This window comes from Mastigoproctus giganteus, chromosome 2 (genome assembly GCF_048544385.1).
Source record: "Mastigoproctus giganteus isolate SK-2022 chromosome 2, ASM4854438v1, whole genome shotgun sequence".
NCBI classification, from domain to species: Eukaryota; Metazoa; Arthropoda; class Arachnida; order Uropygi; family Thelyphonidae; genus Mastigoproctus; species Mastigoproctus giganteus.
The window spans coordinates 3,547,677-3,791,469 of NC_143576.1; the positions used below are offsets into that span (position 1 = coordinate 3,547,677).

Genomic DNA, 243,793 nt, shown 5'->3' on the forward strand with positions numbered 1-243,793 from the left:
TGAGTAAACTGATTGCTTATTCTTGTTCAAACAACACAGATAAAGGGTCATAAATTTAAACTAAGGAAGGATGGTTGTAGGATAGATGTGCATAAATTTGCTTTCGGCCAGAGAGGAATTGATTGTTGGAACAAGCTATTTTTCCAACAATTTTAGGCAAAACTAGACAAATTATTTGAGGAAAAAGAATGATGTGGGTTTTTTTTTTTTTTTTTTTTTTTTGACTGTATAAGGTTGCTTTCTCAAACCATTTGCCAACTAATACCACTACTAAGTGGCACATTTTAATATCGCGATTTGTTGAACTGCCCTCAGTTGTACCTCCAGCTAGAGCACTTCTGCTACTTTGAGCTCTTTGCTTTGCTGCTGTAGTCTGAGGCATGATTGCCGCTCAAGTTAAATTTAATTTGAGAATACCGCACTAAACTTGAGACACCTAAGTGCTATCTCATAGTTTAGTGTATATATTCTGGGGCGGGCCGTCCCAAGGGTGAAAGTGGTGCACTGCACCCGGGCACCACGTATCTTAGAAACGCCCCTGTATATTACGGTAGCAAGTTATTAGAAATGTTATAAACTTAGTTTATAGCCTTATTAATGATGCTCCTAAAGAAGTACAAAAAGGAATACGAAATAGCGATGTGATGAACACTGAAAATAGCAGCAGAGTTCCTCTTTTTCCGACTCCCGTTTTTAAGAAATTTCGGAGGCCAAATATAAAATAATTTTTAAATAATAAAACGTCTACTTAGCGAAATCCAAAAAATAAATCATTCTTTTCTTGGGGAATTCAATAAATTGTCCTCTTTCAAATCTTCTTGATCATGAACTGGATCTGGAGAGATTTCTGAACAACGCACTTGCATGACCGGCACAACTCCAAAGAAGATTATGTTCTTTGATGAAAGATACAAATAAACATACGGCACGAATATCATTGTCACTATGAATGCAAGATTTATTTTTACATTTCTTTCTATGCACTGCACGCTGTCGTTATGCTTATTTGTTTGCAAATAAGCATAACGACAAATCTCATGTACATACCGTACACAAGACAAACGTGTTACCTTTTTCAAATTTTACAATATATGGAAAATCTTGCTTGCATGTCTTCTTTTTTGCCGTATTTCTTTGGCATCTTACTGAAAACATTGTTAATTAATTTTACACCATACATAATAATAACATAATATTTACACTAAGCAATACACTATGCTTTACACCATGCAATAATAACATAATATTTATTAATAATTAATTATGAAATTATTACGAAATTACGAATTAATAATGAATAAATAATGTTCTTCTCTAGCGCCAACTTGTTTAAGCATGTTTAGCTTTATTTATTATGGCGTTCTGTAGTTTCCAACGCGTGTTACTTTATAAACAGAAGCGATTATTTATTTATTAATTAATATTAGCTATATGGTGCAAGGAGCCTGAGGCTTTTGCTGCACCAGCCAAAAAAAAAAAAAAAAAAAAAAATTCCTGAGTTACCCAAAGAGAGAGAGAGAGAGAGAGAGAGAGAGAGAGAGAGAGAGAGAAACTAGAAGGGAGTCACCAAGAAAGAAAAGAATGATGATATCCAGCTCAGAGTATGCCAAGCCCATACCCACCAGATGTGAGACCCTGGGGTTAAATTCAAGGGTGTTAGGGGATCTAGGCGAATCTTCGCACTGTTTTGCCGTTATATTTGCTGTCAGTGAAAAAATGGGAAAGTTACATTAAAAATAAACTACTCTGCACCACGGCCCAACTCGTGATGACACAGATTTATTTTACCTGAAATGAGGAGAACACGATGCTCACTGTGCACTCATTGTCCAGGTAATAATTGGAGACACCAACATTTACTAGAAAAAAATGCGCTTGTTTTGTTCACGGCCCTTGTTTGCCCAGTGGTTAAACTACCTCTGTTTGCAAAAAGGCTACACAATACTCCAGGAAAATTTTCAGTAGCGAAGCAGCGCTTCAACTCCATCACTGCAACAGGCGGATCGATAGTCGAAGAGTGTCAGGTTGATAAGAGGAAGTGTGCAGCAGCGAGACAATTTTTCTTGAATGCGGAAACATCACTTTTTCCAATTGCTTTCATGATACGATTGGCAGCAACTCATATGCTTGCCAGATGTACCCGTAACCCACAAAATAAAATACAGAACGAATTATGGAAAAAACAGCCCACTTTACTCTCTGTTTCCTTTACACCATTTTCCGGCTGCTTAAATCAGTTAAAATATATATATTTACTTTGATTCTTTATAACTGTTATTACATTTTACGTTTAATTCATTTTCTTCGTTGAACCATTTAAATATCTTTATAAGATTATTTAATAAGTGTGAACATCTTTGGATTTTACATGTTCTTTAAAAAATGTCTAATCTTTTTATAATGCAATTTGCAAACGAGTAAAAACCTGTTAAAGTGCTAATAAATAAATGGGACCAAACAGTCCGGGGCCTCACTTTGTATTTTGAAAGTGCAGGGTCGCAGCACGTTTTGACTTTCTGCGACATGTCCGGTCACTCATCAAGTTAATGCACTAACTCATAAATCGCCTGTTCATCTGCACTCAATCTGAATTAGCGAGGGTTGAAGAGTGTGCTTCATCACATTTAAAAATGAGTGATTTTACTGTCAGCGATTTTATATGAAATTAAAGAAATATTCGATAGATAAAACTCACCAAATATTAAAAACAGCTTTCGGAGAAGGTTCTGTTGATCGTGGAAGAGAGGAGATATTCCTCTCTCTCGCCATCAGCATCACAAAACACGCTGACTGTACAGCACTCCTTTCGACAGAAGTTCCAAATATAACACAAAGATGTTTCTTACTTCGCTATATAGTACAATACTGCTTTTAACTAATACTAAATATAGTTGGCTATTCTTATTCATTCGGACACTCCAATTTGTTCTTTCTAAGTACGAGATTCATTCGCACACTTTTGTCCCGCTATAATGACAGTGCGAGGAGTGGACAAAATAATGGAAACACCTGCAATAAGTGTTATTCGTATGCACTAATATAGTGATGGGCCACCCTTTGCTTTTAATGCGTGGAAGAGATTCAAATAAATATTGAACTGTCTTAAGAGAAATATTAGACTATTCGTCATGTAGAAAGTTTCAAGCCCCTCCAATGATGAAAAAGAAATCCAAATATGCCCCCAGTGGCTCAATAATGTTTAAATCTGGTGCAGGCCATGGGGATTGTGTAGGCTAGTGATGGGCAAACTTTTTTAGGAGTGGGCCAAAAAAAAAGAAAAAATTGACGGGCCAATATAATTTATTATAAAACGCAATAAAGACTCAAAAAAATAGTATATTTTAAAAATTCTTTAATACTAATGCGATGAATGAAGTTGTGACCTTTCTAAAAGTTCCTCATAATAGAAAACACCTGTTCACATATATAGGATGAAGCAAACATAGCACTAACTTTCTGGGCGTGAGATATCAGATTTGGGAAACTTGATTTCGACAGACTTGTAGAACTCTAATTTTGGGACATTGAGAAACAACTGTTTGGGATGATTGTTAGATTGCAATTCAATGAATTCAAGCTGCAAGTCCGGTCTCACTACTTCAGAGTCCACATTAAAAGGCATGCTGAAAATATCCAAGTCTTTTTCAATGGCACTGAAGTCTTGAAATCTTCGTTCAAATTCAAGATGAAGTTTTCTCAGGCCATCTTCGTAGCTCTTAAGCTTGTCTTTATTTACTGGGGCTATTGAATTTAATCTCGGGAAGTGAGACAAGTCATTCTTAGCTATCTGATTAGCAAACAGAACAAGTTGTAGTTTAAAATCTCTGAGATGGCCCCAGGTATCGTCGATAAATTGATTTTTTTCCTTGCATTTTGACATTCAATTTGTTCATGTGACAGAGATAATCTGTGAAAAATGCAAAGTCCGAAAGCCATGCTGTATCTTCCAATATTTCATACTCCACAGACCACTGTTTCTCATGGAAGAATGACACTATCTCGTCTTTCAGCTGCCAAACTCGCTCGAAGACGCGTCCTGCACTCAGCCACCTAACTTTCGTGTAATACAGCACATCAGAGTATTCAGATTGTATGGATTCAAGAAAATCTCGAAACTGTCTGTGAGTAAGCCCACGAGATCGAATAGTATTTACAAGCTTCACGATTACATCAAGCACAGGTTTCATATTCAATGCAGATTTACACAGGGCATCTTGATGTACAACGCAACATAGAGAGAAAACATTATTACCAGGGTATTTTTGATTAAAGATCCCAACAAATCCAGATTTTTTACCTATCATACTTTGTGCTCCATCGGTCGTAATATTACATATGTTTGTTATGGGTACTTTCAATGTTGAAAGCCCTTCCTGAAATTCATGAAAAATATCAGACCCTGTTGTTGTTCCTTTTAACGACCGCATGCATGCCAATTCCTCAGTAATAGAAAAGTTTTCATCAACACCTCTTATAAATAATACTAGCTGAGCAGTATCATTTATATCAGTGCTTTCATCCATAGTAATGGAGCAGAATTTAAATTGACCAATCTTTGACTCCAACTGTGACGTCAGATTTTTATTTATGGCTTCGACTCTAGAAGTCACAGTTTTTCGGGATAAGCTTACAGTTTCAAAATCTTTTTTTCTTGTCAGGACATAAAACATCACAAACTTGGAACATAGTGTTTAACAAACTCCCCATCAGAGAGCTTTATCAGCTTTATTACTTTTAGCAATATTGTATGCTACAATATAACCTGCATGTGTAGCTGCTTTCTGAGAACTATTTTTTTTTCTTAAAAAAATTTTAGTAACTCGATAATTTTTTGCGAAGATCTTCTAATTATCGTTTCCTTTCATATTCGCACATTGCTTCGTAATTGGAATTTTTATGCTTAGAAGTCAAATGTTGTATTCTTTGAAGACTGCTACGGTTTCATTGCAGATGAGACAGTGGTTTATCCTTTACAACTGTGAAAAAGTACTTCCAGGTCCATTCATCTTTGAAAACACGGCACTCTGAATCAATTTTACGTTTTTTAGTAGACATTTTGGGGTTGAAATATTTTACTAATATCCAAAATAAAACTGACAAGCACCAACAACGATACTATTTTTAATAATTTCACCATCGTGACACTAACATTCAACATTTATGAAGTTGGAATGTCTCGGTCTGTCCGCCATCTTTCCATTCAACGGTAGGTTATTTGATGTGGACAAATATCTGTTGTCGTTAATATAAACTCGTAAGCGTTATATCTAAATTCTTTTTTCAAAATCTTGTTTCTATTTTTTTTTTAATTTAAATATAAAAGCAAATAAGTATATTTTAATAATTTTATACATATTTATTAGGGCGGGTTCCATTTTTTGCACATGCAAAAGATTTTAAATCAATTTCTATATAAATTATCACAACTATATTTCGTGTATGCAAAAAATATTCAAATTTCTATGTAAATTTTCGCATATGCAAAAAATGGAACACGCCTTTAAATGAATTTTTTTAAGACATTGAAATTGAAAATTTCTATACTATTGTTTTAAAATCTGCCGCGGGCCGTAGTTTGCCCATCATTGGTGTAGGCCATGAGAGATGCTTAGCCTCTGTTTCATGCACCTAAAACCGAGATTGAACATATTTGGCTGTGTGTATTAGAGCAGCATCATCTTGAATCATGAAATCGTTTGTTGGAAACGATGTTTGCACAGTAGGATGAATCTGATCACTCAGGATATCAAGGTAAATCAGTGTCAGTAATTCCCACGTTCAGGGTAATGGCAGGGTGATGACAGGACCTAAAGAATACCAATCCCAGTGTGTGGGATTATTCTTGTACTCTTCGCCATTCAACGAGCTCCACAAATAATAATAAAAATAACAAACCCCGCGAAGTACAGACCAATCACCTGCCCAATAATGTACAACATTCTGACCAGTTGCATAATTAAGAAGATATCAGCCCACTTCCAGAGCCAGAACGTCACGCCGAGCAGAAGGGATGTACGCAGATGAGCAAAGGGTGCTAGGAGCAATTGACCATTGACGCCGCAGTGATGGAGCAAGCCTACAAGAAGCACTGCAACCTATTCCGCGTACATCGACTACCGCAAGGCTTTCGACTCCGTGCCCCATCGCTGGCTGGTACAGACAGTGAAAGGACAGAATTCATGAGATACCTGGTTCCTGGCCAACGCGAAGCTGTCAAATAACTCTCGCTAGTGGACGAACCCACCGCTTGGCAGGTATATAAATGCACTGCACCACTGCATTCACGTAGACGGTAATTCGATGTCAGTATGGTTAAACGCTGTGAGTCAAAAGACTTTGAAAGATGGATGATAGTGGGCGCCCGACGCATGGGTTACTCTATCGCGGAGGTGGTACGGATATTGCACTATCCCCGTTCGACAGTATCAACAGTGTAGTGGAAATACGCCATTTCCGCAATAACATCTCGTCATGGACAGCACCCACAGGGCAATGGACTCTTCCAGCAGGATAATGCAACTACCCACAGAGCCGTGGTGACTAAAACATAGCTCGAAGAGCATTCCGCAGATTTTACCACAATGGAATGGCCTTCCCGTTCACTGGACATAGACTCTGTGGAGCATCTTTGGAATGCTGCGGAAAGGTCCATTTGAGTTTTGGATCCTCCGCCCAGGAATGCGACGAAATTATGGACAGCGGTGCAGCACGCATGGATGGAAATACCTGTGGAACCCTTTCGTTAACTAGTGGACTCAATGCCTCGACGTGTGACTGCCCTTATCCGAGCGAAAGGTAGGCCTTTCGCTCACGTTATTATGTAGGTATCCCATGATTTCTCAGTGTACAAAATCAACCCGACCCTGACACACTTCCTAGAAGCAGCCATGGTAAAATGGAGGACCATCATCAAGGTAGAAAACATCGTGACCAGACCGATACCCATTAGAAGAAGAATCTTCCAGGGAGATGCCCTGAGCCCACTATGGTTCTGCATAGCACTCAGCCACTGTCCACCATGCTCAATAACAGCAAGTACGGACATACCCTAAAAGACAGAAGGAAGAACCTGTACACCCTCTCTCATCTGATGTACATGGATGACATCAAACTCTATGCTGCAACACAGAATTAACTCCTACTCTGGATCACTGAAGAGTTCACTGACATCACGATGCAATTTGGCCTAGTCAAATGCAAGACCCATTGATTATATCAAGGACATCTAGTCGGATAAAGCTACCAACAGAAGACAGATGAAGAGATTGAGGCCATGATATATGTATATATATATATATATATATATATATATAGAGAGAGAGAGAGAGAGAGAGAGAGACCTATAAATATGTGGGGATAATGCAGGCTTGTCAGTTAGAACACAAAGAGATTAGCTGCGATTCTGAACACCTGTAGGACAGTAAGAGAGTTCCTTAATCAACAGTAATAACAATAATAATAGTAACCGCACACATTCAACCACCCCATGCAATTGGTACCCATTACGGGGAGGAAAAAAATCCCCGAAGGTGAAAACGTTTTAAATAATAATAATAATAATCCAGCGACATTAAACTTGGAGATCTTGAACAAGGCTGGCTTTGCCAAGATGCAATGGTATAGTTGTTCTGGGGAGCCCCAAGGTCGCGATGCTAAAAAAAAAAAAAACAATTACTACTGTCCCAGGGAGCTCACAACTTATTTTTTTAAAGACTTTTAAAAATATTTTCGCCATGACCCCTACCTAAATCCGGCACTACCCTTGGGGATCTTAATTTTTTAGAAATAAGGTGATTACTGAAAGTCTCCCGGCACTGCAGTTTCAGTGCCTGTATGACAGGCCGCTCCATCTTGCTGAAACCAACAATAATGTTCGTGATTATCGAGTAGTTCAATACACTGATGTACAGACTATCAAATCTGTTTTAGTCTTCTGTGTTCCCAGAGAAGAGAGGTTCTAATCGATAGGCGATGTGAAGCGGCACACCAAAACCCAATTCCAAGATGTCGTTGACGTTTACGTGAAAAACAAGGATTTTTATTACTGTTTATTCCGCTGTTTTTATTGTTGCTGTAACTGCTCAAGGGGTGGACTCCAGTTTCATTAACAAACAAACAAAAACAAAAAAATAATAATAACAATAAATAAATAAACCTCAAAATGTAACAAGCGAAAATAATGAAAACTTTAAACAGCGCTTGGAACAGCTGAATAAGAAATACCAGTTGCGATGCAACTCTTCTCAATGATCTTTTTGGGGGCCAGCGACATTTCTTCATATTTGGACAAAGTTGGCCAAATTTGTGGACGCATTTTTTCTAAACTTCAGTGGCTCGCTATGCACTGGAAATCTGATCATCTGCCCCACCAACATACGGCAGCTCTCGAGGTTTGATTATTGGCTTTTACGATCCCTCAGTAGAACTTCAGTACATCACCTTCCTACCTCTAGGACTGTACTACATTCAAAGCATGGAGTGACCCCTTGAAAGCAAATCATTTCCAATCGTAATATAGTCTCTAAAATTGTGTCGGGCAGATTAGCTGCTCCAGACATCTCGTCATTTCCTACCCAATATTAACAGGATCACTAATCAGCAAACATCAGTGGTTCAACCTGTCCTCAACCAAAGCAGCTGCCTCAGTCATGTTTCGAGCAACGATGGCTTCGTCACTAACAAACCGGGATGGATAAGTTTGTGTGAGTGCGCCCTAACAACCACTGGCTCGCATTTTGAATGCGTACACTGCTACCACCGATATGATTTGTTAAAAATGCGTTTAGTTATCAAATTGAAACAAATTTCATTTTGGGTTGCGCAAAATTTCGACCCCCCCATATTACGAAGAAAGATTAACAGAAGTTGCTTACGCATTTATATGACATCCATTCTAGTGCACAGTGTACAAAACATATTTTAAGGGCTTTTCATGCGTTCGATACAGATAGTTTTGCTTCAGAATAAAGCCGGGGAGAGAGGGGGAGGAAGAGAGAGAGAGAGAGAAGTGGGGGAGAGGGCGTTGACATATGCTGACTCCGATCCAATTACCAATTACAACAAATTAAGGTATATAATTGCGTAGTCGATCAAATGCAAATTAAGTTTTGCTCATTCGCGAAATAATATGCGCGATTCGCGTTAGCGATTGCCATGGAAACCTATTTTCATCGACCAGTAGCTGCACGCTGCGCACATTTATCGCCAGCAGATCGACACGATCGCCGGCGAGAACACCGGCCGATTACGTAAGCTTCTTTCGCCTTTGTTTCATTCGCGGTCATTAATACCGGACGCAACAACGACTGCTCCGACGAGTTCCTACGCGCGCGTCACGACTCCGCACGTCACCGTAACGAAGCGGTTTGTAACGCAGATAGTTGACAACGGCGGGCCACGACACGAAAATGCGCGTCGCCCCAGCGGGATAATAATAAACCGAGGGCAATGACAAACGTTTGCAACGAGCAGGCACAGCGCTATGGTTTTTGGCGCCCCTAGGCAGAAATGTATTTGGTGCCCTTGAGATACTTTTATTAAACATTATTATAATAAAAATTTGAATTTCGGCTCCCCCACAAGTTAGCTTCCCTATGCATTTGGAACGAATGGAGGGGTGAAATGGGAGGGGTTTTTTTGGCTGATGCTGCATAAGCTTGCTTTCTTGCATCGTATGCCTCTACTAATGCTCTGCCTATCTGGCTTAGTATTCCTCCGGCCCTTGCAATGAGCAATTCAAAATAACGCCGAAAATCAGTGGCATATTTAAAAATCTGCGCAAGAGCCGTCATTTCTATTAGGAAAAAAAGTAGGGGTGGCCGGAATAAACATAATTCAATGAATTTAATTTCCAACGATAAAATTCTACAAAATTTTGAACTGGGATTTGTGTTAGCAAAAAGCCAAAAGACGACACGAGCCAAACTTAACAAGAAATTAATTCAAATATTAATTAAATTACTAAGTTATTAAACTGAAAGGTAAATTAATTTATGCATCGAGGAAGTAATATTGTTTTTCGTTTCGTTATTCGTCGCCAGTTGTCTATAACGTGCACACAACGGTCCGTGATAGCTAGATTTAGATCGGGTCATTGCCATTAAATCATATTTATTGAGTTTTTCTCAAAATTACTTATAAACTTCATTGTAACTTTAACGTTACTTTCAGTTATTTAAATATTTTCGAGAATATTTTTTTTAATTAAAAAAGGCTAAAATATCAGATGATACACTTCTTAGAGGAAGAGGAAGAAATGCAAACGAAACAACCGGAAGTCAGTTCCCTATAAAAAGGAGGCCACAGTGTGCGAGTCCTACCAGAAAAAACGGGTGGCCCTTTTTTTCATTCATTTACAGCTTACATTTCATGAAGTTTATGAAAATGGCTGGAGAAAACAGTTGGTGACTGAAGAGCACGAATTATCGGAACAACAGACGGAAAGATGTACACTGAGTGAGGAGGGGTTAAGGCGCCATTCTCTTCTATTTGGCAATATTTTTATACTGTACTTGTTAAAAATTATAAATGTTATATTAACGAACATCTCTGCTTCTTACGCACGTAAATAAAATAATTCATTTTTATTTGTTATTATTATTACTACAATTTTTTGTTATTTTTTATTTTTTTGGCGTTGCCTTCAGATCATCTTTCAGGGGATACAGGTCATACAACCCCAGGCGCTCACATCTGGTGAGTATGGGCTTGGCACACCCAGAGTCCTGAGCTGGATATCCTGATTCTTCTCTTTCTTGGTGATTCCCTTCTGCTTCTGACTCTCTCTCTCTCTCTCTCTCTCTCTCTCTCTCTCTCTCTCTCTCAGGGTAACTCAGAAATTATTATTATTTTTTTTTTTTTCCCTGGTGCAGCAAAAGCCTCAGGCTTCCTTGCACCATATGGCTAATAATAATAATAATAATAATAATAATATGGAAGTCGCTATACGGATGTTGATCGGCGTTTTCGTGTTCGTAGCGGTCCTAGAAGCGTAACTACGACGAACACGAGGCCTTCCTGTATTGCTCAACACTTCGCCCATATGAAGACAAAAATATTCGCCGCTTTATGGGCTACTAGACAGGAACTGGTAGGAATTAGGGATCCTCAGCTAGCGACCAAGTACCATTTAATGTGTGTTCTGCCAATTGCAATGTATGCCTCTCAAATCTGGTCCTCAACTCCCGTTTCACATTATAAATCCGTCCTTGGGATCGAGTACTGGTTCTTGCGATGGCTTAACAGAGTTGCTGGCCACCCTTTAACTATCTCAAGGGCCATTCTCTACTCAAACCGTGGATGCAGCGGACAATTAACAGGAACATACACACTCTCGCACAAATGCTCACAGGCAGAGTGGATGCTCCAGCCCTGGATAATATTCTAGTCAAACCACGTGCCACTGCTAGACGTTGCGGAGGAGTAAATCATCCACTGCGTCCAGTCCTGAACAATCTTAGTAGCCTGCAAAGATTCTTTCCATCAAATGCAGCAAAAATATTTAAATCTCTTCACATAGATGCCGAAAAACTGTGTGGATGCAACATACCGGAAAGAGATCTTCCAGAATTCGTACAGACTTACCGAAATATGAATCGGCTGCAAAGTACCAAAGAATTGAGAGTAAAAGTGAAACTTTCCGCTTTAAGAACAATAATTTGGTAAGCTGTTGACTGGAAAAATATACCTTCTCTAACAGTTGTGTAAATATGTAAGTTATAGATGGAATTATTAGTGAACTGTAAATATATGATTTGTATAATGTATGTACAGAATCACTAATGTGTAAATACTGTATATATTAAACATAAAATTTGTATATAATATTTCGGGATGAAACTACGTGTTCAGTATATGCAGCCCTCTGCACGTAGTATCTCGTACCCTGATATGTATTTAGCACCCTCCTGGCACTTTGCCATCCTGGGATAGTTTTCTTATGGGAAATAATCAGTTGATAATAATAATATTGTTGTTGTTTAATGAAAACCCGAAATACAAAACGTATTAGAACCTATAGCAGTACTCTGTGTCGTATGGTTGAAGGTTGAGGAAAAGCAAACCGAGTCAGAAGATACCTGTTAACGTCTGACTTGAAGGAAGGTTCTGAAAATAAATGAAGAAAAGTTGGTTCTGTGAGTTTGGAGTTGGCCAGTGAATGGACATTGACTGGTTGGAGCAAGTGTTCGGACTGGTCTAAAAAAAATAGAGGGGCGGGGGGGATAACAGAAGCCTATAGAAGTACCTTATAAAAAAAGTCATGCAGCAGAAACAGAACGTGTACGAGAGTGGTAGACTTTATAAGGGAAAGGATGTATAAAAGAAGAGGAATTTTAAAACGTTAAGCTGGAAGGGTAACCGACTGTCATTCAATTCATTTGCGTAGAAAATATTAAATATTTGGAAAAATAAAAATAAACAAGCAAATTTCTAAGAAAGAGGTTTGCGTTGGATTATAGGAAGTTTTCTTTTAGCCAGCCAGCGAGTTGTTGCTTAATGGATAATTTGTATACCTAGGTAGTTGAGGCTGACAGCTTGGGGATATTCGGAACTGGGCTGGGGATAAGTACCTACATGAAGAGGAAATCAGATAAGTGCTTTATTTATTTTATATTTTGACTGATTCAGCAAAAGCCCGGGACTTCCGTTACCATATGGCTAACACTAATACTAAATAACTTTTTAAAATAAGACATTTAAATTAGAACCAGCGTTATTATTAGTCATATGGTGTAAGGAAGAAATGCATAACATCTAGTGGCCTTAATGCTCACATAAGTTAACCCCAGGGGCTCACATATGGTGAGTATGGGCATGGCACACCCAGGGTCCTGAGCTGGATATCATCATTCTTCTCTTTCTTGGTGATTCCTTTCTACTTTTCTCTCTCTCTCTCTCTTTCTCTCTCTCTCTCTCTCTCTGGTAACTCACAATATTTTTTTGGCTGGGGCTTTCCTGCACCATATGACTAATAATAATAAATAAATGTGTATGCTGTGAAAGGTAAATTAGACACGTAAAAAAACAACACGCGTCAGACGTAAACAACAGATGATATCTTCCCGATGGCCACTGAGGGCACTCAAAAAGCGCATAAGAAACGAACGAAACGGAAGGCTGGTGGTAGGAGGGATGGAGGGCGCTGAACAGCTGACGCCTATGTGGCCACTTAGCAAGTGCAACCCCGCTGCTTCATTCGTTTGTTTCATAATCATCGAGTGCAAAGACGCGTTATTAGTCCTGCGCGAGTCGATGAAGACACTATCTAACCTAATAATAAATTAGGTTAGATAGTGTCTCACTTTATTTTACTTTCCACTACTTTCAGAGAGGGAGCTGCATTCACAACACGATGTTGACAATTTTAGGCTGTTTTATATGGTGTTTCTGATTGTTTGGCATCTGTGTAACAGGGCCAGTCAAAGGGAAAAAGAGCCAACTGGGCTCTTTTTCCCTTTGACTGGCCCTGTTACACTTTTTCCTTTTGCTCGGCCCAGGGGGTATGTGCCATTTCCTAAAACCAAACACGTTTCTTAAAATGCCAACAACATATATAAAGGTGCCCCGAAACTAACCAAGCACTCGTCCCAAACGGATACTGCTGCATGGTCCTAGCGCGTAGGAGTGATACACTGAAATTGTGGTTTGCCCATCTTCACAAAATTTATGGGGGAATCTTGCAGATCGCTTAGAATGTTAGTCAAGATTATTATTAGACTATTATAGACTCCGTCATAAAATTAATCGCCAGAATGCCACGTCTGTGTATTTTGATGAAAAATCAGTATACAATATAGTTACGAAAATTTATTTTGTTTCACAGAGCAAACTGGAATTATAATTAAGCTTTCGGCTGGGAGGCAGCCTTCTTCAGATTGAATACATGAATGGCAGTTGGAATAGAGATGTGCACTGCCAGGATGGTGCGTGAGGCGCGTGGTTAATTGTTTGTTGATGTTTGTGGCTGTGACATATGGTGGTGACGTGGCCAGCGTTTGTCTATGGATAGAATTACTGCCTCTGTGATGGGGTTAACTTGGCAACCACTGTTCCATTTCAGAGAGGCATCAGAGCATTTTATATTTAACGATTCCAACCAGGTGCGTTTTAGGTAATGGTGGGACCTGTCCACAACCACGACATCGCGGTGTGGGTTGTGGACAGGTCCCACCGGGTTGTGTCATACTGGACAACCCGCCACGACATCGACCCACACCGCGATGTCGTGGTTGTGGACAGGTCCCACCATTACCTAAAGCGCACCTGGTTGGAATCGTTAAATATAAAATGCTCGGATGCCTCTCTGAACAGGAACAGTGGTTGCCAAGTTAACCCCATCACAGAGGCAGTAATTCTATCCATAGACAAACGCTGGCCACGTCACCACCATATGTCACAGCCACAAACATCAACAAACAATTAACCACGCGCCTCACGCACCATCCTGGCAGTGCACATCTCTATTCCAACTGCCATTCATGTATTCAATCTGAAGAAGGCTGCCTCCCAGCCGAAAGCTTATTAATTATAATTCCAGTTTGCTCTGTGAAACAAAATAAATTTTCGTAATGAATCCAGAGCACGTAGGCCTTTTTTACTATATACAATATAGTTGTTAATATAAATTATTTCAATATTTTTTGCTGTAAATTTTTAATACTGTACTTAATAAAAAAAAAACTTAAAATGCTTTGTAGTGTGTTCTTTTTTAAATTAAACCTTACATTGTCAGAGATAATTAAAAAAAAAAAAAAGTTGATGAAAACTGTTGTCATACGCCGTGATTCCAAACTTTTAGGCAGAAGTGTATAAACTAAAAGCTTTGTCATGTAAATGTTCAACTGTCTAATGCAGCCATCCACACTATAAACAGAAAATTTATTTATTTAACAAAATTTTCCTAAACGAGCTAATAACTGGAATAACCGTTTTAGCTGAACAGAAGTAAGTTTTTATACAAAAAACCTCAAGAGAGGTTTTCCATCTTGAGCATCACGTGTTTGTTTGTTGCAGGTCACCATAAGAAATCTTTAACGCTAAACTGTGAAATCGAAAAAGCAGTGCATTAACAATATCCAAATGTAATATATTTTCATTTCTCTTATAGTACGTGATTCTAGTGCTTCCTGTAAAAATATATTAATGTGTAAGGTATTTATGGCAGTGATTAGAATCAGTTCTTAGAAGAATTTTAGCTACAGAACAGGCAACTGTATTTCTAGAACTTTGTAAAGGTATCCCTCAAGGGTTTTCACCAAGCCCTTTATTCATTAATGTTTTTTATTGATATCTGTGGTGTCATGTGTCAAAAGAGAGAATGAGTTCACTTATTGGGTTCGATTTTAATATACATTGTAAAATCATTGCTTAATATTTTCTTATTCCCACACTCAGGTGATCGAAACCCTTGACGTCCTCGCAGAGCCGTGCCAAGCCATTTTAGTACCTGAGGCAAGAATAAAAAATTGCGCTCTTCCCTAAAATATTAAAAATATATATTTTAATTAAAAAATATTACTTATTTAAAATACATTTCTGATACACGAAAAAGATTTTCGTCTTGCAAAAGTGAAAAAAATAATTTTTTTTAAGGAAAAATGAAACTTGATTCCAGACTTTTAGTTGTAATTCACATTTTTAAATAAAGAAAACCGACAGGTATGTTTAACCAATAAATTAAATATCTGAATAATAATCACTATCGGGTTAGTAGCATTAACGTTCCGTATCAAGATTTTGCAACGAACGAATAGCAAATTTTGCCTTAAATTGGGAAAATCAGCAAAGGTATGAAATGTTAAAAAGTGTTTATGGTGATGAAACGTTGTCTTACCAGTATGTTTGAATAGGATAAGCGGTTCAAAGAGAATGTTACGTGGCCCAAGAAGTGTAAGGTGTAACCTCTCGAAATGAGTGCAAAGTTTCAAAAGTTCAGAAGTTGTGGCAAAAGATAGTCGTTTGACCCTCAGAATAACGGTGATGAGTTGGATATGAATAAGGAAACAATCAGTCAAATTCTGAAAACAAAATTTAGGAAAACGGAAGGTCTGTGCAAAATTTGTGCCTCACAGATGAGCAGAAGCAGTGAAGAGCATCATCATGCGAAGCCTGACTTGTCAAGACAATCCTAATTTCCTTGATTGCATTGTTACTGGAGATGGGTGGGTGTTTTAGTGCTACCCACAGAGGAAGCGTCAGAGAATGCAGTGGACTTCAACATCATCACGAAAGCCCAAAAGTTTCGTTTACAGAAGTACAGAATCCAAACGATGCTGATAGTGTTTTTCGACAAACAGGGTGCAGTTCACAAGGAATTTGTACCTGAAGGGGCGAGAGTTAATGCTGCGTACAGGTGCTTCAAAGGATACTTATAAAGTGCATTTCCCGAATGAGGCTGCAATTTCGAGGGAAAGGCAGCTGGTTTTTTTTGCACTACGATGCCCCCGCCCATTCCACACTTATTGTGAATACAGATCAACCAACCACCTTATTCTCCCCATCTAGCATTTACTTTCAGAGCAGGTTTCACCTGTCCTGAAAGGAAATAGATTTAAAGATGTTGAGGACAACGTAACCGCCGAACTGAACATCACCTTTTTTTTTTTTTTTTAAGAACTGTGTAATAAATGCATTCAATCAGGTGGTGATTACTTTGAATTAAAAAAGAAAAAACTATTTTCAGCTTCTTCAGTTTGAGTTCTTTTTTATTGCACCAGTCTGGCAACTTCATTGCCACACCATTGTTCAGGACTGATTCACTGAATTAATTTTTTATGAAAGAAATAATAATTGCCAGATTTGTACAATTTTATTGAAATTTATGAAAGCTGGATAAATCGTTCTAAAACAGTTATAAAATTTCGAGAAAATCGATCCAAGGACAGTCGAATTATTCCATGTGGACGGATGGGCAGAAAAATAAAAATTGCCAGATTTCTATTGTCTGCTTTAAAAAATATAATATTTTATGAAAATCCATCCATTAGAAGTCGAGTTGTGATATAAGGACGGATAAACACTCATGAGGCAAAATAATACGACCACCTACCTAATAGGGTGCTGGGCCGCTTTTTCCTCGTGATAACAGCTTCCCCCCCTAGCGTTCCCCCACGAGACTGCAGAAAGTGTTTCAGTTATCCTGGACCAGCTGGACAGAAAAACATCTCATAGCGAGGCACCGGCGAATGCTGGGTTCCAGCGCATCCCATTATGGGGCTGATGTCGGCGAAATTTGGTGGCCAGGGAAGCACACAAAATGCTTAGGCGGGATACTCGAACCATTCGAGCCTTGTGACACGGGACGTTGTCCTCTTGAAAGAGTCCAGTACCATCTGGATAAATGGCCATCGTGTGGGGAAAAACTTGGTCCGAAACAATGCCAAGGTACGTAGTGTTTGGGGTAGGGCGCCACTGGTGGTTTCCCACAACTCCTTTAGTATTCTTGTGAGGAAAACAGTACTCTGTAAATGCCAAAAGTGTGTGTATATGAGTGGTTTATGAAGTTGTGTGGTGTTCTGATATTCTTCTGGCTCCTCTGCTGCTCCTCTCCCCACGTTGCTCGTACACACCACTAGAAGGTGAGCCAGGTAGTAAAGTTAGCTTCTCTGGATGTCTACGCCAGGGTCGCCTGGTTTCTGGACGGAAACCAAGTTAAAAAAAAAAAAAAAAAGTTACAGTAGTCAGGGAACAATGCAAGAAAGATTGGGTAAAAGGTAGTGTAATTGGAGGATGCAGAGGAAGGCATCCCCCAATAAACAGGAGAGAACCCCCCCCCAGGGATGGGAATGAAATTCCTATACACGCAAGTTTGCTGTATAGGTCGCCAGTGGCAAGAATGGTCAAGCAGCAGAATCCTACCTAGCAAACCATGAGGCGAGTTTACGGTCATTAAACCATTGCCTGTAATAAGGAATGCAGCGTACAGACCCGGACTAAACCATGGAGGAGCCTTGGGATAAAGCTGGGCAACATTTGGTAAGAATTTTTTGGTGATAGGGCCTTTGGTTGTCCCTATCCATTTGTTTTGTCAGATTTGGATTAATTGGTTTGCTATTCTTTCTCGTTCCTGTTTGATATTTATGGCTGGGTCAATGGTGATGTCCAGGATGGGTGCAGGTAGTTCTCTAGAAGTGGTAATATACACTGGTGTTCAAAGAAAGTGCATCACCTAGGAATTTCACATTTCTAACCCTTTTTCGCGATGGTATGTTTCATTAATGACTAGCATCACAAATAGAAATATAAACAAAAGATATTTATTAATAGTTGAGGCAAAGCTAAGTAATACATGACAGGTGCTCTCAAAATATTCCAGAATGAGCATTTGCAACCTTCATACAACAGTTTTGGTAAACACCACAATTATGGCTGAAATGTTATCAGAAGCCCTCAGTTTGCTTCAGTTTATCATTTTAAATGGAAAACAAAATGAAAAGTTCACCAAGTGCAAACTAATATTTAGTTGAACCGCCTCTGACCCTGATGACAGCAGCACACCGTCGAGGCATTGACAAGATGAATTTCTGATGATAATCAACTGATAGTTCGTGGTACCAAACATGAATTATAGCTTCCTGAAGTTCACGAAGGGTCTTTCGTTTATTTCTGGCAACTTCAGATTCCACACGATGCCAACAGTTCTCTATAGGATTCAGGTCCAGGCTGTTTCCTGGCCAGCTAACAGTTGCAATGGACCGTTCTTCCAACCATTTTTTCACTTGTAACAAATGTAAACACATTACTGTTGGACCTCTAATGCAGAAATGAAGTAAAGTAACTACAGAAGTGCCTATTTACACTTTTGGCCCCCCGATTAAAAGGAGCAGAGTCGTCCTGAACGATGCAGTTACTTGGCAGGTTGAAATGGTCTCTAATGGTTGGCAGTAATTTGCCTTCCAATATAGCCAGGTGTCCATTGGCATTCGGAACCTTTTATAAACTGCAGGTGACCTACTCCGCGATACGAAATGCACCCACCGTATCATTTGGCTGGTAGGCAATTTCACTGTAGACACCATACAGTCTGGATGGTATTGTTCACCACGTCTACGGCGAATCTTTGGTCTCCCATCAGAGCCATGCAGGTTGAATTTCTTCTCGTCCAAGAAAATAACTGACTTCCACTGCTCGAGGGTCCATTTGATATGCTCCTTACACCAAATTAATCGGGCCTTTTTTCATGTTTTTGTGTGAGATGGACTTCTTCTTAGGACGACGGGCTACAAGTCCACTTCTGACTGTTACTGCACTTGCTACCACTTCCGTATGTTTTTCCCATTCTCTTTTCAGCTCAGACGAAGAAGCTTTACAGTTTTTAAGGCATAAGCGCTTCAAAACGCGGTCCTGTTTTGGTGTACAGACTCGTTTGCTTCCGGTTCCTTTTTTTCCTATCAGCAGAACCAGTATTCTTGAGTTTGGAAAGAAATCTACTCACTGTCGACTGATTACAAGACACTCTATAAGCAATATGATGGGAAGAAAATCCTTCCTCACGTAAAGCAACAATAGCACTCTTTCTTCGTAGCGTCAACTGCACGTAACTCGCCATCCTGACACAAGCAAAGAATGACTGCAACTCTTGCAGAGCGTGCTTATATAGCTGAAAGTAACAGCTGATGCAATATTACGTCATAACCTACGCATATCAGTCTAATCTGATGCAATCTGTAAGAAATATTGCCATATACTTACGTCAGGTTAGGTTATGTTAGGACGGACGGCATTGTGGCTTGTCTGTTTGCTTGCACAATTCTAGCCATCCTCTTCTGACTGCTCTTATCAACAAGCGATTTTCTTCCACAGGAGAGAGGATGTTTTTAGCATTGGCATTAGTAGAGGCACATGATGCAAGAAAGCAAGCTTATGCAGCATCAGCCAAAAAAAAAAAAAAAAAAAAACCCTCTCCCATTTCACCCCTCCGTTCGTTCGAAATACCTGTCCAGCTGAGCCTTAAATTTATTTAGGCTATCAACTTCCACAACAAAGGACGGAAGTCTGTTCCACCAATTATGTTTCTGTTCGTTGCACCATTTTCGATACACCCTTGAAACTGTGGTGCGTGAGAAGTTCAGGAGAACTAACTGACGTTTCAGAGATGCTTTGTCCAGCACGTCTTGCATCTAGTACCATGCCACGTTCGAAATCCGTTAGATCACTCCTTTTCCCCATTCTTGCTATGGTTTGTGCGCTTAACTGATACTAGAAAGGTTGTTCTGCTGCATTTATATCCACAACTGTGGTCATGTGACTTGCAACGTTGTGGGACAAACCATTTGTATGCACAGCAGGGGTGTATCTAATAAAGTGGCAGCACAGTGTATATACATAAGTGTTTATAGTTTTCTAAAATTTAACCAAGTGTATTCTCTCTCTGTCTGACTTAGGCCACTAGGGATTCTCCTGCGCACACTCGTATTGCACTTCCTCTGGTGGGCTCTCGTCTCTTTTGGGACCGACTGTATAAATGGCCTACCTTCCTCAGGGCTGGATTTAGGTATTGCGGGGCCCCTAAGCACAAAATTTTTTGGGTCTCCCAAAAATTTTAATTTTAAAAAAATCTAAAAAATACACTTATTATTATCTCTTTATATATAATAAATATAAATACATATGCGACAAAGAAAAAAACGTACTTACAAAGTTAAAAATATATATTATATTTCCGATTTAAATACATTCATTCACATCAAAATCATTATAACATTTTTTTCTACTTTTGACGGTGGAAAATTGGTCGATTATATCGTTGAAGCAAAGAGTTCGCAGCTTATCGTGTTCCATGCTCAGAATACTTAAGTCGACTAATTTTTCCTGAGACATAGTCGCGCGCATATAGTTTTTTATTCTTTTCAGTTTACTGAACAATCGTTCTCCAGTGCAGTTCGACATCATCAAACTTAAATACAAACGTAAAATCGTTTCAATGTTCGGAAATGCTAGAAAAATGTTGTCCTGGCATATAAGATTGTACAGCTCTTCGCGATTGAACTTGGTATTAGGGTATGTCTCTCACATACGTAAAAAAAATTTTAAATTTCGACAGTATTTAGATCTTTTGGATATTTCTTAAGCGGCTGATTTACGTTATTTCTCACAACAGATTCTTTTGTTTTCAAGTCAGTCAAAAATGAAAACGTGTCCGAAATACTTTTGTAATCTACAGACCGTGTTTTCAAGTTTACCAATAACGAATCTATTATCGGAACGAAAGATGTTATTCGAAAGTTTTCTTTTGGGGTTATATTTTCAATAACATCAGGTGCGTTGCCATCATTGACTCGTTTCTTCCGTCGCTTTCTTCTAGATGTTGCGGGTTTATAATCAACATTTGGTAAGACTTCTATTGCTTTATGTTCGATACAATCAAACTGATTTCGAGTATCTTGTACAAAAGGTTGTAAGTGTGGAGTACAGTTTTGTAATTTAGTCTTGTAATTTTGCCAAATAAAATCTAAAGTAATCGACATCTTTTCGTGGGAAATTATGGGATTTTTTCCGGGACCCCCGATGGGTGGGGGGGGCCACCTAAGCTACTGCTTATACGTAAATCCGGCCCCGACCTTCCCATGGTTAGAGACGTTTACCATCCGGGTGATTGCAACTTGTGGTAGCAAAATGGCCAGAACAACACAACATACATTATTTACACAAACACCAAATTACATACATATCGGGCCTTTTTATAGAGCACTGTATCTTCACAGTGAAATGAGCGAGAGTTGAAAAAACGTTCCAGGTGCAGCCCAAACATAATGTACAAGTGCCATCACTGTATATGCTGTGCCGATCAGTGACTTCATTCCAAGGTGCTATGGGTTGCATCCACTTGTGAAGACAGAGGTGCTCATAATGTTTTGGCTAATGGTATATATATCTTAAAATAGGCCTCCATAACCGAGTGATCAGGAGCCAAAATGCAATAGCACGTTCTTCAAGCCCCTAACTGCCAACCCGCACTGGACCAGCGTGACAGATTATGGTCCATTTTCCCCAACATGACTTGCTGAGGAGGCCTCCACCTTGCAGTGGATTGGCAATAGCTGCAGATTTATTTTTTATTTAACATTTAAGAAAGTATTTTTTTTTTTTTTTTTTGTTTGTTTCAGAAGAAACAAAGTTTGACATGCATCGTGGCTTAAACAATAATCCAATATAGAACCTTGCAGTAAAACTTTATAATAAACACTCAGAAGTGATTACTGTCCTCTGAGAATGGCTTACGATTTCTTGTCAACTTCAACAGGACCTAAGCGATCATCACCGGGGCCAACGGCAAAAATGGATGATCGATTAGTAGTCATGGCATAAGTGATTCGGATGGGGCCACAATCGTTGGAGGCTGCAGGGACAAAAGCTGTCAATCCGAACCTTACCCTCAAGGCACGCTATCTATCAAATAATGAAACGTTTTGAGGAAGCGTTGCTAATGTCAATAAAAGCGGACCACATTCAACTGAAACAGAGAACGAGAGTATCTGATCTCAAAAACTGTATCTCGCATAACAACTCAACACAAACAACTGCATTCAAATGGGACAAAGCAGAAGCCTAATAACTCAAACTTAAAACGAATTAAACTGTACAGCTGTTGTTTGGGCTGAAATTACAGCGGTGTAATTACAAATTCTAGGGGTCGCGCGAAATTTGCAACCACAAAGTTGGAGAAAAATTCCATCGTAATCAACAGCGCCACCTGACTAATAAAACTTTTATTCGCTACCGAATCTGCGAAGTTAAGGATCAGTAAAAGTTTTATGTACGCAGCCTATAGTTGGTCAGAACAGCTAATTTGCGGGATGAAAGACTCGAATTCTGGGTAAAAAAAAGTTGCAAAAGTTTCTCCTTCGTGTTCGGAAGTATTTCCCAACTTCAACCAATGATGAGAACTGAACGGGGTTCTTTTGCGCACAGAATAAAGGCCGGAAGCGACTCCACCCTCAAATTAGCTCAAAATTCTGTAGCGCGCTACATTAATTATGAGCGTCAGCGACAGCAGCCTGTTGGTTCGAATGTGATTTGAAAATTGGCAAAACGTCTTGTCACGTGGAAGCTGTGCAGGAGCCACGGCAGCCAGCCGTGTTGCCGGGGTCTAAGGCGCCCTACCAAGTAGAGACTAAACCGGTTCGTAGAATTCTGTTGCCATAGCGACGCAAAGTAGCGTACGGTAGAAACGTTCTGTTTATCGGGAAATTGTGCGCCATCGCCGACAACCCACTTCTAATTCGCCAAGTAAGAAACATCCGCCGATGCGTTGCCTCCATTATCGTTGTGAGCGCTCGCGTTCACTCGTTCGTTCTATCCACACAGAGCGGAAATATAAAAGGAAGCGGGGCACGAAAGAAGAGAGAAGTAGAAAATGACTCGCGAAACAGAAGCGGTGGGAAAGTGGGAGGTTCGACTCGGTGGAGCCGAAAGTGAAAATAAAAATTAACGGGCAACGAGAGAAGTGAACGAGGGAGGGAATGTTCTTGTTATTGAAATCGTGGCCATCGAATCGCGTGACTAGAAGGGATCTTTGCCGACATAAAGTGGATAAATCGCCGTGTAATTGTTACGATGGATTGTGCGATACCACACTTCCACTATCACACGCCATACGAAATTCGAGACGACGAAACGTCTTATTGATTTACTCACCAATACACGACACTTTCTATGTTTGATTGTTCTTTTACAACATTTAAAATATTCTGTTCTGAAACGACTCTCCTCCAGCTGGTCGGTTTGGTGTTTCAGGCGCATCAGCAACTTGGGCCATGTTCCTCCCTGTATAATATGTCCATAAATTGCGTGTGTCTGTGGTCGATTTGCTGTTTGCTGGACGAAAAACCACAGTTTCCAAGAGCAAAACCATGATTCCCGCGCCTGAAAGCGACTAACTCAGCCATGTTGTGAATAAAATCAATAAAAATTCGTCGCGTCATTGCCGGGATTTGAACTTAGATCTATCTTTTTCCACCTCGTGTGAGGAGGACGGTGATTACATCAACTGTGCTATCCACGAGGGCTCACAGTTAGAAGGTACGAGTTAGGCGGTTCGTTCTAACATGACTGTTGTAATTTCAAATATTTTAAACCACCACACAGTGAGTTAAAGAACGATATCTAAAATTGTATATGCTCAAAGATTTCTTTGCGAAGCTAAAACTGAAACTTCCTGATGGAAAAAGCTCTGCCTTCGACCGAGAATGAATAACTTCCTGGACTCGGATGAAATAGTAGCGGATTGGAGATGGGCAAATGCCCATCCTATTCAGGAAGGTGGTTCTGAGAGAAGCAGCTGAACAGAAATGCAACGACATCAGAAATTATCTGATGTCATTGCATTTCTTGATTTCCTTTTAGCAAACGTACTCCGTTTGCTAAAAGGAAATCAAGTCCAACTAATCTTATAACCGATTATGAAGTTGTCACAAAAGAATTGAATAAAAAAAAAAAAAAAAAAAAAAAAGGGAGGTACTCCACTCAGGGTTCTGGAGAACGAAAAAGACCTGGGGGTGATTGTGTAAACTCAAACTATTATATTAGGGCCACCCATAATTTATTATATATACCCTTTTATGTATTATGTCTGTAAATTGCGTGTGTCCTATGGTCGATTTGCCTGTTTTGCCGGACGAAAAAAACCCAGTTTCTGGGTGGAAAACCTTGCTAGCTACGCCTGAGACCGACTAACTGAGCCACGGAGTAAAAAAAGCCCATTAAAGTTCCTCGCGTCATCGACGGGATTCGAACTCAGGCCTTTTTCACCCGGTGTGGGAAGGACCGTGACAATACCACTGTATTACCCGCGCAGACGGGGTAATTGTGCAGGCAGATATGAAGTTTTCACAGAGCACTGCAGACAGGCTGCCATAGCAGCTCATGGGGTCTTGTCACATACAGGAATTTTGTTAGTCCTCTGTCTTCTCCCACTCAACCATCCTTTTATCCATTGTAGCAACTTACCCTTAATACCATTCTGCTCCAATTTGTACAGTAGTCTTCCACGCGCAACAGTGTCAAAAGCTTTCCTGAAATCCAAGTATATGATATCAAAATATCGTGTATAGCATGCTTATGTAGGGCGGCACCTGAACATCAAATTTAACTCCGCCTTGGTGCACTGTAATGAATACAGAACTCTGTAAAAGGCCAGAAATGTGTATGGTGTTATGTTTGTGCAGTGTGTGTTGTTTAGCTGTTTCTGGCCACTCTACCACAGGAAAGCTTGCCCAGTGCCCGTCTACACCACGAAGAGGAAGGTCACAACTAAGCGCAAAACGTGGTGGACCTCATGCACTAAAATCATTGTCCGTTCTAAAGGGCGAAATCTCACACCCACTGGAGGTAGTGGCTATACCAGTGGGTAAAGCTGTTGTGACTGTCGAATGTTACTGGGAATCACTTCTAATTAATGTTACCATGTACACAAGTATATAAACTTCACATGAATAAATTAAATGTAAATAAATCATACATTAAGTACAGTAGTGGCAAGTCCATCCTCAAGACGGGTGCACCTCTAGGGGACCCCGTGTTTAGGCTAAATATTTTCACTGAAACAGAAATTAAACTAACATGTCTGTAATTGCTGTCTACGCGGGTAGCACAGGGGTCACCGTCCTCCCCACCGGATGGGAAATGCCCTGTTTCGAATTCCGTCGATGACGCGAGGAACTTTAAAGGGCTTTTTTTACTGCGTGGCTGAGTTAATCGGTCTCAGAAGTAGGTAGCAAGGTTCCCCCCCAGAAACTGGGTTGTTGTTTTTTTTTTTTTATCGTCTGTCAAAACAGACAAATCGACCATAGAACACACGCAATTAACAGACAACATAAATATATGGGTAGATGTAATCATTTATGGGGAACACTAATACAGTATCATTTTTCCCCCCTCTGGATTCCCCTTTGGAAATTGGGGAATACATCCGCACATCTCCAGTCCACGGGAACTTCCCTGAATCCAAAGATGCTTACCTCCTTTGCTGCCTCTGATAGATCCAATCCACCCCAGGCGCCTTTTTGATGTCCAACTTCAAAAATTTCTCTTTCATCTTTCTCTCCGTTATCAAAAATAATTTAGCTCCCACTTAGAATTTCATGCACTTGTGCCATCCTCTTCCCAAAAGTATTCTTCATGTGTGAATGTAAATTTAAAATACTTATTGAATTTGTCAGCAGATTCATCAACATGAAGCGGACTAGTGTGATTCGTCGTCTTTCTTCTAATATTTACATAAGTAAAGAAATCGCCGTTTTTCTTTGAGAGACTTTTCGAAATATGCTTCAACTTGCCAAACTTCACTTGTGACTTGATTGCAGATTAGCTTATATCTACCACAGGTATCTATATCAGGTGGTAACATATATTGCCCATCTCCCGTGCATTTTTCTTCGCTTCCACGAGTCTCATCACTTCGTATGATATCCATTTAGGTCTAATCCTCGAAATGTACTATAAAAAGCTAAGTGGCTTCTACATGATGACACGAATAATCCCCATTTAGAATTTTCTGTTGGCACCATCATCAATAATTTCCACTGCAAAGAATTTACAAACTGTCTAAAACCACTGCATTCATCCTAATGAAAGCAAAAGCCTTTACTCTCGACAGTAGCTATGCCTTCAAGTAAATGCCACATTAATGTAATGTTTTTTTTTGTTTTTTTTGACCATTAGATTCTTAATGCATGAAGAATCGCTGCTGATAAGCAGATCAAGAGTATTACTCTCTGGTTGCCTCTCGAACATGCTGCTGTAGAAAACAATCATCCAATAAATCCACAAAAGTCTTGCTACTGTGCGAGTGACCAACCCACGAGTTCCAGTCTATATCTGGGAAGTTAAAATCCCCCATTATAAGACTCTCTGATTTACTGGCCTACTCTATTTCTCTGTAAAATTGTTCATTGTACTCATCAGAGTCATTAGGCCTATAATACACTTCTACTCTCAATTTTGCTTTCCTAGTGCTTATGTCACATTAAACTGACTCAACGTTGCACTACCACTGCCTAACAGCATAACCCCTCCTCCCGTCCTATCCTGTCTGTTCTTTCTGTACACATTGCACTCCCCATATTTAAATTCTGAATCCCTTACATCTAAATGACGCCAAGTCTCTAAAATTCCAACAATATCCGCCTTTGATGTCTTGGGCAGCACTTTAAATTCATCAAATTTATTTGCTATGCACCTAGCATTGGTATACATGCACTCAATTACCCTAACGTAGTCCATGTATTTACTCGTATAAGTAGTGCAAGAATCGCTTTCACCTCTTTCCTCCACCCAAACCAGCAGTTTTCGAACCCCCCCCCCCCCCACTAACACTGCCTCGATAGATCAGCAAATATTCTGGCACCCTTTCAATTTAAGCGTATCCTATTCATGCAGAAAGATATATTCAGTTTCTCTCGTTAATGAACACAGACCATTCTGATAAAAATTCTGACCCATGAGCACAGTCTGTCCAGGGCCGAACTGATTGACAAGACTTTCATCACGTACTCGTCCTATCTAGGGAGTATTACAGACACTTCAAATTTCATTCATAACGCGTGAATTTTTCTTAACATTGATAACCTCTGATATCTTGCACCTATCGATAAGTTTTTCTCAAGACGATACCCGAGCACACATCCCATGGTCTTGTGGAGTCGATGCCAACACAGAGGCAGCCCAATACGCTATTAGGTCGGTGGTCATAATGTGTATAATAAGTTAATGTAAGCAGTGAGTTACATTTCAGGTGCGTTAGCAAGTAGTAATAATTCGTGACTTATTTACAAAAGAAGAAAGGACTTTATGCACGAATCTGAGAACATTTCGTTTCTGTACCTTTACTATACTTTCCATTCTTTGCTCCAATCAGCGCACTGTAATAAACAATATCCACTGCTTCAACTACAAATACTGTATACAATATATGGTTAGTCTATGTGAGATGTAGAGGGAAAAAATAATAAAAGAATCAAATATAAAATTTTGTGAAAATCCTTCCAACGATACTGGAATGATTCCATGCGGACGCACTGACGGACAGAAACAAAAATAATAATAATGATTACCAACTTTCCATTGGTCCGAGTTGAATGATATCAGATGACGAATCTTTTAACGAAATTTTCTAAAAATTAGCCTGGATGACCTGACCAACTTTTCTAAACAAGTATAAAATTTTACAAAAATCCATCCATTACGAGTCGAGTGCTGACGAATATGGTGAAGACAACAGGCAATTTACTCATACATGCTAATACGCCTCAAAACGGTTAAATCAACGAAATTGATTGCTCGTCACAGCCAACGGGTCCACACGTAACAACTCAACTTCTAGTGGATGCATTTTCATAAAATTCATATATGATCTTTTGGAAAGGTTTATTCCATCACGTTTCATTAAAGTCAACCAATAGAAGAAATCCGACAATAATATTTCTTTCTCTCACCGTCCGCATGTAATGATTCTACTTCGAGTAGTTGGATTTTCACAACAGTTCAGAAAGATTTGTCAAGCCCTCCTTAAAATTGCGCCAACGGAAATATGTCAATTATTATTTCTTTTATTTTTTTAGGCGCTTTAGCATATATGCATAATGCGCGTATTGTCGTTACCATGTCCTTCCTTCTGTTTGTCCGTCCGCATGTAAAAACTCCACTTCTTTAGGACGGAATTTTATGAAATTTTGTAATTGAGTCCTTTAAAAAGATATGTTGAGCCTTGCTAAATTTAATTAAAATCGGACAAATAGAAATCCAGTAATTATTATTTCTTTTTTCCATACAATCTGTATGGAAAAAAGAAATGTATATGGGAGAAGAATAATAAACACATATTATAGAGAGAAAAAGAGACGGTAAAGTGCAGAAATATGTACATACATATTATACAGTTGGCTCAGTTTAGAGAACGTAGAACTATTTTTATTAAATAAATAAGTAAATAAGATCTTTATTGTACAGTTCACCGGTACACGCAGGTACCACGACCATACAATACCCTTCACGGCACCATGCCAGGGGTTAACAAACGGCAGAGATAATAAAGGAATTGTAAAGATTAATTATAAGCAAATTATATAATAATAAAAAAAAGTACTCATAGCAGATAACATTGACTTGAAAGGAAAACTAATACAAAATAACAAAAATAACAAATTGTGATAACAAAAGCTTTTCCTCAAGTCCAGTTTTCTGAGAGTCTCTTGCCCCGCCATAACGATCTGAGATCAGTTGGTAGTTCTGGAGACCACGTGCAGATCTAGGATGATCCGTTTATACTTTTTATCATCTATGATTTTAAATAAGTCAGCATCCAGGGATTGAACCAGATGGAGCTTCTGATAAGGGAGGAACCGATCTTTCAAATGTAGTCTCGAAGGAAGAGCAAGAAGCTTGGGAGTGGAGCGGAGACCTGGTTGGGGAATCCACCAGCACTCGGTGTCCCAAACGTTGGGTGCTGAGACTCTCCCGGCAATCATTTTTACGGTGAAGATGAGTCTTCTCTCGTGCATTAATGCTGAAAACCTGGTTAAATTCAGCGCGTTGGCCATCGGTGTTGTGCGCTGCTGTGGTGGGAGATGACACTTCCAGGTTGCCCACTTCAGGAGCCAGTATTCAGCGGCTTTTAATGGTTTAATTGTGGTGTCTGCAGCTGAGCCCCACAACTCTACTCCATACAGTACACTTCCAAAAAATCATCATCCTGATATACATTTTTATCAGGTTTCTGTTGTGAATGTGTAGCAAGTGCTGCTTGGCAACCCACCGTTTCTTGTTGAATTTAGCACAGAGTTCTTCTATATGGTGATGGAATCGTAATTTTCTGTCGAAGATCACACCCAGATCTCTGCTTTTCAACGCAGGGGATCGGGACTCCGTCAATCGCAGGCTGAATTATGGTTGGTATGGGTTTAAGAGAGAATACCATGATGGCAGATTTCTCAGGGTTCACTTGCAGGTCAAAATTCTTGAGGTACTGCTGTACTTCTGATAAGGTCTTGTTGATGGTTACTGTGGCGTTTTTGGCTTCATCGGTCAAATTTATTTTTGTGAAGATCTTTAAATCATCTGCATATGATATCATATCTGTTCTATTGTGTATTAGTGGGTAGATGATAGCAGTGAAAAGAATTCCGGACAGGACTCCTCCTTGTGGAACGCCTGCATGTATTTGTCTAGTATACCTTTGTTTTCCTATGTACATTTGGATAATTCTATTCTGAAGAAAGGATGTCAGAAACTTCAATACTGGGCCTGTGATGTGATAGTAATTTCGAAGGAGTTTCAGCAAGGCTGGGATGTGAACACTATCGAACGCAGCTTGTAAATCAAGATATGTGATTGCCATTTCTTCTTTCTCCTCAAATGATCCAAGGATTGCATTAGTAGTCATAATCAGGTTACTAACTGTTGATCTGTTTTGCAACGAATAATGAATTTGCTGGGGCCTGTGCGGGAGAATGTGCGTGGTAAGTGTTTTCAGTACTGTTTTTTCAAGTAATTTCAATAGACACGAGGAACGAGAGATGGGTCTAAAGTGCCTGGCTTCAGTTGGCTGGGAAACTTTTGGGAGTGGCCTAACAGAATATAAATTCCATATTGGAGGGAAAAATTCTCCTTTTAATATGCTGTTGAAAATTATTAGGAGGGGATCACTTAGAAATGGGCTCAAACATTTAATGATAAATTGTGGTACTTTGTCGATTCCCGCTGTACCAGTTTCAGGCAACTTATTAATCGCAGATAAAAGGTCTTGTCTTGTTAATTGAATGGTTTCAAGTGCATCTCTGGGCACATCATCATCAGACATGGGAATATCACTGGGCTCAAGTTGGTTTTGCTGAACTCGTGCAATAAAGTCCATCCACCTTTCAGGATCAAACTGTGGAGGGAGTTCACAGTATTTCTGTCGGTATGATGGACAGCCCTTATGAAGTGTGGTTTCAATGTGATGTTTTATGGCTTGAGACTTGAGGCGGTTGAAGCTTGCTCGTCCTTTGGAGTACGCAATTCGGTCCGGAGCTAGTCCTGTCATTTTCCACTGTTTGTACAATTCCTGTTTAAGCTTAAAACTGTTACTCAGCTCAGGAGTCCACCATCCTCTCGTACGTTCAGAGATCCTTATTTTCTTTGAGGCTGCATAATTAGAAATTGTGATGAGCCAGCGAGTTAAAAGGTCTAAGGCAAGTTGATTATCACATTGCTCAAGTGCATTCCAAGGAATTGCAGTGGCTGCTTCTAGACATTTAGTAATGTTGAGTAATTTTAATTGTTCTATAAAGTTAAAATCATAGTAATTAATTGATAAGGAGATAACTATATTTACTTTTCACTTCTATTCATCATAGAAAACAAAAAAGAAGTCAATCGATTTAAGGAAAAAATCGAACGCACCTGAAATGCAACGCAGTAAGCACATTACCTAACTTGTAAAAGTAAAAAAAGTAAAGTGCAGCCATTATCAACCCACTGCAGGGTGGAAGCCTCCTCAACAATTCATGCTGAGGGAAATGGACCATAATCTGCCACGCTGGTCCAGTGCGGGTTGGCAGATCGACCGTATTCAGCAGTCAGGGGCTTGAACCCCGGTCTACTCAAAGAGCGTGTGCCACTGCACTCCCGCCCACTCGGCTATTTACATAACAACCTACATGCACTAAAACCTTAAATAACATAAAATGAGTCTTACATCATTTTAGTTACTACGAACTATAATGATGCTTTGCACTAACGTGTTCGTCAGTAAATTTCCCGTTGTGTGAGGCTCTCGGCCGTAACCCCTTTTTAGAATTCCTTCTCTTAAAAGTAAATATAGTTATATCCTTATCAATTAATTGCTAAGATTATAACTTTATAGAACATAATAAAACTATAGTTTTACGTTCTCCACATTTAGCCGTTAACTTTAATTACAAGTTCATATTTATTACTCTGCTCCCATATACTTTTAAATCTCTTTTATCTCTTCACAAACGAAGCCACGTTCACAAGTATTATATAAATAAACAAGTTCCAGCGAAATGTGGGACTATCTAAGGCGGACAATACTGCATTATATATATATATGTAATAATAATTATTACATATATATATATATATATATATATATATATATATATATATATATATATATATATAATTTATATATATGTAATAATAATTATTATATATATATATATATATATATATATATATATATATAATTAATACATAATTCTAACTTTCTAACTGCCGGATTTTTATTTGTTCCACTTTAATAAAAGGCCCATATATATATATATATATATATATATATATATATATATATATATATATATATTTTTTTTATATTTGGGTCTTTATATATATATATATATATACAGGTAAAATTAAGAAGTCTGCTGAAAAGTGGATGCATAAATTACACAAAATAAATTCCAAAAGTAATGGAGAAGGTTAGCAGAAATCGCAGATGTTGAAGGCACGACTAAAAACATAACAATGAATATCCTGTATGATCAGGGCCGGATTTGCGTATAAGCAAAATAAGCTGTAGCTTAGGGGCCCCTACGTGTAAGACACCCATCTCTCTCTCTCGCTATCTTCGCCTTTTTTTATCTACACTTTCATCCCTTCTCTCGATTCACTCCCTTGCCTTATACCATTTGCCTGCACTAACTTCATATACATATTCTCCCTAAATTTGCTCTGAATCGCGTCATTAGCTTACAAACGCCTATTTCTGCATCGAGGTTACACTGTAAGCACTTATTTTAATTTTATTATCATTTTACTTCTTAGTTTACTTTAATTTATTTTGTTCTACAACATACACTACGTTGTCTACCGCTTTACTCCCCCCCTATTTGATCTTAGTTTTATTCTTAAATTAGCTTTTCTTCCACAGGTATGGGCAAGTATAGAAACGCAGTCTTTGATACAAGATCACGTGTAGACCCCTGATGAAATACCTGATTATGTATCAATATTTATTTTTAGCTAACATCAGATTTTAATTTTATAAATTCTGTACCCCGTTCTTGGACTTTTACCAAAACTGCCAACCCATATATGATGCTTGCTATTACTCCATATACCGGTATTAATTTGATAATTTTTTGCTTTACAGTTCCCACCTCTCTAATTGGCTATCCAATTCAGTCTATAATTTCGCTTAATTCATTATATAATACAGGATATTCACATTCTTTTTCAACATCTCCAATTTCTGCTATCCTTCTATTAGTTTTGGCATTTTGTGTAACTTACGAATCCTTCTTCGCACGATTCAACAGACTTATTAATTCTACCTCACATGTATAAACTTCTGTATCCTTTGCTGCTGCTTTGCGCACTCAGGTGCAAATGTCATATTTTTATCACTTAACTTTTCATACTTATTAAGTATAATTTTTATACTTATTATATATATAATATTTTTGATAAATACAATTTGTATAAATATAATGATAGAAGTGTAAGACACACAGAAAGCGTAGAAATAAGTAAATAAGAAGTGACCTGCCTTGCGATACACGAAATCAGAGTTTACAAAGTTGTAATACAGTTAAAGGTGGCTGCTGTAAGTAGTGCGATATCAGATTAACTCGTTACAAAGGCAAATATGTTCCGCTATGACAATTCAGACCACTACATTATCTTATCTACGCAGTTTAAAAATCCTGCTGGCTGCAAATACAGATGAAAAGACAAGATAATCATTTTAATCCGAGTAATCTCGGTACTAACATTATAGATTCTAATACGTTTTGTGTTTGAAGTTTTCTTTCTTTAAAAATATGTTTACAGATATGAAAAATTTTTGGAGAGGTAAACCGCTAGACATAACATTCTAAAATCCTGCAACTTCGAGGCATATTATTTAAAGAACATCACCATTAATTATACACTTAAACATTACTCTGTAGTCAAACATATGGGTATATTTCGCTCACTGGCTGCAATAGTGCCACAACTCAATATTCTTAATTTTTGAGTTAATACAAGTAATGAGGTTGAATAGTGGACTCTACATTTATGCAATAACAGTACAAAGTGAGTTCAATATTACCTCGCTAAATGACACAAGTGTCATTATGCCATCTGAGTTTTTACTGCATCGAGAAGCGTCAACAGTGTCCCTTTTTCAGTGTGCCCAACCTCGAGACTGAATGGAGCGCGGTCTGTGTGCAACATTGATCTTTTTGAGTTGTGCCAGTATTGGAGTGTAATGCAACCTTCTTGCTTATAATATCAGTTGGCATTATTTTATTTGAACCACTATTGTATTATTATAAACAACCTATTTGTATGCTGCGACGAACTTTTGAATCGAAACCATTACACACAAATTTCTTGTTGCAGGTCATACGCAAAACGAGGGTGACTGCGCACACTCATTATTATAGAAAATATTAAAAGATCGCTATAGTCTGGTCCTGTATTCGTCCCATCACAATATGTTACATTAGCTAGAACTGCCAGAAAGACAGGAAACCCTTTCAAGGTGACAGAGATGAGTCATTGCAAGTTTTACGACCTGAAAGATTTGGCCCGATGCACTTCTACGAAATTTAATGAAAATACCGATGAAGTAAAATTAAACTTCAATGACATTGCTATCTTTAAAGTAGAAAAGCAACATTTATACTTTTTATTTTATAAAACATCATACAAAGAAGATGATTATGAATCAGTTAATGTTAAAGCTAGTAAAATAAGAAAACCTTTTGGAATCATTTGTAGACTTCGAATTGATAAAAGCCTACAAGAGTTCCATTCCGATTTCGAAAAAGAAGCACAGTGAACTCCACGGTATGGTGAACAAATAACACAATTCCCAAATGTCATTCCGGTTTTTATAAGTCTAAAAGTTAATTTACGGAAGGATTAAATTTTTCTAAGAATGACTAAATTCTTCCATTTTGTTTGTTTGTACACCAACAGTTACGTACTAACTTTTTGTTCTTATTTGTGCTTTACCACAATTATGTTCTCAAAGATTAAAATGTAGTTCATACATGTTCCTGAGTTTATGAATTTGATAGTATGAACCAGAGCTGTAATAGTCAAGAATATAAATAAAGCTCTTGTTTTTTTCGAGTATTCTGGTTACCCATAAGCGAATGTTGATCAAGCCAACCTAATTTTGAGTACCACTGGGTATGATGGGATGAATCATAATTTCTTCAATTCTAAACAAACTAATTTTAAAAACCAAATTTTTCTCATCGATTATCTCAGAATTACGGTTTTTGAGTTATGCCACTATTGCAGCCAGTGAGCGATTTGTACGCGCGTTTCAGTAGAAGTGGTTAGCCGGCATGACTGCTAAATACAGTGATGTTTAACGTTGTTGTATTACGTCATAAAAATGTTATGCGGGCTAGTGCTACAGTTCAGAAGCTCGAATGTAAAAATTGCTGGGGCTACTATAACATTTTCTTGTAGACATGGGAGCAATTACAATCTTACTAAATTTCGGTCTTGCATTTCATTAATACTGCGTCCTATGGAGACCGCACCTAAAAAAAAGGGCATCTCGAGCTTCTTTAAAGGGTTTAAATACGGGCAACTCGACAGGTGAGATCTACAAAAGAACGCCCGCATGAGGAAAGACTGAATATGTGGCCTACAGAGCTTGGCAACCAGGCGTTACAGGAGACCTGTGAGAGGGGGATAGTAAAATGAGTTAAGGCTAGACGTAGCCCAGTGGTCAGGAGCGAGAGTGCATGGTACGCGTTCCTTGAGTGGACCGGGGTTCAGACCCGTAACTACTAAATACGATAAATATTTGTATTGACGATTTATTGTAAAGTCTACTGACTTGGTTGTTGTGCCGGAGTATAAACAGAAAATTTATTTATATCATATCATATATGCAGGACTATAGTGGAGAGTATATGCAGGTATACGCCGTATATCCTCTGGATTCTTTTAGGTGAACAGCATATACCTTCTGGTTATTGAAAGACTTGAAAAAACAAATATTATCAAAATATTTACTGAAAATTAAATAAGAAATTTATTAGAATTTGATTATTTTAAGCAATACTTACAGTTTTATTAGTTTTAATATATATATGCCGTATATATTTTACTCAGGGGCTCACGTCTGGTGAGTATGGGCTTGGTACACCCAGGGTCCTGAGTTGGATATCATCATTCTTCTCTTGCTTGGTGATTCCCTTCTACTTCTCTCTCTCAGAGTAACTCAGAATTTTTTTTTTTTTTTTAGCTAGTGCAGCATAAGCCTCAGGCTTCCTTGCACTATATGGCTAATAATAATAATATAAGTAAGTAAATATGCCGTGTATATATATAATAAAGTATGCATAAATGCAGTAACGCAGTTCCTGATACATGGTCATGTATAGTCCCCTGATGAGTATCAATATTTATTTCAGCTAGCTGACATCAGATCAAGCATATTTGCCTTACCTATATTCGACCATTTTCTAAATATGTTTTCACCCCCATCTCTGATGACAGATATACAACAAAATTTTATTAGTATTTTGATGTACTAATTTTACTTGACAATTCTTCCACTTTCTATTGGATTGGTAATTCAGTCCATAATTTTCTTAATTCATCGTAACCTTTAGGATATTAACATTTTTTCACAAATCTACCCCTTTTTTTTCTAACCCTCTAGTTACTGGCCCTTTGTGTAACTTTCACATCCATTTATGCATACTTTATTCAATATATTAATACAAACTTATACGTATATACTCTTGCATTCTTTAATGCTGCTTTGCGCTTTTAGGTGCATTTGTCATACTTTGATTTCCTTTAAGGGGTTACATTTAATATTCATTTATATATATATATACACACAAGTTTACGCCATATATCACCTGGAACTTGATTAATAAACACAGTATACTCTCAGCACACGTAACGTTCGCAGGTATACCTTCTGCTAATTTTACGACTACAGCACTGCATATACGTATACATTAGCGTGCGTGCATTACTAATTAGTTAGCTTTGAGTAAGCGATCCACCATAAGTTTACAAGCCAACCAGATCGGTGACGAGTGCAAATCGGTAAACATATGAAGAACAGCTGAGAGTTATTGTCAATTAGAGTTATATAATTGAGCTGTATTCGGCATGATGAAGGGATTGAGCAAAATGAATGAGGAAGGCCCTTCTCCCTCACGAGACAAGATCCAGCTAATCTAAAATCTCAGAAGAGCGGATATCTCATGAAGTTCACTATGGGCAGCGGGTTGTCGAACATTGTAAAAAGCTGTCTCACATCAAGCAGAGGTAGTGAACTTTAAGTTTAAAACAGGACTGGACGGTTACCATGTGATAACGACTAATCCGACTGATCTTGAAGAACCCGACAAAATCACAGGAACTTCCGGAGTCGTACAGACCTATAGCACTATTACCGGTATTGAGCAAACTATTTGAACATTTACTCCACAATAGGATAGAAACCCACTACCCACAAACGATTTGGCTTTCGTACAGGCTGCTCCACTGTAGACGCCTTGGAATGTTTAATAATCGCAGCAACCAACTGTAACCGCAAATACTTCCTGATAATCTCTGTCGATTTTGCCGGGGCATTTGACTCACTTTGGTGGCCAAGTGTCCTCGGGAGGCAAATATCACCAAAAACCTGTACCACTGTATCAAAACTTACCTATCTGACAGAAGGATCTCAGTATATGCTCCCTACTCTCAACTTACTCGGCCTATCTTCCAGGGGTGCCCACAGGGTTCAGTCCTGGGGCCACTCCTTTGGAACCTGGTGATGGACGGCTTCCTCAATCAGAGTCTCAATGGGGCAGATGCACAAGCTTTGTGCATCTGCCCCATTGAGACGACCTCGTCCTGATGCTGGAGGCGGACAGCCGGGCACAATTGAAAGCCACTGCAAACCGGGAAATTGACTCCCTGCAAACATGGGCAAAACAGAACCACCTAACGATATCACCAACCAAGACATTCTTAATACTCCTCAAGGGCTCTCTCGACACCAGAAGGCCACCAGAAATCAAAATAGAGAGAACCACGATTAAACTAACTACAGAACTAAAGTACCTTGGAATCGTATTGGATAAAAACTTATACTTTACCCCACACCTCGTCTATCTCCAGAGAAAGATCAGGAACTACTCAGCCTTCATAGCAAGAGTCACAAGAAAAGATTGGCGACTAAGGAAAAGGACCCTGTCTCTCTTTTACAATGTTTTTTTTTTTTTCATTCTGGCTGTCTCATATGCTGCAGGTATTTGGTACAACAAAGAGATTTGGTACAATGGCTGTCAACAAAAGGAAATTAGAATCAATACAGCATAGCATCTTGCTCACCATCACAAGAGCATGCTGCAGGCCCTAGCAGGATCACTCCCCCTGGACTTGGAAATTGTTCGCTGTGGCATGCTCTTTCAATTATCAAGGGGGAAAAGTGTAACCTGCATCGGCTCCACTACCGATCCAACCAACAACAGCAACATAGAGAAAAAACATCTTATAAACCATCTCTGGCAAACCTGGCAGTCCCGATGGGCAGAATCAACGAAAGGCGCCATAACCCAGAAATTCATCCCAGACGTTACCCAAGTGTACCCCCACCAGCCGGCCTGGTTCTCACTAGGGCTCTACACCACCTTCCTTCTTCTTCGACCTTTGGAATAAAAGAATCACCACTATGCCACTGCGGTGAAAACCAGACATGGACACATCTGATGCATGAATATCCCCTCTTTGAGGATATAAGATGCCACTTTATAACAAAAATATGTTTCAACCAGACGGATCGGGAACATCTGGTTGGCTTGCTGTGGGAGGAGGAGTACTAGTAACCTAGCCCTCTCACAATTTGCGCCCGAACTGTTCACCAGACGAGCACAGCACTACCACAACTTCCCTAGACTCTACACTGGAACTCTGACAACTGAAACGGACAACCATGACTATGACTTTACTGGATGGGACCTAGATCCCATGAGTGACACCATCCCACACTGACATCCTGATTATTGGACCAGCAGTGGACGGGATCCTATCCCAATGCTGACCAACTATTGGACAGGACACTGTCGCGGACCTGACAAAGCTGCAGCTTTGTTGCATACACACCATGTTGGCGATCTGAGCCGGCTCCCTTGTTCAGCCCTTTCTTTTTCCCTCACCCCGGCAGGGCGATGTGACAGCTTTGCTGTCTCCTTGCCGACACCACTATTCCCTCTGGTGGGGCATGGGCATGCCCCACTGATTCCATCTGGGTCGTCTTCCCTATTGACCTCATTCTTCTGTCTTTATCCCCTCCCCACTCTATCTGTACGCAAGCGAATACCCCACACGTCAAAAATAACCATATCTAAATTACACTGTTCGCCCTCCATTTTGGCTTTACCAATTCTAGTGCAATATCCCCAAGCAGATTTTTTTTTTTTTTTTTTAAAGTCCTAGCCACTGAAATCTGGGGAAACTAGATTGCAGGACCTGCCAGAGTGCAAATTTAAACTAGTGGCTACCTGGTTTGCCTCCACGGGGTGAAGTCCGGGCAACGTTGGGCCTTAGCAGGGGTACAGTGGCTAAATGGCCAGAGGAACAACGGTACATAACATTACACACTCACTTTTAAATCGCTGGCCTTCCCAGTGAACTGGTACACTCACAATGAAAGCAGTGCGGAGATGGGGGAAACCCCTGGTGCCGTTAGACACTTAACACACTATGCACCTTGTGATAACCCAGGCCTTTTCTACCCAACACCAGGTGGAAAATACCCCAGTTCGAATCCCGTCGATGAGCAGGGAACTTTAATGGGCTTTTTTCACAACGTGGCTGAGTTAGTCGGTCACAGGCGTAGATAGCAAGGTTTTCGTCCGGAAAAACAGAAATCGACCAAAGAACACACGGCATATGAATTTTACCAATTTAATTCATTCCTTGGTGTAAAACTCCTGGCCATGTCGCCGTGATGAGAATTATTGTTTCTAGTACCAGTACCGTACTTAGCAGAATTTAAATATTTGGGTGGTCTAATATAATAGTTTGGTTACCTTGTGGGAAATGGGAACAGTGTGCATATTCATATTCTGTTTTATTATTTAATTTTATGTCATTTATTTAGCTGGTGCAGGAAAGTTCACTTCCTCGCGCCATTTCGAGTTACTGATATTAATACTAAGTCCAATTTATAGCTGACATTTATCGTTAGCTTGGTTTTGTTGTAATGTTTGACATAGTGGAGCTTCCAAGCAGGCAGAGCTAATAAGTCATAGCCAGAGTCGTTTTGCGGTGTCTCTTTGACTACCTATTTCTCTCGCACATTCACCGATAGGGTTATCAGCTCGATCCCCTCCCTCCCTTCACACAACTGTGTTTTACATCCTTGTACGGCGCCGTTTGGGAAAGTAAACTACGCAAATATCACAAAATTTCCTTCAGTTCCCTCTTATACATCGCCTTACCAGTATTCAAAATCACGAGTAAAAGATGGCATAAAATTCATAAAAATCATTTTGGAACGAACTGATGTATCATAATTCTATGGGCTTCAGTCTTTAGTGATCGACTTTCTCTGGTCAGAAAAAAAAAATAAATAAATAATAAAAAATATATACAAACACACGCGCACACACATGATCAATTTACGAGCATATTTGATTTGGTAAACGGCTCGAAACGAAAGCTAAGAAAACATTGAATGGAGTTTTCTTAATACAAGAAAATTTTGGAAACGTCCAACCCTACGAGGGCAAAAATACATAATTAGGTTTATTTTTCTGAAGATCCTCGATAAATAAATTTAAGGATGAACTGGACAGGCATTTGAAGGGAATGGTGTGATTTTTTTTTGGCTGATGCTGCATAAGCTCATACACTTGCTTTCTTGCATCACATGCCACTACTAATACTACTACTACTATTTCTTGAAGTTATTCGTCCACGAACTCGACAATTCCATTTCCGAGATTACTTTCAGTAAAAATGAATCGACGTATGGATTCTCGTCAATACATCCATTTTAACTCTCCAAACATAGCCATATGGAACGCACCTTGACCTTACACGAATTTCATACTGGAAGCTTCAAAGTCTGCGGAGTACTGTTTTACTTTTTTTTTTCTTATTCCCTGATATTTAATTTTTTTTAAAAATCATACTTAGAAAGCAGCAAAGCGTGGTGGCGGATCACCTATTAACAGGTAGGTTAATGGGTAACTAGCCAATACTACACGGTTAACGACATTATTATTATTATTAACCAATATGGTGTAAGGAGGCCTGAGGCTTATGCTGCACCAGCAAAAAAAAAAAAATTTCCCGTGTTACCCTGAGAGAGAGAGAGAGAAGTAGAAAGGAATCACCAAGAAAGAAAATAATGATGATATACAGCTCAGGACCGTGGGTTTGCCAAGCCAGATGTGAGCCCCTGGGGTTCCATGGTTTGTATAACGCCTTTTGTGCATGCTTTATTTTATTTATTAAGAAGATTTATATAGTAAATACATAACTGAATATGTAATGATTTCGTGTTTACAACTGGAAAATAATAATAATATATATGCGAAGATAACTTTATAATATGTATTTGAAAATTTATAAACCAATGGTCATATTACAGCTAGAAGCGTACCTAAAGGTACGCTTCCAGCCCTGATAGTCAATTAGCAGCACCCGAAATATGATTATATTCAATCAAATGAATTCACGAGGCTAACAGCTGTTCCGGCAATTGTGGCTGGTCAGTGCAAAGACAGAATTCATTCCAAATTGCGTGCATATCTAGGCGTACTATTTCCTTGCACTAAAGAAAATTATAAATTGACTTATTGCTTAAGATATTTGGCTTTCGTTGTAGTATAATCGTTCGAAAAACGCCAAGAAGCGAAAGAGCGCGATGCTACTTTTATAATGTCCCCGTTTGTCATACAAGCAAGCTATCTCGCTTTACAATACAAAACCATCTGTTTGCCTCCAACACACCTTTCCCGCCACATACTGCCCTCTATTTACATTAATTTCCTGAACACTGAGGTTTGATCGCGTTTATGTATTTTTATAAACTAAAAAACATCATTTTTTCCTTAAAAAACACGAAAGAAAGAAAAAGATATATAAATCACTGCCGCTATCGTTTCTCACTACTTGCATTTTCCAAACTACTGATCGCATAAGACGTTTATGTTGAAATTTCATTTCATATTTATAATAATAATAATTCATAAATGCATTGCACAAGAAAAATGAACGGAAGACCTACCTATCGAATAAAGTGAACGACACAACGATATCCGCCAACCTGTAGAGTACGCCTACACTTCAATCACAGAGAAAATACGGCTGCGGAGATAGCGAGAAGCAAACACACCTAGACATAACATTTTCCCTCCCAGATTACTAGTGGTGTCGCCATCTACTGGACAAAACTAAATACGACCAACGGAAGTTGAAAGTTTCCTGTGTTGTCAACTTGAAGGATATCGTGAAAAATGTTCCATTTCCGTTTCCTTGTGAACTTTATGGTTATAAAATATGACTCGATATTAAAATAACAGTGGCGTATAATGCGTCATAAGAAAATACTGTAAATGGAAAAGAAAACAGTAGTTAAATTTTTCAGATTGAAATGATCATATTTGTTATTCAAACCTGGAAAAACACGATACTGCTGATAAAAATTTCCAATTGGATTTCGAAAATCCACTAATCGCGCTTGTATAATTTCCGTTTTTTTTTTTTTTTTTCATAATTGTACAATATTCCGTAAATATTGCAAAATAATTCAAAGAGTTAAAAAAAAAAAAAAGCAAGCATTTTGGTGCAGCAGTAGTAGCAGCATCACAAAGAAATTATGGTGGATAAGATAACTGGATTCCTCTCCCCGAAGGTACAGAGCAGTAACACATTTAAGTTATGCACTACTCTATGCATTGTGGTAAAGTATGGAGTAAGAACAAGGTGAAAATAGCAAACATTAAAAGTATGGACAGAGCATTCAAGCAGAAAAACACAGAAGCACCAAACTTAATTCACTGCTTCAGTATCGGCATCCAATATAACGTTGAATGGGCTGAAATTTAAATTTTCAACAAATATCCACAAAATGCTTATTGCCTGAATATCTGTGATAAGGATGTATACAACTATGTTGCACTTATGCATATAGATACTTATTGGCAGTGGCAAAACTACCATACATAACAAGGGGTGTGTGGATATTAACGGGCCATCATTAATATCCAGACACCCTCTCATAGTTGTTCACATCCTCCCCAAGCACCACAGCATCAGACATAACTATAAATATGCTCATAGGCATTCAAGGAGGCAGAAGTACAGTCCTGAATGCAAGAAGCTGCAATCAACAGTTAACACGCTTCCAGCATGGAATGATAATAGCATCTGGTTTAAGCATTTGGTTTATACATGACATTTCTGTGGTACTGAAGATCCCTAAGTCAATGACTGATGAAGTGATCTGCAAATAGAAGCAGACTTGTGCTGAAACCATCATGAAATGACCTGGAAACCTCCAAAACTGATGAAATGTGACAGCAGAGCCCTATAAAGAATACTCCACTCAGAATGCAGACCAATGTTGTCACACCACACACACACACACACACAGGCCCTCAATGAAAGGGCCTGTGTGTGTGTGTGCTGTGGCAATAAGACACTGCACATGGGTTACTAGTCGTGCAGCTGTCACCAAGCCACCAATTACCCCAAGTAATGCAAGATGCCGTCGAGTTTGGTGTGAGACCTATCATTCTTGGAACATAGACCAATGATGAACTGTACCTTAGAGTGAAGTCATGGTACATGCTCCAACCAGGCTGACCATTGTATCTGAGTGTGGCAAAGCCACCTGCGATTCTGTCATCCTGAAATGAAGTTTCAGGATGATACAGCACAGCTGGTAGCTTCCCTTAATGATTTGCACAAACTGTGTCATAGTTCGCACAAATCCTTAGGGGAAGGAGTTTAGGATGTAATGCACTCTACCCTACACCCACCCACAAATTGAAAAGAAGCCCTCTCCTCATTCCAGACAAGAACTCCTCCTTTCTGTCCTTCTACTATTACTTCTTGAATCTGAGTCCCTTATTCATGTGTGACTCAGTACCCTTCCACACTATTTTTCTGCGACTACTGTAGTAATATCACGTCTGTATTTGGTAATGTAATTTGCTTGAAGTGGTGCATACAACCAAAAATCAGAGCAGTTTCCATAAGTATGTTACTTTGGTTTTTTTATTAATACTTTTTAGTATTAAATTTTACAAACTTATTTTATTTTTCACCACCCGTATATTATATTGCATAAAAATATATCCGTAAAAAGTTTAATTGTCCCTACAATTTAACTTCTGTAAAATTCGTTTTCAGAGGTTAGTGATCCTACTACAGCCCCTCAATAGCTTACAAACTTAGCATTAGCAAAAGCACATGATGCAAGAAAACAAGCTTATATAGCGTCAGCCAAAAAAAAAACCTTATTTCACCCAACCACTCGCTCCAAATGCTTGTCAAGTTCTGCCTTGAATCTATTTAAGCTATCAACTTCTACAATGACAGATGGAAGTTTGTTCCAGCAATCAACCATCCGCTGGCTAAAAGCAAACTTGCACACATCTATTCTACAACCGTCTTTCCTCAATTTGAATTTATGCCCTCTCAGGCGATTATTCTGAGCAAGAGGAAGAATCTCATCAGCATTGAGCATGCTCAAACCATTCAAGACTTTATACACCACAATAAGATCACCTCGCAGGTGCCTAGTCTCCAGACACTGTAATTTGCAAAACTTAAGCCTTTCTTTGTAAGAGCAACCCTTTGTTCCATTCACTGATCTTGTTGCCCTTCTCTGTACTTGTTCAAACAGCTCTACATTCTTCTTAAAATGAGACCTCCAGACCTGTATACAGTACTCAAGGTGTGGTCTGACCATTGCCTTATACAAGAGGATAATCACCTCCTTATCCCTGCTAGAAAAATTCCTGTATATCATTGACAAGACACCATGAGCTAATCTTGCAGACTGTCTGCACTGCTCAGAAAACTTCATATCTGTCTACACAATTACCCCCAGGTCGTTTTCATTCTCTACCACTGTCAGTGTGGTATCACAGAGTTGATACGTTACTCTGGGATTACTGCTTCCCATATGTAGTACTTTACATTAGTCAATGTTAAACTTCATTTGCCACCTCTCAGCCCATCTGCTCAACTTTTCTAGATCCTATTGCAGCAGTGTATTGTCATTAGTGTTATTAACAACCCTGCCAACCTTCGTATCGTCTGCAAACTTGGACATTAAGCCTGATATACCATCATCAATATCATTTATAAATACAGAAAACAACAATGGACCCAACACTGAACCCTGAGGGACTAATAACATTAGTCCACAAATAGTAGTGTCCATTGATTACCACTCTCTGTCTTCTCCCACTGAACCATCCCTTTATCCATAGCAGAATTTGCCTCCAGTGCCACACTGCTCCAATTTGTGCAGCAGTCTTCCATGACTGCTGCTGCACAAATTGGCTTTTCTAAGATCCAAATATATGATATCAAAGTTATTCTTTGCATCCAAAGAATTTGTAAGGGTAATGTAGTGAAAGAGGTCTTCCAGAATATGAAAAACTTTACAATTACAAATTAAGATAATGCTGATCAGTGGAAAGCCATTCAAAGTAGTAAAAAAAACCTGATGCAGAGATATTTAAACATATTAAAGATATCAAGAAACCCAATAACGGGAACCTTATGATTCACATAAGCCTTAAATACTCAAATTAGTCCAGCCAATGGTTAACATGACTTAGGGAAGTGTGCTGCATAAAATTTTATGTAATGAAGGATGACAGCAATTTTCTAAACAAAACTGTTTGTATTGATGAGACAGTTTTCAAATTAAATAGATATAGAAATAACACAATTATGTATTGGACAAAGAAATTAACTTCCCCAAAGTTGTTGTCTGGGGAAGACCATCACATGTATTAAAAAAGTCTGTCTTAATTATTTTCTTTTTCTTTCTCTCTCCACCCCCCCCATACTAGTGTTAATAAGGCCAAATGATAAAAGGAAGGACAATCAGAAATAAAAACTAAAAAAATTAAATAAATTCCATATATTCACACTATCCCCATTTTCATAAATGCATGGTAATATGAAACATTTCCTGGAAAGTAGATAAGGCATCATAAACCTATTCAATAGTTGTCGAGGTCACCAGATTTTTTTTTATCTGTACTAGTAGTATTTAACCTTTTTTTTTTGTTGATTTATCTTTGACAATTTTCTCAGAGAATATTGCACCCACATTATTTTTTTCTATGAAATTTGTCTCCTAAATATACTTCTGCAGCAGTCTTTGGTATTGTAAAATACCAAAGACTGCTGAAGAATTAACCCAAACATATTATTAAACAAATAAATTTACTATGTACATTAAAATTTTGATAATTTTGAAACTGATGTCTGAAATCGGCTTTACTGAAAAAATTTGGTAATGTTTCAATAAAACCAAATTCATACATCAGTGGACCAGAGCATATCAAATATCTTAAGCATACCACTTAAATATTTGGACTGCCTGGACTAAAAACATGATATGCCTGCTCATAATTGGTAGAATACATATTATTAGTATTAAAAATACTTATATATCCAATACTTAAAAAATAAAGATTTATTAAAAATGTATTTATTGTTCATAAATAAAAACAACAAAATATATATATAAAAAAAAAGCAGAAAAGAGGGAAAAATATAAAACTACATGAGAATTCTATTAATGATCACCGGCCATATCTAATCTCCAATTCATGGTCTTTTACAAGAAGGCGCGAAGACTAATCATCTCTATTTAAGATTCATGCTCACACATACTGGGTAATTTTCATTCCTGTGATCACAACATATGATTGCAAAGCATTGTCAGCTTCAGGAAGGAAAATCGTTTTTTAAAATTAATTTTTAATTATTTTTTAATTGTGTTCAATTTATTTTTTAATTGTTCTCAATTTATTTTATTTTATTTTATTTTTTATTGTAATCATTTTGTGTTAACGTTTTATTCGTGTTAATTTCTGGAGAGTATCATAAGGATTTCAATGTTTTAAAAGAATAAGAGAAGTTTTCCTCAGTATGATTCTATGTATCATACTGAGGAAAACTTCTCTTATTCTTTTAAAACATTGAAATACAAGATAAATAAATGCACAAGGCATAATACTTTAAGATACCAAATACTTTAAGATATTATATAGATACCAAACTCTTAAAGTATTATGCCTTGTGCATTTATTTATTTTAAATATTGACATCTACACCTCTTGGCATCTCTCATATTGTGTGATTAACTTCACAACTGGGTCGTCATGTCTGCATTACCAGGGTACCTGCCCACCCACTGATGATCGGCCAATAGCCGTGAAACAGTGCTGTCTGGGTGGTGGTACTCAACTGAGAATAAGTAACAATAGTCTTCTCTATTAGTGAAGAGTTACTTATTCGAAGTAGTGCAATATCATGGCAACTCGTCGTGAAGGCAGAGCACAATATGAGAAACAGCAAATGATGCCTACACCAACTACTTTGTAGTTTATTAAGAGTTATCTATGGTGTATCTAAACACCGATATTATATAGATACCAAACTCTTAAAGTATTATGCCTTGTGCATTTATTTATTTTAAATATTGACATCAGGAAATACGTAAGAAGGAAGGTTGTTCCAGAAAACGGCAGTTGAACGAATAAATGAGGAAGATGAAAAGTTGGTTCTCTGAGTTTGAAGTTGGACAATAAATGGATGTTGGCTGGTGGTGACACGTGGTCGGATTGTTTTGAAAGAGAGAGCGGGAATTATAGAAGCCAATTCAGAAGAACAGTGCCCATGGAAGTATTTGTAGAAAAGGCACGAAGCAGAAACAGTACGTCTATGAGACAGAGAGTGGAGAGACTCTGTTAGAGATGAGTCATTAATTAACCTAACTGCCCTCTTCTGAATGGAATCTAGAAGCCTGAGAAAGGTTTTAGGGGCACCGCCCCAGATGTGGGAACAATATTCCATGCTAGGGTGGATTTGCAACTTGTACAGAGTGAACAGCTGTTTGGAAGAAAAGTAATGCTGAAAGCGAAAGAGAAAACCAGTTTTTTAGATGCAGAGGAAGCAATATTTGTAATGTGCTTGTGCCAAGAGAGATTAGAAGTCAGGTAATCCCCAAAAGAGATATATCATCTTGCCTAGAAATTGGAGTGTCACTAAAGATAAGCATAGAAGCAGAAGAATCCTATTTGCGAGATATAAGACAGGACTGAGTTTTATAAGGGTTGAAATCAACTAAGTTGTCTTTGCCCCACTGGAGAATTATCTGGAGATCGGCATTTAAGGAATTGGTGGCAGATATTCAAGAAGTTGAAGCTGATTGAACAGGGCAAAAAGGAAAGTGGAATGCAATGTGTTATCATTGGAAAAACTATGGATAGGATTTCCAGTCAATGGAAGAAGGTCATTAATATACAAGAGGAAATGAGTGGGGGAAAGAACTGAACCTTGGGTGACACCAGCATTAGTGGAGAAGTTAGAAGACAGAGAGCCATCTACCATTACCCTCAGTGAGCGATCAGAGAGAAAACTGGATAACCAATTACAAAAAACAGTTGGCAAACAATAAGATGGAAGCTTATTTTGAAGACCTTTATGCCAAACACTACAGAAAGCCTTTGAGGTATCAAGAGCAACTGCTTGCGTCTCACCGAACTTTTCCATTGAATTTCTCCATAAATGGGTAACATAAGCCAGCATATCACCAGTGGAACGACAATGATGGAATCCATATGATTTAGAAAGAGTAGAATTGAAATTGGACGATAACTGGATGGGAGAGATTTGACACCTCTTTTTTTAGGAACTGGCTGGATACGAGCAAATTTCCAAGCAGAAGGAAAAACACCTTTGGAATAGCATTAGTAGAGGCATATGATGCAAGAAAGCAAGCTTATGCAGCATCAGCCAAATAAAAAAAAAAAAAAAAAACACTTCCACTTCACCCCTCCATTCATTCAAAATACCTGTCCAGCTGAGCCTTAAATTTATTTAGGCTATCAACTTCCACAACAAGGGATGGAAGTCTGTTCCACCAACCAACTACCCGCTGCCTAAAGGCAAATTTCCGCACATCTATCTTTCCTCAATCTGAATTTATGCCCTCTCAGGTGATTATTCTGAGCAAGAGAAAGTATCCCATCGGCATTCAGCATGCTCAAACCATTTCAAGGCTTTATACACCTCTATCAGATCACCTCGCCGGTGCCTAGTCTCCAGATAATGCAATTTGCAAAACTTAAGCCTTTATTCATAAGAGCAACCCTTTGTTCCATTCACTAATCTTGTTGCCCTTCTCTGTACTCAATTCCAGCAGCTCTGCATCCTTCTTGAAATGAGGCCTCCAGACCTATAAACAGTACTCAAGGTGTGGCCTGACCATTGCCTTATAAATGGGAATAATCATCTCCTTATCCCTGCTAGAAAAATTCCTGTATATCATTGACAAGACACCATGAGCTACTCTTGCAGCTCGTCTGCACTGCTCAGAGAACTTCATATCTGCCTGCACAATTACAACCAGGTCCTTTTCATTCTCCACCACTGTCAGTGTAGTACCGCAGAGTTGATACGTTGCTCTGGGGTTACTGTTTCCCATATGTAGTACTTTGCATTTGTCAATGTTAAACTTCATTTGCCACCTCTCAGCCCATCAGTTCAACCTTTCCAGATCCTGTTGCAGCAGCATAGCGTCAGTAGTGTCCTTAACAACCCTGCCAACCTTTGTATCATCTGCAAACTTGGACATTAAACTTGATATACCATCATCAATATCATTCATAAACACCGAAAACAACAACGAACCCAAAACTGAACCCTGAGGAACTCCACTAATAACATTAGTCCATGTTGAGCAGTGTCCATTGATTACCACTCTCTGTCTTCTGCCACTCAACCATCCCCTTATCCATAGCAGCAATTTGCCTCCAATGCCACACTGCTCCAATTTGTGCAGCAGCCTTCCATGTGCAACAGTATCAAAAGCCTTTCTAAGATCCAAATATGTAACATCAAAGTTATTCCCTGCATCCAGTTCTTTTGTGACTACATCATAGTATCCAATCAAATTGGTCAGGCAAGACCTGCCCTTAACAAAACCATGCTGCGTGTGAGTTATAACTGAATTCTTGTCTAGATGATCCTGCAGTGCTTCTTTAACCAGTGCCTCCATTAATTTTCCTGGAACAGAAGTTAAACTCACAGGCCTATAATTACGTGTCAGCCATTGATCTTCCTTTGTAAATTGGGGGTCACATTTATACATCTCCAGTCTATGGGTACCTCCCCTGAGTCCAAAGAAGCTCTCATAATTATGGCTAAGGGTTTGCTTACTTCCTTTGCTGCCTCCTTTAATATAACTGGATAGATCCCATCCAACCCAGGTGCCTTTTTTATGTTTATCCTCAACAATCTCTCCTCCACTTTCCTCTCAGTTATTACAAAATCATCTAGCTCACTGCCAATGTCCACTTTACCTACGTCATTCTCCTTCCTGAATAACTCCTCATGCGTGAATGTAGATGCAAAATACTCGTTTAGATTGTTAGCCACCTGAGCAGGATCCTCAACTGTTGAACCATCAATATCCAGTGGACCAATCTGATTCATCCCTTTCCTTCTTGAGTTTAAATAGGTAAAGAACTCTTTTCTGTTTTTCTTTGCATCCTTTGCCAAAGATTTTTCGTAGTCTGCCTTTGCCTGCCTAATTCCTTTGTGACTTGGTTACAGACCAACTTATATCTATCATAGGCTTCCATGTCGCCCATTAATTTGTATGTATTCCATGCATTTTTCTTCTCTGCCACATGTCTCATTAGTTCATCTGACAACCATTTAGGCCTAAACTTTGAACAATATTTCTTAATTGGTATGTAAAGCCTGGTAGCTCCCTGGTAGTTCCTTGAATGCTTCCCATTTTGAGTTTGCTGTTGGTAACATCATCAGTTGGTCCCACTGTATAGAATTTAAATACTGTCTCAGACCATCATAGTCGCCTTTATGAAAACAAAAACCCTTCCCTTTACCTCTGATGGTAGTTACCTCCTTGAGTAAATCCCACTTCAACACACTGTGATCACTGCCACCTAGTGGTTCATTTATCTGCAGATTCTTAATGCATGAAGAATCACTACTGATAATCAGATCAAGAGTATTGCTCCCTCTTGTTGCCTCACGAACATGCTGATGTAGAAAACAATCATCCAATAAATCCACAAAAGCCTGACTAGTGTGTGAGTGACCAACCCACAAATTCCAGTCAATATCTGGGAAATAAAATCCTCCATTATAAGACTCTCTGATTTACTGGCCTACTCCATTTCCCTGTACAATATCTTATTATACTCATCAGAGTCATTAGGCCTATAGCACACTTCTACTCTCAATTTTGATTTCCCTATACTTATGTCACACCAAACTGACTCGACACTGCCCTGTCCATCGATGTCGACTGGCTTCACTTCCTTGGATTTTATGTGTTTCTTTACTAATAGCATAACCCCTCCTCCCCTCCTGTCCTGTCCTGTCTATCCTTTCTATACACATTGTATTCCCCAAATTCCAGTTCCGCATTCCTTATATCTGTGTGACACCACGTCTCTGATATCCCAACAATACCCGCCTTTGATGTTTTGAGCAATACCTCAAATTCATCAAATTTATTTACCAAACTCCTAGCATTGGTGTACACCCAAGTATGCATGCACCTGTTTCTATTCTTAGCTACCCTAACACAACCCATGTGTTTACTTGTACCGCAATGACTCCCACAGTCTCTGAAATATCCTGCATCTTGTTTTTCAGGCTTCTGCTCATTTCAATAGAAGCAGTGCAAGAATCACTTTCACCTCTGCCAGTGGCTACTGTTAATCTATTAGTCCTTGTATCCCCCCCAACTAGCAGTTTTCCGACCCACCTAACACTGCCTCGACAGCATCAGCAAAAATTCTTGCACCCTTTCTATTTAAGTGTATCCCATCCCTGTAGAAGCAGTCTCTCCTGTTAACAAGTACAGACCAGGCTGAAAAAAATTCTACCCCTTGAGCCTTGCACAATCCCTCCAGGGCCGAATTGATCGACAAGGCTCTCATCATATATTCCCTCCTAACGTGCCTGGGCAGTATTGCAGACACTTTCAAATTCAACCCTAATTCACGGCTTTTTTTCAACAGTGACCTGTACTTGCTAAGTAATTCTGCCGGTCTCCTACTCTACTACTTTTGACGGAAGACCACAGGAGGCATCGAATGGAGAGTGTTGGGAATGGTGATAGGTGTTTTACCAAGATCATTAATACATGAGTTGGAAGAAAAATGGGATGCTAACAGGTCCGCTTTATCCTTGGCTGAAGTAACAACAGAACCATCTGGTTTGGACAAAGGTGGGAGCAGAGATTTGCAAAAGTTTCAGCCAATAGCTTTGGCAAGAGACCAGAATGCTCAGCTACCATTACGGCAAGAAGCAAGTTTTCTATTCTTAGCCTGTTCAAAATCTAGTTTTGACTGATTAATGACTGCTTTACAATTGTTGCAAGCTTTGGTGTAGGCAGAAAATGAAACTGAAGGATTAGAAACAAGCCAATTACGATATGCAACGTTCTTCTCTTGAACAGCCTTAGCACATTTATTGGAAAACCAAGGTTTAGATAAAGGACAAGATTTTAAAGTGGTGTGGAATAAAGGATTCCATTCCTACAAGAATAATTTCACTGACACGATTTGAGTAAACATTGGCATCAGAAGTTTTGAAACTGTAATCTGACCAAGGAAAAGAAGAAAAGAAATATTGCAGGTCATCCCATTTTGCATTCTTGTAATGCCAAACAATACAAGGTTGGGAATAGCCATGAGATAAAGGCTCCATTGGAGAAGAGACAATCACCAAGTTGTGATCTAAGGTGCCTAAAGGACCTCTCACTTCAACTGTGTACTTAGAAGGGTTGTTTGTGAGAAAAAGATCAAACATGTTGACTGTATGGTTAGGATTGTCCGGTTTTCTTGTAGGTAAATTAACAATCTGTACAAGATCATTAGTGATTGCAAAAGTCTCAGCATCTCAAGCAGCTGGATCGTTGTGACTAGAAAATGGAAGCCAGCTGGAGTTGTGAACATTAAAATCACCAAGGAAAATTAACTCACTGTTATGAAAGTTGGACTGGAGAAAGTCAAGTTGCAAAGAGAGGAAGTCAAAGGAGCTCCAAGTGATTAGTGGAGTTAGGGGAATGGTACAGACAACAGATGAATTTGACAGAATGAGGTAGAGAGATATTAAGCCAGAGGAGATTCTAAATTACCAAGTCTCTGACAGGGAATATCAGAATGGACATATGCACAAGTACCACCTTTGAGATGAAAGGAATCATACAGCGAATAATTTGGGCAACTGAGATGAGTAGTGGTTGAATCAACCGATAACTGAGATTCTGTCAGAAAAAGTACATGGGGTTTGGCAGACTGCAAGTTAAAATGGATATCGTTGAGATTAGAACTGAGACCATGTATATTTGTGAAATGAACTAGGAAATGTTTGGTTTAATTGTTGATGATCCTGCTCAGGTTGCTGACAGACAGAATAGGTATTTTCCATCAACCTTTACACATGAGTTCTTTAGGGAGGGAAATTGGAGCTCATCAAAATCTAACAGGGAGTAAGTGACTTTGTAATAACAAAGAGGAAAGTGGAGGAGAAATTGTTGAAGCTTAATATAAAAAAGGAAACTGGAATCTATCCAATTTATATTAAGGGAAGCAGAAAAGGAGGTAAGAAAACCTTACCCATAATTATGAGAGCATCCTTGGATTCAGGGGAGATGAGATGATCATAGTAATTGGGTAGTCATCCTCCTGGACTGAAGAAATACTAAAGTCTTTTCAATCCATATAGATCTTTAAATTTGGTGGTGAGAATTATGGAATCTTATTCAGGGGAGGTCCCTATGGATTAGAGATGTGCAAATGCATCTCCAATTCACAAAGGGGAGTCAAAAGGTGACATGGTAATTACAGACCTGTATGCTTAACTTCTTTTCTAGGGAAAATAATAGTTTCTGATTAAAGAAGTAATATAGGATCATCTAGACAGGAATGCACTTATACTGCAGTCACAGCATGGATTTGTTACAGGGGTGATCTTGTGTGACCAATCTTATTGGATATTATGATGCAGAAACAAAGGAACTGAATGCAAAAAATAATTTTGATATCATATACTAGGATTTCAGGAACGGTTTGATATTGTGGTACATAAAACACTCTACAAATTGAAGCAGTGTGGAATAATGGGCAGGTTAATTATCTGGATAAAGGATGCCTTCATGGACAAATGTTCTTAGTGGATCCCCCCCCCCCAGGGTTCAGTGCTGGGCCCATTGTAGTTTTCTATATTTATTAATGATACTGATGAAGGCACATCAGACTTAATGTCTAAGTTTGTAGATGATACAAAGGTTGTCTGAGTGGTTAATGACAGTAATCAGGTAATCTGCTACAACAAGATTTTAAAAAATTAGGTAGATGGGCTGAGAAATGGCATTGAAGTTTAACATTGACAAATGCAAGGTACTGCATGTGGGTAGCAGCAATTCCAGATTAACGTACCAAGTATGTGCTACTAAACTCAGGGTGGAAAATGAAAAAGACCTGGGGGAAATTGTGCAATCAGATATGATGTACTCTGAGCAATGCAGACAGGCTGCCAGGACAGCTCATGGGGGGGGATTTGTCTGTGATATACAGGACCCTTTGGTAGTAGAGATAAGGAAGTGATTATACCATTGTAGAGGGCAATGGCTAGGCTGCATCTCAAGTACTGCATACAGGTCTGGAGGCCTTATTTTATGAAGGATGTAGATCTGCTGGAACGGGTGCAGAGAAGGACGAGATTGGTGAAGGGCACGAAAAGTTGATGTTAACAAGGCAGGCTTCAGTTCTGCAAATTTCAGCATCTGGAAACTAGACACCTTCAAGGTGATCTGATTGAAGTGTTTTTAAGGCTTTGAATGGATTGAGCAAGCTTAATTCTGATGGCATTCTCCCGCTTTTTCAGACCATACACACGAGTTGGCATAAATTCAAATTGAGGATTATTGCAGGATAGATGTGTGGAGGTGAGCCTTCAATCAGCGGTGGTTGATTGTTGGAACAAACTTCCATCAGATGTTGTGGAAGTGGGCAGTTTGAGAACTAGACAAATTATTGGACAGGTGATATGAGAGGTTTTTTTTTTTAATGCTTTATAAGCTTGCTTTCTTGCATCATATGCCACTACTAATATTACTAATAATAATATAGCCTCACACCATCATGATCAAAAAATGTCAACCTCTTTTAATGCTACATGATTATTAAAGCTTAACAATACCCTGAAACACTGCTTTAGCTCCCCACCCCCTAAAGCTGCTGTTGAAGGATCTGTAGCATTTGCACAGTGCCTTATTGATATTGGTTCAAGATCTGGTTGTGGTAATGCCAAAGTGTGGTACCAGATCCTACTTCTAAGTGGTGGCTTGTGCTATCAAGAATGGGCAATTGCAACTTTTGATTTTTCAATGTTTTTTTTTTGCAGATTATGGCATAACAATAAAAAAAAATTACATATTTGTTGAAGCTCATCTTACTTAAACAAAAATCTATCCTCTGCTATGTCCATAACTAATTACTTCTATCTACAGAAATAATGGCAAGACCAACTTGACTGGCTCACTCAATTTTTTATCTAAAAATTTATATCTATTAGATTTTACTTTCTCATCATATAACTGAACAGTCTTCTAAGTGTTAAAATACAGAAGACTGTTCATAACATCAAAGCGAATAAGGCTATAGAGGCATCACCATATCGTACCCATAACTGAATGAATTTGATTGGCTTGTCTATCTGCTGAACTAAAAACTAGAGTTTGCAGGTGATAAAACTATGCAACTCATGACCAAACACCTAATCTGTCCATGTTATGAAAAAGCCTATAAAAATTTCTCCCCTCTCAACCCAGGCCTTTTCTATATGGTGTGCAAAGGATGGCAAGCAGAATCATTATGTAAACTAAAAGGGCTCAGTGGAGCTGCCTGTACTTGATAATTGTGCTGTTATATTAACATTACCAAATGTAACAGGTGCAATATATTTTTGATATGGGTTGCCAAATGTTTTTTACTTTTAGTCAATTGACAAATTCAATTGACTAAGTGATTTACATCATTCATACCTGATTTTGTCTAGCGATCACCTCCTCCTTAAAAAATAAACAGGGCAGCACAATTTTTGCATCAGAATACATTTTATTCTTAAGTGACTATTTTTATATTTAATAATTTGTATCATATTAAAAGTTTGTAGGAGGTTTCCTCCAGGACTTTTAATTTCTAATTTTTCTTCTATAGAATGCATTGATAATAAACTGGCTACCAAATTCATCTCAAGCCGGACAAACTGCTGTCACAGGCATTTTTTTTTTTATTTATTTAAAGCTAAACTATATATGATTACAGTATAGTCAATAATTCTTTACTTATTTCTTCCAGGCAAAGGTAAATAAAATGCAACACATCTAAAAAAAAGATTCATTCAGCTACTGAGTTGCAGAATTCTTGCATTCACATAGAGCACTGTGGCTCTGATGATGCCATATGCCTGAGCTAAAATACCACAAACACAAGTTTCCATGTTCAGGTAGCAGAGCTACAACAGCTGCACCAACAATACAAAATGACATTACTGCATTCACTAGGTTCACATGTTTTACTTATATGGTAGAAGTAAATATTACTTTACAGAATATTTTATAGTAGAGTATTGAGCAGTTAAAATAATTTATAATTATACAGTGTGTCTCAAAAATATTGGTACAAACATTTAGGGGAGGTAGGTAACATCTAAAGGAATGGATCGTATAGGAACCCATAACCGGAAACGTCACCTTAAGTCAGTAGACGGTGCGGTAGTTGCCGCATGAAGAGCATACTAGCTGTTTGTTTGTTATTTGGTTTTTAGAAGCATTAGCAACTAAGGCCATTATGTTCTGGGATATGCGGTAGTCATTCCCTGACCTTTCCGCATCCTCCATATTTGGTGGCGACAGGCTCGAGCCCCGGTCTAATCAAGAAGCGTGTGCTATGCACTGCTGCTCCTTCCCACCTGGCTACGGAGGCGCCACGAAGAGCATACATCAATATACGAACTGTGAACTGGCAGATATGCACCTAGTGTATGGATTAGCAGAGGGCAATGGACGAGCCGCTCAACGAATTTATGGAGAATGCTTCCCAGACAGATGTACCAGACCACCGTTTGTTTGCGCGTGTGCATCAAAATTTGTGCGATTATGGGTCATTTAGAGGTAACAGGAGTAGTGCGGGCAGACCACGTTCGACACGAACTCTTGCCATGGAAGAAAGTGTGTTGAATGCTGTCCAGAATAATCCTACTACCAGCACATGTGCCATTGCCTCTGCCTTAGGAGGGTCTCGTTGCAGTGTACAGTGTGTCTGACATGACAATTCCTTACACCCCTTTCATCTCCAAAGGGTTCAGTTACTGCTCCCCCAAGATCATCCTGCACGTGTGGCTTTTGCGCAGTGGTTTCTCCAAGAAAGTGTTCAAGACTTGAATTTTCCAGCCTATTTTTTGTTCACGGATGAGTCTTATTTCACTCGGGAAGGCTTATTCAATCGGCACAATGCTCATGTGTGGGCTCGTGGCAAGCATCGCTTCGCAATAAATGTGTGGGCAGGTATGGTTGGTGACTGCTTAGTCGGTCCATACCTGTTACCATCCCGCATGAACTCAGCTAAATATCGGATCTTTCTTGAACAAGTTCTACCAGGGCTACTTGATGATTTTCCAGCAAATGTGAGACGCAACGTTTGGTTTCAACATGAATGGGTGCCTGCCCATTATGGAAGGTGTGTTCGTGACCATTTGAACAGGCGTTTTGGGCGTTGATAGATTGGCTGTGGCGGACCCGTTGCCTGGCCCCCACGCTCACCTGATTTATCGAGCCTTGATTTCTTTCCGTGGGGGGGCCCTCAAATCTATCATGTACGAATCACCTGTGGAGACGGAAATGGATCTCGTGAGGAGACTAGTCTGCGCTGCTGCTGCTACTGTCAAAGAAACTCCAGGTGTGTTCGACCGTGTCCGCCAATCCATGCTGCGTCAGTGTCACGCATGCATTGCATTTCATGGTGGAACCTTCGAGCATCTGTTGTAACATCATGAAATGGATCCATCTCGTACTCCATTGTTAATATTATGTCAAATAAATGTTGCCACTAATTACTGTCTTGTGTCATTTCTGCTTCCTGTGCCTCTGCTACTACTTTCTCGTGATGTTTCCGGTTATGGGTTCCTATGCAATTCACATTCCTTTAGATGTTACCTACCTCCCCTAAACGTTTGTACCAATATTTTTGAGACACCCTGTATACTAACTTCATTTGCTTAAAAAAATATCTGGAGGTTGTGCAAAGCAGCCACAAGCAATCTCTGCCTAGTACCAAACACTGATATCAGATCTTTAGCTTAAAATTATTCCTGTCAAAGAAGTCAAGTGAGATAAGTGGTGACTTGAGATTTACAGAGAGAGAGAGGGAGAGAGAGAGAGAGACAAGGTAGTAATATTCGATATTTATGTTTAACTTTGCACTACACTGATGGAACTAGGCCTTTAATAGAAAGCATATTTTATATACATATGCTTTCTATAAAAGTAATAATATTAAGTCAGCAATAGTTCAGTGTAAGTGATGCTAGGGCTTACAATACCGAGATCCCGGTAATTTTTTTCCAGTATTCAAATACTGGTATTGATACAAAAATACCGGTTTTTCAGTACTAATATAAAAAATAATTGTTTATGATTTAATCACATAAAGGTTATAAAATCGCCTTTATGTGATTTTATAACCACCAACCAAAAATGAAAAATATATACCAAAGTATACTGCAGCAGAATTTGGCAAATAATTTGTCATGCAATTAGATTCCAAGACTCATTGGAACAGTTTATTGTCCATGCTTGAAAGCTTTTTTGAGTTGAGATATTAGTAGTAGTAGTAGTGGCATGTGATGTAAGAAAGCAAGTGTATGAGCTTATGCAGCATCATCCAAAAAAAAAAAAAATTTACAAAACAAATCCCTCTAAACGTTTGTACAGTTCCTCCTTAAATTTATTTAACCTATCAACTTCCACGACAGATGGAAGTTTGTTCCAGCAATTAACCACTCGCTGGCTAAAGGCAAATTTCCGCACATCTATTCTACTATTCATACATCTATTGTATGCAGAACGCTTTAATTTATTTAGATTCAAGTATTTATTTCTGTGAGGATGAATTTAATTTATTATCTGCGGCTATATCTACATTAATATCTAGAAAGTTAGCAGTAGATGCACTATGCCGCAAAGAAGCAAATCTTTTAACTGCAGATGCTGGCATAAAATTTTGATGAAAACTCTTGGCAATCAAAATTCTGAAACAGCTAGAGAATTGCATACGGCATTGAAACCCTTGCAAAGTGGGACACAATACAATAGCAAATTATTTAGTATTAGTAATGGCCATATGGTGCAAGGAAGCCTAAGGCTTATTTTTTTTTTTTTTTTTTTTTTTTTGATTTGGTAGTTGTTGGCGCATCGGCTTCTGTGGCCATATTGCACCTCCCAAGGTTTTTGCAGTACTTTGATCCAAGCCCGAGGCGGGAATCGAACCCGCGACCTTTGGGTTGCCGGGCAGGTACTTTACCCACTCGGCTAGCCCGGTCGGCTCTAAGGCTTATGTTGCACCAAGGAGAGAAAAAAAAAAAAAAAAAAAAAAAGAGTAAAATTATAATAAAATGAAATAAAATAATAAAAGAAAAGCAAATAGACAAACTATGCATTTCCCTCTTCCCATCCAGCTGACCTTTGAATTTCCCCAACTACTCATGTAGGTAATGTATTCCAGTAATTTTTAACTCGTTGGCTAAAATAAAACTTCCTGCAATCCAGTTTAAATTTATTTCCCCTGTAACTTCAATTTATGGCCCCTAGTTCTAGAATCATTTATAACCGTGAAAATTTTGTCCTCCTTCAACCTGTTCACAATTATCAGAGAATTTCATGTCTGACCGTATCATAACTCCCAAATCCCTTTCCTGCAGTGCCGACTTTAGTTCAACTTCACCAAGTGCAAAAGTTATTTTGGGGTTGCTGTTCCCGAGGTGTAAGACCTTGCATTTTGCTGAATTAAAGCGTAGCTGCCACTTTTCTGACCATTCGGAAGTCTATCTAGGTCACTCTGAAGAAGCTCTGTTTGGCGGCAATCATTAACTACTCTACTGATCTTTACATCATCTGCAAGTTTAGACATCACACCCTATATCCCTTCATGGACGTCATTTAAGATAATCAAAACAAGTGGTCTCAATAATGATCCTTGGGGATCATTATTGGGTAGAATTCCATTTCTATCTAAATGATCCTGAATTCCACCCTTAATCATTGCCTCCATGATTTTCCCTATTACACTCTTAGAACCACCCTTATGCATTGGCAATACATTGGCACTTTTCCAATCCAAGAGAATCTTTCCTGAGTCCAGTGATGCTCTCATAATTAGCCTTAGTGGTGTAATGCACTCACTTGCCGCCTCCCCTAAAATTATAGGGTATATGCCATCAACCTAGGTGCCTTACTCGCTTGTAGGCACAAAAGTTTTTTTATTAAATAATCGTGTGAAATTTCAATATCATTAATTACATATTTTTCCACTTCACTCCCATATGTTACCATTGACATAGAGGTTTTTCTTTTGTAAATATCGATGCAAAGTAACTGTTGAGTTCATCTGCAACATCAGTTAGGGCTAATACTATCCTATGCAATTACATATAGGTCCGATCTGATTTGTCCTCTTCTTTGCATTTATATATGTGAAGAATTCCTTAACTGCACTCTTTGCTCTCTTTATTCCTTATCCTGACTCATTGCTCTCTGCCAGACTCAGGAAAGATAATATAGTGAAAATTATACTTCGCTTAATAAAACTTCTTTCTCCTTCAGAAAATGATAAACAGAATTTGACTTTGGAAGACCAACAAGGGAAAGAACATCAGTGTTCTGAAAATTCTTTCCGAAATAAGAAATTGCCTGACTCTAATGAGATTTTAAAAGATAAACTTGAGTGGGAAATTAATGAAATACTTTTTAAATATTACTTCTAAAAAAGTTCAAAGCCTAGAATATACAGACTGAGATCATTCACAACTATCTCAGTACAATAGCACCATCCAGCATAGAATCCGAAAGGACGTTTTCTGCCACTAATCAAATATGTAGCAAAATTAGATCCAGTTTAAATGATAACACTATATGCTTATGTTTCTTAAGAGCTCACTTTATTTGGACAGGTAGTATGGATGCGTAAAAATAACTAAACTTTGCAGTATCAATATATATTTTTTTGTTATTAGAATAACTGTATTTTTAATAATTTTTTTCTGAATATTTATTATTGCAATAAAAGTTTATTTAAAACATGAATTCAAGTAATTACAGTACTTGTTTTTTCCTTATTTTATTGCAACAAAAATGTTTGTTTTTGGAATACCGGTATTAATACCGAAATACTGATATTAAGATTTTGACCGGTATTGTAAGCCCTAAGTGATGCAAATTGATTTCCCAAACTGGTTTACATAACCAGTCACGGCAAAAATATTTAATAGTGAAAACACTATTAAAAAGTGTTAAACATTTAGGGTGTTTTTCTTATCTGTTAGACACAGTTTTGCAACAGTATAATAAAATTGACTTTAAAGAGGCAGAAAATAAAGGCTGTTTCTTTAAAGTAAATTTAGGATGAAACTATATCAGATGAAATAAGATGTTATGTTATTGTTATTTTGGTTTTTAGGAGCATTAGCAACTAAGGCCATATTGCTCCGGGATATGCGGTGGTCATTCCCTGACCTTTCCGCATCCTCCGTATTTGGTGGTGACGGGCTCGAACCCCGGTCTAATCAAGAAGCGTGTGCTACGCACTGCTGCTCCTTCCCACCTGGCTACGGAGGCGCCTGAAATAAGATGTAATAGCTTGTTCACAATGTTTGAATTCTATTCCATAATATAATCGAATTAAGGAAATATTGCTGGAAATATCTAAGAAACACTGCCTCAATTTTAATGCTGAGTAATAAATATTGCATAATTTCTGAAGCCATTTAAAAAGCATCAGAGGTGTTGGAAGCTTGAATGTGCCAACATTTCATTTAACTTAGTTGTTTAGAACCAGAGCAGCATCTCCTTCATTTATGGAAAAATTATTTTGCAATTTAAAAATTCTCTTCTACAACAAAAATTGGCCACATTTATTACAAAAAATGGCTTTTACATCTGAAAATGAAAAGTTTAAAACTTTTTAATAACACAGAAAGAAGAGAAATCAGAAATGAAATAAAGGAGCCTAGTAAGTGAACAAGGAAAAACAACGTACTACTAAACTTGAAGATGCAACTGCATCATAGCCACATGATACTGAAAGTCTGCAATTAAAAGGTTCAACAGAGAAAACAAAAGGGGACTATTTACCTTGTGGAAGAATTAAAGTAATAAAAATGTTATAACTGACACCTGCCAAAATCATATTGAAATGAAACTGCTGATGATGATTTTCACTTAATTGAAATCTTGCTATTGTGGTTTCTTTCTCCCATTCCTGTGGGCAGCAGAGCCAGCAAAATATTTTTTGAAGCTGGATTTCTAATCCAAGAAAGACTGCAGCTGAAATCAAAAAATGTCCTTTTCTATACTAACATACCAAAAAATGCATAAAATTATTATATTACAAATATATCTTCATATTTTTCTATTTGTTTTTAAAATTTGTATATCATATAAAAGAAAATATTAATATTATTGATTTTAATTTAACTATATTACATTAATGACATGTGAAAAACTTCTAAGACATTTTCTTACTATGTCAGTTATTTTGTTTTCTGGTGAGTGCAAGATGCAACTGCATCATACTGCTGGTTGAGTTCAGATCTAATATAAAATAATGTAATACAGTATAATACAATGGATGCAGAGCTGTAGTTTATAGTACATTATCAATGATATATTGGATGTCTGCATGTGGGAAAGAGGTTACAGGTCAGTTGCACAGGATTATCTATTTATAGTATAATCCATTGGTCAACAGCATGTATCAAGGTAATTACAGCAACTGTGTACATGTAGCCACTGGGTTTGATGTGAGATATTTTCAACAAGTGGCAGAAAGTAGTTTCTTTTTGATAGCAGTGCTATTTGAGAAGCAGTGCAGTATTTATTAGTATGGTGCATAATATGGATTTTTTTGCAAGAATGTGTTTATTTTGGAACATTACACCAAAATAAAGTGATATTCAGTAATAAATATCCAAACAAGCTTGTACAAAATAAGACTGAAGAAAAACACTGGTGAATATTCTTTGTAGTTGTATCAAAAACACTAAAAAGAGGTAAGCAGATCTTTGCATAAGCAAGATGAATATTTCCACTTGCATGAGTTAGGTGGGCACTCCCAGCACATTCTGTAACAGTTTTAAATTCTTTGTTTTTAATAAAATTTTGCTATATTTCAAAGCTGGGTTTCGTTTTAATTGGATGACCGTGTATACATCAATTATGAGACCCCACTTCAATATGTTAATCTGGTGTGTAAATTACATCTGAAAAGACATCACACTTCTCAAACAAGTAATGCAGGCAGTAATGAAACTGAAAATCCTGGGCTTCCATCAAAATTCTTGATTATCCCCACTGTGCTAGTTAACAACCAGCCATAAAAAAGAAGGAAAGTCATTCTATTTAAAATACTTTCACAAACTCTTTTTTTTTAAACTGCAAGCAATTTTGGCTATTCTAAACTGATTTTACAGAAATATACAATTTTTATGTATCAATAATACTCTGATTGATGAACAGCTGGTCATATTCAGATACAAATGTTTATCTTTCATAATTATATATATTCTAAGTTGCTTCTGTTGGGAAGTTAGTGGATCATCATTTCCACAGTCACTATATTTATGTGATGAATTACTGTGCTATGTATGAACTCTTTACACTTTTCATCAGCTCATTGGAAAAGTAGTTATATTCACAAGATCACTTAGTTAAATGTGGTTTCACTGCAGCACACTACTGCAATACATGGGAAACTACAGTAAATGGGATAATGTTAATTGGATTGAGGAACTTGTATGAAAATTTGTAGTACCACAGAAACCACAACGGCTGCTCTTTTTTCATTATTTATTTCAGTTTAGGGAGAGTTACAAGAGCTCCTCAATGGATGAGGCTAGTTGAACAAATTTACAAATCTAAATATACAACAGAAGCCCATATAATCCATAACAAAAGGCTATTTTATATATACAACAGAAGCCCATAATATAATCTATAACAAAATCCTATTTTATATTAATCAGTAACAAACAACATCAAGAATATTTATATAATTGCTTAAATAAATATTTACATAGAATTTGTACATAACTACATATGTAAAGTTCACTAAATGCAAAAAGTTTGTCTCAATCTTTCCTTTGTCAGACAAGACAAAGTTCATTGGTTTGGCATATTTGGACACAAAGTTGGTTCCCCAAAGCGTATGTACAGAAGATGTCCTTAAAAATGTACACAGCAAGTTCTGAAGTACATACAAATATCCAGATTTTATGGTAACACCAAAGTCATGGATCTTGATTAGACTGAGCTGTTCAATGCATGTCAGAGTCCTTAGGTCAATTTTGCAGTTGCTTTCATAAACAAAAGTAGGTGTGCAAACTGAAAGTACAGAGGATACAAGTTAAAAATTTTGTAAAAAGGTATCCCTTTAAAGGTTAACTTTTTGTATCCCTTATTATACAGAGTTTGTACACTTTTATAGCTAAGTGATCTGAGTTGAATGCCTCTAGAAATCATTGAGTAAAACTGTTAAGGCATTCTAGATTTCAATGTCTTAAGGAGGAGGGAGAGTTTACCTGAAATAGTCTGTTAAGAAACAAAGGCTGTGAGATGTTGGTATATTGTAATTGTTAGTAATTCTTTGGCAGTTTGCCTAAATCAACATGCAACACAAAAAGAAAGCTCTAAATAAAAGTTCTTCCTATTAAGATGGTATTCAAACCCAGGCCTTTCCCACACAGTTATGTAAGGAGTAATCATAACTGCTGTGTTGACTGCATAGGAAGGTTCTCTGATTTCTACTTTTGATGTGTGGTGAAGAGACTACTTGCTAGATTTTCAGGATGTTAATCCTGTGATTATTAGCCAAGAAGAACGAGATTGCTGGTTAAATTTGTTGCCTCCATAGTATGACCATATGATATATACATATATGTATATATATATATACAATTACTATTAGTAATGATAAAATGATGCAAGGAAACAATCTTATAGCATCAGCAAAAAAGTCCATCCATTCTACTAACTTATTTCCTCCTCCTTTAAATGTACTTAAACTATATACTTTTACAACACCATATGAAAATATTATTCCAAGTTATTTTTTTCAACAATTACTCTCTGGCTGCAGATAAATTGGTGCATCTATTCTGAAATTATCTCATTTCAGTTTAAATTTATGTCTGTGTGTGTGAAAAAATGGGTAAAGATGCTATCAAGATGGGTTCGAATCCCATCTTGATAGCATTTAGTCTACTTAACCAATTTAAAGCATTATGCACTTCAATTAGGTCACCACAAAAAAATGTTTAATTTCCAGCATTTTGCTGCAATTTGCAGAACTTCAATCACCCCCCTCAACTAATCTTGTTTTCTTATTTGTACTGTTTCCAATAGATCTATATCTTTCCTAAAATGGGGTTTCAAAACCTGTGCAGTAGTCAAGATGCAGCCTAAATCATCACTTTATACAAATGAATAATCATCTGTCTCTGTAAAGGACTGGCTGTCAGCCTGGAGTAACATATGTGAATATATATATATGCACACTGTTAGGTGAACATGAGCGCTTTGACAAAAAAAATTACAGAGATAACTGTGGCCCTAGCATACTGACCACCTAAAATAATGAAACTTTGATTGTACAAACAGAAAAAAGTACAAACACAAAAGTTTGTTCTGGCGGCCAAGTGTCTGCACAAAGGAACTTACTCTTTTAAGGTCTTATGCACTTCAGTTAGGCCACTACATAGGTTCTGCAATGAATGACAGTGGGATGATATATACAGGTAGCCCTCGTTTTGCGCTGGTCCGATTTGTGCCGATCACTAACCATAATGCCATTTTTATTTTTATTTATTTTTTTTAATTTTTTGATTTTTTTATAAACTGAAAGTTTAAAATCGTCATACAAAATTTATCGGCATCATACTGTGTCATGTACTGTTCACACATGATTTAGGACAATCTGAGCCAATCAGCAATTAGCGCATCCATATCAGAGATGAGAAAGATTCCCGCCCTCAAAGTAACCACTCATGGATGCAGGTAGTAAAGGTCCAAGCGTTGAAGCATTCAGTTGGTTGTTGTTTATACTATTTACACGTTGGAAATTTATTACGCTAATATTTTTTATTAATTGTGCTATTAATGAAATAAATAATAATTTTAACAGCAGGGTTAAAAACAATGTTTATGTATTTATTAACACATCAGGAACAACCATCCCTTTCCATTCCAGTATTTGCTGTTCACATGGGTTCTTAGAATAAGCAAGGAATTTGTGTATATACTTCTTTTATCAATTTAATTTATCTTATATAAGTCCCCTCCCACATATTCTTTAGTTATTTTTGTCATTTTTTGGTTTTTAGGCGTATTAGCAACTAAGGCCATATTTCTCCGGGGATATGTGGCGTTCATTCCGACCTTTCCGCATTCTCCATATTTGGTGGCTCACGGGCTCGAACCCCGGTCTAATCAAGAAGCATGTGCTATGCACTGCTGCTCCTGCTCACAAAGGTGCCTATTCTTTAGTTATGCTATTGTAGATATCTAAAGGATTTTGCCCACATGCAATCAAAAACTATTTGGTTACTGTCAGAGAATGAAATAGTTTTTTAGCCATCTCTTGAAATCTCTGGTTTAAGCCAGTCATTGGCAGCCTTAGGCAAGTTGCTAATTAATAGCATTACTGGTTGTTATTGTAATCACATAATATATGAACCTTCCAAAAACTACTTATGAGGAACAAGCTGCAATAATAGTAACACTAATCCTTTCCCTTTCTAGGCCAGTCATTGGCACATGTTACTGATTAACGGCACTACTGGTTACCATTGTAATCACTTAATATATGAACCAAATGAAACCTTTCAAGAACAAGCTGCAATTACTGTAACATTAATCCTTTCACTTAATGGCACTAACCTTGCCTAGATTGTTATTTACCTATACCTCTATTTTAGTTTAACTGAATAATCTTCATGAGGTGTGGCAATGCATATTGCCTGAAGTGTTAATGCACTAAAGTTAGGTTCAAACCGTTTCAATTGGTCCAGACCCAAACCATTCCAGCTTAACTAGATTTGAAATGGATATGGTAGAGCTAAAACCTACCAAACTTGTGAAAATACACTACTAGAGCCCTTGTTTAAACTTCCTTTCAAATATTAACAATAGAATTAATAAAAACGATAAATAAAGCCCCACATGCTATCAATAAAAAATATTTGGTTTCCTTCAGAGAATGAAATACTGTCCATTCCGGTTATTTGGGACACATCGGGACTAGTGCATTTTGGCCTGATTAAGCGGCTGCCCCAATTATCCAAAGTTTTTCTCCATAATAGTTAAAAATACAATGTACCCCCCCTCTTTACAATTGGTTCACTGTACAATCAAATCACGTTATGACGAACTCAACATAGTAAAGTACCATTCACTATACGATGTGCAGTAAGCACCGGCCATTGTGATCACGTTTGTGAACTGAATTTTAATTCTATTAAACAGCAATTCTAATTAGTGAAAATAGGAGGAATATTATCCACAGGCTATAAAAGCAAAGATATATTAAGCACAAATTTACCCTTTATTACCTTACCAATTAAAAAATTAAATGATACGTGAAAATCGGAAGAATATATGTGATAATTGGAATAATTAATACGTACTGTAATATGTACATACAAACTAGTTGACATTTCTGTTCACTGACATTTGTGGGTGGAGGTTAAAATTTAAAACAGTAAAAAGAAAAGCAATCAATAACAAAGAATACGGCACACACAAATTGCAAGTAACACAATATGTGCAAGTGAGAACAGAATAACGAGTTACAAAACTTTCAAAATTGGAATGAAGAGAAGATCTGAAAATTAATTTTTTTATATGATTGAAGATTTCATGGAAGTGTAAACACATTTCACCATAATAACCCTCAGAATTCCAGCTGTCAGTATTATCGCAAATTCAGTAAGATCGAGTTTACTGTCCATTTATGACAGATTTAACTAACACAAAAGCCCAATAAACAGATGACTGCTAATTGTTTTTATTGTTTTATGGTTGTGACCTCCAGAATTTCGACCGAACCACATGGTGCCGTCGGAGACAATCGTAGGGTAATCTCCAGTGCTGTGGTCACTTGGCCCAATTAAATGGCATGCTCTCCCAATTAAGCCAAGTAAACCCTGGCTATTTTCTCGATTGGTTTCTGTTTTTTAAGATTTGCCCCAAATGAACGACTGCCCCGATTAACCGGTGGCCCAAATAACCGGAATCCACTGTAGTTCTCTAGACATCTCTTGAAATATTTCTGGCTACAGTACGCCAGTCATTGGCAACCTTAGGTATGTGTCACTAGGTGACACATGGGAAGATTTTTCTTGGCACAACTGTCATATGATATTTATTTGAACTGCTAATTTCTGTGTTCAAACACTTTGTCCAAGTAGCATCTGTGAAGAATTTTAATATGGTTGTAATGAATAGAAATGACATTACAACAAAAAAGTTGTCAATTTCTGTATTAAAGCAGTTCTTTATTTATAATGACTTTCTACTTCAAATTCTTGTTTCTTGTTTTTACAGCTTAAAAAGCAGGGAAAAAAAAATTCCCTCCAGCATTAACACAAGCAGTAATTGAAAATTCAGAAACTCTGAAAAGCCCACCATTGCCAAAAAAATATTTTTGGGCAGTATACATGTTTTCACATTTAAGAAGATTGTGTGTTCAGTTACTATAGACTTGTTCCTTGTAAGTTTTCAGGTGATTCATATATTAAGTAATTAAGGGTCAGTAGGTTATATTAATCAATGAGCATAAAAAAAAATTGTCTTTTAACAGCATTCTGTCATAGATTATATTTAGGATGTGTCACCTAGTGACATGTGCCTAGGGTTGCTAATGCCTGGCTTAATGTAACCAGAGACATTTTCAAAAGATGGCTAGAGAACTATTTACTTCCTGAAAGCAACCAAATAATTTTTATTGATTGCATTTTGGCAAAATTCTTTAGATATCTACAATGGCATGCTGCTAAAAGATAATTATTTTATGTTTACTGATTAATAGCATTACTGGTTACCACTGGTTACTTAATATATGAACCACCCAAAGATTTACTAACAACAAGTCTACAACAAATGAACACACAATCTTCTTATATATGAAATCAAATGTGAAAACCTGTACTGTCCAAAACTATTTGTTTTTTTTAATAATGACAGGAATTTCAGAGATTTTCAACTTTCAACCTATCCCTTAGATTCCTCAAAATTCTAGAAAATGCTTTCATACTAAATGAAAAAGCTGCAGTACAGGTAATCATTTCATTTCGGTATATTCTCTTGAAGAAATTTCTCCAGTTCCATTATGGATTAATATGAAGGGGAATTTATATTAGAAAAATGATGAGAGAAAAGCCACCAGGCAGAAAAAATCCATATCTGAGCCAAAAAAAAAAAAGGGGGGGGGAGCCTTAATAAAGAGGAAGATTTTGCCTCCTTGTGCAGTCAGGTTTTATGTTTTATGAACCAAGTTTTATGTTTGAAAAAAGGTGACTTGGAATTCAGACACCTTGAAAAGCAATTCTGATGATTTCAACAATAATTTTTTTACAAAAATATCAGTGTCACATTTGGTTGTAAAAAGAGGTGCAACTAGATTTATTGAATGGTTATATGTAATACACTGCTCGACAAAATTAACAGAACACATAGAAAACGTGGTGTAACTCGTGCAGCTTGTGATGAAGCAGAACAAAATTTGGTATGGTGGTGTACCATAGAATAAAGCAAGTCCCCAACTAACTTAAGCCAGAGTTAGGTAACGTAGGGCTTACGTAAATTTTTTTTAGGATTGTGAAATTTATAACAGTAAACAAAAAAAAAGCAATCAAAAATGACAACCACAGCATGCACAAATTGCACCACAAGTGAGATACGGAGTAACAAGCTTAAAAAATAGGAATGAAGAAAAGATCCTGAAATTTTTTTTTTATTATTATTATATGACTGAAGATTTCAGCGAAGAGGACACACATTTCACCATAATAACATAAAAACCCACAGAATTCCAGCTATTGGTATTATTACAAATGCAATAAGATTGAGTTTACTACCAATTTATAATGAATAGCACTAACAAAAAAGTCCAATAAACCAGAAACTGCAAATGTTTTTATTGTTAGAACGAAGTCAACTATAATAACCAAGGCTATGAAATACATATCAGTTTTTACAGTACAATAACGTGTTTTTTCTTCCTTTTATGTTTTCTCATGTGCCACTCCGGCTACTTTGCCGCTGTCCCCAGATAAAGTTTTTAATTGAACTAATTAAAAATATATAACTAGTTTTCTATATATATATATATATATACATAGAAGAAGTCCTGGAAAGTATGTCGGGGACTTACTGTAATGACGAACTTAGGACACAGCGAGAAACTTCGGGCAAGTATAAGGGACATTTATAGGGGTTGTATAAGGGACATTTTAGGGGTTGTATAAGAATTACCAAAAAAGGTCACGTGACAGACGGAATGCTAAAAAAGAATATGGTCACGTGACATCAGTACATCATATGATGTATGATCCCTCCAATGGCTAAACAAGCCTGACAGTGGTGGACCATGCTCAATATAAGGGTGTCTATAAAATTCTGTGGTAACAAATCTCATTTTTCCACTAGCGCAGACCTTAGCTCACCAAGTGACAGAGAGAGTTGGTTGTTGGTGTGGAACGTGACTTTCAAGGGTATCCCCACACATGTTCAATCAGATTTAGTCTGGCAGTTGTTGGATATCTTTAGTTTCAAGATATTCCTCCACCACTTGAGCTCTATGTGTAGTGGCACTGCCGTGCACGAAAAGGCAAATCTGGGCCAACTGCACCCTAAGAAGTTGCACATAGGGTTCGAGGATCTGTTCTGATACCTCTGCACAGTTACAGTACGTTATGAAAAACATGAAGAGGAGTGTGGCTGTTGATCATTTTTCTGCCCCACACGAGAACACCGCCTCCAACATAAAGTGTCCTTTCTCTGATGTTGGAAGAATGGTACTGCATTGCTTGTTGTCTCCAGATGAAATAATGCCTAGAATTTGTTTATAGGCTAAAATGGGACTAATCAGAAAACAGAACTATTGCATTTGTCAGGGTTCCAAGTCACATGTTCATGGCACCAGTTTCACAAACTTTGCAGTGGTTTGGGGTTAATGGGATAGAAAGCACTGGCTTTCTTGCGCAGAGTCCACTTGAATTGCCCATTCTTTACAGTCCAGTTGGAAATGTTTTCACCTATGGCTGCAGTAACTGCAAGAGAATTGGTGACAAGATATTGTTGGGTCCCGTCTTGCTGTTAAAGCCAGATAGCAGTCTGTTCTGGTTGACATAGCCCTTGGGTGACCTTGGCCAGCTCTTCTTGTAATGGTTCCTGTCTCCTGAAACTGCTTCCATAGTGCCGAGTAGATTCTGTGATACATTACATCGCTGTTATTTGGTTTTTAGGAGCATTAGCAACCAAGGCCATATTGCTCCGGGGATATGCGATGGTCATTCCCTGACCTTTCCGCACCCTCCGTATTTGGTGTTCACGGGCTCGAACCCCGGTCTAATCAAGAAGTGTGTGCTATGCACTGCTGCTCCTGCTCACCTGGCTACGGATGCGCCATATACATTACATCAACGTGCCACTTGTGACTGCCTGGCTTCAAGTCATCCGATGGCTCGCCATCTCAAAGAATCATCTAAATGACAATGACTTGCCATCCCGAGTACTGGAGATGTGGCTATCCCACTGAGCAAACCAAAAAATGGGAATGAAGTGATATAGTCACAACCCATGTTTTTATAGCCATGAATAATTTTCATAATGTGGGCTCTGTAAGGAGGCAGATCAATTTATATTGGATACTTGGAATTAGCATGCTAATGCCTATTATATCAAATTTTTGCCTTTGGTGAAACTGTTCACAATAAACATTTTGTTTTGTTAATCAGTGTATTTACTATGGCTAGTCTGACGAAGAATACATGCCTAATCATCAAAACGGATGACAGTTAAAATATAATTCTTAATAGTGGTTAAGCACTGATAAAATATATAACTATGTTTAATTACATGTTCTTGGATTTTCAATTTTTAAAACTTCTCATTTAGATGTATCAAATATTTTACCTAGTAGACCATATTAAGCAAAATAATTGAGTTATAATATGTATTGTAGGTATGGTCTACTAAGAATAAATGCTTACACCTATATTCCAATATTAACAGCAACACACACACACACACACACACACACACACACACACACACACACACACACACACACACACACACACACACACACACACACACAATATTTATGTCGATGTCATCAAACCTTACAGCTTATTTTAAAATAAGCAGATTCAGTCTTTCTGTACTTGTGAAAATAATGTTAACTTTTAATATTATCTTTGCATTACATTTATTTTTTGGAATGCAAAAAAGTCATCAGATATCTTTTATGGAATGCAAAATTCTTTTGAAAATAGATATACCTGTATTCACTATGTATGATGAATATGACATTTTCTAACATTCATTTCATTTTTTAATTCTCATTCTTCCAAAAAAAGCAGAAAATTTGCCAGGAAAAATAGGCTTTGCTGTGTAAATATATCAAGGAGGGAGCTTCCATTTTGTGACTTAAAACTTAGTGAAAGCTTATGAATATAATACTAACATATTATAAAAACAATACTGAGAAAAACATAATAAATGCATATACAAACACAGAATTTATGGATGCAGTAATTAATTCACAGAACTTAGCCATTCAATATGTCACAAATTAAGACTTAAAAAATTGTCATATTTATGAGCTTGAAATGAACGATCTTTGAGTTTTGACAGTAGCTGCAACTTCATGATGTTTTCAGATTGTGTTCAAATTCAGAGTAAATATTGTTAACACAAGGTTGAGATTTGTTATACTGTGTCACCAGAAACAAACCAAGTATGTTGTCACCTGATTTTTAAGTAAGTGCATTCACATTTATTTATTTTGTATATACAGGATCCACTTTTATCCTGTAATGAATCTTCAAAATCATTATCTGATATATATGTTAAGTATAATATTTCAAAATACATTTGCTTTTAAAAACTAATTTTCTATTTTTAATGTAAATACTAAAAAAATCATCATGTGATTTAATTTGTTTTGTACTGTTACACAATACTGTGTAACAGCATGTTTATGTGTAAATATACTAGAACTGTAAGTCACATTAATCAAGTTTTCAAATTCTAAACAATTATTTTCATAAGCACATCAAATAGTTGTTTTTATATATGCGAGCATAACTAAAACTTGAGTGAAATTTGAATTACATCAGACAAGAATGGGAGACAGCTCTTACTAAATACACAGATGAAACATGAGTCGTGGTGTGAAAAGTTTGCACACCTCTGCTTAAAGCTTTAGCACTTCAAAAGGCAGCTCTTGGGCCCAATGATGTTTAGCTGCTATAAAAACAGAACAAAAATGAAAGCTGAATCAGTACAGCTTCGAGAATTGTAGTGGCACTTCACACTTGGCATTTGATATTGGTATCTTCGAATGATGCCTTTAGGTATATTCCACATCTGACCATACAGCATCAACTTCACTTTCTTCCAGTTCAGCCTGCAAAAAAATATCACTAATCAATGCAAAGTTTTATAGTTTGTTATTATACACCACAAAATTAGCATTTGTACCTTTAAGTAAAATCTTATGTAACCATTCAACATAAATTTAAGACAAATTTATACTCTGTAAAGTAAATTTTAGTTTGTTTTCTAGCAAATAGTTAAATAAATTAACAGGAAAAATTTTCAATGGTATTCAAAAAGAAGTGGAAGCAACCTGAACTAAGTCACAAGCAACTTTTTTTATTTTTATATTTGTTTTCATTTCTAATGAAGTGACACCATAACATATTTAGAGAATTCAATCCTTACAAACAGTAATGTGAGTAAGGAAAAGGCAGATTACATAAAAATTGGGAGAACTGGAGCAGGCGAGAAGAGGAAGTACAACTCCATTAAGGTGTATGAATTTTAAGTTATATCATTTCACATGAATTCACTTCAGAAACTTAGTACAAGGGCATCAGATTGAATATTCATTGTACTTTCTAGAAAAAAGGTACACTGCAACTGTTTTATAGACATCAAATGTTTGACTTCATATTTTACAATGATGTTAATGAATTTATGTTTCTACATAACAGAAACATTTACTCATCTATGCTGTTTCACATGCATGCATGCATGACACCATTTATATGAATGAATCATCTTTTTCGTTATACTATCTACTTGATAGTATAACGAAAAAGTAAGATTTTCTAGCCCCCCCCTCTCCACTCATTTCTGCTTTGAGCCAGATCCTTATCCACCCCGCTTTCTTTCATATCCTTTCTCATTGTCTCTCACCATGTTTTCTTTGATGAGAGACAATGAGGCAATCTGCCTCTTTTTTAATACCCCCTTCATTGGTATCTCTGTGAACTTATTACTGGGACCATCTGATGCTAACCATCTAACTTTATCCTTCCATGTAAAAGTACACATCCACCTCAGCATTCTCATCTCTGCCACATATAACCATTGATCTTGTTGTCTCTTTCTCAACACTCTGCTTCATACATCAGTGTTAGTCTCACTAATATCCCATAAAATCGTCCTTAAAGCCTTACCTGCCAATCACAGGACACCCTACTTGCCTGCCTCCACTTTATCCAGTCTACATCTATTCTACTCATAGCATCCTCATATATCTCTCCATTTTGCTGTACCACTGACCCTATATACTGAAATTTAACTTCCATGTCACAGGATTATCTATTCTCACCATACTCTCTTCCATACTGCTATTTCCACTAAAACTATGCTCCATGTACTCTGTTATAGTAATCTCCAATCCATTAGACTCTAGGACCCTTCTCCACTCCTCCAACTTTATATCCCATCCCCGACAACCCCTACTGATTAGTACAGATACCAACAAATATCAAACACTGTGAGATTTCCTCCTCTATTTTCCTGTTAATTGATCCAAAATTGTGATTCACTCACAGCCTCTAAGGCCACCTCTGATTGCAGTACCACAATACTTGCTTAGCACGGCTTCAAACAGCACAGGTTTCACACTATAACATGTTTTAAATTAAGTTTAAGTTGAAAATTTACTGTACATATTAAAACTCATTCAATAGCCTTGGTTAGAAATCACTGCTAACAACATGTTTTGCCCCATTTGGCAAATGATTTCACTGATTTTGAACTGCAAGTTCAGACAACTGCGGAAGACATTGTGAAGATCGGAAAAGACTTGGGATTCGAAACTTTGAACACTGCCAACATATGACTGCACTGATTCACATGCAAATGACTCAGATGATGCAACTTTCCTTGAAAGTGATGAGAAAACTGCACATGAAGAAGAGAAAAACAATTTTGAAGTGGATAACACTGAAGTGCCACCAAAAGAATTTTCAACAGAAGAATTGGAGAAAGTTTTTCGGAGGGTTGACATGGCCTGCAAGTTTATTATGAATGGAGATCCGAATGCTGAATGTAGCATCAAGATACAGCAAATTTTATAAGATGGGATTCGATGCTACAAAGACTTGTAAGCCAAAAAAGAGAAGAGACATCTTCACCAGACTTCATTATTGAAATACCTTTATAAACAATAAACCTTTTTTTCTCATCTCTCATGTTACCTTTTCATTAATAAAATTTTTGAAATATATTTTATTTCAAATCCTTTTAACTGGCTATCAAGTGCAAACTGTTTATAGACTGTTTCTCTGGTATGCATTCAATTAAAACCCATTATAATCATACCTCAATCAGCACGGTTTCACATAACACGGAACAGTTTCGGTACCAATTATCAGTGCTGTGCGGGGTATTGCTGTAATTTATTACTAATATTTAATTCAGAAACCTTTTGGTATCTCTCATATTGTGAAAATATTTCACTTGTAGATGTCTACTCTTACACTCTAGTGCCCACCCACTGAGGAAGGAAGAAATATTCCTGACACAGCTGTCTGGGTGGCAGCATACTTATAAGTGCAAGGTTTGACAACTTGTGAAGGATTTCAGCATAAGATGTTACAGTGAATTCTTCTTGAATTTACTGTGTATTAAAATGATACATTAGCACACTACAATACATACTAATCCAAAATCATATAAACAAGTATAGCTTAATGCTGCCCTAGTACAGTTCCACTTTTACTTAAAATGTTTGTTTCTCCACACAGGCTTCATACATGGCATGGTCTCCTCATACATATCCTGGGTAGCCCTAATATACTCATATGGGATCCTCTCTCTTTCCAGTGCCCACCATATTTATTTGACCATATCTCTAAATCAATAAAGGTCATATGCATATGAATCATCTCTAAACTTTTCTATCAATTTCCTGAATAGTTAACCTTAATGGCATAAAATGAAACTGTTTTCTGAGATTTCCAAATCCTGAATTAAATGTCTCTCCACAATCCTCTCAAATAGCTTCATTGTAAACATAATTCCTCGGTATTTATCACAACTCTGGGCATCCCCTTTTTTTATAAAGAATGGAGGAAGAGAAAATTTCAATATACTCTTCTTCCGTTCATTGAACATTCTTCCTGTTTCAATTTCTTGTTAAACAGCCAAACTTGTCAACCAATCCTTTTTCTTCCACTACTGTCCATACGTAACCTGCTATGCCATCTGGACCTACAACTTTTCTTGCCTTTATCTTTACCACTGATTCTTTAAACTTCTAGAGTTGAAATTTACTCAGTCAAACCTGTATTCAAAGCTATTTGGTGAAGGTGATCCTTGCACTGCTTCTATTGGAATGAGCAGCGGCCTGGAAAGCAAGGTGCTGGGGATTTCAAGGACTGCTGGGAGTCATCATGGAACAAGTAAATACGTGGGCTGTGTTAGGGTAAATAAGAGTAAGAACAGGTACATGTATACCAATGCTAGAAGTATAGTAGATAAATTTGATGAATTTGAAGTGCTGGTGAAGACATCAAAGGCAGATACCGTTAGGATATCAGAGATATGGTGTCACACAGAGATAAGGAATGCTGAACCGGAATTTGGGGAGTACAATGCGTACAGAAAGGATAGACAGGATAGAAAGGGAGGAGAGGTCATGCTGTTAGTTACGAAACACAAAATCTTAAGGAAGTGCATCCAGCTGACATGGGTGGATAGTGCAGTGTTGAGTCAGTTTGGTGTGACATAAGCACTGGGAAAGTAAATTTGAGAGTAGGAGTGTGTTATAGGCCTAATGACTCTGATGAGTACAACGAACAACTCTACAGAGAAATAGAGTGGGCCAGTAAATCAGATTGTCTTATAATGGGAGATTTTAACTTCCCAGATATACACTGGAACTTGTGGATTGGTCACTCACACACGAGCACGGCTTTTGTGGATGATTGCTTTCTACAGCAGCATGTTCAAGAGGCAACCAGAGGAAGTAATACTCTTGATCTGATTATCAGCAGTGATTCTTCATGCATTCAGAAACTGCAGATAAAGGAATCACTAGATAGCAGTGGTCACAGTGTACTGATGTGGGATTTACTCAAAGATGTAACTACAATCAGGGGTAAAGGGAAGAGTTTTTGCTTTCTTAAAGGTGACTACAATGGTCTCAACCAGTTTTTAAATTCTATACAGTGGGACTAACTAATGATGTTACCAACAGCAGATTCTAAATGAGAAGCATTCAAGGAATTAATCTTGGAAGCTACTAGGCTTTTCATACAAAGGTTTAGGCCTAAATGGATATCAGTTGACTAATGAGACTTGTGGCAGGGATGCATGGGACAAAAATGCATGGGATGCATATAAATTATCACGAGACACAGATCTATGGTAGATATAAGATAGTTTGTAATCAGGTGACAAAGGAGGTTAGGCAAGCAAAGGTAGATTATGAAAAATCTTTAGCAAAGAATGCAAACAAAAATAGTAAAAACTTCTTTACTTATGTAAACTCTAGAAGGAAGGGGATGAATCAGATTGGTCCACTTGATATTGAGAGTTCTAATGTTAATGGTTCTGCTCAGGTAGCTGATAAACTGAATGAGTATTTTGCATCTACATTCACACATGAGAAGTTATTCAGGGAGGGGAATGCCAGAAGTTTATTAAACTGTGGCAGGGAGCTAAATAATTTTGTAATAACTGAGAGCAAAGTGGAGGATAAATTGCTGAAGTTAAACATAAGGAAGGCACCCAGGGTGGATGGGATCTATCCAGTTATATTAAAGAAGACAACAAAGGAAGTAAGTAAGCCTTAGCCATGATTATGAGGGCATCCTTGGACTCGGGGAAGGTCCTCACGAACTGGAGATGTGCAAATGTTTCCCCAATTCACAAATGGGGATCGAAAGGTGACACGAGTAATTACAGACCTGTTAGTTTAACTTCTATTCCAGGGAAAATAATGGAATCAATGGTTAAAGAAGCACTGCATGATCATCTAGACAATAGTTCAGACACAGCAATGGTTTGTTAAGGGGAAGTCTTGTCTGACCAATTTCATTGGATACTAAGATGTGGTTTACAAAAGAACTGGATGCAAAAAATAATTTTGATATCATATACTTTGATTTTAGAAAAGCTTTTGATACTGTTGCACATGGAAGACTACTGTACAAGTTGGAGCAGTATGGCATTAAGGGCAAGTTGCTACAATGGGTTAAAAGGATGGTTGAGTGGGAGAAGACAGTGGTAATCAATTGACACTGCTCTTCATGGACTAATGTTATTAGTGGAGTTCCCCAGGGATCTATATTTGGGGATCTGCAAACTTGGATATTAAGCCTGTTATACCTTCATCAATGATACTGATGAAGGTATAACAGGCTTAATATCCAAGTTTGCAGATGATATGAAGATTGGTAGTGTTGTTAATTATTAGGGTTGTTGGTAGGTTTGTTAATAGGGTTGTTGTAAGGATGGTATGCTACTGAAACAGGATCTGGAAAAGCTGAGCAGATGGGCTGAGAGGTGGCAACTGAAGTTTAAGATTGACAAATGATGAGTAATGAATATGGGTAGCAGTAACTCGAGAGTAACATACCAACTGTGCAGTACTACACTCAGGGTAGTGTAGAATGAAAAAGACCTGGGAGTAATTGTGCAGCCAGATATAAAGTTTTCTGAGCAGTGCAGACAGGGTGCAAGAGTAGTTCATGGGGTTATGTCAATGATATATAGGAATTTTGCTAGCAGGGATAAGGATGATGGCAGAGATATTATCCCTTGTATAAGACAATGGTCAGGCTACACCTTGAGTACTGCATACAGGTCTGGAAGCCTCATTTTAGTAAAGATGTTGAGCTACTAGAACGAGTACAGAGAAAGGCAATGAGATTAGTGAATGTAACAAAGGGTTGCTGAGAAAGCTGAAAATTAGGCATCTGCAAGGTGATGTGATTGAGGTATATGGATGGTTTGAATGGTTTGAGCAAGCTCAATGCTGATCGGATTCTTCCTCTTGCTCAGATTCTGCACCTGAGGGAACATAAATTCAAATTGAGGGAAGGCAGTTGTAGAATAGATGTGTGGAAATTTGCCTTTAGCCAGTGGATGGTTGATTGCTAACTCCAAGAGTTTGTCTAGTTCAATGAATGGATGGGTGAAATGGGAAAGGTGAAAGGTGAAATTATGCTAATGCTATTTCACTGATTGGTTCCCATGTTACTGCCTCATTCAACAATTTATATGAAAGAATACTTATAAAAATATACTGAAATGTATTTAAAAATGTATGGAATAAAAAACTGACACCATTTATTCTTGGGACTCAGCTGTTATATGAAATATTGCAAAAAACATTATGTAATTTGTTGTATTACTTATGTGATTTTGTTTAATTATTAATATTGCAATGGTCACTGTAATTGTTTCTATTACTTTTAGTTACATTGTAGGTATTGAGCTACAGAGAAGAAAAGAGGACAGTGGAACCCTTAAAAAGGAGTCATTTTGTCCCACAGTTTTAATTATATATTTTCTGTAAGTTGGAATAATGATGTTTAGTTTCAATGAACACCAAACAATCTAAAAGTTGTTTGGTGTTCAATGAAATGTATTATGCCAGTTGACTGCCTCATGTGAAAAGCACAGGACTAAAAACTGACTTCTCCCTCCATAACACAAAACAGATGGGAACTGGGGAAAAACACTATTTATAGTGGTAGAGGCCATTCCTCACATTTTGTTAACTGGGAAAGGAGATGTTTTTTCAGCTTTCACTGCTAACAAATGGAAGTCAGTACAATTATGGGTTAAAAATACATTTTTGGTCTAGCTTGGGATCCTAATCACCATCTATAGCATTATCTCTATGGGAAAATATATTATGAATACCTATCAACCAACTTGAAAATAAAAGTGTAAAGTGTAACCTGCTCAACTCCTTGTAATTATAAAAAAAACTGGCACACCAAAGCAATATTGGTTGACAAGACCAGCTTTGGTAAGCCTGAGAAAGGGGAATGGTTGGACTGGCCTGCTCACATACAGGATTACTACATTTTCTGAACCACTGTATACCTGACTATTGAATTTTTACTATATATATGTAATACTAGTGCTGTTGATGGAGCTATGACAGTCACAAAATTAGACATAAAAATCAATCAGTTTTTGACATTGAGGAATGTCAAAAAAAAATCTGCTATTTCCAGAATCACTCTTTGCAGTCTCCACAGGAATGAATAATGAGAAAACTGAAACATGGAGTAATTTTTTTAAAGCATATCATTGTATTGTTTTTATTTGACATTCTGGGACAAAATGTTTGCAAAAAATAGTATGCAACAGAACTGTCAGAGTTATATATTGTAACTGATCACAGATGTGTAGTGATGGTGGCTGCCAAAGACAGATGCTAATTGGCAGATAGCAATCTGAGAGGATAAAGTGGAATCCAGCTGAAAGATGCCTAGTTTTACAATGCACCAATCCATTAAAACTAAAATGTTGATAACATTTTAGTCTTAGAAATAATAAAGGCAAATCGATGTAAGAAATCCAGGCTAATTTAGCTTAAAAAAAGTCATATGATTTCATCCAGGTATCAATCCAATGCCATTCATTAAATTTACATAAACTGTCCATGTCTATACAATTTGGTGGCTATTTGCTTCAATGGTTAAAGACCTTTTAGCTAAAACAAAATGTTATTGTCTCCAGTCTACTACTTAAGTGCATGTCCTCTAGTTTGTGCCACATCCAAATGGAAAGAAAATAATAATAATAAAAATAAAATAAAATAAATTGTTATTCTCATTATTTAATTTTCTCAAACCTTCCTGGATACTTCATCAAATCCCCACTCATATATCCTAAGACTTTGTAAACCAAAGAAGTGAAGTTACTCTCTGTAAAAATACTTCTTTATACCAACACTAGACTTATCACAGCGCCCCCCATGTCATCTTAAAATGGAGGTTGCTGAATCTGTATACACTATTCAAGGTCACTAATAAATGGGGTAATTATTATTCTTTTGTTTTTACTGGCAAAATTCCTGTATACAGATAAAATGGCAAGTACAGGTGATCCCCGCTTAACTCTGATAATTCATTCCGGAAAAACAGAGCGCTAAGTGAATCGGCGCTAAGCGAGCTCCGCATTCCCATAAGGTAACATATGTATTTGTAAGTTGCAGTCGGTGCCATAGGATATTTCCTAATCAATAATAAACGGTAGTGAAAAGATGCACAAATGTCGGTCAAAATATTTAATATTCAAATATTTGTACATATAAAATATTCTGCATTACATACATATGTGGTAACTATTTACGTATCAAAATTAAACTTAAAATTCCAATTAAAATCATGAATTTAATTGATCTAAATTGATTTTAACTGATTTAACTGATGAATTTAATCATGAAAAATGTGTCGATTTTGGGTTGAACTTTGGCCCTCTTCAAAATAAACTAAAAGGGGTATTAATTTTAAATCCGCCGCAGCGTTACCACCCAACAACACGCTTCTTGATTAGACCGGGGTTCGAGCCCGTGACCACCAAATACGGAGGATGCGGAAAGGTCAGGGAATGACCACCGCATATCCCCGGAGCAATATGACCTTAGTTGCTAATGCTCCTAAAAACCAAATAACAACAACAACCACCCAACAATAAAGTCACCCGATCCTTCGCCGCTTTGAAACCTGGCATGTTTTTTGCTTCTTTCAATATGAAAGTTCTTTTAGGCATTCGTTTCCACAAAAGTCCTGCTTCATCTATGTTATAAACTTGTTGAGAAGTATAACACACAACAACCCTCTTCAATAATTTTAACAAGTTCTTTTCTGAAAGTTTCGGCTCCTTTATTTGCACTTGCGGCTTCTCCCTAGATTTTAAATCTATTCAACCAGTCCTTAAATGGTTCCACATTTTTTTTTTTTTTAGGTGAGTTTTCTTCAGATCATCATATTGGCTAATCTCTCTCTCTCTTTTTTTTTTTTTTTAATATAATATTTAACTTAACTGAATTGGACATTATCTTCAATAAAATTAGTTAAAGTCTTTTCCATTTCAATCCTAATAGCCGGCCTAGCCCTAGTTGCTTGCAGTGGAACAGCTATCTTTCCCACTGTTAAAATTAATTCTTTATTTTTTTATAATTGTTCTTATAGTTAAAGTTGCAAGTCCTAAATTATGGCACACATCCGCTTGTCATTGATGGGAATCGATTCGCTTCAAAACGTCTAATTTAATTTTCAAATTCAGTCTTTTTCTTACATTTATAGTCTTCGTACTGCGCTCAGATGTTGCTTTTTCATTCTTATCGGCTATTATTAACTCTTCTAAAATGTATTAACTCTTCGAAAATGTAACTGCGTTGGTTGCATTAATTATGATATTTCCCTCCAAAATGTTCAAGTAAACTGTCCGTTACGAAGGACAGTTTACTTGAAACTAGGCACAAAGATTTTCAGAAAAAATATACATACAGGCAAATACCTACATTTTGCTTCGCACCACCCCTCTCTGCACAAAAAAAGCAGTTTTATACAACCAAATACATAATGCCCTCAAATATAGCACCTCACAAAATGACTTAACCAATGAACTTCAATACCTCACAGAAAAATTTACAGCTAGGAACTACCCAACCCAACTCATTCAACACACTATTTCCACCGCCAAAAGTAAAATTAACAATCCACCAAAACCAACCACCAACACAAATATACGCATCATCCTCCCATACCATAATGAACTTGCCGGACAATTCTGCCGTGTGTTTACAGGTACTGATATCTCCCTTATTTTTTCAGCTTATAATAAACTCAGATCCTTATTCAACACTTACAAAGACACACACAAATACCCAACCAAAGATTTGAACAATATAATTTATTTGATTAAATGTCAACCGAACTGTGATGCCTGTTATATTGGTAGTACTACTACCAAGTTTGGTTCTACCAAAATCTCCAATACTCGTGCATACTATCACTATGCACGAGTATTTATGTCTTAGATCAGGACAAGCTAGTATAGAACTCACAATTTATGCCCAAACCCACAATCACACTCCTTTAATTGACTCCGCTATCACCATTATAAGACTTAAAACCAGCCACAAAATTCTTCAATACGAAGCCCTCATTATCGAATGGTTTCGACACAACACTAATCTCAACATCCTAAACGCAAAACTTCCCTTACACCTTTCCTCGGCTTGGAATCTCTCACATCTGAGATTCCCACGTGTTCCAAAGAACATCACGAGAGTATAGAAAATTCCTTAAAATACAGCACGCGTTACTTCTCATTTAACATCGCTAACTGAAGATGTTATAACTTAACGAAAGTCAAGACTTAAAGAAAGTCTGTCGTCACGACTATTGGCAATATCAATTCTTTTATGTTCCAGATTAACTATTTTCTACTTTATGACAACCAGGGATGGAGTAGTGCACTTCTTCCTTGCGCTTATTTTAAAATTCCGTTAAATTAAATCTCATCCCACCTTAATGCATTAACTTAGCCATCTGTCTTTTCATAAAATTATTGCAGATTATATTCAAGGTGAGTACCGCACTTTAAGCATTTCGCTATTTTTGTATTTAACCAGTGAGATTAAGGATGAAGCTCTGTCTTGTTCATAGTAGAGGCAGCCAATGAGAATATGTTTAACAGTCAAATTGTTAGAACAATGTGTACACTGTGGTGGATCATCTCCTGTGAGTAAATGAAAGTGGAACAGATGGGTATGACCTATTCTTGCCCTTGAAAAAACTACTACTTCTCGTTTTGATGTACGGACACTGGAGTGCCAAATTTTTGGATCTTGTTTAAACTGAAAGAGTTTATTATTAGTCTGAGAGTGCCAGAGCACTGTCCATTGTGACAGGCAAGCGGCATGAACGGTTAGTGCATAATCTGATGCTGGAACTGGGATATTGGTTAAATCTAAGGTAGTTGGATTGTTTGCAGCTTTATCGGCCAGTTCATTAGCGGAATCTGCTGGAATCCAACAAAAAGTGACCAGTTGGTGGCATTCTTTAATTTGTAGTAATAAGCTTCTGGTTTCATTTAGACCGTGGTGAACTTTATCTGAGGAATTACATAACGACATGATTGAGCTGAAAGAATCAGTGTAAATAACAGATTTTAAGGAACGGTCAGAATAGAGATTTTCTAAAGTTAGTTTGATTGCATAAAATTCAGCAGAAAAGATACTAAATTCTGATGGAAGGGATACTGATACAATTGTATTCAAAAACACTAACTCCAACATTTGAATTAGATTTAGAGCCATCTGTATAAATTGGAGAGAAATCAAAATATTTTTGAGTGTGAACTGCATGAAGTTTCTTGACATTTGATGCTTGCAAAATATTCTTTCTCCATTGACAGAGGTAAGTGTCACAGGTTGGGAGGAGCCCATGGTGGTTGAGTATTAGTTGCTACCTGTTGTACGGAATAGATGGAAATATTCCAAACCTGCACCAGTTCAAGAAGGCGAAGACCAGCTGGTTTTACTATGCTAGGTTTTCAGTGGGTTGAAAAGGTATAACTGAACAGGATGAGAGGCACAACTTTGTATCTTGACAGCATATTTCAGTAACAGTGTTTACCTGCATAAAGTTAATGGGGGCTCGTGAGCATCAATGTAGAGACTATGTGCTGGCGACGTTTTGAATGCACCAATTGCAATTCTCAAAGCACTGTGTTGAATGGGATCAAGCCAGTGTAATGCACTCTTTCTGGTAGAACCACAGATGGGAGCACCATAATCAAGATGGGATCTGATTAATGCCCTGTATAATTGAAGCAGGGAGGTACAATCTGCACCCTATGTTTGGGCAGATAAAGCTCTGAGTATGTTTAACTTTTTTAGACAGGAAGTCTGTACATTTTTAATATTATCTAGGAAATTTAACTTATTGTCAAGGGTTAATCCTAGAAATCGGATGCTACTGGTGACCGGGACGGAGACGTTAGAAATTTGAAGTTCAGGATCTGGATGAAGTTTGCGTTGTCTACAAAAATGGATAGCAACTGTTTTCTGCTGCTAGAGTTGATAGCCATTGAGGCTTGCCCATTGTTGCATTTTATTAAGTGACATCTGAAGCTGTCTTTCAATAGATCTCATGTTTTGAGAATGACAGGAGATGGTAAGGTCATCTGCATAAAGGTAAGTCTCAACTGTATTTGGAAGCTGCTTAGTGATAGAATCTATTCTAAGAGCAAAAAGTGGCACTCAGTACTGATCCCTGTGTAAAAGTACTGGCACTCAGTACTGATCTACATACTATATCATTTCACACTTGAAATGATATAGTATGTAGAAAGTTCCGAACAAATATAGGAAGGTTACCTCGTAGTCCAAGAAAGTAAAGATCACTAAGTATACCATGCTGCCAGGTAGTATCAAAAGCCTTCTCTATATCTATTGAAACCATTACTAGATATTCATGTTTGACAAAAGCATTACGAATGGCAAATTCAGCCTTGACCATAAGATCCAAGCGTGACCTATTTTGACGAAAGCCATATTGACTATGGCTCATTAGCTGTTCCGACTCAATGATCCAGATGAGTCTTCTGTGGATAATTTTCTCAAGGATTTTGCTGAGGCAGCTTGAGAGAGATATGGGTCTATAGCTATAGGGGTTGGATGGATGCCAAAACTGTAGAGTGATGCCAAGAAGCTGGAAAAACATTTTCTAAAAATATACGATTGTAAAAGACCAGGAGGAGGTGCAAAGCTTTGTCATCAAGGTGTTGTAGCATGACATAATAAATCCCATCTGGCCCGGCAGCACCATTGCAAGCTGTTATAATGACATGTAACAGTTCAGAATATTGCAGAGGTTTGTTATATGGGAGAAGGCAGGCAGTTTGAAAATTAATAGCATGCTTTTCTTTAGTGTTTTTAATTCATTGGAATGAGGTAGTATAGGCTGATGTTACTGAGATTTCTGCAAAAGTATTGCCAAAAACACTAAAGAAAAGCATGCTTTTCTTTAGTGTTTTTAATTCATTGGAATGAGGTAGTATAGGCTGATGTTACTGAGATTTCTGCAAAAGTATTGCCCAAAGCATTAGCTATATCTACAGGATTAGATAGATCTTGCCCATTCCAGGAGAGGATTGGAGAAGGTATGGTAGGAAACTTACCAGACAGCTGTCTAATTTTTTTCCATATTATTTTAGGATCAGTGTTTCTGTGAAAACTGGATGCAAAACGGGTTCAGGATTCTTTCTTGGCTTGCTTTTGTATGAAGCGTGCTTTTGCCCTTAATTTCTTATAATTAATGAGATTGACTGTGCTCAGACATTGCTGAAACAAATTCCAGGCTTTATTTTTTGCTCTCTTTGCTTTGCTGCATTCCTCATTCCACCAGTAATTATAATGCTTTCGGCCCGGCAGATTTGATAGTGGTACTGTGTCTTTAACCACATTTAGAAGATGCGACATGATGTAATCTGTCATCACATTATCAATATACTGGAGGTGGATTTTTTCCTCATCAAGGGCAATTGATGACTGAAATTTTGCCCAGTCTGCTCAGACAAATTTCCATTTTCTGCACGGTTTAAGGAATCAAAAAGTTGCATACCATTGGGAAGTGGTCACTGCCCATGGGTTCATTTATTGCATACCACTCTATGGTTGGGACTAGTACTGGTGAACAAATTGAGAGATCTATTGCTGAGGTGTGTCCTGTTGGGAGCTATATGTGTGTTGGTGCAACAGTATTGAGTATAGTGAGATTTAGTGCCTCTAAAAAGCTTTCAATTAAGCTACCCCCATCTATCTAAATTAGGAGAGCCCCATAAAGGGTGGTGCCTGTTAAAGTCCCCTAATATACAGAGAGGTGGAGGTATCTGTATAAAGAGGTCTTAAAGATTTTTTAAAGAGTAAGTACAGTTTGCCGTAGGTAGATTGAGACAAGTGTTATTGCACTATCAAGAGTTATACAAACAGCAACAGCTTCTATTTCAATTTGAAGTGGGATATGTTTAGTTGGGATCTTCGAGTTTACTAGGATTGCTACACCACCATGGGCAGCTTTAGCTGTATTTCGATCTCTTTGATAAAGGTAATAGTTCTTTATCAAAGGAGAAATTTGTGAGGTTAGGTAAGTTTCCTGTAAACAAAGGAGAATATCGGTTAATTAGGTGTTGAATATCTTCAGTGTTGCAACGAAAACCTCTGCAATTCCATTGTAAGATGCTGTGGTTCATTTAGGTTTAGTTGAGGATGATTCATCTGACTGTTTTTTGTTTGAGGAGCAATTGTTTCTATTACTTTTAGTTACATTGTAGGTATTGGGCTACAGAGAAGAAAATAGGACAGTGGAACCCTTAAGTCTTAATTATATCTTTTCTGTAAGTTGGAATAATGATGTTGTTTAGTTTCAATGAACACCAAACAATCTAAAAGTTGTTTGGTTTTTTGGGAAGGTGGGACGTCCGGTATCCATAGTGTCGTTTGCATGAAGTTCTAGTATGAGTTCCTCATGATCTGAGTGTACATCTACTTCAATACTATTGGTGGATGATTCAGGTTTCTTGTTGTCTTTAGTAGTTTTTAATTTTTCTTTGTCATGCGGGACTGTCTGAGTATCAGTTTGGATACTGATTGGAGTGTTGGTCAATTCACTGGTTTTAGTTTGATATGTCTTTTCCAGAGTTTGATAATGTATTTTTAACCCAGTTAGCTAGAGATGTGCTGGGAGATGTTGATACATCTGTTTGAGCTGCTGTTGAATGAAAGCTTCGAGTGTGAGATGCATATGAACGATTGGGCATAGTCAACATAACCTGTCTGTATGCCTCAGGGTATGTGACTTTGTGCTCTATTTTATATTTTTGGATTTTCTTCCCTGTTTTCCACATTTCACAAGATTTGGAAAAGGCTGGGTGGCTTTCTTTGCAGTTGGGGCAAATGAGACTTGAGGCTGAGCAGTCTGCTTGTGTATGCTCCTTGGAACCACAGATAGGACAAATGGCTTCACCTCTGCATGCTTGTTGGGAGTGTCCATATTTTTGGCATTTAAAACAACGAATGGGATTAGGGATATAAGGCCAAATTCAGCAGTTTAAATGGCCAGCTTTTACTGAGGATGGCAAATCTGGGGTACTAAAAGTTAAAATGATTGATCTAGTTGGGACGAAATTTCCATCTCTTTTAGTCATTATGCGTTTGGCGCTGATTACTTTTTGACTACTCAGTTCTTGAACTAATTCCTCTTCAAATACTGTAAGTAGATCCCATTTTGTTATGACGCCTTTCGAGGAATTTAAGGTGTTGTGTGGAGTAATAGATACTGGCAGCCCACCAAATGTCATTGTTTTGAGCAGCTACTCGGAATGTTTGGAGTTGGCTATTTCAATAAGGAGGTCTCCGGATTGCAGTCGTTTAACCATTTTTGGTGTTCCAGCAATGGATTCCAAATATCTTTGGATAACGAATGGTGATAATTTGGCGACAGGCTGGTTGAAGAGAGAGAGAGAGAGAGAATCACCAGAAAGTTTGGCATCTCATTGAACTGCACTTTTCTTCAAAGCCTTTTCGATTGGTTCAAGTCATCATCACTGGGTTTGTCTGACCTTGAGTTTGAAGGCTCTAGAGGTGGATAGTCATTTATATCCATGGTTACTCCTTTTAGCCCTGGAGGATAACTTTTTCCCCAGGTTACCTGCCCCCGCCATGGGGAGGCAGGAGCAGTGCTGCTCGGAGGCCAAGTGGTTCAAGTGTTAGTTGATTAGTAGAACTAGAAATATAAGAAAAAAGAAAGGTGTGTTTCCTTTTTGTGTTCTAACTTGGGACTTTCAAGTATAGAACTGGTTTTAAAGAAAGACTGTTGACAGAAATGTAGGAACTTAAAAAGAAATAACTTCAATCATTTAACAGGAGTGCTCTATAAATCACAAGAATATCGCTTGGCCTCAAAATACGCTTGGCACCCAGGGTCAGACAATATGGTTTTACTATTACCCAAATGTAGAATCTTACATTTACTATTGGCAAATAAGATCAATTTGTCAATATTATTATGGGCAAATAGTAAGTGACTAACTGACATTTTTCAGACCAACTAAGTAATCTAATTTCCTAGAGGAAAATGAATACGTGACTTTTATGTTTTCTAAACTTTTATAACCTATTACCTTTTTTTTTTTTTTATCTAGCTATAAAAATGAAAACTGTCACACTATTCAAGCCACAGGCTATGGATGCTGAACAAAGCATCCATAGCCTGCAGATACTAAGCAAATCAAAAATATTACCTCATTATCTGAATCTACAATATCTTCAACTTCCATATCAAATGCATTTTCTAAAGACTCCGGATGCTGCTCTACCCTCTGGGCACCTTCAGCAGCTCGACTGCTAGTTGGATCCATGCTGAAATCATATAAATACACATGAAAATAATTTAATTACTGAGTAATTAAAACCATTATACAGGGTGTTCCACATAAAACTGGCCCACTTCATACTGGTGTGATATTCATTTTTGAACAATATCTTCAACAATATCTCCTGCTTGAAGTTGTTCAAAGAATAAATTTTAGCCAAATCATTTCAGTTTGTGTTGCTCAACATATAGTCGGCGTTTGGCACTCGTAAGTGATAGGTGTGTGTGTGTAAGTGTGAGAGTATCGTCAAGAATGAAATATTCTGTGCCAGAGAGGATTTGTATAGTGGAAGCCTATGCACATACTGGCTCTTTTAAGGAAACAGAAATTGTTTTCTGAGAAATTTCCTATTGCTACCATCCCACCTATGAGTACTATTTGGTGCTTACTTGCAAAATGGTAGACAACAGGTTCCATTGTAAACACACCGAGAAATTGTCTACCCACTGTTAGGACTCCAGAGACAGTGTTGAACATTCAAAAGAGAATTTTAGCTAGCCCCGGAAAATCTATCAGAAAATTGTCGCAACAAATTGGAGTGAAACCAACTTCTTCTTTTCATGTACTTCATTACTTGAAGTTGAAACCCTATCGCGTGACATGTGTCCAAGAATTAATGCTGCCTGATGCAGCAAAACATCTGAATTACTGTGGGCGGTTCCTTAACAAGACTGCAGACTGTGAACTCGACCCACTGCTTTATTTATAAGTGATGAGGTATGGTTCCATCTTTCTAGTCATGTGAATTCCCATAACACTCAATACTGGTGTGCCAAAAATCCTAACAACTTACATCAGAAACTGCTTAATGACCAGAAAATCAGAGTATAGTGTGCGGTTTCTGGCAATTGAATTGTCGGCCCAATATTTTTTGACGTTGCAGTGAATGCAGCAGTTTATCTTCAGATTTTTGAGAACTTCTACACTCAGCTAACAGAACACGAGCATGAAAACTGCTACTTTCAACAGGACGGCGCCACATGTCATCTCATGACGTGGCACCACGTGTCTCATGAATCATGGCCCGAGTTCATGAGTTTCACAGAGGAACACACAGTTGGCAAAGGGCCACCATGTTCACTAGATTTGTCTTCATGTGAATTTTACCTGTGGGGATATTTGAAAGGAAGAGTTTATGAGCACAACCCCCACACAATAAATGAACTGAAGGACAGCATTCGAAGAAATATCGAGGCTATCAACGGCACTGTTTTGCATTGGGTCACCTTGAATATGATTACACGTGCACAAAAAGTGTATAGATGCACAAGGACATCATTTCCAGCCTCTCTTATAACTGTGTATACATTCAGAGCGAATAAATAAAGTTACTTTTAACTGAATTTTTTTTACTCCTGTCTAGATTTCTCTAATTATTGTGCCAGTGACTGGGGCTGGTTTTAAGTGAAACACCCTGTATAACAAATGTGTACATTTAATTCATATACTGTAATAGTATTATCTAAATACTAATAAGAAAAAAAACCAAAATTTTGAACTAAATAAAAGCATATTGTTAAATTTAAAAAAAATTTCAGTTATATGAAGTAGGTAAATTAAATTTATATGAAATCTAGTTCCTCCAAACGAATATCTTATATTGATTATGTATTCTTCAGTGAAAGCATTAAAATTCTTTTTGAACATTAATATAAACAAGATTTTAGTATTAGTTTGGCAAATGACGCAAGAAAAAAAACTTATACTGTTACCAACACACACACACACACACACACACACACACACACACACACACACACACACACACACACACACACACACACACACACACACACACAATAATAATTTGTCCAGTTCCTCCTTAAATTTAAACTGCCCATTTCCACAACACAAAATGAAAGAATTTATACCGTTATCAAACTACCTGTTGGCTACAAGAAAATTTCCAGGCAGCTACCCTGCAACAACCATCTGTCCTCAATTTAAATTTGTGTCCCGCCTCCCTATTACGTTGTCTGAGAAGGAGGAAGGTTATCATCAGCATTTAGCTTACTTGAACCATTCAGAGCCTTAAATACCTCAATTAGACCTCCCCAAATCAGATTCCCACAGATTCCTAGTTCCCAGATGCTGCAACCTGCAGAACTGTAGCCTTCCTTAAGAGTACCCCCCCCCCCATCCCTTCATCATTGTCCTTCTCTGCACCTATTCTAACAGATCCAAATCCTTCCTTAAATGAGGCTTTAAGGCCTGCATGCAATACTCAAGATATCGTCTAACCACTGCTTTATACAATGGGATAATCACCTCCTTATCCCTGCTGGAAAATTTCTGTACATCACTGACAAAATCCCATTAGCTGTCCTAGCAGCCCATCTGTGCTGTTTAGAAAAATTCACGTGACCATGTGCCTAATTTTAAATATACCGACAGGAACTGAAAACTTTTTAACTTCTACTATAATGAGGAAATTAAATTACGGGTTTTCTATTCTCTACACAATAAGAGGACTAAGCTGCTCAGTTAAGTTTAGCTTTATAAAAGTTAAACAATTTGAGATTCTACAAGTATTTTTAAAATATTATTTGTGTTAAAATGGTTCAAAAAGAATTTCTGCATTAACCAATATTAAGATATTATTTCATTTGATATTTTAAAATATCAAATGAAACTACAATATTTTAAACAAATGAAAATATAACCAATATTAAGATTTGAAGATGTTTCCTATCAATGCTATTTAAATATAACATACAGTTTAATTTTAGATGTTAAATGTAATACTAGATTAAATATCAAGTTAAAGATAAAATTAGAAATGTAACATATATATAATAATGCAATCCATGTAATAAATTGTTTGGGAATCTGAGCAACTTTCTATTTCTTCTGAAATCAATAAGTTAAGCAAAAACAATTGCAATGACATTTTAATTAAGTTAAGATTATACCACTGTTAAACATATACAATGATAATTACAAAAAGTTCACTGAGAACTTACTTTAGAGCTATACTGAAGTGGTGCAAAGCCTTTTCGTGTTCATTTGTCCGAGCCAAGAAATCTCCTAGCATCTGATGCAGTCTACAAGTGCTTTGCTGTTCCATTTGCTTTCTAAGTCTAAAAGTATCAATTAAATCAACAAAATGAAAAAATACTGTAAATTTCCTCATGGATGGAAATGAGAATTCTAGTCAGAACCTTAAAATTACAAGTCAGTATTGATAGACAAATTATATACAGTGTAGTCTATACGATACAGCAAATAAGAAATAACAAACTTTGTTCAATGACAAAGTTAAAGGGGCATATAATTTATTGTAGAAATTGCTTAATTGCATATATAGGTGTACGTTGCTGATTGTGGAGGTTAGGAACTGGCTGAGCCTCATGAACATCAAATTTGTTCTGGGCTTTAGATATTATTAAAACAATTAAAATAACTGCCTTGCTAACATTTTCTTAGATCGTGGCATTTTGTCATGATCTAATAAAAGGTTCTTTTAATGTCTGTGCTTTCAAACTTTTCTTTTTTTAACTTCTGAATCAGTGTAATCATCCTATTTAAAAGGTCTGACTTCAATTCCAACTGGTAGACTTTAGTAATTTATTCATGTTAGTTATGGCAAGAATTTCTAAAGGGCATTACATAGTAGATGGAAGTATACGTTTATTCTTCTTTTTCTTCCTGCAACTTTGGTCTTTTTCATCTGGTAAAACATGCAAACCAACTATAAAATAAATGCAGTTTAGAGACTTAATACATGAATACATCACGGACTCAACTGCCTTTCCACTAATTCTATACAATTTAACCCAACTGACCCTTGTCCTTAATGAATGGAAAAGTAACTGAATCAGAATAAAATTGGAACATTTAAATAACACTAATATTTATTTAGAAAGAAAGAAAGGTAAAAATTTAATTTTATGAACTGCTAATTCAAACATTTAACCAATATAACAGATATAAACCTATATAAAATTGGCCTATGTTATCAAAATTTCAAATTGTTCAAATCCATGAGAACTTACAATTCAATTCCCTTTTCATACATCCTCTCTTGCTCATAAATGGCTGCAAGTTGGTAAACAGCATTCAGATAGGTTGGGTCTTGTTTTAAGGCCTTTTCAAGTAATGCTTTTGCCTTTAAGAACAAAAGGTTGAAATAAAGCATAGAAAAATATACCACATATATATAAAGCATTCAGCCAATTTTTAATAAAAATATATTACAAAAAAAATAAGCAAGATTTCTTAAATTCAATACCCCAGGTCAGACATGGGAAACGATTTTGTCAGTCTACGTGTATATAAAATAATACTTAAATTATAAGAGAAAACCTCATACCTTTATTGTAGGACTGTAATTCTCTCAACACTCAATCATGTATAAATGTATTCTTATATGAATTAGTGTACCATGTTAATTAAATCAAATTATGATTTTTTTAAAAAAAGCTACGTATTAAAATCATCATGTATTCAATACTCATATCCCACCTAGAGCATCGAGAAGATTTGCGGAAAGTTGACAGCCATCAACCTCCCAAACCAACCAATAACACATGCTAATATGAGAATTGAAATCGTCTTGATAATCTAGACACCACGAAATAAATATACATCAATTTACAGATAATTGATTACCACAGAGAGTGGTAATTAATGGACACTGCTCATCGTGGACTAATGTTATTAGCGGAGTTCCTCAGGGTTCAGTGTTGGGTCCATTGTTGTTTTCTGTATTTATAAATAATATTGATGATGGTATATCAAGCTTAATGTCCAAGTTTGCAGATGATACAAAGGTTGGCAGGGTTGTTAAGGACACTACTGACGCTATGCTGCTACAACAGGATCTGGAAAGGTTGAGCAGATGGGCTGAGAGGTGGCAAATGATGTTTAACATTGACAAATGTAAAGTACTACATATGGGAAACAGTAACCCCAGAGCAACGTATCAACTCTGTGGTACTACACTGACAGTGATAGAGAATGAAAAGGACCTGGGGGTAATTGTGCAGGCAGATATGAAGTTCTCTGAGCAGTGCAGACGGGCTGCAAGAGTAGCTCATGGTGTTAGTAGCTCATCTTGTTAATGATATACAGGAATTTTTCTAGCAGGGATAAGGAGGTGATTATTCCCTTGTATAAGGAAATGGTCAGGCCACACCTTGAGTACTGTATACAGGTCTGGAGGCCTCATTTCAAGAAGGATGTAGAGCTGCTGGAATGAGTACAGACAAGGGCAACAAGATTAGTGAATGGAATAGAGGGTTGCTCTTATGAAGAAAGGCTTAAGTTTTGCAAATTACAGTGTCTGTAGACCAGGCACCGGCAAGATGATCTGATAGAGTTGTATAAAGACTTGAATGGTTTCAGCATGCTCAATGCTGATGGGATACTTCCTCTTGCTCAGAATAATCACCTGAGAGGCATAAATTCAAATTGAGGAAAGACAGATGTAGGATAGATGTGCGGAAATTTGCCTTTAGCCAGCGGGTAGTTGGTTGGTGGAACAGACTTCCATCCCTTGTTGTGGAAGTTGATAGCCTAAATAAATTTAAGGCTCAGCTGGACAGGTATTTCGAACGAACGGAGGGGTGAAATGGGAGTGTTTTTTTTTTTTTTTTTGCTGATGCTGTATAAGCTTGCTTTCTTGTGTCATATGCCTCTACTAATGCTAATTTAAACTTTAAAATTGTCTATAACTTCCTGAAAATTTGGTTACCATGAGATAACTATACATCAATTTGCATATAATTTAAACTTTAAAATTGCCTAAAACTTCCTATGAGATAACTATACATCAATTTACAAATAATTTAAACTTTAAAATTGTCTAAAACTTCTTACGAGATAACTATAGATCAATTTACAAATAATTTAAACTTTAAAACGAAGTTTTAACAATCTTCAACTTATTCAGATCATTTCCATGTTCACAAGAAGTCAAAAGTAGATCAAAAATGATATTCCCCTTTGTTTTATGCAAACCAATGTATGATCTACTGTTTATACATGCACATTAGAGTCCACGCATCCGAGATATTGTAAGGTCTACGTGCATTAATAGAGTCGGGATTTAATCTCATTTCCAATGTTACTGCAATTAATAACTTAAAGTATTCTTTATTCTTGCTGAGTATTCAGGACCTTCAACTCATCAAAAAGGAACAAGTGCTCATCATTAATAGCATGAAATGCTAGTTCTGAGGCATCTGTCCTATCTGCCCTAACAGATGCCGCATGCTGTTGTATCCTCGTCGAAAGTGGATTCTGGGTCAAGCCAATGTAGGCTGAACTGCACCCGCCACAAGGAATATTGTAAACAATATTGTGTGCTTCCGTGGTTGTAACGGTATCAACCCTTCTATGCTTCAGAACAACTTGTAGTTTACTCATGGGTTTTGGAGCTATTTTAAATTCAGTATTCTTGAAAATGTTAATGAATTGTCTGTACCAATATTGTATACAGGGTGTCTCAAAAATATTGGTACAAACGTTTAGGGGAGGTAGGTAACATCTAAAGGAATGTGAATCGCATAGGAACACATAACCGGAAACGTCACGGGAAAGTAGTAGCGGAGGCACAAGAAGCAGAAATGACACAAGAGAGTAATTAGTGGCAAACATTTATTTGACATAATATTAACAATGGAGTATGAGATGAATGCATTTCATGATGTTACAACAGATGCTCGAAGGTTCCACCACGAGACCCGATGTATGCGTGACACCGACGCAGCATGGATTGGCGGACACGGTCGAACACACCTGGAGTTTCTTTGACAGTAGCAGCAGTGCAGACGAAATCCATTTCCGTCTCCACAGGCAATTCATACACAATAGATTTGAGGGGGGGGGGCCCTCCCACAGAAAGAAATCAAGGCTCGATAAATCAGGTGAGCGTGGGGACCAGGCAACGGGTCCACCACGGCCAATTGATCAACACCCAAAACGCCTGTTCAAATGGTCACGAACACACCTTCCATAATAGGCAGGTGCCCCGTCATGTTGAAACCAAATGTTGTCTCACATTTGCTGGAACATCGTCAAGTAACCCTGGTAGAACTTGTTCAAGAAAGATTCGATATTTAGCGGAGTTCATGCAGGATGGTAACAGGTTTGGGCCGACTAAGCAGTCACCAACCATACCTGCCCACACATTTATTGCAAAGCGATGTTGTGCTGCATGGGGGCGCACACCGAGTAGGTTGTCGTGAGCCCACATGAGCATTATGCTGATTGAATAAGCCTTCCTGAGTGAAATAAGCCTCATCCGTGAACAAAACATAGGCTGAAAAATTCAAGTCTTGAACACTTTCTTGGAGAAACCAATGCGCAAAAGCCACACGTGCAGGATGAACTTGAGGGAGCAGTAACTGAACCCTTAGGAAATGAAAGGGATGTAAGGAATCATCATGCCAGACACGCTGTACACTGCAACGAGACACTCCTAAGGCAGAGACAATGGCACGTGTGCTGGTAGTAGTTTTATTCTGGACGGCATTCAACACACTTTCTTCCATGGCGGGAATTCTCATCGAACGTGGTCTGCCCACACTACTCCTGTTACCTCTAAATGACTCATAATTGCACAAATTTTGATGCACACGCGCAAACAAATGGTGGTCTGGTACGTGTCTGTCTGGGAAGCATCCTCCATAAATTTGTTGAGCGGCTCGTCCATTGCTCTCTGCTAATCCACACACTAGGTGCATGTCTGCCAGCTCACAGTTCATATATCGATGCATGCTCTTCGTGCGGCGACTACTGCTTGGATGAGTAAACCAGAACTTTTCCCTCTCGCGATCTGATAAACAGCGTCATGTACCGACTTACGGTATACGACGTAATTTTAATTACGTATGTTCTCATTTTAAATTGTATTTAATTACGTATGTTCTCATTTTAAATTTTAAATTGTATGTTCTCATTAACCTTGGTTAGAGTAAAATTTAGAAAATTTATAGTTTTTTTCTGTGGGATTTCCTTTTCTAAAGTTAACTTAAGTCTGGTATGTATTTTATTAACAGTATCCAAGACTTTATCTAGATGTCATCCAGATATCTACCGTAAAATGTTATACAGTCATACCTCGGTTAACGTTACCTCTGATAACGAAGCTTCGATATAACGAAGTCCACAATTTCAAGCCCCATTTAACATAAAAATATTCCAATTTAAGGCCAATGCTCGACAATCATCCGATTGGTGACTGACAGTGACTCGTTACGTACTCCCGAGCTATGCGTGTGTCTGTTATAACAGTTTTGTGCGTCATTCGCCTAATTTAGTCGTTGTTTAAACTTCGTAGGGTGTGTTTCAGTGTGGTACATTGCAATACATATTGATATTGTTTCAGTGTGGCGCATTGCAATAATTAACGTAGGTTCTTTGATAGCATTACATAATGTAGATTTTGTTAATTTTAATACAAATATTTTTTTTTTTAGTTAAAATGCCAGAATCCAAGAAAAGAAAAGCAATTTCTTTGGAAACTAAACTAAATATTGTACGACGCGTTGAAAGCGGCGAAAGAAAATCTGATGTGGCACATTCTTTAGGATTGGTGTAATCAACTTTAACCATACTAAGTCAATCAGAAAAAATAAAACAGTCTGCTCATTATTGTACAGATGTTACAGCAGCAAAATTAACTCGCTTAAGGAGTACAATTTTAGAAAAAAATGGAGAAAATGTTAAGTTTGTGGATAGATGTCAATCGATATAATAGATGTTAAGTTTGTGGATAGATGTAAGTTTGTGGATGATATGTCACAACGTCATATGCCTTTAAGTCAAATGGTGATTCAAGAAAAGCATTATTTTTGTTTAATCACCTGAAATCTAAACAAACTGAAGAAATTACGGAAACTTTTGGGGCTTCTTGTGGTTGGTTCGAGAAATTTAAAAAACGGGCCAGGATTCAGTGTAAATTAACGGGAGAAGCTGCAAGTGCAGATGTTGAAGCTGCAAAGAAGTTTCCAGAAAAACTAAAGGAAATAATTGAATGTGAAAATTTTCCACCAAATTTGGTGTTCAATGTTGATGAAAGTGGTTTGTTCTGGAAATGGCTACCATCAAAAAGCTTCATTTCTATTGAAGAAAAATCAGCTGCTGGGTTCAAAGCAGCCAAAGACCGTTTAACGTTTCTCTTTGGATCAAATGCCTCTGGTGATTATAAATTAAAATTGTTATTAGTTTACCATTCAGAAAATCAGAGGGCATTAAAGTTAAGCGATTGTTAAATGAAAGAGAAAAAAAGCATAAACAATCAACTTTAGACTCATATTTTAAAATGTGATTTCACTTTGTATGTAAGTCGATTGTTTATTTAATAAAACTTTTCCTTTATACTATGATTTTTAGCGTTTCTCACCAACCATTGAAGTAAAAACGAAAACCAAAATCTTAAAAAGCTTTATATTTAAATTTACAATAAATTTACAGTAGATCAAACAAAACAAAATAAGTGTGATTATACAAATAAAATGTTACTGATAATAAAATACTGAATTAAGATAGGATAAAACAAATGTAGTTTACAGTGAATGTACAAATAAAATGATAATACTGAATTAAAATGCAATAAAATATACTAGATTAAAAGCACTAAAAACTGAAGCTTTCAAAGGCTTCTGCCTTCTTCCTCAACAGTGCACTTCTATTCTGCAGTGCCTCATTAAATACCAGCAGGTTCACGGTGCGTCTCACGTAAACGTGTACTGTTCCTGTACACGCTGTTTTGACGAAGCAGTCATCACTGATCGGGCGCATAGATTTTGGGACCGCAAGTGGCTCGAGAGCCTACGAATTAGTTCTATTGAGAATAATATAAATAGAGACGGGTACACGCATCCATCCCCTCTTTGAGGTAATCCTTGGAGGGGATGAACGTTTTCGCCTGGAACGCTCCCGAGCCGCTTCCGGTTCCAACATGTATGGGAACAGTACACGTTTACGTGAGACGCACCGTGAACCTGCTGGTATTTAATGAGGCACCGCAGAATAGAAGTGCACTGTTGAGGAAGAAGGCAGCAGCCTTTGAAAGCTTCAGTTATTTTAGCGTTTTTAATCTAGTATATTTTATTGCATTTTAATTCAGTATTTTATTATCATTTTATTTGTACATTCACTGTAAACTCCATTTGTTTTATCCTATCTTAATTCAGTATTTTATTATCAGTAACATTTTATTTGTATAATCACTTATTTTGTTTTGTTTGATCTACTGTAAATTTATTGTAAATTTAAATATAAAGCTTTTTAAGATTTTGATTTTTACTTCAATGGTTGGTGAGAAACGCTAAAAATCGTAGTATGAATATACCCAACCCCAGAGACATATTTGAAAAACTTTTCTTTCTTCGAAAAACAGCTTTTCATTTTCTTTACGTAGGAACGTATCCCTATTCTGGCCATAGTATTTTTCCCTCTGAAAACGAAGTTTCGCTTAACGAAGTAATTTCGTGGAACGCATCCTATTCGTTAATCGAGGAATGATTGTATTTGGAAAAAAATGGCATTAAATATAATTGTTCTATTTTATTCAAATAAATTTCAGCAACAAGTCCACTCAGGCTAAGGCCCATCAGTAACCCAAACATTTGCTTGTATATTTTAGCTTGGAAATAAATAATTAGCTTGTACAAGGAATTTAATTAAATAGAATAATTCATTCCTAGTTAAATTTGACTTATTTAAACTTATTTTAAAATAAGTTTAAATAAGTCTTGTCTAAAAAAATTAAACAAGAAATAGTACTAGTAGTGGCTAAATGATGCAAGGAAGCAAGCTTATACAGAATCAGTCATAATAAAAAAAAAAAATCCACTTCATTTGCCCATCTAATAATTTGTGCAATCCTCCTTTAAGCTTATTCAAGCTATCCACTTCCACAGTATCAGATGGAAGTTCAATTTCTACAGTCGGTGAAAGCAAATATCTGCACATCTACCTTTCAACCTCCTTTTTCAAATTTATGCCTTTTGTTTGTCATCTGAGAAAGAATAAAGATGCCACAACATTTAGTTTATTCAACCCTTTCAAAGCCTGAAGCACTTCAATCAGGTCTCATTGCACATACCTAATTTCTAGATGCAACAATTTACAAAACAAGTTATTCTTGATAAGAGCACCTTTTGTGTCCCAAATTAATATTGCTGACCTTCTGTGCAGCCATTCCAAAAGAGACTGGCATCATCTAAAATGAGGATTTCAAACCCTGTATGCAGTATACCTAACCATTGCCTTATACAACAAAATAATCATCTTGTCTCTGCTAGCAAAATTCCTACATTTCATTGACAGAACCCCATGAGCTCTTCTAGTAGCCTGTTTGCAATGATTAGAGAACTTCATGTCAGACTCTACAATTATCCCGCAAACTTTTACATTCTCCACTAAACTGAGCTTGTACTACACAAATGTTATTCCAGGATTACTGCTATCCAAGTTCAGTACCTTGAATTTATCAATGTTCATCCATAAATGCTATTTTTCATAAACAGATGTTGCTGGAGTAGCATACTCTGTTTACTTGTTCACACTATTCCCACCTTTGTATAATCAGCAAACTTAGAAATTAAACTTGATATGCCTACATTAATATTGTTATTTAATATTAAAAATGGTAGGCAGTGCAACATAGAAACCTGAGGGACTCCACTAATAACAATAGTCCAAGAGTGCCCATTAATAACCACTCTCAGTCTTCTGCCACTCAACTATACCTTTAACCATAGCAATAAGTTGCCTCAAATGCCACCAATTCATGTAGTAGTTTTTTTTATGGGGAACACTTATCAAAACCTTTATTGAAACCTAGTACAAGATGTCAAAATTGTTTTTTGCATACAGCTCCCTTTGTGACTTCCTCATTAGCAGTTAATCAGACTGGACAGCCAAGATCCCCCCACTTAAAAAATTCATGCCATGATTTCCATATAGCTGCATATCTGTCAAGATAATCCCACATTACCTCTAACTACCAAGTGCATTATTTCCTTGATGTCCCTGCAGAAGTCAGGGACATCAAGGATCACAAACTTACAGCTCTGTAATTACTCGCTTCACTTTTTCATACCTCTCCATAAATCAAAGGATGCTTTCATAATTATGGTTATATATGGTTATAAATGGACACTTCTGATATCCCCATCTCTAAAAATTTGTTCACTTGTGCATGTAGATAAAAAATATTTATTCAGTGTGTCAGCAACCTTTACAGGATCATTAATAGTTAAGCCATTCATATACAGCGGACCACATGCAAAGAAATTTGCAAAACAAGCAAAGAAATCCTTGCTACTTTACCTTGAATTTTTAGCCAAAGGTTTTTGGAATCTGCTTTAGTAAAAGCAGATTCCAAACTTCCTAACCTCCTTAGTAAATTTATTACAGGTCAACCATCACTAATCCGGTTCCACTGCTAATTCGGACATAATTTCCGCGAATGTAATTTCATTCTCGGGTCGGCGCACAGACCTGCCGCTACTGTTTTGGTGGTGTTGGTTGCAGCATCAGCTGTTGGCACGAACTCGTAAACACTGGAAAGCCATTCCCACTTGTTTTTCTGCATTTATTATTATTATAACCTGCTCACATTTAGCCCCAGCCATGGTTCCAATGAATAAAGGAAGTGCCTCTCGTGGTGTAAAGCGCAAACACTGTACATTGTCCATAACAGATAAAGTTGAACTTCTGAAAAAACTCAACAGCAGTGTGTCCTGTGAGAACTTTAACTCTGCTTAGTTGTAAATTTTAGCAATTTCTCTCAGGTCCTCTTATTTTAGTAATTTTCTTTTAGCCATTCCTTCTTAGATTTTTTTTTTTTTTTACAACACACTTGTACAAACTTGTGGAAAAACACAACACAATTTTATCGCAATTAGTTTTATTGCAGCGCTTGCCGCACGTGCAATAAACTAATCACAAATGACCTTCATACGTATGCCATAATAGCGTCACACATATGTGGCCGGCACAGCTTCTCAAGAAATAAAGTAACCTACTGGGCCATGTCAGCCACATAAAAAAAAGTCTCTCTTTTTCTTTCTTTTTTTTCCCCTATTTTAAGCAAAAAAACAACAACACTGACATTACAATATTTATTTTAGAATTACTAATCAAATTACTTGCTAAATATTTTTTGGTTCCTGGGGAATTTTTTTCTTAAACTGGCTTGGCACTCAACGTGTTAAAGGTAGGAGCAGGTGGTTAGCTGTTGGGTAAACTGTATGTGCTAAAATAACCACCGGTGATCCGGCACCCCACAGGTCCCAAAGCTGCCAGATTAGTGACGGTCGACCTGTACTAGTTTATCTGTTCATAACAGAGCTTTTAAGCTCATTTTAGACAACTCTTCAAAATTTTGAGAAATTACAGTTGTGTTAAGAAAAATGAAAATCACAGATACAAGTAACAAGACAATATTATAAGTAAGGAAAAGAAAAAATATTAAAAAATGCCAAAAAGATTTTTATTTAAAAAAAAAAAAAAAAACTTTTCAAAATCACAGGCAAGTGAAGCATGCTTATTTTTGCCTTAATTTTGTCTCCATAATATCTGTCCTTGTTTTTCTTATTCCCTCCATGTTTCATCTTTCTTTGTCCTTCTAATCCAATTAAACTTTAATTCCACATCCATTATCATAATATGATATGAATATTCTGTTTCTGGAGAGTTTTTCACACTGTTTCTGTATCTGTTCCAAACCAAGATTTAATCCAGGTGAAATCTAAGTAACCCAAGTATGTTTCATAAAATTTTATTTTATTATCATTATTATTATATTCAATTTCTTTATTTTATTTTTGAGGGAACACCCCCCCAACTCATTTACTTTATCTATTGAATGGATCACAAATAGTCAAACTAATAGAGCACACTTATCTGTAAAAAGATCTGAAGCTACCAAAAATTCATTTCACAAATATACATGATATCAGATCCAATCCAAAAGATGTCCATTTCCACCTATAAACAATCTGCAAAGCCCCACTTACTTTATCTGAGAGAGAGTTTCAATTATCAGCTGCCTCAACCACTACTTATTTCAGTAGTCCTAATTATTCGCTCCATAATTCCTTTCATTTCAAAGGTTGCAGTAGAGCATATATCCATTCTCATATCCCTTGTCAGAGACTTCCTAATTTGAAATCTCCTCTGGCTTAAGATCTCTGCACCATTCTGTAAAATTCATCCACTGTTGCCTGCATACTCCCAACTCCGCTAATCACTTTTTGACTTCCTTTCATTGAAACTCAACTTTCTCCAATATATATTTCCTAACAGTGAGTGCGGTAATTTTAGTTCCAAATGCAGTTGGCTTTAGCTTTTCAGTTCCATTGACCCAGCTAGTTGAGATGCTGAAACTTTGCAATTACTAAGGACCTCAACACAGCTTGTTCTCTTTCTTCATTTTTTTTTTTTTTTTTTTTACGAAAATCCCAAGCACAAGAGATATTAGAACCTATAGTATTTAGTATCATGCATGGGATGAAGGTTGAGAAGATGAAAGAACATACTTGCTGACATTAGACTTGAATTTTTCTGTAGATTTTAATTTTCAGGAAATATGTATGAAGGAGGGTTGTTCCAAAAAACGGAAGTTGAATGAATAAAAAAGGAAGAAGAAAAATTTGGTTTTGTGAGTTTGACGTTGGACAGTAAAAGGATGTTGACTGGATGCTGCACATGTTCCAACTGCTTTGGAAGAGAGACCAGGAATTATAGAAGCCAATTAAGAAGAACAGTGCCCATAGAAGGATCTATAGACATGGCATGCATCAGAAACAGACCATCTATGAGACAGAGTGGAGAGATTCTGTTAGACTGAGTCATAAATTAATCTAACTGCCCTCTTTTGAATGGAATCTAGAAGCCTGAGAGAGGTTTTGGGAGCACTGCCCCAGATGCGGGAACAATATACCATACTAGGGCAGATTTGTGATATGTTATTTGGTTTTTAGGAGCATTAGCAACTAAGGCCATATTGCTCGGGAGATTTGCTGTGGTCATTCCCTGACCTTTCCGCATCCTCCGTATTTGGTGGGCATGGGCTCAAACCCCGGTCTAATCAAGAAGCATGTGCTATGCACTGCTGCTCCTGCCCACCTGGCTACGGAGGCGCCTTTGTGATATGTACAGAGTGAACAGCTGTTAGAAAGAAAAGTAACGCCAAGAGCGAAGGAGAAAACTCAGATTTTTAAGATGCAGAGGAAGCAATATTTGTAATATGCTTATGTCAAGAGATTAGAAGCCAAGAGATTATAAAACAGGACTGAGTTTAGAAGGATTGAAATCGACTAAGTTATCTTTGCCCTACTGGAGAATTACCTGGAGATCAGCTTTTGAGGAATTGGCAGTAGATATTCAAGAGTTGAAGCTGTTTGTGTAGGACAAGGTTTCTCAAACTGGAAGGTGGAATGCAAAACTATGGATAGAATTTCCAGCCAACGGAAAAAGGTCATTAATATACAAGAGGAAAAGAGTTTCAGAAAGAACTGAATCTTGGGGAACAGCAGCATTAGTGGAGAAGTTAGAAGTCAGAGAGAGACAACTATCATCATTCACAGTGAGTGACCAGAGAGAAAATTGGATACCCAGTTAAAAAAACTGTTGTCAGTTTGCGGTTAATTGATTTTTCCATTACTTTAAAAAGAGTGGAAGCACAGTGGGACGATAATTGTATGGGAGGTATTTGTCACCCATTTTAGAAACTCTCTGGATATGAGCAAATTTCCAAGCAGAAGGGAAAACACCTTTGGAATAAGAAAGAGAAAAAAAGTGACACTGAACAGGAGTAAGTTCAGGAGCACAGGTTTTGAGAACAAGTGGAGAAATACCATCAGGATCTGGAGCTTTCTTAGCATTGAGATTATTCAAAATCCTTCTGACATCCTTTTGACAGAAGACCATAGGAAGCAATTTACCAAGATCAATGCACGAGTTGGAAGGAAAATAAGATGCTAGCAAGTCAGCTTTATCTTTGGCTGAAGCGGCAATAGAACTATCTGAATTTGCAGAGGTGGGAATAGAGATGAGCAAAAGTTGCAGCCAATTGGAAACAAAGAAAGAGTTGCAGCTTTGGAAAGAGACCAGACTGCTTGACTACCATTTGGACAAGAAGCAAGTTTTTACTCTTAGCCTGTTCAAAATCTAGTTTGGACTGATTAATAACTGCTTTACAATTGTTGCAAGCTTTGGTGTAGGCAGAAAATGAACCTGAAGATTTGGATACAAGCCAATTGCGAAGCGCAACATTCTTTTCTTGAACAGACTTAACACATTTATTGGAAAACTAAGGTTTAGATAAAGGAAATGATTTTACGGTGGAGTGTGGAATAAAGGATTTCATCCATACAAGAATAGTTTCACTGACACAATCTGAGCAAATGTTGATATCAGAAGATTTGAAACAGTAATCCAACCAAGAAAAAGAAGAAAAGAAATCTCGCATATTATCCCATTTTGCATTCTTGTAATGCCAAACAACACAAGATTAACAATAGCCACAAAAGAAAGGCTACATTGGAGAAGAGATCATCACAAAATTGCGATCTAAGGTGCCTAGAGGACCACTCACCTCGACTGTACTTAGAAGGGTTGTTTGTGAGAAAAAGATCAAGCATGTTGGCAGCGTGGTTAAGATTGTCTAGTATTCAGGTAAGTAAATAAACAATCTGTGTGAGGTCATTAGTAATTGCAAAAACCTCAATCTCGACCAGCTGGGTCCGTGTGACTAGAAAAAGGAAGCCAGCTGAAGTTGCGAACATCAAAATCACCAAGGAAAATTACCTCCCTGTTAAGAAAGTTGGACTGGAGAAAGTTGGACTGGAGAAAGTCAAAGAGATCCAAGTGATTAGTGGAGCTGGGAAAACAATAGAGGCAACAGATGAATTTGAGGGAATGTGGTAAAAAGAATTTAAGCCAGAGAAGACTGAAAAAAGGAGATTTCAAATTACTAAGTCCCTGACAGATAATATCAGAATGGAATATGCACAAGTACCACCTTTGAAGCAAAATGAGTCATGCTTTATATGTTATCTGGCAAAATGTGATGCACAGCATGATTTCTATTTCTCTTTTCCTCTCCTCGGTTGGATTGCTGAAGTGATTTCTATCTTAAATTTATTTTCTGATCCCAGTGTTTGCTCAAGATCAATATCACTGAAATTATTCTTGTACGGACAAAATCCTTTATTCTGCATTCCACCATAAAATCTCATCCCTAAACCTTGGTTTTCCAATAAACATGTTATGGTTGTTCAAGATTGTTTATAAGAAAGTAGCATATTTCAATTGGCTCATATACAAATCTCCAGCTTCATTTTCTGCCTGCACTAAAGCTCACATCAGTTGTAAAACAGTTATTAAACATCAGTCAAAACTTGATTTTGACAGGCTGTAGAAATCTTGCTTTTTGTCAAAAATGATAGTCAAGCATTATCTCTTGCCAAAGCTATTGGCTGCAACCTGTCTCCCATCCCTGTTGCAACCTGATGGTTTTATTGCATCCTCAGTTAAAGATGAAGCCAACTTACGAGTATCCTATTTTGATTCTGACTCATTCAAATCTAATGTCAACAAGTTGCTTGTCTTCTCAGCCTTCAGCATTACCAAATACTACAGGTTCTATTACCTTTAAATTAAAAAAAAAAGTATAACTTTACCATATACTGCATATTTTACGTCCATAAATTGGTTGGTTTGCTATTTTTCTGGATGAAAAACCAGACTTTAACATGCCATGTGGGGGGGGGGTGTAAGAGAATCAATAAAAGTTCCTCCTGTTGAGGTGGGATTTAAACCAAAAAAAAGTATAACTTTACCATATACTGCATATTTTACATCCATAAATTGGTTGGTTTGCTATTTTGCTGGATGAAAAACCAGACTTTAACATGCCATGCGGGGGGGGAGTGTAAGAGAATCAATAAAAGTTCCTCCTGTTGAGGTGGGATTTAAACCAAGATACTTTCTATGTGGTATAAATAATCATTGATTATAACTGCTGTGCATAAGGTGTAGTGAACCTATAGTACCACTTCAATAACCTTTTAAGGTGGATCATGAGTGAAGCAGGAAAGCATGCTATTATCAGTTATTTTTTTATACCACAATAAAATTACTATATTTTCAATTTACCTTATCTGCAGAAAGTGGATCCTTTATAAGCACTGAAGCATACAGCTGTGGAAGAAAGAGAAAAAGAAAAAACATGAATTTATTTTGTTTTTCTTTAAAATAAAATAGTTTAAAAATTATATGCATTGCTATCTAAAACTGGAAAATAATGTCAATTCCGATCATATTTTTAATATTCGGGATCACATTTTTCAGGTCATTTTTTTTTTCTTGGATAAAAGGCTATTCATCTATGCTGGCCACACATCTTTAGACAAAAGTATATGCTCCATAAACTAGTGCCAATTTAATTGATATTTTCAAAGAAAAAATTGATATTTTAAAGAAAATTTTAAAAATTTTCTTGCTACTTTTACAATTTGTATTAGGAGCAATATTTTTATATTCAAAAGCAAATCAAATTTTTTCAACAACTGCACGCTGTAATGAGTTAAATGAATAACAATTGGTATTCATTCAACTCTGTGATACTACACTGACAGTGGTAGAGAACGAAAAGAACCTGGGGTAATTGTGCAGGCAGATATGAAGGTTTCTGAGCAGTGCAGACGGTCTGCAAGAGTAGCTCATGGTGTCTTGTCAATGATATACAGGAATTTTTCTAGCAGGGATAAGGAGGTGATTATCCCTGTGTATAAGGCAATGGTCAGGCCACACCTTGAGTACTGTATACAGATCTGGAGGCCACATTTTAAGGATGTAGAGCTGTTGGAATGAGTACAGAGAAGGGCAACAAGATTGGTGAATGGAATGAAGGGTTGCTCTTATGAAGAAAGGCTTAAGTTTTGCAGATTACAGTGTCTGGAGACTAGGCACCTGCGAGGTTGTTGTTGTTGTTTTGGTTTTTAAGAGCATTAGCAACTAAGGCCATATTGCTCCGGGAATATGCGGTGGTCATTCCCTGACCTTTCCGTATCCTCCGTAATTGGTGGGCATGGGCTACTTGCGAGGTGATCTGATTGAGGCGTATAAAGCCTTGAATGGTTTGAGCATGCTCAATGCTGATGGGATTCTTCCTCTTGCTCAGAATAATCATCTGTGAGGGCATAAATTCAAATTGAGGAAAGACAGTTGTAGGATAGATATGCGGAAGTTTGCCTTTAGCCAGCAGGTAGTTGATTGGTGGAACAGACTCACTGAGTGGGAGAAGACAGGGAGTGGTTAACAATGGACACTGCTCTTCATGGACTAATGTTATTAGTGAAGTCCTGCAGGGTTCGGTTTTCAGCCCACTGTTGTTTTTGGTATTTAACAATGATAATTGATGAAGTTACATAAGGGTTAATGTCTAAGTTTGCAGACGATGCAAAGTTTGGCAGGGTTGTTAATGATGGTAATGATAGTATACTACTGCAACAGGATCTGGAAAAGTTGAGCAGATGGGCTGTGAGGTGGCAACTGAAGTTTAACATTGACAAATGTAAAGTACTGCATATGGGTAGCAGTAACCCCAGAGTAACATATCAACCGGGTGGTACTACACTCAGGGTAGTGGAGAATGGAATGAAAAGGACCTGGTGGTAATTGTGCAGTCAGATAAGAAGTTTTCTGAGCAGTGCAGACAGGCTGCAAGAGTAGCCCATGGTGTCTTGTCGTGATATACAGGAATTTTTCTAGCAGGGATAAGGAGGTGATTGTCCCCTTGTATAAGACAATGGTCAGGTCACACCCTTGAGGCATCCAGACCTGTATTGTATACAGGTCTGGATGCCTCATTTTAGGAAATGATGTGGAGCTGCTGGAATGAGTACAGAGAAGGGCAACAAGATTGGGAACAAAGGGCTGCTATTGCCAAGAAAGGCTTAAGTTCTGAAAATTGTAGCTTCTGGAGACTAGGCACCTGCAGGATGATCTAATTGAAGTGTATAAGGCCTTGAATGGTTTGAGCAAGGTTGGGATTTCTCCTCTTGTGCAGACTACTCACCTGAAGGGACATAAATTCAAATTGAGGAAAGACAATGGTAGATAAGATGTGCAGAAATTTGCCTTTAGCCAGCAGGTGGTTGATAGTTGGAACAAACTTCCATCTGTTGTAGTGGAGGTCAACAACTTAAATAAATTCAAGGCAGAACTAAACATACTTTTGGAGTGAATGGATGGGCCAAATGGGAATTTTTTTTTTTTTTTTTTTTTTTGGTTGATGCTATATAAGCTTGCTTTCTTTCCTCATATACTTCTATTAATGCTAATTGTAATTCCTATATATAATTTCTATATGGGATTTTTGCCTTAGGCTTCAGTTGTTCTCCTAATTTAACTTTCAAGTTTTAACATAACTAAATTGTTGAAATTTAGGAGCATAAATCATCTCATTCTATTGAACTAAATGCCTGTTCTGTTACATTCAGCTTGGTCGCTTTCAATTATTACTTCACTAATAGCGTGAATTTTCTAGTGACATCTGTAGTTGATTCTACATTGTAGAATCAACTACAGATATCAATGCAGAATTAACATCTGTATCCACAGTGACCAAATAGAAATTTGGTCACCTTGTATGAGAATGACCCCATTTGTTAACCAAATCTGTGGATACAGATTTGGTTAACAAATGGGGTCATTCTCATACAAGATATATTAGGGTTCCCTTTTCCACTACTATGCATTTTCATGTACCCTCCAATAGCAGTGGCTCTGGGCAACCATATCTACATACAATGTAGATGATCATTATCTTGGTGACAATTTTTATCTTTTGGTGAGCAATCTAAGCTTTTGCATCACAACAATACCAAGTGGGATGATATGAACAATTTCTATTCCTCTAATTGTAATACCTGTTCAGAAAAAAAAGAATGACTCCTTTATTATTTATACTACCTTAAATCCTCTTCCAGTTCTTTACAATGTATTTTGAAAACCAAAATGCATTGTAACTAATTTTTCAAGACTAGTCTTTAGTATCTATAAGGGTGCATTTGTGTACATTATTAGTGAACATTTGCCACAGAAATTTGCCAATAAGTCCCAAGTTGTAAGGGTGTCTCTGAGCCTATCTAATAGGTCTTTAGAATTGGAGGTGGGGAGGAAATAATATGGGAAGCAGAAAATACTAGATATTTAGCAGGTGCTTGCCCTAGTGCTGTTTACCACAAACTATGGGGTGTACAGCAAGTTCTAGGTTGTAGGCCTTAACTTTTCCAAAAATTCCTCCTTTCTTATAAGAACTTTCTTATAAACACATGACACAGAAGCCTATGATAGATACAAGTTGATCTGTAACCAAGTTACAAAGGAGGTTAGGCAGGCAAAGGCAGACTACGAAAAATCTTTGGCAAAGGATGCAAAGAAAAACAGCAAAGAGTTCTTTACTTCATTGGAGTAAAATTCATTGGAGGCAAATTGCTGCTATAGATAAAGGGGTGGTTGAGGAGGAGAAGACAGAGTGGTAATCAATGGACACTGCTCATTGTGGACTAATGTTATTAGTGGAGTCCCTCAGGGTTCAGTATTGGGTCCATTATTGTTTTCTGTATTTATAAATGATATTGATGATGGTATATATCAAGCTTTAATGTCCAAGTTTGCAGACGATACGAAGGTTGGCAGGGTTGTCAAGGACATTACTGACATTATGCTGCTGCAACAGGATCTGGAAAGGTTGAGCAGATGGAATGAGAGGTGGCAAATGAAGTTTAACATTCACAAATGTAAAGTACTACATATGAGAAACAGCAACCCCAGAGCAACGTATCGACTCTGGTACTAAATTACAGTGGTAGAGAATGAAAAGAACCTGGGAGAAATTGTGCAGGCAGATATGAAGTTCTCTGAGCAGTGCAGACGGGCTGCAAGAGTAGCTCATGGTGTATTGTCAATGATATATAGGAATTTTTCTAGCAGTGATAAGGAGGTGATTATTTCCTTGTATAAGGCAATGGTCAGGCCACACCTAGAGTACTGTATACAGGTCGGGAGGCCTCATTTCAAGAAGGATGTAGAGCTGCTGGAACGAGTACAGAGAAGGGCAACAAGATTAGTGAATGGAACAAAGGGGTGCTCTTACGAAGAAATGATTAAGTTTTGCAAATTACAGTGTCTGGAGACTAGGCACCAGCGAGGTGATCTGATAGAGATGTATAAAGCTTTGAATGGTTTGAGCATGTTCAATACTGATGGGATTCTTCCTCTTGCTCAGAATAATCACCTGAGAGGGCATAAATTCAAATTGAGGAAAGACAGATGTAGGATAGACATGTGGAAATTTGCCTTTAGCCAGTGTGTGGTTGGTGGGTGGAACAGACTTCCATCCCTTGTCGTGGAAGTTGATAGCCTAAATAAGTTTAAGGCTCAGCTGGACAGATATTTTGAACGAACAGAGGGGTGAAGTGGAAGTGGTTATTTTTTATATATATATTTATTTATTTTTTTTTTTTTTTTGGGCTGATGCTGCATAAGCTTGCTTTCTTGCATCAAATGCCTCTACTCATGGTAATGCTAACTCCTACAAGCTTCAATAGAATTAGAAATTGTAAGTTTTGAATTCCACTGGAAAACAGTTTACAGTTTCTATGAACCAAAAATGTGGTTACCAAATGATTAAAATACTTTTTCTGTATTTAACATTAGTTTATAAAGTATTTAAGGGCAAAGGCCTCATGCTACGAGGTAGAATGACTAATATGTAGGTTAGTGCAAATGCATCATTTTAATATAGCTATCTACCAAAGTAGTTAAATTAATTAATTAAATTGGCATCGTTTTGGTTATATCTCATATTGTGACTGCCTTCACAACGAGTTGCCACGGTATTGTACAACCCCGAATAAATAACACTTCACCAGTGGAGAAGACTATTGTTATTTATTCTCAGTGGATACCACCACTCAGATGGCACCGTTTCAAAGCTTGTTGGCTTCTCTTCAGTGGGTGGGCAGGTACCCTGGTGTTACAATAGTGACAACCCAGTTATGAAGTATAACTTCACAATATAAGAGATACCTGATGGTGCGTAGTAATATAGACTATAAAGTATTTAAGGGCAAAGGCCTCATGCTACGAGGTAGAATGACTAATATGTAGGTTAGTGCAAATGCATCATTTTAAAATAGCTATCTACCAAAGTAGTTAAATTAATTAATTAAATTGGTATCATTTTGGTTATATCTCATATTGTGACTGCCTTACAACGAGTTGCCATGGTATTGGCCTCTCTCATACTGTGAAGGGACCATTAGGCATCTCTCATATTGTGAAGTTATACTTCATAACTGGGTTGTCACTATTGCAACACCAGGGTACCTGCCCACCCACCGAAGAGAAGCCAACAAGCTTTGAAACCGTGCCATCTGGGTAGTGGTATCCACTGAGAATAAATAACAATAGTCTTCTCCACTGGTGAAGTGTTATTTATTCGGGGTAGTACAATACCGTGGCAACTCGTTGTGAAGGCAGTCACAATATGAGATATAACCAAAACAATACCAATTTAATTAATTAATTTAATTACTTTGGTAGATAGCTATGTTAAAATGACGCATTTGCACTAACCTACATATTAACATTAGTTATAAACAGCTTTACATTTGAAGACATGATATAATATATACTTGACAGAACTCAACAATAAAAATCCATTTCCATATGGTTATTCAAACAGCTGAAGGCAGTTCACATATTATTTAAGTCTTACAGTGCAATTTAATAATTATATGCTTCTTTAAAATGAAAAACTCAACATGCAAAAATCATGAAAAACCTACTGTAAGTGCTCGAGGCGTTTGTCCAAGCTGTTTACAGGCATTGCTTGCTATTGCAATGGCCTCTCTTGTACGATGTAATGCCAAGTAGCAGTCTACTAAACCTAGAATTTAAAACACAACAAGAATAAGTGAAAACAGAATCATAAGTATATTATTACCATTAAGGCAAACTTAGGCCATATTATTATTATTATTAATAATACAAATAATTCAATTTAGATATAATATGCATACACATTATTGAAAATACCCAGTTCCTCCAAAAAGGCTGTAAAAGGTCATTTATAAGTAGTACAACACAACCCTGATATTACACTGATGCCAGGGGACAACTTTAATACCAACATTATAAACTAGGACTATTATAACAAAAACAAATGTATCCATTTTTTGATGTGAAACATCCTTGGGGGCACCTCAACTGAGTAAATCTGATCGGTCACAGAAAATGCGATGTGGAAGTGATGTCATCTGCAGCTGCCATTTGATTGTAGATGCTGCCATTCAATTGGCTACAATCAAATAGGTAATTAGGCTTGGATTTCACTAACCTCTTCCAAGCCAAGGATGTTTCACATAAAACCATCTACTGACACGTGCCATTTTTTTTTTTTAAATACGAACATATGACTAAATGACACAAACTATTGTGCAATCATTTTTATTACAAGAAAATATGTTAATTATAAATATGAGGACTGTTCTGAAAATACGTGGACTGGCAACACTACTTTGTTGCTATGGAAACGAGTGACGCGTTTGTGGTCTAGGAATATTCCCCCACCTTTTTTTAGTTAGTTTGTGCACGCGTATCACGCAGTATTCATTTTGTGTTCGTTATAACAGTTTATGTGAAGTGTGTTTTATGATGGGGATGAGAAAGATATTTCGTTAATTATTAGACAAAGAATCATGATTGAATTTTGTATAAAGTTAGGCAAAAGTGATGATTCAAGAAGCATACGGTGAAGAAGCCTTGGGCAGAATGGCTTTATTTAAATGGTGGAAGCATTTTAAGGATGGAAAAAAAAAAGTGTACGAGATGAGCAAAGAAGCGGGCATCCGTCAACCTCAGCAAACAATGAAAACACTAAGGAAGCCGAAACATTACCGAAAGAAAGCAGACATTTATCGATTCATAATCTGGCAGTTCAGCTGAATGTTGGTGTAGCAAGATGTCACGAAATTGTAAAAGACATACCTTAACAAGTCACTTGTCTGTGCAAGATGGGTACTGCGCAATCTTACTGCAGAACAAAAACTGCTGCACTGAACTTTGTCAAGCCTTTATTGACAAGGTGGAAGAAGAGCCCAACTTTTTGAATAAAATAAATCACTTGTGATGAGTCCTGGATCAAACATTTTGATCCTGAGTCCAAACAGCAGTCAGCACATGGAAACCACAATTTACCACCTCCAAAACAATTTCGAATTTTTGGTTCATCAAAAAAATTGATGTTGATTTTGTTTTTAGATGCAGGCAGAATAATATTGCAGCACTAGGTTCCTGAGAAACTAACTGAAAATGGAGAGTAATTATGCTAACACGTTGCAAGATCACCTCAAAGGAGCAGTTCGCAAAAAAAGACCGAACTGCCTAATCAAGAATGGTTTCTTCTTCAAGATAATGCTAGGTCACATGTCACACAACCAGCAATGCAAGCTTTAGCGAAAATTGGTGATCAACCACTAGACCACCCTCCATACAGCCCAGACCTCACACCATGCAATTTCTGGGCTTTCCCCGAGCCTCAAAAATGAGTTGAGAGGAAAAAAATAAATGATGATAAATCTGCCACATCCACTATCCTGCAATGCCTTTCAGAAAATGGATTACAGCACATGTTTCAGAAGCTAGTGAACTGCTGTAAAAGGTGTTTAGAATGTGAAGGATGCTATTTTGAAAAGGAGACCCATACCAACCTCCCAAGTGATTCAGACTCAGAGCAATGACCTCAATCCGTGTATTTTATACCTCCTTATAATAATCACCTCCTTATCCAGCAGGGATAAGGAGGTGATTATTCCCTTGTATAAGGCAATGGTCAGGCCACACCTAGAGTACTGTATACAGGTCTGGAGGCCTCATTTCAAGAAGGATGTAGAGCTGCTGGAACGAGTACAGAGAAGGGCAACAAGATTAGTGAATGGAACAAAGGGGTGCTCTTACGAAGAAAGGCTTAAGTTTTGCAAATTACAGTGTCTGGAGACTAGGCACCAGCGAGGTGATCTGATAGAGGTGTATAAAGCCTTGAATGGTTTAAGCATGCTCAATGCTGATGGGATTCTTCCTCTAGCTCAGAAAAATCACCTGAGAGGGCATAAATTCAAATTGAGGAAAGACAGATGTAGGATAGACGTGCGGAAATTTGCCTTTAGCCAGCGGATGGTTGGTTGGTGGAACAGACTGCCATCCCTTGTGGTGGAGGTTGATAGCCTAAATAAGTTTAAGGCTCAGCTGGACAGGTATTTTGAACGAACAGAGGGGTGAAGTGGATTTTTTTTTTTTTTTTTTTGGCTGATGCTGCATAAGCTTGCTTTCTTGCATCAAATGCCTCTACTAATGCTAATGCTAATTTTCAGAATAGCCCTGATATGTATATCTATTTTTAGAGTGATTCCGTGTTTACAAATCACACACTGTTCACCGAGGAAACTGTTTGACTTTATCTGATAAAATTCAGAGCTTTTATACGGAAAAATGGGAATATGAGTTGATCACTGGTTAGCAAAAAGAGTTTGCAAATTTTGTTGATAGGAAGATGAAATCTTTAAAAAAATTCTATCCAAGAATGGAACCTGGGATGAGTGGTTATGCCTGGCTTCACCGAGGAAACTGTTTGACTTTATCTGATAAAATTCAGAGCTTTTATACGGAAAAATGGGAATATGAGTTGATCACTGGTTAGCAAAAAGAGTTTGCAAATTTTGTTGATAGGAAGATGAAATCTTTAAAAAAATTCCATCCAAGAATGGAACCTGGGATGAGTGGTTATGCCTGGCATGCTCTCAAGCCATTTCCGGTCTTCATGCATGTGTGGAGGATAATTCCCATGCTCCTACAGTAACATGTGCCGTGACAGTCAAGTTTCACTGTTGATAAAGGAGGTAATTGCTTTTGAAAACTACAGTATTGTTTTAACGTTTTTAATTTGTAAATGTTTTGTATATTTTAATTCTATCTATCATTTTATTGTTTTTAACTCAGTTGTTAGTGCATTTCATTTTTACACCAAAATTTTATCCTGTCTTATTTTATTATTTTATTTTAATTTATGTTAATAAAGTTTGAGTCATATACAGTTGGTGTCATATTCCATATACAGTTGGAGTCATATTCCATTGTAGTTATTATGAGTCACAACTTTCCCAAACCGAGAGGCCTATTTGAAGAAAACAGGAGATTATTAGAAAACTTTGGCAAAGGATGTCAAGAAAAACAACAAAGACTTCTTTACTTATATAAACTCTAGAAGGAAGGGGATGAATCAGGATGGTCCACGTGATATTTAATTCGCCTGTTGATGATCCTGCTCAAATAGCTGACAAACTGAAAAAAATCTACATTCACACATGAGGAATTATGTACGGAAGTAGAGGACAGAAGCTTATTAAACTCTAACTGGGAGCTTAATGATGTTGTAATAACTGAGGGCAAAGTGGATAAGAAATTGTTGAAGTTAAATATATGAAAGGCACCTGGGGTGGAGGGGATCTATTAAGTTATATTAAAGGAAGTAGCAAAGGAAATAAGCAAATGCTCAGCCATAATTATGAAGGAGTCCTTGGACTCAGGGGAGGTCCCCGCAAACTGGAGATGTGCAAATGTATCTCCAATTCACAAAGGGGATCAAAGGGTTACATGAGTAATTGCAGATCTGTTAGTTTAACTTCTGTTCCGGGGAAAATAATCCATTATTTTCTTCCAGTGACTCCAGTCACTGGTTAAAGAAGCATTGCACGATCATCTAGACTAGTTCTAATTCAGTCTCAGCATCGGCTGTTTAAGGGGAAGTTTTGTTGTTGTTTTGGTTTTTAGGAGCACTAGCAACTAAGGCCATATTGCTCCGGGATATGCGGTGGTCATTCCCTGACCTTTCCGCATCTTCCGTATTTGGTGGTGACGGGCTCGAACCCCGGTCTAATCAAGAAGCATGTGATACGCACTATTGCTCCTTCCCACTTGGCTACGGAGGCGCCCGGGAAGTTTGGTCTGACCAATTTGATTGGATACTATGATGTGGTTACAAGGGAACTGGATGCAAAAATAACTTTGATATCATAAACTTGGATTTCTGGAAAGCTTTTGATACTGTTTCACATGGAAGATTACTGTACAAATTGGAGCGGTACGGCATTAAGGGCAAGTTGCTACAATGGATAAAAGGGTGGTTGAGTGGGAGAAGACAGATGTTTTGTTTGTTTGTTATTTGGTTTTTAGGAACATTAGCAACAAAGGCCATATTGCTCCGGGGATATGCGGTGGTCATTCCCTGACCTTTCCGCATCCTCCATATTTGGTGGTGACAGGCTCGAACCCCGGTCTAATCAAGAAGCGTGCGTGCTACACACTGCTGCTCCTTCCTTCCCACCTGGCTACGGAGACGCCGAGAAGACAGAGAGTGGTAATTAATGGACATTGCTCTTCGTGGACTAATGTTATTAGTGGAGTCCCACAGGGTTCAGTGTTGAGTCCACTGTTGTTTTGTATATTTATCAATGATATTGATGAAGGTATAACAGGCTTAATGTCCAAGTTTGAAGATGATGATGCAATGGTTGGCAGAGTTGATAATAACAGTAATGACACTATGCTACTGCAACAGGATCTAGAAAAGTTGGGCAGATGGGCTGAGAAGCAGCAATTGAAGTTTAATATTGACAAATGCAAAGTACTGCATATGGGTACAAGTAACCCCAGAGAAACGTACCAACTGTGTGGTACTACACTCAGGGTTGTAGAAAATGAAAAAGATCTAGGGGCAATTGTGCAGTCAGATATGAAGTTTTCTGAGCAGTGCAGACAGGCAGCCAGAGCAGGTCTTGTCAATATAGGAATTTTGCTAGTGGGGGTAAAAAGAGGTGATTACATAATCATGGCCTGACCATTGCCTTATACTTTGTATAAGGCAATGGCCAGGCCATGCCTTGAGTACCGAGTACAGGTGTGGAGGCCTCATTTTAGGAAGGATGTAGAGTTGCTAGAACAAATACGGAGAAGGACAACAAGATTGGTGAAGAAAACAAATTAGTGCTCTTACCAAGAAAGTCTTAAATTCTGCAAATTGTAGCCTCTAGCAACTGTCCTTCCTCAATTCAAATTGAGGAAGGACAGTTGTAGAATAGATGTTCGGAAATTTGTCTTTAGTCAGTGGGTAGAACAAACTTCCATCTGTCATTGTGGAAGTTGATAGCTTAAACAAATTCAAGGAAGAACTGGACACACTTTTAGAGTGAATGGTTGTGTGAAATGGGATTTTTTTTTTTTTTTTTTTTTTTTTTTGCTGATGCTGTATAAGCTTGCTTTCTTGCATCATATGCCTCCACTAATGCTAAAGCTAAGGCCCTGTAAGCCTTCTTAGCAGCCCATCTCTACTGTTCAGAGAACTTCATGTCTAACTGTATAATACCCCTACATCTTTTTCAATTTCCACTACCCTGCCTGTGGTATCACATTTGGTATGTTATTCTTGTGTTATTACTACCTCTATGCAGTACCTTATATTTGTCAATGTTAAACATCGATTGCCTTTTCTCAGCAAATCTGCCTAACTTTTCTAGATCTTGTTGCATTAGCTTACCTTGATTACTGTTATTAACCACCTTTGCATCGTATTCAAAATTAGACATTAAGCCTGCTATACCTTCTTCAATATCATTAATAAATAGAGAAACACAATGAACCCAGCTCTGATACTTGGGGAACTCCGATAATAACTTTAATTCACAAAGGGTATTACTGACTGATGACCACCCTCTGTCTTCTCCAACTAAACCATCCCTTTATTCATAGTAGTAACTTGCCCTTAATTCCACACTGCTCCAATCTGTACAGCTGTTTTATATGCAAGAGTCTCAAAAGCTTTCCTAAAATCCAAGTATATGATATAAAAATTATATTTTTCATCCAGTTAAACTTTCAACCAGCTCAGACAAGTTTGTCCCTTATCAAATCCATACTGTGCCAGCAGTATAACTAAACTCCTGTGTAAATAGTCCTGCATTATTTCTTTAACCAGTAGTTCCATTACTTTCCCTGGAATGGAAGTTAAACTAACAGGTCTGTAATTATTCATGATTTCACTTTGTGAACTGGGGATATATTCAAACATTTCCAGACCACAGGGACCTCTCCTGAATCGAAGATAGTCTCATAATTATGGCTGTGTTTGCTTATCTCCTTTACTGCCTCCCTTAATATAATTCAATAGATCCATCCACCCCAGGTGGCTTTTTTATTTTTAGCTTCAACAATTTCTCTTCCACTTTTCTCCTCTCTGTTAGAATTTCATAAGCTACTGGCATCCCCTTTTGTGAAAAATTTCTCATGTGTGAATGTAGCTAAAAAATACCTATTCGGTTTGTCAGAAAACTGAGCAGGATTATCAACAATAAAACATTGATATCAAGTGGACCAATGTGATTCTTCCTGTTTCTTCTAGTTTTTTACATAAGTAAAGAAGCCTTTGCTACTTTTCTTTGAATCCTTTGCCAGATATCTCTCATAATCTGCTCTAGCTTGCCTAAGCACCTTTGTAACTTGATTGCAAAAGTTTATATCTACTTTAGTCTTCTGTATCATCACCTCATAATTTACATGTATCCCATGCAATTTTATTCTCTGCCAAGGGTCTCGTTAGTTCATCTGATATCCATTTAGATCCAAGCCTTGAACAGTATCTGTTAGCTGGTATAAAAAGCCTAGTAGTTTTTATGATTACTTTCCCAAATGCTTCCCATTTAGACTGTTGCTTTTTAACACAATCATTTGGTCACACTGTATAGATTTAAAAACAGTCTGAGACCACTGCAGTCACCTTTATGAAAGCAAAAGCAAGGCCTTCCCTTTACTCTTGATAGTAGTTACATCTTTAAGTAAATTCCACATCAACACACTGTGATCACTGCCACCCCTAGTGGGTTTTTTAATATTCATATAAATATGAATATTAAAAATTATTAAAAATATTAAAAAAATAAGAATATTCATATGAATATTCTTATTTTCTTATTCATATGAATATTCTTAATGCATAAAGAATTACAGCTGATAATCTTAATGCATAAAATATTGTAGCTGATCAAGAATATTGCTGTCTTTTGCTGCCTCTCTAACATACTTCTATAGAAAACAGTCATCCAATAAATCCACATAAGCCTTGCTAGTGTGTGAATAACCAACCCACAAATTCCAGTCAATATCTGAAAATTTAAAATATCCTATTATAAGACATTCTGATATACTGGGTCACATTAATTCTCTGTATAGTTGTTCACTATATTCGTTAGGCCTATAACACACTCCTATTCTCATTTTTGTTTTTTTCCCAGTACTCATATTATACCAAATAGACTCAATAATACACTGGCACCCTTTTCAATCAACTAGATGCACTGCCTTATATTTCATATGTTCTTAATTAAGAGTATTACTCCCCCATTCTATCTCTCCTTTCTGTGCACACTGTACTCCCATATTCAAATTCAGCATCCCTTATGTCTCAGTGACACTACGTCTCTGGTATCCCTACAATGTCTGTATTTAATGACTTAATCAGTACTTCAAATTCATTGAATTCATTTATCATGCTCCTAGCATTAGCTTACATGCATGTATACACACACACACACACACACCTGTTACTTAGTTACTTTTACTTGCTCTAACACAACTTATATATTTGCTTGTTCTATGAGAACCCCAAGCAGATCTTGAAATTCTGTTGAAATTGTAGAAATATGATGAAGAATACCTGAAGATAAAGAGTCACAGTGTATTATTGTGAATTCTCAGTTATTAATACCATAGAAAAGAAACAGGCTGGAAAATACCTGAATAAGAAGAGTGCTTACAATAAATTACTTCTACTATTAACAAACCTATATTGGATTATTAAGCCATTTTAATTGACCAAAGCTGCAAGTCATATGCAACTACACTGCATACTGTGAAGCATGATTCGAATGCTGCCAATCATGATGTTATATATCAACATAACATATTTACACTGTGATTGGCCAATGCCAAAGCATTACTCAAGTTTGTATTGTATTGTAGCAGACACTTGGTATAGTGCCAACTTCATAGTAAGGCTTTATGGCATTGATAATAAACTGAGACTTTTGAATTAAGATTATTTCAATCTGTTGGCCATGTATGCTACATATCAGACTGGGTTATGATCTTTGCATGTGATACACAGTTAATAAAATGGCATATACTATTTTATACTAGTCTGCATCAATAAATACATGCCCTTGACAAATGTTGCATGGTGATAAAAATAAATATCAATGGCATATTTTATAATTTTATATTTACTTTTCTTTATAGAAGGAAGGGGTTAAACACCTATGTACATTACATATTTTATTTGAATACACTATATTTGCACTATCTTGATGTGATCTAATAACATCTTATTGCAGATTATTTGTAACTAGTTTAATTTTATATATCATAATTTCTGGACCATAAGATGAGTCTTTTTTTTTTTTGTAGAAGAGAAGGTATATTGTTATTGCCTGGTATATCTGAGTGAAGGCTTATGTATGTCTTGTTAGAACTCTTTCTTCCTTCCCAAAAGTAAATTTGTTCTATCCTGACATTTTATTTAATAAGCTAAACTTGTGAATTTGTGCTTCAGATATACAATAAAATAGTTTTTCCCAAAATTTTCCATCTAAAAAGTGAGTACATCTTATAATCTGGATAACAGAGCATTTACGACTTTTATTCAATTGCTAGTTCAATTAAAAGATTACCAAATTTTAATGTGTACTAACCACTAAATGTTTGGTACACATTAAAATTTGATGATCTTTTTATGTTAAATTTAATATACAGTAGAACCTGGATGAGAATTTTTCCAAGGGCCTGGAGGTTTAGAACTCCTTACGTGGGAAAACTTCTTAGAAGGGAAAATGACCTAAGGGTATGAAATATTAACTACACAAATAAAATGAAAAGATACACACACATAAGTTAAAGATGATTTTAAGTACTATTTCAGAATTTATAAATATTTTACTCTGCCTATGGAAACATTTTTAAACTGAGGATTTCTAATTGCTGAACATTCTGTTCAATAAACTCATTATCAAGTTGGAAGAATGAGCTCCTCTAGAGTTTCAACATACTTTAAAAGGTCACAATTACAATATGCAGAGCAACAATCCACTAAGTAATTCAGAACTGTTCACAACCATCAGAACTTAACATGGTCTATGTATCCAATTATAGATATCAACGAAAACAACTGCAATATGTCACTTCCGTTATGTCAAAATGTTTATACTAAAAAGCTTTTAGGGCTGAGGAAATCGAACAAGTTAGTGCATAGTATCATTTTCTTCTTCTTCTAGCATTATAACCTAGGGTGAGTCTTGGCCTTCTCAATGATGTTCCATCAGTAAGCCCTCCCAGAAGTCAAACTTTTCCAATTTCTTATGCTCATGATCTTTAAATCCTCTTCTACGTCATCCATCCATCTTTTCCGCAGTCTTCCTCTTGCCCTCCTACCAGTAGGGTTCCATTTCATTATCCTCTTAGTTGTTCCGTTGTCATCCATTCTCATAACATGTCCCAACCAGACAAGTCTCTGGCTCTTCACAAATCTGACAATGTCTGCACCCTGAATAAGATTATCAGGTTCATGGTTCATTCTGATCCTCCAGGATCCATCAACATCTTGTACAGGCCCAAAGACCTTTTGCAAAATTCTACGCTCGAACACTCTTAACAACTGTACGTTACAACTGGTCTAACGAGACTTTTGTATATTCTTAATTTTAAATGTCTGTTCAATACTCTGGACTTCATTAGTTTTTCCTGTGCATAGAAGCATCTGTTTCCACTCAGGATATGGGACTTAATTTCAGTAGTAATAGAGTTGGACTTTATTTGTTAGTTGGAGTTTATTTGTGAACATAGACAGATGAAATTTTGAACATGCTCAAACGAGAAGCTGCATTTTAGCATCATTTTATTTCGTAGTAAATCGCCAAAGTAGGTGATGTGGCATTTTTGGTACATCTTATATTGTGAGTCCTTCACAATGAGTTGCCCTGATATTGCACTACAATAGGCAACACTTCGCCAGTGGAGAAGACTAATGTTACTTATTCTCAGCGGATACCAACACCTCAGTGCAATATCACGGCAACTCGTTGGGAAGGCATTCACAATACGAGATACATGTATTGTATATCAAAAACAATACCATTTCACCTACTTCGGTGGTTTAAAATGATGCTTGGAACTAACTTGTCCGATTACCAAATGTTTATATTGTTCAATATTTTTTAATATTAAAAATAAATAATTTCTATATTTAAAAAACATTAAGTGGGAAAACTTCATTATAATAATATACTGTGTATTCTTTATCAACTTTTTATGCGGGAAAATTTTTACCTGGGAAACTGCTTAAGAGAGAAAATAATACATTACATATAGAGTTGAAATTGGGACTTCAGAAACCAAACCTAGTACAGGAGAAAACTTCTTATGGGGGAATTTCTTATCCAGGTTCTACTGTATTTTCCCATTCTTTTCTTCACCGATTGATTAATAAATAAATAAAAAGCAAGAATAGAGAAAAAATAGTCAACTTGGAACTATTTTATAAATACCTCTATGTGCTTCATATCTATAGGGTGCAATCTTGTAACTTTCCCCAAAGTGAGTAATTGCATCCTGAACCCTCTTGAGTTCTAAAAGCACTGATCCCTTTAATAGGAGGGCTTCAACATGACGTGGATTAATCATACATGCCTGAAAAAGAAATAAATAAAAAAATATATACATATTAGCATTAGTAGAGGCATTTGATGCAAGAAAGCAAGCTTATGCAGCATCAGATCAGCCAAAAAAAAAAAACCACTTCCACTTCACCCCTCTGTTCGTTCAAAATGCCTGTCCAGCTGAGCCTTAAACTTATTTAGGCTATCAACTTCCACGACAAGGGATGGAAGTCTGTTCCTCCAACCAACCACTCGCTGGCTAAAGGCAAATTTCCGCACATCTATCCTACATCTGTCTTTCCTCAATTTGAATTTATGCCCTCTCAGGTGATTATTCTGAGCGAGAGGAAGAATCCCATCAGCACTGAGCATGCTCAAACCATTCAATGCTTTATACACCTCTATCAGATCACCTCGCTGGTGCCTAGTCTCCAGACACTGTAATTTGCAAAACTTAAGCCTTTCTTCGTAAGAAAGAGCACCCCTTTGTTCCATTCACTAATCTTGTTGCCCTTCTCTGTACTTGTTCCAGCAGCTCTATATCCTTCTTGAAATGAGGCCTCCAGACCTGTGTACAGTACTCAGGGTGTGGCCTGACCATTGCCTTATACAAGGGAATAATCACCTCCTTATCCCTGCTAGAAAAATTCCTATATATCATTGACAATACACCATGAGTTACTCTTGCAGCCCGTCTGCACTGTTCAGAGAACTTCATATCTGCCTGCACAACCACCCCCAGGTCCCTTTCATTCTCTACCACTGTCAGTGTAGTACCATAGAGTTGATACGTTGCTCTGGGGTTGCTGTTTCCCATATGTAGTACTTTACATTTGTCAATGTTAAACTTCATTTGCCACCTCTCAGCACATCTGCTCAACCTTTCCAGATCCTGTTGCAGTAGCACAGTGTCAGTAGTGTCCTTGACAATCCTGCCAACCTTTGTATCATCTGCAAACTTGAACATTAAGCTTGATATACCATCATCAATATCATTTATAAATACAGAAAACAGTAACGGACCCAATACTGAACCCTGAGGGACTCCACTAATAACATTAGTCCCCGATGAGCAGTGTCCATTGATTACCTGACCACAGAGTTGATACGTTGCTCTGGGGTTGCTGTTTCCCCATATGTAGTACATTTGTCATTTGTCACTTTACATTGTGACATTTGTCACATTAATGTTTAACATTGACAAATGTAACTTTACATTTGTCAATGTTAAACATCAATGCATTCGCGATGTGGGTATGGAGGAGAATGGAAAGGGTGAGTAATGAGGAACTTTTGAGGAAAGTGGGTGACGAGAAAAAATTAGTAAAAGAACTAAGAAGACGACAAAATAAGTTTATAGGACATGTATTGAGAAGAGAAAGTTTGTTGAAGAAAGTGATTGAGGGGAAGATAGCTGTTGGAAGAAGGAGAATTGGAATGATGGATTGGATGGGAAAAAGAAATTATGCAGGAATTAAAAGGAAAGCAGAAGATAGAAAAGCATGGCATCAATGGAACCCTGAACCTGCCTAAGGACAGAAAACTGGAAGAAGATCCCACTTCTATCACTCTATCTCCCTCATTTTTTTACTTCTCACTTTATATATACGCTGAAAGGGCAGAATTCATGGGATACATGGTTCCTGGGCAACACAACGCTGTCACCCTCTTGTTAATGGACAAATCCACCGCTTGGCAGATATACATACACCGCATTCACATAACTGGTAATTTAATGTCATCATGCATAAACGTTGTGAGTTAACCGACTTTAAAAGAGGGATGATAATGGGTGCCAGACACATGGGTCACTATTGTGGAGGTAGTACAGAAATTGCACTATCCCCGTTCGATAGTATCAAGAGTATCAGGAATACGCCACTTCCAGAATAACATCTCATCAGACAGCAATGTGGACAGAGAAAGCTGGTGGATGAACGTGGCCATCTGTCTCGCATTGTTTCAGCCAACCAGAGAGCAAAAGCGACACAAATCACCACCGACTTCAATGAGAGAGGTACCAGAAACATCTCCACCAAGACCATCAGGAGATCATTAGCCGCAATAGGTTATGGGAGCTGCTGACCCACCAGAGTCCCATTGCTAAAACCACGACACAGGACTCTATGCCTCAACTGGGTGAAAGGAAATCGGCACTGTATGATTGGAGATGGGTCTGATGAGTCCCGTTTCCAGTTATTTCGAGTGGACAGAAGGGTGCATATCTGGTGGAAAGCTATGCACCCGTCGTGTCAACAAGGAACTTTTCAGGCAGGTAGATTGTTGGAAATGGTCTAGGGTGTGTTCAACTGGCACACGTTAGGACCTCTGGTACATCTAGACGCATCTCTGAACGGTCCAGTTTTATGCATCTATGCTTGTGGATCTTCATGGTTATTGTGCACCCACAGGGCAATGGACTCTTCCGGCAGGATAATGCACCTACCCAAAGGGCTGTGGTGACTAGGCAACAGAATTATGGACAGCAGTGCAAAAAACATGGATGGAAATACCTGTAGAATGCTTTAGTGAATTCAATGCCTCGCTGTGTGATTGCCCTTATACGGGCTAAAGGTGGATCTACTCGTTACTAGGTAGGTATCTCATGATTTATGTCCACTCAGTGTGTGTGTGTGTGTGTGTGTGTGTGTGTGTGTGTGTGTGTGTGTGTGTGTGTGTGTGTGTGTGTGTGTGTGTGTGTTTTTTGTCTCCCATAATTTATTAGGATATCATCAATGAGATATAGCTTTTCATAGCTTCCTACTTGCCCAAATATTTATGTATACATACCTACCTACATATGTATGCACAAAATATTTACAACATTACATTAAATTAAAAAAATGAAATATTAAACTATATTATTTATTAAAAATTATATAATATATAATATGCAATATATAAAAATATATTGAAATTTACAATTACACCCTACCTTTAATATACAGACATCCCTCTGTTGATAGTTGGTCATGTCCTAACCAAGCACTGTGTGTCTCTCGCACGCATGCACGCACACGCAGAAATATGCTCATAAGTCTTTGGAAGATAGTAGTACAATTGTGAATGCAAGATGCCACGATCAAAGGCATTAACAGACTTCCAGCATGGAATGATAATAGGGTGCCACATAAACAATCAGTTTGTACTCAACATTTCAATGGCACTGAAGATCCCTAGATCGATTATTGGTGATGTGATACACAAATGAAAATGGACTTGTTCGGAAACCATCAAGAAACAACTTGGAAAACCTTTGAAGTTGACAGAATGTGACAAGAGAACCCTGCAAAGAATCATTCTCTCAGAAGGCAGTTGATGTTGTCAGGCTACACAATACCCTAAGTGAGATGATTGGGACACATGTCAGCACCAGCAGAGTGTGCAGGACACTACATGATACGGGCTGCCACAATCATGCAGCAGTCCATGAACCACTAATCACCCCAACTAATGCCAGATGCTTGGGATGATTTGTTATATTTCACGTTTTCCTTGGGCACTTGTCAGTTCCCCAACCAAGAATGTACATCAATTCTTTCTTCCTTCATAACATCATCTGACAGGTACCTAGCTGAAATTGACAGAAGCAATCTGCAAAATATAATTTCTTTACCTAATCATTTGGGTAACTTACTATCTATGAATTCTGTTTGGAGCTAGGGGCTTTTGACTGCCATTAGGAAACAAGCTTTGGTCTTAGGAATTCACAATAGAAAGTCACTGGCCACCAAATTAAGTCTACAATTTATCAAATTTATTCATAGTCATTCAGCTTCTGCTATAAGTGTATTAAATATCTGAAGCGTAGCACTTCACTGGATCATATTCTGGTGTGGTTCCATCCCCTACCCCCCTTTTTTTAAAATCTCACAAACCAGCAAATGCAAATAAAATAATTCCTTATACGTGAAGATATATATACACACCACGCTTCCGTATAAGCAAATATATTGAAGACAAAGGTAAGAAATTTTACTTACGTCTGTAAATTTATGCACACCAATTTATAAATAAATTTATTTATTTATAAATATAAATCAATTTATTCACAGCTCAGCACAAAGTTACCAATTGAGATTACATATTGTCTGATAATGGAACCAAATAGTTCTAAACCAGTCACAACAGTACGCCTTCAAGTTTTTAATGCATATCCATTCATCTACTGGTGATGTTATTAGATTAAAAACAGTATTAATTAATTTAGGTTGGCTTTTGTGGATAACAAAGTCATTTCTAAGAAGCCACAAACCCAAGCTCTGTCACTATCATAGGAAGGGCAACATTGCCCCCAGAAGAAAAGACAGAAAAATGAAAATGTAATGTGAGCACTTTCTCTTTCAAACATTGTCTTTGCTTACCCTTTATCCCAAGATGGAGTCTCTCTCTCTCTCTCTCTCTCTCTCTCTCACATACACTTCTTGAAAGAAAGAGGTAAACAAAGTCAGGGTTGATTACTTTATTTAATTTTTCAATTTAATATAATTTATTTAACTTTCTTTTATTTTATTTATTTATTTTTTTGGATGGCACTACGTGAGTTTGCTTCCTTGTATAATTTTAACAATATTAATACTAAAACATTAATGCAAAAACTAATATGGTATTGCATTAATGTTTTAATCATCAGATGACTAAGATTACAAGTGGGGTCCCTCGGGGATCAGTGCTGGGAGCACTGTTATTTCTGATTTTCTGAAATAACATAGGCGAAGGAATAGAGGGTGTGATGTAAAAAATTTCTGATGATGTCAAGACCAGGATGTGGTGTTGATCAGAACCCACTCTTGATCAGCACCAAACAGCACTCCTCCAGGAAAGCTTGGATACACTTCAAGGAAGATCAGGAAAACGGAAACTTTTCAAGGAAAAGCTGAATTAAAAATGGTAGTGGAAGAAGGGATCTGTGAGTTATGATATAGAAGGGATCTGTGAGTTATGATATAGACAGATATAACATTTCCCATGCAGTGTGGACAGGCAGCAAGGAGGGGCAAGCAAAGATTTATAGTAATATCAAACTTCCTGAAAAGGACCAGGGATGAACAATATGCTTGGTGAGATCAGCAAAAGATTACCTGTATGAAGAAAGATCCACTTCAAGAGAAGGTAAAAATTTTCATAGTTATTGATGACACTAGAACTAGGGGCAATAAATTCAAATGGGGGGGGGGGTACAGATAGGATTGGATAATTACTTCAATTTTAGCTGTTATTAAATGTATTACTGGATATATGCAATATTAATCTCCTTAATCAATGGAATCAAATAGAACAGGCCCATTTGTATTTAACAAATTTCATATTTCCCTCAAGTGTATAAGTGTATATACACTTCCTCTCTGTAGTTCTCCACATTTATTTTTAATGACAGTTGGCATATGTTTTGAAAATATTTTTGTCATTCAAATTTCTATTCAAAGTTATCCAGATCATGTACTGATGTCAGTGCTTGTGTTAACCAATTATAAACCTTTCTACTTATAACTTGTCAGAAATAAAGATTGTGATTTTCTCATAAATAACAATACTAAAACATTACCACTAAACAGCTGACCAGTTCCCATTTTATACTTTTGCACAACCACAAACTCTTCCTAACAATAAATCTCTTTCTCTCTAGCTTACTCAGTTCTACTTTCTTTCTGCTGTCAATTTTTGCAACTCATTATGTCACTCATGCATTATAATGTATCCCAATTTGAATGGGAGTCACTGCTAAGTGCAAATCAAAACCAAGTGTGCAAAAAAAAAAATAATAATAATTAAAAAAAATAATAAATAAATAAATGAATTATTCCCAAAATGGATAAATCTACCTCTTAGTTTATGGAACAATACCTATCAAAATTAAACAATTAATAATGCACAATATTAGGCCTATCTTTATCACTAGCAAAAGAGTCACAATATATAAAGTAATGCATTCAGCTATACAAAAGAACATATCAGGCTGGCAATACTAAGAACACAACACATAAAAAAAAAAAAAAAATGGATGTAGGATGAAGGAATGGATAAGTATGTAGATAATATGGACAATCATCTATAGTGTAGCATGGAAATTAAGATAAAACAAAGAGTTGTAGTTAAACTAGGTTACTTGTATTACTGGTTACTGTATGTATCTAACATATTCTGGTAGATACATACGGTAACCAGTAATACAAAAAAAAAAAAAAAAAAAAAAAAAAGAGAGAATATAACATAATAATATAACTATGACCATTACAAATTTTTCAAATGGAAATTATACCAATTCCAAGCTGCCAACATATGCTACTGTTGTGAAGGTTGCCAAGTGCTGCAGGATTGGAATGAAGCTTGCTGTACTGGACAAATATTTATAGACAGTATCCATTGTTTGCCATGGCTCTGCTGATTGGGAGTGGATACTGTAGGAAGGTTAACATATTAACAACAGTGCTCAGATTTTTCATATTGTTATATGAGGGCGGAACATATAACAACATGCATACCAGTGATCACATGCTACTTCAGGACTATAGCTAACCCCATAAATACAGAACCTAATAAATTATTTAATTGTCCATTATCATTAATTCTGATTAGCTGTGATTTATTATGCTCAATAAAGATGTTTTGACTCCACATATTATTTATTGTTTTTCAATTAACTGGCCTCAGTCTCATTTCCCTGACTAAATGTCACTATAGCATCTCCCAGAATACAGGGTACTGTATTTTTTTGTTTTTGTTTGTTAACTTTAAAGTTTTAAAGTCCTTGAGAACATATGCGGCATACTTTGGAATTCTCCACAATCTTATACATAAATGGATAATGTTATAGCCAAGGAATAACAAGGAATAAGCTAAACTGAATGAGTAATTAGAGAACAAAAGTACATTTCGTTCAAGCAGGAAGTGATATTAATTTTAACACATTTGACATGATAAATGCTCATTGAACAATACTAATACATTATACACAATAAATTACTGCAATTTTAGCTAATTTATTTACCTTTTGGGCAAAGTAAACAGCTCGGGTTCCTTTTTTTGATACGTAACAGTAGTAAGCCATTGCGATCCATGGCTCTGGAGAAGCCTCATTAATAGAAACTAGCTGAGATGATAAACTATATTCAAAGAAAACATTCAATTTACAACAGTTATTTTTGAACAATTACAAATAATACATTAAATTACACTGTTAGCATTTAATCTTGAAAGCAGAAAAAACTGCTGCACCAAAATATTAGAGTAATAACTATTAGTGATCCTTAATAACTATTAGAAGTGACAAAAACTGCATTCCTCCTTGGTATTAAATTTTAAAGGCTTGGTATAAGTATCATGGTGCCAAGCCTGTCTTTTCAGGTTTCCATACTGATGACTATAGTTAGTCAGTCTTTCCTATTGTATAAAGCAATGGTTAGGTCAGATCTTGAGTACTGCATATACGTCTGGAAGTCTCATTTTAGGAAGGGTATGGATTGGCTGGAACAAGTACAAAGAAGAGTGACAAGCTTAGTCTGGAGCATAAAATGGCACTCTTACTAAGAAAGATTTGAGTTCTGTAAATTACAGCATTTGGAAACTAGACAAAGTGAAAGCAAAGAGGTGTCTATTTCCAGATAATTTGTATTGCTTTTCACAGGAGAAAGTTCCTTTCAGGGTAGAGGATATTGTGCTAACATATCTAAAAACTGGAAGATATATGATACTGGCATTGGTCAAAATGTCTACAAAAAAAAAAAAAAAAGAAGTTACTGGGCTTGAAAGTGGGAAAGGTCCCACCAGCTACAGATAATATTTATAGATCAGTTAGTTTAACCTTGGTGGCAAGGACAATCATGAAGTCTGTAGTTAAGGACCTAACCAATATCATCTTGAGAAGTATCCTAAATGGATCAAAAACACAAAATCTCATATGAAAGGTTGCTGTACAGGCTGGAGTCTATTGGGGTCAATCATGTGCAGGATCCTGAGATGGAATCAGAGATGGCTGCAGGATGAGAAGCAAAGGGTTGTTATAAATAATAATTTTTCAGAGTGACTAGATTTTCAAGTAGAGTCCTCAGGGGTGGAACCACTCTCATTTCTAATCTTGTATGTTATAGATAGAGAATAAAGGGTATGACATTGAAATTTGCAGATGATATAAAGGTCAGGGCAATTAACAAAGCAATTCAAGTTGCACAACTTCACAATAATTAGGACACGCTTTAGAGAAACTAAGTATGGCATATCTCTTATGACAAGTCCGCTATGATGTCTTATATATAAATGCTTCAGAGAATCTGTTGTATTTTAATTCTGCCAAATGTAAGATTCGGGAAATAGTAACCCCTAGAATTACTTAGTTGGTATAGAGTTGAAGGTGATGGTAACTGAGGAAAAAGAAGTGGGAAGTTTTGATAGTCACACATAAGTTAGCATGTATGAAGGTGGCTGGGAAGGTACATGGTGTTTTAGCAATGAATTATCATACCTTCGCATCTAGGAAAAAAGGAACTTATAGTTCCATTATACAAGACAATAGTGAGGCTGCATTTGGAATACATGTCCAGGTTTGGAGGCTACCTTTGGAAATAATACGTTGAGCTTCTTTGAGATGAGGACAACGATGAACAATTCGTCTAGTGCAAATAGCAAAAGGATGTCCAAATCTGAGAGTTATAAAGCTGTAGTCTCTCCTCAAATGGACACAGCTTAGAAACAGGGTACCTAAGAAGGGATCTAATTGAGGTTTATAAGGTATTGAAAGGTGGGGAACGGTGGGCAAAACGAGTGGCTGGAATATTCACACTAAACGGGAGAGGGGTCACAGATATAAACTTTTTGGGAAAATTAAGTGACTATATGCAGGAGGGTTTACAGTTGGTCAGCGTATTTTCAACCACTAGAATAAACTACGTTCCTGGGTGGATGAGGTTTGCAAACTGGTAAGGTTTAAGGGAAAACTAGATAAATAGTCAGGTATGAGGTTCTCTGAGCAGTGCAGACAGGCTACCAGAACAGCTGATGGTGTTTTTCAACAGGAATTCTGCCAGCAAGGATAAGGAGGTTATTATTCTGTTGTATAAGGTAATGGTTAGGTCACACCCTGAGTACAGCACAGAAGTCTAGACGCCTCATTTTAGGAAGCAAAGGTGGGCTCTCCCGAGGATGCACTGAATCATTGCGCCAACATTCGGGGAGGGGGGACGTCTGAAAATCTGAAACTTATTACTATTGTGGATTATTGCAGACACAGAGTGAAATGCAGACAGAATAAATAATGACAAGTTTAATATTAATTGGAAAACACGCATATATTAAATTAGATACATACAAAAGCTTTCGGTTAGTTTGTTAACCTTCAGTCAAACTGACAGTTAAGAATGTGGAACATGAGGGCATGTACTGCTAGTCATGTACATGAACTGCGTGATGTGATGGTTAATTGTTGGATGTTGAAGCCTGTGGCTGTGACGCATGTGAACGTTGCCAATGTTTTTCATTCATGAAAATGGTTGCTTCAATGATAGGGTGGACAGGACACGACAACTACTGCTCCTATTGACTGAGGTATTAGAGCATGTGATGTTCAACGACTCCAACCAGGTGCGTTGCCAGTAGTGGTGGGCCCTATCTACAATCACAACATCGCGGTGCGGGTCAATGTCATGGTAGGGTGACCAGACGTGTTCGGCAATGGTAGAGTGTTCTATGTCGGCTAAGCGGATGGCTCTTTCATGTTCCAAAAGACGTTTTCCGAGCTGTCTCCCAGTTTCCCCAATGTAGCAGCTAGTGCAGTCATGGCAAGAGATGCGGAAGACTAGACCACTTTGTAGTAAGGTGAGAACCGGTGTTTTCACTTTAGAGATGAGGGATCATAACTTTCTGCTTGTGAGTTGTACACATTTTATCCCATGTGATTTTAGGACCCTAGAAACCTGTTGTGATAGGTTTGGGTAGTATGGGATAAAGGCGTGTGCAGTTGAGTCATTACCTTGGATGTTCCTATTGGTCGCTAAGTGGTAATGTGTCTGTAAGTCACACCTGTCAAGGGTACTGGTGGGATAGTCACACCTCGCAAGATCTGCCTTGACTTTAGCAATCTCAGTGCGCTTCTCATCTACAGAACTACTGGGTCCAGGCACGGGTTAGCAAGGTTCGTGCAGTGGCAAGAAGATGGCTGCGCGTGTGTGCTGACTGGAAGTTGGTAAGCACACACTGGTTTACGATAGACAGTTGTCTTCAAGCACGTGCCCTTGTGTCAGACAAAGATGTCTAAGTATGGTACGGTATTGTCCGATTCTAGCTCGATGGTGAATTTTATGATAGGCAACAGAGAATTCAGGTGGTCTAAGAGTCGGTCACTCAAATTTCTGGGAATAACCACAAACGCATCATCCACATAGCGACACCAAAAGGTAATGGGATCTGGCACATTCGTAAATGCACGACCCTCTAATTCTTCCATCGTGATATTTGCCATGAATGAACTAACTGGGGAACCCATGGCTGTGCCATGCACCTGCTGGTAAATGGAGTCAGTGAACATAATTGCACCACCTGTTAAGCATAGTCTGAGGAAGGTGGGGATATCATCTGATGTTAGTTCGGCCCTGTTGCCAAAGGTTTGGTCATTATCCAAGAGTTCCTTTGCACATGTGATGGCAAGTTCCACTGGGATGGAGGTGAAAAGTGACACTACATCAAATGATGCCATGATTTGATTTTCTGAGATGGATAAGGTTCGGATCTGTTCTATAAATTCACTACTGTTGGAGACGGTGTTGGCAGTCTTGGAGTGTTTGTCTCGGGGCTCCTTTCTCCCCTAGTAGGGGAGAAAGGAGCCCCGAGACAAACTTCGCTAATTCATAACTCGGCGAGCCACAACAGGAGACATTGGGTCTTAATGGCATACCTTCTTTGCAAACCTTCGGTAGTCCATAGAATTGTGGAATCTGGCAGCCGGAAGCACGGAGGCGATTACGTGTGGATTCTGTTATTTTCTTCTGTTTAAACCAACTGCTGATGAGGATGTTTACTTTCGACTCCCATCGTTCCAAGGCTTTGATGGGAGAAACAGCTAGGGGGCTGGTAAACAGAAGTGTCCTGCAGGAGTAGCAGGGCTTTTGTCTCGTAATCTGTGTGATTCATTACGACTGTTCAACGTCCTTTATCTGCTGGTAGGATGACGATGGATGAGTCTTGTTTCAATGCTTTAAGGGCAGAAATTTGTTTGCAGTTGAGATTGGAAGAAGCAGGGTGAGCATGATGCAAAATTGGTGCAGTTTTTAGGCTAACTGTATTTGCCACTGAAACTTACATAGACATATTAAGTAAATTTTAAAGGGGGACACCAAATTTCAATTAGCACCTGGGCGCAAAATTGTGATTAGCACACGGAAGCTTGGTTTGGTTTGGTTTGGATTTTATTGGCGCATTAGCAACTAAGGCTATAATGTGCCAAGACCAGCACACGGAAGCCACATATCCTAGGAATGCCCCAGTTAGGAAGGATGTGGATCTGTTCTATGAAAGGAACAAAAGAATACTCTTTCCAGGAAAAGCTTCAGTTCTGCAAATTTCAATGTCTGGAGACATTAGCATTGGCACATGATGCAAGAAAGCAAGCTTATATAGCATCAGCCAAAAAAAAAAAAAAAAAACCCTTATTTCACCCATCCACTCGCTCCAAATGTTTGTCAAGTTCTGCCTTGAATTTATTTAAGCTACCAACTTCTACGACAGATGGAAGTTTGTTCCAGCATCTACCACCCGCTGGCTAAAGGCAAACTTCTGCACATTTATCATACAACCGTCTTTCCTCAATTTGAATTTATGACCTCTCAGGCAATTATTCTGAGCAAGAGGAAGAATCCCATCAGCATTGAGCATGCTCAAACCATTCAAGGCTTTATACACCTCAATCAGATCAACTCGTAGGTGCTTAGTCTCCAGACACTGTAATTTGCAAAACTTAAGCCTTTCTTCGTAAGAGCAACCCTTTGTTCCATTCACTAATCTTGTTGCCCTTCTCTGTATTCGTTCCAACAGCTCTACATCCTTCTTTAAATGAGGCCTCCAGACATGTATACAGTACTCAAGATGTGGTCTGACCATTACCTTATACAAGGGGATAATCATATCCTTATCCCTGCAAGAAAAATTCCTGTATATCATTGACAAGACACCATGACAAGACTGTCTGCACTGCTCAGAAAACTTCATATCTGCCTGCACAATTACCCCCAGGTCCTTTTCATTCTCTACCACTGTCAGTGTGGTACCAAAGAGTTGATACGTTACTCTGGGATTACTGCTTTCCATATGTAGTACTTTACATTCGTCAATGTTAAACTTCATTTGCCATCTCTCAGCCCATTTGCTCAGCTTTTCTAGATCCTGTTGCAGCAGTGTACTGTCATTAGTGTCATCAACAACCCTGCCAACCTTCGTATCATCTGCAAACTTGGACATTAAGCCTGATATACCATCATCAATATCATTTATAAATACAGAAAACAACAATGGACCCAACACTGAACACTGGACCCAACACAGATCATCAACAGTTGAGCCATCGATATCAAGTGGACCAATCTGATTCATCCCCTTCCTTCTAGAGTTTACATAAGTAAAGAACTCTTTGCTGTTTTTCTTTGCATCCTTTGCCAAAGACTTCTCATAATCTGCCTTCGCCTGCCTAACCTCCTTTGTAACTTGGTTACAGACCAGCTTATACTATCGTAGGCTTCTGTGTCACATGTTAATTTATATTATCCCATGCATTTTTCTTCTCTGTGACATGTCTAATTAGTTCATCTGACATCCATTTAGGCCTAAATCTTGAACAATATTTCTTTGTTGGTATGAAAAGCCTAGTAGCTTCCAAGATTAATTTTTTGAATGCTTCACATTTTGAGACTGGGTACCTGTGAGGATATCTCACTGAGGTGTTCAAGGCTTTGAATGGATTGAGTAAGCTCAATGCTGATGGAATCCTTCCTCTTGCTCAGACTACACACACAAGCAGGACATAAAGTCAAAGTGAGGAAGGGTGGTTGCAGGATAGTGTGCAGAAGTTTACCTTCAGCCAGCAGTTAGATGATTGTTGGAACAAACTTCCATCTGGTATTATAGAACCGGGTAGTTTGAATAAATTCAATGAACTAGACAAACTATTAGAGGGGGAGGGACAGGTGTATGGGAAGTAGTTTTTTTTTTTTTTGGCTGATGCTGTATAAGATTGCTTTCTTGCATCATTTGCCACTGCTAATACTAAGTACCATCTGACAGTTGGAAGAGTATAATAAAAGGGAAAAAGGTTGTACGTACAAACTTATTTTATTATTACATTTTAGTCATTTATTTTTTGCTAACAGAGCAAAAGCCTAAGCTGAAACTAAAAATAAACAGAACTCCCTCATATTCAACTAAATAAAGCTATTTTTAAGAAATTAATACTATAGTTTAACAAAATACTGTTAAAATAATATTAAAAAATTCAGAAATTATTCTTTAATAAGGAATATTCTTTAATAAGGAATAAAAGCAGAGATCTAAAACAATGATCTCCCCGGACGATGCTATCATCACCGATCGGGCGCATAAGTTCTGGGACCGTAAGTGGCTCGAGAGTTTGCGGATCTGTTCTACAATCAACATTAATAGAGATAGAGGTACACGGATTCATCCCCTGTTTGAGGCCACTATCCTCAGAAGGGATGAACGGTTCCGTATGACTCCCGCTCAAGCCACTTCCGGTTCCACAATGCAAGAGAACGGAACGCGTGAGAATGAAACACGTGATGAGTACCATGAACCTGCTGATATTTAAAGATGTACTGCAGAATAAGAAAATACCGCTGAAGAAGAAGGCTGGAGCCTTTGAAAGCTATGGTTTTTTATCGCTTTTAACTTAGTATATTTTAATGCATTTTATTGTTCTTAATGTAGCAGATTTTAATATTTTATATGTATAGTTTATCGTAAAGTTAAATTTATTGTAAATACAGGTTATTATAATTTATTATAAACACAGTTACTAAAAGTCCAGTTTCCTTTGTGTTTTTATATTTTCGTAAGGTTGGTGCAAAACACTAAAATCTACAGTAGCAATGATCAGCCAGATGGATATTATGATAAAACCAAAAAAACTTTGAGGATATTTAGAAGGGTTAAGTAATTGCTTACCTTTCTAATTCTTTCACTTTTTTGTCTTTAGCCAAAAGGGCAGCATATATATCCATCCCTTTTGTATGTAACGGATCTAAATTATGTGCCTAAAAATAATATAGAAAAAAAAAACAACCTCTAAGGATTTATCATGGAAAATTTTAACTGTAATCAAAATTAAATTTGATGAATAATACCATTTTTTGATTATCACTGAACAGATTCCATACAATTCTAAAATATCTATATTTTTTCTATAATATATATTATAAAAAGTATCAGTATATTATATACATAAAAAGTATCAGTATTTAACATACATAGTAGTTTCTCACATATTTTTTCTGACAAGTGTTGCAGTTTATTTATCATGTTATTAAAGTGCATTATCAGATCTTATACATTCAGTGGTCACTGAAATATAACCATTTACCTATTAAAATATTGAGCCTCCCTACGCAGGGATAATAATTAGCATTAGTAGTGGCAAATGATGTAAGAAAGCAAGCTTAAAAAACATCAGCCAAAAAAAAAAAAAATCCCTTCCCATTTCACCTATCTATTCCCTCCAATAGTTTGTCTACTTCTTCCTTGAATTTATTTAAGCTATCCACTTCCACAACATCAGACAAAAGTTTGTTCCAGCAATCAACCACCTGATGGTTAAAGGCAAACTTCTGCACATCTATTCTGCAACTATCCTCAATTTGAATTTATGTTACCTCGTGTGTACTCTGAGCAAGAGAAGAATTCCATCAGCTTTACTCAAACACCTCACCAGTGCCTAGACCCCAGATGTTGCAATTTACAGAAGTGGACTTTCTTGGAAAGAGCAACTTTTGTTGCCCTCACCAATCTCATTGCTCTTCTCTGTATCCATTCCAAGAGCTCTACATCTTTCCTAAAGTGAGGCTTCAGGCCTGTATGCAGAACTCAAGATATGGCCTGACCATTGCCTTATACAATGGAATAATCACCTCCATATCCCTGCTAGCAAAATTCTTGTATATCATTGACAAAACTCCATGAACTGTCCTGGGCAGCTTGTCTGCACTGCTCAGAGAACTTCATATCTCAGTGCACGATTACCCCCAGTTCTTTTTTCATTTTCCACTACCCCGAGTGTAGTACCACACAGTTGGAACATTACTCTGGGGTAAATGCTATCCATTTGCAGTACAGTAGATTCCGGTTATTTGGGACACATCTGGACTAGTGCATTTTGGCCCAATTAAGCTGTTGCCCCAATTATCCGAAGTTTCATGTAAAAAAAAAAAGTTAAAAATACAATGGATCCCCACTTTACAATTGGTTCACTGTACAATCAAATCCTATTAAACAGGGATTATAATTAGCAAAATTAGGAGGAATATTATCCACAAATTTACCCTTTATTACCTTGCCAATTAAAAAATTAAATGATACATGAAAATCCAAAGAATATACATGATAATTGGAATAATTAATATGTACTGTAATATGCACATACTAACTAGTTGACATTTCTGTTCACTCACATTTGTGGGTGTGGGTTAAAATTTAAAACAGTAAAAAGATAATAAATCAATAACAAAGAACACGGCACACACAAATTGCAAGTAACATGATATGTGCAAGTGAGAACGGAGTAACAAGTTACAAAGCTTTAAAAATAGGAATGAAAAGAAGATTCAGAAAATTAATTTTTTTATATGATTGAAGATTTCATGGAAGTGTAAACACATTTCACCATAATAACCCACAGAATTCCAGCTGTCAGTATTATCGCGAATTCAATAAGATCGAGCTTGCTATCTGTTTATGATATATTGCACCAGCAGAAAAGCTCAATAAATAGGTGACTACTAATTGTTTTTTGGTTGTGACCTCCAGAAATCCGACCGTACCACGTGGTTCGGTCAGAGACAATTGTAGAGTAATTTCCAGTGCGGCGGTCTCCTGCCCTGATTTAATGGCATGTTGTCCCAATTAAGCGAAGTAAACCCTGGCTATTTACTCGAGTGGGTTCTGTTTTTTCAGATTTTCCCCAAATAAACGGCTGCCCTGATTAACCGGTGGCCCAAATAACCGGAATTCACTGTACTTTTTATTTGTCAATGTTCAACTTCCACTGCCATTTCTCAGCACATCTGCCTAACTTTTCTGGATCCTGTTGCAGTAGCATACCATAATTACTATCATTAATCACCCTGCCAACTTTTACATCATCTGCAAACTTGGACATTAAGCCTAATATACCTTCATTAATATCTTTAATAAACAGCATTAGAAGAGGCACATGATGCAAGAAAGCAAGCTTATGCAGCATCAGCCAAAAAAAAAAAAAACACGCTCCCATTTCACCCCTCCATTTGTTCCAAATACCTGTCCAGCTGAGCCTTAAATTTATTTAGGCTATCAACTTCCACAACAAAGGATGGAAGTCTGTTCCACCAACCAACTACCTGCTCGCTAAAGGTAAACTTCTGCACATCTATTCTCCAACCGTCTTTCTTCAATTTGAATCTATTCCCCCATCAGGTTCTTAATCTGAGCAAGTGGAAGTATCCCGTCAGCATTGAGCCAGTTCAAACCATTCAAGGCCTTATACACCTCAATCAGATCACCTCACAGGTGCCTAGTCTCCAGACACTGTAATTTGCAAAACTTAAGACTTTCTCCATAAGTGCACCCCTTTGTTCCTCTCACCAATCTTGTTGCCCTTCTCTGTACCCGTTCTAGCAACTCTACATCCTTCCTACAATAAGGCCTCCGGGCCTGTACACAGTACTCAAGGTGTGGCCTGGCCATTGCCTTATACAAAGGGATAATCACCGCCTTGTCTCTGCTAGCAAAATTGCTATATATCATTGACAAAACTCCATGATCTGCTCTGGCTGCCCATTTGCACTGCTCAGAGAACTTCATATCTGACTGCACAATTACCCCCAGGTCTTTTTCATTCTCCACCTCCCTGAGTATAGTAACACAGAGTTGGCATGTTTTTCTTGGGTTACTGCTACTTATATGCAGTACTTTGCATTTGTCAATGTTAAACTTCACTTTAACATTGACAAATGTTAAACTGAAACCACTTCTTAACCTATCTGCCTAACATTTCTGGATCCTGTTGCAGTAGCATACTGTCTTTAGTATCATTAACAACCCTGCCAACCTTTGTATCATCTGAAAACTTGGATATTAAGCCTGATATTCCTTCAATGATATCCTTGATAAAGACACAAAACAACAATGGGCCCAGAACCAAACCCTGGGGGGGGGACTCCACAAATAACATTAGTCCATGTAGAGCAGTGTCCATTTATTACCACTCTCTGCCGTCTCCCACTCAACCATCCTTTTATCCATTGCAGCAACTTGCCCTTAATGCCATACTGCAAGTTTCTGCAATGGAGGACTATGAGTCCAAAGACATACTCAATGTTGATGAAACATGTCTATTTTTTAAATGTTTGCCAAACAAGACACTGACTTTTAAACATGACAAATGTTTAGGTGGTAAAAATAGTAGTACGGAAAAAATTACACTCTTGGTTGCAAATATGCATGGTAATGAAAAACTGAAGCTTTTGGTAATAGGCAAAAGTAAAGAACCCCGATGTTTCAAAGGAGTAAAGTCGTTATAGTTGGACTACAACTACAACAAAAAACCTTAGGTGGGTCATCTAAGTACTCTTAGATGACTCACCTGATGCTGCATGTGAATTCAACAGGTACTTTCCACCAATATTTAATGAAAATAGACCCTTTGTGCTGAGGAGAAACTGTGGGAATGAAGGTGGGAAAAATATAAAATTAGTGATATTGCAATTTCAGAAGATTATTTATTATAAAAACTTTTGAGCCTAAAAGTGAATAAAGGCTGCTGCAGTTGATAGCATATATTAGTATTAGTATATGCTATATAATGCAAAGTAAAATAAATAAATAAATAAAAAATACAAATTATGCACTTCCCTCCTCACGTAGGTGAAGAGGGAAATGCATAATTTGCATTTTTGACCTCTGAATTTCTTCACACTATCAGCCTCAACTACTTGCAGGGGCAACTTGTTCCAGTAGTCAACAACTTGTTGACTAAAAGAAACCTTCCTAAAATCTAGTCTAAATCCCTTTCCCTGTGATTTGAATATATGGCCCATCATAACGGAACTTTTGGTTTTGGTGAGGTCTCCATACTTGGACACAGTATTTTACATGCTGTGTTACAATTGCCTTAACAGTAGGATTATGATCTCCCTATCTCTACAGGATAATGTTTTATAAATCAACAGACCAACTTGGACTTTCCTGGCTGCCTGTTTACACTGTTCAGAAAACTTTGTGTCTGCTCATATCATAACTCCCACATCCCTTTCTTCTTCTACAGTTTTTAATTCAATCCCACCAAGTGATAATTTATTTTGGAGTTGCTATTTCCCAAATGTAAGACCTTGCATTTTAATGCATTAAAACATAGCTGCTACTTTCCCGACCATTCTTGAAACCTGTTCAAGTCATCCTGAAGGAGTGCTGCTTGGCATTGGCCATTAACATATTATTATATCATCTCCCAATCTTTATATCATCTGCAAATTTTTACGTCATGCCCTTTATCCCTTCACTGATGTCATTTATGAAAATCATAAACAACAAATGGTCCACCTTTGGAACAGTGGTTCGCAAATAGAAACTTACTGGAATCATTGTGTTGAGGCCCAATTGAACTACTCTGAAGGGGACACCCACTATAGCCTATATAAATATAATCAAAATTAAATCCAATTGAATCAAAGAATAAACAGAAAAAGTAAATATAAAATAAAAAATAATAAAAATAGTAAAGCAGACATCAGTGGCAGCAAAAATGCACAAACAACAACAAGTTGCGTGTAATTACCAATTTCCACATGTATAAGATGCACCTTAATTTTGGGGCCCGAAATTTGAAAAAAAATGTATTACATAAAATTATTGAACTCAAGTTTTATTCATCATAAAATTCATACAACTCATCACTGTCAAAACTCCCATCCATTAGCTTGTCCTCATCTGTGTCTGATGACAAATCACTGTCTTCATATATTGCATCGTCCTCAGTTCTATCTATGGCATTTGAAATGCCACACTTCTTAAATGACTTGACAACGATTTCAATCTTGATATTATCCCAGGATCTTTTCACCAAGGTACAAACTTCTCCTATAGTTGGTTTCTTCACTCTTCCTGCTGGTGTCTAATTGTCCCCAGAAGACTTCATCCATTGGTTCCATTCGTCTCTCATGGCAGCTTTGAAAGGTTTGTTAATGCTGACATCAAGTGGTTGGAGCTGGGATGTCAAGCCCCCAGGTATGACGGCAAGTTTTGTTTTTTGCTCTGCAGCAATCTTCTTTGTATTTTTTGTTATGTGTACCCTGAACTGATCAAGCACCAATAGGGCAGGTTTGCGTAAGAGTCCCACCTGGTCTCCTGCTCCAAACTTTCTCAAACCAGATCTTCATCCCATCCTGATCCATCCAACCCTTGTCATGAACGTGGACAATCACTCCTCGAGGAATGTCTTCTTTTGGCATTGTTTTGCGTTTGAAAATCAGCATAGGAGGCAGCTTGGTTCCGTCGGCACAACAAGCTAGAACAACTGTATAATGGCTCTTTTCATGTCCACTTGTCTTCACAGTTACAGTTTTCACCTCCTTCTTATCAACAGTTATTTGGGACATCAAATTGAAGGGGGACTTTGTCCAATCTGTTTTTGCAATTTGCAATCTGTCCCAACTCAAACTGATATGTCTTCCGACATTGAATGACAAAACGATAAAATTCAAGGACCTTCTGCTCATAGCTTTCAGGCATCTGGTGCGTGTACGCATGCTTAGTCCATTCCGTTTCATGAACCTGAAGCACCAATTGTGTCCTCCTTTGAAATCAGTAACTTCTTTTTCATCAATTCTTCTTGCCTCATGCTGAACCATCTTTGTGGACACAGGAATTCCAATTGCCCTTTGCTCCTCAATCCATATCTTCAATTCCCTCTCTAAATCAAGCCATTTTGCTGACTTGCCTCTAATGGCCTTCTTCTTCTTCTGCCGTGGTGTTTTCAGTAGGGTTTCTTCTTCTCGTAGCCAATCTCGGATTGTTTTCTCAGTTGGAGGAGGACCAAACTTACGTTCAGCAGCACGATTTCCATTCACTTTTGCAAACTGGATCACTTTTAACTTGAATTCAGCACTGTACGAAAATCTTTTCTGAGCCATTTCTGGGCAGAACATGGCAAAACGTAACCTAATATACCGGTAACAAGTGCGAAACAATGAGAGCAAAGACAACAAGCGGGAAATGCAAGTAAAAAAATCTACAACCACTGTATAAGATGCACCCAGTTTTTAGACCCCAAATTTTTCGAAAAAAAGGTGCGTCTTATACATGGGGAAATACGGTAACTTAAATAAAAGGTAAAGTGAAATGAAATAAAATAAAATGTATGCCAGTAGTGTGGCAAACTAGTAGAGTTAAAATGAACATAACAGATAAAGCAGCACAAAACACAAGGAAACGAGTGGGGAAATATAAAGAAGAGGGTACTGTTGGAGAAATGCTCAAATAATTTAGAAAATGAAGGCCAAATACAAAGAAATTTAATGGTGACCCCTTGATGGCACCGGTTTCCGAATTGTGTGAAATATCACTAATGTAGAAATGCAATCTAACAACGATACATGACCAATAAACAAAAATAACAGAAAATAATAAAATAAAGTAAAAGATAAAATAAAAAATAAAATAGACTGACCATTATGCCCCACTCATTGGAGGACCACAAGGCCAATAATAGTCAGAGAATCGCTGCATTTCGAACGCTAAACACATGCCATGACAGAGCAATACTTTAATCGAGCTGCCCTGCAATGCAATAGATTTGTATAACAGTGGTCCTTATGCAGTGAAAAATAATTAGCATTAGCATTAGCATTAGCATTAGTAGAGGCATTTGATGCAAGAAAGCAAGCTTATGCAGCATCAGCCAAAAAAAAAAAAAAAAAAAAAAAAAAGTAACATAAATAAATAAAAATAACCACTTCCACTTCATAATAAGATGGAAAATAATAAGTAAGATCTACAGCATCATCAAAAATTATATAGAATTAAAGGCTGAATTAAAAACCAATCATATGTACATGAGCTGAAAGGGAAAGAAGAAATTAATCAATGTTAAATAATAGTGAGCATCAAAATGAGGGTGGTAGGAAAGGTAAATAGGAAAAAAAAAAAATCTTTTGATACAAACTAAATAAAATTGGTACATGGATCAGGTATTTCATCAGGGGACTACACCTGATCATGTACCAAAACACTGCATTTCTATACAAAGTTATGTTGATGGAGGAAAAATTAAAATATAACAAAATATATATATATATATATATATATATATAAAAAAAAAAAAAAAAAAAAAAAAAGAGGGGGGAGGGAAGATAAAACCTCCAAAAACATAAGGTAGCCCCAACGCAGTGTATGTAATTAAATTAAATTAGAGCAAATTAAAGTGTAAAAGCCTTATTTTTATGTACATGGCTTAAAAGTATAAAATGTAATGTAAATTCTGAATCTTCTAAAGGATGAAAAGTTTTGAAAAAATTATTTGAAATGTGTTTTGAAAAAGACGAAAAGGTGATATTATGTATTATAAAAGTAACAAGCAGTGGAATAGAAATGGGAAATAATGCAGGGTAAGGGAGAGAAAAAGGTAATAAAAATAAAGGAGGCAAAAATAGCAAGAATGAGAAAAGTAGGAATGTCCGAATCGCCCTCGTATTGCACTAATAGTTCAACGGACGGAAGAAAGAAGAATAGAAAGCAGAAAGATGAAAAGAAAAGGAAAAGAGTTTAAAGGCTACTAGGCAAGCTAGGTGTGTAAATACCCCTCTTAGAGAGGGCCTTGGCTGTGAGAGTGTTAGTAGAAGTAGAAACTAATACCACTGGCTTGTGTTATATTTTAGAATACCAAAAATACGATGCCAAAAAAGCCGAAAAGTAAATAACGATAGCGAACAGGAGAAAACAATTAAATACCTGTTAAGTTATGCAACGTCAAAGTTGCCCAAAATGTATTACATTAGAAAGAAAATAATTCATCAAGGTGAGTAAGTAAAAATGGAACATAAACAGCAGGAGAGCCATGATGACTATGGAGTTGCTCAGTAAAAAGCTACGCGAAAAGGACATAGAAGCCCTCTATAGTTGAGATAACACAAAAAAAAATAAAATAAATAAATGTGAACTGGAGAAAAATTCTGAAAGAAATATGAGAGAGCAACATGTCATAGACAATAGCAGAGAAAATGGTGTAGCGTTACAATTATTAATGATTATTAAAATGAATATTAATAATAATACAGAAAATAAACTTAGAGAGTGAAAAGGCACGAATATCATTCAGGGAGAAGTCATGCAATGCATTCACTTTCAAATAAATAGATGTATATTTGAATGGTGGTATTTCCACTACTTTGAAAGTGAATGGACTGACGGTGCTCGTATGCACAAATATGACAGGAATTGATAAAAAAAAAAAAAAAACACTATTTGTTATCGGAAAATTGTTAAAACATCGGTGTTTCAAAAACGTAAGGAAACTTCTTGTGGATTACGCTGCAAACAAGAAAGCTTGGATGACTTCGGATATTTTTCGGCAATACGTATATAACTGAAATAAGGAGCTATTCAAAAAGAAGAAAAATATTTTATTGTTAATTGATAACTGTCCTGCACATCCCCAGATTCAAAATTTGTCCAATATTAAGCTAACGTTTCTGCCTCCCAATGCGACATCAATTTTACAACCAATGGACATAAGTGTAATCAAGAGTTTGAAAGGATTTTATAAAAGATTTCAAGGTCTACGTCTGATCAGTCAAAGAGAACAGAAACTTAGCAAGTATATATCAATATTGGATGCTATAAATTTTTTGAATGATGCGTGGAACGTTACTTCGACAACAATATCGAATTGCTTCAAGAAATCAAATTTCAACTGTAGATGAAGATGGAAACGAAGAAAACAACTTATCATTATCCAAATGGTTGCTATGTAACAATGTTGTAGGTTTTAATACGGATAACATCGATGAATTTGAATGAGTCTATGACACCTTATTAACTAGTAGTCTTCCTACAGAGAGTGGCAATGTAGATGCTGTGCTCAACAAAGATGATAACGACGATGATTGTGATGATGATATGATGACAACTGAAAGTGAATCAAAATCAGTGCTGACAATTTCACAAAGATGCAATGGACACATTAGTCAATTTTTTTGAAGGAACTGAGGCAAATAATGACTTTTAACACACTGAGTGTTTTAAGGAGAAACTTAAGAAATATCAAAGTGAAATCTTGAAAACAAACATCAATTTTAAGATTCATAAATAAAGACTAATTGAAATCGTGTTTATTATTAAATAGTATTGTTTTTAATTACAGAGGAATAAATTGTGTTTAGTATTAAGTGTATGGTTTTAAAATTACAGAGAAATAAATTGTGTTTAATATTAAGTGTATTGTAGTTTATACAAGCATATTAATACAATTAATATGTAGGTATATACTTATATTATTTTTTTTCTCTCTAATATTTCTTATGTTTTTTGAATCTATCTTTTTATCAATTTATTGAGAATTTAAAAAAATAAGAGGTAGATTTAACTCATTACTGATATAAAGTGTTAAGATTACTATAATTTCACTATTGATATAAAGTGTTCGTTGTTTAACAGCTGCAGGGATTTACTCGTCTCCGCCATCACTGATATAGCAAGTAATGGTCACAACGATGAAATTTTGTCAGTCTCCCAATGCTTGTTATAACCAAGTGCGACTGTATGTATATATATATATATATATATATATATATATATATATATATATATATATATATATATATATATATATATATATATATATATGGGTAGCAGTAACCCCAGAGAAATGTACCATCTGTGTGGTACTACACTCAGGGTAGTGGAAAATAAAAGAGATCTACCTGGGGTAATTGTGCAGTCAGATATGAAGTTTTCTGAGCAGTGCAGACAGGCTGCCAGAGCAGGTCACGAGGTTTTGTCAATGATATACAGGAATTTTGCTAGCAGAGATAATGAGTTGATTATCCTTTTGTATAACACAATGGTCAGGCCATACAGGTCTGGAGGCCTCGTTTTAGGAAGGATATAGAGTTGCTAGGAGTACAGAGAAGGGCAACAAAGGGGGTGCTCTTACAAAGAAATGCTTAAGTTTTGCAAATTGCAGCATCCGGAGAATAGACACCTGCAAGGTTATCTGATTGAGGTGTATAAGGCCTTGAATGGTTTCAGCAGGCTCAATGCTGATGGGATTCTTCCTCTTCCTCAGATTAAGAATCTGAAGGGGACATAAAGTCAAATTTACGAAAGACAGTTACAGAACAGATGTGCAGAAATTTGCCTTTAGTCAGAAGGTGGTGATTGCTGGAACAAACTTCCATTTGTTGTTGTTGTGGAGGTTGATAGCTTAAATAAATTCAAGGAAGAACTGGACAAACTTTTGGAGTGAATGGATGGGTGAAATGGGATTTTCTTTTTTTTTAGATGATACTGCATAAGCGTGCTTCTTGCATCATATACCTCTACTAATGCTAATATACACTTGTTTGTTATTTACAGCCTAGTCCATGAATTTTTTGACAAACAGACAGACAGACAGACAGACAGAGAGAGACAGACAGAGTTTCAATTACATAGCATTGAGATCAATCTCACTTATTTTTAGGCTTAAGCCATTTATACTTCTCTTTTTTTTGTTGTTGTATTTCCCAGACATTGACTGGAATTTGTGGGTTGATCACTCACACACTAGCAAGGCTTTTGTGGATTTATTGGATGATTGTTTTCTAAATCAGCATGTTCGGGAGGCAACTAGAGGGAGCAATACTCTTGATTTGATTATCAGTAGTGATTCTTCATGCATTAAGAATCTGCAGATACAGAAACCACTAGGTGGCAATGATCACAGTGTGCTGAAGTGGGATTTACTCAAGGAGGTAACTACCATCAGGGATAAAGGGAAGGGTTATTGCTTTCATAAAGGCGACTACGATGGTCTGAGACAGTATTTAAATTCTATACAGTGGGACCAACTGATGATGTTACCAACAGCAAACTCAAAATGGGAAGCATTCAAAGAACTTATCTTGGAAGCTACTAGGCTTTACATACCAACTAAGAAATATTGTTCAAGGTTCAGGCCTAAATGGATGTCAGATGAACTAATGAGACATATGGCAGAGAAGAAAAATGCATGGGATACATATAAATTAACATGTGACACAGAAGCCTATAATAGGTATAAGTTGATCTGTAACCAAGTTACAAAGGAGGTTAGGCATTTAAATCCAATTTTAACAAAAAATTCAAAAATGACAAAGAAGGTTGAGACAACAAATGGCCTAAATCTAGGAAGCAAGACAGACCCCAGTGTTGTGCCGACTGGGCTAGCCGGGTGGCTAAAGTGCCTGCCTGGCAACCGGGTTCGGTCACGGGTTCGAATCCCGCCTCGGGCTTGGATCAGAGTGGAAAATGCAAAAACTTTGGGAGGTGCATTATGGCCACAGAAGCTGATGCACCAACAACTAACAAAAAAAAAAAAAAAAAAAAAAGACCCCAGTGCATTTTAATTAAAAATTTAAATTAAAAATAAAATTTATATAAGTTAAAAAACTAATTTACATGTAATATCCAGAACAAACAGATTATAGTGTATAGAGTGGTATCCTCCACATTTCCTAGTAATAATTAATGTACTTATGCAATAGTTTAGTCAAATATTTACAAATTTATAAAATTCAAAAGTAAGAACAAACATTTCAACAACTTGTAAACATTTTAAAACAGTGTTTTTCAACCTACTTTAGCTGCAGAACCCCAATACTTTTCCTTACTGTTCTTAAAACAGTAACATGCACATATACAGGTTAAATAAAAAAAAAACTGTAAAACATTTGTTGAATCCTGGGACTCTTGTGTAACCCAAATATTCTACAGAACATAGGTCGAAAACAGCTGCTTTAAAAATATACTGACTACATTATAAACATGTTACTTACTCTCTCTAATATGGCTAAAGCATTTTGATAATCTCCATTATAATAGTATGCTTCTCCAAGAGAAACGAGAACATCAACATTGTCACGAAGTAACGTCTAGGAAAGCAACCTTAAAATTACTTTTTTCATAAAAAACAATCACTTCAAACTTTTGACAAAAAAATTACACAAATTTCGACCTCAACTTTAAACAACATACAAACAAAATATTAATCCTTATAAAAACCAAAAGGACATCCCTTAAGAATTTGTTAATCATTATACTAAATCTAAGATTAAGTGAAATTTTTGTTCTAATTTTTCAGATTTGTTCAATCCAAATCAAATTTACAGTTCAGGAAGTAGGATGGAAGTGCTTTGGTTGGCTGAAATTTTCAGTGACAGCATGGCTACCATTATGTTCAGAACTGTTACATTTACAGATGGATACAATCTAATTTTACAGTTTACCAGATTAAATGTGTATCAAAAATAATGGGATTTTTGCATTATCCGACCCTTACTATTATATATAAATACTTGATATACAGCTGAAGACTGTACTACGAGTTATTCAAGAACACCTGAGAGCCAATGTAAAGATTTTGCGCATTTCTGATTCAATAGCTGAAGCACTGAAGGACACCCCAATGAGTCCCACCCCGAGGGTAAGGTGGCTCAGTCTGAAAGTCCTGTTCACCACCACACTACTTTTCTCTATATTATATATATTATAATGCATTAACATTGGTATATAGCCAATTTTTAGAAATCTGAATTTAGTACATTCTTTGGAATGTACTGGAACAGTGATTTATAGAATTTCTCTCAAATAAATAATTAAAGCAGTTAAATAATCTGTATTTCAAAGTTGTTTTTTTTTTTTTTTTTTTTTTTTTTTTTTATAAGTTCTAAAAGCAGCACTTTATTTATTGCCAAAAGTATATGGTTGACAAAAATTAGAAGAAATTAACAGAAGAAAAAAAAAACTAGAAGAAATTTTATAACATGTTGGGAATGAGGAAATCAGTAGCAAAAACAGATACTATGTGTCAGAAAAACATAAGTTCCACATTATTAAAATTAATGATATTATTATTTACTTTCATTAGTTAAACTAAAAGGACGTAGCTGGGAATAAAATTGATAAGCACCGTTCCCTACCACTCATAAATAATGTAACATATAATAACAGAATAAACAAGGAAGTAAAATCATAACATATACGATGAACAGCAATAACCACATACCTTTGATTCCAATTGTTTAAAAGCAGCAACGGACTGACTAAGTTCCCGAGCATGCAAATGTGCATGAGCTTTAACCCAAGTAGAGAGCCTATTTATTAAAAAAAAAAAAGCTTTAATTCAAAACTGTGAATTTAATAAAAAGGTGATTAATATTACCACACCCATGTATTCAATGCTTTATACTTTTTATGAATCCAATCATATATAAATTAAACATGTAGGAAATTATTCCAAATGTTCAGACTACATAGTCATAATTATATGATCAATTTTAACTCAAACAATGGCTTGGACTGTATAGAAAAAGTAACACAAACAGCAAAATAAAATTTGTAAATTTTGTATACAAAAATGCTATTAAGAATAAAAAAGTTATGATCATTACACCAAAACTGTGAATTTAATAAAAATATGAATATAAAAATCAACATAAATTTTGTTCCAATTAATTCATTTTTCATCTTATGAAAATCAAATTGGATTCAATCCATTCATGCAGATATGGTAGATATCTTAGGAGATTTTGCCCTTTCATATGACACTGTTAAGAAGTGGATGGTTGAAATTTAGGCATGGCAGAGACTAAACTGAATCCTATCCCTGATGAAGAGGCCTTCTGATATTGCCTTTCCAAAAACCATCATCAATGTCCTTGAACTCATCAAGTGTGACTGATGATTTGGCAGGTTGCCGAGATTGCGAGTTTATCCTATATTTGATGAAATTGATAAAATTGTAACAGAATATGCGAGGATAAGAAATGTTACTATGCATTGGGCTAAAAAAATTTGGGTCTTAACCCTTTGCAGTTAAGCATTATTTTTACTGTCTCCCTCTTTCAGTCCAGCTCTAACAATCAAATAAATGAATAGTGAAAATGTGATGTTCAAAAACAATTTATTTTTGGGTTTACATGAGCTAATTTATAAATCAGCATGCCAAAAACTTTTAAAAGCTATAACGCAATATTTATTCCTGGAAAAAAATATTCATGAAACTTTCCATCTGGATAATTGACAATAATTTTTACTTTAGAACACTATTTTAAATTACTTTTGTTTGTCGTTTTGTGAATGGGCAGAGATGCAATATCTACCGAAAACTCTTTCTTTTAAATGCATCTTGAAAAATGGAATCCTGTCTGTTCATTCTTCAGACCAATATTTCTTTATATCAGTTTTTTCATTTATTCCCATGCTGATAATAACATCAAAAAATTCCTTTAATTTCTTTAGTGAAACTGAAACTCAGAAACTACCTTATTTGTAAAAGTTCAGTTTTTTTTTTTTTTTTTTTGTCCTCAATTTCTTCATCAGAAAAGTATAATTTCTGAATTTCATCAAAAGCCTTTACAAGATCTTGATGCATCATGATGGCATATGGCATGTCTAAATACTTCATTCCAACACAGAGTATAAGTTATTCGGTGACTGCTACAAGCATTAGCATTGGTAGAGGCATATGATGCAAGAAAGCAAGCTTATGCAGCATCAGCCAAAAAAAAAAAAAAAAAAAAAAACCACTCCCATTTCACCCCTCCGTTCGTTCAAAATACCTGTCCAGCTGAGCCTTAAATTTATTTAGGCTATCAACTTCCACAACAAGGGATAGAAGTCTGTTCCACCAACAAACTATCCGCTGGCTAAAGGCAAATTTCCACACATCTATCCTACATCTGTCTTTCCTCAATTTGAATTTATGCCCTCTCAGGTGATTATTCTGAGCAAGAGGAAAAATCCCATCGGCATTGAGCATGCTCAAACCATTCAAGGCTTTATACGCCTCTATCAGATCACCTCGCCGGTGCCTAGTCTCCAGACATTGTAATTTGCAAAACTTAAGCCTTTCTTCATAAGAGCAACCCTTTGTTCCATTCACTTATCTTGTTGCCCTTCTCTGTACTCGTTCCAGCAGCTATACATCCTTCTTGAAATGAGGCCTCCAGTCCTGTATACAGTACGCAAGATGTGGCCTGACCATTGCCTTATACAAGGGAATAATTACCTCCTTATCCCTGCTAGAAAACTTCCTGTATATCCATTAATAACATTAGTCCACGATTAGCAGTGTCCATTGATTATCACTCTGTCTTCTCCCCCTCAACCATCCCTTTATCAAAATAGCAGCAATTTGCCTCCAATGCCACACTGCTCCAATTTGTGCAGCAGTCTTCCATGTGCAACAGTATCAAAAGCCTTTCTAAGATCCAAATATATAATATCAAAGTTATTCCCTGCATCCAGTTCTTTTGTGACTGTATCATAGTATCCAATCAAATTGGTCAGGCAAGACCTTCCCTTAACAAAACCATGCTGTGTCTGAGCTATAACTGAATTCTTGTCAAGATGATCCTGCAGTGCTTCTTTAACCAGTGCCTCCATTAATTTTCCTGGAACAGAAGTTAAACTCACAGGTCTATAATTACTTGTGTCAGCCTTTGTTCCTCCTTTGTGAATTTGGGTCACATTTGCACATCTCCAGTCTATGGGTCCAAAGAAGCTCTCATAATTATGGCTAAGGGTTTGCTTACTTCCTTTGCTGCCTCCTTTAATAAAACTGGATAGATCCCATCCACCCTGGGTGCCTTTTTTATTTTTATTGTTAACAATTTCTCCTCCACTTTCCTCTCAGTTATTACAAAATCATCTAGATCACTGCCAGAGTTTACTTCACCTCTGGCATTGTCCTTCCTGAGTAACTCCTCATGTGTGAATGTAGATGCAAAATACTCGTTTAGTTTGGTAGCCACCTGAGCAGGATCCTCAACTGTTGAACCATCAATATCCAGATCCTCAACTGTAGAACCATCAATTTCTCTTCCACTTTCCTCTCAGTTATTACAAAATCATCTAGATCACTGCCAGAGTTTACTTCTCCTCTGGCATTCCCCTTCCTGAATAACTCCTCATGTGTGAATGTAGGTGCAAAATACTCGTTTAGTTTGTTAGCCACCTGAGCAGGATCCTCAACTGTTGAACCACCAATATCCAGTGGACCAATCTGATTCATCCCTTTCCTTCTAGAGTTTACATTGGTAAAGAACTCCTTTCTGTTTTTCTTTGCATCCTTTGCCAAGGATTTCTCATAATCTGCCTTTACCTGCCTAATCTCCTTTGTGCCTTGGTTACAGACCAACTTATCTCTATCATAGGCTTCCATGTCACGCATTAATTTATGTATCCCATGCATTTTTCTTCTCTGCCATATGTCTCATCTGACATATGGCAGAGAAGTTCATCTGACATCCATTTAGGCCTAAATCTTGAACAATATTTCTTAGTTGGTATGTAAAGCCTAGTAGCTTCCAAGATAAGTTCTTTGAATGCTTCTCATTTTGAATTTGCTGTTGGTAACATCATCAGATGGTCCCACTGTATAGAATTTAAATACTATCTCAGACCATCGTAGTCGCCTTTACGAAAGCAAAACCCTTCCCTTTACCCCTGATGGTAGTTACGTCTTTGAGTAAATCCCACTTCAGCACACTGTGATCACTGCCACCTAGTGGTTCCTTTATCTGCAGATTCTTAATGCATGAAGAATCACTACTGATAATCAGATCGCAATGACTCCCAGCAGTCTCTGAAATATCCTGCATCTTGTTTTCCAGGCTGCTGCTCATTCCAATAGAAGCAGTGCAAGAATCACTTTCACCTCTGTCAGTGGCTACTGTTAATCTAATAGTCCTTGCATCCCCCCAAGCTAGCAGTTTTCCGACCCACCTAACACTGCCTTGATAGCATCAGCACCTTTTCTATTTAAGTGTATCCCATCCCTGTAGAAGCAGTCTCTCCTGTTAACAAGAGGGGAGAGCCACCTACCATCAACAACTGACTTTTAGCATAAATACTTAGACTTTTTTTTTAGACTATTTATGTGAAGTATAAATGGATGGCAGTACAACAGAGTGTGAAAACAAAATTTCACAAGCGGAACTGCCAATGGTTGGAACTGCTGCAACATCAAACTGGAAGAGGAATAAAAAATAATTTATTTATAACTGCCATTATGAAATGTAAACATCAATAAACATTTTCAGATTGTTCATATGAAGCATAGATGGCAGTATAATAAGTGAACCAGCAGACCAGAAAAACAAATTTTATAACTGGAAATGCCAACAGCCGCAGAAGTTGCAACATCAGAAAGGAAAAGGACTGGAGGGGAGAGCCTGCCATTAACAATTGAATGCAAACATTGATTATATTTTTCAGTTTGTTTACATGAAGCATAAATAGATGACAGTGCAATAACTAATCCAGCGCAGCAGAAAAAAACAAATTTCATAATCAGAAATTCTGACAGTCCTGGCAGCAGCAACATCAGACTGGAAGATGACTACAAAAGACAGTGCTACCAGCTGCCATTAACAATTGAATATAAACACCAATAAACGTAAATTTAACTTTTCAAACTGTTTATATGAAATATAAATAGATGGTAGTACAATAATTGCATCAGCACAGTGGGAAAACGAATTCCATAATCGGAAACACCAATCGGTGTTGTGGCTGCAACAACAGACTGGAAGTGGAATTTTCCAATGTTACTGTGGTTGTAACACTGGACCACAGAGGGTCAAGCAAAAATTGATCAGAAAAAACACATCAAAGGAAAAATTTGTGCTTGTTCATGGCAGCTCAGAGGAATTCCAATATCATTTCATAACAGTGGATAAAACATAGGTTCATTATTTTCCAGCAAGACTCTACTACCCCTTTCCACATCACAGGTAATGCAAGCTCACTACACAATCATTTCATGCAGTTTCTAATATTTTAATGATTAATTTGTACCCGATACTGTTTTATCTGTACATGAAGAATTCATTCAACACTCCCTCCCAATATCCAGTGTTTATTGTGGCCAAAATAGCAAAGATTTAAACCCCCATAGAACACTGTTTGCTTGTTAAAGAACATAAGCTGTCAAGTAGGATATCTGCAAGAAACCATTATTTGTGTTTGGTACCAAAAACTAGACAAATGCATCAACAATCCCACACATTCCATGAGGATGGGTGCAAGGCAGTAATAAAAACTTAGGATGAACCAACAAAATATTAATGTTTTACAAAATACTTGATAAAATGGTTTATGTAAAACCATATGTTTAATGGCATTTTTTTAAAATTAATATTAACTCAATGTCAATCACAACAAAAAAGGTGTGTGTTCATGTGGCCTTCAGTATACATCTTTTGTTTTTTTTTTGTTTTTTTTTCCAAAATAAATATGTCAACATAACATGTAGGAGACCTTGCCCCTTAAGAAGTGGGCAGTTGAACTCCAGTATGGCTGAGACTTAAATCACCACTATCCTCAACCAGAAGGCTTTCCTATGTTTTACACATATATGTAAAAACCTTCAAATATTACATATGTAATATTTGAAGATTTTCACGTTTAAAATTTTTACATTAGAAAAAAAAAAAAAAAAAAACTTATGTTTTTTTTTTATCAGGATAGTTTATAGTATACCACGTCTGGTTTGATTTGATTTTCATTTTTATGGTGCAAGGGCAACTAAGGCCATGATGCGCCTAGTCCAGTATTTAAAAAGAACAGGGCACAAGTAACTTAAAAATGATATATCAGCATATACAAATGATAAAAGACAAATAAATTTAGATAATAAATTCAGTTAAAAAGAGATGTATATGATGTGTACTAAAAATATTTATATGCGAGCATAAAGGTTTGTGATTTTTAAAAATTTAAAAATTACGGACATATCATCTTTGTCAGCTAAAATCTGGATGAGTGTATAAGGCTCAGTCAGATGATTAAAAGCACTAAAACATAAACGCCATTCATTTAAAAATCTATGACACTCAGTAAAGACATGTTTCACGGTTAAAATTGTGTCAGTGCCCTCACATAGTACAGTCATTGGCCTTCAGCAGAAAAGCATGCATCAGAAGACTGTGTCCTATGTGGAGACGAGCTAGAACAACTTCCTCTTTACGTTCCCTGCACAGATGACTTTTTTCTTTTCTTTTTTTTTTTTTTTGTTAGTTGTTGGCACATCGGCTTCTGTGGCCATAATGCACCTCCCAAAGTTTTTGCATTTTACACTGATCCAAGCCCGAGGTGGGATTCGAACCCATGACCTTTGGGTTGCCAGGCAGACACTTTACCCACCTAGCTAGCCCGGTCGGCGCACAGATGACTAGAATGCCAATGTTCAATTACAGGCTTAATCTCGTATAGCTTATTTTCAGCCTGCCCATACCAAGAGTGTTGCCATTGGGAAACCAGTTTCTTTCGAATTACTTGCCTGTAGTCTTATAGGGGGCTAACAGACAAGAGTTATAATGGGTCCGCCAAATCATTTCCCAGGATCACAATGTGGCTGAGGATCCAGCAAAGTGAATATTAAATTTCAGTTCAGAAATGGAATGTATCCTCTGTTGTACCCAGGACAAGACTGAATGAGGACTGTGCCTCTTTGATGACAAAGCCTAATGAACAAAAGAGAATCGGTATATATAAAGCATTTTTGGTGGTGGTGTATTTATATGTGATTCAAGGCTAGTTTAATTGTGTGCAGTTCTACAGTGAATATGCTGCATTTGGCAGGTAGCATCTGGGAAGACAGCTGCAGATCCAACAGACACCTCTGACTTCGAACCATCTGTGAAGACTGGCAAGAAGTCAGAATGTTCAAATTGATGGGCTGAAAAGAGCTGAAGGTAGACATCAGATAGAGTATTATCCTTATCCCAGTTGCTAAGAGAGAAGTTGCAGGCGGGAACATGAGCATGCCAGGGTGGAAGGGATTGCCTAGGTGATGGGGCAACGTTGTCTACTGCAATGTCAAAATTACTGAATAGCCCTTGGATACGAATACCGAATGGCCATCTTACGAGTGTTGTACAGATATTCCCAGTGTGGCTCAAAAACAGATGTCCATGTGGCTCAAAAACAGATGTCCATCTGGCAGGGATTTAAGCTTAACAGCATATACAACTGTTTTCGGCAAATGGACAAAGACGGTTCACTAGCTTCAACATAAAGACTTTGGGCAGGCGATGTTCTAAATGCACCGGTAGCAATGCCGATAGCATGGTGGTGGATGGGATAAAGCCATAAAGCCACCGAAGGACACTATTCTTGGCAGTCCATACACTTGACACCCATAATCTAATTTTGACCATACAAGTGCACCATGTCTGGTGAGAGTAATCAAGAATTATTCATGTATCCAGCTCACAACCTCCAAGGGTTTTTCTTTTAATAAAGGTGAGTAATGCACTAAATTGTCAAATTCAATGATTGAAAAATGATTATATATGACATGATTTCTGGCATCACGTAATTCTAAAATAAAAAATAATATACTGAAAAAGAGATTACATGAATTACTTTCAATATAGTTTAAGCAAGGAAAATATTTAATTCCACATGTGAGTTTTACAAAAAATCTAGTTTATTGCAGGATTAATCTAGTGAAAATAGCACTACAAGTCCATACAACACTAAATCTGGCACTGGCCATGTTTCTGAATTCTTGGTAAATGTTATCCTCAGGCCAGTAGTGAAACTGTAGAATACAGGAACTCCCAAACTTACGTAACAGTTGACTTATGAAAATTCGACTTTACGTATGTTTTTGCCAGCTGGTGCAAACTTTAAAACATCGTAGAAACGTATTTTACATCCCACAGGAAAAAATGGAGATATTGTGAAAATATTGTAATGTGAACCCAATAACACTTTTTTTTTTTTTTATAATTCGTTCCAAGTCCTTTGAAGTTGAAAAATTCACTATATTATTAAGCGATTTATCTCTCTAAAAGGTCATATTTATAATGTATATTGCAATACACTTTCATCATTATCATATGTTCCCATTATAAGAATCAATTTTGAACACCTTTATGATATTTTTCTAAAGCATGTTTCTGGAGGTCACGAACATAAAACAACGAAAACAATTAGCACTTTCCGGTTCATTAGACTTTTCTGTTAGTGCATCTAATTATAAATGGGTAATAAACTCGATCTTATTGCATTTGCGATAATACCGATAACTGCAATTGTGTGGGTTTTTACGCTATTATGATGAAATGAGTTCACCTTCACGGAAATCTTCAATCATATAAAAAACAAATTTTCAGAAACTTCTCTTCATTCTTATTTATGTATTACAATGATGAAGGGAAAGTGACAGAGGAAAAGTGCAAGTGGTGGTAGTGCCAAGAACAGACACAAAATTGATTTAGAAATGAAGATGAAACTGATTAAGAAGTACTAAGCAGGACAAAGTTTGTCATCTATTGCAAGGAAATTAGGTCTCACTGCTTCAGCAGTGAATACTATTTTAAAGGACAGTGCACTATACATGCACTGTCAAAGGATCAACGCACTTCAGATTAAACAGTGATCACAAAACAGCGTTCGGGTACTATATCGAAGATGGAACTGCTGTTAATAATATGGATGGAAAATCAGATTCGGAAGCAAGTGCCCCTGAATCTAATGATCATTCAAGCAAAAGCAACAAGTATTTATAAAGATATTAAGGATAAGTACGGCGAACCCAAAGCCAGGTTCATGGCAAGCAATGGGTGTTTTTATAGGTTCAAGAATCGTGCTGGTTTCCACAACGTTAAAAGTGAAGTCGCCAGTGTCGATTCTGCAGCTGCAGAGAAATTTTGTGATGTGTTGGAAAAAATTATTGGTGAAGACGGCTATTCAACGCAGTAAATTTTTAACGTTGACGGGACTGCTCTGTATTGGAAAAAAATGCCGGATTGAACATACACTGCCAAAGAGGAAAATACAATGCCAGGTTTACATGCTGTCAAAAAATAGCATTGGCATTAGTAGAGGCATATGATGCAAGAAAGCAAGCTTATGCGGCATCATCCAAAAAAAAAAAAAAAAAAAAAACCATTTCCACTTCACCCCTCCGTTTGTTCGAAATACCTGTCCAGCCGAGCCTTAAATTTATTTAGGCTATCAACTTCCACAACAAGGGATGAAAGTCTGTTCCAACAAACAACTACCGGCTGGCTAAAGGCAAATTTCCGCACATCTATCCTACATCTATCTTTCCTCAATTTGAATTTGTGCCCTCTCAGATGATTATTCTGAGCAAGAGGAAGAATCCCATCAGCATTGAGCATGCTCAAACCATTCAAGGCTTTATACACCTCTATCAGATCACCTCGCCAGTGCCTAGTCTCCAGATACTGTAATTTCCAAAGCTTAAGCCTTTCTTCGTAAGAGCAAACCTTTGTTCCATTCACTAATCCTGTTGCCCTTCTCTGTACTTGTTCCAGCAGCTTTACATCCTTCTTGAAATGAGGCCTCCAGACCTGTATACAGTACTCAAGGTGTGGCCTGACCATTGCCTTATACAAGGGAATAATCACCTCCTTATCCCTGCTAGAAAAATTCCTGTATATCATTGACAAGACACCGTGAGCTACTCTTGCCGCCCTTCTGCACTGCTCAGAGAACTTCATATTTGCCTGCACAATTACCCCCAGATCCTTTTCATTCTCTACCACCGTCGGTGTAGTACCACAGAGTTGATACGTTGCTCTGGAGTTGCTGTTTCCCATATGTAGTACTTTACATTTGTCAATGTTAAACTTCTTTTGCCACCTCTCATGGCCATGAGAGGTGGCAAATGAAGGCCATGCTCTTGCTTGGTGCTGATGCAGCGGGAGATTACAGATTAAAACACTGCTTGGATACCATTCCGGAAATCCTCGTGCATTTAAGGGCATCAAAAAAGCTCCTTACCCATGCATTCCCAATCGAACCAGAGAGCATGGATAACAATATCTCTCTTTGAGAATTGGTTTAAATGTTGCTTCATTCCCAAGGTTGAAAAATATTGTAAAGACAACGACATTCCTTTCAAAGTTTTGCTTCTATTAGATAATGCTCCGAGACATTGTACACATCTAGATGATTTCAATTTGAACGTGAGAGTCATATTTCTACCGCCAAACATGACTTCACTCATCCAACCTACAGATCAGGGTGTTATTTCGAATTTAAAAGCATACTATTTACGCACAACATTTGCTCAGGCATTGTCTGCAGTTGATGGTGAGAAAAATTTTATGTTAAGAGACTTTTGGAAATCTACAATATTTACCACGTCATCTTAAACATTAATAAGGCCTGGGCGGAAATTACTAAAAGTTGTTTAAATGGTGCATGGAAGAAAATATGCCGACAGCACATAAAAGGCTTCGAAGGATTTGAAAAAGACGAATCACATGAAGAGGTTACAGATAAGATTGTAAAGGTTGCAGAGCTACTTCAGTTGAAGGTTGATGCCAAAGATGTGGAGAAGTTAATAGAGGAAGAAGAGAAGGAATTATCTAATGAAGAACTTATTGACTTGCAGGCAGTGATAGTGAAAGAAGAAAATGCTGACAAAGCTCAAGATGAACCAAATGAGGAGCCGAGACGCTTCATCACCACCAGAGAGATGGCAATGGCATTTCGTAAAATTGCACTGGCAATGGGCAAGGTTTGAGACGATGGATCCTGTCAGCGAACGATTCTTAAAAGTTAACAGAGGGATAAATGATATGCTTGCTACAAAGAAATCTAGGATGAAAAGAAAAAAGCCACCATCCAGTCATCCATTAATATGTTCTTTCATAAGGTTGAGTGGCTGACCCCTTCTAAATTTCCATAGCTCTCTACCTCCGCAGCGGCATTCTTATCAGCTGAAGACATCGATTTTGGCAACGTTGCTGGAGAGATAACTTACTGACATTACGCCTGTCTCCTCTCTTTTTTTGTAATTTTTTAATTGTGAAATATTTTTAAAATTGCAAGCTTTTGTAATTTTTCCTGCGCATGAGATAAAAAATTGAATAAATACAATAAATAATTCTATTTACATGTTCATCGAACATTTAAGCATTCAAAGAACTTATCTTGGAATGCTACTAGGCTTTACATACCAACTAAGAAATACTGTTCAAGGTTTAGGCCGAAATGGATGTCAGATGAACTAATGAGACATGGCAGAGAAGAAAAATGCATGGGATACATATAAATTAATGGGTGACATGGAAGCCTATGATAGATATAAGTTGGTCTGTAACCAAGTCACAAAGGAGATTAGGCAGGTAAAGGCAGATTATGAGAAATCCTTAGAAAAGGATGCAAAGAAAAACAGAAAAGAGTTCTTTACCAATGTAAACTCTAGAAGGAAAGGGATGAATCAGATGAATCAGTCACTTTGTAAAGTACTACATATGGGAAACAGTAACCCCTGAGCAACGTATAAACTCTGTGGTACTACACTGACAGTGGTAGCGAATGAAAAGGACCTGGGGGTAATTGTGCAGGCAGATATGAAGTTTTCTGAGCAGTGCAGACAGGCTGCAAGAGTAGCTCATGGTGTCTTGTCAATGATATACAGGAATATTTCTAGCAGGGATAAGGAGGTGATTATTCCCTTGTATAAGGCAATGGTCAGGCCATACCTTGAGTACTGTGTATAGGTCTGCAGGCCTCATTTCAAGAAGGATGTAGAGCTGCTAGAACAAGTACAGAGAAGGGCAACAAGATTAGTGAATGGAACAAAGGGTTGCTCTTACGAAGAAAGGCTTAAGTTTTGCAAATTACAGTGTCTGGAGAGTAGGTAGGCACTGGCGAGGTGATCTGATAGAGGTGTATAAAACCTTGAATGGTTTGAGTATGCTCAGTGCTAATGGGATTCTTCCTCTTGCTCAGAATAATCGCCTGAGAGGGCATAAATTCAAATTGAGGAAAGACAGATGTAGGATAGATGTGCGGAAATTTGCCTTTAGGCAGCGGGTAGTTGGTTGGTGGAACAGACTTCTCTGCCTTGTTGTGGAAGTTGATAGCCTAAATAAATTGAAGGCTCAGCTGGACAGGTATTTTGAATGAACGGAAGGGTGAAATGGGAGTTTTTTTGTTTTTTTTTTTTGCTGCATAAGCTTGCTTTCTTGCATCATATGCTAATGCTCTACTAATGCTAATGCTAATTTCTTTTTTGATTCAATCAATTCAGCAAGCACAGCTGCGAGTCCTGCAGAAGCATGGGGGAAAAATTCTGACTTACATAGCGTTTCGCAGAATGCAACTCTTATGTAAGTTGGGGAGTTTCTGTATTGCATTACTTATGTTAGTGATAAGGTGACAGCCCACATGCAGACAAGCCTTCAGCACCTGTAATCATATCATTTCAATAAAATCTGCGTTATAGCAGAAAAATGTAAAATTAAAATTAATTTGTTTACAAAATAGAACAAAAATCAATGTATGCAAATTAGTAAAAATTAAATATAGATGAACATTACTGCAGAAAAACAGATGGGCCAAAACAGGTAACATGATGTTCAGTGGAAAAGAAGGAAATTGAGAAAAGCAGTTGGGGGGGGGGGGGAAAGAAAGATCAATCAGGTTCTAGAAGAGATAACTGATGGATGCTCAAACACAAAATAAAAAAAAATATTGGTGGTCAACATACTGTGGCACTTTGGTTATTTGTCTAATTAATGGGATGGAAATGAGGTATAGGGACTCAAAGCAAGAAGAGCACTGACAATGAGTATGTGCAACAAGCTAGATATTGCAAGAATTAAGGTAATTGTCTGCTCATGTTGGTGATGTTTAGAGTGACTGTAGCAAGTAAAATCTGCATTCTGAAGAGCACCCTTATGTTTAGACACAATTCCACATTCCTGAATAACATAATCGAGGTTAACCAAACGTGGTAAACCAGCTCGCTCCACATAAAGAGCAAATTAGAGTTTTAACACATGTGAAATGGTATACTGGAACCATCTCCAAGGAGCTGGACATACCAAATGTCGTGTGGCAGCCTGGTCAGCTGCTCAAATAGTAGAGAATAAATACAGCTCCAGAAGACTCAAAGATACACCCTGACATTTATTTGTTAGTGACTACTATTGGGGGGGGGGGGAAGAATGAAGAATGATGATTCGTTGGTAGATGGGTATGATGTGGATAATAGTTAAGAAAAGTTAAATACAATCGCGGCAACCATTTTTTTCAGGGGATATAATAAATAGCGTCTTCTATTACAAAAGGCTGTGACTGCTATAAAGGCTGTCGTTAAGTTGTATTTGCATGGTTAAATTTTCCCCCTTAATCAGTAACCTCCCCAACATAGTTATGGCTTTATCTGTGTGCCTTGTGGCTTTGTTTAGGACCGGGTTTCGTATATCCAAAATATAATAGGTGAGATTGGATGACCCATCTATCCAAATTATATCGCGATTTGAACCCGTTTTTTGCGTTGTGTAACTAAGAAAGGATTTAATTAATAAATTTAATGAAATTACCTTCCTTAGCGCAATAATTTTTAATTGAACTTAATCAACCCCAGGTGATTACTTATGTGATCTGAAGTCAGCAACGAGGCAGTATTGGTAACAAAACAATCATTTATTACAATATATAAAAACACATTACAAAGGAAAATATGCATATATAGCTCATTCTCACTCTTATAACATTTCATCTTCTTATTAAAATCAAAAGTTATTATCATTTGTTTTTATACCCCTTTTAGTATTATACTGCTTTAACATTACCATGATTCCTTATAATTACACTTCTCTCACAAGGGCTAATATAACAATCATTAGTAATTACACAGTTAATATAACAATCTATAGTATCCGTAAAACATATATATATATATTTGGCTATTTGCCCATGTTAAATATCAACTGAGTATCAACATCTTTTTCACCTCTTTCTCCTCTGTTTAATTTTTAAAACAGTTAATATTTCAGACATTTAACATTTAAGACTTTTAATATTTTAAGTACATACATTGGATTATCAAAGCTTTATGTTAACCAGTTAATATTCATGGTACTTATACTGTTGTACCGCGACATGTAATACAATTCATGTGTAACATATATAAAACATAGAGAGAAATCAACTTAGAAAGGAATCATCTTTTAAAACTGCGTCACCGTAATATTCCATTTAAACTATCTCTCGTTCTCATACATACATGATGAAATATTCCGCTTACCGTTTTCCTGTATCTTTCCCTCGTTTCGATCGAGATTTCTCCCTCTAAGGACGCTTCCCTCTGCTTGATACTGCTGCTGGAAAGTTGCTTGGTTCCTCAATATGATTTTCACTGGCACACTTCTTACTAGATAGCGTTTTCACTATAGACCAAAGTCGCGACTCTTTTAATCTTCTAAGTCGAACTATTTTCCATTTCTTCTTACTAATACTATACTATCTGTTTCTCACTTAACAACAACAACGCCAACACTTTTACTTCTTAATTCTTCTCAACTCTTAACTCCTAACTCTTAACTCTTCTCATTTTTCTCTCCTTTGCTTTTATATTCAAGGTCAAATCTTTTTGGGTATCTTTCCATTGCTTGTCTCATTGGATGCTCTAATTCCAAGGCCAAAATCTTAGGCGGTCCATGTGCCATGTCATGGTTGAAGAATCTGTTGACTCTTCTTCTAGACCACTTAACGAGCAACCAACCCTAAGTACGTCATGGCTACTGACACGGGTGTTACTTTTGACCATTTTTGGGCAAGCAAGATTGTTATTCAATATCACCATCATTCGGAAAGAGCTCAAGGTATTTTGTTGTTTATATGGGGAAGGAACTGTTCTTTCCCTGCTATAGCATCTTCCCATACTTGCCGAACGCTCGTGTGTTTATAAGAGAAGACACTTTTCCCTTGACCCACGTGACCTTTCAGCGGAAGTTCTTATAGCTGAAATGTACTGTACATGTTTCTCCTAAGCAAGGTTATGAGTGGGCTGGGTCTTTAGAAGATATTTAATATTTTAATTCTAATTTCGAATAATATTTATTTGATTTTACTGGTTTCTGTCCTTGTTGATGGTATTACAATTTTTATGAATTTCGACACAATCAAAATAAATATCGGCAATTAGGGAAACCAAATTAATACTGAATTTATCAATTACTAAAGATTTAATTTATCCGAAAAGAGAAAGGTAGGATTCATACCACTCATAACACTACACAGTTCGATATACTATGGCAATCATACAATCCCCATAGATCCTTTTCCAGATGAATAATGATGTAAAGGAAGCTGTCAAACAGAGGTGCAACAGTAGTCGAAACACTTTTATGAGAGGGTAGAAACTATAAGTGGTACTTCATTTTCAAAAAATAAAATACCACCTATTCGCAAAAAAAATCTTTTCGTGTGACATGCTCCTAATATGGTAACTGATATTATCCATTTCAGCCTCTACTTCATCTAGTGCAATGGTATTCAACCTTATTTGTTGACATGCCCCCTCATAATTTTCTCGAAGAATATGTACCCTGTTATTTTTTCTATGAAATTTATGTTTCTCAAATGCATTTGGGATAATATCTGATGACAACTGATGAATTGACTTGATTAATATAAATAAATTAATAAAAAATTTATAAAAAATTTAAATTTATAAAAAATAATAAATTTATTAAAAATTTATATGTAATTTTTCAAAAAGCTAACTTCATATAACATTGTACCCAAATGAATGGACCTCTTATCACCAGTTGAATACTACAGATTTAAGGCATATAATTATTTTATACGCTATATGACCAAATGTATTCTGACACCATCCCATAAATATTATGCACTGTGACAGAATTCTCTATTCATGTATATCAGTTCAGACATTTCATTATAAATTTCATTGGTCTGCTTGAAGACCAATGAAATTCATTGGTCAGCAGAAGTATGTTAGAAAATAGTAGGGTTATAGATCAGAGTGTACAGACATTCAATGCAGGATGCATTATCAGTAACGTATGTATGTGCAACTGCAACTTGTTTGAAAATCCCCATGAGTGTGGACTGTTTTTTTTTCTTCAAGTATCATCTTGACCATGAAGTTTAGTGGAGGCATCTCTGAAAGCTGCATCCATTAAACTTCATAGTATGGGATTGTTTCAGCTTGATTGATCTTGATCCATTTGGGGAGAACTGCCTGAAACCATAATCTATTTGAACATTTTGGACAATTATGTATTACCTACACAGAGTAGCAGTACCATATGGAAATACCCCTGTCAGTATCAGTGGGCTGATATTGACAGGGGCATGACAACACTATGTCGTACAGGACATTTTGTGAACAATGACATTGTGGTCTTTGTGTGCATGCATGTCCAAATACTTTTGCTCATATAGTGTATAATAATATACATTATTTTCAAAATAAAATCAAAATGAGTAGCTCACCAATCCATACTGGACATATTAGGTGCATTATTCCACATTAGACTAGCTACTTCAGTACCTTTAACACCTAATAATAACAGCCCTAAAGCAGCTTCTATTGCAAGGGGACATTCTCTGAAGTTATAAAAAATAATGATAAATAAAATATTAAATAATAAAATAAATAAAAATATGTCATTTAATTCACAAATGTAATGTATCATTATCATTAACTTTAATTTCTTTTTTAAAATAATGCATTATACTAAAATCAAATTGTGCCTATTATTCTGGTTATTAAACTCCTTTACAAAAACTGAAATGTTATTATGTGAACAAAGCACATGGTACAGAACTGAAACTATTACCAGATAGGAGGATATCTTCAGATTTTCATTCACTGACCAGAAAACGTGCACACTTCAGTAGATGGCAGCTAACTGTTATCATGGCATAATTTATGCAACACTGAAGAGGCTTGGTGCATACTTGGGTTCAACAAGCTGCAGTCTGCCACTACCAATTATGCATAAATTTTGAACACTGTTTAAAAATAAAATTCATCAAGCAGACATACAGTTTATCAGTGGTACTGAAAATTCTTAAAGGACACCTACTTGTTTAATCATCCTGAATGAGGTGGAGGCTAAACAAACATCAGTGAGGGTGCAAGTGGAGCTGGCTTGAGGAATTTTTATGTGAAGACCAGAGAGAAACATATGATGTGCAAGTCATGAGCATAATATGTCAAGCTCATGGCGTGTAAGGTCAAAGGGTGACATAACGCCCTTTGAGGGGTGTGTGTGTGTGTGTGTGTGTGTGTGTGTGTGTGTGTGTGTGTGTGTGAGAGAGAGAGAGAGAGAGAGAGAGAGAGAGAGAGAGAGAGAGAGAGAGAGAGAGAGAGAGAGAGAGAGAAATGCCCTCCACTCCAAGAACCTGATTAACTCTGCATTATGCTAGCTTGGATGCACCCATCTCTGTATATGTCATATTATTACCACTGCTTCTGAACATCATTCCAAGCATATACAGAGGAGCCAATGTGCCTTATTCATTCAGTAGAAGCATTAGTACCAATTCAAAAATTTAGACCCAAAGAAACAATTGATTTATACTTAAACAAAGAAATCCACTCTTTTTTTTCTTTTTTTTTTGGTATATATGAACTATATAAAACAGGTATTTGTTGATTTAACCAATACTTCAGATTCATCAAATTTATTAACTATACTTCTAACGTTAGCATACAGAAGTGAGAGACTGCCATTTTATGTTCTTTGCATCTCTAAAACTCCTCCTGTAGTTGCATTTATAATGTAGTTGCTTATGACAATATTTTTCTAGGAATTTTTCCAATAGATGTTTGATTTGTAGTAATATATGAAAAATTCTTAGTAAAAATACTACTTGTAATATTAACTTTCAAAGTAGCAGTCAAAATGCATAACTCTATGCTGGTATATTATAACATGAATGAAATCTCACTGAATAAAAAAAATAATTTAATTTAAGGATAAAAAAACTAAAAGTTGCAATCCCACCTTGTGTATATTTTTTCAGCAATGATAACAAAACAAGTTAAAGTAAATTATATTAAAATGCTAAATAAACTTAAAAAGTAAAGATACAGTGTTTAAAAAAAATGAACGTGTCAGTTGGTTCCATCCAACAACTAATTTTAAGTACAGCCTTTTTAATCAAATCCAATCCGTGACAATTTTTAAAAGAGCAGAGAGTACACCTAATTTCATATTAAAATCAAAACCATTTCAATAAAACAAAAATTATATATCTGGTAAAGTGACTACCTTCACTTACCTCAGCACTTCTTTGTAACCTGTAATAGCTGATCTCTCCATGCCATTCTGATGATATAATTTGGCAAGTGCCATATTTACTCTAGATGTACGTTGTTTTGCTGGAATACTTTCTAACTAGAAAAGCACATAACACTACGTTTAATGATTTGGTCAAACTCGAGGCTGTTTTGTAAACTATTTTCTAATTTTTTTTTTTTTTTTTTTTTCAAACAATTAGTATTAATCAGAGCACAAGGAAGTCACAGGCTTTTGCTGCACCAGCAAAAAATAAATAAAATAATAATAATATCAACATCAAATAATATTAAGCAATTGAACAATATTAAAGTAATAAATTTCCATTATTATTATTAGCATTAGCAAACGATACAAGGGAAAACTTCAAACAACATCTAATAACTTGTCCAATCCTTTAAATGTACTATTCAAACTAACCACTTACACGAAACTAGATGGAAATTTATTTCAACAATCAATTACCCTCTAGCTGAAGGCAAATTACCACATCTAAATAAATATTAGATATAATAATTATATATAAATATCTAAATAATATTATTCAGAATGATCTGAAATAATGGACACTAATTAAATGTAAAGTTTCAGCATAAATGGAGAATTTAATGGGTGCCAAGTAGAATTTAATTACACTGTACTGAGCTAAGAAGTTAAAATAAATTGACCTTGTACTGAATTACTTGACAACCTCACTTATTTTTAATGATGATTCATTTTAAATAATATTTCAAACAAAGACTTTGGGGCTCATTCTCAAGCCTTGATGCTACTCCTGTGGTACCCCTCTTGGCAACTAACTTGGATATTTCTCTTTACATATTCATGTACAACTCAATTACACTTTAATAAGTTGCATCTCTAGTCTGTATCTCTAGTTGTATGTAGTAGAATTCTACTACATCTTACTAAAATGTAGTAGAATTCTACAAAGTACTGAAAAAACTTTTTTAAGTTGAGACTTTATATAGAGTTGTGTGTCCTTATTTTTTCAGATCATCCTAAGTAATATCATCCAGACTTGAACTCTCATCCCCACTATGCCTTTCACAGAACATCGCCTATTAAACTACTCTACAACCATACTTTTTAAATTTAAGTTTATCTCCCCTTATGTGTGTTATCTGAGAAATGGCAAAGATGCTATTAGCATTCAGTTTACTTAACTCCTTTAAAGCCTTAAAACACTTCATTTCTTTAGGTCATTACACAGATGCCTAGTTTACAGACGCTGAAATTTATAGAATCCCAATTAAGACATCCTTTTGTGTCCTCAACTAATCTTATGGCTCTTCTCTACACCATTTCCAACAGATTAATTTCTTCCTAAAATTATGTCTCCAAGAAATGGTGTAATTATTCCTTTATACCAGTGGTGTCCAAATGTTTCCCCGTACGGGGACAGTATTCAAAGTTAGATTTATTTCACGGGCTGCACAGAGTGATTCAAGAAAAATATTGTCACATTTTCTATATCTTGTTACTTGTAAAAGTTTTTTCTTTTCTTTCTTTTTAGTTTTTGCTTTTCAAGCTATATATAAAAAAAATGCAAATTCCCAGCACTTTTATTTGCAACAAATCTGTCAGTGATTTATTTTTTAGATTTTATTAAAATTATAAAAATATGACTTTTTTTTTTAAATACTTTATTTTTGTTTCTTTTTGAAATACTTCACTTTTGTTTTAAAAAAAGAAAAAAAAAAAAAAAAAACTTTACTTTTGCTTTTAAATGCTCATTTTATAAAATTTACAACCTGAAAAGGATCACTGCTTATCAATATTAAGGTGAATAAATAAATATAATGATAAAGCTAAAACTGAAATATTCGAAAATTTTATTAAGTACAATACACAATAACATTTACTGGACAAAACTTACCATTTAATGAGATGATTGAGGCTGGATATTTTTAAATAACTGTTCAAAATTGAGACGCCAATCTCAATAAATAATGAAGATTATGTCCTGGTGGTATTTCTCGATGGAGCTCCAGGTCCTGATGGTATTTCTCCACTTGTTCTCAAAACCTGTGCTTCTGAACTTACTCCTATTCTATGCCATCTTTATTCACTTTCTTATTCCAAAGGTGTTTTTCCTTCTGCTTGGAAATTTGCTCATATCCAGCCAGTTCCTAAAAAAGGGTGACAAATCCCTCCCATAAAATAACTTCTGCTCTTTCTAAAGTAATGGAGAAATCAATTAACTGCCAAGTCTTAAACTACTTAGAAACCTTCAGTCTGATCAACTTATGCCAGTAGGCATTCTGTCAGTGTCAATTCACAGGTGATGTTCTGGTCTATGTTACCAATTTAATGACAAATTCAATGGAAAAGTTCAGTGAAACACAAGCAGTTGCTCTTGACAATTCAAAGGCTTTCGATCGTGTTTGCATAAAGGTCTTCTAAACAAGCTTCCATCTTATAGTTTGCCAACTGTTTTTATGTATTTGGTTATCCAGTTTTCTCTCTGACCACTCAGGGAGGGTTATGGTAGATGGCTCTCTATCTTTTAACTTCTCTACTAATGCTGGTGTCCCCCAAGGTTCCGTTCTTTCCCTCCATTTTTTTCCTCTTGTATATTAATGACCTTCTTTCATTGATTGGAAATCCTATCCATAGTTTTGCCAATGATAGCACATTACATTCCACTTTCCATTTTGAGAAACCTTGCCCTGCACAATCAGCTTCAACTTCTCGAATATCCGGTACCAATTCCTTAAATGCCGATCTCCAGGTAATTTTCCAGTGGGGCAAAGACAACTTAGTTGATTTCAATCCTTGTAAAACTTAGTCCTGTCTTATATCTCACAAAAAGGATTCGTCTGCTCCTATGCTTATCTTTGGTGACACTCCGATTTCTAGACAAGTTGATATATCTCTTCTGGGGATTACCCTGACTTCTAATCCCTCTTGGCATAAGCACATTACAAATATTGCTTCCTCTGCATCTAAAAAAACTTGGTTTTCTCTTTCGCTCTCGGCATAACTTTTTTTTCCAAACAGCTGTTTACTCTGTGAACAGCTGTTTGGAAAAAAAAAAAAAGAAGTACAAATCGCAAATCTGCTATTTGGAAAATGGCGATTTTCCAAATCGCCAAATCCAAAAACAATTTGGAAAAAAGTACAAATCGCAAATCCACCCTACCATGGAATATTGTTCCCACATCTGGGGTGGTGCCCCCAAAACCTCTCTCAGGCTTTTAGATTCCATTCAGAAGAGGGCAGTTAGGTTAATTAATGACTCATCTCTAACTGAGTCTGTCCACTCGCTGTCTCATAGACGTACTGTTTCTGCTGCATGCCTTTTCTACAGATACTTCCACGGACACTGTTCTTATGAATTGGCTTCTATAATTCCCACTATCTCTCTCTTTCAAAACTGTCCGAACATGTGTCGCCAATAGTCAACATCCATTTACTGTCCAACTTCAAACTCACAGAATCAACTTTTCATCTTCCTCGTTTATTCATTTAACTGCCGTTTTCTGGAACAACCTTCCTTCATACGTATTTCCTGAAAATTACAGTCTACAAAAGTTCAAGTCTAATGTCAACAAATATCTTCTTTCGTCTTCTCAACCTCCAATCTAAGCATGGTACTATGTAGCGTACTATAGGTTCTAATACTTCTCGTGTTTGGGGTTTTCATAAAAAAAAAAAAAAAAAAAACCGCACATCTGTTATTCTGTTTCTTTTTAAATATTTATTTGATTTTACGAATGAAAAAAATCTGCTTGCAAACATACGTTGATCCGAACAAAGTGGCCACTTTCATGGCATTTTCTTTTATTAGTGGAAAATCTTCAGATGGGAGAGAAAGCCTTGAAGAATTCAAATAGTTTATTTTTGCCGTCTATATACTTATCTTTGAATCATATTTTGACTTGAAGATCAATGATTTCAAGTTGCGATCTGGGATTGTAGTTTTCAGCCATAAAAGTAAATGGGTTCTCAAACAAAAGCTGATGTTTTGTGATGGGATTTTATATCAGAAAATCTACTTTAAAACTTGTCAAAAAGTAATTGTAATAACGAAAGGCAACGATTCTTTAGAAATGTGTTTCTCCTTTAGCTCAGTACAACATTCAAAGTGAACTAAATTGTCTTGTTCAATTGGGATTTAAATAATAACTTATTCTGGAATGATTTGATGTCACCGAACAAATCAGACCAATTTTCCTTTCCCTTGTAGTTTTAAATTAAGAGCATTTAAATGACTAGAATTGTATGTATGAATTGCAAGATCAAACAGCCACTCCATATTTGATAGTTGTTTTATTGGTTTCCCTTTTTCTGTGTTGAAACATTCGGTGATTTTACAAGTCATGTGATCTTGTAAAATTTACAGTTGAAATAACCACTTCATAACGTGTTGGAGATCCAATACTTTCCCATAAAGAGCTTCTTCTTGATGCACAATGCAATGAAGTCCAGTTGGAGTTTCAGCTCCGATATCTATTATTTTCTGGTTATTCTACCCATAAACCCAATGTTTTTACCATCATATTTTTTTTGCACTGCCAGTTGTGACTCCTACCAATATTTATTTTAATATTTAATATTTATTTCCAACATTTCGATAGATTGGAAAAGATTTGCACCTGTAGTTGTTCCGCGCATAACTCTATGGATCAGCTAAATCTTCAACTGGTACAAAATTATCATCAATTCCACGTATGAAGATGAGGAGTTGGTTTGTTTGTTTGTTTGTTTGGTTGGTTTTTAGGAGCATTGGCAACTAAGGCCATATTGCTCCGGGGATATGCGTTGTTCATTCTGACCTTTCCACATCCTCCGTATTTGGTGGTCACAGGCTCGAACCCCAGTCAAGAAGCGTGTGCTACGGACTGCTGCTCCTACCCACCTGGCTACAGAGGTGCCATGAGTTGGGCTGTGTCATTTATATCAGTATTATCATCCAGTGCCATACTAAAATATTTCATTTGTTTTATGTTTTCCAAAAGTTGTTCGAACAAATTCTTTCCAATATCTTCTACTCTTCACATAACTGTTTGTCGAGACAAACTAATGTCTTGTTTCATTGTTCGTTTCTCCGGACAAATTTCTTTCACAACTTTTAACACACAACACTTAACAAATTCACCATCATTGAACGGTTTACTTTCAAAAGCGATCACATGTGCAACTTTGAAACTAGCACGTACAGCAGATAAATTTCTTGGCTGATACGTTTTTAGTATGTTTTGTTGTTTTCTTAATTGGTTTTCTAACTTTGAACACTTTTCTTTTTGCAGCACTCCTTTATGTTTATCATATTCTTTAAAAACTCATACAGGCTCCTGACACACCAAACACACTGTTCTTTCGTGGTAATCAATGAAGAAATAATCTTCAGTCCACTTTGGATCAAAAACACGACACTCCAAATCGATTTTCCCCTTTTGGAACATTTTTAAGAATGATTTTTTTAATTCAATACAATGAACAAGCTATATCAAAATACATAACTGTATTTAGCATACATATGACTGCCCTGAACGACATGTACCTGTTTGGTGTTAAGAAATGGCTACTTACATGATGCACACAATATATTAGTGCACTTTTAAGAATTATTTCCTAAATATTTGATTTTTTGTTGTACAATGGATTTTACTGTATATCATTCATAAGAATGTTCGCATTTGTTTAAACACTGAAATATATTTTCTGGAACATTTTCTTCACACTGAAGGCCTCAATGCAAAGTTTCAAATACTGCCAACATTTCATGTTTTGAAGGATAATATTGCCCTAATTTTCATCCAAATCATCGTTGATATTGTCACCAATTAATATCCAAGTTTGCAAACGATACGAAGGTTGGCAAGGTTGTTAATGACACTAATGACAGTATACTGCTGCAACAGGATCTAGAAAAGTTGAGCAGATGGGCTGAGAGGAGGCAAATGAAGTTTAACATTGACAAATGTAAAGTACTACATATGGGAAGCAGTAATCCCAGAGTAATGTATCAACTCTGTGGTACCACGCTGACAGTGGTAGAGAATGAAAAGGACCTGGGGGTAATTGTGCAGGCGGATATGAAGTTTTCTGAGCAGTACAGACGGTCTGCAAGAGTAGCTCATGGTGTCTTGTCAATGACATACAGGAATTTTTCTTGCAGGGATAAGGAAGTGATTATCCCCTTGTATAAGGCAATGGTCAGACCACACTTTGAGTACTGTATACAGATCTGGAGGCCACATTTTAAGAAGGATGTAGAGCTGTTGGAACGAGTACAGAGAAGGGCAACAAGATCAGTGAATGGAACAAAGGGTTGCTCTTACGAAGAAAGGCTTAAGTTTTGCAAATTACATTGTCTGGAGACAAGGCACCTGCAAGTTGATCTGATTGAGGTGTATAAAGCCTTGAATGGTTTGAGCATGCTCAATGCTGATGGGATTCTTCCTCTTGCTCAGAATAATCGCTTGAGAGGGCATAAATTCAAATTGAGGAAAGACGGTTGTAGGATAAATATGCGGAAGTTTGCCTTTAGCCAGCGGGTGTTGATTGCTGGAACAAACTTCCATCTGTCGTTGTAGAAGTTGATAGCTTAAATATATTCAAGGCAGAACTTGGCAAACATTTGGAGTGAGCGGATGGGTGAAACAAGGGTTTTTTTTTTTTTTTTTTTTGGCTGATGCTATATAAGCTTGCTTTCTTGCATCATGTGCCTTTGCTAATGCTTTGTGACTACATCATAGTATGTAATCAAATTAGTCAGACAAGATTTCCCCTTAACAAACCCAAGCTGTGTCCGAACTATAACTGAAGTCTTGTGTACATGATCCTGCAATGCTTCTTCTAGTGCCTCCATTAATTTCCCTGGAACAGAAGTTAAACTAACAGGTCTGTAATTACCTTTGTCTCCCTCTGATCCTCCTTTGTGGATTGGGGTCACATTTGCACATCTCCAGTTCATGGGTACCTCCCCTGAGTCCAGGGAAGCTCTCATAATTATAGCTAATAGTTTGCTTACTTCCTTTGCCACCTCCTTTAACATACCTGGATAGATTCCATCCACCCCAGGTGCCTTTCTTGTGTTTATCTTAAACAATTTCTCCTCCCTTCCTGTCCTGTCTATCCTTTCTGTACATATTGTTCTCCCTAAATTCCAGTTCTGCACTGCTTATGTCTGTGTGACACAATATCTCCGATATCCCAACAATATCTGCTTTTGATGTCTTGACTAGCACTTCAAGCTAATCGAATTTATTAACTATACTCCTAGCATTGGTGTACATGCAAGTATACATGCACCTGTTTCTACATTAGTTACCCTAATACAGCCCATGTATTTACTTGTTCCACTATGACTCCCAGTAGTCCTGGAAATTCCCACTGCCTTGCTTTCCTGGCTGCTGCTTAATTGCATTTCAATAGAAGTAGGGCAAGAATCACTTTTACCTCTGCAAGGGCTACTGTTAATCTATTAGTCCATGTATCCCCCCAAGCTAGCAGTTTTTCGACCCACCTAACTCTGCCTCGATAGCATCAGCAAATATTCTTGCACCGTTTCTATTTAAGTGTATCCCATCCCTGTAAAAACAGTCTCTCCTGTTGACAAGCACAGACCAGGCTGAGAAAAATTCTACCCCTTGAGCCTTGCACAATCTCTCCAGGGCCAAATTGATCGACAAGGCTCTCATCACATACTCCCTCCTATCGTGTCTGGGCAGAATTGCAGACACTTTCAAATTCAACCCTAACTCACGGCTTTTTTTCAGCATTGTCTTGTACTTGTTAAGTAATTCTGCCGGTTTCCTACTTTTAATATCATTAGTGCCAACATGTACAACAATATCACCCTTTGTGCCCTACAACGTCATCAACCTTTGCCCCTGGCAGACTTACCCTGGCCCTGTTCTTTTTGCACAATATGTTCCCTGTTTCCCTGACAACAGAGTCACCTATAACTACTTGTTCCTGTGGGACCAGCGCATTCTGCCTTGGGGGTTACCTGTGTGTTGCATGATGTTCAAATGCAAGTGCAAGCTCTGGCATTGGTGTGGGCATCTGAGAGCTTGATGGGCCCCTCAATTTATATCCTTCGAGGGCGTCCACCCTGCCCTTCAAGCTCTCATATAAGCCCATAACAATGCCGAGTTGGCGCCCGATATCCTCACACTTTTTAGATCGTGCACACACAAAGACATTTCCCTTGGCAATATCATGTCCCGTTCCTGATTGCTCCACAAACATCAAACAAGCAGTGCATTTCAATAGACTGTGATTCAGATGACAACTGCCTCCCTCAGTTCTCCCCTGAGCCACAGCACTTCCACTAGTTTGAGCCTTTTTGTCATGACTCAGACTCAGACCAGAGCACTAGTTTGCTGCTCTGGTCTGAGTCATGATTTCAATTCAAGTGCAATAAAATTACAATATAAAATATAACCCTAAACCTATATCCCAATGCAGTAATAACACTATATAAATGTATTTCGGTATCAAATATTATCTCCGAGTTAATCTATTAACTATACTCCTAGCATTGGTGTACATGCAAGTATACATGCACCTGTTTCTACATTAGTTACCCTAATACAGCCCATGTATTTACTTGTTCCACTATGACTCCCAGTAGTCCTGGACTTTATCCCCTGTCAACTTATATGTATTAATTTATGATGTTACGTTTGTAATAACTAGGTCGCTATATTTATTTAGTTAAAAAAGTACAATTAAATTGACAATGAAATTTAATAAGATTAATAAATTTTACTGATTAATTGATACTACTATACTCACTATCTAGTTTTCCGTTAAACCTTACGCTATCTAGTTTTCCGTTAAACCTTATGCTATTACATGTTGAAAGGTTACTTGCACAGCAGCTAAAACAAAACTCGTTTAGGGACCACTTGTACCTACCATGTAAACAGAGACAGGTGAAATTTAGTGAAAGTGTGGATGACTCATTTTTGCCAAACATGAATTTCTGGGATAAAGGAAAATCACTCTCTCCTAATTCTCTAATAGGGTGCTTACAGCAGAAAACATTGGCCAGAGCCAATGTCCACATCAGGAATATGCAATATTTTTCTTAATGGCTATGGACACATAGATAGCAGTTGACCAGTGTGATTTCTCAGTACAGTAGAGGCAGTTGCATAGGCTTTATGGGCACCACTAAATTGCGGAATGTTTTAGCTCTTAAAAGTTAAAGGGATTAATTCTTAATCCTTTTAGCTCTTAATCCATGCTTTCTACAGCATCAGCTCTATTGCCTAAAGACCAGAGGTGCGAACAACACATATCCTCTCGAAATCAGTTCGTTATATGGAAATTTTCTTCATTACACAGAAACTATTTTCTGTGTAATGACCAAGGGGAAATCAAAAAAAAATTTGCTAAATAGAAAAATTTGATATATGGAAGTTTGTTAAAGAGAGGTCTAACTGTATTAAAATATATTTTTTGAAAAAATTCAGAAATTATTCCACACACTCATGCATCAGACAACAAACATTAATCAAGGCAGAAAGTGCTGGTTCCACGGGAGTTAGCAATTGTCAGTGACAACTGTGAGAGAGAGAAACAGGAAATATAACGTGCAAAAAGGATAGGTAAAACAGAAGCATGGTATGTCTAACAGGACAAAAGTTAACGATGTAAGCAACTATCATCTTTTAAGGGCAGAAAAGGTGCTATTGTTGATATTAACAATATTAAGAGATCTAAAGATTTACTATTTATATACTTTACTAACATGTATAGGGCAATGTTGAGGAAAAAGTCATGTTAGGATTAAATTTGGAAGTGTATGCAATTCTGCCAAAAAATGACAGAATGGAAGGAGATATAATGAGAGCCTTGTCAATCAATTTGGTCCTAGAAAGACCCTACAAGGCTCGTTGAGGGGGGGGGATTATCTCAGCATGGCCTTATCTGTGCTTGTTAATGGGAGACACTCTTTTAGAGGGTTGGAAAACACTTAAATAGAACTGGTGCAAGAATATTTTCTGACACTATCGTGACAGTGTTAGGTGAATCTGCAAATTGTTAGCCTGGTGGTGGAGGAGGTGGAATACACACAGTCTAATAGATTAACAGCAGCCTTGAGCAGAGGTGAAGGCGAGTCTTTTGCTACATTTATTGGGACATGCATGCAGCAGTCTGGAAAACAGAGTGTTGGGGATTATAATGCATGCCTGTGGGGGTCCTTATGGGACAAGCAAATACATGGGCTGCATTAGGGCAATGCTACATGAACATTCAAAACACTGTGTATATCTCACATGTTCTATATGAGATCACCTGTCTAATTTCACACAGTGTTAAACTAAACAGGTATGTCAGAAACGTAGCATGTAACACAACATACAATGCACTAGCATTTTTGTTGGTCTCAAAATGGATTTCATTTATATTGGTTGTGCATTAGTGCTCTACATCTATTTAAAAATAAAAGCGTGTGAGAGAAATTATCATTGGCAGATACAACCAATACTTATTCTAAGTACTTTGTCTTTCTGTATAAAGTTGAACAGACAAAAAAGTATCCTGAAAAAGTATTTTCATATTGGCATATGTCGGTAACTTAAAGTTCTTGGCATTTCTGAGTGAGAAATTGTGAAAGCAGATATATCAACGTTTTGTTTACTGTGTTCTGTTCATTTTTGCTACTCTAGCCTAGTAGAAGTAATTTTACCTTCCAAACGGGTTTCCTGTTATTGCATTACTTAAAACAAATTGCATTGCTAAATGGATTTTTGTCTGATTTTTTTTTCTATCATTTAGAAGAGACATGCTTTGAGAAGGGAGCAGAAAGTTCTGAAAGAAGCTATCACAGCTGTCTCACCTCTTAAATGAAAAGCAGATTAGCCCTTTGTTTGAAAGTAGCAGTATACTGGGCAACTCATTATGAAATTGCTTTTTTCTTGCTTTGGCTTTTAAGCACATCAACAACTCAGACCAAACCTTGACACTGTGTATTATATTTGTGCACGTGTGTGTGTGTGTGTGTGTGTGTGTGTGTGTGTGTGTGTGTGTGTGTGTGTGTGTGTGTGTGTGTGTGTGTGTGTGTTTAGTGGCCAATATCTGCATGTTGTGAAGATCAACTGACAGGAAAAACTCTTCCCACTCTGACTCTAAACATTTAGATTAAATTTTTTACATCTTTTTTGGCAGTCACAGTAGAAGTCTGCTTCCTTGTATTATATCATTTAGCCATTCTAATACTAAAGGTTCAAGTTAAGAAAAGTAGTATGTATTTAAATAAACTACAATGAAATCATTAAATTGATTATGGTAATTTAATCTGCATAGTTAATATTATAACTGTTTTTACCTGTCCATAGATTGAAGGTTTATTTTAATGAATGCAAATTCATTTCTGGAACATGCATGCATTTTTTCATAATGTAAGTTTTAGGCTTTATAATGGATCTTCTATAATTCTGATTCTTACAAAATTGGTCTGCTAAAGGAAGTCTTTACACGGAGATATTTCATATCTTTCACCACTGCTAAAAAATGACTATATTTTCACCTGAACTTAACTTTCTCCATCATGGCAGGTAATTTGTTTCAATAACCTATATGTTTACTAAAGGCAAATTTCATGACATTCAGCATTCAACTACTTCTTACCTTTTTTTTTATGTAGCCACTGATTCTTGTCTTCTATCAGTAAAAATACACCTCCCTCGTTCATTTTAGTGATCCCATTTGGGCCCTTGTGTGCCTTGATCAGTTCTCCCTCCCCATCCAAGACATCTAGCTGCAGCACTTTGCAGGCCACACCTTCTAAGCTGTTCTTCATATGGACATCAATTAGCAACCCTTCACAGTCTGGTTGCCATTCTTTAAACCCCTCTGTAAAAGCTCTGTCTTTCATAAATATAAGTACAGATGTGAACAGACAATATTATAAATGTAGTCACACAGTCTTATACAGAGGGACAAAATTCTTCTCCCTACTCACAAGGTACGATAAATTATAGGCCACCACGTTCCCTTTAATCACCTGTTTACAATGGATGGAAATTTCATCTGATTGTATCAATAATGCCTGTCTTTTTTTGTACTAAAGCATTTTTAACTCCTTTTCCTCAGTTTACAAATGACTTCAAGACATTAATTCCCCATGTGCAAAACCTTACATATAAGCATTAAACTTCAAGTTGGCACTTTTTTAGACCATATCTTCAACCAATATAAGTAATTTTGAATCAACAGAACTGGTTCTGGTTGTTAATCTGGTTCTGGTTGTTTTTGCTCCTGTCTTTAAATCATAAGCAAAAACTTTACTTATGATTACTTATTTATTACTCTGATTATGACTTATTACTCCTTTGTCAATGTGATTAAATGAGATTAGAAACAAAATTAGCTGTATTAAAGCACCAGAAGCATTCCACACACATTATGCTAGTCCATAATGAAGAACATCCATTTATGATTATCCTGTCTCCGAAACCTTGGCTGGCCGCTGCTCAAATGAATAAGCTTACCAGTAATCCCAGGCATACAATGATTGAAATACAATAAACCATACAATAAATATAATATTAAATTGTTTGCTTACCACACCAATTGCTTGGGTAAACTGTTTCAGCTGCACATGACATGAATGGATTTGATATTTTACATCAACTTCTGAGGTTATTTCCTGTTAAATAAGAACTTTCAATTTAAAAAGTAGTTTTTGATTTATAATTTATTGTATAAGTACAAGTACAAATTTTTTTGTAATTATCACTAGTGGTAGAATATTTCTTGCTTGTGAGTGCAGGGAGGAGTGATGTAAAAACACATATGCATTAACATAAAGTTAACATAAGAAGCAATAAATTCCAATCTAAACAACAAAAAAAGTAAGCAGCTTATGCTATAGTTTGTAATATGAGAAGTACAAGTGGTATCATCCTTTTAAAATAATGTGGTTGAAAATAACTTCTCTAAAAAACAAAAATGAAATATTCCCATAATTTTATTTCTAAAACTTTTTTTCGTGGGTATGTAGGAGAAGGAACTCTCCTTTTAGCCACCAATCCTGACAATTACAATAAGCTTGTTAATGAGTAACAAAAAGTTAATTTTTTAAGACAGTAACTATTCTACTAAAAGCCTTTTAATGTTTTAATTAGCTGAAATATTTTTTTTCCTTCTTTTCAGTTTCAGCAAATTCTGTTTTGTTTCTGCTGAAAAGGAAACATTTAACTGTGTTCTTATGCTAAGAAATTTATTCAGCTGTACTAAAGTGAAATAGGGCAATAAACAACACTTCGAAAATCTGATGAACTGATTTCATAATAAAAACTCACCAAGAATTAAAATAATGGAAATTCCTTTGTCATGAAAACTTGTTAATTCAGCTTTTGAACTGAGCAGCTTATATTTCAATATCAGCTAGGCAACTCTACATTACTCTGCATTTATTTGATCCTGCCAGCAGGTTGCAAAATGGAAGTTTGTATATCCAAAAGTTTAAAAATGCACCTCATGGAATGAATCAAATACTTCTGCTTAAAAACCACTCACTTGCTTATCATGCAGTATTTTGTTGATGTGGTCTAATATAAGCAAAGCTTTAAAAAAATTAAACATGTAATCAAGAAAACGAAAAAATTTTCTGACCTTAATTGGGTCTAAATTGAAAGTATCGAAATGTAGTCTTCTTATTTAATTTGAAATCTCAGGAAAGGTCTTATTCCAATTTAGTTCCAGTTACTCAATGGCCTTATCTAGCACTGAATGCAATTGATAGCAGTAAATACACCAATTTTGGAAATGAGAATAACAGTCAAACAATGATAAAGAATTAAATCACATGAAAAGTAATTGGAAATGATAAAAAAAAAAAAAATGGATCGGTGATTTCCTTATTTTGAGAAATTTGAAAATGCAAAACTATCTGAAAAGCTCTCTAAATAGCATATTAAGCAGGTTAAGTAGTATTGCATGAATTATGGAAGACTATACCCTGCAACATTCTTTTGAAACATTATTGCACTAATAAAAGTGAATCATTGAACAAACATATATCTTAATTCAGTTTTGTGAAGTTGCCTTTGGGTGGATAGCATCTACACACTGAAAAAGCAGAGGGAATCTGTCACAAAATGTAACTGTTTTTGTAGAGATAAATGCAATAAAAGTTTTACAAGAATAACGCAGTGTACAGTTATTCATTTATTCATGCTATAATGTTTATTCATTTATTTTTTTTTTAAATATATCAGGTTGAAAATATTCAGGTTGAAAATATATCAGGTTGAAAATAGGTTGAAAATATTCCAATAATGAATTTATTTCTGATCACACATGTAATTATACAGCTGTTTGTGGTCCTGTATAGCAGTGTTTCTCAATCTTTTTACTCTCGTGGCACATTTTCCAAAGAAGAAAAATTTCGCGGCACACCTACGTAGTCATAGAAGAAGAAATTTCTAAATTTCGCGACACACTTGGAAAATTTTGCGGCACACTAATGTGACGCGGCACACCCTTTGAGAAACACTGGATACAGTGTCATTCTTTCATGTAACAATTTAAAAAGCCTGTGTGCTCACAGTGTGCTCAATGCACAAATCAAAGGACATGGTTTTAATAAATGAAAATGTAGGAATCTGAGCAATGATCTAATGTGAAGAGACTTGACAAAGCATTTACAAAGACACTTCAATTACTTTGACAAGCACATGATTCTAGAAGGAAAGGGATGAATTAGATTGGTCCACTTAACATAGATGGTTTGACTATTGATGATCATGCTCATGTAGCTGATAAACTGAATGAGTATTTTGCATCTACATTCACAAATGAGGAGTTATTCAAGGAGGGGACTGCCAGAGGTTTATCAAAACAGAGAGCTAAATGATTTTATAATAACTAGGAGCAAAGTGGAGGAGAAATTGTTGAAGTTAAACATAAGGAAGGCACCTGGGGTGGATGGGATCTATCCAGTTATATTAAAGGAGGCAGCAAAGGGAGTAAGCAAACCCTTAGCCATAATTATGAAAGATTCCTTGGATTCAGGGAATCCAGTCCAAGGATCCCATCTCCAATCCATGGGGTCCTTGGTCTCCATGGACTGAAGATGTGCAAATGTGTCCCCAATTCACAAAGGGGATAAAAGGGTGACACACGTGATTACAGACCTGTTAGTCCTTCTGTTCCAGGGAAAATAATGGAGTCACTGGTTAAGGAAACTATGCAGGATGATCTAGACAAAACTGCAGTTATAGTTCAGACACAGCATGTGTCTGAACACAGTTTGTTAAGGGGAACCCTTGTCTGACAAATCTGATTGGATACTATGATGTGGTCATAAAGGAATTGGATGCAAAGAATAATTTTGATATCATATGCTTGGATTTTAAGAAAGCTTTTGATATTGTAGCACATGGAAGACTACTGTACAAACTGGAGCAGTATGGTATTAAGGGCAAGTTGCTACAATGGATAAAAGGATGGTTGAGTATGAAAAGACAGAGAGTGGTTATCAATGGACACTACTCTTCGTGGATTAATGTTATTAGTGGAGTCCCCAGGGTTCGGTTTTGGGCCCATTTTTGTTTTCAGTATTTATCAATAATTCTGATGAAGGTGTATCAAGGTTAATGTCTAAGTTTGCAGATGATACGAAGGTTGGCAGGGTTATTAATGACAGCAATGATAGTATGCTACTGCAACAGGAGCTGGAAAAGTTGAGCAGATGGGCTGAGAGGTGGCAACTAAAGTTTAACATTGACAAATGTAAAGTATTGCATATGGGTAGCAGTAACCTCAGAGTAATGTATCAACTGGGTGGTACTACACTCAGGGTAGTGGAGAATGAAAACGACCTGGGGGAAATTGTGTAGTCACATATGAAGTTTTCTGAGCAGTGCAGACAAGCTGCAAGAGTAGCTCATGGTGTCTTGTCAATGATAAACAGGAATTTTTTTAGCAGAGGTAAGGGGGTGATTGTCTCCTTGTATTAGGCAATGGTCAGGCCACACCTTGAGTACAATATACAGGTCTGGAGCCCTCATTTTAGGAAAGATGTAGAACTTCTGGAACAAGTACAGAGAAGAGCAACGAGATTGTTGAGTGGAACAAAGGGTTGGTGTTACCAAGAAAGGCTTAACTTCTACAAATTGCTGCTTCCGGAGACTAGGCATCTGCGAGGTGATCTAACTGAAGTATATAAGGCCTTAAAGGGTTTGCAAGCTCAATGCTAATGGGATTCTTCCTCTTGCTCAGATTACTAACCTGAGGGAACATAAATTCAAATTGAGGAGGGACACAGTTGTAGAATAGATGTGTGGAAATTCATCTTTAGCCAGCATGTGGTTGATAGTTGGAACAAACTTCCATCTGTTGTAGTGGAGGTCAACAACTTAAATAAGTTCAAGACAGAACTAGACAAACATTTGGATTGATTTTTTTTTTTTTTTTTTTGGTTTTTTTTTAGGAGCATTAGCAACTAAGGCTATATTGCTCCAGGATATGCGGTGGTCATTCTCTGAACCTTTCCGCATCCTCCGTATTTGGTGGTGACGGGCTCGAACCCCGGTCTAATCAAGAAGCGTGTGCTATTTGGATTGAATGGATGGGCGAAATGGGAGGAGTTTTTTTTTGGCTGATGCTATATAAGCTTGCTTTCTTGCATGATATGCCTCTACTAATGCGAATATGCTAAAGGGGCTTGGTGTTTAGGTGTACTTATGCTTTGTATGGCCTGTAAAGAACTTAAGAAATCTTTACAAAACAATCTGTAGAGCAGTCAAGGCGATTTTTAATATGTACAGTTCCACCACACACACACACACACACACACACACACACACACACACACACACACACACACACACACACACACACACACACATTGTGGTAGTTGCTGTGCCATAGTACCGTCCGGAAATACTGCTCCCACTAAACTCTACATGCACACATTGAGTTCTATGTGCTGCATATAACTGTTTGAAGGTAGATGTCACTTTTTTTTACTCCATTTCTGAAAGAAGTCATCGCATGCTGGTATATACAAATTCCATGGTGGAATGGTGTGGACTGGCAAGTGTGCTACATTTATGTCAAGGCTATGTTCTCCTAAGAAGTCTTGCATTCTGATCTGCACCAGTCTATCTGCTTGTTGGTAATTCCAATAGAAATATTCACAAATGCAGATCAAAGAGGGTCATCCAGGCAGAGATTTTATTTTAAATGCATAACCCATTTCCAACTACTGTTGGCTTAGAGGCATAGGTGGCTTGCTTGCTTTGGCATAGAAACTACATATGGGTGAATAATGATATGTACCTATGCTTTGTGTACTGAATTACATATACATAGGGTCTAGCCATTTCAGAGTGGTTTCCTGTGCTGAATCATACACCTGGGCTCCACAATCCAACTATGATCTAATTAGTGCTTTGTGTAAGGAGTATTAATTTGTCTGCTCCCATGCTGTTGATGACAGGATTCTAAGCATATTAAGCTTATGCACAGTTGTTGGATGTGTTCTAAGATGTTAGTTTCTTATCTAGTATTAGTCCAAGCAATTTTGCCTTCACTGGTATAATCTGGTGATCTAGCTTTAATTCAGGTCAGGATGGATTTGTTTCCTGGACACAGAGACAGATGTAGAATAGATGTGCGGAAAGTTGCCTTTAGCCAGTGGGTGGTTAATTGCTGGAACAAACTTCCATCTGTCATTGTGGAAATTGATAGGTTAAATAAATTTAAGGAGGAACTGGACAAACATTTAGAGGGAATTGTTTTGGAAATTTTTTTTTTTTTTTTTTTGTGGCTGATGCTGCATAAGCTCATACACTTGCTTTCTTGCATCACATGCCACTACTACTACTACTACATATACACTGGTGTGTACTTGATTCCATCAAAAAATTTGTGCATAATTCCTGACAGTTCTGCTGAATAATCTAATCTATTATTTACATTTTCTCACACCAGCAAAACATTTCCAATAGACAATTTCCAGTTGTGTTCCTGTCTTTATCTGGGAAAACCAGTTTTCCACTATCCATATCTTCAGTAAAAATTTCTAATACTTAATCATCCATCTTATGTGTTTTCTCTAATTCAAGAAGTTCAGAGGTGGGCTTAGTATTGTAGAGTCCTTCATTACTACTACATTAATGCACAGTAGGAGAATCTGACTGGATTGAGATTGGAGTGTTTGCTATTTTCTCATGTTTATTTTGTTTGACTTGTGGGGAAGAAATATTCGTGTGGAGGAACTGAGATTTTGGTTTGACATTCAAATAATTTATGCCTAGTCACTATTTGTGCATACATTGGGCTATTGGATATAGTTGGCTGGGCCACTTTTTCTTGTTTCTTAGTAAGTAGCATTATGATCTGTTTTTATATTTCTATTTTCTATCTTTCACATGTTCTGGAAGAGGCAAGGTGCTCTCTTTTACAATTTGGCAAATTTGGTGCCTGAACTGGAAAAAAAGAACACTCTGCCTCTCCCAGAACATGTGAAAGATAGAAAAAAGAAAAGCACATGTTTGTGTATTTCTGCATGCAGTCTGTGAATATTTATATTTTTGACACTTAAAACAACATAACAGATTTGGGATATATGCTTTTACCTGACAATTCAGATACCCAGCTTTTAATCTTTGGGGGAATTTTGGTGTGTTGAATGTCAGAATTAAGTTTTCGGTAGGTATTATACTTCCATTCCTCCAGATGGAAATCTGTCTTACATTCGCCACTGCTTGATTTTGGAGGTTGCTGCTAATTTCTTCATTAATGTGCAAGCGGTCTCATTTGGAGATTACTTCTCATGAAGAGTTTAAGGTAATGGGGAATGGCTACTATTGATATGCCTAAAAGTTCTTTAAATTCAGCCTCTTTTCTGAATGTTTGAATTTGGAGGTTTCTAGTAATATATCTCCAGATCACATGCATGACTGTTCAACATTTGATTTCTTGATATATTACTAGAAACCTACTCTTTCCAAGCTTTTTTGGTTTAAAAAAAAAATAAATAAAATATGTGTGTATACACACACACACTGGTTCAAAGAAAGTGCATCACCCCTTAAAATTGTAATTGTCGTCCGAATAATGTAAGTATATGGCAATATTCCTTACAGATTGCATCAGATAAGATTGACATGCATACGTGATGGCGTAATATTGTCAGCTGTTACTTTCAGCTATATAAGCACGCTCTGCAAGGATTTCAGTCATTCCTTGACTGTGTCCGGATGGCGAGTTACATGCAGTTGACGCCACGAAGAAAGAGTGCTTTGTTCTTGCTTTAGATGAGGAAGGATGTTCTTCCAATCAGTCGACAGCAAGTAGATTTCTTTCTAAACTCAAGAATACTGGTTCTGCTGATAGTAAAAAAGGAACCGAATGCAAACAAGTCTCTACACCAAAACAGGACCGTGTTTTGAAGCGCTAGGACCGTGTTTTGAAGCGCTTATGACTTAAAAACTGTAAATCTTCTTCTTCTTCACCTGAGCTAAAAAGAGAATGGGAAGAACATACAGGAGTGGTAGCAAGTGCAGTAACAGTCAGAAGACACCTCTTCAAAAATGGACTTGTAGCCCGTCGTCCTAAGAAGAAGCCCCTCCTCACACAAGAAATTATCAGGCGACGCAGAAGCCTGTAGCAGATATAAGCTAGTCTGTAATCAGGTCACAAAGGAGGTTCGGCAGGCAAAGGCGGATTACGAGAAATCTTTGGCAAAAGATGCTAAGAAAAACAGCAAGGATTTCTTTACTTATATAAACTCTAAAAGGAAGGGGATGAATATGATTGGACCACTTGACATCGATGGTTCGACTGTTGATGATCCTGCTCAGATAGCAAACAAACTGAATGAGTATTTTGCATCTACATTCACACGTGAGGAATTATTACAATTTGAAAATGGAAGAAGGTTATCAAATTGTAGCAGTGTGCTTAATGATTTTGTAATAACTGAGAGCAAAGTGGAGGAGAAATTGTTGAAGTTAAACATAAGAAAGGCACCTGGGGTGGATGGGATCTATCCAGTTATTTTAAAGGAGGCGGCAAAGCAACTAAGCAAACCCTTAGCCATAATTATGAGAGCATCCTTGGACTCAGGGGAGGTTCCCACGGACTGGAGATGTGCAAATGTGTCCCCAATTCACAAAGGTGGATCGAAGGGTGACACGAGTAATTACAGACCAGTTAGTTTAACTTCTGTTCCGGGTAAAATAATGGAGTCGCTGGTTAAAGATGCATTGCAGGACCATCTAGACAAGACTGCAGCGATAACTCAAACACAGCATGGGTTTGTTAAGGGAAAGTCTTGTCTGACAAATTTGATTGGTTATTATGATGTGGTCACAAAGGAACTGGATGCAAAAAATAATTTTGATATCATATACTTGGATTTCAGGAAAGCTTTTGACACTGTTGCGCATGGAAGACTACTGTACAAATTGGAGCAGAATGGTATTAAGGGTAAGTTGCTACAATGGATAAAAGGATGGTTAAGTGGGAGAAGACACAGGGTGGTAATCAATGGGTGCTGCTCTTCGTGGACTAATGTTATTAGTGGAGTCCCACAGGGTTCGGTGTTGGGTCCACTGTTGTTTTGTGTATTTATCAATGATATTGATGAAGGTATATCAGGCTTAATGTCGAAGTTTGCAGATGACACAAAGGTTGGCAGGGTTGTTAATGACAGTAATGGCAGTGTGCTACTGCAACAGGATCTAGATAATTTGGGCAGATGGGCTAAGAAGTGGCAACTGAAGTTCAACCTTGACAAATGCAAAGTACTGCATATGGGTAGAAATAACCCCAGAGAAACGTACCAACTGTGTGGTACTACACTTAAGGTGGTAGAAAATGAAAAAGACCTGGGAGTAATTGTGCAGTCAGATATGAAGTTTTCTGAGCAGTGCAGACAGGCTGCTAGGGCGGGTAATGGGGTTTTGTCAATGATATATAGGAATTTTGCTAGCAGGGAAAAGGAGGTGATTGTCCCTCTGTATAAGGCAATGGTCAGGCCACGCCTTGAGTACTGCGTACAGGTCTGGAGGCCTCATTTTAGGAAGGATGTAGATTTGCTTGAGCGTGTACAGAGAAGAGCAACACGATTGGTGAGGGGAATGAAGGGATTCTCTTACCAAGAGAGGCTTAAGTTCTGCAAATTGCAGTGGCTGGAGACTAGGCACCTGCACGGTGATCTGATTGAGGTCTATAAGGCCTTGAATGGGTTGAGCACGCTGAATTCTGATGGGATCCTTCCACTTGTTCAGATTACCAACCTACGGGGACATAAGTTCAAATTAAGAAAGGACAGATGTAGAATAGATGTGCGGAAATTTGCCTTTAGCCAGCGGGTGGTTAATTGCTGGAACAAACTTCCATCTGTCGTTGTAGAAGTTGATAGGTTAAATAAATTTAAGGAGGAACTGGACAGGCATTTGGAGGGAATGGTGTGATTTTTTTTTTTTTTTTTTTTGGCTGATGCTGCATAAGCTCCTACACTTGCTTTCTTGCATCATGTGCCACTACTACTACTACTACTACTACTACAAAAAATGAAAAAGGTGCGATTAATTTGGTGTAAGGAGCATGTCAAATGACCCTTGAGCAGTGGAACTCAGTTATTTTCTTGGATGAGAAGAAATTCAACCTGCATGGCTCTGATGGGAGAAAAACGATTAGCCGTAGACATGGTGAAGAATGCCATTCAGACTGTATGGTGTCTACAATGAAATTCCCTACCAGCCAAATGATATGGGGGTGCATTTCGTATCACCTGCATTTTATAAAAGGTTCCGTAAATGTCAATGGATAATTGCTGCCAACCAGTTAAACCTGCCAAGTAATTGCATCTTTCAGGACAACTCTGCTCCTTGTCGTCGGGCAAAAACTGAAAGTAGGAACTTCTGTAGTTACTTTAGCTTCATTTCTGCATTAGAGGTTCGACAATAATGTGTTTACATTTGTTACAGGTGAAAAAAATGGTTGGAAGAATGGTCCAGTACAACTGTTAGCTGGCCAGGAAACAGCCTGGACCTGAATCCTAGAGAGAGAACTGTTGGCATCATGTGGAATCTGAAGTTGCTAGAAAGAAACCAAAGACCCTTCATGAAATTCAGGAAACCATAATTCGTGTTTGGAACCACAAATTATCAGTTGATTATCTTCAGAAAATGATTGTGTCGATACCTCGACGGTGTGCTGCTGTCATCAGGGCCTGAGGCAGTTCAACAAAATATTAGTTTGACCTGGTGAACTTTTCGTTTTGTTTTCCATTTAAAATGATAAACTGAAGCAAATTGAGAGCTTCTGATAACATTTCAGTCATAATTGTCATGTTTACCAAAACTGTTGTATAAAGGTAGCAAATGCTCATTTGGGAATATTTTGAGAGCACTTGTCAAATATTACTTAGCTTTGGCCTTACCTATTAGCATTAACATTAGTAGAAGCATATGATGCAAGAAAGCAAGTTTATGTAGCATTAGCCAAACTCCCCCATCCATTTCACCCCTCCATTTGTTCCAAATGCCTGTCCAGCTCAGACTTAATTTTATTTAGGCTATCAACTTCCACAACAAAAGATGGAAGTCCATTCCACAAATCAACTATCTGCTGGCTAAAGGCAAATTTCTGCACATCTATTCCACAACTGCCTTTCCTCAATTTGAATATGTGCTCCCTCAGGTTCTTAATCTGAGCAAGAGGAAGAATCCCATCAGCATTCAGCTTGCTCAACCCATTCAAGGCCTTATACACCTCAATCAGATCACCTCGGAGGTGCCTACTCTCCAGGCGCTGCAATTTGCAGAACTTTAGCCTTTCTTCGTAAGAGCACCCCTTTGTTCCCCTTACCAATCTTGTTGCCCTTCTTTGTACTCATTCTAGCAACTCAACATCCTTCCTAAAATGAGGCCTCCAGACCTGTACACAGTACTCTAGGTGTGGCATGACCAGTGCCTTGCATAACAGGATAATCACATCCCTGTCCCTGCTAGAAAAATTCCTCTATATCATTGACAAGGTTCCATGACCTGCCCTGACAGCCCGTCTGCACTGCTCAGCGAACTTCATATTTTACTGCATAATTATCCCCAGGTCTTTTTCACTTTCCACTTCCCTGAGTGTAGTACCGCAGAGTTAGTAGGCTTCTCTTCGGTTATTGCTACCCATATGCAGTACTTTGCATTTGTCAATGTAAAACTTCAGTTGCCACTTCTCAGTCCATTTGCCCAACTTATCTAGATCCAGTTGGAGTAACATATGTCTTTACTGTCGTTAACAAACCTGCCAACCATTGTATCATCTGCAAACTCGGACATTCAACCTGATATACTTCATCAATATCATTGATAAATATACAAAACAACAATAGTAGTAGTAGTAGTAGTGGCATGTGATGCAAGAAAGCAAATGTATGAGCTTATGCAGCATCAGACAAAAAAAAAAAAAAAAAAAAATCACACCATTCCCTCCAAATGCCTGTCCAGTTCCTCCTTAAATTTATTCAACCTATCAACTTCCACAACAACAGATGGAAGTTTGTTCCAGCAATTAACCACCCGCTGGCTAAAGGCAAATTTCCGCACAACTATTCTACATCTGTCTTTTCTTAATTTGAATTTATGCCCCCTTAGGTTCGTAATCTGAACAAGTGGAAGCCATGAGCACGCTGAATTCTGATAGCCATCAGAATTCAGCGTGCTCAACCCATTCAAGGCCTTATATACCTCAATCAGATCACCGTGCAGGTGCCTAGTCTCCAGCCACTGCAATTTGCAGAACTTAAGCCTCTCTTGATAAGAGGATCCCTTCATTCCCCTCACCAATCTTGTTGCCCTTCTCTGTACACGCTCAAGTAAATCTACATCCTTCCTAAAATGAGGCCTCCAGACATGTATGCAGTACTCAAGGCGTGGCCTGACCATTGCCTTATACAGAGGGATAATCACCTCCTTTTCCCTGCTAGCAAAATTCCTATATATCATTGACAAAACCCCATGACCTGCCCTGGCAGCCTGTCTGCATTGCTCAGAGAACTTCATATCTGACTGCACAATTACTCCCAGGTCTTTTTCATTTTCTACCACCTTAAGTGTAGTACCACACAGTTGGTACGTTTCTCTGGGGTTACTTCTACCCATATGCTGTACTTTGCATTTGTCAAGGTTAAACTCCAGTTGCCACTTCTTAGCCCATCTGCCCAAATTATCTAGATCCTGTTGCAGTAGCACACTGCCATTACTGTCATTAACAACCCTGCCAACCTTTGTATCATCTGCAAACTTCGACATTAAGCCTGATATACCTTCATCAATATCATTGATAAATATACAAAACAACAGTGGACCTAACACTGACCCCTGTGGGACACCACTAATAACATTAGTCCAAGAAGAGCAGCACCCATTGATTACCACCCTCTGTCTTCTCGCACTTAATCATCCTTTTATCCATTGTAGCAACTTACCCTTAATACCATTCTGCTCCAATTTGTACAATAGTCATCCATGCGCAACAGTGTCAAAAGCTTTCCTGAAATCCAAATACAAAGGGTACTAGGAAAGTTTTGCAATACAGCTTTGTTTATTTAATTTTTTCAAAGTAATTTCCTCTACATTCAATACACCTGTCCATCCTCCGAAACCAATCTTTAAACCAGTTCTGCCAAGTTTCACTAGGGAGTAAAGCACACTCATTGTCCCAAGCCCGTAGAAGGTCCTCATCACTGGAAAACCGCCTCCCTTTTAGCTTCATTTTCACATGCGGGAACAGTGCAAAGTCGCAGGGAGCAAGGTCTAGACTGTAGGGAGGGTGCTCGAGAAGTTTCAGTCCTGTCGTGGTCAAATATTCGGTGCAGGCTTTGGCGCGGTGAGCTTTAGCATTATCGTGATGGCGGTACCAGGTGTCCATTCTTGACTTTGGCCGCAGGTTCTTCATAGATCCAATGACTTTAGGCAGGCATTGTTCAGTATACCACTTAGCTGTGACTGTCTTCTGCGTGTCCAAAACGACATATTCCACAATTCCACTCGATTTGAAAAATACAGCTATCATTTTCTTCTTTACAGATCGGGATTTTCTGACAATTACGGGTGTGTCGTCATCATCAAAGACCCAAACTTTGTTTTGAGCCTTTTGGTCAAATATTCGGTGCAGGCTTTGGCGCGGTGAGCTTTAGCATTATCGTGATGGCGGTACCAGGTGTCCATTCTTGACTTTGGCCGCAGGTTCTTCATAGATCCAATGACTTTAGGCAGGCATTGTTCAGTATACCACTTAGCTGTGACTGTCTTCTGCGTGTCCAAAACGACATATTCCACAATTCCACTCGATTTGAAAAATACAGCTATCATTTTCTTCTTTACAGATCGGGATTTTCTGACAATTACGGGTGTGTCGTCATCATCAAAGACCCAAACTTTGTTTTGAGCCTTGGTCGGCAGATCATAATAGTACAGCCAAGTCTCGTCACCTGTCACGATGTTGTTCACATATCGAGATTGTCCCTTATCAAACTTTTTTAACATCTCCCGGCACCAAGTCACACGTCGTGTCATCTGCTCTTCAGTCAGTTGATGCGGCACCCAGAGAGAACAAAGTTTCTTCACGTGCAAATGATCTTGCAGAATCGAACGAATTGCTGGTGCATTTAGGCCCAAAGTATCCTCTATCTGTTGGTAGGTCACTCGCCTGTTTTCGTCAAGCATTTTCCTCACAGCAGTAATGTTTCCCCTCCGTAACTGACATTCGTGGCCTTCCCGGCCTCTCAGACTCCTCCAGAGTGAAATTCCCCTTTGGAATTCTCTATACCACCTGAATATCATTGTACGATGTGGACAATCATCATCTAGTGCAAGAGTCATTTCTTCTAAGCACTGGTCTATGGTTAAACCACGCATAAAATTATACCGCAAAACTGTCCTTATCTCATTTCGTGACCACGATGCCATCGCAAGCACTTTACACTCTCACTACTAATGAATAACTGAGCCCATCGACTTGGCGCGGCGGCTACTATGCACGTATGAACATGTCTCAACATGCAGCAACAAGCAGCTTCCTGTGATTCATTGTTGCGTCATATTGCAAAACTTTCCTAGTACCCTTTGTATATGATATCAAAATAATTTTTTGCATCCAGTTCCTTTGTAACCACATCATAATATCCTATCAAATTTGTCAGACAAGACTTTCCCTTAACAAACCCATGCTGTGTCTGAATTATTGCTGCAGTCTTGTCTAGATGATCCTGCAATGCATCTTTAACCAGCGACTCCATTATTTTACCCGGAACAGAAGTTAAACTAACTGGTCTGTAATTACTCCTGTCACCCTTCGATCCCCCTTTGTGAATTGGGGATACATTTGCACATCTCCAGTCCGTGGGAACCTCCCCTGAGTCCAAGGATGCTCTCATAATTATGGCTAAGGGTTTGCTTAGTTGCTTTGCCGCCTCCTTTAATATAACTGGATAGATCCCATCCACCCCAGGTGTTTTTTTTACGTTTAACTTCAACAATTTCTCTTCCACTTTGCTCTCAGTTATTACAAGATCATTAAGCACCCTGCTACAATTTGATAGCCTTCTGCCATTTTCAAACCTTAATAATTCCTCACGTGTGAATGTAGATGCAAAATACTCATTCAGTTTGTTTGCTATCTGAGCAGGATCATAGGCCCAACACCCTGGAGAACTTCACTAATAACATTTGTCCATGAAGACAAGAGAGAGTCCATTGATTACCACTCTCTGTCATCTCCCACTCAACCATCCCTTTATCCATTGTAGCAACTTACCCTTAATGTCAACAGCTTTCCAAGTATATGATATCAAAATTATTTTTGGCATTCAGTTATTTTGTGGCCACATCATAGTATCCAATCAAATTAGTCAGACATGACCTCCCTTTAACAAACCCATGCTATGTCTTAACTATTATTTATTTTACTTTATTTTTTTTTTTTTTGGCTGATGCTGCATAAGCTTGCTTTCTTGCATCAAATGCCTCTACTAATGCTAATGCTAACTATTACTGCAGTCTTGTCTAGATGATCCTGCAATGCTTCTTTAACCAGTGATTCCATTATTTTTCCTGGAACACAAGTTAAACTAACAGGTCTGTAATTACTTGTTTCACCTTTTGAGCCTCCTTTGCTTCCTTACATAATTTGGCTTTACTTATACTAAAATTAGTTTTTGCATCCAGTCTTCTGTGACAACCTCATATAGCTAATCAGATCAGTGAGATACGACTTCCCTTTAACAAACACATGCTGTTTTTCTCTTAATTCCTTCCTGACCAAATGGTCCAACAGTAGGTTGATTCTTAATCACGGATTCCATTTTTCCTGCCACAGAGAAAATTATGAAATACAGTTTGTCCTCGTATAGCACGATAGTTGTATTCCTAGAAACCCTCGTGCAATGCAAAATCGTGCAATATAAACAACAGGCCCTATGGGAAAAGTGGGGTTAGGTGCCGACCACCCAAGATTGAACACACATTTGGAACCAAAACATTACCAAACACAATAAATAATCGGGTAATTTTAATCGTTATAAAATACGTAAGTATTTTATAACGATTAAAATATGTAATAAAAAATATAATATATTTTTTTATTATATTTATATTTTTTACGAATAAAATACGTATTTTATTGGTAAAAAATTTATTATATTAAATAAAATAGTCGTAATAAAATACGTAAGTATAAATTATAATACGTAAGTCGTAATAAAATGCTTACGTATTTTATTACGACTATTACGTAATAAAATATTGCTAATGCTTTTGCTTCTATCGTAAGCAAACTTGTTTTTTGTTTGATTTTCTATCCAAACAGATGACAGTCGTTCCATCTCTTCCAATTTTTGTGTCTTAATCTAATGGATTTTAATTACACTTTGAGTTGTTCCTGCTATGAAGGTTGTTTTTATTTTCTCCGCATTCTTTGTAATTCTCGGTGTTGCCTCATTTAGGTCTGTAGCACGTGCAATATCACATGGTCTTTCATTTTGCTCAAAGCGTTTCACAATTTCATATTTTTTTCTCTATCGACAGAGGCGGACTGGCCATAAGCCTCACCGGGGAAACCCCGGTGGGCCAGAGGCCGGTGTGATTTTGGCCATAAATCGTAGTATGAGGCCACTATAAATTTTCCCGGGTAAGAATTTTTGACCCAGTCCGCCTCTGTTTATCGATATTGCTTTTTTTTTTTTTGATCTCTCTGAATCTGCAGTGTCTTCGCCAAGACGCTTCCTTTTCACACCTTTTAAGTATTTTTACTCATTTTTAGGGAATAAAGCACAATTACAAAATGAGGTTGCACGCTTGATACACATAAACAAAGCTGCGCGCGCGTGTAGCAACTGAATAAACAAAACCGTAAAGGCCGAGATACACTATTAACACCCCACATTTTACTAAAGCACATTTCTCGGGGTTACTACCATAAAACAATAAAAACAATTTCCAGTTGCGTTTCTGCTAGTGGAATCTGTTATAAACTGGTAGTAAACTCCATCTAATTGCATTTGCGATTATACCGATAGCTGGAATTGTGTTGGTTTTTACGTTATTATGGTGAAATGTGTTTCCCCTTCACTGATATAAAACACATAAATACATTTTCAGAATCTTCTTCGTTCCTATCGTGTTGCGTTCGGTTGGGGTGATTCCGCGTTCGACTGCCATTTCTTGTAAACACAAAGGCAAATCGTGCATAAACGAATTTGGTTTGTGTTATATAAGATAACGTTCCCCTATTTATAAATCGTGTATGATCAAATTCGTGTAATGTAAACACGTGTTATACAAGGACCGACTGTACATTAAATTTACAGATCTGTAACAACCCATTCACCCTTGGAACCATTTTTGTAAATTGGAAAGACAGGGACATTCCAATCCATTTAGATTTCACTTGAGTCCAAGGATACACACAGTAACATAACAATCTTTGCCAAATATCAGAAATGAACCTTTGCTTTCATTCATATTTTTTATTAAATCAATTTAATTTAATAATTTGATTAAACTTCAGAACAGTTTCCACAGGCTGGGCACTAAACAATCCACTCATAACACCTATGAATTCAAAGCCGCAAACATGCCTTCAAATCTTATCTATGAAAGGGACAAACTTCTCAAATTAAACCTTTATAATTCATTTCAGAATTATAAATGATCTCACTTTCAATCTTAATGATGTCCACTTCCATCTACAATCTACTAAGTTCCACTTTCTGACAGAATCTCAATTATCAGCTGCCTAAACTGCCACTTGCCTCATTTGCCAAAATTATTTGCTCTATAATTCCTTCCACTTTAAGGTGATAATTGTGCATGTCTACAATGCCAGTCCTTGTCATAGATTTATGGAATTTAATTTTTTTAAAATTTCCTTTGTCTCAAAATCTCTTTATCCAAATCTATCAAGTCCATCTGTTGCTATTACTTTCCCATTTTCACAACTTACCCAGAACTTTTTTGACTTTCTTTCTCTGAAGCTCTACTGCTCTAACCTAAAGGTAAAAACCCATACACATTATTGGCCTTCTTGTAACTAGCACCGATAAGATGCATCAATGACAAATATAAATTAATGGGAATGCACACAGTCAAATCTTTTTGTTTTTCACCTTTACCTTTTATTTCCATTCCATAACACTCTCAGTATTCAGTTTTTTGAGGTAGTAACTTTAATTCACAGTGTGATCTGTGTTTATCTGCCTGCCTGCCAAAATGGTTTCTAGTTTAAGCTAGTGCTTGTTAATTTTTAATGACGGTTGTTGTTATTTGGTTTTTAGGAGCATTAGCAACTAAGGCCATATTGCTCCGGGATATGCGGTGGTCATTCCCTGACCTTTCCGCATCCTCCGTATTTGGTGGTGACGGGCTTGAACCCCGGTCTAATCAAGAAGCGTGTGCTACGCACTGCTGCTCCTTCCCACCTGGCTACGGAGGCGCCTTTAATGACGGATAGCTGATTCTTTAATTTCAAAGGTTTACATAATGTCCATTGTGGGACAAAAGAGATGGAAAACATTCAAACAGGAATACCACAGAGAAATTCTGAATTTTGTTAATACAATTTATTTTATTACTCAAATAATGTTGCTTTTATGGTAATGCTACAAGTTTAGACACTTAATAAAGGTTACAGATAACCTGACTGAATTAAGTTACTACCTCAAAAAACTGAATACAGAGCATTATTGAAGGGAAATAAAAGGTAAAGGTGAAAAACAAAAAGCTTAAGAAACTACATCACTGGAATATAACACATTAGGGCAAGTGAAAATGCACCTTGGATTTCTCCAACTTGTCATAAAAACCAAAATAAAATAGCAGTGCAAATAAAAGGAAAACAGATTAAAACTGACAATAGCTGTAAAGTTAATAAATAAATTTTCTGTTTATACTCTAGGACAGCCACATAGGGTCATAAGTGTTCACAAAAGAGAGATAATACAAGAACATCATATTTAGTAAACCATGCAAGCGTGAATTTAAAACAAATGTATAAATGTACCCCTTCATTTGACCACTTGGCTATGACAGCTTTTGTGTTGCATCATCAGACATGCGAAAGCAAATGTTACGGCTGCCCAAGCCTGCTTTGGCTAAGGTAGTTTTATATTTTTTCCCATGTCACTTGAAATATTATGTGCTCTAATCACATAGTTTCCAGGTTTTTTGATTGCAAAGGACAGAGGCTGTTCTGCCAAGCCTCTATCAGGGAGCTATGTTCCTCTATTTCTGCAGCCTTGTGATGGACAGTTATCTTGGGCTTTGGCCAGGGCTCTTGCAGTTCATGTTTGTTAGCCTTAGGAAGATATTAAACTGCACATATATATAAATATTAAAATCTGCCAAGAATAAGTAACATTAGTCTTCTCCATATGTGAGGTAGTAACGTTACTTATCTGGGGTAGTGCAATAACATGGCAACTCATTGTAAAGGTATTCACAATATGAGATGTAATTAAAATGATGCATTAAAACTACCTTGGTAGTAGAAATGATGTGTGTGCATTATCCATGCATATACAAATAGTTTAAATTATATATAAACATTATAGGTAACATGTGTAATCTATATATTTATAAAACGCTCAGGTATGCTGCCCAAATATTCCAACTGCTAATTGTTGCCAGCACCCATTCACAAGGTTCACCTCATATGACCACTATACAGGACATGCTTTGTAAAAAGGATAGGTGGAACAGGACCAGGGTATGTCTGCCAGGGGCAAAGGTTGATGACGTTGTAGAGCGTATATCATCTTTCAAGGGCACAAAAGGTGATATAGTTGTACACGTTGGCACTAATGATATTAAGAGTAGGAGACCGGCGGAATTACTCAACAAGTACAGGTCACTGTTGAAAAAAAGCCGTGAAATAGGGTTGAATTTGAAAGTGTCTGCAATTCTGCCCAGACACGATAGGAGGGAGTACATGATGAGAGCCTTGTCGATCAATTCGGCCCTGGAAAGATTGTGCAAGGCTCAAGGGGTAGAATTTTTTTCAGCCTAGACTGTACTCGTTAACAGGAGAGATTGCTTCTACAGGGATGGGATACACTTAAATAGAAAGGGTGCAAGAATATTTGCTGATGCTATCGAGGCAGTGTTAGGTGGGTCGGAAAACTGCTAGTTTGGGGGGATACAAAGACTAATAGTTTAACAGTAACCGCAGGCAGAGGTGAAGGTGATTCTTGCACAACTTCTATTAGAATAAGAAGCGACCTGGAGCGAGGGGTGTTGGGGGTTTCAGGGACGGATGGCAGTCATCATGGAATAGTTGGGTATATGGGATGTGTTAGGGTAACAAGGAATAGGCATAGGAGCATGTATGCTTGCATGTATACCAATGCTAGAAGTATAGTAAATAAATTTGATGAATTTGAAGTGTTGGTCAAGACATCAAAGGTGGATATTGTTGGGATAGCAGAGACGTGGTGTCACAAAGATATAAGGAATGCAGAACTGGAATTTGGGGAGTACAATGTGTACAGAAAGGATAGACAGGACAGAAAGGGAGGGGGTGTTATGCTGTTAATTAAGAAAAACATAAAATCAAAGGAAGTGCACCCAGTTAATATAGATGAACAGTGCTCTGTTGAGTCAGTTTGGTGTGAGATAAGCACTGCGAAAGGAAAAATAAGGGTAGGAGTGTGTTATAGGCCTAATGACTTGAATGAGTACAATGAACAATTGTACAGAGAAATAGAGTGGGCCAGTAAATCAGAATGTCTTATAATGGGGGATTTTAACTTCCCAGATATTGACTGGAACTTGTGGGTTGGTCACTCACACACTAGTCAGACTTTTGTGGATTTATTGGATGATTGTTTTCTGCAGCAGCATGTTCGAGAGGCAACCAGAGAAAGTAACACTCTTGATCTGGTTATCAGCAGTGATCATTCGTGTATTAAGAATTTGCAGATAAAGGAACCACTAGGTGGCAGTGATCACAGTGTGCTGAAGTGGAATTTACTCAAAGAGGTAACTACCGTCAGGGGTAAAGGAAAGGGTTTTTGCTTCCGTAAAGGGGAGTACAGTGGTCTCAGACAGTTTTTAAATTCTGTACAGTGGGATCAACTGACGATGTTACCAACAGTAAATTCTAAGTGGGAAGCATTCAAGGAATTAATCGTTGAAGCTACTAGACTTTATATACCGATTAAGAAATATCGTTCAAGGTTTAGGCCTAAATGGTTATCAAATGAACTAATGAGACTCGTGACAGAGAAGAAAAATGCATGGGATGCATATAAATTATCAGGTGACGCAGAAGCCTGTGGCAGATATAAGCTAGTCTGTAATCAGGTCACAAAGGAGGTTCGGCAGGCGAAGGCAGATTACGAGAAATCCTTGGCAAAAGATGCTAAGAAAAACAGCAAGGATTTCTTTACTTATATAAACTCTAAAAGGAAGGGGATGAATATGATTGGTCCACTTGACATCGATGGTTCGACTGTTGATGATCCTGCTCAGATAGCAAACAAACTGAATGAGTATTTTGCATCTACATTCACACGTGAGGAATTATTACAATTTGAAAATGGAAGAGGGTTATCAAATTGTAGCAGTGTGCTTAATGATTTTGTAATAACTGAGAGCAAAGTGGCGGAGAAATTGTTGAAGTTAAACATAAGAAAGGCACCTGGGGTGGATGGGATCTATCCACTTATTTTAAAGGAGGCGGCAAAGCAACTAAGCAAACCCTTAGCCATAATTATGAGAGCATCCTTGGACTCAGGGGAGGTTCCCACGGACTGGAGATGTGCAAATGTGTCCCCAATTCACAAAGGTGGATCGAAGGGTGACACGAGTAATTACAGACCAGTTAGTTTAACTTCTGTTCCGGGTAAAATAATGGAGTCGCTGGTTAAAGATGCATTGCAGGATCATCTAGACAAGACTGCAGCAATAATTCAAACACAGCATGGGTTTGTTAAGGGAAAGTCTTGTCTGACAAATTTGATTGGTTATTATGATGTGGTCACAAAGGAACTGGTTGCAAAAAATAATTTTGATATCATATACTTGGATTTCAGGAAAGCTTTTGACACTGTTGCGCATGGAAAACTACTGTACAAATTGGAGCAGAATGGTATTAAGGGTAAGTTGCTACAATGGATAAAAAGATGGTTAAGTGGGAGAAGACAGAGGGTGGTAATCAATGGGTGCTGCTCTTCGTGGACTAATGTTATTAGTGGAGTCCCACAGGGTTCGGTGTTGGGTCCACTGTTGTTTTTTGTATTTATCAATGATATTGATGAAGGTATATCAGGCTTAATGTCGAAGTTTGCAGATGACACAAAGGTTGGCAGGGTTGTTAATGACAGTAATGGCAGTGAGCTACTGCAACAGGATCTAGATAATTTGGGCAGATGGGCTAAGAAGTGGCAACTGAAGTTTAACCTTGACAAATGCAAAGTACTGCATATGGGTAGAAGTAACCCCAGAGATACGTACCAACTGTGTGGTACTACACTTAAGGTGGTAGAAAATGAAAAAGACCTGGGAGTAATTGTGCAGTCAGATATGAAGTTTTCTGAGCAATGCAGACAGGCTGCTAGGGCAGGTCATGGGGTTTTGTCAATGATATATAGGAATTTTGCTAGCAGGGAAAAGGAGGTGATTGTCCCTCTGTATAAGGCAATGGTCAGGCCACGCCTTGAGTACTGCGTACAGGTCTGGAGGCCTCATTTTAGGAAGGATGTAGATTTGCTTGAGCGTGTACAGAGAAGAGCAACACGATTGGTGAGGGGAATGAAGGGATTCTCTTACCAAGAGAGACTTAAGTTCTGCAAATTGCAGTGGCTGGAGACTAGGCACCTGCGCGGTGATCTGATTGAGGTCTATAAGGCCTTGAATGGGTTGAGCACGCTGAATTCTGATGGGATCCTTCCACTTGTTCAGATTACGAACCTACGGGGACATAAGTTCAAATTAAGAAAGGACAGATGTAGAATAGATGTGCGGAAATTTGCCTTTAGCCAGCGGGTGGTTAATTGCTGGAACAAACTTCCATCTGTCGTTGTGGAAGTTGATAGGTTAAATAAATTTAAGGAGGAACTGGACAGGCATTTGGAGGGAATGGTGTGATTTTTTTTTTTTTTTTTTTTTGGCTGATGCTGCATAAGCTCCTACACTTGCTTTCTTGCATCATGTGCCACTACTACTACTACTACCACCACCACATTCTTTATTAAATTTTGTACTAATGTTTTTCGACTGAAGAAAGGCAACCTATGCCTGAAAGCTATCAATGTATGTTTATTTTATCTGTCTTCAATTTTAATAAACCGTTCTAAGTTTTAAGAAGTGTAAAAATGTCTGAACAGTGTGTAAGAACTTTGAGAAAATGTAGAAGAAATGCTAATGAACCATTAGATCTAATAGACTGAGGCCAAAACGAGACTCTAAGACTAAGAAGACGGACAGAAAACACTGAAGCAAGATTGGAAATGAGAAGACAGGCGAAACGCCATAGGATTAATCAAATAGAAGTACCGGATGCGAATAATCAACAAGCTGTAATTAATGTGGAAGAGCATGACATAGGAAATATGTGTTACCACTGTGAGCACTGCAATGAAAGATGATTAAACACATCGAATAAATGATGTGATGATCGTTGGCATGCACCCAATGTACGCACTTTGCAATCACAGCCATAAAAGTCTAACTCCAACCAGTAATTGTAGCTTGTACTCATGCCACACTTTACCTCACGTGACCATGACTGGGCATTCTTTGTTTTTGTAATAATGTATAATCAGCTGAAATTGAATCTCCTTGATCAGAAAGCTTCTGTACTAATTTGTTTAAATTTGTTTTCTTACTTTATTTTATTAAAGTGTTTCCACTACAATATTTGTTTACCACTTGTTCTGGTTAAAATAGTAATTTAAATCTTAAAAGGAGTTTGAGGACGTTTGAGGACGTTTTAAGAGGAGTTTGAGGACGAGAGTTTCCTGTGCGGACGTGCCTTTCTGCCGCTACTGGAACAGAGAAGTTTTTTTCTGATTTATTTTCTGCTTTATTAGTTTAAATTGACATATTAACTTATTTCTAGAGTAGCTTTATATTCCTATTTACGGTACTTAAAGTTAAAGTAACTTAGATAGAGATTTGTAGGTATTACTTAGTATCGGAAAGGGTATCAAATACACGTGTTTACCGTTCATAAACAGCCGCCATTGTTACGTGAAAATTAATCAGTAAATCTATTAATCTTGTCGAACTTCATTGGCAATTAAATTGTACTTTTAACTAAACATATAACCACTTAGGTTACGGAACATAAATAATTAATAAAAATAAATAATTACTACATAACTTGATTCGGAAGTTATATAAAGGGACTTCGTAGATAACACTCGTTACTGAAACGCGATACAGCATATCCGGAATTCGAAAGCATTAGCTTTATATAGTATAGTGCATAATATAATATTGTCAATTAATCAGTAGATCTATTAATCTTGTTAAACTTCATTGTCAATTAAATTGTTCTTTTAACTATATATATATATAACGACTTAGAGTACAAACGTAGCAAATAATTAATACATACTTGATACGGAAGTTATATAAAGGGAACTCGTAGATAACACTCGATACTGAAAAATAAATATAGCGTTATAACTGTGTTAAGATACAAGTTTAAGGTTTTAATTTTGTTCTGAAATGGTAATTTTACTGACATTTAAATCGAAATCATGACTCTGACCAGAGCAGCAAAGCAAAAGGCTCAAGCTAATGGGAGTGCTGTGACGCAGGGGAGAACTGAGGGGGGCAGTTGCCCTCTGAATCACAGCCTTTTAAGATGCACTGCTTGCTTGATGTTTGTGGAGCAATCGGGTACGGGACATGATACTACCATGGGGGATGTCTTTGTGTGTGCACGATGCAAGGAGTGCAAGGAAATTAGGCGACAACTCGGCGTTGTTATGGGCCTATATGAGACCTTGAAGGACAGGGTGGATGCCCTCGAAGGAAATAAATTGAGGGGCCCATCAAGCTCTCAGCTGCCCACATCAACGCCAGAGCTTGCACTTGGTCATCTTGCAACACAGAGGCAGCCCCCAAGGCAGAATGCGCTGGTCCCACAGGAACTAGTAGTTGTTGGTGACTCTATTGTCAGGGAAACGGGGAACATGCTTTGTAAAAAGGATAGGTGGAACAGGACCAGGGTATGTCTGCCAGGGGCAAGGGTTGATGACGTTGTAGAGCAGATATCATCTTTTAAGGGCACAAAAGGTGACATAGTTGTACACGTTGGCACTAATGACATTAAGAGTAGGAGACCAGCGGAATTACTTAACAAGTACAGGTCACTGTTGAAAAAAAGCCGTGAAGTAGGGTTAAATTTGAAAGTGTCTGCAATTCTGCCCAGACACGATAGGAGGGAGTATATGATGAGAGCCTTGTCGATCAATTCGGCCCTGGAAAGATTGTGCAAGGCTCACGGGGTAGAATTTTTTTCAGCCTGGAATGTACTTGTTAACAGGAGAGATTGCTTCTACAGGGATGGGATACACTTAAATAGAAAGGGTGCAAGAATATTTGCTGATGCTATCGAGGCAGTGTTAGGTGGGTCGGAAAACTGCTAGCTTGGGGGGAGACAAAGACTAATGGATTAACAGTAGCCACTGGCAGAGGTGAAAGAGATTCTTGCACTGCTTCTATTGGAATGAGCAGAAGCCTGAAAAACAAGATGCAGGATATTTCAGAGACTGCTGGAAGTCATTGTGATACAAGTAAACACATGGGTTGTGTTAGGGTAGCTAAGAATAGAAACAAGTGCAGGTATACTTGCGTGTACACCAATGCTAGGAGTTTAGTAAATAAATTTGATGAATTTGAGGTATTGCTCAAAACATCAAAGGCAGATATTGTGGGGATTTCAGAGACGTGGTGTCACAAAGATATAAGGAATGAAGAACCGGAATTTGGGGAGTACAATGTGTATAGAAAGGACAGACAGGACAGGAGGGTAGGAGGGGTTATGCTATTAGTTAAAAAACACATAAAATCCAAGGAAGTGAAGCCAGTCGACATTGATGGACAGGGCAGTGTCGAGTCAGTTTGGTGTGACATAAACATAGGTAAATCAAAATTGAGAGTAGGAGTGTGCTATAGGCCTAATGACTCTGATGAGTATAATAAGATACTGTACGGGGAAATAGAATGGGCCAGTAAATCAGAGAGTCTTATAATGGGGGATTTTAATTTCCCAGATATTGACTGGAATTTGTGGGTTGGTCACTCACACACTAGCAGGGCTTTTGTGGATTTATTGGATGATTGTTTTCTACACCAGCATGTTCGGGAGGCAACTAGAGGGAGTAATACTCTTGATCTGATTATCAGTAGTGATTCTTCATGCATTAGAAATCTGCAGATAAAGGAACCACTGGGTGGCAGTGATCACAGTGTGCTGAAGTGGGATTTACTCAAGGAGGTAACTACCATCAGAGGCAAAGGGAAGGGTTTTTGCTTTAGTAAAGGCGACTATGATGGTCTGAGACAGTATTTAAATTCTATACAGTGGGACCAACTGATGATGTTACCAACAGCAAATTCAAAATGGGAAGCATTCAAGGAACTAATCTTGGAAGCTACCAGGATTTACATACCAACCAAGAAATATTGTTCAAGGTTCAGGCCTAAATGGTTGTCAGATGAACTAATGAGACATATGGCAGAGAAGAAAAATGCATGGGCTACATACAAATTAATGGGTGACATGGAAGCCTATGATAGACATAAGTTGGTCTGTAACCAAGTCACAAAGGAGATTAGGCAGGCAAAGGCAGATTATGAGAAATCCTTGGCAAAGGACACAAAGAAAAACAGGAAAGAGTTCTTTACCTATTTAAACTCAAGAAGGAAAGGGATGAATCAGATTGGTCCGCTGGATGTTGATGGTTCAACAGTTGAGGATCCTGCTCAGGTGGCTAACAATCTAAATGAGTATTTTGCATCTACATTCACACATGAGGAGTTATTCAGGAAGGGGAATGTCGTAGGTGAAGTAAACATTGGCAGTGATCTAGATTATTTTCTAATAACTGAGAGGAAAGTGGAGGAGAAATTGCTGAGGATAAACATAAAAAAGGCACCAGGGGTGGATGGGATCTATCCAGTTATATTAAAGGAGGCAGCAAAGGAAGTAAGCAAACCCCTAGCCATAATTATGAGAGCTTCTTTGGACTCAGGGGAGGTACCCATGGACTGGAGATGTGCAAATGTAACCCCAATTCACAAAGGAGGATCAAAGGCTGACACAAGTAATTATAGACCTGTTAGTTTAACTTCGGTTCCAGGAAAATTAATGGAGGCACTGGTTAAAGAAGCACTGCAGGATCATCTGGACAAGAATTCAGTTATAGCTCAGACACAGCATGGTTTTGTTAAGGGCAGGTCTTGTCTGACCAATTTGATTGGATACTATGATGTAGTCACAAAAGAACTGGATGCAGGGAATAACTTTGATATTATATATTTGGATCTTAGAAAGGCTTTTGATACTGTTGCGCATGGAAGACTGCTGCACAAATTGGAGAAGTTTGGCATTGGAGGCAAATTGCTGCTATGGATAAAGGGATGGTTGAGTGGCAGAAGACAGAGAGTGGTAATCAATGGACACTGCTCAACGTGGACTAATGTTATTAGTGGAGTTCCTCAGGGTTCAGTGTTGGGTCCATTGTTGTTTTCTGTATTTATAAATGATATTGATGATGGTGTATCAGGCTTAATGTCCAAGTTTGCAGACGATACCAAGGTTGGCAGGGTTGTTAAGGACACTACTGATACTATGCTGCTGCAACAGGATCTGGAAAGGTTGAGCAGATGGGCTGAGAGGTGGCAAATGAAGTTTAACATTGACAAATGTAAAGTACTACATATGGGAAACAGTAACCCCAGATCAACGTATCAACTCTGTGGTACTACGCTGACAGTGGTAGAGAATGAAAAGGACCTGGGGCTAATTTGTGCAGGCGGATATGAAGTTCTCTGAGCAGTGCAGATGGGCTGCAAGAGTAGCTCATGGTGTCTTGTCAATGATATACAGGAATTTTTCTAGCAGGGATAAGGATGTGATTATTCCCTTGTATAAGGCATTGGTCAGGCCACACCTTGAGTACTGTATATAGGTCTGGAGGCCTCATTTCAAGAAGGATGTAGAGCTGCTCGAACGAGTACAGAGAAGGGCAACAAGATTAGTGAATGGAACAAAGGGTTGCTCTTACGAAGAAAGGCTTAAGTTTTGCAAATTACAGAGCCTGGAGACTAGGCATCGGCGAGGTGATCTGATAGAGGTGTATAAGGATTTGAATGGCTTGAGCATGCTCAATGCCGATGGGATTCTTCCTCTTGCTCAGAATAATCACCTGAGAGGGTATAAATTCAAACTGAGGAAGGACGAATGTCGGATAGATGTGCGGAAATTTGCCTTTAGCCAGCGGGCAGTTGGTTTGTGGAATAGACTCCCATCGCTTGTTGTTGAAGTTGATAGCCTAAATAAATTTAAGGCTCAGATGGACAGGTATTTCGAACGAACGGAGGGGTGAAATGGGAGTAGTGGTTGTTTTTTTTTTTTTTTTTTTTTTTTGGCTGATGCTGAATAAGCTTGCTTTCTTGCATCATATGCCTCTGCTAATGCTAATGCTAATCTTCCATACCAACAATTAAATGAAGGAATAATTCAAGAGATGAAAAAAAATTTAAGCAATGTGTGTATTACTAACAGTACATTTAATTAATACTTAAATTTCACTCACATATTGAGTAAGTGCTTGAGATTTTCCTTTTGTCTTAGAGAGAGATTTTTTAAGCTGGAGGGATTTCCTGTAGACAGTCTGCAGAAAAAAAAAAAAAAATTTCAGATGAACAATATAGATCAGTATTTTTATTATATCAGTTATTATAAACACAATTGTACAATTAAATCATTGAAAACTAACTTGGCTCTAGTATAACAAGTCAATAAATCAGAATGTACCTTATTTACAATCTCCTTCACACATATAATTTTTTCACAGCACTTGAGTTTTATTATTGCTTCTCTTCTCATAACAATTTTACAATTATATTTATTAATGATATCTGTTATTAATTATAACAGATGTAATCATTGGATATCTTATTTCTAGGGAAGTCATGTCTCAAATTGTATCATGTCACATCATCACCTTTAGTGCACTGCCAAGTGCAAGTCCAACAACAACCAGTTCCCCACATCCCGAAAATCCTCAACTTCCAAATCCACTATCCCCTTTTAATTCATCTATCACAATTTTTCTCAATCTCCTTCTGGGCATCTGCCCTTCAATTTTTCAAACCATATATCCTTTATTAGCATTAGCAGAGGCATTTGATGCAAGAAAGCAAGCTTATGCAGCATCAGCCAAAAAAAAAAAAAAAAAAAACCCACTTCCACTTCACCCCTCTGTTCGTTCAAAATACCTGTCCAGCTGAGCCTTAAACTTATTTAGGCTATCAACCTCCACTACAAGGGATGGAAGTCTGTTCCACCAACCAACCACCTGCTGGTTAAAGGCAAATTTCCGGACTTCTATCCTACATCTGTCTTTCCTCAATTTGAATTTATGCCCTCTCAGGTGATTATTCTGAGCTAGAGGAAGAATCCCATCAGCATTGAGCATGCGCAAACCATTCAAGGCTTTGTACACCTCTATCAGATCACCTCGCTGGTGCCTAGTCTCCAGACACTGTAATTTGCAAAACTTAAGCCTTTCTTCGTAAGAGCACTCCTTTGTTCCATTCACTAATCTTGTTGCCCTTCTCTGTATTCGTTCAAGCAGCTCTACATCCTTCTTGAAATTAGGCCTCCAGACCTGTATACAGTACTCTAGGTGTGGCCTGACCATTGCCTTATACAAGGGAATAATCACTTCTTTGTCCCTGCTGGAAAAATTCCTGTATATCATTGACAATACTCCATGAGCTACTCTTGCAGCCCGTCTGCACTGCTCAGAGAACTTCATATCTGCCTGCACAACCACCCCCAAGTCCCTTTCATTCTCTACCACTGTCAGTGTAGTACCACAGAGTTGATACGTTGCTCTGGGGTTGCTGTTTCACATGTGTAGTACTTTACATTTGTCAATGTTAAACTTCATTTGCCACCTCTCAGCCCATCTGCTCAACCTTTCCAGATCCTGCTGCGAAAGCATGCATAGTGTCAGTAGTGTCCTTGACAACCCTGCCAACCTTTGTATCATCTGCAAACTTGGACATTAAGCTTGATATACCATCATCAATATCATTTATAAATACAGAAAACAATAATGGACCCAACACTGAGCCCTGAGGGACTCCACTAATAACATCAGTCCACAATGAGCAGTGTCCATTGATTACCACTCTCTGTCTTCTCCCCCTCATCCACCCCTTTATCCATAGCAGCAATTTGACTCCAATGTCACACTGCTCCAATTTGTGTAGCAGTCTTCCATGTGCAACAGTATCAAAAGCCTTTCTAAGATCCAAGTATATAATATCAAAGTTATTCCCTGCATCCAGTTCTTTTGTGACTGCATCATAGTATCCAATGAAGTTGGTCAGGCAAGACTTCCCCTTAACAAAACCATGCTGTGTCTGAGCTATAACTGAAGTCTTGTCTAAATGATCCTGCAGTGCTTCTTTAACCAGTGCCTCCATTAATTTTCCTGGAACAGAAGTTAAGCTCCCAGGTCTATAATTACTTGTGTCAGCCTTTGATCCTCCTTTGTGAATTGGGGTCACATTTGCACATTTCCAGTCTATGGGTACCTCCCCTGAGTCCAAGGAAGCTCTCATAATTATGGCTAAGGGTTTGCTTACTTCCTTTGCTGCCTCCTTTAATATAACTGGATAGATCCCATCCACCCCGGGTGCCTTTCTTGTGTTTATCTTCAACAGTTTCTCCTCCACTTTACTCCCAGTTATTTCAAGATTCTGTAGCTTACTGCTAGAGTTGAATACATCTCTGGCATTCCCCTTGCTGAATAACTCCTCATGTGTGAATGTCGATGCAAAATATTCATTTAGTTTGTTAGCTACCTGAGCAGGATCATCAACAGTTGACCCATCAATATCAAGTGGACCAATCTGATTCATCCCCTTCCTTCTAGAGTTTACATAAGTAAAGAACTCTTTGCTGTTTTTCTTTGCATCCCTTGCCAAGGATTTCTCGTAATCTGCCTTCGCCTGCCTAACCTCCTTTGTAACTTGGTTGCATATCAACTTGTATCTATCATAGGCTTCTGTGTCATGTGTTAATTTGTAAGTATCCCATGCATTTTTCTTCTCTGCCATATGCCTCATTAGTTCATCTGACATCCATTTTGGCCTAAACCTTGAACAATATTTCTTAGTTGGTACGTAAAGCCTAGTAGCTTCCAAGATAAGTTCTTTGAATGCTTCCCATTTTGAATTTGCTGTTGGTAACATCATCAGTTGGTCCCACTGTATAGAATTTAAATACTGTCTCAGTCCATCGTAGTCGCCTTTACGGAAGCAATAACCCTTCCCTTTACCCCTAATGGTAGTTACCTCTTTGAGTAAATCCCACTTCAGCACACTGTGTTCACTGCCACCTAGTGGTTCATTTATCTGCAGATTCTTAATGCATGAAGAATCACTGCTGATAATCAAATCAAGAGTATTACTCCCTCTAGTTTCCTCCCGAACATGCTGATGTAGAAAACAATCATCCAATAAATACACAAAAGCCCTGCTAGTGGTGAGTGACCAGCCCCCAAATTCCAGTCAATATCTGGGAAATTAAAATCTCCCATTATAAGACTCTCTGATTTACTGGCCCACTCTATTTCCCTGTACAGTTCCTTATTATACTCATCAGAGTCATTAGGCCTATAGCACACTCCTACTCTCAATTTTGATCTCCCAATGCTAATGTCACACCAAACTGACTCAACACTGCACTGTCCAGCGATGTCGACTGGCTTCACTTCCTTGGTTTTTATGTGTTTCTTAACTAATAGCATAACCCTTCCCCCCTTCCTATCCTGTCTATCCTTTCTGTAGACGTTGTACTCCCCAAATTGCAGTTCTGCATCCCTTATATCTGTGTGACACCACGTCTCTGATATCCCAACAATATCTGCCTTTGATGTTTTGAGCAATACCTCAAATTCATCAAATTTATTTACTAAACTCCTAGCATTGGTGTACACGCAAGTATACCTGCACCTGTTTTTATTCTTAGCTACCCTAACACAACCCATGTGTTTACTTGTACCGCAATGGCTCCTAGCAGTCTCTGAAATATCATGCATCTTGTTTTTCAGGCTTCTGCTCATTCTAATAGAAGCAGTGCAAGAATCTCTTTCACCTCTGCCAGTGGTTACTGTCAATCTATTGGTCTTTGTCTCCCCCCAAGCTAGCAGTTTTCCGACCCACCTAACACTGCCTCGATAGCATCAGCAAATATTCTTGCACCCTTTCTATTTAAGTGTATCCCATCCCTGTAGAAGCAATCTCTCCTGTTACCAAGTACAGTCCAGGCTGAAAAAAATTCTACCCCTTGAGCCTTGCACAATCTTTCCAGGGCCGAATTGATCGACAAGGCTCTCATCATATACTCCCTCCTATCGTGTCTGGGCAGAATTGCAAACACTTTCAAATTCAACCCTAATTCTTGGCTTTTGTTCAACAGTGACCTGTACTTGTTAAGTAATTCTGCCGGTCTTCTACTCTTAATATTATTAGTGCCAACGTGTACAACTATATCACCTTTTGTGCCCTTAAAAGATGATATTCGCTCTACAACGTCATCAACCTTTGCCCCTGGCAGACATACCCTGGTCCTGTTTCACCTATCAATGCTTCACTTCACACTTTATCAATGCTTCACTTCACACTTTATCAATGCTTCACTTCACAATACACATCCAATGAAATCCAATTTCTCTTACACCTTCTGATTAGCAACAGTAGAGGCATATGATGCAAGAAAGCAACCTTATATATAATCAGACAAAAAAAAGATTCCCATTTCACCGATCCATTCAATCCAAATTTTTGTCTAGTTCTGCCTTGAACTTCTATAAGTTGTTGACCTCCAACTACAGCAGATGGAAGTTTGTTCCAATTATCAATCACCCACTGGCTAAAGACAAATTTCCATATATCTATGCTACAATTGTCTTTCCTCAATTTGAATTTATGTCCTCTCAGTGAGTAATCTGAGCAAGAGAAAGAATCCCATCAGTATCGAACTTGCTCACACAATTCAAGGCCTTATACACCTCAAATAGATCACCTCATAGGTGCCTAGTCTCCAGCCGTTGCAGGATTTAAGCCTTTCTTGGTAACAGCAACCATTTGTTCCACTCATCAATCTTATTGCCTTTCTCTGTATTTGTTCCAGCAGCTCTACATCCTTCCTAAAATGAAGCCTCCAGACCTGTATGCAGTATTCAAGGTGTGGACCGACCATTGCCTTATACAAGGGGACAATCACCTCCTTATCCCTGCTAGCAAAATTCCTGTATATCATTGACAAGACACCATGAGCTACCCTTGCAGCCTGTCTGCATTGCTCAGAAAACTTCATATCTGACTGCACAATTACTCCCAGGTCCTTTTCATTCTCCACTACCCTGAGTGTAGTACCACCCAGTTGGTGCATTACTCTGGTGTTACTGCTACCCATAGGCAGTACTTTACATTTGTATGAGCATTTTGCATCTATATTCACACATGAGGAATGTCTGTAGGGCAGTGGAGGCCAGAAGATTATCAAACCCTGGCAGGGAGCTAAATGATTTTGTAATAACTGAGAGCAAAGTGGAGGGAAAATTGTTGAAATTGAACATAAGAAAGGCACCTGGGGTGGATGAGATCTATCCAGTTATATTAAAGAAAGCAGCAAAGGAAGTAAGCAAACCCTTAGCTATAATTATGAAAGCTTCCTTGGACTCAGGGCAGGTCCCCATGGACTGGAGATGTGCAAATGTGACCCCAATTCACAAAGGAGGATCAAAGGGTTACACAAATAATTACAGACCTGTTAGTTTAACTTCAGTTCCGGGTAAAATAATGGAGTCACTGGTTAAAGATGCATTGCAGGATCATCTAGACAAGACTGCAGCAATAATTCAGACACAGCATGGGTTTCTTAAGGGAAAGTCTTGTCTGACAAATTTGATAGGATATTATGATGTGGTTACAAAGGAACTGGATGCAAAAAAATAATTTTGATATCATACATTTGGATTTCAGGAAAGCTTGTTTGTTTGTTGTTTGGTTTTTAGGAGCATTAGCAACTAAGGCCATATTGCTCCGGGATATGCGGTGGTCATTCCCTGACCTTTCCGCATCCTCCATATTTGGTGGCGACGGGCTCGAACCCCGGTCTAATCAAGAAGCGTGTGCTATGCACTGCTGCTCCTTCCCACCTGGCTACGGAGGCGCCTTTCAGGAAAGCTTTTGACACTGTTGCGCATGGAAGACTATTGTACAAATTGGAGCAGAATGGTTTTAAGGGTAATCACTACAATGGATAAAAGGATGGTTGAGTGGGAGAAGACAAAGTGGTAATTAATGGGTGCTACTCTTCGTGGACTAATGTTATTGGAGTCCCACAGGGTTCGGTGTTGGGTCCTCTGTTATTTTGTATATTTATCAATGATATTGATGAAGGTATATCAGGCTTAGTGTCGAAGTTTGTAGATGATACAAAGGTTGTCAGGGTTGTTAATGACAGTATGCTACTGCAACAGGATCTAGATAATTTGGGCAGATGGGCTAAGAAGTGGCAATTGAAGTTTAACCTTGACAAATGCAAAGTACTGCATATGAGTAGAAGTAACTCCAGAGAAACGTACCAACTGTGTGCTACTACACTTAAGGTGGTAGAAAATGAAAAAGACCTGGAGTAATTGTGCAGTCAGATATGAAGTTCTCTGAGCAGTGCAGATGAGCTGCCAGAGCAGGTCAAGGAGTTTGTCAATGATATATAGGAATTTTGCTAGCAGAGACAAGGAGGTGATTATCCTTTTGTATAAGGCAATGGTCAGGCCACACCTTGAGTACTGTATACAGGTCTGGAGGCATCATTTTAGGAAGGATGTAAAGTTGCTAGAACGGGTACACAGAAAGGCAACAAGATTGGTGACAGGAACAAGGCAGAACGCACACAAAGGAACTAGTTATTGTTGGTGACTTTATTGTCAGGAAGATGGGGAATATACTATGTAAGAAGGATAGGAGGAACAGGACCAGGGTATGTCTGCCAGGGGCAAAAGTTGATGACGTAGAGAAGATATCTTTTCAGTGCACAAAAGGTGATATTGTTGTACACGTCGGAACTAATGACATTAAGAGTAAGAGATCTGCAGATTTACTGAACAAGTACAGGTCAATGTTGAAAAAAAAAGTCACAAGTTAGGGATGAATGTGAAAGTGTCTGCAATTCTGCCCAGACACTATAGGAGGGAGTATATGATGAAAGCTTTTTCAATCAATTCGGTCCTGGAGAGATTGTGCAAGGCTCAAGGGGTAGAATTTTTTTTCAGCCTGGTCTGCTCTTGTTGACAGGAGAGACTGCTTCTACAAGGATGGGATACACTTAAATAGAAAGGGTGCAAGAATGTTTGCTGATTCTATCGAGGCAGTGTTAGGTGGGTCGGAAACCTGCTAGCATGGGGGGATACACAGACTAAAAGGTTAACAGTGGCCGCAGGCAGAGGCAAAAGTGATCCTTGCACTGCTTCTATTAGAATGGGCAGCAAACTGGAAAGCAAGGTAATGGAGATTTCCAGGGCTGATGGAAGTCATAGTGGAACAAGTAAATACATGGGCTATGTTAGGGTGGCTAGGAGCAGGAAAAGGTGCATGTACACCAATGCTAGGAGTATAGTTAATAAATTTGATGAGTTTGAAGTGCTAGTCAAGATATCAAAAACAGATATTGTTGGGATATCAGAGATGTGGTGTCACACAGATATAGGCAGTGTAGAGTTGGAATTTGGGGAGTACAATGTGTATAGGAAGGATAGACAGGATAGGAAGGGAGGAGGGGTTATGCTGTTAGTTAAGAAACACAAAATCTAAGGAAGTGCATCCAATTGATGCCGGTGGACAATGCAGTGTTGAGTCTGTTTGGTATGAAATAAGCACTGGGGAAGGAAAAATGAGAGTAGGTGTGTGTTATAGGCCTAATGAACTGATGAGTATAATGAGCAATTGTGCAGAGAAATAGAGTGGGCCAGTAAATCAGAATGCCTTATAATAGGAGATTTTAACTTTCCAGATATTGACTGGAACTTGTGGGGGTTGGTCACTCGCACATTAGTAAGATTTTTGTGGATTTATTGGATGACTGTTTTCTACAGTAACATGTTTGAGAGGCAACCAGAGGGAGTGATACTCTTAATCTGATTATCAGTAGTGATTCTTCAGGCATAACGAATCTGCAGATAGAGGAACCACTGGGCGACAGTGTTCACAATGTATTGATGTGGGAATTATTTAAAGATGTAACTACCATCAAGGGAAGGGCTTTTGCTTTCACAAAGGTGACTACAGAGGTCTCAGACAGTGGGATCAACTAATGATGTTACCAACAGTGAATTCTAAATGAGAAGCCTTCAGGGACTTAATTTTTTGAGGCTACTAGGCTTTTTATTCTAACTAAGAAATACTGTTCAAGTTTTAGCCTAAATGGATGTCAGATGAATTAATGAAGCTAGTTATTTGTTATTTGGTTTTTAGGAGCATTAGCAACTAAGGCCATATTGCTACGGGAATATGCGGTGGTCATTCCCTGACCTTTCCGCATCCTCCGTATTTGGTGGTCATGGGCCTGAACCACGGTCTAATCAAGAAACGTGTGCAATGAGGCTAGTGGCAAGGGAAAAAAAATGTATGGGATGCATATAAAGTATCAAGCGACACAGAAGCCTATGGCAGGTATAAACTAGTCTGTAATCAAATCACAAAGGAGATTAGGCAGGCGAAGGCAGATTATGAGAAATTTTGGCAAAGGATGCAGACAAAAACAGCAGAGTTCTTTACTTATGTAAACTCTAGAAGGAAAGGGATGAATCAGATTGAACCACTTAACATAAATGGGTTGACTATTGATGATCATGCTCAGGTAGCTGATAAACTAAATGAGTATTTTGCATCTACATTCACACATGAGTTATTCAATGAGGGGAGTGCCAGAATGATTTTTTAATAACTGAGAACAAAGTGGAGGAGAAATTGTTGAAGTCAAACATAAGGAAGGCACCTTTGGTGGACGGGCTCTATCCAACTATATTAAAGGAGGCAGCAAAGGAAGTAAGCAAACCCTTAGCCATAATTATGAGAGCTTCCTTGGACTCAGGGCAGGTCCTCATGGACTGGAGATGTGCAAATATAACCCCAATTCACAAAGGAGGATTAAAGGGTTACACAAATAATCACAGACCTGTTAGTTTAACTTCAGTTCTGGGGAAAATAATGGAATCACTGGTTAAAGAAGCATTACAGGATCATCTAGATAAGACTGCAGTAACAGTTAAGACACATGATGGGTTTGTCAAAGGGAGGTCTTGTCTGACCAATCTGATTAGTTACTATGATGTGGTCACAAAGGAACTGAATGCCAAAAATACTTTTGATATCATATACTTGGATTTCAAGAAAGCTGTTGATACTGTTGCACATGGAAGACTGCTGTACAAATTGGAGAGGTATGGCATCAAGGGTAAGCTGTTACAATAGATAAAGGGATGGTTGAGCGGGAGACAACAGAGAGTGTTAATCAATGGACACTGCTCTTCATGGACAAATATTATTAGTGGAGTTCCCCAGGGTTCGGTGTTGGGCCCATTGTTGTTTTGCAGATTTATTAATGATACTGATGAGGGTATATCAGGCTTAATGTCCAAGTTTGCAGATGATACAAAGGTTGGCAGAGTTGTTAACAACGGCAATGACTTGGCAGAGTTGTTAACAACGGTAATGACACTATGGTACTCCAACTGGATCTAGACAAGTTGGGAAAATGGTCTGAGAAGTGGCAACTGAAGTTTAACTTTGACAAATGCTAAGTACTGCATATGGGTAGCAATAACCGAAGAGAAACCTACTAACTCTGCGGTACTACACTCAGGGAAGTGAAAAGTAAAAAAAGACCTGAGGTAATTGTGCAGCTAAATATGAAGTTCGCTGAGCAGTGCAGACGGGCTGCCAGCGCCGATCATGGAGTCTTGTCAATGATTTTTGTCATGGAATTTTGCTAGTAGAGACAGGGAGGTGATAATCCCATTATACAAGGCAATGGTCAGGCCATACCTAAAGTACTGTGTACAGGTCTGGAGGCCTCATTTTAGAAAGGATATAGAGTTGTTCCCCTCACCAACAAGATTGGTGAGGGGAACAAAGGGGTGCTCTTACCAAGAAAAGCTTAAGTTCTGCAAATTGCAGTGCCTGGAGAGTAGACACCTGCGAGGTGATCTGATTGAGGTGTATAAGGCCTTCAATGGGTTGAGCAAGCTGAATGCTGACAGGATTCTTCATCTTGCTCAGAGTAAGAACTTGAGGGAGCACAGTTTCAAATTGAGGAAAGATAGTTGTAGAATATGAAACAGAAAATAGAAAATGAGCAAATTCGAACTGCTGGTTAAAACAAGTAACGCAGACATAATAGGGCTTACAGAGACGTGGTGCCATCCGGAAAGTGGGGATGATGAGTTTCAGTATGGCTTGTATAATGTATTTAGGAAGGATAGGGTAGATAGAAGGGGTGGTGGGGTAATGCTTCTTATCAGAAACAGCTTGAGTGCGACGATAGCTTTCCTGGATTCAGACATTTCACATGCTAGTATAGAGTCTGTATGGTGTGAGATAGTTGGAAACAAAGGTATAATGCAAGTAGGAGTAATCTACAGACCAGGTGATTGTGAAGATTATGACAAAAGCCTCTACTTGCAAATGGAATGGGCAAGTAAGCGTCAATGCCTTATTATGGGTGATTTCAATTTGCCTCTAATTGATTGGAGTAAATGGGAAGGAAACTCGACATGGGGAACAAAATTTTTAAATCAACTAGATGACTGTTATTTGTATCAACATGTCAGGGAAAGTCCCAGAGAAAAGAATATCCTAGACCTCATCATCACACATGAATCAGATGACATAACAGGGTTGACAGTAGAGGAACCAGTAGCAGGAAGTGATCACGGAGTTCTACGGTGGATGATGACGAGAGAGGTAGCAGAAGTAAAAGGCAAAGGAATGGGTTTTAATTTCAGAAAAGGAAATTAAGATGCCTTAAGGTACTACATGGCCTCTATTAACTGGGTAAATATCATGCGGAAAATGAATACGTTTGAACTGTGGTACGCTTTTAAAACATTAATCACAGATGCCTTGAATGCGTATATACCATTAAAAAAATACTCCACGAGGAGGGTTCCAAGTTGGATGAATAGTGAAGTTGCCACATTACTTGAGCAGAAAAAGGTAGCATGGAAAGGTTACAGAGCAATAAAAAGTACTGAAGCCTATAACAGCTACAAGGTGACATGTAATAGAGCCACAGAAAAGGTTCGACAGGCAAAGGCAGTTTATGAGAAATCACTAGCAAACAGAGCAAAGAGGGGGGGATAAAGAATTCTTCACATATATAAATGCCAAGAAGAGCAGGACAAACCAGATCGGACCTTTACGTAAGGGAAAGGGGATAGTATTAAATACACCAGCTGCCGTTGCAGATGAACTCAACAGTTATTTTGCATCGATATTTACAAATGAAAAACCTTTTGTGGCAATGGGAAATTGTGGGAGCGAAGTTAAAAAATATGTAATTAATGATATTGAAATTTCACAAGATTATTTAATGAAAAAACTTTCGAGCCTACAGACCAGTAAGGCTCCTGGAGTTGATGGAATATACCCTATAATCATAAGGGAGGCGGCAAGCGTGTGCATTGAACCATTGAGGCTAATAATGGATTGGATTGGAAAAGTGCCAATGTATCTCCCATATATAAGGGTGGCTCTAAAAGTGAAGTTGGAAATTATCGACCTGTCAGTCTGACTTCAGTAGTAGGGAACATCATGGAGGCAATGATCAAGGGTGGAATTCAGGATCATTTGGATTGAATTGAAATTCTCAAGGATTCTCAGCATGGTTTTGTAAAAGGAAAATCATGTTTAACAAATCTGGTGCGCTATTTCGAAAGGGTCACTCACAAGTTGGATTTAGGGAATAATTTCGACATTGTTTATTTAGATTTCAGCAAAGCTTTTGACTCAGTCCCATATGAGTGGTTGCTTTATAAGCTGGAACAGGTTGGAATCACTGGGAAAATCCTTAGATGGAATAGACGGATAGAAGGATGGCTTCGGGGCAGGAGGCAGAGGGTTGTGATAAATGGCTATTCCTCAGATTGGGTTGATGTAAGAAGTGGGGTTCCCCAAGGATCAGTATTAGGACCACAGTTGTTTTTAATTTTCATAAACGACATCAATGAAGGGATAGAGGGCGTGATGTCTAAATTTACAGATGATGTTAAAATTGGTAAAGTAGTTAATGATCACTGTCAAGCTGAGCTTCTTCAGAGAGACCTAGATAGACTTCAGGAATGGTCAGAAAAATGGCAGCTATGCTTTAATCCAACAAAGTGTAAGGTATTACACCTGGGAAACAGTAATCCCAAAATAACTTATTCACTTGGTGGAGTTCAACTAAACCCAGTACTGTAGGAAAGGGACTTGGTTGTTACGATACGGTCAGACATGAAATTCTCTGAGCATTGTAAACAGGTTGCAAGGAAGGCCCATGGTGTCCTATCGATGATCTATCGAACTTTTGCAAGTAGAGATAGGGATGTGATAATCCCATTATATAAGGCTTATGTTAGACCACACTTGGAATACTGTGTTCAAGTATGGAGACCGCATCTAAAGAAAGACATCGAGCTCCTTGAAAGGGTGCAAAGACGGGTAACTCGCCTGGTGAGATCGGCAAAAGGGCGACCTTATGAAGAAAGACTTCGAATATGTGGGTTGCAGAGTTTGGAAACTAGACACCTTAGAGCAGATTTGAGAGGCATCAGTAAAATGAATGAGGACGAAATTTTCAAGATTATAAATGATGCTAGAACTGGGGGGACATAAATTCAAGTTACGGGGGGGAAATGTTTAGATTGGACTGCAGGAAGATTTATTTTAGCCAGCGAGTTATAAATTACTGGAATAAGGTGCCTTCATGGGTGGTAGAGGCTGACAGTTTGGGGAAATTCAAAGGTCATCTGGATAGTACCTTCGGGTAAGTGAAGCGCATAGGATGATAGGTTTAATTTTCTTTTTTTTTTTTTTTTTTTTTGGCTGGTGCAGCATAAGCCATAGGCTTTCTTGCACCATGCGGCCATTACTAATACTAATACTAATAGATGTGCAGAAATTTGCCTTTAGTCAGAGGGTAGTTGATTGGTGGAACAGGCTTCCATCTTTTATTGTGGAAGCTAATAGCTAAATAAATTTATGGCTGAGCTGGACAGGCATTTGGAACAAATGGAGGCATGAAATGGAAGGGGTTTTTTTTTTTGGGCTGATGCTGCATAAGCTTGCTTTCTTGCATCATATGCCTCTACTAATGCTAATGCTAATATATAGGAATTTTGCTAGCAGAGACAAGGAGGTGATTATCCATTTGTATAAGGCAATGATCATGTTGTTGTTATTTGGTTTTTAGGAGCATCAGCAACTAAGGCCACATTGCTCCGGGATATGTGGTGGTCATTTCCTGACCATTCCGCAAGTCAATGATCAGCCCACACCTTGAGTACTGTATACAGGTCTGGAGGCATCATTTTAGGAAGGATGTAGAGTTGCTAGAACGGGTACACAGAAGGGCAACAAGATTGGTGAGAGGAAAAAAGGGATGCACTTATGAAGAAAGGCTTAAGTTCTGCAAATTGCAGTATCTGGAGACTAGGCATCTGCTAGGTGATCTGACTGAGGCGTAAAAGGCCTTGAATGATTTGAGCAGGCTCAATGCTGATGGGATACTTTGCTCAGACTAAGAACCTGAAGGGCATAGATTCAAATTGAGGAAAGACAGTTGTAGAATAAATGTGTGGAAGTTTGCCTTTAACCATAGGGTAGTTGATTGGTGGAACAGACTTCCATCTGTTGTGGAAGTTGATAGCTTAAATAAATTTAAGGCTGAACTACACAAACATTTGGAGTGACTGGATGGGTGAAATGGGAAGGGTTTTTTTTTTTGGCTGATGCTCTATAAGTTTGCTTTCTTGCATCGAATGCCTCAACTAATGCTAATCCTAAGAGATTAGTGTTTGGTGTTACATTAAGACACAGTGATGAAGCATCAGAGCATGCACTGGACTTCAAAATCACCAAGGCCCAAAAAAGTTTTGTTTACAGAAGTACAGAATCAAGATGATGCTGATCATGTTTTTTGACAAATGGGATGTGATTCACAAGGAATTTGTACCTGAAGGGGAGAGCATCAATGCTCCATTCTACATACATGTTTCAAAGACTACTGAAATGCATTTCCTGGGTGACACGACAATTTTGAGAGAAAGACTGTTTGCCTTGTTGCACAACAATGCCATTCCATTCCACACTTGTTGCGAAGATATTTCTGATGAAACATGTTATTGTCCAGATTAACTATCCACCTTAGTCTCCCAATCTAGCACTAGCAGAGTGCTTCCTCTTTTCCAAGGTGGAAACTGCCCCCAAAGGAAAGAGGTTTCGGGATGTTGAAAACAAAGATCCAAAGCTGTCTTTGCTGACTCTTTTCAGAAACTTTTAGAATGGTGTAATAAGTGCATTCAATTAGGTGGTGATTACTTTGAATAAAAATAAAACAACATTTGAACTCCTTCACTTAAGTGTTCTTTTTACTGCACCAGTCTGAGAACTTTATTGCCATCCCTCGTATGTTTTGTCCTGGGTATGCACAGAGCTTTCCACACTATTTCGACGACTATTCCTAAGATATAGTTCAATCGATATCTATTTCCACCCTCAGGCATCTTTCATGCATATCTCTTTTTATACTATTTAAACTAAGTACTGTATTCATTATCATTAGTTCATTCTGGTCGCAAAACTCCACCAACCCAGCCCATATTGACCTGCATATTGTCCCTCCTTGCCTTCTCCAACTGCTTCATCCCAACACACATAAGCACCAATAAATTTAGTAACCACTGGTGAAATTTGTCCATTGTTGTCCATGTTCCTGAAAAACGACGTCCATCATTGTCGTTCTCTTTAATATTTGAAGAATATAAGGCAGGCAAAGACGAGAAATCATTGGCTAAGGATGCAATGAGTTCTTTACTTATATAAACTCTAGAAGAAAGGAGATGAATCTGATTGGTCCACTTGATATCGGTGGTTCAACTCTTGATGCTCCTGCTCAGGTAGCTGACAAACCGAATGAGTATTTTGCATCTATATTCTCACATAAGAAGTTATTCAGGGAGGGGAATGTCAGAGGTTTTTTTAAACTCTGGCAGTGAGCTAAATGATTTTGTAATAACTGAGAGCAAAGTGGAGGAAAAATTGTTCAAGTTAAACATCAGGAAGGTATGGGATCTTCCTGGGGTGGATGGGATCTATCCAGTTATATTAAAGGAGGTGCCAAAGGAAGGTAAACAAACCCTTAGCCATAATTATGAGAGCTTTCTTGGACTCAGGGGAGGTCCCCATGGATTGGAGATGTGCAAATGTGACCACAATTCACAAAGGAGGATCAAAGGGTTACACAAATAATTACAGACCTATTAGTTTAACTTCAGTCTGGGGAAATTAATGGAGGAGGCACTGATTAAAGAAGCACTGCAAGATCATCTACACAAGACTTTAGTTATAGTTCGGACAGCATGGATTTGTTAAGGGAAAGTCTTGTCTGACCAATTTGATTGGATACTAAGATGTGGTTTACAAAAGAACTGGGTGTAAAAAATAATTTTGATATCATATACTTTGATTTTAGAAAAGCTTTTGATACTGCTGCACATGGAAGACCACTGTACAAGTCAGAGCAGTATGGCATTAAGGGTAATTTGCTGCTATGGATAAAGGGATGGTTCAGTGGGAGAAGACAGAGTGGTAATCAATGGACACTGTTCTTTGTGGACTAATGTTATTAGTGGAGTCTCCCGGGGTTCAGTGCTGGGTCCATTGTTTTTTTCTTTGTACTTATTAATGATACTGATGGAGGCATATCAAGCTTATTGTCTGTTTGGAGACGATAAGAAGATTGGGAGGGTCGTTAATGACAGTAATGACAGTAAACTACTGCAACAGGATCTAGAAAAGTTGAGTAGATGGGATAAGAGGTGCAACTTAATTTTAACATTGAAATGTAAAGTACTCAGGGCAGTAAAGAATGAAAAGGACCTGGGGATAATTGTACAGTCAGATATGAAGTTTTCTGAACAGTGCAGACAGTCTGCAAGAGCATCTCATAGTATCTTGTCAATGATATACAGTAATTTTTCTAGCAGGGATAAGGAGGTGATCATCCCCTTGTATAAGGCAATGGTCAGGCCATGCCTTGAGTACTGTATACAGGTCTGGAGGTCTCATTTTAGGAAGGATGTAGAGCTGCTGGAATGAGTACAGAGAAAGGCAACAAGATTAGTTAATGGAACAAAGGGTTGCTCTTACAAAGAAAGGCTTAAGTTTGCAAATTACAGTGTCTGGAGACTAGGCACCTGTAGGTGATCTGATTGAGATGTATAAGGCCTTGAATAGTTTGAACAAGCTTAATGCTGATGGGATTCTTCCTCTTGTCCAGATTAATCGTCTGAGTGGACATAAATTTAAATTAAGGAAAAAAAGTTGTGGAATAGATGTGTGGAAATTTTCCTTTAGCCAGCAAGTGGTTGATTGATGAAACAAACTACCACTGTTGTTGTTGAAGTTGACAGCTTAAATAAGTTCAAGAAAGAACTAGACAAACATCTGGAGCAAATGGATGGGTGAAATGAGAACGTTTTTTTTTTTTTTTTTGGCTGATGCTATATAAGCTTGTTCTCTTGCATCATATGCCTCTCCTAATGCTAATGTTAATAATATTAATTACTGCCATTTTTCTGTTGCTAGATTACAGTTCAAAGTAGCCACTGCTCAAGTTTTTGACTATTTTTAATAAATTCATCTAAAGGGAGCAAGAATTTTTTTCTGCCCTGATGAGCCAAAGTATACTAATTTCAATTTACAAAACAAGCAGATAATGCTGTGAAGTCTGATAAGGCATAAGAGTGTGCTTGATGTTTGGATTCAGTGAGGATTCATTTTCTCCTCCTTTTCTCTTCTATTTAGGTGCATTAGCATATATGTGTAAAGTGCCTATTGCCTTCACTGTGTCCATCTGTCCACTTGTAATAACTTGACTCCTAGTGGGTGGAAAATTAAAGCAGCAAGATGAGATAAAAAGGATTCTGATGAGCGAGTTGAATTATAAGTCACAAATTATTACTACTTTCTAATGCATCTGAAATTAGCACACTGCCCACATTAACAACCTGCTTGTTCTTTCATGTGCTTTTATCTGCCAAGTATTTGAAGTCTTGTTATACATTCATTAAAATATGTCTGCTGTATTCCTAACTTGTTTTTTTTTAATGTTGAACATTATTTGTTACTTGCTTTCTACTTCATTAAAACTTAGTTCTTTTTTCCCAGTTTTCAAAGTTTTTCCTCAATTTTTACAGAGCAATTGCAAAGAAACGTGAAAACTTGATGACCAATGAGGACTGCAAGTTAATGAGAATGGCCAATGACAAGCAAAAGATTCTACTCATACATGTAATTTGGAGTCTGTTATCTCCCAATTGCAAACCGATTCAAATATTCTTGATCGGCCTAACTGGTTGCAGAAAAACGTTTGATTCGCCTCTTGATGAAAATATATGACTGCTTCAGTAATACAGACGGGTACTACATTACATGCGCTTCAACTGGTAAGGCTGAAGCACATGAACTTTAATGACCTTGGATGTGCTCAGAGCTGGTTTGGTTTTGGTTTTTATGGCACATGGGCAACGAAGGATGTGCTCAGAGCTGGCTTATGCCAGCTCTGAGCACATCCAAGATCACTGCCCTCAAGATATCCATTTCTTTGATTACCAAAAGATTTCTGCCATGGGTGGCAATGGTTAGCCCAAAGCCACATAAGCAGCATGCCCCGAATCATACACGTTTTTCTGCCACCAGCTGGTTTATGCCAGCTATGAGCACATCCAATATCACCTCCCATGATCCTTTGCACAATATCTTCTCCCGACTCCGTTTTTCTTTGTTATGAAACAGAAATGACATCGTTTCCGTGTCGCAAAATTGTGACAAATTGATTTTACTACCATCCAAAAATTAGTAGGTGCTGCCAAAGATGTTTACAGTTAAAAAATATAAAATTTATTATTAACTTCTCTAGATATGTCGCTTCTGGAATATAGCTTTAATTTTATTTTTTTTAAATTATTCATTAGAAATAAAGAATTCATATATATTTACATTGAGTCGTTATGGACTTAATAAGGTACCAAAAGCATGCCATGCAGATGCTGGTCCATGCTGGCTCAAATATTTCTCATAGTGGTTGCAACTGGATGGCTACAGATCTCTACTCTAACAGTTCATTCCACCTCATCCCACAGGTGCTCAAGTGGAGAAAATGTTGTCAGATGTAAAATAAAATTCACTCATATTTCTGGAACCGGCTCTGTACAATTATGGCCTTGTGACATGCACACTATCCAGCTGGAAGGCCCCATTCAGATAGACATATTATGGCCATGAAGTTATAAATCTTGCTGAAAACAATATACAGATAACCTGTGGCATTCAAATGCTCCTCCACTGGTATCAAGGGCCCAAAGTGCACCACGAAAACATTCCCCACACCACCACCAATCTACATTGCTAATATCTGGCAGGATGGGTTCACAGACTTACTGTTTTCACTATTTTTGGGCCCTCCCATCAGCAGGAACCTGGATTCATCACATCAGATGTTTTTCACCTTCTCCGCTGCCCAGTGTTGGTGTATCTGGACCCACTGTAGCGATGTCTTCTACTTTTATGCTGACATGAATGATAACCCAGTTCAGTTGCATACTACGATACCCCATATGTAACTGGTACTACTTGTTATGCATTCTAACTTGCCATTTTTGTTACCAATGTTGTAATAGGTTGTTATCTGACTGACTATAGCCTTTCTGTTATTCTGCACAAGTCTTGTCAGGTTCTATTGGCTTCTCACATCAATGAGCTGTTTCCAACCACAGGATCACATGCTATTTGGTTACTGGACTAATCTCAATATACTCGAGATACAGCTTTATGTGAAAACTCCAGTAGAGTTGCTGCATACTCTGAGATACTCATACCAGCACAGCTGCTGTTTCTGACTACCATGCAGTGGTGTAACTAGGGTGAGGCAGATGGGGCACATGCCCTGGGTGCCAGATTTTGGAGGTGCCATTTTTCTGGTTAAAAAATGCAAAAATTCCAATTCCGTGTGTCCAAGGGGTGCCATGTTTTTATTTGCCCTGGGCGCCATCGACTCTAACTCTAGTTACGCCTCTGCTACCATGCCACATTCAAAATCACTTAAATCTTTTTTATTGCCAATCTCACAGATACAGCATCCCTATATATCTGCATGCCTGCTTTATAAAGGGTAGGTGCACCTAATAAAGTGGCCACTCAGTGTGTTTGTGTGTGTAGAAATGAAAAATATGTTGGGTCCATTATTGTTTTCTGTATTTGTAGATGATATTGATGATGGTATATCAAGCTTAATGTCCAAGTTTGCAGACAATACAAAGGTTGGCAGGGTTGTCAAAGACACTACTGACGCTATGCTGCTGCAACAGGATCTGGAAAGGTTGAGCAGATGGGCGGAGAGGTGGCAAATGAAGTTTAACATTGACAAATGTAAAGTACTACATATGGGAAACAGCAACCCCAGAGCAACGTATCAACTCTGTGGTACTACACTGACAGTGGTAGAGAATGAAAAGGACCTGGAGGAAATTGTGCAGGCAGATATGAAGTTTTCTGAGCAGTGCAGACGGGCTGCAAGAGTAGCTCATGGTGTCTTGTCAATGATATACAGGAATTTTTCTAGCAGAGATAAGGAGGTGATTATTCCCTTGTATAAGGCAATGGTCAGGCCACACCTTGAGTACTGTATACAAGTCTGGAGGCCTCATTTCAAGAAGGATGTAGAGCTGCAGGAACAAGTACAGAGAAGGGAAACAAGATTAGTGAATGGAACAAAGGGGTACTCTTACAAAGAAAGGCCTAAGTTTTGCAAATTAGTGTCTGGAGACTAGGCACCAGCGAGGTGATCTGATAGAGGTGTATAAAGCCTTGAATGGTTTGAGCAAGCTTAATGCTGATGGGATTCTTCTTCTTACTCAGAAGAATCACCTGAGAGGGCATAAATTCAAATTGAGGAAAGACAGATGTAGGATAAACGTGCGGATATTTGCCTTTAGCCAGCGGGTAGTTGGTTGGTGGAACAGACTTCCATCCCTTGTCGTGGAAGTTGATAGCCTAAATAAATTTAAGGCTCAGCTGGACAGGTATTTCGAACGAATGGAAGGGTGAAGTGGTAGTGGTTTTTGTTTTTTCTTTCTTTTTTTTTTGGCTGATGCTGCATAAGCTTGCTTTCTTGTATCATATGCCTCTACTAATGCTAATGCTGATGCTAAGGTGAAAGCTAGCATATTAAACAGTAAGAATAGGGTGGATGAGACAAAAACAACATATAAGTCATAGGAAAAATAATTTAAATAAATTATTTCTCAAATAATAAAACAATAATACATAAAGCTATACAGGAAAATGGCTACAGTGAAATATAACAAGATCCTAACAGTTTCTTATGCAGCTTTCTAGATGCATAAGAAAGCAGAGGAAACCAATACACACACAAGAAAATATAGTAAAGTAAAAAACAAGAAAGATAGAAAAGACAAGGGGAAAGAGAAAAATTAAATAAGAAAATGAATGACAGTAAATTATCTTGGATAAAAATAATGCCATCAGGACTATAGCAGCTGCAATAAATAATAAGAAATTTTTTTATATGCTGTTCTGTTATCCAACGCTAGTTTTATTGTTTAACACTAGCTTTTGCTGTTTTCTATTTATTCTAGGTGTTTACTTCCCCTGTTTCATGCAAGAGAACATTGCTCAGTGCATTTTTCTTTTCATTAGTTTTCTTTATTTTTCAATTTCTCCATTCTTGTACTTTTTGTGTGTGTGCACACTATTAAGCCAGTAGGTGATAACACCGAAAATATGAAATTTACAATATCCTTATAAAATCCTTCTTTATTTAAAATACATTTCTGATAGTTACATCAATCAACTAGCAGTGTAACTATCATACTGCAAATTCTCACATAATATAGACAGGAGGGAGAGGTTAAACTGTTTGGTGTAAGACCAAAAAGTTTAAAGTCTGTTTTAATATCTAAACACAGGTCATTTCTTACAAATTATTACACTGTGCATTACAACACTACTTTATTCAGATCAGCAATTAAACTATTCAAAGACTAGTTCAATAGTTAAGAAGGAATGCTCCTTCCTTTCTTGAGAGTACAAATACCTTTTATAAATTAAACCAAGAAACTGTGATTAAAGAATGCAAATATGCCTGTTTCTGATATCAACTGTGGGAATCCTGAGAATGGTTACAGAATACCCTCCAACCATTTCATCACATTGAATTAAATCATTAACTTTAATAAATAAACAAATTAAATCATATCCTTAAATTCTATAAAACTTACTTCAGCCTTCCTATAATCCTTTGAATGATAAAGCGAATCAGCATAATATACCAGAATCTGATATTTTACTATTGGAGTCAGAAGATCAGGACTGTGATCACTAAGTGAAAGGACAATACTTGCCTACAAAAAGAAAAGTTTTTATATACAGATTAAATATAAACCATTTATAGATGTTTAATTAAAATATTCTGAATAAAAAACTTCTCTTACTGCTCTGACAGAGGGTGGACCATATGCCAGTTTATTGAGAAATAATTTATACAATTTAAATATCAAAATTAGTTTCATGCCCAGTGCTTTATTAATATTTACATACTGTTATGACATTTAAAGTAATAAAGTAATCGTGTAATCAATTTTCAGCAATTTATTTATTGGTAAATTGCATCTTTTCTTGGAAAAATGACTCGTGGCCTATCCTGTATTTTACATTAAAGTAACTGATTTAATCAATATAAAGATCAATGTAACAAAATATAAAAGTGCAGAATTTTGTAAACAATGGAAGAGAATAAAAAAAATTATTTTAATTTATGAAAATTACCAATATTGGAGCTATACACTGACTTCAATTAATAATAAAAACACACACTCCTGAACAATTACAAATAAATATTGTAATTGTCTAGGAGTGTTTGTATACACAAACACTCCTAGACAAATTACTAACACTCTGTTAGTAATTTGTGTATAAATTACTAACAGATATTTTGTATCTATATTTATGCATGACATTTTTAAGGATGCAGGTACCAGAAATATAATTAATTATACCTGGGAGCTAAATGATCTTATGATAACTGAGAGGAAAGTGGAAGAGAAATTGTTGGAACTAAAAGTAAATAAGGCATATGGGACTGACAGAGTTAATTCACTTATATTAAAAGATGCAGAAAATGAAGTAGGCAAACCTTCAGCCATAATTACGAGAGCATCCTTGATTCAAGGAAGATCCCTACAAATTGCAGATATGCAAATGTCTCTCCTATTCACAAAAGAGGTTCAAAGGCCAAACTAAGTAATTACAGCCCTGTAAGATTGACATCTGTTGAAGAAAAAATAAGGGAGTTAGGGGTTAAAAAGTACTGCAGGATCATTTTGACAGGAATGCATTTATACAGCAATCAGCACATAGATTTCCTAAGGGGAAATTTTGTCTGACCAATCAGATAAGCTAATCATAGACATAAAAATTAATTTAACATCAGATATTTAGATTTCAATACAGTTTTTGATACTGTTCCACATGAAAAGTGCCTATGTAGATCAGAACAGTCTCATATTAGAGGCAAGTTATGCTATGGATGCAGGGCTGATTGAGTGGCAGAAGATGGAAGATGGTTATTAATGGTCACTCTTCATGGACTACTTGTATTAGTTTTATTTCATGATTTAGTGCTGGGCCCCCTTAGTGTTATCAATATTCAAACTTCAACAAAGATTTAAATACAGCTTTTAATAATCCACACGAATGACTACTGTACATATTGTAGTAGTCTGAATTAGGGAGAGTTTTTAAAAGCCACTCTTTGTGAAATAATGTTATTAATGGAGTCTGCTACTCATCAGGATATGCTACTGCAACAAGTCCTGAAGAAGCCAGACAGGCTGAAAAGTAGTAACTGAGGTTTAATGTTGATAAACAGAATATACAGCATTTGGGTAGCAATTCCCAAATAATATACCAATTGTTTGGCACAATATTCATTCTCCACTACCTTGAGTATTGTTTGGCACAATACTTAAGGTAGTGGAGAATGAAAAACCCTAAGAGCAAGAGCAATTGCACAGTTCAACATGAAATTACAAACAGTACAGAAAGGCTACTAGGACAAAAAGTTCATAGGGTTCTGTCAACGATACATAGAAATTTTGCCAGCAGAGACAAGGAGGTGATTAACTCATTGTACAGGCTGGCCACAAAAAAAAAAAAAAAAACCCCTTTGTATTACAACAGTCAGAGACAGCAAGGCAAATAAATAGCAGAATCTTAATTGTATATTTACAATAGTATATATGAATAAATGCAAAAAAAAAAAAAACCTGTGACAGGGAGTGATGATGTGTTGCCTTATTGAGTATAAAAACTGCAAAGGCTGTTCAACTGCACTAATCTGAAGCCAGAATGGAGAAAATGTGTGATCTAGTATACTTTGAAAAAAGGTCTTATTGTGGATGCACATTTAGCAGGAGCCATGATTCAAGAAATGAAAGACATAACTGGTTTCTCAAAATAATCCATCTCAAAGATTTTTTAATCATTGGAAAGCAAATGGTTCTTCCACATCTCAAAGGTGTAAATGCAGCAGAAAACCAATACTTCAAGAGGGAAGCAGTCATACTCTAAGGAAGATTGTATGGAAAAACAGGACAGCCAGTGTGCAGCAAATAACTTCTGGATTCAAGCCCAGAACTGCCCTATTTCAACATGTACCATGCACAGGGAATTGAAGAAACTGGGTATTGGCAGTCACCTGCCTATTCGGAATCTACTTGTTTCAGAGAAAAACAGAAAAATCTGCTTGCAGCGCTGCCGAGAATGTCATGATATGACATAGTGTGCATAGTGTTAGGGTCAGGTGCCACCTGTGGTTTCCCACATCTGCGCCACATGTACACTGTGAAGAAATACAGTACTACTGTAGATGCCAGAAAAGTGTTGTGTGTTGGATGTATAGTATTGTGTTCGGTTCTGTTGTGTGTCCTGGCATTTGGCTGCAGGGCCCCTGGGGGAACCCCATGTTGCCTGCACACACACACCACTAGGAGGTAGCCAGACTCTGCCCATAATTCTCTGGCCAGTCTCCATCAGGGTCGCCTCAGCTTCCTGAGCGGAGACCAAGTTAAAAAAAAAAAAAAAAAAAAAAAAACCACAAAAAAAAAAAAATAAATAAAAAAAAAAAAAGTGATTAGATAGAGTGAGGTAGTACAGGGTGTGCAGAAGAAGAGGGGGAATGAAAGTAAGAGTATGGGGATATAGGTGAAGGCATCCCCAACCAATCAATGGACATTCAGTCCATCAGGCGAAGGCGAAGAAAGGGGAAGGAATGGGTTCGAAAGTAACTGTACAAGGGCACTGATAGGATCACCATTTGGCGCCTCTGTCATTGACATCAGGCGGTGTCCAATCCAGGGGTTTAATTCAATCCAACGGTAGCTTTCAAACTCCAATCGTCGGATAGTTGTCCGTTTGATGGTGTGACGGTCAAGTTCATGACTGTCTAGTCTGGATGAAAGTCCATCATGGTCTCAAACCGTCTGTTGTCTTCCTTGGGACCATTGTGGTGCTGGTACAGGAACTGTAGATAAGGATTTCCTTTGGCTGAAGAGCTCTTGTGCAAAATGCGTAAAAGCTGTATATTCCTCCCTATTATCAAGCAGGTATGTTTCAAGGAAGTGATGACGGTACAGCAGAGATCCTCATACATAAGGGGGCAGTCATACATAAGATGCGACCAACTCTCAGTCCCACCACAGGTGCAAGTATGATCATCGATGATTCCCAGGGCTGTCAGTTTGCCTTTTAATGATCCATGGCCAGTTAACAGATATGTAGCATAAAGGCCAGGTGAAAAACAGAGGGGAAGCCTGGGGAACGCCCTGTTAATGAAAGGGAAGAACTTTTTAGTGATTTCACCTTTGTTGGAAGAAGTCCATCTCGCTTGCCACGCCTGCTGCAGATGCGTGAGGAGATGCTTCTTTTCTGCTTTCTGTTTGTGGGGTCTGTTGTGAAGTCGAGGATGGTCTTGGAATTTGCTTTGGAGAGGTGGAAGAGTAGTCCACAGCGGACCACCTCCAGGTCCAGTGGCATGGTGCCTGCCAGGATTTGCAGAGCATGGGTACTGACAGTGCAGCAGGCATGGGTAGTAGCGAGCAGGATGTTCCTTTGTAGAGAGTCAAGGATTCTTTTACCGCTAACAGTGATGGCTTTCAGGTACCAGATGCCTGCTGCGTACGTTATAATCGGGGTAAATACTGCTTTATAGAATAAGGACAGAGTGTGCCTATTGAGTCCCCAGTCCCATCTGGAGACCCTGGTGACAAGAGCGGTGTAATTGCGTATCTTTCTTCTTAGGAATTTAAGATGTGGCTGGAAATTTAGTTTGCTGTCAAGGATAACTCCTAGATACTTAAGTTGAGTGGAGAATTTTATGGTCCTGTTGTTGATTTTTATCTGTGGCGGTCTGGCTTCATTGAGACTTCCTTTGAGAAGAATAGAATCTGTTTTGGTGGCAGGGATGGTGAGGTTGTGATGTTTAGCCCAGTCCTGTAGCTTCTGTAGTGCATTATTCGCCAAAGTCTCCAGTCATGCCCTAGAATCGCCGGTAACGGTGATAATAAGATCATCTGCATAGCCCCCCCCCCGCCATTTCTCATAGTCTTGCCAAAAGTGGTACATTTCAGGAATGTAACTCCTGCAGTTAGTAACAGATGACTGCAAATGCAATGTTACTCTAATCATTCTCTTCCGTAAGCCAACAGTGAAGGGTTACAAATTGGAAAACAGAACAGATACTGAAAAACTGAAGTTTAAAGTTATTCTATGAAATTTTAAAAGTGGTAATAAGCATTATCATTAGTAGAGGTTTACGATGCAAGAAAGCAAGCTTATGCAGCATCAGCCAAAAAAAAAACGCTTCCCATTTCACCCCTCCATTTGTTCCAAATGCCTATCCAAGCTCAGCCTTAAATTTATTTAGGCTATCAACTTCCACAACAAAAGATGGAAGTCTGTTCCACCAATCAACTAAAGGCTGGCTAAAGGCAAATTTCCACACATCTATTCTCCAATTTGAATCTGTGCCCCCTCAGGTTCTCAATCTGAGCAAAAGGAAGAATCCCATCAGCATTCAGCTTGCTCAACCCATTCAAGGCCTTATACACCTCAATCAGATCACCTCCTTGTTGCCCTTCTTTGTACTCATTCTAGCAACTCTATATCTTTCCTAAAATGAGATCTCCAGACCTGTACACAGTACTCTAGGTGTGATCTGACCACTGCCTTGTATAATGGGATAATCACCTCCCTGTCCCTGCTAGCAAAATTTCTATATATCAACAAGACTCCATGACCTGCCCTGGCAGCCCCACTGCACTGCTCAGCGAACTTCATATTCAACAGCACAATTACCCCCAGTTCTTTCTCACTTTCACTGAGTGTGGTGCCACATGGTTGGTACGTTTCTCTTCGGTTATTATTATTATTATTAGCCATATGGTGCAAGGAAGCCTGAGGCTTGTGCTGCACCAGCCAAAAAAAAAAAATTCCCTGAGTTACCCTGAGAGTGTCAGAAGTAAAAAGGAATCACCAAGACAAAGAAGAATGATGATATCCAGCTCATTGCTACCCATATGTAGTACTTTGCATTTGTCAATGTTAAACTTCAGTTGCCACTTCTCAGCCCATTTGCCCAACTTATCTAAATCCAGTTGGAGTAGCACACTGTCTTTACTGTCATTAACAACTCTGCCAACCTTTGTATCATCTGCAAACTTGGACATTCAACCTGATATACCTTCATCAATATCACTGATAAATATACAAAACAATGGGCCCAGCACCGAACCCTGGGGAACTCCACTAATAACATTTGTCCATGAAGAGCATTAGCATTAGTAGAGGCATTTCATGCAAGAAAGCAAGCTTATGCAGCATCAGCCAAAAAAAAAAAAAAACCACTTCCACTTCACCCCTCTGTTCGTTCAAAATACCTGTCCAGCTGAGCCTTAAACTTATTTAGGCTATCAACCTCCACCACAAGGGATGGAAGTCTGTTCCACCAACCAACCACCCGCAGGCTAAAGGCAAATTTCCGCACTTCTATCCTACATCTGTCTTTCCTCAATTTGAATTTATGCCCTCTCAGGTGATTTTTCTGAGCTAGAGGAAGAATCCCATCAGCATTGAGCATGCTTAAACCATTCAAGGTTTTATACACCTCTATCAGATCACCTCGCTGGTGCCTAGTCTCCAGACACTGTAATTTGCAAAACTTAAGCCTTTCCTCGTAAGAGTACCCCTTTGTTCCATTCACTAATCTTGTTGCCCTTCTCTGTACTCGTTCCAGCAGCTCTACATCCTTCTTGAAATGAGGCCTCCAGACCTGTATACAGTACTCTAGGTGTGGCCTGACCATTGCCTTATACAATGGAATAATCACCTCCTTATCCCTGCTGGAAAAATTCCTGTATATCATTGACAATACTCTATGAGTTACTCTTGCAGCCCGTCTGCACTGCTCAGAGAACTTCATATCTGCCTGCACAACCACCCCCAAGTCCCTTTCATTCTCTACCACTGTCAGTGTAGTACCACAGAGTTGATACGTTGCTCTGGGGTTGCTGTTTCCCATGTGTAGTACTTTACATTTGTCAATGTTAAACTTCATTTGCCACCTCTCAGCCCATCTGCTCAACCTTTCCAGATCCTGTTGCAGCAGCATAGTGTCAGTAGTGTCCTTGGCAACCCTGCCAACCTTTGTATCATCTGCAAACTTGGACATTAAGCTTGATATACCATCATCAATATCATTTATAAATACAGAAAACAATAATGGACCCAACACTGAGCCCTGAGGGACTCCACTAATAACATTGGTCCACGATGAGCAGTGTCCATTGATTACCACTCTCTGTCTTCCCCCCCTCAACCATCCCTTTATTGATAGCAGCAATTTGCCTCCAATGTCACACTGCTCCAATTTGTGTAGCAGTCTTCCATGTGCAACAGTATCAAAAGCCTGTCTAAGATCAAAGTATATAATATCAAAGTTATTCCCTGCATCCAGTTCTTTTGTGACTGCATCATAGTATCCAATGAAGTTGGTCAGGCAAGACTTCCCCTTAACAAAACCATGCTGTGTCTGAGCTATAATTGAAGTCTTGTCTAAATGATCCTGCAGTGCTTCTTTAACCAGTGCCTCCATTAATTTTCCTGGAACAGAAGTTAAGCTCACAGGTCTATAATTACTTGTGTCAGCCTTTGATCCTCCTTTGTGAATTGGGGTCACATTTGCACATTTCCAGTCTATGGGTACCTCCCCTGAGTCCAAGGAAGCTCTCATAATTATGGCTAAGGGTTTGCTTACTTCCTTTGCTGCCTCCTTTAATATAACTGGATAGATCCCATCCACCCCGGGTGCCTTTCTTGTGTTTATCTTCAACAGTTTCTCCTCCACTTTACTCCCAGTTATTTCAAGATTCTGTAGCTTACTGCTAGAGTTGAATACACCTCTGGCATTCCCCTTGCTGAATAACTCCTCATGTGTGAATGTCGATGCAAAATATTCATTTAGTTTGTTAGCTACCTGAGCAGGATCATCAACAGTTGACCCATCAATATCAAGTGGACCAATCTGATTCATCCCCTTCCTTCTAGAGTTTACATAAGTAAAGAACTCTTTGCTGTTTTTCTTTGCATCCCTTGCCAAGGATTTCTCGTAATCTGCCTTCGCCTGCCTAACCTCCTTTGTAACTTGGTTGCATATCAACTTGTATCTATCATAGGCTTCTGTGTCATGTGTTAATTTGTAAGTATCCCATGCATTTTTCTTCTCTGCCATATGCCTCATTAGTTCATCTGACATCCATTTTGGCCTAAACCTTGAACAATATTTCTTAGTTGGTATGTAAAGCCTAGTAGCTTCCAAGATAAGTTCTTTGAATGCTTCCCATTTTGAATTTGCTGTTGGTAACATCATCAGTTGGTCCCACTGTATAGAATTTAAATACTGTCTCAGTCCAACGTAGTCGCCTTTACGGAAGCAATAACCCTTCCCTTTACCCCTAATGGTAGTTACCTCTTTGAGTAAATCCCACTTCAGCACACTGTGATCACTGCCACCTAGTGGTTCATTTATCTGCAGATTCTTAATGCATGAAGAATCACTGCTGATAATCAAATCAAGAGTATTACTCCCTCTAGTTGCCTCCCGAACATGCTGATGTAGAAAACAATCATCCAATAAATCCACAAATGCCCTGCTAGTGTGTGAGTAACCAGCCCCCAAATTCCAGTCAATATCTGGGAAATTAAAATCTCCCATTATAAGACTCTCTGATTTACTGGCCCACTCTATTTCCCTGTACAGTTCCTTATTATAGTCAGCAGAGTCATTAGGCCTATAGCACACTCCTACTCTCAATTTTGATCTCCCAATGGTTATGTCACACCAAACTGACTCAACACTGCACTGTCCAGCGATGTCGACTGGCTTCACTTCCTTGGTTTTTATGTGTTTCTTAACTAATAGCATAATCCCTCCCCCCTTCCTATCCTGTCTATCCTTTCTGTAGACGTTGTACTCCCCAAATTGCAGTTCTGCATCCCTTATATCTGTGTGACACCACGTCTCTGATATCCCAACAATATCTGCCTTTGATGTTTTGGAGCAGTGTCCATTGATTACCACTCTCTGTCGTCTCCCACTCAATCATCCCTTTATCCATTGTAGTAACTTACCCTTAATGCCATACATCTCCAATTTGTACAGCAGTCTTCCATGTGCAACAGTATCAAAAGCTTTCCTGAAATCCAAGTATATGATATCAAAATTATTTTTGTCATTCAGTTCCTTTGTGACCACATCATAGTAACTAATCAAATTGGTCAGACAAGACCTCCCTTTGACAAACCCATCCTGTGTCTTAACTGTTACTGCAGTCTTGTCTAGATGATCCTGCAATGATTCTTTAACCAGTGATTCCATTATTTTCCCCGGAACACTAGTTAAACTAACAGGTCTTTACTTGTGTCACCTTTTGAACCCCCTTTGTAATTAGTGATACATTTTCACACCTCTAGTCATGGGGATCTCCCCAGAGTCCAAGGCAGCTCTCATAATTATGGCTAAGGGTTTGCTTACTTCCTTTGCTGCCTCCTTTAATATAACTGGATAGATCCCGTCCACCCCTGGTGTCTTCCTTATGTTTAACTTCAACAATTTCCCCTCTACTTTGCTCTCAGTTATTACAAAATCACTTAGCTCACTGTTAGAGTTTGATAAACTCCTGGCACTCCCCATTGAATAACTCGTGTGAATGCAGATGCAAAATACACATTCAGTTTATCAGCTACATGAATGTGATCATCAATAGTCAACCCATCTCTGTTAAGTGGCCCAATCTGATTCATCCCTTTCCTTCTAGAATTTACATAAGTAAAGAACTCTGCTGTTTTTCTCTGCATCCTTTGCCAACGATTTCTCGTAATTTGCCTTCGCCTGCCTAACCTCTTTTGTGACTTGATTACAGACTAGTTTATACCTGCCATAGGCTTCTGTGTCACCTGTACTTTTATATGCATCCCATACATTTTTCTTCTCTTGAACGAGCCTCATTAGTTCATCTGACATCCATTTAGGCCTAAACCTTGAACAGTATTTCTTAGTTGGAATGAAAAGCCTAGTAGCCTCCAAAATTAAGTCCCTGAAGGCTTCCCATTTAGAAATTAAGATAATTGTACATCCAGACATTTGAACCCCAGTACCAGTTTAAATTTCTCAATTGATTTTTTAGATACAATGTATAGGTTAATCTAAGGAATTGATTGGGTTTAAAAACATTGGTACTCTGAGATTACCCAATTTTTTTTTTTAGAGAAACCAAAGGAAAAGTTTTCTTGAAGGATATTTCCCCATGCAACAGGAATGGCTTATATACTGACTTTGCAGCTTAATGCAAAATTTTACCAGAAGAAACATTTAAGCCACTAATGTAGTCAGTTAATTTACTTCACTTACTTCTCCTTTCAGACCAACTTTTCACATATATAAACAGCAACAATCTACAACAGTTTATGTCAAGAAATATTTAAATTTTAGTGGAAAAACTGAAATATTGCCTGACATAAATATATCCATGAACTTAGATTATCTAAATGGCCTCCCTGCGTGAATGAAAACTGAACGGGGAGTGACTACATAAGCCTGGTTGGTTTTCATTGTTTAATTTAAGTTCTAATGCCTTTTATATATTATGTTAAAAAAATATCCCACACCTATCATACACCTCAGACTGGGTTAATCAAGAGTATGATGCAGTGCCATATCATCATAAGTGAGGGCCCTGGTGCAAGATTAATTATTTTTACATCAATTTGCTTGTTTCTCTTTTCCTTTTGGGCCTCCTGAGCTCAGGATCCTGGTGATGCTGAGCTCAGGATCCGTCCATTCCGTGCTCCCTTCCAGCAGTATGGCTGGAAGGGAGCACGGAATGGACAGATGCTATTCCCAGAGCTGTTGCTCTCGCCTATACCACTGTTATTGGGAGCTAAGTATAACTTCTTATAACTACATAAAGAAAACGTCACTTTAGTCTTGGAAGGCCATTTTCTCCTTCCCTCTCCGCCCTAGCATGATATGCCACTGGTAAGGTGTCAAATGAAGATAGTTCACGAGTTGTAACTATGTAGTTAAGCTCTCCCAAAAGGAAAATAACAATTACAGATTTCAAAAATATCAGGTGAATATCACTTCGTTTTATCTTTAAAACGAATTAAAGACCACTGCAATAAATGTACAACGCTATATCATAACTAGCAGAGCTAAACGACAGATTTCGGACATCTTTGTACCTTTTAGGATTTCAAATCGCTCTCAGATCTAAAATCACCCTACTTACCAATGCTGACAAATTGCTGTACAGACCGTGATCATACAGTAACTTCACTTGATCAAAAAGAGACATTGTCACTTCTATAGCAGGCAAATTAGAAATCGAAGCGATTTTCTATTATTACGTTCAAGAAAAGATGAACTACTTCGTTAGCAGATCAAACCAACACTAGACAGGTTAAAATCTAGCGCCAACGAGTGACGAAATTTCGATATAAAAGTAGAAAATTTAAAACTAAATTATTCCGTATGAATTTTGGAAGAACACTTTTCATGTTTGTAGTAAGCTGCCAAGCGTATTAATAATACACAGCAGCTGCCTAGATGACTCGTCAGGTGTCGAAATCGGGAGGAGGGGTGGACAACTGTTGTTGTTATTGTGTTTTAGTAGCATTGGAAACTAAGGCCGTGTTGTTCCGTTATATTGTCAGTAAATTGCGTGTGTTCTGAGATCGATTTTCTATTTTGCTGGACGAAAACCCCAAGTTTCCGGGAGAAAAAACCATGTAACTCTCACATGAGACCGACTAACTCAGCCACGTTATGAAAAACACCCATAAAATTCCTCCCGTCATCGACAGGGATTCGAACTCAGTCTTTTCCACCCGGTGTGGGGAGGACGGCGATCCTACTAACTGTACTATCTACTAGGGCGAGGGGGGAAGGGCGGACAGCTTCCTGGGACCGAACATTGTGATGGGAACAGAAGAAGATGCAGGTTGTTCTTCCAGAGAGAGAGGGAGGAAGGGGGAAAGGGAATGGTCTTATTATTATTATTATTATTATTATTATTATTATTATTATTATTATTATTATTATTATTATTAGCTATGTGGTGCAAGGAAGCCTGAGGCTTATGCTGCACCAGCCAAAAAAAAATATAAATAAATAAATAAAATAATTGTACAGACTGTGACATCTTATAATGATGATATACGTGTGACTAACAGTAATTTAAAATTAAATTCTCATTTAGCAAAAATTATTATTATTATTATTATTATTATTATTATTATTATTATTATTATTATTATTATTATTATTATTAGCTACATGGTACA

At 37.5% G+C, this 243,793-nt stretch overlaps 2 protein-coding genes across 2 annotated transcripts; both read right to left on the reverse strand.

Annotated features, from left to right (window-relative positions):
- Positions 1 to 3,815: 3,815 nt before the first annotated feature.
- On the reverse strand, positions 3,816 to 4,523 carry LOC150089120 (general transcription factor II-I repeat domain-containing protein 2A-like). Its single transcript, XM_090388048.1, has one exon. The coding sequence runs from the start codon at positions 4,521 to 4,523 to the stop codon at positions 3,816 to 3,818; it is 708 nt and encodes a 235-aa protein (XP_090244174.1).
- A 69,384-nt stretch (positions 4,524 to 73,907) lies between these two features.
- APC7 (anaphase-promoting complex subunit 7) lies at positions 73,908 to 242,880 on the reverse strand. The gene is made up of 17 exons (XM_090390334.1): positions 242,740 to 242,880; positions 232,117 to 232,239; positions 211,069 to 211,146; positions 183,343 to 183,426; positions 170,791 to 170,906; positions 168,994 to 169,107; positions 152,753 to 152,840; positions 151,524 to 151,619; positions 139,429 to 139,517; positions 132,260 to 132,374; positions 125,161 to 125,302; positions 114,307 to 114,407; positions 108,605 to 108,649; positions 94,480 to 94,592; positions 93,448 to 93,564; positions 90,353 to 90,470; positions 73,908 to 74,183 (listed from the first exon to the last, which is right to left on the reverse strand). The coding sequence occupies exons 1-17, from the start codon at positions 242,803 to 242,805 to the stop codon at positions 74,127 to 74,129; spliced, it is 1,662 nt and encodes a 553-aa protein (XP_090246460.1). The 5' UTR covers positions 242,806 to 242,880; the 3' UTR covers positions 73,908 to 74,126.
- Positions 242,881 to 243,793: the final 913 nt, after the last annotated feature.

What these genes read in the sequence shown, in the direction of transcription:
- LOC150089120 (XM_090388048.1), bottom strand. Translation starts at nt 4,523, where the DNA reads ATGGATGAAAGCACTGATATAAATGATACTGCTCAGCTAGTATTATTT.
- APC7 (XM_090390334.1), bottom strand. Translation starts at nt 242,805, where the DNA reads ATGTCTCTTTTTGATCAAGTGAAGTTACTGTATGATCACGGTCTGTAC. An exon ending in TTAAACAATTGGAATCAAAG is followed by an intron (nt 151,620 to 152,752) that starts GTATGTGGTTAT and finishes TTGCTTTCCTAG; the next exon opens with ACGTTACTTCGTGACAATGT. An exon ending in CTGTTTACTTTGCCCAAAAG is followed by an intron (nt 125,303 to 132,259) that starts GTAAATAAATTA and finishes TTTCTTTTTCAG; the next exon opens with GCATGTATGATTAATCCACG.